The sequence below is a fragment of the Corythoichthys intestinalis genome, chromosome 20 (assembly GCF_030265065.1).
Source record: "Corythoichthys intestinalis isolate RoL2023-P3 chromosome 20, ASM3026506v1, whole genome shotgun sequence".
Classification (NCBI taxonomy): Eukaryota; Metazoa; Chordata; class Actinopteri; order Syngnathiformes; family Syngnathidae; genus Corythoichthys; species Corythoichthys intestinalis.
The window spans coordinates 21,599,873-21,888,230 of NC_080414.1; the positions used below are offsets into that span (position 1 = coordinate 21,599,873).

At 39.3% G+C, this 288,358-nt stretch overlaps 6 protein-coding genes and 1 long non-coding RNA gene across 17 annotated transcripts in view; 3 read left to right on the top strand and 4 right to left on the bottom strand.

The window, feature by feature from the left end:
- The first annotated feature begins 394 nt into the window (after positions 1-394).
- plxdc2b (plexin domain containing 2b) lies at positions 395-138,127 on the top strand. Its single transcript, XM_057824788.1, has 14 exons — positions 395-763; positions 76,586-76,827; positions 95,428-95,574; positions 99,352-99,421; positions 116,703-116,825; positions 121,011-121,129; positions 122,221-122,320; positions 124,272-124,367; positions 124,464-124,545; positions 128,519-128,579; positions 129,244-129,382; positions 131,805-131,843; positions 135,588-135,754; positions 135,864-138,127. Exons 1-14 carry the CDS (start codon positions 682-684, stop codon positions 135,981-135,983), a joined length of 1,587 nt encoding a protein of 528 aa, XP_057680771.1. The 5' UTR covers positions 395-681; the 3' UTR covers positions 135,984-138,127.
- LOC130908880 (uncharacterized) lies at positions 135,282-137,894 on the bottom strand. Its single transcript, XR_009061667.1, has 3 exons — positions 137,693-137,894; positions 135,851-136,063; positions 135,282-135,789 (listed from the first exon to the last, which is right to left on the bottom strand). It is a non-coding gene; the product is annotated as an uncharacterized LOC130908880 (long non-coding RNA).
- A 205-nt stretch (positions 138,128-138,332) lies between the features above and the next one.
- On the bottom strand, positions 138,333-155,955 carry u2surp (U2 snRNP-associated SURP domain containing). Of its 7 annotated transcripts, none has more exons than XM_057824779.1 (26): positions 155,864-155,955; positions 152,332-152,424; positions 151,909-152,023; positions 151,706-151,830; positions 151,560-151,630; positions 151,385-151,473; positions 151,198-151,233; positions 150,991-151,073; positions 150,684-150,849; positions 147,627-147,838; positions 147,324-147,367; positions 143,825-143,929; positions 143,673-143,739; positions 143,388-143,551; positions 143,132-143,294; positions 142,971-143,050; positions 142,731-142,818; positions 142,507-142,644; positions 141,961-142,150; positions 141,779-141,859; positions 141,650-141,701; positions 141,423-141,495; positions 141,192-141,302; positions 139,188-139,309; positions 138,918-139,118; positions 138,333-138,761 (listed from the first exon to the last, which is right to left on the bottom strand). In XM_057824779.1, the coding sequence occupies exons 1-26, from the start codon at positions 155,906-155,908 to the stop codon at positions 138,620-138,622; spliced, it is 2,856 nt and encodes a 951-aa protein (XP_057680762.1). In that variant the 5' UTR covers positions 155,909-155,955; the 3' UTR covers positions 138,333-138,619. The 7 variants fall into 7 exon arrangements, with proteins under 7 accessions (XP_057680762.1, XP_057680759.1, XP_057680758.1 ...); XM_057824776.1 differs by having other exon boundaries at positions 141,423-141,570; XM_057824775.1 differs by having other exon boundaries at positions 141,423-141,588.
- A 2,004-nt stretch (positions 155,956-157,959) lies between these two features.
- Positions 157,960-169,747, top strand: pcolce2b (procollagen C-endopeptidase enhancer 2b). The gene is made up of 9 exons (XM_057824789.1): positions 157,960-158,098; positions 158,170-158,278; positions 159,416-159,671; positions 162,286-162,410; positions 162,586-162,722; positions 165,284-165,447; positions 165,894-165,977; positions 166,470-166,637; positions 168,787-169,747. Exons 1-9 carry the CDS (start codon positions 158,019-158,021, stop codon positions 168,915-168,917), a joined length of 1,254 nt encoding a protein of 417 aa, XP_057680772.1. The 5' UTR covers positions 157,960-158,018; the 3' UTR covers positions 168,918-169,747.
- On the bottom strand, positions 168,538-199,011 carry trpc1 (transient receptor potential cation channel, subfamily C, member 1). 5 transcript variants are annotated; one of them, XM_057824783.1, is made up of 13 exons: positions 198,561-199,011; positions 197,485-197,639; positions 196,822-196,923; positions 196,535-196,737; positions 195,059-195,190; positions 194,563-194,758; positions 192,055-192,391; positions 187,231-187,370; positions 183,105-183,254; positions 174,730-174,914; positions 174,454-174,655; positions 174,113-174,307; positions 168,538-170,296 (listed from the first exon to the last, which is right to left on the bottom strand). In XM_057824783.1, exons 1-13 carry the CDS (start codon positions 198,724-198,726, stop codon positions 170,069-170,071), a joined length of 2,391 nt encoding a protein of 796 aa, XP_057680766.1. In that variant the 5' UTR covers positions 198,727-199,011; the 3' UTR covers positions 168,538-170,068. The 5 variants fall into 5 exon arrangements, with proteins under 5 accessions (XP_057680766.1, XP_057680765.1, XP_057680770.1 ...); XM_057824782.1 differs by having other exon boundaries at positions 197,485-197,642; XM_057824787.1 differs by lacking the exon at positions 195,059-195,190.
- A 5,584-nt stretch (positions 199,012-204,595) lies between these two features.
- Positions 204,596-208,182, top strand: chst2b (carbohydrate (N-acetylglucosamine-6-O) sulfotransferase 2b). Its single transcript, XM_057823791.1, has one exon. It carries the CDS (start codon positions 205,095-205,097, stop codon positions 206,490-206,492), a length of 1,398 nt encoding a protein of 465 aa, XP_057679774.1. The 5' UTR covers positions 204,596-205,094; the 3' UTR covers positions 206,493-208,182.
- Positions 208,183-280,572: 72,390 nt separating this feature from the next.
- The window catches only part of LOC130908384 (exostosin-like 2), a 19,398-nt gene continuing 11,612 nt past the window's right edge, over positions 280,573-288,358 (bottom strand). Inside the window, exon 5 of the mRNA XM_057823770.1 lies at positions 280,573-285,350. Coding sequence (XP_057679753.1) covers positions 284,981-285,350 — 370 coding nt within the window. The 3' untranslated portion in view covers positions 280,573-284,980. The remainder of the gene's footprint in view (positions 285,351-288,358) is intronic.

A 288,358-nucleotide genomic window follows, 5' to 3' on the forward strand; every position in this document is an offset into this window, starting at 1 on the left:
TTTTTAATTATGAACTGAACAGTTCATTTTAAAAATTGTGAACTGCAATTTGGACTAGTTCATGAAGAAACCGAACTTTTCCAACAGTGGCCTTATTGTACATTTGCTTTTGATGAGCACATTATGGCTATGGCTATTATAGCTTTAAATCTCGTTATACTATGTACAATGACAATAAAGGCTTTGTTTTTTTCCCATTTTTATACTGTTGCTTGCTAATTAGCAATCTTAGTGATAGCTGCATAAACGAATGGCGCTAAAAACGTGTCTTCCGGGTGTGTTCACGCAACATCCAAAATGACGCATTCGCATTGGCTACGAGAGAAATGACGTCACAGGCGCACTTTCTTTTCCTCCAGGAGCGCAACATTGGACCTCACACACTTGCCCAAGCACACCAGGCCGCGCATCGAAGAGTTCAACTTTTCCTTCTTGTCCCATTAGAATATTTTCCTCCTATTTTTGTTTTAATTGTTGCTTCACTTTAAAGACGGAGGACGCGCGATCGTGCGGGAAACCAAAGCAGCTCCGCGCGGAGGACTAAGCAGGTTTTCGCTCTTTTTTTTTTTATTTCCTCCGGGAGGACGAAGGAAAGAGTTGCGGGGTTTCGCCGACTCGGAGGATTGGAGCGGTGGATAGTGGGGGGTTAGGAAGACGAGCACATCTCGGATATCTTTGGACATGGCGCGCGAGAGGAGACTGGACCTGCTGCTCGGACTTGTCTTGCTTATGCAGTGTGTGCAAGACGCCGGAGCCCAGACCGGTATGAACAAACAACAACACCATCACATCATTCAGACCTGCTTAATTATTGCATTTCATTGACTTAAAAGTCAAAGTGAAAAAGAGGCTGCCAGAATCACACAAGAGGCTGTCGGTGATGTTTTAAAAAATAATGATTTCACTCGTTTTTGTGATCTGGAAATGGTTTAAAACAAACAAATTTTATAAGGTTATTGTAGAAAATATAGGGCTCATCATTGGTATCGTATATTGGTTCTCCTTTTGTTTTTACAATATGTTAATAATTAAGGATTATGATCATTAGTTTGATCAGGTTTGAGGTTCTGCATTTGAATCTATCCTATGTTCATTAAAAACTCAAAGATTGTCCAAATGTGGCTGATGTCATGTTGTGATCAGCCTATTTGCTTCACATCTGTGAAGTTCTGGGTTTGAACCATTTCTTCTTCATTCCAAATTCATCCTTATTCACTAAAGGCTCAGAGTTTTCCACAAGTTTTAATGTCATTGTGATGCATTATGAGCTTTTTCAATTGAATTGAGGTTTGAGTCCCTGCAAAGTCTTGGATTTTAATAGTTATCCCAAGGTTTGATTTGCTTTCGGCTTTGACGCGATGATGCTTCCATGTAGTCTTGAAAGCTCATTTGTTAACAATACATTCCTACACTTAAAACCTTAATCCCCATAATATCTCACAGGATCCTCTACAGGAGTGTAATAATTCTCCCTGTGTGGTAGGTACATCAGCGTGGCACCTCCTGTGCAGTTTCGGAGACAGGGAGGTCACGTCAGTCGTATTCCTCGGAGAAAATTCGTCATCCCAACATCAGCGCGCTGCACACATGACAGCCTCGTCCTCGCCCTCCCCTGTCCCCTCCCTCCTGGAGCGTTTATTGCTGCCCGTGCATTTTCACCAGACAGCGGTTCGGTGAATATGTTCAGCTGCTGACAGTGCCTGTAAATTAAAGCAATGTGTGTTTGTGTTTTGTGTATGAGCCCCCCACCATTAGACATACACACACTCAACCCACCCCTGGCTTTTTCTGGGATAGATGCAATAGGGTGGCACGTGTGTTGTATTTATGCGCCAGCGTGGTTTGACAGTTCCGTCAGTCTGCATGTGGACCGCGTTTGAACGTCCTGACAGGAGGGAGTTGGACTGATTTACACAAATGCACTCTCGACTGCAGTTTTTCTTCTTCTGTGACTCGTCCTTATTTGTATGTAGGACAATATTTTTAGATAGCTTTTCACAACTAGTGGAGTAGGCCTTGTTCTTCCTTGTGTTGGCTTATTAATGGAGCACCAGACCTTGTAAAGTGAATTTTGAGATTAGTTTTCAAATATACGTTTGAAGATTACTGAAGATTTTTCATGACTTTGAAGCTTCATGCAGTTTTAAATCATTCAAATACGGTTGGGTGTTGACAACACTTCTGTTGGTGTGCCAACTGTTCTATAGAAGTTGGTTGGTTACACGTGTGCTAATACTGTAAAGCTCCTCTACAGCAACACAGGAGCCCGGGAAAACGCCCCCCCCCCAAAAAAAAGGTTTAAAAAAGGTTGATCAAAGGTTATGAAATGGCTCGTTTACATGAGTTTAGTGACCAACAATTCAGTCAGTCCATTTTAACACCTTCAGACCTAAGCAAGCTGCTGAAGGACGGAACGCGTTCGTGTCGCTAAACAAATAAATGCACTGAAATTAGTTGCTATTGCCACTTCCGGAGATGATTGAATGAGACTTTACCCATTGAAATCAAATCATGAGGTTTGGCACACACCCTCTTTGCTATTTGTGCCTCTTTGATGATGGCTGATCAAACGCAACTTCAAACAGGATAACTTAAAATGCTCATTTCTCATCAAAAACACATTAACATTAAAGCGGAAGTTCTGGATTTTTGATATTAAGCTTAATCTTCGAGTTAGCAGGGGATTAGTTAGTGGTTAGTGGTGGCGTTGATCTCAACAAATTCCATTTCATTTTCAAGTTATTTCTTAGTTTTAGGTAAGGGTGTAACGGTAAATGTATTTGTATTGAACCGTTTCGGTACGTGGTGCTCGGTTCGGAACGGAGGCGTACTGAACGAGTTTCTGACGTAATGTAAACCTTACTTTTCGAGGCTGCGAGTCGATCGGGTTACAGTTTCTTTGTGTGGATTATATTTACTCCGTCTTCTCTACTATAATGAGGACCAACACGGTAGGACAGTATAAAAAAATGATTCATTGAGGCATTTCATTTGTAAAATACATGTTAAAATCTTTGTCATTGGGATTGCTTTTCTCTTTAGCACAGGACTTCTTTTTTCTTCATTCTTTCAGAAAGAAAGATGACCAATACCCGGGGTCTAAAAGGCAAATTGTTGTTGGATTATCTTTAAATACCCACTATTTTTTGAGCAAAATTCTAGCTTTGTATCGGCTAATGTTCCTATTGTTGAAAGCACAAAGGTGTGTAATAAACAACTATCACATTTATAGTTTGCGTTTTGTTTTCTTACTGTACCGAAAATGAACCAAACCGTGACCTCAAAACCGAGGTACGTACCGAACTGAGATTTTTGTGTACCGTTACACCCCTAGTTTCAGGGCTCCGGATTGGCTAAGCTAGCGCGAGTTAATGGCACCATTATAGCATGCCGATAAAAAACAACATATGCACACATGAAAATTATCGATGACCCATGTAATCAGTAGTGTTGGCTATGTTTTCAGGATAAAATTATTAAAACTTACCATTGCATGTCGATAATTACAGTATGAACAGTAACATCTGTAATCCAGAAGCTTTGCAGAGGAGCAGGGTGAAGTGATATCACATTGTTTTTTTTTTTCTTTCACCACTGATTTATGTCGTAGCCAGCAGCAAGTGACCAGTTTATATTTTTCCTTGTTCTTCATAGGGAATTTGTGGGAACTTTCTTTTGCCTGTTTCTTCTGTATGTTTCCACGGCCTCAAAATGCACATTTCGCCATGTTACTGGCCGATAGTTAACTCAGCAGACTGATGCTGCATTCGAGGAAGGTGGGAAATCAGAGTTTCCAACCTCTGATCTGGAAAAATATCATTAGTACGCCTCCACTATTTGATCGCTTATGAGAAGTCAGGTTTGCTGGAGGTCAAAATGTTTTTTAAAGGCCAAAATAAAAAAACAACTTGTGGCGATCAGCCATCTTTGCTGTTTACATTCGCTTGGAATGCTTTAAGGTCGCACCTTGTACCCTCCGAGCGGGATAAATCCAACTTCCCACCTTCCTCGAATGCAGCGTGAGAACGAGTGACCGAAGCAAACCTCTTTTTTGGGGTCGTATTACGCATCTGAAAAAAAATAGTCCTGCAGAATGAAATGAACTACAGCAGTTTGGTGTGACATTGTTTTATACCTTTTATACCTTATACCAAATACCTTGCAAACGAAAAGGAATTTGTTGAATTCAACTCCATCTACTAACTAAACCCCTGCTAACTCAAAGATTGAGCCTAATGTCAAAAATCCTAAACTTCCGCTTTAACATTAAAAATACAGGTAGTCCGCGGGTTATGAATGAGTTCCGTTCCTAGGCTGGTGATGTAACCCAAATTTCCGCGTTAGTCGGAATGAACCCTTTAAGTACTTTTAAAACCAAAATAACTGTCCAAAAACATGTATTATACGTCATAATAATATGAACAAGTAAAAAATAAGACCCTGTAAGGTATGTTGTGTTAATGCCGCTAAACTGAATGACTATTCGGGCTTGAAAAACAAAAAATCTATGCGGGCTTTACTTATGCGTGAGCGAAAAGGGCGCTGTGGAAAGAGTAGGGAGGCGAGAGATGGGGGATAGCACGGCCGCCCAGGTCTCCTCTCTTAATGTAAGCCCGCCGTCCGAATAAAAAAAAAACTGGATCTGGACTCGCAAGAGGAGTCGGCGCTGGGGGAGACGCAGCAGCGGCAGCAGCAAGAGAACATGGAAGTGGGAAGTCCGAAAAAGGCGCATTGTCGGCGGCCAGGAGAGAACCGTAGGTTGTGGTGGGCGTCATGACTCTTGCATGCTGAAAAGAGCGCTTCTCTGGGGGACACATGAGAACCGCAGATGACAGTGGGTAGGACCTGACATCGTCAGGAACTGCAGGACGCTGGCACAGTAGTGGTCTCCAAACTATTCCACATAGGGCCACAGTGGGTGCAAGATTTCACCCCAACAAAACAAGACCACATCTTTTCACGAATCTGGTGTTTTATAAGTGTAATCAGTTGATTGCAGTCAGGTGCTGCTTGTTTTAGTAAACACCTAATTGGTTAAAAGGTCTGTGCTTGATCGGTATGAACAAAAACCAGGACCCGCAGTGGCCCTCGAGGACCGGTTTGAAGACATCTGAGGTACAGTTTACGCGACTAATAAAAAAAAAAAAAAAAAAAAAAAAACACGATTGGAGAAAGAATGGAGGACGAGACTTCGGCGTCGTAAAGTCGAAAATCGCGGAAGACGGGTACTACCTGTAACCAATAAAAGCATGAAATATCCCCGACCAAAAAATTGAACTTTGTTCTGGTGGTGTTTGAGTAAAAATTAGAGCAATTTACCGTATTGGCCCGAATATAAGATGACCCTGATTATAAGACGACCCCCTCTTTTTCAAGACTCAAGTTTGAAAAAAGACTTTTTGAACAACAAATTATTTTTTTATACAGAAAATAATTAAAGTACATCCGAAACAAATGATTATAACGATATATTTGAGAGAAAAAGCATGTTATTTTGCCTCATTCAAATCTTAATATCTGAACATTTAAATATGTAAACTGAAGTTCAATCACATTCGTAAATGAATGGCTTCTGGTTTTTGAAATGTAAATAAACCAATCCATTGTGATAAAACAACACAATTGCAATAACTGCATTAACCAGCAAAGTGAAGTCTAACTGTAACTGTAGTCTTGAAACAAATCTAAATAAGGAAAAACATTGTAATAAAATAATTTGGGGTGTCAAACGATTAAAATTTTTAATTGAGTTAATTACAGCTTAAAAATTAATTAATCGTAATTAATCGCAATTAATCGCAATTCAAACCATCTGTAAAATATGCCATATTTTTCTGTAAATAATTGTTAGAATGGAAAGACAAGACACAAGATGGATATATACATTCAACATACGGTACATAAGTACTGTATTTCTTTATTTTAACAATAAATCAACAAGATGGCATTACCATTATTAACATTCTGTTAAAGCGATCCATGGATAGAAAGACTTGTAGTTCTTAAAAGATAAATTTTAGTACAAGTTATAGAAATTTTATATTAAAACCCCACTTCATGTTTTCGTTTTAATAAAATGTGTAAAATTTTGAATCAAAAAATAAACTAGTAGCCCGCCGTTGTTGATGTCAATAATTACTTACACAATGCTCATGGGTGCTGAAGCCTATAAAATCAGTTACCCAAGCGCCAGCAGAGGGCGGCAAAACTCCGAAAAACACAACAAGTACACCTTTCACTGTACTGTCATTTTAATCTGTTTGAGCGGGGCATATGTGCGTTAATTGCGTCAAATATTTTAACAGGATTAATTAAAAAAATTAATTACCGCTCGTTAACGCGATAATTTTGACAGCCCTAAAAATAATGCAAACTGGTTAAACTAAAAAGAGTAGCTGAGATCTGTCATGACAGAACATCGCTTCAATGATATCTGGCGCTATCTAGCGTCATGAATGGGGAGAGTAGCTGAGCGCTGTCATGACAGAACATCGCTTCAATGATATCTGGCGCCATCTAGCGTCGTGAATGGGTATAATGTCTAGACCGCAAATATAAGACGACCCCCTCTTTTTCAGTGTTATTTCAATGCAAAAAACACAGTCTTATTTTCGGGCCGATACGGTATTTATTTTGCGCAGCAGAAAAAATGCGCGTCTGAAGGGGTTTTAAGAACGTAAGGTGTAAACAAACATACATGCGTTTTTAAATGTAGTCAGTATAACCTAAAAGCAGTAAGGAAAATAAATTAAGTTTAGTCCAGGTATCTAAATTAATACTTAAGCATTGAAGTATTTATATTGGTTGAAAATGAGAAAAATCAATGTGTCAGAGTATTGTGTAATCAAAGGTAAGCCTATGACAACAACAACAACAACACATCATATCAAGCACTTCTTGGTAAAAGCTGTTGGTGAACATCTGGGTGAAATTACACAACATCCTGCAAGTCAACTTTTTGTTTTTCCCTGATGTGATTTTCAGCAGTGCCACACAAAATCGGGGCTGGTTTCCGAGATAATTTGCGCCCCGAGTGGAAAAAGAGATGTTCCTCTCGGGCTTGGAATGCGCCTGCATGTGCAAATGAGCGTGAGAGCAGTGGTGGCGTACAAGAGAGAGAGAGGGAGAAAGCGCGGCCGGTGTAATGATGTGGTTAGCTTTAAATGCTTGCGCTCAAGGCTGTTAATGTGCTAAGATTTGAGCGGTGTGCGGAGGCAGCCGTGTACTTTTTGACTTAGCGTTCCTGTGATATTTGAGAATCTCTCGATAACCCGCGTCATGCTTTTGGGCCACCAATGGACCTGCTCAAAGGGTCAGCAGAGAACTCAAGCTGGAACGAATCTATCGAATACACCTTTAAGAAAGGTGGCACTAATAGCATCAATTGTACAGAGTCTTACCCCACCAAACAGAACTCTGAATTAATCTTTCTCCATTGAAATAAACTGAATTAAGTTAAAGGGAACCTCGGGCTTAAAGACTTATTGGCTCTAATAAGACACAATTGTTCTCTTTTACGAAAATATGTTATTAAAAACACAAAAAATATTGCCATTGCTTTAAAAATCTATAATATTTAGTAAATGTTTTGACCTACGGAGGGCGCCATGTTTTATGCGCGCAATGGAGGCTCGGGGGGGTTGACGTAGATTTTCACTGTCACTAGACGAACACTACTAGGTTACTCCAATTCCTTCTACGTGGCGAGATGTCTAACACATGCGTGTATTTGTTTCAGTGTCCCAAAAACATATTTATACGTCTTTTACATTTTTTTTGACAAGAGGCATCCCTGGGTTCTGTTGCACCTAAACTGCAATGTACAATGCTCAAAACTCATTTTAAAGCAAGAAAACTGGCCACTGGAGGGCAGTAGCGCATTTTGTAAGAACTCATCTCGGGCCAAGAAAGGAAGTGAAGAAAAATAGTCAGGAAACGGAAGTTGGAGGGATCTTGTGAAGACGCGTGATAATTTGAGAAAAATGTGGAGAACAATCGGAAAAAAAAGGCAAACGACACTGGAGGAGTGTTTTGAAAAGAAAATGAAACCATCGTCAAAGAAGGATTAGAAAAAATCTATCTTGATGAGACAGACGGTGACAGCCATAATAGCGTCAGGTTCAACACGCGTTCTGGTGAGCTCACGTTGAGTTACTCCTGAGCCCGAGGTTGAAACCAGTGATGAAGATGATGAAAAAAGTGAGACCGATCTTGATCCGGACTCATCAGATTACTGGGAGCCACCTCATTCAACCGGGGGCAGTGGAGAGCGTTCCCCGTTGTTATGTGTGCAAATAGTTCAACAGTTCAATAGTTTAGTTATGTGTAAATAAATTGTTACTTTGCGATCAAAAGCTCCATTTGTCTTGTTGTTTATGTTATTTTGTAGAACGAAAACATTATTCAGATGTTTGGGATGTCACAAAAGCTGAAAATAGCTGTGTTAAAGTCAAAGTTATGTTTGAAAAGTATGCTTTTACAAAAAGCTCAATTTCTCTGTTTTTTCATCAGAAATTGGAAAATTGCTTAAACTAAGCTCATTTTCTAATGCTGATTTCTAAAGAATGGAAAAAGATTTGAACTTATTTTTTTTCTGCTGAAAGAAGAGAGTCTAATCTTTCTTTTGGTGGGTTCAATGTTTATATAGCAATAGAACAAAATTTTCTGTGGGCCTTGCAAAATCAGTCATAATCCAGTAAAACGGATGGGAGTGAAGGGCCTTGCTCAGGTGAAAATGGCTGGAAGTGAATGAGTTAAAAGCGGCGAGTACTTACCATTTGTGTTTTTAATGAGTCTTTTATTACATTTTCATTGGCAGAAAATACTTTGTGCATGTGTTTCCCTCTCATACTTTTTGTGTTTTGTGTTTGTGATGTTTTTATCTGTTGACCACATTAGTCACGTAGCGTATTTAAACTACCCTTATTTGATATTACTATGTTTAAGTACTTTCTAAAGCCCTCTTTAGTATTTTCTGTCTGTATGCATCTAAACAAAAGAAGCTACAAGCGCATGGTAGTACTTTGGGTGTCAAATTTGCCTCTTGTAGACGTTTCGCCGGTGCAGCACATTTTGGCAGAACACTTTTTTTTCCTACTCTCGTCTCATCCCGTCTTTCCTGTTCATTTTGCTTTTGCTGTTCGTTTTGGGAAATATCGACAGTGCTGTCATGCTCATTAATGTTCAAATTGAAAGGGTTGAACAGATACTCTGGAAGCCCTGCAGCGTAACCATCACCGCCCTACGACGTCAACAACAATGGCAACATTTACAAATTTTATAAAAACGAAAACATCAAGAGGGGTTTCAATATCAAATTATTTTAACTCATCATAACATCTATATTTTCAGAACTACAAGCCTTTCTATCCGTGGATCCCTTTAAATCCGTAGTCAAAGTTCACCTGTGATTACAGTACATTCCAAGCGTTCACCAAAACTTTTTGTGAGTAGTGTATTTTACTTATACTTCTTTATTGCCGGTCTGAATGACCTGCTGAAAAGATCCACCGTGAATGCATCACGGGGGTTGGGTACTTTCAGAAAGGGGAGATGCAGGGCAGGGGAGGGGGCGTGTATTGTGCTGCCCTCCATGACGGCAATGGCGGGCTTCCGCATGCTACCTAGAAGCGGGGTCGTCACCCGTACCAGCGTGCAACAGCAGCACCAGGCCAGCGCATTAGTCACGCCCTGGGACCTCAACGCTCCATTCCACGCCCACTCGGGTCGCAGTGGGAAGGAGCTCAGACGGGGCCGGCTTTAGAGCTCAGGAGTGGCCCGCTACGCTTCAATAGGTGCCCGAGACAAAGAGCCAGGAGGCCGCTAGTTAATGAAACGCGGCGCAGTTAAGCCCCTCTTCAAGTTTGCATCATTGTCTTTTCATGTGGGCCTGCCAGATCCTCATTTTCCTGCAATTGCGGGATGTGCTCAGCGCGGCAGTCCACTTTCAAGGCCCGCTTGAAAAGGTCAAAAGCAGGGAGACTTGTGATGGATAGTAGTTCAGTAAGAGATGACAAGCAATTTCCGCCACTGATAAACATCTTTTTTTCCCCCACAAATGATTGGAAAGCGGCCACCTTGCCCACAGTCAGGCTGCTGCAGCGCTAGATAGAGCTATTGGCTGGAGAAGAATCGTAGTCAAATTTTGCGGGAACACGACTACCAGAGTGAGGTACAGTACATCCCGTTTGAGGGGGCTGTTTACATGATCACGCCAAAAATGAAAGGCAAAGACGCAAACTTTTGATTCCGGCCTCCAAAGCGGAACGATTCGATTGCGGGGATTGCTCCGCAACCATATGAATGGGACGCTCTCGCTCCGATGACGTCAGCACTCGTACACATCACTTTAGGCAGGCGCAGTTGCTACTATTAAGCATTCAAAACAGCAAACATGGTGGAACGTCGGCTTTAATTTACTGTTTTTATCATATTTTTAGTATGTTCGAGTTTTTGTGCCTTTTGAAGCAAAAGAAATAACAGCCTGGACGCAATTGCTTGGAGTGAGTGGGTATGTTGTCTTCCATGCTGAGGAGGTTGTTGTCAAGGAAGTGCATCATTAGCCTTGTAAAACTGCACTGCCCCCTATGGCCTGGCATGAATACTTCATCCTTTTCACGCAGAATTGCGACATCGTTCGAATGGAGATGAAACCAAGACGGAACCATGTAAATGCAAACATGAAATGTTTCGTATTCTTGGAGCGTCACCAAGTAAACGGTCTTCAACTGTCATATTGCAAAGGAGCTGGGTTCTGGGGCTTTTTCTTTAAACGACCCCTAAAAATGGTCTGATATCCTTTTTTTACAGGTACTGCATGTAAGATATTTTGTTTATGCAGTTCTAAAAGACAGGCTTGTTACTAGACATGAGCCGATTACCAGTTTCAAGGTATACCGTGGTATGAAAACATTACGGTTTCAAAACCACAAAAATTTTTCGTCATACCATCCCTAAGGTATTAGCTATTTTTTATGTCCCAAAAATGCAGGGAGAAATCCCTTGCTTGCAGCTGAAAGGCTCAACCCTTCCCCCACTGGTTTTTGCTCAGTGTCAGTGAGTCAGCTGTGCTACACGATGGCTGGAGGAGGTGAAACTCCTGAACTTTTTACCCCTCGTCGAAGAAACGAAATTGCTGGTACGTGAATACTTTGGCTACAGAAAAGTTACAGACGGCCGCGGCTTAGAGGAGGAGGGCCAATCCACATGTAAAACACGTTTGCGGAGGGTGGCTGCCGAGGAGGCAATTCCTCCAATATGATTTCGCATTTATACAAAATTAAAGGTTAGTAAACAATGTCATGAACGTTTCCAACAAGCTACGAGAGTTGACTCCAGCGTGTTTAGTGCGTCTAGCGGTGATAAAACGTGTGTTTTTATATGGCAACTGTCTTTGTTGAGAAAGAAAGTGTGTGGATAATGTAAACCTGATACGAGTCATACACACGTGCTTTTTATGGAAAATAATTCAATTATTTTTGTTCTGATGGGAATCATGTTGAGCTGTGGCTGTGGGTTTTGGCTCACCTAAAGGACTGCATTTATTTTAATTTTATTAAAAAGTTTAGTTTTTTTAAACCCAGATATCTCAAGTAACACATTTTGGAGCTGTAATTGCAATATCGTGATACCTTGAAATTTTGGCTTAAGGTTATCATACTGTCAGAATCTCATACCGGCACATGCCTACTTGTTAAATACTTTGGCGCTGAATTTCAGTTGAACGACCCCTGAAAATAATATAAATTATAATGCTTGTTGACTAGACTCAGGTGCAGTGAACATGGGAGGGAAAACTAGTTAAATCCAGGTACCTGGCACATAAATCAAAAGTACTAAATCACAAAGTCACAATAAACTACTGTATGTAACTAAGGCTAGGTTCAGACCGTAGGTCTTAATGTACAAATCTGATTTTTTTGTGTTTTTCCAACTCGAGTGAGGCATTAACTTGACTATGCATAAAATGCATACAAAAAAGTTGACCCTTTCAAATCCGATTTAGGTCTCTTTCGTATGTGGTTAAAATCCGATCTGCGCCACATTTTTCCAGAATGTGGCTGTGGTCTCGACTGTCAAATCTCCCAAATTCAAATTCGTGCACCAATTATGTCAGCAAATAGTGAGAGGCACGGAGGACGGCAGCGATGGAGCTGTACATTACAGTTAGCGCCTAGCTTGAACTGGGCTTTTAGGGAAGAGGTGGGCTTAACAACAGTCATTTAAAAAAATTAATTGTGGGGTGGGGTAAGCCTGCCAACGCTCAGTTTTCTTTCTGTGTGCCAAATGAGCAGTACTGTATTTCAATATTGCTGACATGACCGAGAGTCGGGGCAAACTGACCGTATGTGTGTGCGTCATGCACCCACAGTGCGTGCATACGTTCTATCAGTCCATATCAACTATGAATATGAAACTAACCGGGGATTACAGTGTTTTACAAAAGTGAGTACATCCCTCGAATTTCTGCAGATATTTAAGTATATCTTTTCATGGGACAACACTGACAAAATGACACTTTGACACAATGAAAAGTAGTCTGTGTGCAGCTAATATAATAGAGTTGATTAATTTTTTTCCCCTCAAAATAACTCAAAATATAGCCATTAATATCCAAACCCCTGGCAACAAAAGTGAGTACACCCCTTTGAAACTACGTACATCCTTAAATGTCCAAATTGAGTACTGCTTGTCATTTTCCCTCCAAAATGTAATGTGACTCGTTACAGGAGTGCTGTCAGCATTGCTGCAGAGATTGAAGAGGTGGTGGGTGGGGGGGGGGCGCCTGTTAGTGCTCAGACCATATGCTGCACTCTACATCAAATTGGTGTGCATGGCTGTCACCCCAGGAGGAAGCCTTGTAATCCATGTGCTTTGTTGACATGTCTTCAGCAACCTGTTTCCGGGCTTTCTTGTGTACCGTCTTCAGAAGAGGCTTCCTCCTGGGGTGACAGCCATGCACACCAATTTAATGTAGAGTGCGGCGTATGGTCTGCCCCCCCCCCCCCCCCCCCCCCCCACACACACACACACCTCTTCAATCTCTGCAGCAATGCTGACTACACTCCTGTAACTAGTCACATGACATTTTGGAGGGAAAATGACAAGCGGTACTAAATTTGGACATTTAGGGATGTGTGTTTTTTCATTGGGGTGTACTCACTTCTGTTGCCAGGGGTTTATATATTAATGGCTATATTTTGAGGGGAAAATAAATTAACTCTATCATATAAGCTGCACAGAGACTACTTTTCATTGTGTCAAAGGGTCATTTTGTCAGTGTTGTGCCATGAAAAGATATACCGTATTGGTCCGAATACATGACAGTGTTTTTTGCATTGAAATAAGACTGAAAAAGTGGGGGTCGTCTTATATTCGCGGTCTAGACATTATACCCATTCACGACGTTAGATGGTGCCAGATATCATTGAAGCGATGTTCTGTCATGACACATCACAGCTACTCTCAAGTTTAACCAGTTTGCATTATTTTATTGCAATGTTTTTCCTTATTCAGATTTGTTTGAAGACTAGTTATAGTTAGTCTTCACTTTGATGGTTAATGCAGTTATTGCAATTTTGTTGATTTATCACAATAGATTGGTTTATTTACATTTTAAAAACCAGAAGCCATTCATTTACGAATGTGATTGCACTTTAGTTTACATATTTAAATTTTCAGATATTAAGATTTGAATGAGGCAAAATAACATGCTTTTTCTTTCAAATATATTGTTTTAATGATTTGTTTCAGATGTACTGTAATTATTTTCTGTATAAAAATTTATTTGGTGTTCAAAAAGTCTTTTTTCAAACTTGAGTCTTGAAAAAGAGGGGGTCGTCTTATAATCAGGGCCGTCTTATATTCGGACCAATACGGTACTTAAATATCTGCAGAAATGTGAGGGGTGTACTCACTTTTGTGATACACAGTAATTATGTCTGTTATTTGTGTCCTCTTTTTGGAAATCAAAATATGATCGCCCTAGAATGACACACAGCTAGCATTTGTAGTCATTTGTTTTGATGCTTCTGTGCTTACGGGTCCGTTTTCTCAGCGTATGTCGGACTGCGAGTCACTGTGCATGTGTACTACTAGTACATTTACAGGCTCAATGGAATAAGGCAGTCTGAATGGGCACGCCAAAACAACGGATATGAAGAAAATTTTTGTGCATTAAGACCTGCGGTATGAACCTATCCTAACAAACGCATGGCAACAGATAACATGAAAAGATGGAACAGTGACAATGAACTGATGAAATGCTGAAAGAAAGAAGGCAGCGTAATACAAACAAATTGAGGAGAAAACGTACAACACCTGGACAAGTAAGGGTGTAACGGTACATGTATTTGCATTGAACCGTTTCGGTATGTGGTGCTCGGTTCGGAACGGAGGCGTACTGAACGAGTTTCTGATGTAATGTAACCCTTAGTTTTCAAGGCTGTGAATCGATCGGGTTACAGTTTCTTTGTGTAGATAATATTTACTCAGTCTTCTTTACTATAATGAAGACCAACACGGTAGGACAGTATAACCCAGAAATGTCAACGGTGTGAAAACGTGGCCGCCGCAAGAACGCAGTGAAACGCGGGCATTAAAGCCAGTCAGCCAATGCACACCAGTCGCAGTGCGGCCGCGTGTTAGACGCGGCCCAGAAGCGGCTCAACACGACGCACGTGAAAAGAAGGGCAGAGTTGATTATTTTACGCAAGACGCGACCCTCCTGCGTCAATACTACTACCGGTAGCTAGGATCGGGCAGACCGGAAGTCACTCATGTAAAAATACGGTGGATCTGGTCGATTTTCAAACTAATATGCAATCGTAACCCACTTTTTGAGTCCATCAGATCTCTTGAGTGGTAGATCAGGGCACAGTTGACTTGTCTTTGTTGATTTACTGCTGTCTTCTCTGCTATAATAATAACCAACACGGCCCCGTGTTCAATACAAAACCTTTCTACCACAACAAAACTAGTAGGAACTAATATTCACATAGGAACTAAAGTTATACAACATAATATATACACGATAAGTGAATACTACATCACATTTGTAAAATGTAAACACATAACATAAATGATAGCCCATTTAAATAAAATCAATTGAAATGAGATAAAACACCTGTAATTAAATAATAAGACGAATACACAGATCCTGCTTACACAATTAAATTTATTCATTTCTGTGTGGCGCTTTAACTTGAGAAAATCCACCAATAAAGCTTTTGAAAACCTTTCGTAAGGAAAAAAAAAAGATTCATTGAGGCATTTCATTTGTAAAATACATGTTAAAATCTTTGTCATTGGGATTGCTTTTCACTTTAGCACAGGACTTCTTTTTTAATCTTTCTTTCGGAAAGAAAGCCGACCAATACGCGGGGTCTGAAAGGCAAATTGTTGTTGATTTATCTTTAAATACCCGCTTACTTACTTTTTGAGCAGAATTCTAGCTTTGTATAGGCTAATGTTCCTATTGTTGAAAGCACAAAGGTGTGTAATAAACAACTGGCACATTTATATTTTGCATTTTGTTTTCTTACTGTACCGAAAAAGAACCGAACTGTGACCTCAAAACCGAGGTACGTACTGAACCGAGATTTTTGTGTACCGGACAAGCCAGTAGTGGCTAAGAGATACTGATTGGTTAATTCAAGGGGAGAGCTAACGAGAACAGGTGGGGGAAAAAAAAAAAAACTGAAAAAAATCAAACAAGTTAAGGACCAAACCAAAAATAAACCAGATAAAAAGATCATGATATAAATCACACTAAAACGACCTCTTTAAAGAAAAATGCCATGTCTTTTTGGACATGAGTTCTTGTGTTTTTCAAGTGTCATCAAGGTCATTTCAAGACAACATCATATTGCAAAAGATTTGATGTCATAAAGCGTATCTAATGTTGTGAAACTCAAAAAGATTGTAACCTTATTTTGAATAGAATGTGATGTTGAATGTAACTCCTTTGAAAGGATAACAAGGGAAGGGTTAATCTTCTTAATAGGTTTATCTTAAATCCGGACTAATTAAATATAAAAACCCCCAAAGAACCAAGCCAAACTGACAGAGGTGATGCTCTTATGTAGAGTTATCCCTCACTTCACTCAGGAGTGAAAGCAGTCGTATACAAACGGTGAACTTTCACACGAACCTGCTGCACAGGCATGTAGCGGCATGCCGTAAAACTAGCATCCAACAACTTGCTTTGTGGACGGACCCGAGTGGCCCCCCTCCTGCCGTGTTCAGGATATGAAGTCTGGATCAGGAGAGGGGGGTTTGTCTTGGCTATCCAGCGGGGTGCGTTATCTTCTTTCAGCATGCCTCCGTTTCATGGCAACAAGGCATGTAGCTCTTAGTTCCCCTTCATCGAGCGGCTTCTTCAGGCCGAATGTGGAGGAGCAGGATTATTTCCACTTTGAGAGACGCTTTGAGCGATAATGTGCATGCTCGGGATTTTCTAAATAGAATTGTTCAGAATGTCTTTGATCAGGACCGGGGTTCACACATCTACCCATGCTTGTGTAGGTTTTCCCTGGGTACTGCAGCTTAATTCCGTCATTGTATGATGAAACTATGCTAAACCAAAGACTCTCCCATGTTTATTTACAATCATTTATCAACACTTGTTCAGGCTCATGACCACTCCACGGTGTCACCAACCTGTTGACAAAAAACTGCTCACCTGCAACTAGAATAAATGCAATACAAAATGCATGAATGTTCTTCAGCTCATACAGTGGGGTAAATAAGTATTTAGTCAATCACTAATTGTGCAAATTCTCCCACTTGAAAATATTAGAGAAGCCTGTAATTGTCAACATGGGCAAACCTCAACCATGACAGACAGAATGTGGAAAACCCCCCCAGAAAATCACATTGTTTGATTTTTAAAGTATTTCTTTGCAAATCATGGTGGAAAATAAGTATTTGGTCAATACCAAAAGTTAATCTCAATACTTTGTTATATAACCTTTGTTGGCAATAACGGAGCCCAAACGTTTTCTGTAACTCTTCACAAGCTTTTCACACACTGTTGCTGGTATTTTGGCCCATTCCTCCATGCAGATCTCCTCTACAGCAGTGATGTTTTGGGGCTGTCATTGGGCAACACGGACTTTCAACTCCCTCCTCACCCCGTGGCCTCAAAATGATAACAAGAACGGTGAGCAAAAATCCCAGAACCACACGGGGACCTAGTGAATGACCTACAGAGAGCTGGGACCAGTAGCAAAGGCTACTATCAGTAACACAATGCGCCGCCAGGGACTCAAATCCTGCACTGCCAGATGTGTCCCCCTGCTGAAGAAAGTACATGCCCAGGCCTGTCTGTGGTTCGCGAGTGTTTTCCGAAATTTCCAGGTTCGCGGTGAATCAGTAACAGGCACACATTTGCAAAATAGACAGTGTTTATTGATTAGAAAATGCAGAATAAATGAGATTTATTGATTACAATCCCACAAGAGCAAGCAAACACACATCAAAAACAAGAACAAATGGCAACGATGACGTTAGATTTGAGTTTGTTAATCCCAGAATCCCCGCGTTACTGCTACAGCAAAACAAAATGTCCCTTAGAAATTAAAATCGATTACTGAGACAAATGAGCTGGGAGCCAACACACTCCGGCAAGGCGGCAAAGGAACAAAGCCAGGCGATCCGTACGTGACCCGCTGGCGGACTTCACGGGTCGCCCGGAAATGTCCGGTTTTTGTAGGGACCAGGGGTCGCGTTAACCGGATATTTTCCGTCGTTGACCGGTTTTTTAAAACGGTGACGGAAAAAACTGACGTCCGTCCGTCATTTTGACAGGTTAAAATTCACACCCCAGACCACAGGGTGACGATATTAATTAGCTATTGTCTCTCTTAATGCATGACGTCGTTGGCTCTTCTGTCAGAATATTGTAGCGTCACCGGGGTCTGGCGGCGGCACCGTGATTGACACATCAACGCGAGGTTCTTATTGGTGCACCCGGTGTGCCAGCGCGTCATCCAATTGATGGACAAGATTGCCGTCCAATCACATGACGCCATAACTCCGCCCCCCTGAGTGGAGCCGCCATATTGTGTGTCAGCTGTTCATGTTTACCGCTACGTACATGCCTCCTATTACGGCGTGTTTTTCTGCTCGTTAATATTAATAATCAAAATGGTGAAGGCGTGTGTGGCAGTTGGTTGCTGTAACAGAAAAGATAGACGGAGAGACTTGAAGTTCTACCGTATTCTGAGAGACCCGGGAGGATGAGAGCGAGATGGACTGCTGTAATTCGACAAGAAATCTGGGCACCAAACGATCACCACAGACTATGTAGTAATCATTTTATATCTGGTAAGATGCATTTAATATATATTTAGAAGATTTTGAGCTGACAACCACAATTAAGATCATTGTGTGATTGGGGTCTATATCGTTGCCTCTTTTTCTTTGGGGGCGGAGTTGTTGGCGGTAAGCAGAGTAAAAAGGGAGAAAAATACCACGACTCCCGTGTCTAATTTTTCGCCGCCAAGCAAGCGTTACAATATTAATTAAAAATGAATGAAAACTAAATACTATTGAATATGTCATCATTATCATTTTAAAAATTTAAGTGACCGGTAAAAATAGACTATGACCGGATTTTTATGACCCTGTCAGTCAAAATGACAGACAACGAAAATGTCTAGAGCAACCTCTGGTAGGGACGCGCCCCACGGAGGCGGAGAGGCCAACTTCCGTCTCCGAGTGGCGCGGCCCTGCCCAATGACAAACATTAAAGCTACTTTAACTTCAGCCCCCTTGAAAAAGGGCTTTTCACATGGGACAAATGAGCTGTGCTGCAACAGATGCAACAAATGGTAAATAACATGGGTGCAAAACAAGTTATCTCGTGAGATTCCCTTCGAGCTATGGGACCCAGGGGTGTAATAAAACAATACTATGGTGCAAAATAAGTTATCTTGTGAGATTCCCTACTCAAGCGCGTCTCCTAACTATGGGAACAAGGTGAAAAACAATAGAACTTGTTCACAGAAGCAATCATACATAAAAACAATAGAAGTTGTTACAATCTATGTCACAGAAACAATCATACATCACAAAGGCATAATGTAATTAATGTAATTAATTAATAATTTCCCCCCATCAGCTAGAGAGCATTTGGATGATCCAGAAGAGGACTGGGAGAATGTGTTATGGTCAGATGAAACCAAAAAAGAAAATTTGGGTAGAAAAACAGGTTCTCGTGTTTGGAGGACAAAGAATACTGAATTGCACCATACCCACTGTGAAGCGTGGGGGTGGAAATGTCATGCTTTGGGGCTGTTTTTCTGCATAGGGACCAGGACGACTGTCTAAAGCAGTGCTTCTCAATTATTTTCTGTCACGCCCCCCCAAGGAAGACGTAAATGTTTCGCGCCCCCCCAAACTCTCTGCTGCCACTGTAAATAGTATCATTTGTCTATAAAATTACTATTATAAATACACATCTGCCGAACATTGTGTCCTTTTTTTCTAATAAAGAAAAAAGTAACATAGATCAACTTATAATGAAGTATAACTTTATTAACATTGTTTTTTTTGTAACAGAATACTTGACGTGCATCAATTTGCCTGAATTAAAAAATAAAAAAATCACATCCAAACTAAAAAATACACTCAAGGTACATTTTTGACCATTTGATACAGAAAAATAAAATGTAATAAAATCAGTAAATAATACCAAATTAAAATTGATTAGAAACATTCACTCATGAGGACAATGTGCCAAAAAATTTGACCGAAAAAACAAATCTGAATAAAAGGGGGAAAAAAATGTCCTTGGACAGGACAGTTTTTATTTTTGCTGCTCACAGCATTTGCCTCCTTTGCAATGGTGTGGAGTTATTTTGCAATTAGCATGCTAACAATGCTCACTGGCTTACTGATATAACACTGACAAAGCAGGACGATTGTTGGCAATATTCGGCACGTTTTCACTGAAAAAATCAAGCGGCTTAACAATGAGATTGGGGTCTAATGTCTTTAAGTGGCGTCTTAATTGATTTGGCTTCTTGCTGTCTGCTATAATTATTTTTAGACACAGTAAACAGTGGTCTTTCATCATCACCCACTGTATTAAAAGTCAAAGCTAAAAGGCAAACGGCACGAAAAAAGCGCATTCACGGCGGCCGAGGTAGAACCGTAGGTGAGGGCGGTCGTCGTGACGATCCCAAGCCGAAAATGGCACTTCTCGGGCGGCGACGTGAGAACCGGACAAGACAGTGGGTCGCTGCGTGAGTGAGTCAGGTCGGAAAACGGCTTTCGAAAACGGCGGTGGCACACTGCTCTTCATATCTGTTGTCTGTGTGTGCTGAGTGCTCTTCCTTAGTTCTAAAATACTGCGCGCACTCTGAAAATGAGAGCGCCACTGCCACCTACTGAGTGGATGTGCAAGTACACTTTATTCCAGTACGGCAAAAAAAAAAAAAAAAAAAAAAAAACATGTTCCCCGAGGTCACATGCGCCCCCCCTGGCATTGCTCTGCGCCCCCCCAGGGGGGCGCGCCCCACTATTTGAGAAGTACTGGTCTAAAGGAACGAATGAATGGGGCCATGTATCGAGAGATTTTGTGTGAAAATCTCTAGAGCTGTCCCGACTAGTCGACAAGGTCGACGTCATCGATGACGTAAATCCGTCGACGAGCACAACATCCCGTCGACTGTTAATGAAGGGTTAAAAAAATACATGCGTGGAAAGTTCAGAATGTCGGATGCTTTGTATGTAAGCGGGGAAAGCGGCGCAAAGCCAAAAAAGCGCACCAAAGTGTCCAAAACATTGACTCATTTCAAAGAAACAAAGGAGAGTACACTGTTGTGTCCTGTCTCTTCAATGCCAAGCTTGGCTGCACGTCGGCCGTGAATAAACGCCTAAAGCGCCGTCACCCAGTTTGTAAGTCCATCTAACTAACTAACGACATGTTTTATTGAAGTTGCTAAGCCTTTCACGATATGCAATGAGTCCATTTATCGCACGGCAAATAAAAATGAGGGCGGCAATTTTCACGGCTGCCTTTTATCGCTGCGCACGTGCGTGCGTGCATACATTGGTGCGTGCGTGCTGATGGCATATGAGACTCCAGTTCCCTTCTCTTATCAACACGTTGTAGAATTAAAGTTCAGACATACAAAATAAAAAACACATCTATATTAAACACTGTAACGTTAGCACTGCTACACTGAGGTGAATGGGAGGGAAAAGGGCAACTTACTTTAGCCTGCTATACAACATTGGCAGTCGTCTCGTGAAAGCAAACTTGCGGTTAAAAGGTGACACTTCAAACATGAAAAATCGCTGGTTAACAGCATTTGCAAACGAAAAAAATGACCCAAAAAAATATTTTATTGACACTACATGCAAGAAAAAGAGAAAAAGTGCTTTTTTTCCAGAGTGTAAAGCTGAAGTTAGCGGTTTAGCGAATGTACTTCCGGTGAACATTTCAAAAATAAAAGCATGTCATGTTCGTCATATAAATAGCGATTTCTGGAGTTAATCCCACATACTTCAGAATTATGATTCTACACTAAGAATACCTTTAAAATGACACCCTTTATGAAAAATCGGGATTGGCAATGAATAATTATCATAATTATTATAATACTATTATATATATAGTACTATACACTAATATTATTGCTAGGTGTTTTTTTAAGAATTGTTTTGAATCATGTTGGAAAGGCGAAGTCAGTGTTCTGAATCTGTTTACATTCCATTCTTTTGCACGAGTTAATAAACAATGAGTTCAAATGCTGATAGAATTTTTTTATTTATTATTGTTATTTACGTGTTTATTTGTACTTTAATAAATAATTTAAGTGTTCCAATATGTTTTTGTGAATTGATAAGCGTCAACAAAAAATGTATTGCTAAATTAGTTTAAAAAAAAAAAAAATTTTTTTTTTTTTTTAATTATTAGATTAGTCGACTAATCGTAAAAATAGTCGGCTGACTAATCGGGAGAAAATTTGTCGTTTGGGACAGCCTTAAAAATCTCCTTCCATCAGCAAGGGCATTGAAGATGAGACGTGGCTGGGTCTTTCAGCATGGCAATGATACCAAACACACAGCCAGAGCAACAAAGGAGTGGTTTCGTAAGAAGCATTTCAAGGTCCTGGAGTGGCCTAGCCAGTCTCCAGATCTCAACCCCATAGAAAATCTGTGGAGGGAGTTGAAAGTCCGTGTTGCCCAACGACAGCCCCAAAACATCACTGCTCTAGAGGAGAGCTGCATGGAGGAATGGGTCAAAATACCAGCAACAGTGTGTGAAAAGCTTGTGAAGAGTTACAGAAAACGTTTGGCCTCCGTTATTGCCAACAAAGGGTGCATAACAATGTATCGAGATGAACTTTTGGTATTGAGCAAATACTTATTTTCCACCATGATTTGCAAATAAATTCTTTAAAAATCAAACAATGGTATTTTTTCCCCACATTCTGTCTCTCATGGTTCAGGTTTCCCCATGTTGACAATTACAGGCCTCTCTAATATTTTCAAGTGGGAGAACTTGCACAATTAGTGGTTGACTAAATACTTCTTTGCCCCACTGTAGGTCTTATCTTATGTGACCTCACTGGGTTAAATCACAAAGGACACGTTCTCAATCGATATGCTCTTGTTCGATAAGACTGTAAGCCATCACGATGATTCATTGGATGCACTTTCGAATGTAATCTTTGCAAGTATGACGGAGAATACAAAGCGTCTCATGGAAACCCCAACCTCTCTAATACATCTTTGATGCAGCCAGTGACGAGCGGCACATGCTCGCTGTTTTAACTTGAGAGCATTTCTCAAGAATGTGTCATTGTCTGCTGGGCCGAGTGCCACAGAAAGAAACAGATTCATGGGTCCTACGTCCCCCCTAGGGAATTAAGCTGTGGACATCGTCATCTGTCATTTTTATTTCATAAGAGAACGCCAACATTGTTGTGCGACTCCAGTCCGTGGGTGAGTTATGAAGATTGAACATCTGCAAGGCTCGGCCTGTTCATCGCTTGACCCTTGTGAATGAAGGGCCGCAAAGGAGGGGGCGGATAAAGGACTAATCCCACAGGCCAGATGATTGGTTTGGATATTTTGTTTTTGCTTTTGTGCAGAGCCTTGCACAAGTTTGACCATGTGTCTAAAAGTGCTGCAGCTGTAAATAACACAACTTTGGCAGCTTGCTTTCATCCTGTTTATGAATCAAAAAACCTTGACAACACAAGTCCAGGTGTGTTACAGATGGCTAAAGTCAAACAACAACTAATGCTTCTTTTGTTCCCTTAAGCATGGGTTTTCTGACTTTGGCGTAGAGTATCTTTGAGTTATTGTTCTGGGCTGTCATATCCCAGAGATGTCTGGTTTGGTTTCACTGCTTGTCTTCTCTGCTCAGGTAAGATGTTACTCAGACTTGATCACACCCGGTGGGTGCGTTGCCACAAGTTTATGGCTGTTTTTTTCTGCTGGTTGATATCATTGGAGGCCAGGGTGTGGTGGTAGTGATTTAGGTGGCTCACATCATTTTAATGAGCACCATAGATCACATCTGCGGTTTGGCATGGTGGAGCTGTAATTTGGCAACTTTGCAAGGATGGGCCTGACTGCATGTGGCATCTATGGCAACTGCAGCTTTTTTCTCTGAATAAGAGGGTTGTCTAACTTTGCCATTTCATGCAGCATCAGTACAAACTACCTCCTACTCTTTAATGACTCACCTTACTTCATCATTTTAAGACAGTATTGGAGTATCACCAGTTCCATTTATTAATTTTTCTAGGGCGGTGTGGCCATTCCCAACTGATTTATAGGAAATGGCAGACGGCACACTGCCTGGTAGTGTTGTGCTCAAGACCATATTACTTCAGGCCAAGACTTATTTGAGGCTAAAATTCAGATTCCAAGACTTCTGGGAGTTAAGAACGAGACAAAATCAAGAACTTCGGTCTGGAGACCAGAGACCGGTTTCACTGCCTGGATTGGTCAATTCAACTCTTCAGTTCATTGAAGAGTAATTAGCATTGACTGGTAGTTCATCCTACAAGCCCATTTATTTCTGATAATTCAATTCACTAGGTATGGATTCATTTAAACTGTGTTCAAATCTCTTCTTTTCACACTTTTACATGTTATTCACATCAAAACAGTACTGACTAGAGATGTGATGCCGATCGATCGGGTCCGATCACGTCATTTTCAAAGTATTGGAATCGGCAAAAAAATATCGGACATGCCTTTTTTTAATATCTATACTGTATATTTTTTAATTAAATCGTTTTCTAATTGTATTTAACGTTACAGACATAATATGTTACACTCATCCAGAGTCTTTAGTTCAGGCTTAAGGTAGGGTTATCAAATTTATCCCGATAGCGGCGGTAATTAATTTTTCTAAAAATGTATCAAGTTAAAATATTTAACGCAATTTATGCATGCGCTGCACGACCCACTCACGCATTGTCGCGCTCAATCTGTAATGGGGCCGTCTTACCTATATAGAGAGCAAAAAAAGCCAGCGTGAAATTGGAGTGAATTTTGGCAGCCGTTGGAGCCTTTTTTAATTGGCTAAAGCCTTACAATCCCTCTCCCTACGATTAGAAATATCGTGGGAAGCAATGTGGGGAAGCAAGGTACTAATTGATCTTTTTCTTAACACCCTATGTTATTTCCCAACGCAGAGAAGATATATCAATTGGTAGCACTACGCACAGTCATGGTTGCACTTCCCATCATGCATTTGGGCATGGCTACTGTATCATTTACTGAAAGCTCAACAAATACACTAGATGGCAATATTTAGTCACAAAGTCACATTTATCCTTTAAGAATTACAAGTCTTTCGATCCGTGGATCCCTCTCACAGAAAGAATGTTAATAATGTAAATGCCATCTTGAGGATTTATTGTCATAATAAACAAATACAGTACTTATGTACTGCATGTTGAATGTATATATTCGTCCGAGTTTTATTCATTTTTTTCTTAATGTATTGCCAAAATGTATATGATTGGGAAAAATTATCGGGAATCATTGGAATTGAATCGGGAGAAAAAAAAAAAAAGCAATCGGATCGGCAGATACTCAAACTAAAACGATCGGGATCGGATCGGGAGCAAAAAAACATGATCGGAACAACCCTAGTAATACCGTAATAATAATAAAATCGAGGAACCACAACAGGTTACCTAAAAAAAACCATTGTCACCTGCATGTCCATACTGTTCAGTTATGGATGTGTTCTAAGTCAAATAAAATCAAATCAACTTTTATCTGTTTAGAACAAATCACAGCAACAGTTATCTCAAGGAGAAAACAAAACATCTTTTAAGGTGCACTAGCCCTATGCTGGATTTCGACCTACTTGAGCATTGTAGCTTTTTTTTTTTTTTGCCCCCCCAGGTAAGACTAATGCCCACCCACACCTGGGATCCTGGTAGCACCACTGCTGCAAATGTAACGTTAGCCCTGCGGAGGGCTAGGTTTCTATTAATCATGACTAGGGATGGGAATTGATAGGATTTTTACGATTCAGATTCCATTATCGATATTGCTTAATGATTCGATTCTTTATCGATTCTCTTATCGATTATAATTTGGGGAAAAAGAAGAACAAACGTTTTGATTGGCATCGAGTTTGTTTAATCAGAAGTCACAACCTTACAAACTCACAACGAGATCAAAAGAGGCCCAAAGCCTCAATGTTAACTGTGGTAATAAGTGGCAAATACACAAGAATGTGTAACATTTTACTGAAACATTTATCTAATAGAAATAAAAAATATTGGTATATATTGGCAGATAGGTTGTTGTTCTGCCTTTGGCAATATGTGTTAAAGCAGGGGTCCCCAAACTTTTTCCTGTGAGGGCCACATAACTTTTCCCTTCTCTGATGAGGGGCCGGGGTCAGTTTGTAACAGAAAAAGTGTGACGATTGCAGAAGTGCATAAATGTAAAAAATTATTGTTTTTCAGAAAGCCACAATCAAATAACCCTTTCTGGATTCTTTATAATACTAATAATAATAATAATAATAAATAATAAAAAAACGCTATTAATTAAATAGATAATAACCAAATAACCCTCTCTGAATTCTTCAAGGAAAAGGCCAGGAAATAAATAACACGATTGAGAGAAAAAAAAATTCAAAATGGCCGGACCAAATGTGGAGGCGGGCCGTATTTGGGCCGTGGGCCGCAGTTTGGGGACTGCTGGGTTAACGTGTATTATTTTACCATTACATTGAATTGCATGCCTTTTAGTTTTTGTGGCGCTTACACGCTCAAGTGGGGGCGCCCTTGCGCTTCCTCACGCGAAGAAGAACGCGCTCACGTGAAGAAGAGCGCGCTTACACCCGAAGAAGAAATGCCGCATCCAAGTGAGTGAGCGAGTTAGTGAGAGAGGGAAACACTTCTACGAGCCTACGTTCTTTTTTAATGTTAATATCTACAGAGGCAACGCCTGTATGTATCATCTTTTGTGTTGTTGTTGTTGTGTTTCCACTCGCGATTGGACACTTAAATCCAGTTGTGTAGTGGTTTGAACGATGTGCTAATGCTAGCGAACGAATGCTAACCATTTGTTATTACTACTATTAGCAGCTAATCATCGCTGATTTACGTTGATGCAAACCTGTTTGTTATTGGGGACGAAATTGATTTGTTTTATTTCTATTCTTAGTCTCACTCTTCAAGTGATGGTTGAATAAAGTCAGCAAATTATACCAACGTCTTCTGCATCGTCATTTGGGAGTTTAGCTAGCTGTATAGCCAGGACTGAGCCTTAGCCTCTCTGTGAGGACAGCGCAGTCGTATTCCCTCCCGATGCAGTTATCTCCACCTTGCAATGACTGCAAGTCGCTTTGTTGTAATTTTTCCTCGTGAAGTGAAGACACACTTTCGAGCGTTTGAACCTACATGCTGTCATTGTTATGTTTATGGCTGCAATGCTCGTGCTTAGCCGTCGTAACCTTTCATTTTCACACTCTTTCCTGGTGAAGTGTAGTCAAACTTTGGAGCGAGTGGTTCTTGGCGCCATGCTCGTTTGATGCGTCTGGACAACAACACACGTCACAACGCAATACGCGTCTTTAGGAATCGTTAAAGGGATCGTTAAGGCTTTTTCATTGTGATGTCGAGGCCTCGAAACACTCGGAACCGGTTCCGAATTGGAATCGGATTTCGATTCCCATCCCTAATCATGACTACCGTCGATGCGTGGCTAATGTTCCTTTTATACAGGATTTCTTTAATCTGTGAAAAAAAACAGCGCTGTAGAGTGATGAGGGTGGAAAAGAAAACATAATAAAGATAATTGAGATGTTATCAATTTGAGCTCAGCAGTCATTGATGGATAAAACAAGTAGCACTGCGACTTATTGCCGAGTGAATGCATGCATGCATTTGTGCGTGCGTGTGCTGCGTGCACTCGGCACACTTGCGTGTTGATTGCATATGAGACTCCAGTAGCTTTCACAGATGTTTATTGGCCATCAACACGCTGTAGAATTAAAGTTCAAACATACAAAATAAGGAAACACTTCTATATTAAATATTGTAAAACGTTAGTATTGCTACATTGAGGCTAATGGAAAAAAGACAATGTACTCACCACTTTAGCCTGCTATAAAACATTGGCAGTCTTTACAACGCAAAATTGCGGTTAAAAGGTGACACTTCAACTATGAAAACTCACTGGAATAAAGAATTTACAAGCGATGCGAACAAAAGAAAAAAAAAATATTACTGATACCACATGCATGACAAAAGCGGAGCGCACTTTGTTTTACTTTCTTTTTACCAGTGTTGTTAATCTTACTTTAAAAGCTAATTAATTAGTTACAAATTACTGCTCCCAAAAAGTAATTAAGTTAGTAACTCAGTTAACTGAATGTAAGAGTAATTAGTTACTTGGTAAAGTAACTGGTGTTACCTTTCATGTTTTTTTTTTTTCCATTCCCAAAAAAAAACACCGTAACCTTTGCTATGTTTGGAAGTCATTTAATGTTGTGAATCAACCGTTCAAGTTGTTAAAATTGTTCCCGTTGTTGCATTAGTTCCCTTCTGTCTACTTTCGACATGTGAAAGTTTTTAAACTGTTTCATCATTTAAAGATAGATTCAAGTCAAGATTTTGCCAATTTAGGAGTATTTTAGATAAAAAGTTACTTAGGTTTGCTAGGAAGGTTCTATACAACAAAGCCTTCCAGAGAAGTCAATCGTTTAAGATGGCGGCTGTTTATTCACGCCGACGAGTCTCTCATTTCGCATCTAGTTCTCAATACATGTGCTAACACCGATGTGTCTCACATTTCGCATCTAGTTCTATATACTTGTGATATCTATTGTAGCATCGTGTGGGCGTAGTTTGTAGGCTATCGGCTAAGGTCAGGTATTATTGGAGCCACCGAGCATCGCGTTTACAACGGGGTCACAACTCCCTTCCCTCCTCCCCACTCCGGCTCTGCTCTCTCGTCTCCGTGAGTCCACGTCTCTGACTTTTCTCGCGTCATTCAACCAACGTAGTAACGCATAGTAACACACGCCTTTACATCCTCAGTAAACGTAACTGTGTTGCTAAGATGAGAAAAGTAATTAATTAGATTACTCACTAATGAAAAAAATAACGCCGTTAGTAACGCATTATACTCTAACGCCGTTATTAACAACACAGCTTTCTACTGAGTGTAACGCTTACGGTTAGTGGCTTAGCAAACGTACTTCTGGTAAACATATCAAAATAAAAGCACGACATGTTCAGATTTCTGGAGGCAATCGCATATACTTCAGATTCTACACTAAGAATTTAAAATGACACTCATTATGAAAAATCTGATAATGATAATATGATGTAATAAATGATAATAATTTGGCTTCAAATTAGTTACATGCGCACTTTACAGGTCAAGGTGACAGTCATGTTGGATCAAATTAACAATTTTAATGGGCTCTATTTGGCAGACAACAAAAATGACATTGGGTTTCTCACCTATTTCATATTCTGCACCTAAATAGCTTTAAAATGACTCATTATGCGTTGTATTTTTTAATATTTATAAATGTTAATATAGTTTGTATTTTATTTTAGAATAACAACTTATTGGATTTGAATAAGTGATTTATTTGGATGTATTGTCACTATATTAGTGGTTGAAGAGGCTAAAAAAAACAGGCAATAATATCGCATATCGGCAATAATTTATGAGACAATATATCGCCTACTAAAATTAACTAACACTGCCAAAACTCAAAATCCTATCAGAACTTACAATTTAGACTAACTTAAAACTAACTACAACTTAAAAATAGCTTGAACAAATGAAAATTCAATCGAAAGATGTGGGGAAAAACACTTTTACGTGATGTGTGTTATCAAGCGTAACAACATTTTAGGTAAGAAATAAGACTTTTTTTTTAATAAGATCTAGAAGTTTTTTGAGTGAAAGGAGTTATTTATTTATTTATTTTTTTCCTAGTCACATCTGAGATAAAAATGTTGGCTGTTTTCAACAATGTACATCAAAAATAAAGACATTCATTGCCTAAAAATAGTTCAATATTAGGTGAAATATCTTTTCTCATGTATATTTATGATTGCTCTCTGCCTTAAAAAAATATGTTTTATCCCATTACTCGATTAATCAATAGAATTTTCAGTCGAATTCTCGTTTACTAAAATATTTGATAGCTGCACCCCTAACGATAACTCTAAATTGTTCATTGAGGGAGACTGATTTTCTATCAGAGACTCTGGGCATCAATAAAACGGACCACTGCATCACAGTGGATGCTTTGGAGTCTTAACCTTTAATGGGAAGAACCTGCCTGGACTGAGTGGTTTGAAATCTTGCATTGACAGGCACTGGCTTCCATAAATCAGCAACCCCTTCACGACCAATAGCATTTCACAAGCTATTTTTTTGAATGTGTAATATCATCTCTTGACAGCAAGCCTGGCTATCATCTTATCCTCGATTGTGTTGAACAACCTCAGTAATGTCCCTGTTATCCTTCACTTTCTCCTGACACTTTCACCCACATGCACTAAATTTGCCTTCTGTACTTGTAAAAGCATTTTAATGTGACTCAAGTATCAATATATCTTGTTCAGTTCCGAGACTGACCTTTTTTTTTTTTTTTTTTTGGCTCGGATGAATAAGTCGGAGTGAGGAAAAACATTCTTGCCCTCAACTTGCAGGCATCGAATAATTCCTTGTTTAGTGTTTTAATATGATTTACAGTGTGCCGTTTGAGTGATGTGACGAATTGCCTTTGTTAGTGATGGAATTGCTTATTTGTGGTCATTAAGAGGTGTTTGCGCGAATGCCCGTTTGTCAGTTGCTGAGGGCATCATGATATTCTAATTAACTCATTTGAAGACCTTTGCCACTCGTTCTCCTATCGCTCTTTTCTACGGGAAACAAAATTAGTGTGAAGGTTTATTATCTATCCATCTATTCATTTTCTATACCACTTCCCCTCATTAGGTTGGTATGATGTTCACACCATTGTACAAATGTCATTAAATAAGGCTGGGGTGTGAATGCCAGCGTGAGAAAAGGTGGAAGACTTATTTTTCATTAATGACCATGGACGAAATATTTTTCCAGGCTCATTTTATTAAAGATGAAAGAAGGGTTTAATTTCACTCTCCCAGAGATCGAAAGCAGGCATGTGGAACTATCGATTAAATGTCTTGCCAGCTCCCCGTTCGCTCAAATGGCCTCTGGCACTATGCATCATCGCATTTGGAGCCTGCATGCTGCCAATTGTGGTGAATCCAAACATAAATTAACAGTCACCTGGAACTAATTTGAAATCTGTGATGCAATAAACGTACTTCTGTTCAGGTTTTAGCAATCGAATTTCTGTCTGTTTTTAATCTGGAATAATTTATAATTCAAAGTTAAATTTGATATGATTAGAACTTCATTTGATAACCACCCTTACATGTTAGGAGCAAATATTAACAATAGAACTAGAACTGACCTCTCAGGGCTCCGGACTGTGATCAAATGGTCGTATTTTGTGACTAAAATTAGAGCCAGTGCAAGTATTTTTTCCATCTACTCGCACATGCGCAACCAATAACACTGCGAGGGTTTTGGTTTGTTTGTTTTTTGTTGCTGACAAACTCCTTCACGGTTAAATCCGGTAGTTGGCGGTAATGTAACAGGCTGATCTGCTAAGGGAAAAGACAACAGAAGAAAAAGAAGGTGGAAGTGGGCCATATGTCAAGCGGTCGCCGCTCAGTCAGTTGCAGGGTCAGCCCCTCCTGACTCGATGCCGAGCGAACAGTAGTACTGTATTGACTTGTATATGTTAAATTATTATGTACTGTGTTTAATTCGAGATGTCTCTGGTTGCACTATGAAATGCACTTTTCCGCGCATGCCGTGTGTCCATGTTACTTTGTCACCTTTTTCACCCCTATCCAGTTTGCATGCCTGTAAAAAAAAGTTAATTCCCAATCAAAATAGCTATGCAAAATACACATAAAACTTACTCAGACTTTGGTCAAACTCTATTCAAACATTTCTTCTAGCTCAACAAATACACTGGATGGCAATATTTAGTCACAATATACAAACTATCAGAGGTCTCATAAATTGTGAAGCCAGCACTCAAATGACGCGGATGGACCAGTAAACAGGGAACTGTGGCGTCAGTCGAGGAACAAAACACACTCATTGGCTTGATTTCTAAGTACCGTATTGCCCCGAATATAAGACGGCCCTGATTATAAGACGACCCCCTCTTTTTCAAGACTCAAGTTTGGGAAAAAAAAGCTTTTTGAACACCAAATTAATTTTTATACAGAAAATAATCACAGTACATCCGAAACAAATGTTTATAACAATTTTTTGGAGAGAAAAAGCATGTTATTTTGCCTCATTCAAATCTTAATATCTGAACATTCAAATATGTAAACTAAAGTGCAATCACATTCGTAAATGAATGGCTTCTGGTTTTTGAAATGTAAATAAACCAATTTATTGTGATAAAACAACAAAATTGCAATAACTGCATTAACCATCAAAGTGAAGTCTAACTGTAACCGTAGTCTTGAAACAAATCTGAACAAGGAAAAACATTGCAATAAAATAATGCAAACTGGTCAAACTACAGTAAAAAGAGCAGCTGAGATCTGTCATGACAAAACATCGCTTCAATGATATCTGGCGCCATCTAGCGTCGTGAATTGGGAGAGTAGCTGAGACCTGTCATGACAGAACATCGCTTCGATGATATCTGGCGCCATCTAGCGTCGTGAATGGGTGTAATGTCGAGACCGCGAATATAAGACGACCCCCTCTTTTACAGTGTTATTTCAATGCAAAAAGCACCGTCTTATATTTGGGCCAATACGGTATATAAAAATTGCAGAGAGGAAAACTAACCAAAAAAAAAAAAAAACCGCATGGTACCCAAAGTCACACAGGCGCTTTCACTTTTGTGACTGTCAAATTGTCGCCACTTCCAGAAGAGTGAGACTCACAAAACAGGCGCCCACAGAGGTTCTGCCTGTCTCGGCCACTGTCACGGACACGCCCCCCCGGTCGTGACCACGATCGCCCTCCCGTGTGATGCATTGATATGGGTTCACGAAAGAAACAGTGCTCACAAAGCATGCTATGACAAGCTGGCTACAGAACATAGAACTTACATTGTATATATACAGGTTACGCACGAGTTCCGTTCCTACACTGGCGACGTAACCCGAATTTCCACCTAAACTAGAATCAACCCTTTAAGTTTCTCTGCCGTCTTGAAATGTTAACTAGCGTTCACCCCCGCTTCCCAAGCGTAAAAGTAACGCTCAAAACTAACATAAAATAGCGCTGGCGTGACGTCAAACAAGACCAAGGAAAGCGGACCGCACATTTACTGTAATATAATGAAATACCACTAATGCATAGTAATTACTGTAGAGATCAAATATATACATTAATTAGACCTAATAATTAACAAAATTTAATGACAAATAATATACTGAACTTACCATGAATGTTGAGAGTTGGCAGATGAGACAATGTTACACGACAAAAATAAATAAATAAATAAATAAAACCACTGGAGAAAAAACAGCTGACGAGACATGAGTTGTAAAGTCGAAATCACGTAAGTTGGGTACATTGTAACCCGAGGACTACCTTTATACAAACACACACACTGTATGGCTCTCGTGGAATCACATTTTGAAATACAGTATGTTGGTGTTTTGGCTCTCTGGGTCAAAAAGGTTGCCGACCTCTGACTGAAACCCATGACTGTCTTCAGATTCTGCTTTTTAAACTTCTTTTTGTTAGGTTTTGAGTTGGTTCCCTCTTAGTGTGTTATGTGATTACCCATTGATTTCACCTGTTGTACCTGCTCCTAGTGTATCCGCCAATCTGCATCCGTCTGTGTCACCCATCCGTTCCTCGTTGTCTCGTTACCCCTTGTCTGTGTGTGTGTATAAGCTCCCAGTTTCTTTTCACTCTTTGTTGTGTCATTGTCAATGTCAAAGTTGATGTCCTGTCCAAGCCCTCGTGTACTAGTCCCTCAGATAAAGTAAGTTTTGTTTCAACATTACCTTTTTGATCCCCGGTGCTTTTGGTTGTACTTTGTGTTTATGTTAGTTATTATTAAAACAATTTTTGAGTTCACTGCCACCTGCCTTGCCGCGTTTTGTTCCCCTGCGTTTGGGTCCACACCACCAGCCTGGCGACGTATCTCTGACACTTTTTCATATAAATATATTTTGTCATTAATTGGACACTCCACATCCATGTTACAGCTGGGTCTCCCCCCCATAAAAGGTTAACCTAATTTCCAAGCAGTATAGTGGTTGATGTCAAAACTTATAGAGAGTAAAACATAGAATCATAAGTTTGTAGTGAAGGAATCTGACCCTCCAGCCAGACCGGCGGAATAAGGTCAGCTGAACCGCCGGACCCGCGCTGGCACAGATCCAACGAGTCGTACCAACCAGACCCCGGCAATCCGGCCAGAAGGCCAAACTCCGTGTGTTCACCTTAGTCTTAAACCCTTTGTACTGACTCCATTTTGAAAGGTTTAAAGAAGGCTCACCGAAAACAAGTTGACAAATTATTCGGGTAGACAGTGATCAAAACGGCAAGGCGAAATAAAAACAGACCCGGAGGCAAGGTCACCCCATCACACATCAACAAAAGGTTCTTGAGAAAAATGACCACGATTAGTTAAACATTGTCTTTTTAAGGCTCTCGCTGGGCGGGCCGTGGGCAGGAAGAAGGGTGTGTTTAGGCATTTAACATTATTGTCTGTCTGTGGATTGGACAGGAGGATTCGGGAGTTACTGTTGTCAGCGCAAAAAGTGTTGTTGATTTTGCCACCTCAGCGTCAAAGGGGCTCTTGTCAGTCGTGTTATCAGTTGGATATCGGGCGTTGATTTTCCTTGTGTCGGGACAGGGCGTCCCGCCATTTGTTCTGGACTGTCCAGAAGAACTGATTGCGGGAGCTGGTGTGTCAAACTTGCTCAGTCAATTGTATGACGCACGCGCTGGGCTTCCGTGATTAGAATGCGTTGTTTATCTCTTATGCCCGATATTCTGCTTGTTTTCCTTAAACTATGGTATAAGTGCTATTTATTTGATATTGGGTATGTTAGAGTAATACAAACAGACGGTGCCTACGAGAAAATCTCCTTCAGTAGTTTGATGCATTTTATTATGAAAGTATTTATCGGTTAAACAGTGAAAATTTGTGAAAAAACAGTGTTTGCCCCTAAAATTTCAAGTCAGGGGTCATTGTGCTCCTAGTAAAAAATGTTAGTCTGGAACCCTGCCTCTCCATGCCATTCTCCCGCATGTCCGTCTGTGTGGACGCAAGGGCGATAAACACATTGACGAGGGCAATGTCGGCCGGCGGCCAACAGCAGCACTTGCCAGGAAGCCTCGGGCAAACTGCGCTGCTAGTGTGCAAACAAAAAGCACGGGCCAATAAAGGGGTTTCAATGGAAGCAAATGAACAAATGAATGGGCTCATGACATCTTCACCTCATAGTTCAGCCATTTAGTTTTAGTAGGGATAAAACTGCTATTGTCTTTCAAAGGTGTCCAAACCTCTGCACCAGCATGCTGAGCACCCATGGGTGCGTCTGGCTGTCATATAGTCAGCTAAATCACCTCCACCATGCCTGACAGGTGCAGTGATTCGGGTGTAGATTTAAACATCCTCTAGCAGATTTGCAGTGACAGAATTGTTGTTCGGACATGACAGGTAGCACGACTCACTCGCAATGAGGCGACAGGCACCTTTGATAGGCAGGCAATGAAAGGGCCCCCGCAACCTTATCTGACCTCATTGGTGCAGCCGGGATTGACTATAATTGAGTGATGGATTCAATCTCCTAGGCACATATTTCTTCACTATAACACCTGGCTGTGTCCTAGCTCACCTTATTTGATGTCATGTGTATGTGTCTAACGCAAAGTGGCCAATCACAGTGTAGCACAGAACAACAACTAAGACGAAATTCTGGATTAGAGGTGCAACAATTAATCGACAACTAATCGATTAGTAAATTAATAGACAACTATTTTGATTACCAATTAATTGTTTTGGACCTTCACCTTAAACTTGTCTAAATACTTGAAATTATAACATATACACACTGTGTATAACTTCTCAATTTTAAATATCTGATTTCTTCATTAAATTTTCGTTACGTCAACATAGCACATGAAAAAAATCTTTTACTTTGGAAAACAATTCACATTTTTGCCAATTTTCATACATTTTACGATCTAAACTAGCTTCTTAATGAAGCTGCAACAACTAATTAATTAAAGTCGATGAATAAATTAGTTGCCAATGAATTTTAACTTTGGTTTTTGCCGGCAGTCGTGTTTGGGACCTTGTTTGTGTGTAATGTGAGGCTGTGCGCACGCGTGCCAGTGAATTAGAGCAAGAGAGAGAGAGTTCACTGCCACACTCAGGTTGGGTTACTGAATCAATAATGTTCGAAATGTCGAGAGTTAGATTGTCTTTTGTGTTGTTTGATCCAGTGTGACTCCATCAGACGTGAGTAAATGAAGCCAATTGCATTGGTTGTATTGTTTGTTGATAAGACGTTACCACTTATGACGGAGGGCTAAGCTAGTTATCGATTATATTAATCAGTGTCCTAAGCCTCCGTTTGTATTGTTTTGGAGAAGCATATTAGAGCTTGAGTTATTGTTAGATAGTAAAGTTGATAGTAAATTTCTTTTTATAAAAAAACAACACATATAAACCAAGGGCGTGGGTTTGCATAGGGACGGTATGGACATAACACTACCAACTTTTCAGGATTCTCAAATTTTCCGCACCAACTTTTAAGCAACCTTTATTTGCATTATATAAAGAGTTCAGTTATATAGGTAATTTAGATTGTCTTCCCATATCTTGTAAGGATGGAATAGACCTTAAAATTATTAAGTGAATTATTTCCATTATATGTTTATCTCTTTTCACTTGCTGAATGTGCCGGTCCATTTTTTCCCCTCAAACGAACGTTTAGTTGGCTGATGACTTAAAATCCCCACGTCCCGCCTCATAGACACACACACATACTGACACAGCCCCGACAGATTCATGTTGACAACATGCCTGCCTCCTATGCCCCCTTCCGATAGGAGGGATATTAGAAGTTTTTTTTTTTTTCGGCCTACAGCAGCCACTGTAAATCATGTAAAAAGATGTCAATGTTGTAGAGGGGGGGGGAAACACAAATTTTGCTACTGAAAGTCCGACATGCATCAGAGTTAGCATAACATTAAACTTGCTAACCTGCAAAACTACTGCAGTCAGGCTAGCCTCCACAAGAAACAACAAAGTCAAGCGAGCCTTCCCTTATTTGGATCATTGTTTGCATTATATGCGTTACGGTAATATTGCCCCTACCAATGTTGAGACCAAACCTACGCCCTTGACATAAACCCATTCATAAAACAGTTTAGAGTCTCAACACAAACTCCCATTCGAACTGTGAATTGTCATACAAGAGAGTGTGCTTTGAAATTGGATTTTGTCTACATTGTTACTTTACAACATGCCTCAAGTTAGACTGTAAATGTAATTGAAAAAAAGTTACATTTATCCGATTAAGCGTTTAATTAATAGGCCGATTAATCGATTATAAAAATAATCGTTAATTGAAGCCCTACTCTGAATAAACACATGAGTGATAAAACTGATAAAAGCATGTGTAAAAGCAAGTGAGATATGCATGTGCCTTAATCTTTATTTGTTACAGTTTGATTTTTGTGGGTACCTTCAAATACATGGTTCTTCCTGTTTCCAGTGAAAGATGTTACCGTTGATAATTTGATTGCTTTTTATTAGTGCTGTCAAATTTATCGCGTTAACGGGCGGTAATTACATTTTTTAATTAATCACGTTAAAATATTTGATGCATTTAACGCATCCGCGGAATGACTCGCTAATGCATTGCCTCAAACAGATTACAATGACGCCATTTTTTGCACATTGAGAGTTAAGAGGCAGACAAAGGCGAGTGGACACAGGCGTTTATTGGACCGCGCAGTTTATTGGCATAAGCTTCGGCAACTCCTACACAACAAAGTATAATTTAGTGAAAGCACAACAAAAATAATATTCCTATCACTCTCAAAAAAAAAAAAAGTTAATTCCCAATCAAAATAGCTCTGCAAAATACACATAAAACTTACTCAGACTTTGGTCAAACTCTATTCAAACATTTCGTCTAGCTCAACAAATACACTGGATGGCAATATTTAGTCACAATATACAATCTATCAGAGGTCTCGTACGTTGTGAAACCAGCACTCAAATGACGCGGATGGACCAGTAAATAGGGAACTATTGGGTCCGTCGAGGGACAAAACACACTCATTGGCTTGATTTCTAAGTACCGTATTGGCCTGAATATAAGACGGCCCTGATTATAAGACGACCCCCTCTTTTTCAAGACTCAAGTTTGAAAAAAGACTTTTTGAACACTAAATTATTTTTTATACAGAAAATAATTACAGTACATCTGAAACAAATGATTAAAACAATACATGTGAGAGAAAATGTATGTTATTTTGCCTCATTCAAATCTTAATATCTGAACATTTAAATATGTAAACTAAAATGCAATCACATTCGTAAATGAATGGCTTCTGGTTTTTGAAATGTAAATAAACCAATCTATTGTGATCAAACAACAAAATTGCAATAACTGCATTAACCATCAAAGTGAGCTCTAACTAACTGTAGTCTTGAAACAAATCTGAATAAGGAAAAACATTGCAATAAAATAATGGAAACTGGTTAAACTTGAGAGTAGCTGAGATCTGTCATGACAGAACATTACTCCTCAAGTTCAGCATTCACTTCAATGATATCTGGCGCCATCTAGCGTCGTGAATGGGTATAATGTCTAGACCCCGAATATAAGACGACTCCCACTTTTTCAGTCTTATTTCAATGCAAAAAACACCCTCTTATAGTCGGGCCAATACGGTCATTTAAAACTCGCCATTGACACCTTGTGGTGTATTTCAATCACTACCTAATGTAGCTAAAGACACTGTGAAAGAACGGCAGGGAGCCAATGTGACGTCACCGCTCAGCGACGTCAACAATGGCAAGCTACTAGTTTATTTTTTTATTGAAAATTTTACAAATTTTATTAAAACAAAAACATTAAGAGAGGTTTTAATATAAAATTACTATAACTTGTACTAACATTTATCTTTTAAGAACTACAAGTCTTTCTATCCGTGGATCCCTTTAACAGAAAGAATGTCAACAATGTTAATGCCACTTTGGGGATTTATTGTTATAATAAACAAATACAGAACAAATGTACAGTATGTTGAATGTATATATCCATCTTGTGTCTTATCTTTTCAATCCAACGATAATTTACAGCAAAATATGGCATATTTTAGAGATGGTTTGAAATTGCAATTAATTACAATTAATTAATTTTTAAGCTGTGATTAACTCGATTAAAATTTTTAATCGTTTGACAGCCCTACTTTTTATGTAAACTGTTTGAGCTTTTATAAGATGAAACACATGCTGGAAAATGGCTTTCTCTAGAATTTGTCCACTGTCTAATTTTCGTCCCTCTGCGAAAGAACGGAATGTGAGGAAGGAGAGATGGGAATACCATGTGAAACTGCACATCTGTCTTGAGAACATGAACAAGTCTGGCCTTGTCAAGTAGACAATGGACAAAAGGGAATGATGGAGAGCGATTGCCAGGTGAACAGCTGGTGTCCGACAAAAACGGGATCCACTTAGCAAACAAGATTTGTGGCCATTTATTGGAAAATGAGCTGGAAGTGTGGTACATGCATTCCTATTTTCAACATCTGAACTGCTTGATATCTGCTCTGCTTAATAAGTTGGTTCTGGTTCACTTGGCCCGGATTCGAGGATGTTGTAAAAAACAAAAAGTAATCATGGGTTCTTCCTCCCTGCCTAAGCATTTTCGCTAACTAACGATTAAAAATGAATTCTTGCAATCCACTTTTTAAACTCAGCTAAGCTAATATCATACATCTGCACACTTAATATGGAATATGAGCTTTTAAAGGGCAAAGTTAATCGTCAAGCTGTGTAGAAATTGTTATCTCGCAAAAATCTGCTCGCAGGGCACAATCAACATTTATCATGCGTCAGCCGTCTCTTGTAGATTCCCTGAAAGAGGATCGTGTGCACGTTTATCCCTTCACGTCTTCTTGTCCTGATGGGAATTTGGTCTTTTGTTAGTCCAAATTTCGTTTCCCTTGATCCCATATTGTATCGCCACCTTGGACATTTATTGTTGTATTGAATAGTGCAGATGGTGTTTCATTATAGATAAGGTGCTTTTTTGTGTGCTGGAGGAAGTTCTTATTCAAGACAAGGTCAAATAAACAACATATCTGCTCAAGGCACATAGGCTATTAAATTAACTTTTCTTCTCAATGTGTGAAACCAATTAATCCAGATATTGAATGTAGTAAAGATGTTTCTTTTTTTATCATGTTTCCAGCTTTTTCAAACATGATGCAATGTTAAATGTGGAGTAAATGTTCACCTGCAAGACTTTCTTGGTAAAATAAGCCCCTTTCACACACATATCCCGGTAAATTCCTGTGTAAGGTGACGCCGGATTTACTCGCGTCATTTCTTTCACGCATGGAGAGAAATCCCGGGAATGACGCGGGTTGGACACTTTCACAGACTTGTCCCGTGTTGCCCACTCGGCGCTCTCTGTGAGGGGAGCGATTTTAAAACCTGGACATTATGTAATTTTTGGTCAGCATCGGCTGTCACATTCTGTTGGTCAGATCGTGTTTTGTTCCAGAGGTTGTGGGAACGTTCCTGACTTCGTACCTGCAACAAATTCAAGCTCATCAAGACTGTATTTAAGCCCACGCGATCCAAGAGAAGGGTGCCGAGATATTAACTTGCTGGGAGCCATTCGAAGACTTGTACTCTCCTATTTCGTGCATTTCCTAGCTTGTTCGTCTGCCGCCCTTGTTTTGAAATCCCCTTCGATGTGCTAGTATTTGAGTGTATTTGTTTTGTTGTCTTATCCGCGTCGACCTATGTGTACGGGTGTATTTTTGTTTGTATTTAACTAATTCACTCCCAGGCATTTATATCGGTGCAACCCCCTTCGCTCCTGGCCGTTTTACTGGATTTTGACTGATTTTGCAAGGCCCACAAAAAAATTCTGTTCTATTGCGATATAATCATGGAACCCACCAAAAGAAGGATTAGACTCTCTTCTTTCAGCAAGAAAAAAAGAAGTTCATATCGTTTTCCATTCTTTAGAAATCAGCATTAGAAAATAGCTTAGTGTGAGCAATTTTCCAAAATCTGATGAAAAAACTGAAATTGAGCTTTTTGTAAACGCATACATTTCAAACATAATTTTGACTCTAACACAGCTATTTTTTGCTTTAGTTACATCCCAAACGTCTGAATTATGTTTTGCTTTTGATAGCAAAGTAACAATTTATTTACACATATCTGAGAGATGACGTTGTTGTGGCCACGACGGCCAGGGTAAACTTTCCCCTCATCTATTCCTATCTCATAAAGATGGATTTTTTTTAGCGTTTCCAGCACGGACTCAACGGCATCATCCGCTGCACTGGTGGTCCTGTTCGTTCTGCTCGGTTATCCAGCGCCTGGCATCCCGGGCATCCTCCCGGTTGTTCTGCTCAGTCATCGTCCGCCTGGCATCCTGGACGTCCATTTGGTCATCTTCCGCCGGCGCCCCGGCCATGCGGCCGGCTGTTCGTTCCGTTGAAGGGGGTTGGGGATCTTACCAAATGTGCTACTGCCCTCCAGTGGCCAGTTTTATTGCTTTAAAATGGATTTTCAGCTCTGTGCTTTGAAACGAAGTTGAATCAGAACCTAAAGATGTCTCTTGTTAAAAACAAATTGTAAAGACGAATAAATTACAAACAATTAAAACTAGAATATATTTATACATTTTTGGGAGCAAATGAGTTAATAACCCTTGAACGCTTCCCTGCGTTGTTTTTTGCTTTGACGTACAACTTTATTTCCGCAGTTACGGATCCTAACATCAACAACAAAATAAACCACACATTTCCAAAGATGGACGATGGACTCTCTTCCTCAGCTCTACGATCCAGCGGCAATTTAATTTAGCTATGTTTTCAGTTTAATTTAGCTATTTCCAGCTTGCTATGTTGATGATTGCGATGTTTGTTTACCGCGTTTCGTCTTACTGCAAGAAAGAGAAAGTGATGATCGGCCCGCCATGATATTTACGTCATAAGCTATCGTGCTGTGACCCGTTAATTTAACGCCTGCTTTCACACACATCACTTCCCGGGTCCGAACATTATACTAAGACGCGACTCGGTAAATGTCCGCGTCATTGCCGTCTCAGTCGACCCGGGAAATTACTTTCACATATAAGGGTTGCCCGCTTTAATCCCGGGATTTAAACAGTGTTCAGGTGCATGTGAAAGGGGCTTTAGTCTCTCTTTTTTGGCATCTAATACTAGCCGAATTACTTTTTATTATTTTGCAATACAGCATCTTAAAGGTTACTCTTGGAAGGACAGACTTCTGGTTCAGAACAGGAGACGAACGATTTGAGTGGAGATATCACATGATAATACATGTGTGGTCTGTTGTGTTGGCTGAGCAGTAAGCACGTTTGACCATTATATTCAAGCTTCCCATGTGTTGGCTCTTTTGCAATTTAAAAATCAGTTGATAGCTGTTATAAACTGGTATGTGTATAACCCTGTTTAAACAGTAAAATTGATCCTGATCAGTGTTTATTCCTAGTTTAACTGGGCACTCAGCCCTTCTCTAATGGAACCATTAGATAAATATTTTACCACTCTCCGTCAAAATAATAAACCTCTTTTTTCTTTTACAAACCGTCATCTTGAAGGTATTAAAGGTATTTTTCTCCTTGCAAAATGGGTCAGTGTTCGTTGACTGTCAGCCACTGACTTGCACAGCGTCTGTTGTCTCTCACATCATATACCCTGCCTGAATTTGTCGACAGTGAATTATTTGGCTTACATTTAAGTGTGTCGGCCAATTACCTAACAAGGACAGAGTGTAACAACACCTAAGAGTCTGGCGTCTCTTTATGACTGAATTTTCTATCGAGTCCATCAGCCGCTGTTTATCAGCCTTGATTTATGATAACCGATGTATGCTTGTCACTCAAAACGGGAGACGAGCATTTAAGCATAAATGCAGCAGAGCGAGCGTGCTGCTCACGGTCATCTAGTTCGCTGACAAAATCAAGGAGCCGGACGTGTTGAAGCAGGATTATACGTGGAGCCGCGGCAGACGGCGTCATAAACAGGGCATCGGAGGGATTGATTAGAGGGAATGACAGAGGAGCACGCGACTCAAGTGTCTTCACAAGCACTGCCAAAAGAGCCAAGGGTATTATTTGCGGTTCTTCTACTGGGTCGCTCGCTTTGTGCGGCGGGGACATGTCTCAGCGAATCTAACGATGACGTGTTTCGTATTGCAAGGGTGTCAAACTCGTTTTATCGTAACCCACATGGTGCTATGGTTGCACCACCGCATTCGATTATGATCTGTTTTTAACAACGAACTGATTGTTATCATTCAACAAACAAGAACAAATCCAGTTCCCCTGAATCAACCTCTGTAGATTCCCATGACTCGAGAAGCTACAGAGTCTGATTGCTATCTTGTTTTTAACAAGATTTAAATAAATGAAAGGGGCCTTCTTCTTCCTCCCGTAGCTGGGAAAAAATATAGTTGACTTTAACCTTTCGCAAAAAATATCAAGATGCGAAATAGAGATATTTTTTCTAGGGCGGTCAAACGATTAAAATTTTTAATCGAGTTAATCTCAGCTTAAAAATTAATTGTAATTAATCGCAATTCAAACCATCTCTAAAATATTCCATGTTTTTCTGTAAATTATTGTTGGAATGGAAAGATAAGACACAAGACGGACACAAACATTCAACATACTGTACATAAGTATTGTATTTGTTTATTACAACAATAAATCCACAAGATGTCATTAATATTATTAACATTCTGTTAAAGGGATCCACGGATAGAAAGACTTGTAGTTCTTAAAAGATAAATTTGAGTACAAGTTATAGTAATTTTTAGGGCTGTCAAACGATTAAAATTTTTAATCGAGTTAATTACAGCTTAAAAATTAATTAATCGTAATTAATCGCAATTAATCGCAATTCAAACCATCTATAAAATATGCCATATTTTTCTGTAAATTATATATATATTCTGTAAAATAATTTGTTGGAATGGAAAGATAAGACACAAGATGGATATATACATTCAACATACGGTACATAAGGACTGTAGTGGGCATTTCACTCTACTGTCATTTAAATCTGTCAATGCTGTCCTCACTCCGAAGCGTCTACTTTTTCCAAAGCTAGACAGCTAGTGAACGACGCCTTAATAAGACTTCTTCCTTTTTCATCTGATTTATTAATAAAATGGCCTCAAACCACGGTCCTCTTTAGACCGTAGTGAAACTACAAAAAAAAAGTACACAAGCATTGCATTAGCAACAACGTTAGCTTAGCACGCTATTCAGGTTCACTAAACATAAACAAAAAGCGTCTCATACAAAAAAATATAACATTTCGCTTACTAACATAATATATACATTCTTTACAACAACCATACTTACGGACAAATCTTGTCCAAGGATCATATAAGCACAACATTACAACGAAGGCGTCAGCCCGAGACGTCGTGCAGCCATATTGAACTGGCAAGAAAGCAATAAACCATGTCGCAAAGCGACCACAAGAGTTCGCTGTTAGACAGCACAAAAAACCTTGCTGTAAAACTTACCAAAAGGCAGAATACTGTCTGAGCGGGACATGTGCGTTAATTGCGTCAAATATTTTAACGTGATTAATTTAAAAAAATTAATTACCGCGCGTTAACGCGATAATTTTGACAGCCCTAGTAATTTTATTTTAAAATTCCTCTTAATGTTTCTCAATTTGCATTGAGCGCTTTTCTTTTTGTGATTATTTTTTTGAGAGAGAGAGTATTTTTGTTGTGCTTTCACTAAATGATACTGTAGCGACTTAACAGTTCCGCCCAAATGCATGATGGGAAGTTGGGCGACCATGACTGTCAGTGGTGGCTGCAAATGGTATACAGTATGTTCTGCGTTGTGTTCAATTAAGCATGTTAAGAAAAAGATCGTCTCCTGAGAGATAGAGGAATATTATCTTTGTTGTCCTTTCACTAAATGATACTGTAATGACTTAACTGTTCCGCCCACATGCATGATGGGAAGATAGGCGACCATGACCGTCAGTGGTGACTGCAAATGGTATACAGTATGTTCTGCGTTGTGTTCGATTAAGTGTGTTAAGAAAAGTTCGGCTCCTGTCATTCTTCCCCACGTCCTTCGCCACAATACTTATATTTGTTGTGAAAGAGTTGCCAAAGCTTAAGCCAATAAAAGGCGCGGTCTAATGAACGCCTGTGTCCACTCGCATTTAAATTTTAATTTAAACTAGGGCTGTCAAAATTATCGCGTTAACGGGCGGTAATTAATTTTTTAAATTAATCATGTTAAAATATTTGGCGCAATTAACGCACATGCCCCGCTCAAACAGACTAAAATGACAATACAGTGTAATGTCCGCTTGTTACTTGTTTTTTGGTGTTTGTCTCCCTCTGCTGGCGCTTGGGTCCAACTGATTTGTAGTACCATGAGTGAGCATGGTGTAATTATTGGCATCAACAATGGCGAGCTACTAGTTTATTTTTTGATTGAAAATTTTACAAATTTTAATAAAACGAAAACATTAAGAGGGGTTTTGATATAAAATTTCTATAACTTGTACTAACATTTATCTTTTAAGAACCGGATCGCTTTAAGAGAATGTTAATAATGTTAATGCCATCTTGTTGATTTATTGTTATATTAAACAAATACAGTACTTATGTACCGTATGTTGAATGTATATATCAGTCTTGTGTCTTATCTTTCCATTCCAACAACAATTTACAGAAAAATATGGCATATTTCATAGATGGTTTGAATTGCGATTAATTACGATTAAGCTGTAATTAACTCGATTAAAAATGTTAATCGTTTACAGCCCTAATTTAAACATAAATTTGACAGCACTAATTTTTTCTATAGGTTTTTACTGCTGTACTGTATTATCTCACCGAAATAAATTGATATGAAGTTATGCCTTATCTAGTCCTGATTGTGCAGTCCTTTGCAGTAGTAAAGGGTGAGTGTAAAGAGTTTTTTGATAGTACCTCCTGATATGGGAAATCTGTGAGTTCACGTGACACACAAACTTTTGAAAATTTTCAGCATGACCAGTCTTGTTTGGCCCTTGTCTGACTGCCAGACATTAATGGACAGCTTTTTATACTTTATGCTGTGGTTTTGCCTAAATGGAGAGTTGTTTTCTAGTTATTTGTATTTGTCTAATGAAGAATGCATTACAATATCCGCTTCAAAGGATCCACAGATAGAAAGACTTGCATTCTTAAAAGATAAACGTTATTAGGAGTTAAAATAATTTGATATTGAAACCCCTCTTGATGTTCTCGTTTTTGTACAATTTGTAAAATTAGTTTAACTAGTAGGTCGCCGTTGCTGTTGATGTCGCACAGCGGTAGTGTCACATGGTTACGCTGCCGGGCTTCCAGAATATGACTCTAGCGACATAAACATGTCATCTGTTCAACCCTTTCAATTTGAACCCGTGAGGAACAATAATGAACATGACAGCACTGTCGATATTTCACAAAGCGAGCAGCAAAAGCAAAATGAACAGTAAAAATAGAATGAGACGAGACAAGAGTAGAGAAAAAAAACCTGTTCTTTCAAAATGTGCAACACTAGTGACAAGAAAACACGAGAAGAATTTAACACCCTAAGTACTATCCACAACATCTGCATACATCTGCTTTAAAGCTACCACAAAAAAACACAATGCTGAAACGTATGAGAGGGAAACACGTGCAAAAAGTATTTTGAGGCTATGAAAAAGGTAATAAAAGACTCTAAAAACACAAATAGTAAGTACTTGCCGCTTTTAACCGATGAGCACATGTGTTGGACTTAGGGCTGGGCGATATTGCCTAAAGTACATATCATGGTAAATTGAGCAGATTTAGCTCGATAACGATAAATGACGATAAATTCGCCCAAGCAGCTGTTTCTCGTTGATTTATGCACCAGATTTCAATTTAACATATTTAAACAATTGTACATGCAGTCCAAAACATTAGGTATATAAAAAAATTCTTGTAAACCATAAGAATTCAAGTATAAACATTTATAACAGCTTGTATGACTTGAACAATGTACAACATTATAAAAATCAATACGACGACTGTGCAAACATGTCATTGTAATACAAATGACTTAGAGTTTGAACAAAATACTTCAAACAGACAACTTAGTGTTAATGGCTGCTGTGACATAATTACTCAACACAAGTGTTTACTTCAAGATTTCAGGTTTTTTCCCCAGAGCATTTTTTTTTATACATGCACCCCCCACAGAGACACACACATTGAAGCTATATTGCTCTTTTGCCAATGAAACATTTAAGATTTTATCATGGCAGTAATGACACAGAATGAAGCAAGCACATACAGAAAAATAGCTGTGGCCATTAAACGGTCACATTACAGGCTTCAATTTTGCATTATACTTTATGCTGAATGCATTACCCTCATAAAAGACATCTAAGAAATCACACACACACACAGATACAATAACGCGACATACTAATTGCTAGATGCAGTCCATACGCAATCCACTCATTAAGTTCAGCCATTTTGACAAGGTTAGAGCCGCTATCCAACTCCATCACGTTTATTTTATAGCATTAGCCGCTAGCGTTAGCCTGTGGCCTGGCTAATAGTAGAAAGCATCCTCTCCTGAAATTCTGACAACCAGATAAGAAAGCGGGTGAAAGCCCGTTTTGAGGCCACCAAGAGTCTACTTAATGTCGGGTGAAAATTTGGCAAAGCTCCCTTAAGGCCGACTCCATCACGTTTGCTTTTCGCGATAGCCGCTAGCGTTAGCGTTCCTGATAACAATGTGACTTCATACGTAAGAACACTGACCGCTTTCTTTAAAGGGGAATGAACATAGCCGAACAACACAGAGTCAAAGCAGGATGAAAAGACTACCGTATTGGCCCGAATATAAGACAGCCCTGATTATAAGATGACCCCCTCTTTTTCAAGTCTCAAGTTTGGAAAAAAAGACTTTTTGAACCCCAAATTAATTTTTATACAGAAAATAATTACTGTACATCTGAAACAAATGATTAAAAAAATATATGAGGGAAAAAGCATGTTATTTTGCCTCATTTAAATCTTAATAACTGAACATTTAAATATGTAAACTAAAGTGCAACCTTCGTAAATGAATGGCTTCTGGTTTTTGAAATGTAAACAAACCAATCTATTGTGATAAAACAACAAAATTGCAAGAACTGCATTAACCATCAAAGTGAGGTCTAACTGTAACTGTAGTCTTGAAACAAATCTGAATAAGGAAAAACATTGCAATAAAATAATGCAAACTGGTTAAACTTGAGAGTAGCTGAGATCTGTCATGACAGAACATTACTCCTCAAGTTCAGCATTCGCTTCAATGATATCTGGCGCCATCTAGCGTCGTGAATGGGTATAATGTTTAGACCCCGAATATAAGACGACTCCCACTATTTCGGTCTTATTTCAATGCAAATAACACTGTCTTATATTCGGGCCAATATGGTATTTTCTTGTTTTATTAAATTACCGAATTTATCGACATGGTCAAAATTACGTCGGTCATTGTGAAGCATTTCGGCAACGGTAAATTTTCGGTATACCACCTGGCTATAGTTGGACGTCTCGCCACATAGAAGGAATTGCAGTATCCCGGCAGTATTCGTCGAGCGACAGTGACAATCTACGTCATCACTCCGAGCGTCCATAAAACATTGCGACCTCCATAGGTCAAAATATGTATTAAATATACATATATTTTTTAATCAGTGGCAATATTTTATATGTTTCTAATAACATATTTTAAAAGCGAACAATTGTGGCTTATTAGAGCCTAAAAGTCTTTCAGTCAGAGGTTCCCTTTCAGGCAAAACACTGATTATATCCTTCCTTTATAGTGTTTTTATGGTTGGTTGTAAGTATTTGCTGTAAAAATATCCGACTGTCTGAATCCTGTCTCATCTTTCCTTCCTCGGGCTGTCTTTTGTCTCTGGGGTCCATGAGTTTGATCAATGAGAGCCCGGAGACGCAGAACTTGTAGGGGCCAATGGGTGCTGATGGCAGGCTGCCCGGAGGCATGGCAGAGACATTGTGGAAGAACGTAACGAATTGTCCCAACAACTGGATGCTGAAAGCCACAGTTGGTAAGGAAGCGTTAGGGTCTTTGGAGAACTATTGAGAATTGATGTTGAAACTTGTGAGGAAAAGTTGAAAAAACCCTGCAGACGCTGTGCTCTCAAAGTAGATTTATTTGATTCTTTAGTCTAAGCAAGCAAAGCCCCAACTACACGTGAGTATGAATCTCTAACAGGCTGATTAAGGGGGCTTTGTTGATTCAGAGCCAATGCAAAGGCAGCCTTAGTCTTCAGCCTTTCGTCGCCCTCCCCCCTGGGAAAATTTGGACGGTTTGTAAGTGGAGGCTGAAACTGCCAACCGGCATCTATCTCTGTACGCCAATGCCAACAAAAGCTTGCTTCTCTTCCCTTCCTTCATCATCACCGGCAGAGGGACCAGCTTACTCTCATCAGTGCTGAATGTCTGAGTGTGAAGGGGATAAACAAAAAGGCAAGGAGTGTTTATGAGAACAAGCTCATTTGCATTCCAGTTTGGTGTCCCTTAGGTTGTTTGTCAGAGAGCTCCTCAGCTGTCACTTTTCATTAAAGACGTGCCCATGAACAGACTCATAAGGCAGTTCAGTGTCCTCATCATTAGATCACTCAACATATTTTCTGTCTGCATGGTGTTATGGAAGTTGGAAGTCTACCTCACAGTTCTGAGGATCATATTGCATTGTCCTCGACTACTGTGAATGGAGGATTATCCAACCGAGAACAACTTCGGGGTTACAGTGTCTCTCTCGGGTATCACTATGGTTCTGCATGCTTGACATTTCACATGTCAAACACAATGCTGGCTTCAATTAGTCTTGGACTTTGACGTTTGCACTTCAATCTTCAGTCCAAAGTTGGCATTAAACGAATCAAGTTAAGCCCCTACTGACTGAGCCACTGGCTCCCCCAAGGAAATGGTTCTTATAGTAATCATACATCATGTCTAGGTTATCATGGCAGAACTTGAACCCATGAACCTGCGTGGGAGTCTCATAGAGTTCAAGTCTAGTACTCTCAAAACAGCGAATGGGGTGCATTAGTGTGGATTGTGCCCCCCTCGGGGGACAAAAATGCACTCATACTGTTTCTTACAGTGCAGGGAAGCTTCCTGTCAGAGAGCCAACTGTATCAGAAGGATATAAGCTGCAAATTGCTAGGTATTAGGAGAGCAAAAAAGAAAAACAACAGTTGGAAAGTGAGCCAAGAGGAATATCGTTACATACAGGAAGAAAGGCGAGAGTTCCGCATAAGTTCATATTACTTTCCCCTTGGCTGAGTCCCAGAAAGAAAAGCACACCTGGTGAGGAGCTGATTATACACAGTGCACCTGGTTGTTGGGTTGGATTCATGTTGACTGAGACAGTCTGCTCTGAAGGCTCCCAGGCCATGTTTCCACCTGGCATTTGAATGCATCTCCAGTCGGCACTGGTGGAAGACCCTCCCACTGTGTTTGTACCGCGGTTGTGACTCGTCATGGGGTAGCAGCAATGAGGGAAACGCAATGACCTCTGTGAAAGTAGCTGGAACCGTCTGAGTGCGTTCCACTCAACTTAACTACAAACTGGAGTGTGGACACGTTTGGCAAGCTGGAGAGCAAAGAGGCTGCACGCTGCTGATGGATAAGCCTCAGGCCCCCACCCCCTGGGCCCGGATCCCCCTCACACTAGAAGTAGAAGTGCCAAAAAGGACAGAGTTAATACACTGGTTGGTCAATCAATCTCCAACGGCAAAACAAGAGCAAGCCTGTCTGCACATCAGAGAATAGGCACACTCATGGTCTCTGAGCCACCGCTTGAATCGATTCCTATTAGAGAGATCCAAATGTAAAAATGGTCGATCAGCAAAACGCATCAAAGTCTCAGTTGTGTCCTCGATTTTGCCAGCAGGGAACAAAATGTGATCATCCTTCGGCAGTAAAGATAGTCATTTCAGTCAGCTTACGCAAGCGTGCCACTAACGGATGGGAGAAAAGGGGTAGATTGAGTGTTTGCAGTAATATTGGAAAATCAATAGACTGAGACATCTGATCATCTGATTTAGGGTAGAGCAGGGGTCTCCGAACTATTCCACACAGGGCTGCAATGGTTGCATGATTTCATTTCAACAAAACAAGACAACACCTTATCACCAATCTGGTGTCTTACAAGTGTACTCGGTTGATTGCAGTTAGGCGCTGCTTGTTTTAGCAGGAAACTTTAGTAAAACTGTTTGTCCTCGATCGGAAGGAACAAAAAACAGGACTCAGACCGGTTTGGACACTCCTGGTGTAAAATGGATGACATGTTTGGAGAGCATAGTGAATTCTAAATTTTGTGAGCGATTTAGCGCTACAGGGATTGATGCATGCACATGATTCGGACATTGAAGGCCAAATTATACCAGACGCGTGTGCGGTACGGATCTGGCAAGATATAGCAGCAGAGCCAATCCATTTCCTTCTATCATGTTGTTCAAATTATACCGGCCACGTATACGATACGGATCGACTGGGAACCATCTCAGACGTGCCGGATGGTTTGGGCTCTTTTCTATTTTGCCGGAGACGCATCCGTCAAAATGGGCAGAGCCAGGCCTGGAGTCAACAGGCCAGGTGCTTATTCACAATTTAAACCAGGGGTCCCCAACCTTTTTTGCACCATGGACCGGTGTTATTTGGGTCTTTTTTTCATGGACCGGTGTTCTGACAAATTTTGCAACCCATCAAAAATTGCAACGATGCAGTTCTGCGCATACGCGTAACATTAAACATGGCCGCAAATGCAGCAATTCCAAAGTAAACACTACAAACTTTGTTTTATAGAAAGAAATATTGACTTATGTTTGATCATTGAAGGACATGTAGAAAAGTTCTCCTCAGTTACATCCTGCTATGTTAGCTGCAAACAACAACTGCACACCGCTCTCGCACCATTAACGACTTCGCCTTGTCGTTATGCATTAATTAAGAAGCCCACTTCACAAAGATACGATGTTGGAAATAGTAGCAAGTTTTTCAATGCTCTCGTAGCGATGTCAGGATATTCCAGAATGACTTTAATCCAGAACCTCGGTAGAGTAGTTTTCTCAAATGTACGTTTAAGGTCGCCGTCATTTGCGATCTCTACAAGCTGATCCTCCTGTTGCACAGACATGCTCAAATCACTCAGTTTATTCACAAATGGGTCACGAATCCCCTCCTTCGCAGTTCGTGGGTCTTCGAGGTTGTTGGCTCATCTTCTGGCTTGTCAGGTGCCCTTTTCGCCGTAAAAAATATCTCCAAAGACGTCCGTTTTCCAGTCATCTTTGCTCGTGTGGGGGCTAATTATTTCCGGGAACAAATGTGCTGCGCCCACGGCCTTGTAATACATTATTATCGAGGACAAGCGCACATAGATATATTATATACACAAAACAAGATGTACTGCTAGCAGTGTAATCAATGGATTTCTATGACGACATTCTAATCTATCCTGTAGTATTGTATCTAGAGTAGACAGTGATATTGGTGTGTTAAGCAGGGGCACAGGGTTAATTCGGCCAGAATGCGGTCGTTGATAAATTATAATTTCTGTGCAGCCCAGAGGTTGCGCTAGACTTTTTCGTTGTCTGTCATTTTGACTGACAGAGTCATAAAAATCCGGTCATAATCTATTTTTACCCGTCACTTAAATTTTTAAAATGATGATAATGACATTGTGGTGACCCTTTGTTTGGCATAATTCACCTTCCGTACTTGTGTGTCCATTTGGCCGAGTGCATTACCGGTGTAGGTTCAAGCGCCTACACCGGCTACGACAGTCACGTGACAGAGACACTTAAGAGCTGCACGCGGTCCCCTCACTATCCACTCGCTCTCGCTATATGATTGCCGAAGAGACGAAATGCTCTCCCGTGAAATGCCTGTTTAAAAATGTTCCCGTTGTTACTTCTTGCGTTCGCTTATAAGTGCCCATTTAAAAAGGAAAAGCGATGGATGATACTACACACAGAGCGTATTATTAACAAATGTTAAAGTTGTATAATCATATAGCGAGAATAAGAAACGTCACTGAGGCCCCAGTTACCCAGTAGGTAGGTAGCCTACCATATGTAGCATATGGAACAATGAAATCAACAGTTCACCTGCTATGGCCTGAACGTAGTCTCACACTTTCCTCCTGGTGCGCATGGACTTTGGACTTGAATTGCGTGCCCGCTTGTGCAGTCCCAGTTTTTTCACGTCTTTTAACAACACCATCGTCGTTTTGGGGCTTTTTGAAGAAACTTCGGACACTCAGTTGCCTTGACATTTTTTCAGAGTAAGGCCAACGACGTCATGCATCAAGAGAGACAATAGCTAATTAATATGTTCGCTCGCCACCCTGTGGTCTGGGGTGTGAATTGCAACCGGTCAAAATGACGGATGGACTTCAGTTTTTTCCGTCACCGTTTTAAAAAATCGGTCAACGACGGAAAATATTCGGTTAACGCGACCCCTGGTGCAGCCCGGTAGCAAATGCGTCGCGGACCGGTCCGCGGCCCGGCAGATGGGGACCCCTGGTTTAAACACCAGCGAACATGGGCATTAACGCTTCATTATGGAGGTGGAAAGTCAAAAAGTGATTAATGATACAGCAGATTTTATAAGGACAACTTTAAAAACAAAGCTGCATGGAACGCCATAGCAGAAGCTATGGGGATGGACAGTGAGTATTTATGCAAATTATGTAATTTAAAACAGTAATTAAATAGTAGAAAACGGGTTGTAGCCATGGTCGGAGTGTTATAAACCCATGGTATAAGCAAAAAAAAAAAAAAAAAAAAAAAAAAAAAACGTGACAAAATGTTCAGTCAAAGCAAGTCCACTTCTCTCTACTTCTCTGTTAAGTACAGACTCTGTGTGTTTGTCATTGTTTTTAATGCCACATTATCGCGCGCAATCACGCGAGAGCTCACGACAGGACGAAAATGCCGGACCGCAGTTGTGCGCAGCCGGTATGTATTGTCCTATTTTAGAAGTACTGCGGAGCACGCAGTCAACATGGAGCTTGGCGAATCCGTACTGCACACGAGTCTGGTATAATTTGGCCTTTAGCCGTCATTTTTTTTGTGTATGATTAATTGCTCAATTCTCATGAGAAAAGATCAGCTTTGTCTTTTGATGTTGAGTGTCCGGGGTCATAGTGTAGGCTTTTGTACAGTATATCCACAAGACACATCCTCCAGACCATTTCCAATTTTCAGCTCTGTTGAGCATGGCTCTAAGTAGACTGTGGGAATGGTGAGTGCACAGATGTGTGACTGTGTGTGTTTCGCGGTGTGATTTAAGTCTGACTGAGCTACAGCCGCCCCTGTCCTGTCCTAATGCCGTTTTAGAGTTCAGTTAGCCTGTGACCTTCAAGAAAAGAGTAATATCTCCACCAGTTTGTGGGCAGCGGAAAGAATAATCTCTTATAGAACAAGCACAGTGTCCAATGAAGCATTGCTTCGGTACCTTAAAGCCGAATTGTAAGGCTCAGAGTAGAAAAATGGAGCCAAGCCAACAGTAGCGCTTCATGGTCCTGCAGTCAATCACTCAATCTTCTGAAATAGGAGAAAGACGACGTGCCTGACTGGAATCCTAAATTCCTAAAAGCCATCCAAGACATGAACACCTCCTACTTTGACCGTTTGTTTGGTGTTTTTCCCTGAACATTTTCATTTTCCTGCCCTGACCAAGTAGCTAACCACCAATTACATGAAGAAAGCCGCAGTGGTGACAGCGGGTCCTCGTCCGGCCCGCGTCTTGGGTTTCTCTCGCCCACGTGCGTGGTTCAGTTTGTATCCAGCATACTGGCTTGTTTCAGTGAACTGCTTGACATTGCTATAAATCATCCAGATGACAAAGAAATCCCTGGTGAGTTATTAAAAAACTTCACGGCTGGAATAAAACTGTCAAGCAGGAACGCAGATAATTCTTTTTCCTGATCACGATTTAGGGTGAAATGGCTATTTGCATATTCCTCCCTTCACATCTATCTACTCACCTATTTTTGGACGTGTTTTGTGGTCTTTCTAATCTGTAAAAAAAAAAAATAGTGATACTTGGCAAGGAAGTATGTTTAAGTGATATATCTCGACGGTTTTAAGACAAATTGCACCATGTGTTGGATTTAATAGAAGTTAATATAGCTTCCCCATTATTTCGAAATGGGGTACTTCATTTGCCAATCCTGCTTAAATTTCATGACTCTGGCCACAGTCATAGTGAGAAATCACCGGACTGGAGTTTTACAACTATTGTGCACTTCAAATGTATGCGCCAATAGTCATTTATAATTGTTGTCCATTAAGCCCCAAAAAGACATAGTTTAACACAAGGCACTTTCTCCCCTCCCCAATTTTACTAATCAATCTTCCATACAGTCTTGGCTTCCTCTTTGCAGCACTTCTAAATCCTGAGGTACTGTGTGAGGACACCATTAAAAAAAAATTGGACAAGCTCGATGTGGTGTATTCCAGGGTTTATGCGGGGTCATTAAAAAGCATTAAAAGTCATCAAATGTTACCTCATTTGCTTGTACTCCATGGGATCAATAAACAAAGTTAATGAAAAATAAAAAGTCATTAAATGGATTTGTTCAAATTCAGGCCTTAAAAAATATTTTAAAAAGCATGAAACTAATTGTTTGAGGGAGAGATGCCCCATCCAATATTTGGATCGGATCGGACGCCGATATGGGCAAAAAAATGCGCATTGGTATCGGATCGCCCAACACGGAAAAATTCCGATCCAGACTTCCGATCCAGTTTTTTTTTTTTTTTTAAAAGTCCGGTCCGGGTTTTCCAGCGCACCGATTTACATAATCCATTCCAGTTTTTGCTTCGGTTTTCCTAATATCCGGTCCGCATTTTACGGCACACCTTCAACACACTACATTTACATTACCGTCTCCCAATTTACCGAGAGACTTTATCGGTAAAAATGTCAGCTGTGTGGGATCATTTCACCTTAAAAGACGACAAAGACGAAGAGGCAGAGTGCAACATATGCCACAATAAAGTCAAGCGTGGTGGTAAAGCTGTAAGAAGTTTTAATACAACCAACCTAATCAAGCATTTAGCGAAAAACCACCACAAACAATATGAGGAGTATGGTAAGAAAACCGAAGACAAAAAGAAAGGTCCTACGCAACTAACACTGGCAGAAACTTTTACTATGCGTGACAAACTGGCACTCGATAGTCCCAAAGCCCAGGGAATAACAAGACTCATTGCCGAAGAATTCATTCTGGATGACGAGCCATTATCTCTCGTGAGTAAAGACGCACCATCGAATACTTAGAACCACGGTACAACATGCCAAGCCGTTATTACATCTTTGAGCGATTTGGCCGTGGAAGATTCGAGAACGATTCACAAACATCCAAATTCCGATTATTGAAATATGTCAAGTAAAGCGGAACTAATACACAGCGCGGTCTTTGGGACGCAATGAGAAACTGACCGCATTGCGTCCCGAAAGAAAACATAATGATTGTCATAGACCCGGGTAATGCCAATGCTCAACTCACGGCTTTAGCTCAACATATGCCGCTGGATAAACACAAGAATACCTGACTGCTGTTGACAGCCGCTACAAACTACGTCAACGTTGTTTTACTGGAGATAATAGATATCATATGTATATAGAACTAGATGGAAAATGACAGACTCGACTGCGTTAGCAACATTGAAGTATTGAAAACTAGTTGCGTTAGTAAACAGCCGCCATCTTAAAGCAGAAGACTTCCCTAATATGCTGTTGTGAACCTTCCAAGCGAACCTAATTAACTTTTTATCAAAAATACTCCTAAATCGGCAAAATCTTGACTTGAATACATCTTGAAAACAGTTTTAAAACTTTCACATGTCGAAAGTAGACAGAAGGGAAATTATGGAATAACGGGAGCAATTTTAACAACTTTTAACAGTTGATTCGCAAAATTAAATGAATTGAATGTAGTTTAAAGCTGGTGATACAGAATGGGGACTTGAGTATTTTATTTACTGTTTTAGAATGTTAACTTCATACTGAAATAGTCGTTTATTTAAGCTTGAAAGGCTTTTTATACAATTTTTGTAACTAATGCATTAAAAGCATCTAATAGCTTGGGGGATTTGTGGGTTTTTCCACTGAGGTTGTGTGTTTTGCTTTTTTAAGACAGTTTACAATATTATTTGCACGTTTTACTGACTGACTATGCCATTTCTGTTTGTTATTTATAATGTTTTGTGTTTGTCACTGAATAAACAGGTCAGTTTCTTTTTACCAACCGTTGTGTGTTATCCAAACTCACCTAATTCAGCTGGCTAGTTGTTATCAAGAGTACTAAAATCTTTTTCAACATGAGTCTGACAACTAAGTAAGGAGGCTAAATTAAACTTTAACACATGCTCAGATAGGTCGGTATCGGCCAGTATTGGTATCGGATCGGAAGTGCAAAACAATATCGGTATCGGATCGGAAGTGCAAAAACCTGGATCGGGACATCCCTAGTTTGAGGCATTAAAAATTTTGTGTAATTTTTTTAAAAAAATATATTTATATATATTTTTATATAAGCATTTTTTAATGATATCGGATAATGCCAACGTCGGTTTTTCACTTTCAGTTTTGGCCCAATATGCACGTTGACTTCGAAGTGAATGTAGAAGCCTTCTGCCTTTGTACAAGAGATGATCACAGCTTAGCACAGCAGTTATGCTTATTGACAATTAGATCTCTCCAAATTAAGGGGCAGTTTACATGGCGACTCTTCGACACGAAGACGCAATGGCCGAGTTGCAGTGTTGTTAATAACAGCGTTACAATATAACGGCGTGACTAACAGCGTTATTTTCTTCAGTAGTGAGTAATCTAATTAATTACTTTTCTCATCTTGACAACGCCGTTAGCGTTACTGGGGCAGGAAAGGAGTACGTTACTATGCGTTGCGATGTTGGTTGACTGACACGAGAAAAGTCTGAAAAAGACGGACTCATGCAGAGGAGAGAGCAGAGCAGGAGTGGGGAGGAGGCAAGGGAGTGTGACGCCGTTGCAAACGCGATGCTACTATGCTAGGTGGCTCCAATAATACCTGACTGTAGCCGATAGCCTACAAACTACGCCCACATGATGCTTCCGTAGATATCACATATATACAAAACAAGATGCAACTGAGAGACACTGCGGCATGAGCAACAAGTATAATAAAGAACTAGATGTGTTAGTAAACAGCCGTTTACTAAGCAGTAAACGGCTTACTAACAGCAAGTGTTAGTAAGCAGTAGACTTCTCAAGAAGGCTGTTGTAGAGAACCTTCCTAGCGAACCTAAGTAACTTTTTCTCTAAAATACTCCTAAATCGGCAAAACCTAACTTAAATCTATCTTTAAATGATGAAACAGTTTTAAAAGTTACACATGTCGAAAATAGACAGAAGGGAACTAATGCAATAACGGGAGCAATTTTAACAACTTCAACGGTTGATTCACAACATTAAAAGAGTTCCACACATAGCAAAGGTTACTACCTAGTTATAGCAATATCCGCAATACCCCTGTGTCTAGTTAGGTTTAGGGTAAAGAATTGGGCTAGGGCCAATTGTCCCAAAAACCCTTTAAACTGTGTGACCTGTTTTTTTTTTTTTTTCCCTTAAAAACATGAAAATTATCACCAGTTACTTTGCCAAGTAACTAATTACTCTTACATTCAGGTAACTGAGTTATTAACACAATTACTTTTTGGGAGAAGTAATTTGTAACTGTAATTAATTACTTTTTTAAAGTAAGATTAACAACAATGCTGAGTTGCTGGAATGGCCTCACGTGCATATGGTGTCGGCAAAGACGGAAGGCAAAGACGCAAATTTCCGAATCCTGCCTCCAAAGTGGAACGATTCGATTCGGGGGGTCGCAGCGCATTCATATGAATGGAAACCCCCTTCGCTTCGATGAAGTAAGCACTCGCACACGTCACATGGGCATGCGCAGCGGTGCTAATAAACATTAAAAACAGCAAATGGTGGAACGTCGGCTTTAATTTACCGTTTTAATAATATTTTTAAAATTAAACATGTTGAATGTTTCCATTTTTTGTGCCTTTTGGAGCAAAGGAAAAATGCCTTTGCTTGGAGTGGGCGGGCATGTTTTCTTCCGGGCTGAGGAGCTTGGTGGGGTCAAAGTGCATCATTTGCTGTCGCCTTGTAAATCTGCACCGCCCCCTAGGGCCTGGCATGAATACTACATCGTTTTCAGGCGAAATTGCGACATTGTTCGAATAGAGACGAAACCATATAAAGGCACATTTGAAATTTTTCGTCTACTCGGAGAGTCACCATGTAAATGGCCCCTAAGATGCTTGGGATTTGTTATGTGAGCAGACCTTTTGCATTCATGGTGCAAAAATTACATGAACAATAAATGACTGAAAATAAATTATAAACTCATTACATACCTCATTCACTGGACTGAACCTGTGTGCCTTTGTGATTGTCAGAAGCACTGTGTGAGCCATATGAAACTGATGTTTGCATTGTTTTGATTTCAACAATAAATATAGTGGTGCAATAAAAGCACTTTTTTCCATAACTTCAGTTGAAGTTGCTCTCCTAGTTTTCACAGAATATTCATTGGAAAACATTGAAGTTGTTATATTTATCATTATTAGAGGTGGAACAATTTATCAATTAATCGACAACTAATCAATTAGCAAATTAATCAACAACTATTTTGATAACCGATAAATCGTTTAGGACCATTGTCACCTTAAACATGTCTTAAATTCTTGAAATAATAACATACATAAAACTTCGCAGTTGGAAATAATAAAGATTTCTTCATTATATTTTCGTTAAGTCAAAGTAGGACATGAACAATAATTTGCATTTGAAAAACAACAATTCACATATTTGCCAATTCTCGGACATCTTACTGTCTAAACTAGCTTCATAATAAGGCTGCAACAACTAATCAACTGAATCGATTAATGAATTAGTTGCCAGCGAATTTTGATAATCGATACAATTGAATAAAATAGTCATCCATTTTGTCTTCATTGCTACTTAGAACATGCCGAAAACAACTCCAAGGTAAATTGTGAAGGTAATTGAAAAAAGTGACAATTATCTGAATAATCGTTAAATTAATCATACGATTAAGCGATTATGAAAATAATCGTCAGTTGCAGTCCAAATTATTATTAACATATCTCGTGGGGCATCACAATACAAATATTAACTATAATATGTTAAGGTGCCTGTGACAGCATTAAAAAAAATATTATGTGAATCAGAATCATATTTTGAGACAATTTGACTAGATACAATAATTTGGCAAAGCACAGATGAAGAGAAATTAGTCTTTTCATCTGCCGTTTAGACCCGCCTGTCATTTTAGCGCTCTAGCATCCCCAGCTGGATGATGACGTCGACAGGGTCATGATTTCATCGGATTTAGAATTCAGCCCATTGAGGGGGGAAGATTCAGAACGAGGAAATTACGACAGGGATCAGCAAAATGTCATGATTGTTTCAATCTCTCTACTCCAATATTTTTAACAGGATATTCTTTTATCTAAGTATTTTTCCCCAAATGCTAAATAAATGGTATGATCATGACAAACAGTCATGTGCTAAATGAAAAATGAAATATTAAAAAATCCATTTTTTCAGTACAACAGAGCAAAATTACTGCATGATGGCCAAAACTGTTGACTTCTTCCTCTCACGAACAGTATTTTATGCCACCGGAGTTAGTCCGGCTTTTGTCATTTCCCTGCCCTGGCTTCAAAGACGGCAGTACTCGTTGCCGGGAATGAACGCCGAAAATAGCCCATTCTCGGTGGACAAACTGGCCGACGTCGGAGCAGGGGCTGCACGTGGTCTAGCCGAGGAAAGCGCATTCTTGCCGGGCACGCAAATAGGATCGAGGGAGTGGAAATGACCTTGGTGTCTGGCAAGCCACCGGTCGTCGGCCAAGTGGCCTTCTCGATGGACAAGGAGCATTGTTACCCACAAAATGCAAGCCACCTCCTTATTAAAACGTGTGCCATGATCCCAGTAGTTGACATAATATAAAACACATAACTTACTCACTTCCTTGTCGGTACAAAAGTCTCACAGTTGTCGGACTTGTTTTGGCCATTATCCGCGGTGAACGGGAATGTTTTGAAATCCAAAAAGGCTCACACACGCCTCTCCCTGGTGCAGCAACAGAAGCCTACAGCACATTGGTCTGGCATGATGTGAAAAATAAACGAAATAATCCGCAAAATCAGCTGAATCCACAGTCGCTCTGCATACTGTAGTATTGACTGTATACTGAAGATGATTAGCCCACTGACGTCACATTCGCATTCTTAGTCAATCCAGGAAGTCACTCATTTTCCTGGCGCGGGGTTAAAAAAAATTGAATAAATATATCGATCACTTCCACACACATACAAGTGGTCCATTCAGGAGCATAAAATAACGCGTGAAATATGAAATAAACATGCTTTTTGATGTCATAGGCACTTTAAGTCCACGATCGCGTATAATGGTATTGGTTTGATATCAGTATCGGATTTTTGGAGTTGAACAATATTGGGATATCAGTTAAAAAGTCATTATTGGACAATTCTACTTACAATTTGCATGTGTAAAACTAAAATGTGTGATAATGTAAAGTGCTTTGGGCATAGTAACCATGTAGCTAAATGGGCTAAATAAGAATTCTCCATTTACTATTTACCATTTAAAGTGGCATTGAAAAAACATTAAATGAGATTTGCTAATACCTTTAGATACCCTGTAATCATTTTTAAAGCGGATAGTTTCATACGTTTTTCACATCTGATTTATGATCGTGTTTGTGTCGACAGGTGTAAAGGTCAGCTGTATTGTTTGCACAGTATTTTTACTGGCTCAAACAGAGGTGGAGGTGGCGCCTCGTGGATCATTCAAACAGCTGTGTGTTTCTTACGCAAACATTTTTGGGAGGTACCTAATGCAGTGTATTTAAAAAAACAAAAACAAAGTTTATCTCTTTGAAAATACAGTAAAAATTGTTAAAATACTGGTCAAATAATAAGTGAGCTGAAAATACTGAAAAACTTTATATGCACGAATAAAGGAACATGAAGTTTACTTTTCTCATGGGCGTCTCGCCATGTTTTGGATGTGTGCGTTGCATAATATGAAATATGTACTCTGTGATAGCCATCGCAAGTGTATTCTTTTCAGGGAAATAGCAGCAGCCTATATCTGCTGCTCCAATCTGAAGCCCCGAGGAGGTCTGTGGCGGAGTGTTTTGACTGGGACAAAACGTGACTAATCGTCCGTGAAAACAGAAACGCTAGTGTAGAGACCACCAGGGTTTTAAAGTGCCTGTGTGTTCAGTGTGTAACGCGAGGTACGCACGTGGCAATAATCGGACCAAATTGAAGGCTTAAGATGGATGACAAATACATTTTTGTAATTGATCCAAATTCGTTTGACAGGACGTTATTGACCCATGTGTTTAATTTCCTTTTAGAACATAAAAATCAATATGTGTGACTACCAGTGTTGATAATAACGGCATTACTAACGGCGTTATTTTTTTCAGTAATGAGTAATCAACTATGTAATTACTTTTCCCATCTTTGCAACACTGTAAACTAGGGTTGTTCCGATCATGTTTTTTTTGCTCCCGATCCGATCCCGATCGTTTTAGTTTGAGTATCTGCCGATCCCGATATTTCCCGATCCGATTGCTTTTTTTTTTTTTTGCTCCCGATTCAATTCGAATCATTCCCGATAGTTTTTCCCGATCATATACATTTTGGCAATGCATTAAGAAAAAAATGAATAAAACTCGGACGAATATATACATTCAACATACAGTACATAAGTACTGTATTTGTTGTGACATGTTATGACAATAAATCCTAAAGATGGCATTTACATTATTAACATTCTTTCTGTGAGAGGGATCCACGGATAGAAAGACTTGTAATTCTTAAAGGATAAATGTGACTTTGTATAATGTGACTAAATATTGCCATCTAGAGTATTTGTTGAGCTTTCAGTAAATGATACTGTAGCCATTTAACTGTTCTGCCCAAATGCATGATGGGAAGTGCAACCATGACTGTGCGTAGTGGCACCAATTGATATATCTTCTCTGCGTTGGGAAATAACATAGGGTGTTAAGAAAAAGATCAACTACTCCCTTACTTCCCCACATTGCTTCCCACGATATTTCTAATTGTTGACGGAGGGATAGTAAGGCTTTAGCCAATTAAAAAAAAGTTCCAAAGGCTGCCAAAATTCACTCTACTTATTTTACGCTGCCTTTTAGCTATATATTTGGTAAAACGGCGCCATTATAGATTGAACGCGACAATGCGTGAGTGGGTCGTGCAGCGCATGCGTTAAATGCGTTAAATATTTTAACGTTATTAATTTTTAAAAAAATAATTACCGCCGTTAATGCGATAAATTTGATAGCCCTACTTTAAGCCAAAACTAAAGACTCTGGATGAGTGTAAGACATTTTGTCTGTAACGTTAAATACAATTAGAAAACGATTTAATAAAAAAAATATATATATATATATTCAAAAAAGGCATGTCTGATATTTTTTTGCCGATTCCGATACTTTGAAAATGACGTGATTGGACCCGACATCTTTACGTAAACGTTACTCAGGATGCGAAGGGGCGTTTTAGCGGCGTTACTACAATTTGGTTGAATGAACCACTTGTTGTCTGATTTTGTCACAGCTGCCTGGGAAGTAGCAGAGCGGGAAGGAGGCGGAGGGAAATGGGTGGTGACACCGTTGGAAACGCGATGCTCGGTGGCTCGGAGCGATAGCATAGCATTCGCGTTCCTGTTAGCGAGGCGGGCATCATCTTAAACTCTTGGTGCGTAAAATTAGCTGACAATAATGTACTCTTTTCCTGTTGCGTATGCATTATCATCACCAAGTTGGCGATGTTCTTGTAGATGCTACAATCTTATTTCCAAAATAAGTCACTTGCCCTAAACTTTTCCTGAATATCGTATCCATGAACCTTGTGTGATGTTTTTTAAATCAAAACAACTAGAGCAAAGTTTTGTTACTGTCTTTGTTTTGTTCATTATAATAATGTTCATGTCATCATGAAAATTCTGGTTCGGTCAAAGGCAAATCTAAGCTGAATCAGCTACTAGTATTTTTGACCTACAGGTGTTCAAAAACTCAGGTGAATATACATTGAAAAATTATATATATATTATTGGTTATTGTATCGGTATCGGCCTTGAAGAGCAGTGTAAGATGTGCTTTAATGCTTTTGCACACTAACAGTATTTACAATAATTAATGTAATTATGTGTGTTTAAAACTAGGTGTTATGATTATGTTTTCTCATGTAACAGTCTATTCGCTTGTGCTTTAGTGCTTACACAATGAAAAGAGTAAGGTGTCTGTTTTCAGTAAACGTCACCATAATGGTTCATTCTGGTTTCTGTTCTCAGTAAATGATACAATAACAGCTATTTCTCGATAAAACAAAACTTACGCATGTGCAATGAATGCTCTCCCACTTTTCAATAAAAGGCTGCGTTCCTCAGGGGGAGGTTAGAGAAGCTTGTTGTGAGCCACTCGCTCTGCATCAACCTTCCTCCTGACGGCCGTCAGCGTAAAAATGTACCTCTGTCTCCGTTCTGATTCTCTCTCCGTCCTCCCTCAGGTCTTTTATTATTTTCTTAGTACAATAGTAAGTAAGTTTAGACCCAACAAGCAGGAAGTTACCACATTAAATTAATTGAATGTAGTTGAAAGCCGCTGATACAGAATGAGGACTTGAGTATTTTATTCAATGTTTTGAACTGTTAACTTGATACTGAAGTAGTAGTTTATTTAAGCCTGAGAGGATTTTTGGACAATTTTTCTAACTAATATAGGAAACATTAAAATCAGCTAATAGCTGGGGTTAGGGGGTTTGTGCATCAATAATTGATTTATCGAATCGTAGCCTCTGAATTTTAATCGAATCGTTAGGTGCCCCAACATTCCCACCTCTAGTCAACACACTGGTAACTTCAATCGCAACTCTTGATGTTTGTCTAAACCGGAAGTTCGGAACAGACATTTTCTAAGCCCATGTTTCGCTCAGGAAACTTGTCTATAGTAGGAGTGTGATGATACACACAAGCGCAGGTTCAGTTCAACAGGCAAAACATAAAGGTTTTTTTCTCACAGCATTTGAAAGTTAAAGTTTATATATCATGAGTCTTATATAGGTGGAATAAAAAAAAAATGTAAAAGTGGGACCTATGTTGTTTTTTGGGGGGGTGAAAAAGACATTTCAGTTCAATTCAATCAGTTAATACAAACATATTGGATGGGAAATATATGTTGTTGTGAATGATGTTATAAAATGTATCACGTAATAACGTGTAGAACATGAAAAGTAACGTCATTTACTTTGCTGTTACTTTGCAGTAACTAATTACTCTTACAATGAGGTAACTGAGATATTAACTCAATTACTTTTTGGGGGAAGTCATTCGTAACTAACTTATTACTTTTTTAAAGTAAAATGAACAACACTGGTGAGTACTCTGCTTTATTTATTGGTGTCTTTAATCTAAAATGAAATGTTTTGCATTGTCAGTAGGGCTGCAGCTATCGATTATTATAGTAGTTGATTAATCGTAGAACTTAGATCGAATAATCGAGTAATCGGATAAGGAACATGAATAATTAAAATACCTGAGCTCAGCCTCAAATGGTTAGGAAAAAAAGGATCTATGTACAGTAAAAGAACAATTGACTAACTTACGTAGCAAAAATCCGCTAGCTTAGGAGCTTTAATATGCTATTTTTTTTTTTCAACAATGCTCTGAAGAAATGGTTCAGACACATATACCCATAAAATAAATTACAAATGCATTAAAAAAACATCAGCTCAAACAAAAACTTAACTTATGTTGATCTTAACATGGAGCAGCTAGATTCAGCCATGTGAAATGAGGCAAACTAGAGGGCAGTGTATCCACCCAAATCAATAAAACAATGCAAACACTTTCAAAATAAACCATTACACCACCACTTTAATTAAACGAATACTCAAAGCAGCAAAATTTAAATTCGAATCTTTTTTTCCCTACTCGAATACTTGAGTTAATCGATTAATCGTTGCAGCACTAATTGTCAGTTTTGAATGCTGCCATCACCTGCGTGGCTGGTGTCGGTGTGCAGACATTTTCATTTTGTGCAGGTGTCACCTCACTCCTCACCTTCTCCTTAACTTTCCCTTTATGGACTTGTCTAATGATAGAGTAGGCTTTTATGCCTGCGAGTGTGTTACAAAATCAAGCTATGGCATGTTATAAAAGCCCACCTTTGTGGCATTTATCAGTAGTGTCTCTGCTCACCTCTTATTTGAACTTTAAAGTGCACTGATTTATTTGATGAGGCTACTAGGAGTATAACGATTCATGTCACTGAGGCACCTACAATACTTATTCCCACCACCGGAAAATGGATGGACTGATTTTTATCTTATAAAGCGTTGGAATTTTCAGTTTAGACTTGAGTACAAAAGAGGCAAAGAAAGGACTGCAACACTTACATCAGCCTCATTTGTATTTCACTGCTGAGAAAAGCTCTTTTCTTTTGGATGCGTTGGCGCAACAGCGTTCCTTTCTTATTTCTTTTGTGTCAGCTTCCTGTCAGCGATGGTGAGTCAGGTGGGAAGCAAATGAAAAAAAGGGGGCGCGGACAAGACCTCCATTCTGCAGCTTTATGACCTGCTAAATGTCCTTGAAGGTTTAAGGTGGAACGAAATTACGGTGGGCTGCTGCGTTGTGTGAATCAGACGCGTTGACAGCCGAGCGTCCGGCCAGAAAGGCTGCAAAGCTATTGGGAGGCCCTGAAAGGAGATGTAAGAAGGGGAAAGATTTGCTTTCACGCTCAAGCTGAGGAATAGTCGAACAGTAAGGTGGCGCTTTATTCCCCCAAGGGATTGTTTTAAGGTGTCCCTTGGTGGTCTTACAGGCATGACAAATGATGTAAACTGTGTCAGTAAATCAAAGAGAAACACAGGTTCTCCTTTTTTGTAAAATCTGACTCATTGGCGACCCCTCTGAGTGGCTTGCTGGGAAAAATGCTGTCATTTATTCAAAGCCACTACAGTAGAGAGAAGCTTTTCAGTACCTGCTGTTTGCCAGCTTTCCATCATAGACTGAGGAAAACAGAATGATTCTTTGAAGCAGGCCTTTCTTCCTTGCCCATTCTATTTCAGTTTGTATAAAGCAGTGTTGCTTTTGGAGGCAATTGGCAATTTTTGTCTTTGTCTTTTGGACAAAGAAAACTAATTAGTCTTAGTCATATTTTTGTCATTTCAAAATGTGTTTGTCTTCGTCGACAGTTACTCCAAATGATTTCGTCTTTAAAATTCAAAAGTTTTAGTCCAAAAATAATTTTCCAACAAGTTCGAATGAATATAGACAGATATTGTAGCGTCTACAAGGACAACACCAACTTTGTGAGGACAATACATACTCAGCAGGAAAAGCAATACATTATTTTCAACTAAACTCACCTAGAAGCAATGTACGGTATGTTAAAAAAAAAAAAAAAGTCCAAGTATTTAGCATGCTTGCCACGCTAAAGTTGAGGCTAATGCAGCAACAGTGTTGTTTACGTCAACAATGACGATAACGAAAATATTTTGTTGACGAACAAGTTTTCCATTACGATGACGAGCTAAAAATGTGGCTTGGCAGACTAGAACATAATGAGACATGCCAGTTTTCGTCTGAGGAGACGACAACTATATGTAAATGCCTCATAGTTTCTGTCATACAGGGGTTGGAATAAATAATGGAAACACCTAACATTTTTACATCATAATCATTGAACATATACAGTGCCTTGCAAAAGTATTCGGCCCCCTTGAACCTTGCAACCTTTCGCCACATTTCAGGCTTCAAACATAAAGATATAAAACTTTAATTTTTTGTCAAGAATCAACAACAAGTGGGACACAATCGTGAAGTGGAACAAAATTTATTGGATAATTTAAACTTTTTTAACAAATAAAAAACTAAAAAGTGGGGCGTGCAATATTATTCGGCCCCCTTGCGTTAATACTTTGTAGCGCCACCTTTTGCTCCAATTACAGCTGCAAGTCGCTTGGGGTATGATTCTATCAGTTTTGCACATCGAGAGACTGACATTCTTGCCCATTCTTCCTTGCAAAACAGCTCGAGCTCAGTGAGGTTGGATGGAGAGTGTTTGTGAACAGCAGTCTTCAGCTCTTTCCACAGATTCTCGATTGGATTCAGGTCTGGACTTTGACTTGGCCATTCTAACACCTGGATACGTTTATTTTTTAACCATTCCATTGTAGATTTGGCTTTATGTTTTGGATCATTGTCCTGTTGGAAGATAAATCTCCGTCCCCGTCTCAGGTCTTGTGCAGATACCAACAGGTTTTCTTCCAGAATGTTCCTGTATTTGGCTGCATCCATCTTCCCGTCAATTTTAACCATCTTCCCTGTCCCTGCTGAAGAAAAGCAGGCCCAAACCATGATGCTGCCACCACCATGTTTGACAGTGGGGATGGTGTGTTCAGGGTGATGAGCTGTGTTGCTTTTACGCCAAACATATCGTTTTGCATTGTGGCCAAAAAGTTCAATTTTGGTTTCATCTGACCAGAGCACCTTCTTCCACATGTTTGGTGTGTCTCCCAGGTGGCTTGTGGCAAACTTTAGACGAGACTTTTTATGGATATCTTTGAGAAATGGCTTTCTTCTTGCCACTCTTCCATAAAGGCCAGATTTGTGCAGTGTACGACTGATTGTTGTCCTATGGACAGACTCTCCCACCTCAGCTGTAGATCTCTGCAGTTCATCCAGAGTGATCATGGGCCTCTTGGCTGCATCTCTGATCAGTTTTCTCCTTGTTTGAGAAGAAAGTATGGAAGGACGGCCGGGTCTTGGTAGATTTGGAGTGGTCTGATGCTCCTTCCATTTCAATATGATGGCTTGCACAGTGCTCCTTGAGATGTTTAAAGCTTGGGAAATCTTTTTGTATCCAAATCCGGCTTTAAACTTCTCCACAACAGTATCTGGGACCTGCCTGGTGTGTTCCTTGGTTTTCATAATGCTCTCTGCACTTTAAACAGGACCCTGAGACTATCACAGAGCAGGTGCATTTATATGGAGACTTGATTACACACAGGTGGATTCTATTTATCATCATCGGTCATTTAGGACAACATTGGATCATTCAGAGATCCTCACTGAACTTCTGGAGTGAGTTTGCTGCACTGAAAGTAAAGGGGCCGAATAATATTGCACGCCCCACTTTTCAGTTTTTTATTTGTTAAAAAAGTTGAAATTATCCAATAAATGTTGTTCCACTTCACGATTGTGTCCCACTTGTTGTTGATTCTTGACAAAAAAATTAAATTTCATATCTTTATGTTTGAAGCCTGAAATGTGGCGAAAGGTTGCAAGATTCAAGGGGGCCGAATACTTTTGCAAGGCATTGTAATCGTTAAAGAATGACATGAGGAACATTCTATTCTAATGAAGTTGAGCATCTTGTATGGCCGGCACAATCCCCAGACCGCAACATTATTGAGAACTTATGGTCAGTTTTAGAGATTCAATTTTGACTTTGATTTCCACCCGCATCGTTTCTGAAAGAGGTATTCTAACTAAACAATGGCTTAAAATTCCTTTGGAAACAATTAACAAGTTCTATTAATCAATACCTCGGAGAGCTGAGCCTGTAATTGCTGCCAAGGCGGACTTGCACCATATTAAATTAGTTTTTGTTGATTTTTTAAGTTGTTTTCATTATATCCATTAAAAAAAAAAAAAAGCTACAATGCTCAAGTAAGTCGAAATCCAGCGTAGGGCTACTGCACCTTAAAACATGTTTTGTTTTCTCCTTGAGAAACTGTTGTTGTGATTTGGTCTCAACTAGTGATGCACGATAATACATTTTTCAACCGATACCGATAACCGATAATTCCCTCCTCATTCCAACTGATAACCGATAATGTCAAGCCAATAATTCTATTAAAAGATTCATGTAAAATTTTAAAGTATACACAAAAGAAAATACTGTGTGAAAATATAATTAATTGCTTTTTTTTTCAACATAAAATATGAACAAGTATTCAATTCCAACATCTAAATAATGACAGATTGTCTGACATTGTGTAATGGTAAACGTTTGGCAACAATTACTTACAGAGTAAATACCGAAGTGTAATGGTAAACTTTTGGCAACAATTACTTCCAGAGTAAATACCTAAGTTGCACAAAAATGCCTTTAAAAGCAAGCCATTCCTAACATATATAACATTCATACACTGCAAAACACACCTCCTTAATACTAGTCAGTTTTAAGTGTAAATCTATTGGAAATAAGTGAAATTATCTGCCAGCGCTTCAAGTGTATTTCTCTCAGATTTCTTGGAAGAAAAATAGCTAGCTGAAAATAATCTTAACAGCCTTATTTTAAGCAATACATTATTATACTTAATCCAAAAAAAAACTTAGAAGAAAAGATTTTGAATAATATTTGTGGCTACAGAATATTGTTGTTATTTCATTACAACAGGAATGTGCATATTTAAATTGATAAGTGTTAATAAGTGCCAATAAGTTTTGATTATCTACTGTGACTGTAACTGAGCAGACAAATAAGTTAAATTAATTTGAAAAGTGATTGCTAATGTTATATACTTTGTTGCACACTGTGAAAATGATTGACTCAAAAGAGCGAGATGTCACGTACCCATTCTGTAGCGCTTTGTTTACATTTGCGGCACTCACGACATTTGCGTTACAGCAGCTAAACTGATACACGGCAGTACTATTTGGATGGAGTTGGAGCTCGCATCTCCGTGCGTGTTGTTTTGTGCCTGAGTTTTGTTAAGCCGAAAATAAAGGCAGCGGTACAACGTCATCTGATCGCTCATCATTTTACATACTGAATGCATTATTGACTGGCTGACTTCGTTTTCTCCATGTTTAAATGATCATCTAACCACTGTGCCGTCATGATAAGCTTGCTTACTGGACATCACTTTTCCAAATGTCCGTGGTGAAAATGTGATTGGCATGTTTTTCCATGAAGAATGGTGGTCGTATAAACTGCATTATTTTTTTATCCAGGGCTTTGGCTCTCGGGTCATTTCGGTAAAAAAAAATTGTGTCTCGTCTCGGCGGCGGCGTCTACGTTCGTACCGGATAATCCGCCCGCACCGGCCGGTTCGCCGTGGCGTTTTCGGGGCCTGGCTCTGCTCGCACGCCGTGAGGGAACGCTCATGAAACCGGGGTGTTCGCCGGAGGTCCTGAAGCCGGGAAAGCCGGCGGCGGCCTGCCAGACCGGCCAGAGCGGCGGGCTCCGTCAGAAGACGGCTACTTGCCAACTATCGGTCTCCAGTTGTGCTGGTGTTTAGCCTTAGATGCGAGTTTACCGCCCGCCTTGGGCTGCTTTCCCAAACAACCCGACTCTGTATCGTCCCAAGCTTTAACTTTATGTTTAACTTAGTTTGTGTTTACAATAGCTTTAGCATTCCCGCTAGCAGCAGCCTCGTATTCGTTCCAAAAACCTTTGTGATGCAGTTTTAAATGGATGCTGGGTTAGTGGTTTTGAATGAGGACGCTTTCTTTCGGCCTTGTGGAACTTCTGCGGTACATGTTTCGCAGAAGGCGAGAGCGTCGTTTTTTTAGTAACAGCCGCCATAATATTCAACTATTTCTTGTCGTGTAACTCTGCCTCCTCAACCCCTCCTCCCTTAGGGGATTCAGAGAGGGGAGGGGTTGAGGAGGCGGCGTGCTGAATTCTTTGATTGTGCACATTTGGAGGCTAAATCAAGTATATAATTATCGGATTGCATTATCGGGTGAATTTTTTTATAATCTGGATTATCTGTGTGACGTCATATTTGCCATTATTGGCCGATAATTATCGGCGACCGATATTATCATGTATCTTTTGTCTCAACAAATATAAGTTGATTTGAATATATTTGACTTAGATTAGAATATATCCATAACTGAACAGTATGGACATGCAGGTGACAAAGTTTTTTTAGGTAACCTATTGTGGTTCTTCGGTTTTATTATCATTATTAAAATTATTCTTTGTTCCGCAGCCCATTTGAGCTTGAATGCTTTAAAATGCACCACAATCGGCAGGCAGGTCAATATAGGTGCAATCTTTGATACCGTGTAAAGACAAATTCCAAATACATTATGTAGCACCCCAGTCATTCTTTGTCCCGCCGACGCTTTGAGCCCTACTTTGACCCCCTCAGAATGCTTCAAAACTCACCAAACTCAACAGCTAGGTGGACACTGGTGAAAACTTTGATAAAATGTAAAAAAAAAAAAATATGCGTAAATGTGTGTAGCGCCCCCTAAGAACAAAACCAATATTTCATTTCTTTTTTTTTTTTTTTTTTTTAACAACGCAAAGGTTAAAACTTAGAACATATCAGTACTATATGATTGGGATACCATACACGGTGTCCAGACCGCCGTTAGTACTACATCCAGTTTTCTTTGGGTGGGCAGAGCGTGTCCGTGGGTGGACACTGTTGACATATTCCACACACAATATCAAAATGTCACGCATTGTGAACATATGGCAGAAACTATGTCGCATTTTTGTCTCGTCATCTCATCAGACAAAAATTGTCATTCGTCTCGTTATGGTCTAGTCTCCCTAGCCATATTTTTAGCTTGTCAATGTCATGTCATGTCATCGTGATGAAACAGTTGTTCGTCGACAAAATATTTTCATTATTGTCATTGTTGATGAAAACAACACTAGCCACGTTTACATGCTGACTTTTATTCATACCGATTCAAATCATTCCGAATGGAAATTTCAGATCAGCTGTTTACATGTCACTTCATCTATTCCGATCCAGCGTTTACATGTCTGCCTTTATTCCGAAAGGACGTTTGACAACTGCCGTCTGACATGCGCAGATTAATCAAAACAAAGCGTCACGTTGCAAAACATGGAGATCGATCGTCAGAGTGCTGCTGTTTTAACTTTAACCCACTTGTTGTGTTTGTGGGGTCGTATCCGCTTCTGCTGTTTTGCTCTTTTGCCTTGTAGTAGCCAGTTGTCAGCGTTTTCCACCATTTCTAATCTGGTCAACGCTCCGGTCTATTCCGGCTTCGTGTAACCTCTCGTGAACTTTTTAAAATAGTTCACTGTTCCTCGTTTTATGCCCGTCTAAGCGAGCAATTATATTAAATTCTTTTAAAGTTTGAATTAAATACAATCTTTCCGCCGGACTCCAATTAGGTGCGCTGTGCTTGGAAGCCATATTGCAAGTGATGTTACTTACGTCACCAAGTGACGTCACCACGTCAGTACGGAGCATGTGCAGAAAGAACGCAACCAGACACCATTCCGCTTCCCTGTTTACATGATATAATTTTACTTCTAATCGGTTTGGGAAAAGGAATATTCCACCCCTGTGAATCGGAATGAAATTCCATTCGGTTTGGGCCTGTTCATTCCGAATGAGGTGTTTATATGGAACACATTTATTTGGTATGAACATCTAAACCGATTGTAATTGGAATATTTGGCTCCATGTAAACGTGGCAACTGATATAAAGTCCGTTGAAATCATATTCAACTCCTAAAAATGGGATGCAACATACAGTGTGCATACTAAGTGAACCTCCAACTTTGCTTAGTTCACCGTTTACAAAATTACTTACTCCTTTATTCCGGGGGTAGAATCTATTAGTGGTTTCTTTCTGGAAATGCAACAAAATGCCACCAAAGCTATTAGGAACATAATTGTCATCGATTATTTTAAGATCCAATTAATGTCAGGGACTTAAATTTAGCATTTACAGGGAGTCTTTGCCATTTTGAAATCAAATAATGTTTTAAGGATATAGGTTTACATAACACCTTTGTGATTATAGCTTGCTGAATATTTACATTTTAAACTATTTTTAACAGAGGCAATATTAAGGCTGAACTGAGGAACGTGCTTTCAATGAGTTATCGCTTTATGATGGGTTTAACATAACAGCGCTTTGCGGTGCATGACATGCATGGAGACATATGGCTGTTGTAATGCATATGTAAAGCATATTAAAGTCTCTGGGCTCACTCCCATTGTGGGCTTTATCATTTTAGGATATGGGAAAATATGTTTCTTAATGGCAGTTCAACTGACCTTTCATTTCATCGTCTTGTCTTGATCGTTTTGTCAGATCGCTGTAATCTGTCGCTAAATGTGCCAAGATTCATGGACTTGTCTGTGGTCCTGGATGGAGTTTTTTCATTAATCATCCCCGTCTCTTATTCATATGTTCTCTATCTTTTGACTTTATGCATCGACTACACCAGCTGTTTGGTTTTACTATGCGGCGTGCTTATCATTTGAGTGTCACCATGAAATTCAGTGGTTCTCAAACTGACCTCAGGTGGCCAATGAGCCATAACCTGGAGGTTTGCAATAAATTACATAATAAAATGAATACAGTACATATGGGAAACGTTGCCAATTTAACAAACATACAAAACCAATTACACCTCCTTACCTACGCTTTTTGCCAATTAAAAACTAATATGATTTTACAGTCTTGCATAAATCTAGAAACATGTATTACTCTCTCAACCTCTTTTTTCATGAAGTGTTTGGCACACTTGGCAAAATGTTTTCGTCTCATCAGACTAATGTTTCCAACATGGCTAAATCTCAACACATGCTGTAAACAGGCTCCCATTTTCTTTTCAAATGTTTAGCATGAATGACTTCATGATATCCTTTCACAGGGCTCCTTTCTTGTTGTATGGAAAACAATGAGAATGATTCTGCTCATGTTGTCTGAATTTAAGTTGCCCCCCCCCCCCCCCCCCCCAAAGAGTTGTCGCTTGAGGGGTGGGGGAATCGCTGTTGTTGGCTAAAGCGCTATATAAGTATAACCCCATTTACCATTTATACTGATTGTGCTTTTGTTAAGTAGCTCTCCATGTAGTCATTGTAGAGGCGTCACGTCCCATTAGGCAAACAAGGCAGTTGCCTAAGGCCCCCAGCCAGCAGGGGCCCCCAGAGGGCCAACAGATTTAGCACACGCAGGTTTACTGTACTAACGCAGTGAAAAGTGTAGGGAGTGTTTCAATACCATGGAATGATTTGGCAGATTATCTAACGATTCTGTAATCAATCCCAATCAGCACTAACCATGTCACGTAGATTATACATGTTTAAGAAAGTCCAATCAGCTATTAATACCACATGATTGTTTAAAGAGTGACTCACCAAGTACTCTCTGGAAAGACCTTGCAGAGTTGTTATCCGTTGATTTTCACAGGCCACCTTATTATTCATGTGACTACTTAAAGCAGACATATCCAAAGTCCAGCCCGGGGGCCAAATGCGGCCCGTGGTCAAACTTCATCCGGCCCCCAGCCTCTGTCATAAAATGAATAACGACTAGCCTGCACATGGACTTCATAAATTGGTCAGCAGTACTGCTACAAGCATATGAAATAGCTTACACACTAAATGCTGCTCCTCATTTACCCACTAAAAGGTAGCAGCACTCTAAGAAACATTAATCCCGTGTGACCTTTACTTCCAATTTTCTAAAATGGCGACATCAACAAAAAAAAAAAGAAAGTTGACTGTGACGGCCAAAGTTTCAAGGATAGGTTGAAATTGGACTATTTCTTCACTAAAATACACAACAACTGTGTCTGCCTCATTTGCAAAGAGACAGTCGCTGTTTTTAAAGAGTTTTATGTGATATTACCAAACAAGACACGCTGACATGTACGACAAGATTACAGGGAAGATACGCAGCGAGAAATTGAAGCAACTTGAAGCTAGTTTAATTTCACAGCAGCAGTATTTCGCGAGAGCCTGAGAGTCGAAAGAGACAGCCACAAAGGCTAATTGCAAGATTGTTGAAATTATGACTTAATACAAAATAAGAAAGCAAATGTGACACACAGAATGGCTTGCTAAAATTTGCTTAAATGTATTGTTCTACGTAAAGGATGTAAGCCACGGTCGGCCCCCCACATTTTTACCACACCAAATCTGGCCCCCTTTGCAAAAAGTTTGGACACCCCTGACTTAAAGAAATGGGGATTTTTTTCCCAAACAAGTCTATTAATGGGCCTATCGTATTCCTCGTCGAATACTGTATAAGAAAAATATAACATTTATGCATCTAAAATAATCCTAAACGATTTTATTAGCAATTTTAATACTCCTTTTAGCAAGGTTCCTTGGGTATGCGTACGTTCCCATAGCAACCAGTCCTGTTATTGTCCTACGTCACAAGCGCTGCGTATTCTGTGAGCGAGAATAGGCGTAAGGTGAGCATTTCGAGCAGAGGACGGCCACCTGTTAAAATGTGTGCGTCCATGAACGAATGTAAGTACATCCATATGAGTCAGTGTAAAGTGCTTAGTTTTCGCCACTTTTATGGCCAAGATGACCGCACGTGCACGCAGCGTGCACTCGCACCCTCCCACCTTTGTGTTCATTATACTGCGCGAGTATGTATGCCCCCAGGGACCCTTGCTACTACACCTCAGGTAGGAGGGATGTGTTTTTATGGAGTAAATCTGCATCAATGGGTATAATCTCGCCTAATGAACCACTGTTGAGCATTTACTGCCATTTTCTTTGTCTTAAGATGTGTGGTTTCGTCCCTTAACAAATCTAATTACGATGAACAAACCTTTTTCAACTAACCACTTTCTTGCTTCGTCCTCAGGGGTCCCTTACTCCTATGTGCATGGTGGGCAAGTGGTGGATGAGAATGTGGCCGTGGACTTACAGACACACGCACACCGCTGGAGAAGATGGCTTCCCAACAGCCCGCGGAACATGGACAGTAACAGGGCTAGTCAGGAACAGGAACGCGAGGAGGAAGAGACAGTGCAGGAGGAGGAAGAAGCCGGGCGCTTTCCAGGCCTGATGTCAGCGGAGGACATTGGCAACAACTCACAAATTGAGGTAGGAGGCTATGTCTGCATGTATGCTTGGATAGGCTTGTAAGGATAGGTATTTTTGTATATTTAAACGGTTTAACAGGTCCACCAGGGTGGCATGGGGGGACCACCCTAAGAAGATAGGGTTGCCAACCCCAGTTGGCACTGATGAAAACTTAAATTTGAAATTTATTGCCATCATTTAAGTAGTGGAGTCAGTGAAGATCCTTATAATAATATTATAAGAAAATAATGTTTTCGTACAATAAGGAGCACCTGACTATAAGCCGCCACCCACCAAATCTGACACAAAAACAGCATTTGTTCATAGATAAACCACACTTTATTATGGGATATTTACACCAAAGGATATGAACCGGTGTTCTGCCAAAATGTGCTACATCGGCGAAACGTGCTACATTAGTCAAATTTGACACCCAAAGTACTACTGTGCGCTCTAAACTTGTTTTGTTTAGATACATACAGGATTAGCGTACTAAAAAAAAGCCTGCAGAAAATACTTAAATGTAGTTATATTAAATAAGGACGGTTTAAATACGCTACGTGACTAAAGTGGTCAACTGCTTCAAAGCTAACACAAAAAAACACAATGGTTAAAAGTATGAGAGGGTAATACATGCAAAAAGTATCTTTGAGGCAGTGAAAAGGTTCTAAATAACTAAATAAAAACAAAAATAGTGAGTACTCGCCGCTTCTAACCAATGTGCGCATGCGTATGGATGCATGCGCAAGCGCGCACAGCATTGTGTAGGACGTTTCGCCGCGTAGTACAGAATGGCCAAACACCGGTAACACTTTATTTGGCATCGGTGTCACAAGACTGTCATAAGACCGTCATAATTATGAAATGACACTGTCACGGGCATTAATGAATGCTTATGACATGTCATTTAGGCTCTGTTCATACTGCAGTTCTTAATGCACGAATCAGATTTTTTCGTGTTTTTCCGACTCGAGTGAGGCATTAACTTGACGGTCTGAATGGGACAAGTTGCATAGAAGTGGAGCATTTCAAATCCGATCTGGGTCACTTTCGTATGTGGGTTAAATCCGACCTGGACCACATTTTTCCAGAACGTTGCGGCGGTCTGAACAGTCAAGTCTCCCAAATCGGAATTCATGCAGCAATTACAGTGTGTCATCAAAGAGCAAGAGAGACAGGGTGCTACGGTAGCGGTGCAGCTGTGCGCTATTAGCGCCAAGCTTGCATTGAACACGGCTTTTGGGGAAGGGTCGGGCTTGACAAAAGTCATAAAAAAATAAAAATGGGTTGAGGATAAGCCTGACAATGCTCGTTTTTTTTTTCTGCTCTATATGAGCAATATTTCAAGATTGTTTACACGGCCGACATGCACGGACAGTGCATGTATGCTATCGATCCATATAAACTATGAATATGAGCCTAAACGGGGATTATTTATGTCTGTTATTTGTGTCCTCTTTCTGTAAATCAAAATATGAGCTCCCTGGAATGACACACAGCATGCGTACTCATTTGTTTTTGTGCTTCTTCGCATGCGGGTCTTGTTGCTCAGTGTGTGTTGGACTGCGAATTAGTGCGCATGGGTAATACTTGAACGGGCTCAATGACAAAATCAGTCTGAACGGGCACGCCAAAAAACAGATATCACAAAAAATCGGGTTTGTGCATTAGGACCTGCGGTATGAACATAGCCTTAGTGTCATCTGGCAAATTATCTCACTTTTGAATTAATTGTGAAAGATCCAAGTTGGACATACAGTAAATGGAGATAGTGACAAAATTTACCAGATGACATTAAATGACATCTGTCATACGCATTCATGAATGCCCGTGACAGTGTCATGTCATAATTATTACTGTCATATGACAGTTTTATGGCACCGCTGTCAAATAAAGTGTTCTATTAACTAGAGGCGTGCGAAATTTCCGATTCTTAGATTATTCGCGATTCGGCCGTGGAAGATTCGAGAACGATTCACAAACATCCAAATTCCAATTATTGAATTATACCAGGTAAAGCAGAACTAAAACACAGTCAGCGCGGTCTTCGGGACGCAATGAGAAACGGACCGAGAGCAAATATCATGTTCAACTCATGCCGCTAGATTAAAAAACAAATATACCTGACTGCGGCCGACAGCTGGTTCAAACAACGCCCAGTTGCTTGTTGCTACAAACAAACATACGGCTACAGTAGATATCATATATATGTAGAACTAGATGCAAAATGACAGATGACGTCAGTATTAGAACATGTATTATTGAACAGAGATGCGAAATGACAGACTTGCCGGCGTAAGTAAACAGCTGCCATCTTAAAGCAGTAGACCGCTCTAGAAGGCTCTGTTGTAGCGAACCTAATTAACTTTTATCTAAAATACTCCTAAATCGCCAGAATCTTGTCTTGAATCTATCTTTAAATGATGAAATAGTTTTAAAACTTTGACAAAAGTAGACAGAAGGGAAATTATGGAATAGCGGGAGCAATTTTAACAACTGTAACAGTTGATTCACAACATCAAATTAATTGAATGTAGTTTAAAGCTGCTGATACAGAATGGGGACTGGAGTTTTTTATTTACTGTTATTTTTGTATACTTGTTTACTGTTATATGTTAACTTGATACTGAAATAGTAGTTTGGTTTAGCCTGAGAGGATTTTTGAAAAATTTTGGAACTAATGTACAAAACATTAAAAAAAGAAAAAAAGGAGGGGGGTGCATCAATAATCGTTTTATAACCGAATCGGAGCCTCTGAATCGTAATCGTAATTGAATCGTTAGGTGACCAAAGATTCCCAGCTCTACTATTAACCCAAATAAATAAACAAATAAGCCGCACTGCAGTATAAGCCGCAGGATTCAAAACGAGGGAAAAAAGTAGTGGCTTATGGTAAGAAAAATACATAAATAAATATATATATTATTATATATATATAAGTAAATATACCGTAATTTTGGGACTATAGGCGCACCTAACGAGAAGCCGCACCCACCAAATTTGACACGAAAACAGCATTTGTTCACAGATAAGCCGCACTGGACTATAAACTGTAGCGGTCCTCACTGTATTATGGGATATTTACACAAAAAGATATTAACCAGTAACACTTTATTTGACAGCGGCTTCATGAGACCGTCATAAGGCCGTCATAATTATGACACTGTCATTATTGAATGCTTATGACAGATGTCATTAAGGGTCATCCAGCAAATTATCCCACTTTGAATGGACGTGAGAGGTCCAGCCTGGACATGGAGTTACTGACAAAATTTTGTGCAGAGACCCTGTTAATGCCCATGACAATGTCATGTCATCATTATGATGGTCTTATGACAGTCTTATGACACCGCTGTCAAATAAAGTGGTAGCCTACCTATTAATTCAAATAAATCAAGAAATAAACCGCACTGGACTACAAACCGCAGGAGTAAAAAAAATATAGTATTTATACAATATATGTATACATTATAGTCTTAGTATAAGTGAATTATACATACATATATATATATATATATATATATATATATTAGGGCTGTGAAAATTATCGCGTTAATGCGCGGTAATTATTTTTTTAAATTAATCACGTTAAAATATTTGACGCAATTAACGCAAATGTCCCGCTCTGACAGTATTCTGCCTTTTGGTATGTTTTACAGCAAGGCTTTTTGTGCTGTCTAACAGCGAACTCTTGTGGTCGCTTTGCGACATGGTTTATTGCTTTCTTGCCAGTTCAACATGGCTGCACGACGTCTCGGGCTGACGCCTACATTGTAATGTTGTGCTTATATGATCCTTGGACAAGATTTGTCCGTAAGTATGGTTGTTGTAAAGAATGTACATATTATGTTAGTAAGCGAAATGTTCTATTTTTTGTATGAGACGCTTTTTGTTTATGTTTAGTGAACCTGTATAGCGTGCTAAGCTAACGTTGTTGCTAATGCAATGCTTGTGTACTTTTTTTGGTAGTTTTACTACGGTCTAAAGAGGACAATGTTTTGAGGCCATTTTATTAATAAATCAGATGAAAAAGGAAGAAGTCTGATTATTAAGGCGTCGTTCACTAGCTGTCTAGCTTAGGAAAAAGTAGACGCTTCGGAGTGAGGACAGCATAGACAGATTTAAATGACAGTAGAGTGAAATGCCCACTACAGTCCTTATGTACCGTATGTTGAATGTATATATCCATCTTGTGTCTTATCTTTCCATTCCAACAATTTACTTTACACAATATATATATAATTTACAGAAAAAATATGGCATATTTTATAGATGGTTAGAATTGCGATTAATTGCGATTAATTACGATTAATTAATTTTTAAGCGGTAATTAACTCGATTCAAAATTTTAATCGTTTGACAGCCCTAATATATATATATATATATATATATATGTATATGTATATATATATAATAGGAAGCTAAGTTCCTCTATATCCGTTTGTAAATTTCAATTGTGCTTTTTTTGTAGTATCTACATATGAATACTTAACAAACTGATTAAATATTTATTGACATCTGCCATATTTTAACACTATGGGAGTAACAATCCATGTGGATTAATATATCGATTTGTTCAGCACAATTGAATATAATACAATCAAAATGCAAAAATATTATATTTTTCGGTAAAAAAAAAAAAAAAATTCATCTATAAAACTGCATTAGACCTCAAAACTGATTTGTATCTTTTATTGCTTCAGGTGAATTGGAACTGTGTCTAATGTCTTCATCACTTTTTATTCATTAAATCAAACACCTTTGAATCGAATCGTTGCAGAATATCGTATCATTCTCCAAAGAATACCATCAAGAAATATTTGTCACCTTCAAAAATTTCTTACCCACCTCTCATTTATCCATTTAAAAACTTTCTAGATCCGCTCCTGTTTGAACCACCACTTGACTAGAGGAATGCCTTCCATGCAAACACATGGAAATTGTTTCTCTGAAATTTAATGATTGTTCTCTTTTAAGCAACCACCATGAAAAACCTTCCGCCCCCCTGGCGAGGAGCTCATTTACAGAAAATTAATCCATAAAGTTCACTGCGAAAACTTTGCTGCAGCACCTATAAATCGCTCTGGATGTTTGCAAATTAAGTGTATGGATTAATATTGTCGACCAAATTAAGATTAGGGGGCCTCATTTGTTCGCCCACTTTGTGCAAGGGAAGGGCTCCTTAATTGGAACCAGACAGCAGAGCAGGATATTAACCCAGTGAGGCACAAGAAGTTGCTGAAGCTACTGGAGATTAATGGTCGGAGTCTGTTTATGGGACTATGTAAATTAAAGGTACCACGAACGCTCCGCTGTGGCGCCACCGTCTGCACACGGCATCGAAGCATTCGGCCCGTAATGACACCGGCTCTCCCTCAAGGGGTCCGTGCGGCTCATTATGTTTTTTTTCTTTCTCACTGGCTTTTAATCTTGTCGGGTTCACGAGCCCGTGTTTCCCACCGAGAGAAGGGGAGGCAGCTTTGATCGTCAGCTGTAAACGGCAAAACACGCATGCACACACACACACACACCGACATGCAAACAGTCATTTAAAGACACTTTTAAACTGTACCTTCTGTAAACATACTCAGCCCTCTACTTAAAAAAAGGATGCAATTCCAAATGGAAAAACACTGTAAAACCCATCTTCAAAAATAACAAATATTATAAAAAAATGTATATTTAATTATACATATATTTCAAAGAGTGCTCTGCTAAAAACTGAGTTAAATTTAGTTTGGACCTGCTGAATCACTGTTAACGATCACTTATTCCTTTTTTCCCCTTCATCACCTTTATGGCCACTTTACACCACTGAAGCAATCCCTCCATCTTTTTTATGGATTCTGTGCAGTGGTGGGAGGCCGTGTTTGGGTTAACTGGTGCCACCCGGTCAGCTTTGGATCCCTCTCACCTGGAATTGTAAGCTTATAACTGTGGCGGCACCGTGAAAGTAGACTGCGTGGCGCCGAGAGGCTGTGAAACATTGAGTTCTTCAGGTCATTAACCCTGATTCAAGACGTGCAGAAGATTCCGTAGAACCGGGGTGCCCAAGTCCGGTCCTCAAGAGCCCTTATCCAGCTTGTTTTCCATGTCTCTCTCCTTTAACACACCTGAATCAAATGATCAGCTCATCAGCAAGCTCTGCAGGAGCCTGATAATGATCCTGATTACAGTGGTACCTCGACATACAAAGTTAATTTGTTCCAGGACCGTGTTTGTAAGTCGAAATGGTTGTACGTCGAGTAGGACTTTCCCTTAAGAATATACTAGTCTTTCTAAAAAAAAAAAATTGCATATTGTGATAAAGTTCATTTTTTTATGTAATGTACTGATAAACATTAGACTTTCATATATTTTAGATTCATTACACACAACTGAAGTAGTTCAAGCCTTTTATTATTTTAATATTGATGATTTTGGCAAAAAAGTCAAGAAAAACAAAAAATCCCTATCTCAAAAAATTAGCATATTTCATCCGACCAATCCAAAAAAAGTGTTTTTTTAATACAAAAAAAGTCAACCTTCAACTAATTATATTAGCTATGCACTCAATACTTGGTCGGGAATCCTTTTTCAGAAAAGACTGCTTCAATGCGGCGTTGCATGGAGGCAATCAGCCTGTGGCACTGCTGAGGTGTTATGGAGGCCCAGGATGCTTAGATAGCGGCCTTAGGCTCATCCACAGTGTTGGGTCTGGTGTCTCTCAACTTCCTCTTCACAATATCCCACAGATTCTCTATGGGGTTCAGGTCAGGAGAGTTGGCAGACCAATTGAGCACAGTAATGCCATGGTCAGTAAACCATTTACCAGTGGTTTTGGCACAGTCAGCAGGTGCTAGGTCGTCCTGAAAAATGAAATCTTCATCTCCTATAGCTTTTCAGCAGATGGAAGCATGAAGTGCTCCAAAATCTCCTGATAGCTAGCTGCATTGACCCTGCCCTTGATAAAACACAATAGACCAACACCAGCAGCTGATATGGCACCCCAGACCATCACTGACTGTGGGTACTTGACACTGGACTTCAGGCATTTTGGCATTACCTTCTCCCCAATCTTCCTCCAAACTCTGGCACCTTGATTTCCAAATGACATGCAAAATTTGTTTTCATCAAAAAAAAAAGTACTTTGGACCACTGAGCAACAGTCCAGTGCTGCTTCTCTGTAGCCCAGGTCAGGCACTTCTGCCATTTCCAGCACACGCCTGTGCACGGTGGCTCTGGATGTTTCGACTCCAGACTCAGTCCACTGTTTCTGCAGGTCCCCCAAGGTCTGGAATTGGCCCTTCTCCACAATCTTTCTCGGGGTGCGGCCCCCTCTTCTGATTGTGCAGTATTTCCTGCCACACTTTTTCCTTCCCACAGACTTCCCACTGAGATGCCTTGATACAGCACTCTGGGACCAGCCTATTCGCTCAGAAATTTCTTTCTGTGTCTTAGCCTCTTGCTTGAGGGTGTCAATGATGGCCTTCTGGACAGCAGTCAAGTCGGCAGTCTTGCCCATGATAGCGGTTTTGAGTAATGAACCAGGCTAGAAGTTTTTAAAAGCCTCAGGTATCTTTCACAGGGGTTTTGAGTTAATTCGTTGATTCAGATGATTAGGTTAGTAGCTTCTTTAGAGTACCTTTTCATGATATGCTAATTTGTTGAGATAGGGATTTTTGGTTTTTCTTGACTTTTTTGCCAAAATCATCAATATTAAAACAATAAAAGGCTTGAACTACTTCAGTTGTGTGTAATGAATCTAAAATATATGAAAGTCTAATATCTATTAGTACATTACAGAAAATAATGAACTTTATTACAATATGCTGAATTTTTTTTTTTTTTTTTAGAAGGACTAGTACATTGTAATTCCATTAATTCTTTCCACAGCCCAAAAACTTACACTAAATACTGCTGGTGCTCTAGCAAATAGCAATTACACAGAGCAAAACAAATTATGACTAAAAATCGGAATAATATAATAATAATATTGATAATACTGTACCTGTAATAATGTAACGAATCGGGTTCTAATATGGTGGATGTGTTTTGGGTGGTGTACCTGAACGCACCGCATGGCTAACATTACAGAGACAGAGAGGGGGATTTTTTACTTTCACTTTTCATGTTCAGCTGTGGCGGACAGTAGGCATGTTGTGTTGCACAAGCTCTGAAATAAATGATTAAAAACCGGGCGAAGTTGGCAATTTTTTGGCGATGTTACAATAATAATAATTGTTACCTTAACTTATAAAGACTGGCGAATGGAGGAGGATTGCCGAGATCAGAGACGGTCCAGCCAGTTTACGGATGAGCAGACCAAACTCATCTTTTTCTATCATTGCCATCTTAATTTCAATGGTAAGCCTCACTTTTTTCCTTTTTTCCACCACCTGCACTAACATTGTTGGAACCCATGTTGATTTCTCTCACAAGAAAATCTGCTGTACGTCCGTCTTGCGGGAAAACAAACTGCTGCGCTGTCAAATCATCGTGTTTCGAGCATGTCCTCGGATGCAGAAACAAATGGCGAGGCAAATTTTACATTGGAATTCGAAAAGTAGTTAGTATTTCGAGGTACCACTGTATTTGTGTCAGGTGTGTTGGAGGAGGGAGACATGGAAAACAAGCTGGATAGAGGCTGTCGAGGACCGGACTTGGGCACCCCTGCCATAGAACAATAGGGAAGAAGTAGGGCTGCAGCTATTGATACGTAATGGATTAATCCATCAATTAGTTAGTTCGAATAATCGAATAATCAGTTTGGGAACATTTAATGCGTTGCAGAATAAATTTTGGGAGTGTTTATGCCTGCGATAAAGTTTACTTGGCTTGCTAAGATTGTACTTTCAAAGGAGCATTTTTAAAAATTAAATTAAAATACCTGCGCTTAGCCTTAAACAGTATTAAAAAAAATCAATAAATAAAAGAGGATCTAAGTACAACAAATGAACAATTGGCTAATTAGCATAGCAAAAGTCCACTAGCTTAAATGCTATAAATCTCAATGCTTTTTTTTCTTTTAAAAACCTCTTTACAAATCTTTCAAACATATTCCCACAAAAAAAAAAAAAAAAAAAAAAAAAAAAAAAAAACGGTAAATGTCCTCCTAAACTAAATTACGGATGCATGAAAAATCATAATAGCTGAAACAAAAACATACCTTATGTTAGCCTTTACAGGGAGTAGCTGGATTCAGCCATGTCAGGCGAGTTATTCACTGTTGCCACTAGAGGGCAGTGTATCCACCCAACTAAATAAAACTAAATGCAACACTTTCAAAGCAAACAATTACAACATTACTGTGATTAAACAAATCCTCGAAGCAGCAAAATTTAATTCAAAGTTTTTTTTCTAATCGAATTACTCGAGTTAATCGATTAATTGTTGCAGCGATGATCCGATCACGTGATCAGAAATCGGGCCGATCGCGCTATTTTTCAGAGGAATGGAATCAGGTGAAAAGGATCGCGTTTTTAATTAAATAATATATGTTTTTCTGCTTCATGCTCGTACAGCGCCGCAGCCTCTCACCCTTCCTCCTGCTAAGCAGTGCAGCCAAACTGTCCAGCTTGCGTTTGGTACCTAAAGTTAGCAATGATTGACAGGTTTGTAGCTTTGATCTTGCCAGAGAAGCTTGGTAGCTCTACAATCAAATGCACAAATGTGTCAATCATTGTTAAACTAGCATAAGTGTACTGTGGCAACTCATTGTGTAAGTGAGAGGCTGTTCTCAGCAGTGTGAGCGTCAAAGCACGAGAGGATTTGAGTGGACTCACTCAATGAAGCATTTAATTAGCATCTTTCTAGGTTATCCTTGTTTAAAATAATTCACATTATGAAGGCAGCATGGTGGGACAGTAACAGGTTTGGAACTTTTGTTTAAAAAAAAGAAAACTAATTGAATCGGGACTCTGTATTAGCAGATTTTCAAAATCAGGTGACTCTGACTGGGATGCAAAAATAAGCGCATCATTAGAAAAGCGCCTCACAGTACCGAGATCTAGGGTTTGTTGACCCTCGTGAGGATAAATGGTACAGATGGATGAATGAATGATTGATTGTTGACTCCAATGATTTTAACAGCAGATCAGGGAGAAAAATCAGTCAACACACTTCACAGTTTGTGACTCTGTCAAACAATCGTAAATATTGAGCATTTAACGTCTATAAAAGGTCGAGCAGATCGAGATCGATTAAAAAAAAAAAAAAAATTCCTCTCTGGCTGCTGTGAAGCATATTTCCCTGGAATAAAAATTCACTCCCAAAGCCAGTTTCACTTGGAGCATCTTTTCTAATAGAAAATTTCAAAAAATTGTCAAAATCCATGCCCAAAACCAGACTTAGGAATTTTTATTTGAAAAAGTACTTTTACGGTATTTCAAGAACAGATATTAAGAGAATTTATAGTAGGCACAAAATTGAAGTATACTGCATTGTGTTGGCAGAATTTCCCCTTGATGAATTTTAATGAGTATAACAAATAATCACATGCCCTCACAGGGCATCAATAAATAGATGAGTGATGGTAAATTATGGAAACTTCTGAGTTTCCATGGGCAGTTCGAAGTTTTTATACAAGAAACTAATTCCTCAGGTCCCATCATGTAGTCGAGCATTTTCATGATATCCTTACACCAGTCTCGAACAGGAAGCATTTTAATGAAAATGTGTCTTTTTCACAATTAAATAAAAGTTGAAAAAGACTTACCTCTCTCGCCAGGGTAATAAATACCTCCAGGATGTAATGTACCATGTATTGGTATTCATATTTGGTATGGAATGTTTAGTAGAATAATAAATATCGATAGAAATAAGCATTCAACAAACGTCTGTTGCCAGGGCAATAATTTTCACCACTTAAACATCTGCTTGCATCCATTCTGAACAAGCCAACAAGGGATGCTGACCTGGGGCCCGGCAAAGTGCTTGAAAAAGCCGTTTGCAGCTGTCTATCACCATTTGTGATTCTGCTCTACGAACGGTGTAAATACACAAACACGCAGACGTGGAGAGCGCTAGCCGTGGCCCACTCCCTGCTGGATGCTACATTCTACACAGTCCTTTTCCAAATACTGCATAGTATGTCAACACATCTTAGAAGGGCCCAGACAGACATATTCTTCCCTGAGCGTCCTCCCAGAACACTCGCGTGCATTCCCAGCCCTCATTTTCACACCCCGCTGCTCATATTTATACTATGTGCGGCCTGTCTTGAGGCTTTAACCGATGTCAGACATGACGGCTTGCCAGCAATAGCAAACTGGAGTATGTGGGGTCCGACCAAGGACCTGATTGTGTGGCTCGTTCTAATGTGTGGTAATGGGGGTGTGCTTTACGGTGGCAAGATTGTATGTCTGCGGCCACTCACAAGGAGGCTCTTTGAGGGGGGAATTCCCATCTTGGATTACCAGTGCTACCCTTTAACTTCAGAACAGGGCAGGAATGCAAGGTGGTACTCGCCCTTATTGTTTTTGGCAGCCCTTCTAATTTTTGTCTTCGTCTTTTGGACGAAAATACTTATTAGACTTAGTCACATATTAGTCATTTCAAAATGTGTTCATCTTTGACTAGTTTTGGTCGACGTAATCTCATACAAATTTCGTCTAGTTTTAGTTGACAGTTAATCAAAAGGTTTTCGTCTTTAAAATTCAAATTTTAGTCCAAAAATAAAGGTTTTCAAAAATTTCAAATGAACATAGAAAAAATGAGCGCATATTGTAGTGCCTACAAGTACAACGCCAACTTCGTGATGATAATACACGCTCAGTAGGAAAAGCAGTACATAATTTTCAACTAGAAACTGCGATTTCTGGAGAAATTACGATGGGGCTTTGCTGTGGTAGAAGATACAGATCTCTCATGTCACTTCCTGTTTATTTGGGGACATTTCGGGGACACGTTCGGTTGCATGGATGTCAATGGGCGCCAGTTGAATGTCAATGGGCTGTAATAGTAAGTTTTGGTCAAAAATCACAACCACAGAGGCTTTTCTGCCATTGAAAATAAACAGTAAATTTGGACGTACATGGCCGTCAATGGCATGGACGTGCATGGCTGTCAATGGCATCGTGCATGGCTGTCAATGGCATCGACTTACTTGGGTGCCAGTTGAATGTCATTGGTCTGTCACGGTAAATGGTCAAAAATCACAAAGACCTATGTTTTCCTGCTTTTGAAAATGAATGGGAAATCTGGACGTATACATGGCTGTCAATGAAATCCCATTATAATGAATGTTTTGGTTAAATTTTGGAGGAACCGTAGCTTTTTGCCAAATTCTGTACAGAACTTTTATACCCCTAACCGTTCTGGAATTTTTTATGTGTAAATTTCGTGATTCGGTGAAAAATTGTAGGACAAGTAGCGTTTTGAATTATTTTTTTTCTTCTTTTCAAAAAATTTGCGTTTCCGGGCGAACGTAAATTTTTTTTTTTTTGTGTGATTCGAAAAATTCCCTGCGCCGCGTAAAAATTCCGAACGGTTTGGGCTGTGCGGTTTGCCGAAGAAATGCCATTCAAAACAAAAAAAAAAAAAAAATACTGTATGGGCCTTTGCCTTGCAAAGCCCAATCTAATTAAACCTACCTACAAGTCACGGACTGTATGCAAAATAAAAATTGTCTTAGCATTTAAGAGGATTCTCGCCACACTAAAGTTGATGCTAATGCTAACTCGAATGCTATGCTAATGCGAAGAGTTACATTTAGTGGGTGTGATGATCACTCAGCACAGACCTTTAAAGGCTAAAGCAACATTGCATATTCTCTCTTGCTAAGAAAAGAAAACATTTTACCATGTGTTTACAAACAAGCAAGATGGAGTGCAGCCTCGCTTGAAACACATCCTAAACTTTGGTGAGGACAGTGAGGGACTTGTCACATGAGTGACATGACCCAAACATTGCTACGATGCAAGCTGACATACAGTAGTCTACGTACAGTATGATGTCGCACATTGTGAACATACAGGGGTTTGACAAAATAATGGGAACACCTAACATTCTGGGATCATAATAATTGCACATAAGTGGCATGAGGAACATTTATAATGAAGTTGACCATCTCGTATGGCCAGCACAATCCCCAGAACTCAACATCATTGAGCATTTATGGTCAATTTTAGAGATTCAATCAAGATGTCGATTTCCACCACCATCGTCTCTAAAAGAGTTAGAGGGTATTCTATCTGAAAAATGGCTTAAAATTCCTTTGGAAACAATTCACAAGTTGTATGACTCAATACCTCAGAGAATTGAGGCCGCAACTGCTGCAAAAGGCGGACCTACATCATATTAAATTAGTTTTTGTTAGTTTTAAGGTGTTTCCATTATTTTGTCCAACTCCTGTGTGACAGAAACTTGCATTTTTGTCTTGTTGCCTCGGCAGACAAAAACTGGCATTCGTCTCGTCATGTTCTCGTCTCCCAAGCAACATTTTTTCGTCATTGTTACATCATTGTCAAGAAAAGTTGTTCGTCGCCGAAATATTTTCGTTGTCGTCATTGTTGACGAAAACACCGGTATGCACAGGATACAAAGTAGGGTCCTGCATCCCTTCGAGCATAGGTTCCTGACACTTTATCGACTCTAGACCTGCCTTCCAAAACGATCAAGCCATCTAAAAAAAGCATTTAAAAAGGAGACTGCTATTTTGGGATTTTGCGATTATCCCCCAACAGGGTCCACATTAAAGTCCACACGTTTATTGTTTCCTGCACAAAATTAGGACAAAGCGCTCATATTGTTGCTCGCTTCCTCAACCCCTACAAGTCTAATAAGATGCCTCACAGCTGTGCATTTTAGCTCAAAAACCTTGTTAAAAAGTTGCTGTTTCAGGGACTTTTAAATGAGGTCTAATTAATCGGAACTACTACAGTGTAGTTGATATTTGGACACATGGATGGCATTTATTCAGAGATACCACATTTAGTTTGACAAAAGGCCAGTAGACTAGAATTAATTAAAACGAAAACCAAAGTCTGATTTATCTTCCCTTTAGAGAATAATGTTATGCATGTCTACATAATATTAGCATAGGCATATGAAACTTGAGGTGAAAAAGATCTCTCTTCCAAACGAGTGTTCCTTTCATGTGATATAATTTAAACGAACAAGGCCAGGCGCCTTTCATTAGCGCTCACGCAGACAAATCAAGTCAGATGAAGAAACCTCCTGGGGCAGTCTAAAGTCAGCCGCTTTTAGGAGAAAGAAATCATAAAGGGGTTCAGGCATCTAAATGATAAGCACAGGATGTTTTTGGAGATGGTCTGGAGAGCAATACTGAAAGTCAAAGATGGACACCTGGTTTTATTTTAAATGTTGTTTCTTCATAGGAGTATTAGGCAGGAGTTATCGTGAAGGAAGAGTTTGCTAGGAACGTCCTGGAGGTAAAAAGAGTGTCAGATAGAGTGATGAGCCTGAAGCGAGCAATCGAAGGTGTGATGATCAATGTTGTTAGTGGATATGCGCCACAGGTAGGATGTGAGCTGGAGAAGAATGAGAAATTTTTGTTGGGACCTTGATGAAATGATACAGAACCTCCTTAGAAGTGAGAGAGTTATCATTGGAGCAGACTTCAATAGACATGACATAGGTAATGATAGTGTGATGGCCAGGTTTGGTATCCAGGAGAGGAAAGCACTGAAGGAGATCAGTGATTACAAAGTAGCGGTAGGTGATATTGTAGCTAGAGACAATTGGATGTGAGTGTGAAGGATGACTGTGGTGGTCAGTGTTGTCACAGATTACTAAAAAAAGTAATTTAATTACTGATTACACCTCAAAAAAGTAATCTAGTTACTTTACCGATTACTTTATTATCAAAGTAACTAAGTTACTTTAAAAGTAACGTATCAGTTACTTTTTACCAATTTTTCTCCTTTTGCGGCCTCAACATAAAAATGACAACAAAAAATGTCATCGCATGTAATTGAATTTTTCACATAAGGCTTAATCTTTGGGTTAGCGCGGGTTTAATTAGTTGATGGAGTTGATTTCAACCACCATTGACTCGCTTAGCCACCCCGGAGCCCTGAAACTAACAAATAACTGACAAACTGTATGGAATTTGTTCAAATAAACTCCAACGACTAAATATACCCCCGCTAACTCCAAGATAAAGCCTAAAGTCAAAAATTCTGAACTTCCCCTTTAAAATAAAGACCTAGCCGTTAAAATATTGTCTATAAAAGTTCTAAAGCAATAAAACAAACAACAAAAATTGTTGAAATGAACAAGAATCCTACAACGTATTTCATAATGGGTCAAAATCATTTTTCGAGCAGATCATGTGACTAGCACCTAAGACACTAGCTTTTGCTTTGCTAAACCAAAACTACACCTGTGGAGGCAAGATGGGTATTTAGAATTTCTGTAAATCTAAGCTTTCAAACGCAACCAACAACAACTGAACTTGAACAGTTATATATACAGTGGGGGAGAACAAGTATTTGATACACTGCCAATGGGTTTTCCCATTGGCAGTGTATCAAATACTTGTTCTCCCCACTGTGTGTGTATATATATATATATATATATATATATATATATATATATATATATATATATATATATATATATATATACACAGTCAGTATTGGCCAAAAGTTTGGCAACACCTCAAAGGTGGACACTTTGAAGAATATAGAATATAAAACCTGTTTTCAGTTAGTTCACTTTTTTTTTTTTTGCCATTCCACATGTCCGTTCATAGTTTTGATGTATTCAGAGAGGATTTTCAATAGTAGGGAAAATATATAAAACGTAAAAATGTTTAGGTGTGTCCAAACTTTTGACTTTTTCAGTCATCAACATGCTTTGCCCCCAGCCCCACGAAAGTAAAACTCCGCCTATGGTTACAAACACTGACAATATAATGTGCATAAAGGCTGGTTACAAACTGTAGAAGTGCTGGCTATCTTGTTACCTGTAGGCTTTTTCGAGTTTTGTCGCGTTATCCTGTAATTCCAAGTGCTTCCTTGTTGAATTGGATGTAGTGTTTTTAGCGGCCGACAGTCTTTTTCAGCCAGCGTAAAGTTTGCAACGCACAGAGATATTTTTGTCATCTTTACTGGACAGAAATGTGAAGTAATGGATGTATTTCCAGTGAGCAAAGGCATCCATTTGCGATATATATCCTGCCTTTCAATGTTAGCCTCGCTGCCTCTTCAGAATGCTATGTTGTTGACCGCCGTGACAGACAGCCTCAAACAGCATCGTAGTACACGTGACCCGTTTTTTTTTCCCCCCGATGAGAAATGCTCTTCGTACATGACTACAGTATTCTTCATTCTACATACATTATGAGGCAAAAACAAAATAGTAACGCACAGACACTAGGGAAACTAATTTTAATCGGATTACTGGCTTGGAAAAATGAACGCGTTAGATTACTCGTTACTGAAGAAAGTAATCAGATTACAGTAACGCGTTACTGAAGAAAGTAATCAGATTACAGTAACGCGTTACTGACAACACTGGTGGTGGTGAGGAAGAGAAAGAGGACAAGGGCAGAGCAGAGGAGAAGAGGGCGAATTGGTGGAAGCTAAAAAAGAAAGTGTTGTATGACTTTCAGAAAGGAGTTGAGACAAGCTCTGGATGGACAGCAGGCGCTTCCAGATGACTGGACAACTGCAGCAAATGTGATCATGGAGACATGTAGGACAGTTGGTGTGAAAGCAAAGGATGCAGAGGACAGGGTTAGATGGAGACAGCTGATTCGCATTGCCGACCCCTGAAGGGAAAAGAAGAAGAGTAGCGTTACTTCTAAATAATATTAGTCAAGTAAAAGTAGTCATCCAAAACTTTACTCAAGTACAAATAAAAAAAGTATTTGTTGAGAAGAATACTAAAGTTATGAGTAACATTGTGAGTAACTGGTTACAATGTCAGCTTTTTTAATAATGGTATACAGTGGTACCTCGAAATACGATACAATCTTTTCGACATCCGACGTAAAATTTGACTCGCCATTTTTTTCTACATCCGACGACATGCTCGAAATACAACGATTTATGATAGCGCCGCAGTTTCTATTTTTCTGCAAGATGGATGCACGGTGGATTTTCTTGTGAGAGAAATTAACATGGGTTCAAAGAATGTCCGTGCAGGTGTTAAAGGAAAAAGGTGAGGCTTACCATGGAAATGAAGATGGAAAAGATAATGAAAATATGAGCGTGCTGTGTTTGTCCATGAACTGGCTCGACAGTATGGCCGTAGAATGTCTACGATCTCGACGATCCTCCTCTGACCTCTGTTCGCCAGTCTTTATAAGGTGACAATGATCATTGTGGTAACATCGCCAAAAAATCGCCAGCTTCGTCAGGTTTTTAGTCACTTATTTCAGAATTTGTGCCACACAGCATGCCTACTGTCAGTCACAGCTGAACAAAGTGAAAGTAAAAAGTCCCTCACTCTGTCAAGTCATCCACGCGGTGCGTTCAGGTACACTACATAAATATCCATCACATTACAACCCGATTCGTTACATTATTACAGGCATTATTATTATTCCGATTTGTATTAATAATTTATGTGTTTTGCTCTGTGTAATTGATATTTGCAATAGTACCAGTCGCATTTATTAAAGATTTAGTGTAGGTTTTTGGGCTGTGGAACAAATTAATGGAATTATAATGTATTCTTATGGGAAAATCCTACTCAACATTCGACCATTTCGACTTCCAAACAAGGTCCTGGAACGAATTAACTTCGTATTTAGAGGTACCGCTGTGGTTTTTTTTCTCATAACAACTTCATCTATATGAATTGTTATTATTCTACCGTGTTTTAACCTATTATATGACCATATTATTCCAAAAAGCTGACAGAAAAATCATCCAATTCAAGCCAGAACAACGCAGCATGAGTGCCCTCTATTGGAGATAAAACATTGTTACTGCTGAATGGCATAATGGGGTCATGTGGTTATTGTGGCAACATCTCATTGGTGAAACTGAGACCGTTACTGTAGGCATCTCTGGCAAAAAATAAAGAAAATATGTAGAATAAAGAGAAAAACTTTAGAGTAGCCCAGAGTATAGGTGTAAAACTATTGTTTCTTCTTCACAAATGTACTCAACTAAAGTATTGTGTGGTAAAACTACTCTAAGAAGTACATTTTTCTCAAAAACATAGTAACGCATTACTACTCACCTGGCCACCCAACGATGTGGAAATTTGCCGTATAACAAGACCACTCCCTGATATATTTTTTCCAAAATCAGCAAACAAAAATATCTACTTGGTTGTTTAATTTCACACTTTATGGGTGGGCAAGCACTTCAGAGGCCCTACATATTGGAAACAAGCCATTGAAAAGTAAATTTTCCATGATGTATCGACTTAACTACAAAGACAATGATAAATTGTGTACAGTTTTAGGTTACATCATGTGTGTAAGTTGAATAAGAAGCAAATCTGGAAGACTGGCCATGAAACATAAATCTCTGCTATGATTCCTCCACCTGGCGCTCTGCCAACACATATGTGGATCTAAACAACTTGATGCGTAGATTCTAAAGAAAAAAAAAATTGCAAAAAATTAGAAATTACATGACACTGTAAATTTCCAATTGGGTATTTATATTGGATACACAAACACAGTTGACATCTCTTGTTGTTTCTCCCCTCATACAGGAAGACACGGACCACAACTACTACACATCCAAAATGTACAGCCCGGCAGATCCGACAAGCAAGGGCTTGTGGGTAAACATCGAGCAGATGGACAAGGAGAAAGTGAAGATTCATGGGATTCTCTCCAACACTCACAGACAAGCAGCGGTAAATCCACGAGCGACAAGAATTTGTTACATCAACGAGTCACGCGTTAATTGATTTTCCTACGCTTGGATGTTTACTTTTTATATAATCCAGATTCTGACAGAAATGTTTGAGTCTTGGACTGGAGAAAAAGGCAGTTTGAGGACATTTAGGCTTTGGGAAAAGCCTAAATTAGTCGGTAGAGTAACAAATTCACAAATTGCTGGAAATAATAATTAGCTTCAGCCCTACTTTCCATGTGTGCCCTGCAGTTAAACTATGATTTACGTTTACGACTTGAAAGAAGTTGTCATTAATGCAATTTGGTGTTTGTGGTTGAATGCTAATATCAAATTACCCTGGTAAAATATTGTTGGAAACTCCAGTCGCTCACAAGCCGACGTGTGGACTTTACAGAAAGGCAAAACTACAGTTCCCATTTCATCGACTTTTGTCATAAAAGTAATTGCAGCAGAGTGTTAAGAAGAACCTAAGACAATGAACCTAAGACAACCTAAGACATGCTGTTTCACCATGTCTAAAGACATACATTATTCTCTGATAATATATGGCAGTAGCCTGTTCTGAAAAGAGTTCTGCATTATGCATTCCACTTGTTTTCCTTCAACTAGTGACAGATTGAGCCCTGCGTTGGTACAATGAGGCTTGGCATTAAGTTGATTCTCTTCCCTGGAGCAAAGTGGGGTCCGACTTTGCCTTTTGTCCTGGGAGAAAATCGATAAGTGCGTCTGGCCCGGACCCTTAGATGAAGTGAAACTATACGTGCTTCTATTCGGCAGCAGTGTTGCATTTTAAATGAACTGAGTTGCTCAGGCTGGCTTTACAGGTCCAATTCAAATGTAATGCCCATATCTATTTTTATTTGCATTTCAAGCTAAACAGATTATCCCATACAACTTTGTTTACTCTGACAGAACACATAAAGTTATACTTCATTAACTCCACTATCATCAACATAGGGTCGTGACAAAACCGAAGAAAACAATACTAATGATTAATACAATAAAATAAGTAATTACCTAAGATACGAGTGAGTATAAAAACATGAATTACTTCAAAAGTGAACAAAAAATCTTGCAGGGTCTTTACTGCCTTAAAGGGAACCTCGGACTTTAAGACTTGTAGACTCTAATAAGCCACAATTGTTCTATTTTTCTAAAATATGTTATAAGAAGCACAAAAAATATTGCCATTAATTTAAAAATTTATAATATTTAGTACATGTTTTGACCTACGGAGGGAGGCATGTTTTATGGACGCTCCGGGTGATGAGATTGTCACTGTCACTTGACGAATATTACTGGGTTACTGCAATAGCGTAGCGCACGTAACACGTCACCTTTGCTAATTAGTATTCATGACGTTACCCTGTTGCTAGGGGGGGTCAAACTCGCCTTTGTCCCTCATGCTAGATGCATGTAAATAGTGTATGGACGAGATGTTTACTGAGCTACACCTACCAATTCTGTCTGAAAATGATGTCTGTTGCCCATTTCACTGGGAAAGATGTGGAAGAACATACAAATGTTCAGTTAAAGAGATGGCTTGAGTGTTGAGGGCTGAAAAAGAGGAAAATGAGCCAACCTGTTCCAGAGGTAGCTTTTTTATCGACACCTTTTTCTTGTGTGCATTGCCTTAAGCCACTGACAATGGCATTCTCCTGTTTCAACAAGCTATCATTTACCATCATATGCCCTGTTTTTCTTGTATATTATATCCTCTGGTTGTCTTACGTCTCTGACCATTCTTAGGGGTAATTTATATACCGTAATTTGCCGAATATAAGGCGCACCCGTGTATAATGCGCACCCCAAATTTACTTGCAAAATCTAGGGGAAATTATTGTACCCGTTTATAACGAGCACCCTAATTTTAGCATCACCAAATAGAAGAATAGAAGAAAACAGAGCTCGTGTACAGATACAGAAATGTCATTTTACTGAATGGTGAAACACAGCACAAGCATAGCATATTGGTAGTTCAAAACATTACCATAAACTGACAAAATTTATGGTAATAATATGATTTGACAACTTCTCCAACTTACCAGAATCTAGGAGAAAACAAAACAGATGTGACTTTTCTTTTAAAGGCTACTGTATAACTTGCTCGTTTCATCATGATGAATAAATGTTTCTTCCATGGATTGATACGGTAAAATGAAAGTGAGAACGTAAGTCGGAAATCTGAGAGAGCTCATCGCTGTCGACACGACGTTAACAATAGGAATTTACTGAGGGACAGATATAGTTGACGGACACACACAGGAAGTCTGTTGTTACGTTTATTATGGCCCGAGTTGCGGAGCTGCAATAAACGTTGACTCAAATGAGTTCAAGAAAATAAAATATGTGCTTTTTGAAGAGTGAAATATGTTATGTATTTATTTTTTCAGGTCATTTATTGTCACACAGAAGCAGCACTGCAAAATGCCACGCTAAAGAAATATGTAAAAATATCAAAATAGCTTACCTCATCGGGGATCAGGATTGTCATCTGTAGGACCATGGCCTCCAGCAAAATGTTACTGCATATGAAGGGGAATGGTTTCACCTTGCTGCCAGTAAACTAATCTTTTATACGTCCGCACAAGTTGATCCATTGTTCACATTTTTTTCCCCCTCTGAGTTTTTAGCTTCGGGAAACGTATGAAAAAAACATCCTTCATATGTGGACGGTTGTAATGTCTAGAGTCGTTTCTACAAGTTCCAAAGTAGCAGTGTTTACTCGGCATGTTCTTTTTTTTTTTTAAATTACCGGCAGAACACAAGCAGTAATAGCGTGGGTTTTATGAGAATGCGCTTCTGTGTTGACCCCCTTCCGGTTTACGATGCTGACGTCACGCACCCTTGCGGTCTAAAGATAGCATTCGTCCTGTAAGCTACTCCTTCCACGTGACGAGACGTCCAACACATGCGCTCATCGGTTAAAAGCTGCGAGTACTTAGCATAATGTTTTTTTGTAGTAGCTTTAAAGCAGATTGTTGATCTGTTGACCACATTAGTCACTCAGCATATTTAAACCACCCTTATTTGATATTACGATATTACTACGCTTAAGTATTTTCTTGAGGCATCTTTAGAATGTTCCGTCTGTATGCATCTAAACAAAACAAGCTGAAAACCTGCGTTAGAATTTTGGATGTCAAATTCGCCTCTTGTAAGACGTTTCGCCAGTGTAGCACATTTTGGCAGAACACTTTTTCCCCCCTACTCTGACCACGTGTCATCCCGTCTTTCCAGTTGATTTTGCTTTTGCTGCTCGTTTTGTGAAATATCGGCAGTGCTGTCATGCTCATTAATGTTCCTCTCGGGTTCAAATTGAAAGGGTTGAACAGATGACATGTTTATATCGAAAGAGCCATACTCTGGAAGCCCAGCTGCGTAACCATGTGACGTCACCGCCCTGCGACGTCAACAACAATGGTGAGCTACCAGTTAAATTTTATGAATTCTTATAAAAACGAAAACATCAAGAGGGGTTGGAATATCAAATTATTTTTAACTCATAAAAACGTTTATCTCTTAAGAATTACAAGTCTTTCTACCCGAGGGTCCCTTTAAGTTTAAAATCAAACTAAACCAAACAGATTATACAGTCAACCAAACTTTGTTTCTATTTATGCTCGCATTACGTATACTCCAGTTGTGTTAAGAACTTGGAATTTAATTAAACATAGCTCAAGGACGCAAATGCCATCCAGGTTACTGCACTGCTGATATTCTGACCTTACTCTACTAGTATTTAACCTCCTATCATCTGCTTCATCCCTCACAGAGAGTCAATCTGTCCTTCGATTTCCCTTTCTATGGACATTTTCTGCGTGAGATCACCGTGGCGACTGGCGGTAAGTCAACAAAAGTCAGTAGTTCACTAATAAATGTTGTTATTGGATATGCTGTCTATGCTAAAAGGCTGTGCGCAGACACATTTTACTGTGCTGTGGTTTGGCAGGGGAACGTGGTTGGAATTCATAAACTGCCGAGGCATTTATGAAATGTACAGCGTTATGTATGTGTGTGTGCCATTATTGTGCTTTTTTAGAGTGCGGCTGCGGTACGGCAACATCACAGTCGTAACTACTGAAAAAACATTCAACAGCAAAGGCATTTCTGACAGGTTGCTAAGTAAATCTTAAAGGATTTGGAGCTCCAAAACATGTCCAAGTTGTTCTGACACATGACCATTTGCAGTTCTCACCTCAGTGGGAACGGCTGTTAAAAACAAACCGTTTCTCCTCCCCCCTGCTAAACTGAACTGGAGAGGAAAGGAGGCGCTGGGTTTGGACTGGAAAGAAGAGCGGGTCCGCCAAGTGGTTCCACAGTCAATGATTAGGCGGCAGTGGTATCAGAAGACGAGTGTGTATGTGTGTCTAAGTATAAAGGTTGACACAGCCACAATGGGATTTTTTTTACTCATTGATCCAAACTTTGGTAAATAGCTGAAAACTCCGGAATACACATTTTAGGCCAGTAGTTGGCGATGTGTAAAGAAACAAACACGCATTTCCCCCCCCTCAGTTCAGTTCTCCCTCATTCTGTAACCTGATGGAAACACTTTTGATTGAATTTTGTTGAAGTTTGTGGAGTGACAAAATATCGAAATGGTGTTATATCGAAATACTTTGTATGCCAAAAGGCTATAGATACGCTGCTGCCAAGAATCGATGTATCGTTTTAAAAAGATGTCACTGTTTAAAAAAAAAAAAAAAAAGAAACCAACAAGTTGCCACCAACATCTTCCACTAGAATAGTGTTTCTGTTACCTCAATGGCTGCAATTGACGGCTCTATACGCCCAATCTATTTATGCTGAGATAGGGCTGCAGCTATCGATTGTTTTAGTAGTCTATTAATAGATGAAGTAGTTAGTTTGAATAATGGAGTAATCGGATAAGGAACATAAAAATTTTAAATAACTAGCTGAGCCTCAAACGGTATAAAAAATAAACGAGTATATAAGTACAACAAAAGAACAATTGGCTAACTTACATCACATAAGTCCGCTAGCTTAAATGCTATAAAATGCTAAAAACAAAAACAAAAAAAAATTCAATGCTCTTAACAAATGGTTCAAACACATAATCCCACAAAAAACGGCTAAATGTACCTATAAACCCGATGCAAAAAACATTCGCTGAAACAAAAACTTAGCTAATGTTGGTCTTAACCAGGCGCAGCTTGATTCAGCCATGTGAAATGAGTTATATCATTTTCACTGTTACCTCTAGAGGGCAGTGCATCCACCCAAATCAATAAAACTAATTGCAAACACTAACAAAACCAACCAATACAACTCCACTTTAATTAAACGAATACTCGAAGCAGCAACATTTAATTCAAATTTTATTTCTAATCGAATTACTCGAGTTAATCGATTAATCGTTTCAGCACTAGAGTGGGAGGGCTGAACAAACGTTCGTTCATTCGAAACCAGAGCATTCGCAGCCAGTCTTTCGGATTTCTGGAATTTTAGGGCATGCACGGGTCATTTCCTGTTGAGTTTTGAGTCAATGTCTATTCATTTGGGGAGATTTTCGAGTCACTTCCTGCTCTGTAATTAGAAATCAACAAGAAGTGACCCGTAAATGGCCAAAATCAACATGACGTGCCCCCATAAATGGCCCAAAATCGACAATAAGTGACTGAAAATCAACAGCAAATGACCAGAATTACCCTAAAATTAAACTCATCGGTTGCTATTGACCGCCATAGACGTCGAACTCAAAGTGGGAGGGTTGGCAGCAAATGAACGGATGTTCATTCGCTGCCACCTTCCCAGTTCAAATGAATTGGACGTCTACTATTGATAAACTCAGTTCAATTCACAGCAGAAACGTTAAAAAAAAAAGTTTATTACTTGTATAGTCAAATATTAGAATGATTTCCTGACCCATGCATCGATAACTGTTATGTCGCCATATCATGAGCCTTGTATCGCAAAGAGCACATACAGAGGTACATATGAGCTAGAACAAGGGGAAACATGTTAGAAAAAAATTATGCGACACAGCTAAAAGATCAAGATGTGAAAGAGAGAAATGATTCTCAATTTCACAAGCACACGGTCTGAGTACTGCTGTTTGGGAAAGTCCAAAGAAAACATTGAGCGGGAATTGATGGGCCCGCTTGACTGCAGCTTCACTTTATTGGTTCAGAAAAGCTTTTTCTGTTCCTCTCTGCCGCGCTTCCAGTTTCGTTAAAGACTTGATATTCTGAGCCGAGCACATTTGCTCGGGGTCGGCGGAGAGCGATAGCATCCACGTCCAAGAGTTTTTGTTTACTCAGGCTGTCTTTCATTACTAATTGATAGAAAACCCATACAGTCAGTCCATTAAGTTCTTCCCAGAGGACAAGTGCACACATCCGTAACTGATGGACCACATTTAGCGGACCATAATAATAATACACCATTTTAGAGCCAGAAAGACCTCATCACCTTGTAGACCTTCATATAATCACAGTTACGTTTAAATAGCCACTCGTGACAGAGACGGCACAAGTTAGACTACAGGGACAAAAGTATTAGGACATACAGTGCTTTTTATTGGACGAAGACAAGTTAAGTATTTGCCAAAGCTGCATGTAACCAAAGTTAACATGACAATATGAGTATTAAGATCCTTTTACACGAGCGGTCCACGAAAAGCGCAAAATGGGAGGAGCCACGTAGCCTGACGTCGACACTATCAGAAAGTGTAAAGCGGCAAGCATATTTACTATACTCCCAAGAATCAAATGCGTTTTTCATTGTTGCACAAGAAAACAGCGACTTTTACTACTTCAAGGAGTAATAATAATAATAATAATACATTATATTTGAAGGCGCCTTTCTGGCACTGAAGGTCGCCATACAATCATTTAAAAAACATTTAAACACATTAAAGATTGAGAACACTGAATATAATAAAGTATAGAACGTTTAAAGAGCATACGACAGGAGAAAAAAAAGTCTTAAATAGCATTATTATGTAAATTAGAATGATATTTTGAGACGATTCGACTATATACAACAATTTAGCAAAGCGCAGATGACGAGAAATTAGTCTTTTAATCTGCCGGTTAGCCACGCCTACTATTATAGGGCTCTAGCGTCCCCAACAGGTTGATGACGTCAGCGGCTCATCGGTTTTACTTTTCAGCCCACTGAGGGGGAATTATTCAGAACGAGGAAAACGCGACGAAGAGACCCGCAAAATGTCATTGTTTCAGTCTCTCTACTCCAATATTTTTACAGGATATTCTTTTTATCCAAGTATTTTTCCCCAATAGCTAAATAAATGGCTTGAGAAGGACCAGTCAGGCCGTCGAGGGGGAACTATTCACAACGAGGAAAACGCGACGAAGAGAGCTGCAAAATGTCATTGTTTCAGTCTCTTTACTTCAATTATTTTACGGATATTCTTTTTATCCAAGTATTTTCCTCAATTGCTAAATAAATGGCATGGTCATGAAAAATAACAGTCTTGTGCTAAATGAAATATGAAATAATAAAAATGCACTTATTCAGGACGACATGGCAAAATTACTCCATAATGGTCAAAACTGTGGACTTCACCTTTACTGTCACACCTCCCGAACGATATTTTATGACACCTAAATGGGACATAAGTCCGTTTCCTTACCCGCCTTTGGAGAATGTAAACAAGCCAAGAGGGGTGACAGCTAGCTGACATGCTAACCCGAATCGAGTGATGTTTCAAAGTCTTCGAAGCGGAAAATCACACATAACTAGCTCGGATGTTTTGACATGATGACTGGGTTGTCAATTGTCTTCGCCGGAGAGCAATATACAGCTCGTTCCCCGGAGGAGGGCGGCTGCAGTTGTTGTGCAGCTAAGGTGCAGCTAATGTGCATGAGGAGAGCTTTTTACATGCCTATCAATGATCAAACGTAAGTAGTCCTTAATTTAAAGAAAGTTTGTAGTGTTTACTTTGTAATCGCTGTATTCGCGGCTATTTATAACTCAAAGTTGCAATTTCTGATCGTTCGGAAAATTTGACAGAACACCGGGCACATGAGCACAATAAGCCGAATATAGTGCTCTCCCGACGGATAAATGTGCGACAAGCTGCCAGTGTTGTGCCGAAAAATAGCCGCCCCGCATGCACGTCAGCCACAAAATGCAAGCCACCTACATATTAAAATGATCCCAGTATTTGACATCATACAAAACACAATGTTTAATCACTTCCTCTTAAGTCCAATGGTCCCACAGTAGTAGGGCTTGTTTTGGCCAATATCCACGGTGAATGGAAACATTTGAAACTCCAAAAAGGCGCACACGCCTCTCCCTCATACAGCAAGATTTTTCTGCAGCCGTTTGGCTGGCGTGATGCGAAAAATAAACGTATTCATCCGCAAAATCAGCTGAATCCTTAGTCCTCATACACAACAGTACGGCTGTATTGCGAAGAGGACGCCTTCACCCATACACGTCACAGCGCCCTCCTCCTCAATGCAAGACCGAAGCCGGAAGTCACTCATTTTCATGGCGCGGGATTAAAAAAAACTAAATAAATATAGCGATCGCTTCCACACAGATCCAAGCTGTCTATATCATTCAGGAGCATAAAATACCACGTTAATTATGCAATAACCATGCTTTTTTGTGTCACATGCACTTTAAGGCAAATTTAAATACTATTAAAAGAGATGTAAAGGCAATAAAAATACTAAAAGGATAATTTTAAAAAATCAGACACAAGAAATAAGGGATTATTATGGATAGGCGAGTCTGAACAGGGGAGTTTTGAGTTTGGATTGAAAAAGGGGGAGTGAGTCGGTGTTCCTGAGGTCTGGTGGTAGTGAATTCCAAAGCCGGGGAGCCGAGCGGCTGAATGCTCTGCTCCCCATTGTGCTGAGGCGAGCCTGGGCACAGACAGGTGTATGGAGGACGAAGATGTGGGAAGTGACAAGGCTCTGAACCAGAATTGCAGCAGTAAGTAGAGGTGGGAATCTTTGGGGACCTAACGATTCAATTACGATTCAGAGGCTATGATTCGATTATAAATTGATTATTGAAGAGCCCCCCCCCAGCTATTAGCTGCTTTTAATGTTTTGTACATTAGTTTCAAAATTTTTAAAAAATCCTCTCAGGCTAAACCAAACTACTATTTCAGTATCAAGTTAACAGTTAAAAACGGTAAATAAAATACTCAAGTCCCCATTCTGTATCAGCAGCTTTAAACTACATTCATTTAACTTAATGTTGTGAATCAACCGTTAAAGTTGTTAAAATTGTTCCCATTATTCCATAATTTCCCTTCTGTCTACTTTCGACATATGAAAGTTTAAAAACTGTTTCATCATTTAAAGATAGATTCAAGTCAAGGTTTTGCCAATTTAGGAGTATTTTAGCTAAAAACGTAATTAGGGTCACTACAACAGAGCCTTCCAGAGAAGTCTACTGCTTTAAGATGGCGGCTGTTTACTAACGTCGGCAAGTTTGTCATTTCGCATCTAGTTCTACATATATGTGATATCTACCATAACATGCGTGTGGCCGTATGTTTGTAGCAACTCGCAAATGGGCGTTGTTTGTAGCGGCTGTCGGCCGCAGTCAGGTATTATTGGTTTTTTTATCTAGCGGCATGAGTTGAACATATTTACTCTCGGTCCGTTCCTCATTGCACCCCGAAAAGCGTGCTGACTGTGTTTTACTTCTTGCCTGGTATGGCCAGACTGTTCTCACTGTATTTTTCAAACACTGTCAGAATAGTCTGGGACCCACCTTCTTAATGGCCTCTCGAGCCGAACGGAATCATCCGCACAATCAGATTCGATTATTTGCATGACGTGTTCTTAACGAGCAACGTCACTCTTGCGCGTCAGAAGTCGTCTCCACAACAACACAGAGTGAAAACGGGAGAGCCGAGAATATGTTCCAATCCACGGTAAAATCAATTTTAAATTACCAAAAACACAACAAGTCATTGAAAACAGTCGGTCTCGCGCTAGCCATGTTATATAAACTTCTCCGTTCTCCGCTCACGCCGCACAAGAGTCCGTCGCTGATTGGTCCACTCCGCTGTCGGTTTGCTTTGGCTTGCTCCGCCCTGGGAATTTGATCTGCAGAACGGTCGCCAGACTCAATTGCTGGAACAGCGGTGAGTCTGGAGTTCCAGGCTATTAGGAATGGGAATCGAAATCCGATTCCAATTCCAAACCGGTTCCGAGTGTTTCGAGGCCTCGACATCACAATGAAAAAGCCTTAACGCTCCCTTTAACGATTCCTAAAGACGCATATTTCGTCGTGACGTGTCTTGTTGTCCAGACGCATCAAACTAACATGGCGCCAAGAACCACTCGCTCCAAAGTATGGCTACACTTCACCAGGAAAGAGGGTGAAAATGAAAGGTTACGATAGTCTAGCATGAGCATTGCCGCCGTAAACATAACAATGACAGCACGTAGGTTCAAACGCTCGAAAGTGTGTCTTCACTTCACGAGGAAAAATTACAACAAAGCGACTTGCAGTCATTGCAAGGTGGAGATAACTGCATCGGGAGGGAATAGACTGCACTGTCCTCACCGAGATGCTAAGGCTCAGTCCTGGCTATACAGCTAGCTAAACTCCCAAATGACGATGCAGAAGACGTTGGTATAATTTGCTGACTTTATTCAACCATCACTTGAAGAGTGAAACTAAAAATAGAAATGAAACAAATCAATTTCGTCCCCAATAACAAACAGGTTTGCATCAACGTAAATCAGCGATGATTAGCTGCTAATACAGTAATAACAAACAGTTAGCATGCATTCGCTAGCATTAGCACATCGTTCAAACCACTACACAACTGGATTTAAGTGTCCGATCGCGAGTGGAAACACACAACAACAACACAAAAGATGATACATACAGGCGTTGCCTCTGTAGATATTTTACAAACATTAACAAAGAAAGTAGGCTCGTGGCAGTGTTTCCCTTTCTCACTAACTCGCTCACTCGCTTGGATGCGGGACTTCTTCGCGTGTAAGCGCGCTCTTCTTCACGTGAGCACGTTCTTCTTCGCGTGAGGAAGCGCAAGGGCGCCCCCACTTGAGCGTGAAAGCGCCATAAAAACTAAAAGGCATCCATTTCAATATAATGGTAAATAATACACTTTAACACAGGGGTCCCCAAACTACGGCCCGCGGCTCCACATTTGGTCCACCCCCCTGAACAATACCACAGAGCATTTTCAAATTTTTTTTTTTCTCTCTCAGTAGTGTTATTTATTTCCTGGCCTTTTTCTGTGAATAACTCAGAGAGGGTTATTTGGTTATTATCTATTTAATTAAGAGTGCTATTATTATTTATTATTATTATATTATATTATTATTTTTATTTTATTTACTTTTGTTCCGTGAAGAATCCACAGAGGGTTATTTGATTGTGGCTTTCTGAAAAACAATAATTTTTATACATTTACGCACTCCTGCAATCGTCACACTTTTTCTGTTACAAACTGACCCCGGCCTCTCATCAGAGAAGGGAAAAGTTATGTGGCCCTCACAGGAAAAAGTTTGGGGACCCCTGCTTTAACACATATTAGCAAAGGCAGAACAACGAACTATATGCCAATATACACCAATATTTTTTATTTCTATTAGAAAAATGTTTCAGTAAAATGTTACACATTCTTGTGTATTTGCCACTTATTGTAACAGTTAACATTGAGGCTTTGGGCCTCTTTTGACCTCGTTGTGAGTTTGTAAGGTTGAGACTTCTAATGAAACAAACTCGATGCCAATCAAAATGTTTGTTCTTCTTTTTCCCGAAATTAGAATCGATAAAGAATCGAATCGTTCAGCAATATCGATAATGGAATCGGAATCGTAAAAATCGTATCAATTCCCATCCCTACAGGCTATATTACTTCAATTTTACTTTTATTACTTGTATTACTTCCGCTTTACCTGGTATAATTAAATAATTGGAATTTGGATGTTTGTGAATTGTTCTCGAATCTTCCACGGCCGAATCGCGAATAATCTAAGCTTCGGGAATTTCACACGCCTCTAGATATAAGTCCGCCGGCCCCCCTGTTATTGGACGCTGTGAAATTAGAGCAAGACGCTATTTTGGGCCCAGAGTCTTGGCGCAAATTCATTCGCAGGGTTCCTACAGGTTTCCTCAAGTTAAATTTAAGACTTTTTAAGACAGAATTAAGACCATTTTTAAAAAACTTAATTGCGATTTCACAGCCATATTGACAAAGAAAAATAAAATCTGTGAATTTGTGTTAATTTAGTGGAAAAATGGAAATGTGGAATGTGTCCAGGATGTAAGAATGCAGCGTATTGAATAGGCTACTCACGCGACACCACCACAGCGCAAACACAGACCACAAGCCGAGTAGAGGCCTTCTCGTTAGTATTAGCATTTAGCGTGGCGAGCGTCATCTTAAACTCTCAGGCAACCACAACACCTCTGCTTTCATGGCGGCTGTGCACCCAAAAGATGTGCATAGATCCACTCTCGCAAATCCACTAACAATCGTAGCTTGGCTGGGATGCAGGGGGGCTGCAGCACTAGCAGCTAGCTGGCTAGTGCTAGCTGCTGTCATTTCACTTACATTAGCAGCTTGCTGGCTGTCTTTAGCTTCTGTCTCTTCAGGCTCGTGAGCAGCTGGCTGTATTATACAGGCAGATTGAAAAACGCCAGCAATGGAGGGAGTTTGTTTCTTTCCTCTCATGGAGGTTATGTGCTTGGACAATTTAGCATGCGACTCAAGCGCCAAAAGCAAAAGGATTGTTTACTCAACCACGCTTCGTTGAATTTACATTTCCCCATCTCTCTAATATGAATTCTATTGCGAGGTGTAAAACAGAAAAAAATGTTTAAAAATCTGTGTAGGGTAGAGCATGACATTTTGTCAGAACTCCTGTCGTGACATAATGGGATTCACGCCGGGGGAATCCCGCGGGACGGGTGTTTCACCTGGGGCTGCGTTGCGTTCTCAATGATTGGCTCCTCCACCCAGTTAATTTATTCAGGCTATGTTATTTAATCAAAATGACAAATGACACTTTTGAAGAGAAATGAGACACAGAGAAGTTACATCCATCATAAATTTTAGACCCAGATATGAAAATTCAAAACTTTTTCAAAACTTTTTAAGGTATTATTTCCAAATTCACAAAGTCAATGCTTTTAAGACTTTTGTAGACCCCACGGGAACCCTGCACTCAAACTTGCCATTCCACCCAAAGCCGCCGTCCACCGCTCACTTTCGCCAACAAGTCCGCTCCCACATTTACAATGGATGAGTTGCCGCTGAACCCTTCACACTAGGCAGCCGCTAGTTTGAAACTGCCTTTACGCAACTGTGCTAATCGGGTTTATGTTTCACTCTGCTGAAAAGTGCACCAGTGATAGTTACGAGTGTTTTATCGATCAGATACAATCTGATACTAAATATAGGTATCGCGACCGATACGGCACTCAGAATTTGGGCAACGTTAAAATACTACCGATGTACTAACATTTGTTAATATAAGAATAGATTTAGTCGCTGAAATTCAGGCATCAAATTCTTTAGTTTCTAGTATAATTGGGAAAACCAGTAAAGCGCTTCATGACGCTGGATGGTCTTTTCTGCTGTGGGTGTTTCCTTTCATTATTATAGCTGTAATAGCCTTTTCTTAATAGTTCTACCTGAATCCTCTAACTGCTGTATAAAGTTTAAATACAAACAAACAGTATGGTTCTGACTTCCCAATTTTAACAGTGACAGTCAGGAAGTGAGGAGTCAAATCCTGAGAGGGCCTGCAGGAGTAAGATAGCTGCCTCCACCTTCTTCACGTCTTCACTGACTGTCCTCCTTCTGTCTGTCGGGAAGAATGCTTTCTTATCAGCTCCCCAACCACCCAAACAATTTTTTTCAAAATACCAACCTGACGTCCTCATTTGGAGGAAAAAAAACAGCGAGTGGTGATCATGATAAGATGCGTGAGATTTTATTTTATTGGGTTATTCCACTGAGATGTAACAGAGCATCTCCGGACTATTTGGCCAAGAGTCGAATTTGAGGGTCTTTGATGTGATAATGGCTGGCTGGGCGGTTGTGGTTTTTGCCGCCAAGACTCAAGAGCGGAAAATTGCCGCACTGCCTTGCCTCGTGTCTTCTAACTTCCAGCGCCTCAATCCCCCTAGACACTCTATATAAACACATACACACTTAAGGGCTTGCTACACCCCTATTAACTGAAAACGGTTGAAAACAACGTCGTTCCTTTGGTTCTTTTAAGCCAAGGCACATACTTTCTATTAGAGCTATCTCACGGAAAGCCACTGAACTAAAATGTCTTTAAAAGTAACCAGGGTGGTATCTTGATTTATGAATTTAATTCCTTCCGTGACTAATGTTGAAGACTAATAAATTGTTTTCAATAATGAGAAAGAGCACTACAAGGCAATAAAAAACACAAAGAATGACATAAAATAGAAATAAACTGATTCGGTTTCAAGTACTTGCTTTACAAACACTCAGATTGTTTTGAATATGTGCCTTTAGGCCTTGTTCAGACTGGCAGTCAAAATCTGATTTTCTAGCCCATCCAGATTGAAACGATGGCTTTTTTGTAGTCTGATCAGTGACAAAACACAGAAATTTGATTTTTGCAAGATGGAATGACACCACATTCGGGAGGTAGTTTCATATCAGATATGGACAAGATGGTTCTCAGTCTGAACAGCTCAGATGGGTTTTGAACGTCCGTGACGTCACTGGCTGCGTTTCAATAACAGTTTGAGTGGCCTTCGCTCACTTGTCCTAGGCACTTGCTATAACGTCACATGGAGGCCACTTGGAAGGCGGAGGGAAAATGTACGGAGGTAGTGAAAGATGTAAATGGAACACACTTGCCCTCATTCACTCACAGGTCAGACAATCATGGATCAACCACATGTTGTTGAGGCGGTGCTATACTGCCTATTCCAAATCACACAAACCATACGAAGACTCATGACAATAAGACGGAGACTTATTCCACGCTTGTTGGCAATATGTCAGTACCTAGAATTATTAGTTTTGTATCAAATTTTATTTGGGCAATTCATTTTTATCTATTCATTTGTCTTTACTTTATAATTTGTGTACAGATTTGGTGTTTAAATAAATTTAACCTACCTAAATTTAGTTGACATTAGTTTTAGTTTCAGTCCCTCCTAATGCCATTTTATTGACAGACCATTCCTTTCGTTAAAAGCAAAATAGAAAAGGCAAGCGAAATAGAAAAAAAATCCCTTTGTGATTTCTAATGACAAATTGAAAGTCATTAACAAAATATACTTTTATATTTTCATTCATTCATTATTTTGGCACTCCTGTGATTCCATACATTCTACCATAACTGCCACACAGTCATATATATTTTTTTTAATAACAATGATGAATTTTACAATTCGAAAGGCAGTTTGGTGTAACATTCAAACACCGTGCTGGCTCCTTGGGTCATTTTTTTCTTCTTTGGTTGTAAATAGACAGCGGCCAACTGTGTTTGAGATTCATTATCACCACCGCATGGACGTATTTTCCGTGCACCACTGCAATGCATTGTGGGATATAGGGAGCTCTGAAGTGACCATCGTTGTTGACTCGATCACTAAGTCCTCAAAGGGTCGATCTCACCAAGTTCACTTCAGCTGTTTAGAGAAATTGAACAGCTTCCCTCGAGGGCAAGTGCCTAGGGCATGTGAGCAAGGGCAAATAAAACTTATTAACACGTAGCCACTCTGTGCTGGATGACGCCTTTGTTGCCACAGCAACTTGTCAGGTGTGTCAATAATGTGGCCCATTCTGAACAGGCCCAGATCTGATTTGTACACTTGCTAAAAATTGTGGTGAACAGCAAGCCCTGAAAATTAGATTTGAGGAGGAATATGATTGGAATCAGATATGCCTGCAGTCCGAACGCAGCCTAAGAGACGTGGGCAAGTATTCTCATTTTCATTTTTATGTATATGACTGTATGACCACTTTAGTAACGGATGGATATATTGAAATAAATCCTGTGGACCCACAGCTTGTATTACTTAAGAATCCAAGCATTTTATAGAGTTTTGAGTTATTTATATTTTGGAGGCACACATTTGGGCTAACATTTGTATCCTGCTAGTGGCACTTGGCTAAACTCTATTGACTTTCTTAACAGCGCATAGTTAAGATTATTGCTGAGGTTCTTAACTGAATCCTGGCGATTATATCAAAATCACGATTCCTCAAATGTGCAGCTATTGCAGTTCTTCCTTGATTTATGCGACGCTGGTTGGATAAAAACGCCTAAATGATCTCGCCGTCTGCTTTCATTTGCATTCAGGGAGTGGATTTCTTTTCCAGAAGCCGCGTTTGTCGCTGTTCATTTGTGTGATTTGCAGAAACGTTAAATACACAACATTTGGGTTGGTTGGATTTAGAATACAAATTTGAGCGAGTCGGTGGAGTTTGACACGGCGAAATAAAGCTGCATGGTTCTCAGCACCCTGTCAACTGCTCCCCTGTGCTGAATTTGCTGAATATGGGGTCTCCTTTGCAGGGAAGTCTTAAGGAAAAGATTGATTCCCCTCACGGCATGTTCTGCTCCCTCTTTTCGCTGTGATAGATCTGTGTTTATAGGCCTCCATGCTGCACAACATGAAATAAGGGTCTCTACTTTTAGTTTAAATGAGATTCCCCTACCAAATACGTGTCATAGTTATATACCGTCTTTACTTTCATATTACCTTTCTGTGACACTTTATTCTACTTCAGACAGAAACATAAAGCTGCATGCAGCCTACACTGGTTTGAATTATCATTTAGTTTGACTTCAGATTGTCCAGATTCTTGGAATTTCAACTTCTCAAAGTAAATATTTTCAGATTTCTGTAATCCTCCGTGAAGACAGAATGATGAACTTTTTATTTAATCATAATAAGACATTTGCAAACATCTGCTTTGACTTAGGAGAACAATGATCAACATTTTTGCCTATTTTTCTGACATGTGACAGAACAAGCTTTGTAAAATAATCATAGACAGTTTGTCTGTTGTCTAATTTGTGATCATTTTTGGTTTTTGAATGAAGGAAAGCCAAAGTGAAGAAGAAAGAAAATGCAAGCGAACAAAATTGACCTATCATGGCAATGGGTCGGACCCACAGCGCAGAATAGTCATTAAAATATGGTCATGTGATTATCGTATTTTTCGGACTATAAGGCACACCTGACTATAAGCCGCCATCCACCAAATTTGACACGAAAACTGCATCTGTTCATAGATAAGTCACACTGCATTATAAGCCGCAGCTGTTCTCACTGTATTATGGGATATTTACAGCAAAAGATATTAACCGATAGCACTTTATTTGACAGCGGGATCATACAACTGTCATAAGACCAAATGAACCAACATGAAGCTATGAACCAATTGGCTGCAAAGCTTCATTGCTTCAAGAAGCTTCATTTGGCCATCACTGCTTCCTTGGGGGAAACAGTCAACCTCTGCTGCCACCTGCTTTCAACACTGTTGTCGTCCAACATGCCTCCTAGCATGCATTGCAGCACTACAGATGTGAATAATGATCAAAATTGATGTTCTGTGCTAATTATTTCTTCAGTTACTATTGCAGTTGTTTCTTTAATTGCTAGTTATGGTATTTGGTAACTATTTGACAGTGGCGCCATAAGACTGTCATTAGACAATCAAAATTATGACAGGACACTGTCATCAGTATTAACGAATGCTCATAACAGATGTCATTTAGTGTTATCCGGCAAATTATCTCACTTTTGAATGGATGTAAAAGATCCCAGGTGGACATAAATTAAGCCTGAACGATATATCGTTTAAACATCGCCATCGCGATGTGCGCATGCGCGATAGTCACATCGCAAGGACGTGCGATAGTTTTTTAATTTTTTTTATTTTCCAATCTACAAACCTTTGTTCTGCTTCACTCGCTCGCACAGCCTCTCTCACCCCCTTTCCCAGCTCTCAGTCACAGCGGCACTTGCTCATTAAAGTTAACGATGGCTTTGATCTGGCCAAAGAAGCCGGGCAGCAATCTGTCAATCATCGTTTAACTAGTTAAACAGTTTCTGATAGGAAGCGCGGGCTGGAATGAGTGTGTGTGTGTCTGGGGGGGGGTGTGGAGACGTTCGAGACATATAAAATAAATGCCAGAAGTGATTATGAGGAGTTTGTAATTTCTACATGTCACTCCAAGAGTCGCAGCCATGTTAGGTAAACAGAAGCATTTAATAAAGCCAAGCATTTTTCTATTACAGTACTTTATTCTTGTTTAAAAATGAATCAGTTGGACAGCTATGTTTGAAACTGATCATAATTATTACATTTGGAGTGCTTAAAAAGCATTTATTAAAAAAAAAAAAAAAAATATATATATATATATATATATACATTTTTTAAAAAATCATACTTTGGGGGAAAAAGTGAGAAAAAACATGTCTTATATGGATCTCTTTCCAGTGCTAGATCTGAATAAATACATTGAGCACACACACACACACACACACACACGCACACACGCACACACACACACACAAAAAATGGGGTGGGGGGTATGAGCTACTTCGCAGTTTTTCACTTATCGCGGCGGGTTCTGGTCCCTGTGCTGTACACTGTGGTTATGATGAGTCATCCAACGTCTTTCCAAACAGCTTTTCAAGTCATCTAGTAAAAATTTCTTTAAAAAAAAAATATATATATATATATATATATATCAGAGGTTGCGCTAGACTTTTTCGTTGTCTGTCATTTTGACTGACAGGGTCATAAAAATCCGGTCATAATCTATTTTTTCCCGTCAATTAAATTTTTAAAATGATGATAAAGACATTGTGGTGACCCTTTGTTTGGCATAATTCACCTTCCGTACTTGTGTGTCCATTTGGCCGAGCGCGTTACCGGCTACGACAGTCACGTGACAGAGACACTTAAGAGCCGCGCGCGGTCCCCTCACTATCCACTCGCTCTCGCTATATGATTGGCCCAAGAGTCGAAATGCTCTCCCGTGAAATGCCCGTTTAAAAATGTTCCCGTTGTTACTTCTTGCGTTCGCTTATAAGTGCCCATTTAAAAAGGAAAAGCGATGGATGATACTACACACAGAGCGTATTATTAACAAATGTTAAAGTTGTATAATCATATAGCGAGAATAAGGAACGTCACTGACAAGCGCAGGCCCCCGCGAGTGGATAGTGAGGGGTCTAGGATAGTGCGCCTACAGCTAACAAGACTCTTAACATTGCATACCGCTTCAACATATTCAATAGTATTTAGTTTTCATTCATTTTAAATTAATATTCTGTCCGAACAAGCTTAACAGAGAATCCACACCGTGCCATCACACATCAAGCAGATGAATATGTAACTTTTTCTCCGCAGTGACAAAAACAGCTAACTGTGGCCCCAGTAGTTAGGTAGCCTACCATATGTAGCATATGGAACAATGAAATTAACAGTTCACCTGCTGTGGCCTGAACGTAGTCTCACACTTTCCTCCTGGTGCGCATGGACTTGAATTGCGTGCCCGCTTGTGCAGTCCCTGTTTTTTCTCCTCTTTTATCAACACCATCGTCGTTTTGGGGCTTTTTGAAGAAACTTCGGACACTCAGTTGCCTTGACATTTTTCAGAATAAGGCCAACGACGTCATGCATCAAGAGAGACAATAGCTAATTAATAAGCTCACTCGCCACCCTGTGGTCTGGGGTGTGAATTGCAACCGGTCAAAATGACGGATGGATTTCAGTTTTTTCCGTCACCATTTTAAAAAATCGGTCAACGACGGAAAATATTCGGTTAACGCGACCCCTGATATATATATATATATATATATATATATATATGGTGAGATAGTGTAAAGCGCTTTGAGCGCCTTGAAAGGTGGAAAAGCGCTATATAAGTATAACACCATCTATATATATATATATATATATATATATACACATATATATATATATATGGTGAGATAGTGTAAAGCGCTTTGAGCGCCTTGAAAGGTGGAAAAGCGCTATATAAGTATAACACCATCTATATATATATATATATATATATATAATTTCTTTTTTTTTTTTTTAAATATCGCAATATAATATCGCAACCCCCCCCCCCCCCCCCAAAAAAAAAAATCGCAGCAATAGCTTTTTTCCAATATCGTTCAGGCTTAACATAAATGGAGTTAGTGACATAATTTGCCGGATGATACTTAATGACATCTGTCATAAGCATTCAGTAATATTCATGATAGTCTCATGTCATAATTATAACGGTTATTTGACGACGCTGTCAAATAAAGTGTTACCTATTAACCCAAATAAATTCACAAATAAGCCGCACTGGACTATAAATCGCAGGGTTCAAAACGAGGGAAAAAATAGCGGTCTGAAAAGACATGCAGGGTTCTATTAGCCAAGGATGAGTACACCTTGAAACTTAGCTGCTGTTTTAATCAGTGCAAGACTCTGCATGCAGAAGCTGCACCCTTAGGATGAATAATGGGTGTTTTCTCTGTTATGTTGGAGTCCATTAATATGCGTATTTACAGGCCGTTAAGTGGTCCAGATCTGGTTTGTGTCGAGCTGAGGACACGTGTGAGAAGAAATCCATTTGCATGTCGCTCAGTGGAGGTCGGAAAAGTTGCCATGTATTTGTTTTGCAGTCGATGTGCGTTTTTCTTGCCCATGACCTTGTAATGATATATGAGTCACTTGCCGTATATTTGCTCAAGGCCCCTTGTGATTCTCCCCTTCTGTTTCTGATAGAAGATGCTACCGCTAATTAAAACCATCACTAAAGCAGCCTGAAACCACACCATTTCTTTTTGGGCACCAAACAACATTTAAATCAAGGGAGGCGCTCCATAGTTGTTCTTAAAAAGAGATTTACATTTCAACGATTGTTGGAAACTACTGTACTACAAAATATCCATCTATTCTATTTCTATACCGCTTGTCCTCAATCGGTTGAGCTGGAGTCTTATTGCTGACAGTGCGTGAACTGGTTGCCAGCCATTTGAAAAGAAAGAAACACAACTCACACTAGCATTTAGCTAACTAGTTAACCACTATCAATGGTGCAATTTTTTGGACTTCAAATTTGAAGGTATCACTCTAATAATTTTTGTTCTTGTGATCTTTCTCAGGGTTCATCTACACAGGCGATGTGGTACACCGGATGCTAACGGCCACGCAGTACATCGCCCCCCTCATGGCTAACTTTGACCCGAGTGTGTCCAGAAACTCAACAGTCATCTATTTTGACAATGGTAAGAACAGTTGTGTTGCCTCATCATAGCTTTTTAAATGAAGAGTTCTTTATGATAGGTGAAACCCTCTCAACCCCCTTGATGCTACCATAAATTGTCACTTCACGCTGAATTAATGCTACCGGAAGGATGGTTATCCATCACATTCGGCGTCATATCATCCCGGGCCGGGCTCTGTGACCTTCTAAGGCGGTGCTCACCCAACCAGAACGGCACTAATCGATTCTCAGCGTGTCGTCAATATCGAAGAGTTTTACAGTCTGTTAGAGACACTTGATGTGAATATGCAAAACTCAAGCCTAAGGAGTAAAATAAGGATTAAGGAGTAGAAATGAGATGGCTCTGACATCAGCTGCGTTCTTTTTTTTTTGGTAGTGTTAGTCAGAGGTTGGGTAGTAACGCGTTACATTTACTCCGTTACATTTACTTGAGTAACTTTCTGAGGAAAATGTACTTTTAATAGTTTTACCACGCCATACTTTTTACTTTTACTTGATTTCTGAAGAAGAAATGCTACTCTTACTCCGCTACTTTGGGCTGCACTGGAGTCGCAATTTTTTTCCCACTCTCTTTATTTTTACCAGCACAGTGGCTCACCCAGTCTAACCAATCAGACGAAGCAACAATAATCACATGACTCCATCATACCAAATAGATGTAACAATCAGTGTTGTCACTGTAATCTGATTACTTTCTTTCAGTAACGAGTAATCTAACGTTTTTATTTTTCCAAACCAGTAATCTGATCAAAGTTAGTTTCCTTAGTGTCTGTACGTTACTATTTTGTTATGGCCTCATAATCTATGTAGAATAAAGAATTGTAGTCATGTACAAAGAGCATTTTGAATAGAAAATGATAGAAACGTTCCCGGTACTTGTTTGTTTCCATAGTAACCGCTCATAGCTACTTCCTGTTTTGGTCTCGAGTCACACGCGCTAAGTGTTTTGAGACTGAGAATGGCATGGGCCAGACTACAAGTGTGGGTGCACATTTAAGCCGAGTGTTGAGAAGTGCGAGGGAATGTTGATCTGTGTATATCCATGAATGAATGCGAGTATTTTTCCTTCATTCTGGAGGGTATTAGCGATAGGTTGGACCCCCCAACATGCACGGCTGTCTCGTAGCTTTGCAGTTACAATGACGGGCAGTCATTGCTCCAAGTTGGCAAGCATTGTTTACATCATATTCGTGTTGCACATTTATGCCATGAGGTGACGGGTTCGTTTAGCATGTTTGAGATGTGTTGTAAGTCCGATTGAGTGTAAAGTGCTAAGTTACCGCCATGTTTTGTGGCCAATTGACCACGTGTGTGTACCGCGTACTTCTGGGTTGTGTGCGCGCATCCGCGTCCACCCCCACCTTTGTGTTTATTGCACTGTGAAATAGATTTGTGTGTTGTTGATTATTGTGCAGTCAATTTGCAATGTTTTACATTGACACTGATATGGTGTTAACCCTAAACCGAAATTCAGAATTTATGACATTAAACTTAATCTTTGAGTCAACGGGGTTTAATTAGTCGGTGGAGTTGATTTCAACAAATTCCACGCAGTTTGTCAGTTATTTGTTAGTTTCAGGGCTCCAGAGTGGCAAAGCTAACGCGAGTCAATGGTGGTTGAAATCAACTTCATCGACTAATTAAACCCCTGCTAACTCGAAGGTTATGTGGAAAAAATCAGATCCTCACCTTTATAGGAAAAGTCAATTACATGCGATGACATTTTTCTGTTGTCATTCTTATGTTGAGGGAGAAAAATTGGTAAAAAGTAACTGATAAATTACTTTAAAGTACCTTAGTTACTTTGATAAAGTAATCAGTAATTAGATTACTTTTTTAATTTGCGACAACACTGGTAACAATACAGATACATCACCACACACAACACCAGCTTGTAGGCCAGTCTTATGATCACGTCAGTGTTCTAACATCACACCAAAGTGGCGTCTTTAAAGCACCGTAAAGAATAAAGTATTTCAGACGGAGTGCTCCCATCATAAATAAGTGTGGATTTCAAACACTACACTTTTATTTGGCACCGATAGACCACGGAAAAGCAGAGCGAGTTTAAGTTTCATTGTGGAAAATGTGATTCTGGTATATTTTTGGCCTAATATGGTCATATAATAGGTTAAAGTATAATGATAACAGTTCATATACGTATGTACCTAGATGACCTTATGCTGAGAAAAAAAATATGCTATCGTTTTAAAAAGTAAATGAGATATTATAAGGACTTATTCAGTACTTGAATTGTTTTGTTCATTCATCAAAGACTTTTGTACTTTTACTTGAGTAAATTTTTTGGATGACCACTTTTACTTGTACTTCAGTATTTCAAGTAACGCTACTTTTGCTTGAGTACAATTTTTGGCTATTCTACCCACCTCTGGTGTTAGTGGAGGATCGGAGAAAGAATAAAATAATAACATCTTACTCTGGTTTCAGATTCTTCTTGATTACCTCATCTTTAATGACAAATTACAAGCATATCCAGTCGGTAGGAATTTATGACAGTATATATTGTCCAACTAAATAGCAATAGCTCTGGCAATGGAAAAGGTCTGACTTCGACTAAGTATCATGGATTTTAATTTGTTTGTTAACCGGTACTTTGCTGATTTTTTTGAGCTAGCAAGCTTGGCTTTTAACATTTGTCCTTTTTTTCGTCTTTATCAGCTAGTTTGTTGGTTGAGTCAGAAACAAAACTTTCTACATTAGCTAGCTAGTTGTTGGATAGCTCAATGTGTTCATCAGTTAAGTTGAACTTTCCCAACTGCCTGTGTGTAAATTACTAGCAAAATGGTACAACTTGCGGTGTGTGTGGTTGTCTACCGTGCATTTGCTGGTATGATAAAGCATGTGCTAACAAAGACACCGCCGTGATTTGTAAACGAATCCTGAATTAGGGGAACGTGAGAGGGGATTTGTGTCTGCTTAGTAAGCTGATGTCATTTGAACACTAAAGCCCTAGCCATGGATAATTTAACTAAAATGAGGTTGCGGTGGTGCAATTTGTAGTTTGTGGATACGCTTTTGTTTGTTTGGAGCTTGCGCGCAGCCTGCTGAGCTGGTAAGTGGAAATAGAAAAAAGGCCAAGGCGTGCTTCCCCCCTGCTCCTACCAAATGAGACCTGGATCAGGTCAAGTCGCTGACAGACCTCTTCCTCGTCGCTGAGGTGCAAACAGGCGGCGCCACATTGGAGCCCAGTTTTTATCCCATCTTGACCTCGTCCTTCAAGGCTCACAGCCTCCCCCGTTCTGCACATGTAAATCATTACCGGCTTTCCTGTCCCGCCGCTCTCCAGAGCTGTCAGCAGAAAGCTTGGTTTTACTTGAGATAGAAGCGCTTCGGCTGTAAAAAATGATGAGAGTGTTGGCAAACCTTGACGCGCACTCCTTGCAGGGGAATGGCTGTCACATCAATAGGTTGTCCAGAATCCACAGTTAACTATGTAGCATTAAATATAATGCCTGAGGGGTCCTACTAAATCCCTCATGAGCCTACTACTAATTGCCATATTATTGGTCTTCTTATTTACAGAAGGTCACTTACTTTATATGAGCAAATTTTAAACCTGCCAAATAAAGACTGCATGTTAGGTCACATGTTTGTTCATTTTTAGTCTGTTGGTTAGCTAGAAAGTCAGTCAGTCAGTCAGAAAGTTCATTGTTCACTTTGCTTGTTAATCAATTTGATTTAGGCTTACCACATTGTATCAAGAAGTTCCAGTAAAACAAAATTGGATTTGTCTATCTATGTTCTACTCTTTATGTATTGAGTGTTTTTTGTGTGTGTGGAACTGAAACAGGTTTTAAGCATCATTCGTATGTATCAAAACCAGTAATAATCATCAAATCATAATTGTCATTCCAAAATTTTGTCTTACTAGCGTGTCTCAATGACAATATTACATATTCTATATGAGAAGGTTTTCACAGCAGTGTCATTCAGTCTGATTTCAAACTTGCCAGAGCTCCATAATCCATCATCATAACTGCCCTACCTTGATTCACTCTCCCCCGTGCCGCTGTTTTTATTGCACTGGTGGCGAGTTTTCATATCAGCTCAGGCTTTATTTTTTAATGTCATTCAGCTCACACTTGCAGCAGACACCCCAAGTGTCTGCAGAGAAACTAAGATTGTTCAACCGCATTTAAAACTTGTGCATTATTCACCCCTTCAGGTACAGCTCTGGTGGTGCAGTGGGACCACGTCCACCTACAAGACAACTACAACTTGGGCAGCTTCACGTTCCAGGCCACGCTGCATGACACTGGACGCATTGTCTTTGCTTACAAAGAGGTACATGCAGTTATGTGCTCGTATACTTGTTGATTAAAATGACGTTTTTCCAAATAATCCCATCAAATCTTGGACTTCTGTCTAGTGTCTAGCAGGAGACGTGTCATGGACAGCATCTAATATATCAATCACCCATGGCATTTAATAACTACCACATTCCAAATTAGAAGCGCCGTAATTTTTGCACTATAAGATGCACCTAACTATAAGCCGTCTCCCACCAAATTTGACACGAAAACGACATTTATTCATCCATAAGCCGCAATAGTCTATAAGCCGCAACTCTCCTCACTGTATTATGGGATATTTACACCAAAAGATATTAAAACTGCCATAAGACCAAATGAACCACCATAAAGTTTTGAACCAATTGGCTACAAAGGTTTATTGCTTCAATAAGCTTCATTCAGCCATCCCTGCTCCCTCAGGGAAGAGTCAACTTCTGCTGCCACCTGCTGTCAACACTGTTGTCCAACATGCCTCCTAGCATGCATTGCAGCGCTACAGATGTTTAAAAAACAATCGAAATTGATGTTCTGTGCTAATTATTGAGTTACTGTTCCAGTTGTTTCATTAATTGCTAGTTATGGTATTTGGTAACACTTTATTTGTCAGTGGCGCCATAAGACTGTCATTAGACAATCATAATTATGGCATGACACTGTCATGAGCATTAATGAATGCTTATAACAGATGTCATTTAGTGTTATTCGGCAAATGGTCTCACTTTTGAATGGATGTAAAAGATCCAAGCTGGATATAAATGGAGTTATTGACATAATTTGCCGGATGACACTTATTGACATCTGTCATTAGCATTCAGTAATGCTCATGATGGTGTCATGTCATAACTATGACGGTCTTATGACGCCGCTATCAGATACAGTGTTATTTATTAACCCAAATAAATCAACAATTAAGACGCACTGGACTATCAGCCGCAGGATTCAAAACTAAGGAAAAAATAATGCCTTATAGTCCGAAAATTACGGTAAATGGAAATAAAAATTATATGACTTATTCAAAGCTGAGAAAAAAAAACTGCATGCCCAGTCCTGCTTTTTACAGTACTTGCCGTCCTTGTGTTTCAGATACCCGTTGAACTGTCACAGATTAGCCCGCTCAATCACCCAGTGAAGGTTGGCCTCTCGGATGCTTTTGTGGTGGTTCACAAAATTCAGCAGATACCCAGTGAGTCTTCAGCTGCAATCACAGTGTCATATTTTTTATGGCTCTATCACTCTGTGTGATTTTTTTTTTCTTTTTATCTCGGAACCGGCGTCTCTTTGGTCTTGTGGGAAGATATTTTGAGCCAGAATCATTTTCAACAACCACAGAAAATGATTGCACGTCGCAGCGGATTTGTTTAAAGGCCTGAAAAGTGCAAAAGGGAGAATTTATGAGTGCCAGCAGATCTGTCAAAGTGATGTGCTGAGCCGCTCACAGGCTTTGTTCTATAAAGAAAGGTGACAATTAGCATCTTTCAGCTTCTATTACAAAGTGCTGCAGCAACGAGAATGCATGCTTTTCAAATCATGTTCCTGCTTAATTCATTTTCTTGCGAAAACATAAGCCACAAGCATATTTAATTGGGCCTGCGCTCTAGTAGGCATGGCCATTAAAGTACATTTCTACAGTTAAAGTATGTATGTATATTCTTTAGAACAATGTTGCTTTTGAGCAAAGTACAATATGTTTGACATTATTGACACGAGTGCTGCAACGATTAATCGATTAACTTGAGTAATTCGTTTAAGAAAAAAAGCTTTGAATCTAATTTTGCTGCTTCAAGGATTCGTTTATTTGGTTGCGTTGTAATGGTTTGTTTTGAAAGTGTTTGCATTGAGTTTTATTGATTTGGGTGGGTACACTACTCTCTAGTGGCAACAATAAATATGACATAACTCATCTAACATGGCTGGATCCAGCTGCTGTTAAGACCAACATAAGGTTGTAAGTTTTGTTTGAGCTAATATTTATGTTATACTGTTAAGTAATACTTTTTTTTTTTTTTTGCATTCGTAATTCGTAATTTACTTTAGGTATATTTAGCAGGAGTATGTGACTGAATTTGTTAAGAGCATTGCAAAAAAAAAAAAAAAAAAAAAAAAGTTTGCATTTCATAGCATTTAAGCTAGCGGACGTTTGCTATGCAAGTTGGCCAAATAAGCCAATTTGTCTTTTGTTGTACTTCGAACCTCATTTATTTATTTATTTATTTTAATATCATTTGAGGCTAAGATCAGGTACTTTAATTATTCTAATGAAATGAAAGTGGAATAGTGCATAGTTTGTAAAAACTCGTGGAATTTAATTTTGTATTCGCATTTAATGTTCTATTGAGAATGCAGTCTTCGCAAGCCTTTGTTTTGCATCTGCTAAAATGTATTCTTCAACACATTAAATGTTCTGAATCCGATTACTCGATTATTCGAACTAATTGATAATCGATTACTTGAATAATCAATAGCTGCAGCCCTAATTGACACTACCTGTAACCACTTCACCTGATCTTTTCCACTGTGGAAACAATTCCATCATAAAATGAGGACCACCTATAAGCTCTGTGTCCACCATCTGGTACACTTCCTGAAAATTGCACACACTTGACAGCCATGGGATCCCATTAATCTCTGCTCGCAGCTTTAGGAACTGCAACATTCCCGCCTGCTTGGCCTTATTTCAATTTTTTTCAACCTTTGAAACCATTAAGACCAATCTACTAAAGGGTTCTTCCAGGAATTTGTGCATTTCAACCTAACAAAGGATCATTTGCATCAATCTCTTCTACCACTGGCAAACATGCAGGGCTAGCAAAAAAGAGAGGACCTCCATCGTACATTATTTGGGCTCCAAAGCGAGTGGGTGATGGATCGCATGTGTTCCTCCATCTCTCGCCTAGCTTATGAAGCCTTGCTGTTAGTGCGAATGCCCGTCAACAGCCTTTGATTTACATGGCTGAAAATTGCCACCTCCAGTTGGCAATGTGCACAGAGGGAGACGAAATGCAAAAAGTGGGCCTCCCCTGTTTGACCTCATTCTGCTTCATGTTCTCTCACACTCTTTCTTAGGGGTGTTTGTCCCAATTTTTTGTTAACCTTTTCCTCTCTCACTTCCCACGTCATCTTTCTCCAAAATGTAGACGTACGGCGGCGGACCATCTATGAATACCACCGCGTGGAGTTGACCAAGACAAGGATTACCAACTCTTCTGCCGTGGAATTTACACCATTGCCCAGTAAGAGACATTCGTTGAACATCCGTTGAACGCTTAGTATGGACACTTTTTCATCAGTCTATATACTGGATTTAAGAGCTTGTTTCCTCCCTTTAGCATGTCTTCAGTTCACCACCTGTGGGACGTGCATCTCCTCCCAGGTTAACTTCAACTGCAGCTGGTGCCATCGACTTAACAGGTTAGTTAAGCTAAAAATCTCAGAGACGCCGAGACTAAACAATGTCTGTTTTTCTTAGCAACCAGATGAAACATGGTCCAGTTGAAATGGGCATTTAAAAATTCGCCAGTAGTTCTGACCCTTGAGCTTTATTTGGGCAGCAAGGTGTTTGAGATTTCGGCTTCACATTTCTGAGGTTAAGAGTTCAAGGGTGTTTGTATATGCCGAGAGATTTGCTGGCGACCAGTTCAGGGCGTGCCTCGCCCGAAGACGCCTACAGTAGGTGACTGTGAGCCAAATGAGGATTAGCGCTATAGAAAGTGGATGAACGGATGTATTTATCTTATTAAGCAAGCACTGTCTCAATATCCTTGGAAGGGAACATAATAAATGTAATATTCTATGATAAATGGTAAATGGTGTTACACTTATATAGCGCTTTTCCACCTTTCAAGGCGCTCAAAGCGCTTTACACTATCTCACCATCCACCTACTGGTGACGCAGCACCAGGAGCAACGTGGGGTTCAGTATCTTGCTCAAGGACACTTAGGCGTGTTCATCAGGGCGGAGAATTGAACCCACAACCTCTGGGTTTAGGGGACAACTACTCTACACTGAGCCACGCCACCCAATATTCTATGATGGATGAGCTGCTCTGTCAGGATGTTAAACAAAGTGCATTAACTGTAATGTCGTTTATTAGTATTAATGTTTTACCTTTCTATTGCACTTTTGTAGAAATACATATTGCACATGAATGCTTGCAAACTACCGCTTCATCCACAAATCATCATGGCACCACACGATAGTAATGATGCGTATAGTAAATTACTTCATTTGCTAAAACAGTCTGGTGTTCTTTTTCCAAAATCTTAAAATTAAAAAAATGTGTTATGTGTGTGTACAATATGTTGGACAGCAACTTTGCTTTCATTTTTTCTCAGCCTTCCCATCATTGGTTTCACAAAAAACAATTACGACAGTGCTTCTCAATTATTTTCTGTTACGCCCCCTCCCTCCCAAGGAAGATTTCGCGCCTCTCCCAATTCTCTGCCGCCATGTAAATCGTATAATTTGTCAATAAAAAGATTATTATTATAAGTACAACTCTGCATAACATTGTCCTTTTTAATACTAAAGAAAAAAAGTCAAATAGATAAATTTACAATAAAGTACAACTTTATTAACATTGTTTCGTTTGTAACAGAAAAGACTTTGCCACACAAAACACACAAAAAATGACAACCAAACTGTAAAAACACACGCAAGGGATATTTTTTTTGACCATTTGATACTGTAAAATAAAATTTTAGCAACATCAAAAAAAAAAAAAAAAAAAAAATTCAAATTGATTAGCAATATTGACTCATTAGGACAATATGCCAAACAATTTGACCCCAAAACCCCCCCAAAACTAATAGAAAAATAAAAAGTGTCATTGGACGGAGAAACTGTTTTTAATTTTGCTGCAGGCAGTACCAACTCCTTTGCTATGGTGTGGAGTTATTTAGCTCTGGGCAACTTGGTATGCCACCTTATATGATGCTAACAGTGCTCGCTGGTTTCCTGATGTATCACTAACAAAGCGGGACGATTGTTAGCAATATCCGGCACGTTATTGCTGAAAAAAAGTCAAATGACTTATCAATATGGTTGAGCTCTAATGTCTTTAAGTGACGTCTTAATTGATTTGGCTTGCTGCTGTCCACTGCAATCATTTTTAGACACAGTAAACATACTGGTCTTTCTTCGTCTCCCACCGTATTAAAAGTCAAAACTAAAAGCCAAACGCTACATACGCTTTGTCATATTTCTTCATCTTAGCTCTTCATAGCTCCAGTGCTCTTTGCTGTCTGCCCTTGTTTGGTTAATACTGCGCACACACTGAAAATGAAAGCCACTGCCACACATTGAGTGGATGTGCAATTACACTTTATTCTAGTACTGCAAAAAACTATGTTCCTCGAGATCCCATGCGGCATCACAGCATTGCTCTGCATTTGGACAACTGGCTAGCATAGACAAAATGGCTAACTTTGGCAGATTACCAATATGGTAATAAGTTTAATTAGCAGCCAAAAAGCCGCATGTGTGAATGCTATCTTAAACTGACCTGCTTTCATAACCCAGCGTGAAGTGGTGAGCACAGGATTACCTCCTCCAAGTGACAAACATTTTTTCGTTGGCACATTTTCCCCCTCTACGCCACTCGAACCTAAGTCAATATCACAACCGCTTAAGAGGCGTAGGTGTTTCCTGGCGGCTGAAACGGGAGAGTTTTGTTTTGCCGGGGCGGAAAAAGTTCTCGTTGAAGAAGAAAACAATAAAGTGGAGCAGCTGAGAAACAGTTTAGAGTCAATTGATAGTGGCTGTGCAGCAAAATGTTTCCGTCTGTCTCATGCACTTTGAATGCCTTCCGCATGAAATATTAATCTTTTATTTTGTACTTGATTATGCGACCAGCTCCCACAGGCTTGTTTTTTGTAAGGGCTCACCTCGGGCCTCGCTTTTTAAACAGAGGCAAAGTAATTTCCGTCAAAATAAATACATAAAGATGGTAATTCCGTCAGGGTTGCTGTTCGCCTGTAGCTACTGTCTCATTAAGCTGCATTTTAATTAGCTTTCAAAGTGTGTTTAAACGATGGTTGGGCTAGCCATGCCCCTTTGTATCCGTATGCATGCTTCTGTTGCAGGTTACGCCAATTAAACGGCACACCCTGCCCCCTCAGGCTGTGCGGTTAATGCGAGGTGCTGACATTTTTATTAGAATGACCTGAACAAATAAAAGGCATACGATTCTCACAGCCAATGCTGGAGTAGCTTCACACAAACAAAATATAGGCCATATGCCTTCAGTTCTCTGGATCTTTAGTGCTGGCCAACAAGCGGGGGGCATATTCGGATAAAACACGCAGCTGTGACGCTTCAAAAATGAAGGAATAAAGAAATATTGACTTTTCAAATGAAACTTTTAACTTGTCAGTCTGAGGTCTGGATAAATACAGGGGGCTGAGGTCAGAAAAGGCATCTGTCTGTATAAGATACGCCAAGATTTCTTATACGCCAAGATTTAAACTAAAAGCGAGCCCGAATAGTGACGATCTTGGAAGAAAAGGATGACTTTTCAAGATGAAAATAAAACACATTCTACCTAACGACCTTCTTATCGCTGCTTATTATTGCAGTCTATCATGACTGCAGCACATTTGCTCGGTGCTTTCTTCCCATTAACTGAACTACAACCGAAGATCACGGCAGCAGACTCCCATCACAAATGAGTTATTGATATTGGAATGAATGTCAGTGGCTGATTTTTGGCGGTGCAGTTCAGACATATCAAAACGCTGTTCACACCACGCCTACTGTCCTCTATTACATGCAATTTCGCAATCACGGGAAAAGTGAGGGGATTAAGTGGAGACTGTCTTGCCTGATTGAGTTGATGAGGTTGATTATGTTCAGTATTGAGCAGGGATAAAAGGAGCTGCATGATGAGTGGTAACGGGGCGATGAAAAGTATTAAACTTGACGAAGTTGTGCTAAAGATCTATTGCACTATACATTGTCTAGGTGTGAAGCAATGGTGGTGGGGGCAGTACCAGCAGGGTTCATCACAGGGGGGAATTATATTTGAACCACTGGAGGATTTGAAGCTGCCGTCTCAAATACTGTCTGACTTTTGAAAGTGTTTTGAAGTCAAAGTCACGCAATCCACCCGAGACCATCGTTATCCCAAACCCGCGTGGCCTGCTGTGCTCGCTCCTCAGAGGCCTTTCTAGTGCTGCTGGTCCCAGAGGGATAGTGGAGGAATGAAGACTGATTTCTTGAAGGAAATAGAGGATTGTTTAAATTAAAACAATTTAAAAATAAACTAGAAAAAAAAGATTCAGGATCATTTTCAGCTGTTTGCTGTATGGGTCTCAAACTTGTCATCCCTTAAACCTACTGACTGATCAATAGGCAGTTCATTGATTGCTTGTCCTCTTCACTCAGATGTTCCAGTGGATTTGACCGCCATCGGCAGGACTGGGTGGACAACAGCTGTCCAGATGAGGTCAGAGAATAGGATAAATACTTGGGTAGACTTAAACATTTAGTGATGGAAGAACAATTCTTAAACAGAAAGGAACGACGCTGATTGTCAGAAATTATAACTTGGCATTGCAAACCATACTTGGTTAGTCAGGAAGAGAAGAAATAATAGTGAAATGGTCAAGAAGAATACTCAGGTTTTCGGCAACAAAATCGGTAGGGTAAAATTGTTACTCAGATAGGAACAATAATTAGGGAGTCGAGAACAATACCAATGTAGTCAGGAACCATTTGCAGGTATTTAAGATTTTGGTTAGCAATTCTTAATAAATTACCTGTAAAGTCACAAACTTGGGTAATCAAAGACAACACCGTAATTGTCTGGCGCAATAGTCAGTCAAACTGAAAAAATACAAAGTTAATCAGGAACACTACTAAGATATTCAGAAACAAAAATCTCTTGAAGAGCAATACGTTAGTAGTCAGGAATAATACCCACTTAGGCAGAAATGACACCTTGGTTTTCGGGAACAATAGTCAGATACTCGAAAAATAAGCTACCATGAATAGTACTCTCTCATGAACAATACAGAAAAGTCTCAGGAACAACACCCTCATATTAAGGAGCATCACTACTACCTGTCATACAAACAAATTAAAATACCAATAGAGCTTTATCTTTCCAGACAAAAGACAAGATGTGTGACATCCTTGACACTACATACCTCTACCCTTTCACCACATCGGTTGGCACTAAGGTCACACCCAGAAGCAAAGAAGCCCTGCCTTCCACCTCGCTGCCACCTACCAGTGCCCCAACTGAAGGTAAAGACAACAACACCACCTCTTCTTTTTTTGCGGAACACTTTCTGGATAATATACTCTGGTAGTTAACTGGAAAACCACCTTATTGCTATTGATGTTTCACACATAAAACAACCACCAAATCACTCTGGTAACAGAAAAAAATGACCCCTTTAAACACTTAATTTGGATAATGATCTGCTCACTGCTTTTGTCTTCTCTTCTTAAAACTCTTCTCTGTCCCTCTGAGAGAGGTTTTGCATTAAAAGGTTGTGAGGGTCACGCTTTGACATTGCATCGTAAAGTGCGACCACATGATCCGGCCCACCCCAGTGGGAGGCTAAACACGGGATGTTCTCTGTCATGCAAATCCAGTGTAAAGGACAAATTCTTTTGCTGATGACAGCAGAACGGACAAGGTGTCCTATAAAGTTCTTGATTAGGAAGGGATGGAGATTCAAAGAAAATATACTCATAGATAGAGGGTATCAGTACTTGGGGTGCCTATATCTAGGCTAACTATATCAAGGTTGTCAGAAGCAATACTCAGGTAGCCTGAAACAATAATGGGATAATCAGGAGTCCTAGACATGTGCCAATTACTGGTTTCAAGGTATACCGTGGTATGAAAACGTCAACGTTTCAAAACAGCAAAAATTTTCCGTCATACCGTCCCGACGGTACTAGCGATTTTTTTTACGTCCCCAAAATGCATGTGGAAATCCCTTGCTTGCAGCTGCAAGTCTCAACCCTCCCCCACCGGTTATTTCTCAGTGTCAGTGAGTCAGCTGTGCTACACGATGGCTGAGGAGGTGAAACTCCTAAACTTTGTCTCTCATCGAAGAAAACGAAATTGCTGGTATGGGAATACTTCGGTTACAGAAAAGTTAAAAAAGGGCCGCGGCTTAGAGGAGGAGGGCCAACCGATATGTAAAACATGTTTGCGGAGGTTGGCTGCCGAGGAGGCAATACCGCCAATATGATTTTGCATTCATGCAACATTAAAGTTCGTAAACACTGTCATGAATGTTTCCCACCAGCTACGAGAGTTAACTCTAGCGTGTTTGGTAGAGGCGTGCGCAATTTCCGATTCTTAGATTATTCACGATTCGGTACTGAAAGATTCGAGAACGATTCACAAACATCCAAATTCCGATTATTGAAATATACCAGATAAAGCGGAAATAAAACATAGTCAGCGTGGTCTTCAGGACGAAATGAGGAACAGACCGAGAGTGAATATCATGTTCAACCTATGCCGCTAGATAAATAAAAACAAAACAATAATACCTGACTGCATCAATAATCGATTTATAATCGAATCTGAGCCTCTGAATCGTAATCGTAATCGAATCTTCAGGTGCCCAAAGATTCCCATCTATAGTGTTTAGTGTGTCTAGCAGTGGTAAAGTGTTTTTTTTTTCTCCCTGGCAACTGTCTGTGTTGAGAAAGAGATTGTGTGTATAATATAAACATGACACGAGTCACCCCCCCCCCCCCCCCCCCACACACACACACACGCTTTTAATGGAAAATAATTTAATTATTTTTGTTCTGATGGTCACAATGTAGAGCTGTTGCTGTGGGTTTAGGCTCACCTAAAGGACTGCATTTATTTTATTTTGAATTTTTTATTTTATTTTAACTCAGCATTATACTCATGTTCCAATTTCCTAATATGTTTTGAAAAATAAAATCCTGTTCAAAGGGAATAAAAATGTTTGTTTTTTAAAAAAACCCTGATATCTCAAAGTAACACATTTTAGAGCTTGCAATACCGTGATACTTTGGCTTACGGTTATCATACCATCAGAATCTCATACTGGCACATGCCTAGGACCATTACTCATGACCATATACTTGATATGTACAGGCTCCATACTCAGGAAAAATACAGTAGTATACAGTACAAACTTTTTAAATTAACAGAAGCTTTTCATTTTGTCCCTCATGGCTTCTGTCTTGCTACACAGGCGATAGTGATCCGTATTCATGATCACTAATCAGGCTTTGGATTGGCTTTAACTAGCTGCTTGTTTACATTAGCTCATCTCATTTTCTAATTTCAGACACACCAAGCGTGTCTGGAAATTAAGATGAAAGATCCTTTTGAATTCATTTGTTCAATGGAACGTGTCTGGTAGTGATTCATTTGCATATCGTGAATCTTTATATGTGTGTAAGTGTCTGTGTGAAGAAGTGGGTCACGCTACATTTCGATACTTCACAAGTACACTTAACCCCACATTCTGCTCCAATTCCCTGAATTATACATGTTGGACCATTATAGTCAAAGAATACATTTTTAATCAAGTGTGAAAAATTACCAGTTGAAAAGCTGAAGACCTTGGGGTAGCAATTAATTTGCTTAGCAGCTGGAAAAACAAACTACAGAGAGAAATATTGATTATTTTGTCTGATTGATTTGTTTTTGCCCTCGCAGATGATACCAAGATTGCGCTGCATCTCAGAGAAAATCAAGGTATGCGCTACATGTCGTTGCACCTGTTTTTATTGATGCAGGTCAACGGCAGTTTGTTTTTCTTGGAGGATGTGATTGTGGCTGCCGATAACCTTTTTTTTGGCTTGTAGTTAAGAAGAAAACTGAAGTACTAAGGAACCATATTAGAATAGTCAGGAACAATACTTGAATACTCTGGCGCAATAATCTGCGAGTTAGGAACAGTGCTTGAAATAAACTAATGTGGTAGTAAGCAAAAAATACAGTGGTACTTTGACATACGATTGCATCGACATACGATCCTTTCAACATCCAATGCAAAATTTGACTTGTCATTTGTCTCGACATGTGACGACATGTTGAAATACGATTTAAGATAGTGTCGCAATTTCATTGTTTGCCGCAAGACGGATGCACAGCAAATTTTCTTGCAAGAGAAATCAACGTGGGTCACAAGAAGGTCAGTGCAGGCGGTGAAAAAAAAGGAAAAAGTGAAATTAAGAAGGAAATGATAGAAAAATATGAGCGTGGTGTGCGTGTGAGTGAACTGGCTCGATACTATGGCCGGTCTCCTCCGACCTCTGTTCACCAGTCTCTATAATTTAAGGTGACAGTAAAAACACTTTTATATTTCTAACTTATTATTATTATTATGTATTAATATTATTATTATTGTCGTAACATCGGCAAGGAAGTCACCAGCTTTGCCAGATTTATGATCATTTATTTTAGAAATTGTGCAACACAACATGGCTACTGTCTGCCTTAGCCGACGTCAACATGGAAAAAAAGTTCAAACTTCCCACTCTACTGCACACTTCTCTCTCTCGTCGGTCACACGATGCGTTCAGGAATAGCATGCAAAACTCAACCACCACATGAGAACCCGATTCGTTACATTATTATTATTATAATTATTATATTATCATGATTCTGATTTGTATTCATAATTTATTTATTTTGCGATGTGTGATTTCTATTTTTAATTGTACCAGCAGTATTTATTAAGAATTTAGCGTAGGTTTTTGGGCTGTGGAACGAATTAATCAAAATATTATGTATTCTTATGTGAAAATCCCGCTTGACATACGACCATTTCGACTTACAAACCAAGTCCCGGGACGAATTAAATTCGTATGTAGAGGTTCCACTGTACTGGGTTAGTCAGCTACAATACACGGGTAGTGGAATAAATTACAGTTGTCTTGTCTGATATTATCGGGGAGTCGTTAATATCAGCCGATAAAAGCATTTTAAAACAACATTGTTTTTTCATCATCAGTTTTGGGCCAAGATGCATGTTGCCTTAAAAGTGAATGTAGAAGCCTTCTGCCTTTGCCCAATGGCTGGTCACAGCTTAGCATTGCAGTTATACTTATTGATGCTTGGGATTTGTTATGTGAGCATTATCATTATTCAAGCATCCGGTGGGGCATCATATGACAATTTGCCACAATATTTTAAGTCATATCGGTATGGGATTTTTGGAGATGGACAATATCATGATATCAGTTAAAAAGTAATTAACGGACAACGCTAAAATAGATTACAATGATTTTGGAACAATACTCTGGTTAGGTAGCGCCAGCTAATCAGAGGCAATATGCTTTAGTTGTGACCTTCAGAATCCTCACTTTGAGTTTTTCCTGGAATCCCATCGGCCACATTTGAAAAAGGCTCATCTTTAAAACATGGCGGCACAACAGTGCACGGCTTTTATTGGATTCATTTTAGTCCGCCAGCATTTACAGTGTCTTCAGGCCCAAGGCCACCGGAGACTCGCATAAGGCCGAAATTAATCTGTGTAAATTCAAAGAGGACATCTCTGAGGCTTTACAAGCACAAATGTAATGGATGAATCTTGTGTATCTGAGTCTCAGGAAATAGTATGCATTCACAAATTATTCACAGAGCATCACTTTTTCCATGCCAACATGTTGATCTGTAAAAATGAAGAGAGGATACATTTCGCATCATTTCGCATTAGTCTTGGCGGATGTCAAATTCTCTCAAATGGAGGAACCACTATAAATCTACTCGTTTATTAGAAGCAGAGTGCTGCATGTACCTCCAGCAGGTTTAACATGTACAGCTGCTTCAATAGTTAAATCCCATCAGCCTTGGCAGGCCGCTAACAGCCTTCTGCATAGCAGTGGGCTTTTAAATTTCCCACAATGTGAAATGCAATTTAAAAAGCCTGTTGTGCAGGTTTGATTGTTATGCATGCAGGAAATCAATGAAACAGGGAGATGCTGATTGAATGGCGAGATCAGTGGATGTGGCTGCTAATTAAAAGCACAACAGGAGGAGAAAGTGTCAGGGAAAAAAGCGTGGAAACGTTCCATACTGTTCGCTTCCGAAACAATTGCCTTGTTTTGCGGTGATGTGCGTGCTTACAGTGTTTTTTTGGGGGGGATCCTCAAGATTCTAAACTACAGATTGTATTGTCCAGATGTTATTTTGTGGAACTTGTCGGTGAATTACGAACCATATATATTAGGGAAAAAAACCTTCATAGTCAAGAAAATACTCCGGTGTTTTGGAATAATACCCAGGTCGGAAGGAACACACAGTTTCTGCTTATTGCTAGGCAGAAATCTTATAGCACATAGAAAGTCACATGTATTCAAGTAATGCTGTTTCAATGAGGATGTTTAAAAATTCGGGACATTGTGAGAGGCTGACAGCAGAATAAATGTATTAGCGTTGCCTTTTTTTCAGTGATCTTTGTCAGCATTCAGAGGACCACCACCTCTTCTTCCTCCTCCTCCTGTGTGAACCGTATAGCGTTCACCTTGACTTGACTCGACATTAATTCTTGCTTATACGTGCTGAAGCGCTGCAGTTCATGAATAACTAAAGAGAGCCTGTTTGTTTTAAGCCAGACATCCTTTGTGACCTTATAAAAGAAAGTATCCCAAAGAAGACATTTCGGGCATTGCAACTTTTCGATTCACACGTTGGAAATTGCGCTTTTTAAATGAGCTCAGTTAATTTTCATATCTATTTATCAAGTGATCACAGCTCTTGCACACTTGCTGACATCTCATTTGGTCCTTCAAATACAAGTACAGTTAGGCTGGATGCTGAGTGCCCCCAGCTGGTTGACAAAGGAACAGCAGAGCACAGAAATATTTTTGTTATATTTTTAAATAGTATTTAAAACGTCTTAAATGTTTACTTGTAATACAGACACTATATCTTTTTTCTAACGTTTTAAAAAATAACATACTTTATAGCCAATTTATTAAATAATTTAAATACAATATATATTTTTTAAATAATCTGTTAATTTACAACATTTTGAAATATATTCCAAAATCATGATATACAGCTATTTATAATGACATTTGTATTGATTTAGCAATTCAATTATTTAATGTTTTGCATACAACAAATTTAAAATACATTATCATTTACTACATAATGGTTCTACAATATATGCATACTGGGACAATTTCAGATTTTATTTTAAAATTAAAAATACTTAATGGGACCGTTTCATACATTATTTCACATCTGCAGGAAAATAATTTGCATAATGTATAGGATTGTATTCGACTGGTTTCACGTAATATTTTATTTTAGCACAAAAAATACATATGCTTAGTTATCCTATACTTAATACTGCTTTGTTTTTTGTGTTGTTTTTTTACATTAGTAACACTGCAATCTAGTGCAATACTAATAGCAGTATTTGTATAAAGCAAATAATATGCACTGACCTGCATTAAGGTTGTAATGAATCCTCATTTATGTTTGTAGTGATGCCGGCAGACAGCGCGGCGGACCGGACGACGGGCGCGCATCCTCTACACACGGGTTTGATCCTAGGCGTTCTGCTCGTGATGCTCATCATGGTGGCGGGCGTAATGATTACGGTCTACATCTACCATCACCCGACGTCAGCTGCCAGTTTATTCCTGATCGAGGTGAGCCATATGCCACTGTTGGACGTTACGTAGGACTGCAAAGCAAAACATAAGAGTATAGTTAAGTAGTATCAGTAGTGTTTCAACGTGCCTCACCATGTGTCCTCAGAGACGGCCGAGCAGATGGCCGGCCATGAAGTTTCGCCGCGGATCGGGTCACCCGTCTTACGCAGAGGTGGAGCCGGCGGGCCACGAGAAGGAGGGCTTCATCGTGTCTGAGCAGTGCTGAGGGCCAAATATCCAGCCAGTGAGGGACATCGTCGCCGGGATCATCCCGAATCCGGAGAAGGGACTCGTTATTCTGAGCAACTGAGGAAGGAGACGCCACAGAAGGACTATGTAGCTGCCTTGACTGCGTCATTAATGGCAACGGCAGAGAATGATACATATATATTTCCAAGAACAATGTGTGAATGGATTTACACATTATTGTTGCGGGGGTTTTACAATATAGGCTTTGAATGTCCATTTTTTTCTGGTTAATTTTTTTTTTCCACGGCATGTTTACAGGGGCCTTTTTTTTTTAAACACTACACCTCTACTGCTCTTCAACTTTTCTACAGTTTTTATGTGCACACTAAACCTGCACAGCCCACATTAGTCACAGCAAACGCTACAAAATGATGGCTTTATTTGATTTGTGGTATTTTTTCATTTATTTTACTGTTACCACAGTGAAAAATAATACCATAAATTTTAAGTAGTGATGTTATTAGAGATTAAAGAGCAACAGTATCTATAAGTCAACAATACCAAAATTGATTCCTTTTTTTCAGGAGGATTGTTACAAAAAGAAATTTAATGGGGAAAAACAATTACAATTTCTCCCATTAAAAATAGGACTTCACTCTTGTAAAATTACATACGCCTTCAAATTATTTATTTTATTTACAGATTTTTTTTTTTTTTTTTTTTTTTTTTTTGTCTTTGGAGCATGGTCCTTCTATGCTAGATTTTCAACAGATGATCGCACTCTGATCAATATTATTGGTTCTCAACGAATCAAATGAATACCTTTTTATGCAAATTTTATTTTACTTTTTTACTTTTGCTATCGTGCCATTTAGTGTCGAGAAGTTTGCACTTTTTTCTTTTCTTTTTTTTTTCTACATGTGATACTAATGCAAAATGACAAGACAGGCGTGTGTGAGTGTGTGTACGACCAATCTATTTTCTTATTGTGTGTGAACGGATAAACAAACTGATATAAATAAAATACAAAGGTTTTGGGTTTGTGATGGATTTCCACCAAACGGGTCTACGCTGATGAATCATTAATTGATTAGCCAGATTTATACAATGGTACTGCTTTTGATTCCTATGCTTTGATTGGAAAATTCTGTCGATTTCCTTTGTTTGAATTGGGCAACGTTTGCTTACTTTTGTAGTGTTTGGACAGGGAACGAATGGGGCCCTAACAATGCTCGCACATAATACTTTATAAAACAATATAACAATATACCAAGGCAAAACATTTGTAGATTCAGGTACTCAAGGCAAACATTTATAGTATGTGTGAACATACTTTTTTTTTTTTTTTTTTTTTTTTTAAATAAATGTGGTTTTCTACTTCGTTGAAGTCTTATTTTCACACAAACTTTTATTAAAGAGTAACAGTTTAAAAACGTATATTTTTAAACACACATTTCACACATTGGCCCAATGCTAAATTAAAATTAAACAGAAAAATATTTGCAACGTAACATTCTTTTTAAACAAATTAAAATCACTTTTGTGTTGTATGCTGGCCAAAGACTACCATCTGTAGTTTATTATGTTAGCATGCTAGGCTAATCAGCAATTAGAAGCAAACCGCTCATTACCTGCAACTAATTTAATACAAAAATCGGTGTACGTGCTTGTATTGAAAAGCTATAAAGTGAATTTGGTAGGATACGATATGATTTTTTATTTTAAGGCATAAAAAATATACAATACCCAGCAGTTGAAGACGAGATGGCAACCTTAATTATCGCCCTTTCAAAAGTGAGTATGTCAGCTGTTTGCTTCCCCAACAGGTGCGGAATGGACACAATCCATCTCTCATTTTTGCAAGTGAACACTAGATGCTTAGTTTTAAACGATGGTTACACATAAATAATGCAATAATATTTATGGACGCCGTAAACAGCCAACTCATTTCTTGTCATTTATTCTGGTGGCAATTCTCCCCATAGATATCACATATATAGAACTAGATGCTAAAAAGTCTTGAGTCTATAGCGTAAGTAAACAGTGGCCATCTTAAAGCAGTAGCTGGCTCTACTGCAGTGAATGAGTTTCTCTACTAAAACCCTGGAATCGCCGAAATCTTGACGGTTTCAAAGTACACGATCCATTGACTGTATTTATCGAAGGTCACTGACAAAAATGGCTGACAAGTGGTAACTTTATGCTGCTGGAGTTTTTCATCATAATCCACAACAATGTCATTTTTGAAGCTACATCTTGTGGGTTGTATTTGGAATAATAAAACATGGTTAAAATACATGCTTTAATCATAGTAAACTCATTTTCTTATGATGCACCTGTACATTAAAGCATGGCCTATTAAAGGAGAAATAACACGTTGAGCAGATTAGAAATGAAACTTTTATTAGGAATTATTTTCAATGAGGACTACAAAAACAGAAAATGACAGCATGAATGAAAGGCAGACTATTGTCATCACTCTATCAATTCCACTGGGAGGTGTTTAAGGGGACACACAAACAAGCACATTTTTGTACAATATAAAACAGCAATGAGACCCCAGCCTGCCCATGCACACTTCATTGTCTTTATATTACAACAGCCCCATCAGCTCCGTTACACTACAATGTGACGTGGCGGCGTTGGTGGTGCTTTCAAAGGTAGTCTTCGGCGTCAGTGTTTGCTCTTTTTGGATTTTTTGTGAGACCGGCTATGCGGGGACCTAGACTTGGAACGGGATTTCTTGGACGACTTTTTGGGAGTACGGGAGCGCGACCGTCGTGACCGCTTGGGTGTGCGAGGTGATGACGGCGATCTAGGAGAGCAAAAAGTTCAAATTAATGATATAAAATTACACACCAATATAACATAAAACATCTTAAAAACATGCATCACCTGCATTACTTTTTTTAATTGTCATTGACTGATAAGCATCACCATCCTTCCACACAGCGTCCATTTTGTGTGTTACCTTTTTGAAGTCTTTTTGACCACGGATCGGGGCGAGTCCTTGTGGGATGAGCGCGACGACGTGTCCTTTGAGAATGAGCGCTCGGACCTCTCTGAGCGAGGGGACGGTGAGCGGCCCCGTCTGCTACTGCTGCCACTGCCACGGGTGGGGCTGGGAGAGTTGCTGTGTCGCCGCTTCCTTTCCGCAGCCGGGGAAGAGTACCTGTCGAGACAGAAAATGAGTGAACGATTGCTTCGAGAGGGGGGCACACCAAGTGCTTGTTTGACTCACTTGTCTTTCCTGGTCGGCGTGTCTTCCTTTTCCTTCTTCAAGTCTTTTAGCCTTGCATCCGATTTCTCCTTGTCCTTCTTCTCTCGCTCTTTCTCCCGCTCCAATTTCTCCTTTTCTTTCTCCTGCCGCAATGCGACAAATATATTTAAAAAGTTGACCATCATGTTTTGTGGTGTATCTACTTGCATTTTCTGAACCGATTCAAAGTATCTCAATCGTAAAGGGGAAGTTCAGAATTTTTGACATACGTCTTAATTTTAAGGTTAGCGGGGATTAAATTAGTCGATCAGTTTGTTGGTTATTTGCTAGTTGCAGGGCTCTGGAGTGGCTAGGCTAGCATGCCAATAAAAAAAAACAACATATGCATGCATAAGAATCTCACCGATGACCCATGCAGTCAATAGTGTTGGCTATGTTTTCAGGATCATGTTATTAAAACTTAGCATTGCATGTCAAGAATTTTAGTATGAACAGGAACATTTGTAATCTAGCAGCTCTGCGGGGAACAAGCTGTCTATGCAAGCAGGGTGGGGTGACAATACATCGTTTTTTTCACCTGTGATTTTTTTGGGTGGGAATAAAAGGGAGCCCTCCTCCTCCTCCAAATAAATCACCCTGACGCCCTGTACCGTTTATCCGACTATGTTAGATCTAGTTTTTTATTGGCATGCAAGCAAGCACCAATGACCCGGGATTGCTGAGCAACTCAGCGGCCCTGCAACTAACAAATAACAAAGTGCACGTAATTTGTTGAAACCAACTCCACTGACTAATATGCATGTGCCGGTATGAGATTTTGAAGGTACGATAACCGTGGGCAAAAATACCGCGGTTTCACGGTATTGCAATTATAGCTCCAAAATGTGTTATTTTGAGAAGTATGGGTTAAAAAATATATATTTTTTCCGTTGAACAGGATTTTTTTTTTTTTTCAGAACATAGTTGCAAATTGGAACATGAATATATTGTTAAAATAAATTATCAATAAAAAAAACAAATATTTTAAATAAAATTAAAATAAATATAACTTGTAGACTATACCCACAGCCACAGCTCAAGTTGCTCAAGATTAGCGCAACAACAAAATAATTTCTATAAAAAAGTAAAAACACTTCTGAATAAAAATTTTTTTTTCAATTCTACTGCATGACGTTTTTTTGAGGGTGGAAAAGCTTAAGTGAAATTTCGCCATTTTCAGCCACTGTGTCAGCTCTAGTCTACATGATGTCATGCCTATGTGTTAAAAAACAAAGAATTCATAAGTTAATAAGTTAGTTAAAAATCTATAAGTTAAAGTGTAAATATTGTTGTGAAAAGGTTTCATCAAAAAAAAAAAAAAAAAAAAAAAAAAAAAAAAAAAAAAAAACAGAAAAAAAAAACAGAGTGAGACCTCTCCATGATCCAGCGAATGTGGATTTGTGCCTAGGGCAAGAGCATCTTTCGCAATTAGCGATCTTTGATGCTATTCCCTTTTCCCCTTCATTCAAGCGAATCAAGCTTGTTTTCTCACTCTGCGGCTGTAACACTCGACGAAGTTGCACTCCCAGCTAAACCTAGGCTCACACTCGTCTTTGTAAGCTTTTAGTTAGTTTGTATATTGAATTCGAAAGGAAAATGTGTGTTTTGTTTTTGGCGAACTTTTTCATGAAGCTAATCTGTTGAAGCTACTCACACATGGAAAAATACAATTACGTTTTAAATGTATTAATTTTGTATATTCCACTTACCTTGATTTGAGAGCTCAATAAATTGAAGAAAAGTACGCCTAATGTTTGGAGTATTTGTTTTTGTCTTCGCCTGCTGTCTAGCCGATAGAGTCACTTTCACAGCGAATACCGTACTATGGTCTGACGGAAGATTTTAGTGGTTTTGAAACCGCGACGTTTTCACACCACGGTAAACCGTGAAACTGGTAACCGGCACATGCCTACCGACTAATTAACCCCCGCTAATTTGAAAATTAAACCTCATGTCAAAAATTCTAAACTTCCCCTTTAAACCTACCTTCTGCAATAGTTTGTCTCTATAATGTTCCACCTGCTCCTGAAAGCTCTGCCCAGGCTTCTTGGGCCTTTTTCCCGATTCCAGCTCGTCTTGGAACTTCATGACTTTCACCTGGATGGGAATGTTGTCACATTGTTACAGTCCAAAAAGGTATATTTGGGGAAATTTCATTTAATTTTACACTTCAAAAAACAATTATTGTGCCTCTACAACTGTTTTCTAGTGTCTCACCTCGATCTCTCGTAGCTTGGTTCGCTTCTCCTCGTTCATTTCGGACAGTTTGGCCTTCAGGTCCGCGTCATCCCTGATGGGATTAGAATAACTTGGAGTGGCAGTCGCCGAACGGGGGCTCTTCTCGTCATCACTGTTCTCCGCATACCTTCGAGCATGCACAAGCCTGTTAAATTGCAGTACAAGCGACTGTTGTCTGACTGCTGAGGTAATAAACCCCCCCTTACCTTTTTGGCTCTTCGGGTTGATCAAATGCTTCCCATTTTGAGGTGGTTACAGCTGAAGGCCAGACAAACGACAATGTGTTAAAACAGAAATTACTACATTTAAAAATGAAGAGGTTTGACGGGTCTAACCTTGAGACTCCAGCTCAGACTCGTCCACCGCTTCCCATTTTGAAGGCGCCACCTTGAAAGTGACCTCCTTTGATTGGTCGACTTGAAAATGGAGGACAAATTGCGTGTCAGAAATTGTTTTGAAAATAGTCACTGAAGCAAAAGTTTAACTGAAAGTTCATTTGGCGTTTTCCACCACTTACAAGGTACCCCGTCGATATCCTCCTCCATGGTCCTAATGGGAACGCCGTCCAGGTCGTCCAGGGGGGCTCCGTCGATTACGTTCCCATCGATGGGCCCCCCGTCAATTGGCAACCCATCCATGTCTTCGATCGGCGAGCCGTCTACGTACTCCCCTATTGGCGCGCCGTCGATGTCCTCCGTTGGCTCGGGCTGCACAAATAGTCAAGTGTTAGATTGGCATGATGCATTTATTAATCTAATTTTTATCTTTACATTCACCACTAGGTGAAACCCACATAAGGCAGAGGATATGCATTCGGTTCAATCTGTCTGTATGCTTGATGTTCAAGAGAACTCAAGCGCAGATGAAGGGATTATTATCAAACTTGCAGAATATGTTTGCAATATAAAATAGAATAAATTAAATTTGAGGGTTAAGGAGGTGAGAAAATTAATTTTGCAATACAAAAGATTGGGCTTTCAACTCAAATTTGCAGGGTAGTGATATGATGTGAAGAAAAACTTTCATATTTAAATGGACTGCCCTCTCTATATATTTAATTTACCTCTACAGGTACTCCTACAGGTTCCTTTTCGGGTGCCAGGTTCACGAGACCTAGAAATATGTTCTGCAATCTGATTAGGAAGGGGTCAGGATACACGGCCCAGTCCTCCCACGCTCGGAAGCAGGACATCACACGTTGCTGTAACCATGGAGGCAAGTCGGCTCAGTCACAGAAAAACAGTCTGAATTTATAGAAGTGTTTTGCTTGCGTATCCCTGCGCATACCTTAAAATTTTCACTCTGAAGGTGACCTTGGATGGTTTTGTACGTGGCGTTAAGGTCTGCAAAAATCTGGCCGAGTTTTACTTCAAAACTGTAAGCGAAAGGTGGAAATGTCGCAGTTTAATAAAGTATAGGGGCATTTGCACAAAAAATGGAAACACCCCTATGGAGGCAGATTTTAGCAATTTGAGGTAAAATGATCTGCTATCATTATAAAATAAGAACATTTTGCTGAATACTCACTATTTTCTGTAGTAGGAAGCATTGGCTACTTTGGCAGAGGAGTTGTATAGTACGTCTGACACGAGATATAACCGTGCAATCTGAAAGAATGACAAAAGTGTTTGTGTGACACGACTGAGAGGATGTTTAAGATAATTATGATGAGAATACGTTGTGTTTACCTTCTTGGGGAGAGGGGTCTTGAGGATTGAAAGAGATTCCGTGACACATTCCACGATTTCCTCGGCAGCCTCGGCGTGAGTGAGACAAAACAACATGGCCTCAGCGACGTCGCCCCTCCTTGGCGTCAAGCCGCGGAGCATCTCCTCTAGCTTGTCTCGTTCACTTCGACACAAAGACGAATTTCAAATTTTGTCAGGAAATCATAGCTTTTCAAACACACAGCTACTAGTACTCTATTATCACATCATGTCTTACTCTTCTTTTAAGCTGCCTTTCTTGAGCGAGTCCTCATCTTCCTCCTCATCATCACCGTCATCGTACGGACCGTGGAGGTATGGATTGAGTGGCGGCGGGCGCCAAAGCGACCCGTTTTTAAACATTCGAAAGTCGTCTGTCCGCCATTTAACTGGTGCTTCACCCTAGAAAAATCAGATATGACAATATCAAAACAATGACTGGAGACCACCACGAGATCCTTGATATAGGTTAACATAGTATAGTCAAACAAAATTCTACTCTGCACTGTGTTAAAAAACTAACCTGCAGTATTGTGTAGAGCTTCCACCTATAGTAAACATGCGCTGGACTCTGGTTCTCAAACAGAAACCTTCAGGAGAGAAGAAAAATGAAAATGTCATAACAGCAGAGAGGATGCTTTACAAGTCTGTTGGATGGGGAGCAAGCTAACTGACCTGTACATGGGGTTGTTTATTTCCCTGTTCATTATCATAGCTTCAAACATGGGGCCTTCACGCACCACAAACTCGATCATTCGGTGGATTAGAGAGAGCAAATTCCTACAAGAAAGACACAGTTAAAGCGAACAGATTCAGACCGGCTGGGAAGTACACATGGCTAAACTAAACAACATTTCTATTTATGCTAGGTGGTTTAAAATGAACAATTGCCTCTCAAACGAAAATATAAAAGTAACGAACTTTAAATGAACTACTCTAGTACAGAGCCCCAAAGGTACATCGGCAGAAATAAAATAATCTGGTGCGCGCCAGAAACTATCTGGTAAAAATTTGCATTATATAGCATTTAAGCCAGCGGACTTTTGCTATGAAAGTTAGCCAGTCACGACAACGTAACAATTGGCTAACTTTCATAGCAAAAGTCCACAATCTTAAATGCTATAAAATGCTAACCTTTACAAAACTGGCTAACTTGCACAGCAAAAGTCCATTAGCCTAAATGCTACATAATGATAACGTTTACAACAATTGGCCAACTTGCATAGCAAAAGTCAGTTGACTTAAATGCTATATAATGCTAATGTTTACAAAAATTGGCTAACTTGGATATCAAAAGTCCGTTAGCTTTAATGCTATATGGTGCTAAAGTTTAGAACAATTGGCTAACTTGCATAGCAAAAAAACGCTAGCTTAACTGCTTTATAATGCAAATATTTAGTGGGCACTAGATTGCTTAAATTTATTTCATTTCTGTTGATGTCCATTAAGGGGCTCCATAACTCACGCATTATGAAGGTAAACATTTTTATTTTGAATTTGACCTCAACGGAGGTTGCTCGTCAAACTATTAGTGACGAATAGACGAGTTTCCGAATAACACATTTTTTAGCAATTGAATTATATAATCATGACTACCATATTTTATGTGAGAAAATGCTAAATGCTAATGTTAAAAAATGTCTAAGCAGAGAGGCAACATTCAAATTGTCATGTGACCAAGCATAAATTCCAAGCAGGCTATTTCTTCTCATACTTTAGTGTAAATGACTAATCATATTTGTGTTTAATTTAATGTATCCCTTGGTGTCTGCATTGCTTATGTGCAGTTGATTTGAATAATATTAATGCACTGCTCAGACTCTTTCATAGACACTCGGGAATGTGACACACTGACAGGGACAGTTTGTGGACAAAAAAATGATCCACATCTCTCAGTGTGTCACTCTGCTCTGCTGACTTTGTATGTATGTCGTGTGTAAGGGAGCATCAATTAAAGCCGAGTGGATCACTGGCGGTCATTTGTTGGTAGATGGTGGCCAAATTGGACGAATTGATTCATTACGTCATGATGTCAACACAAATCACAATTACTTGGTATTGGAGCCGATCGTACCAATGGCGGGGTACAATCCCGTATACTTTCCCAATCCATCCCATGACGCCTTTTTCGGGTCCCGCGCTGCCGCAGACAGTTCAACGTGTGCTGCTCACCAAGGCCATTGTCAAAGGTCATGACTAGTCTAAGTCATAGTGGCTTGTTTGGATTTGGCAGTGGGGCCGGATTGAGTTCAGGGCCCAAGGGCGTGACAGAGGCCACCAAGGGAGGATCGCAAAGGTGAGCAATGGTCATACGGCGCCTATGAACGGCTAAGATTACATGTGTTGCGGCGACAAATGCAACATGATACGAACGAGTTCTGAACTAACGTGCCAGAGGTATATAGAGGAACCTTCAAAGGTGAACTCAGTCAATTTCATAACGCCAATCTCTTATGGGTGAAACCACAGTTTTTGTTTTGTAAAGAGTCAAAGATGATTGATTTCATCTTTTTATACAAATAGGGCATAATCTGTCAATGTTGTCAGGAGGGAAAAAGTGCCTCTGTATAGGTGAGAAGCTGGGCGAAATGTCTCGACCAATCAGCATGCGAGACTCCCTAGTCGAGAAGGATCTCATAGGGGTGGATGCTGGCCAACGAATCAGAAAGAGTGATTTTGAGTCGTGCGGGCTCTCTCTGCCTTCCGCGTGCCATATTTTCTGGCACGCGGAAATGATGAATATTTTTCCGTGATGCACTGCGGGTGCGAAGGTTGAGCCGCTAAGTAACGAGGGATTACTGTAAGACATTTTTTTGTGTTTTTGTTTTGTGAAGAATAGCTATTATAAAATTATTGTCACGGCACAATGTATTTGCATTATTAAGTCGGTGCTTTTTGCGATTACTCACAGTATCGGGGTATCCAAAGTACAATTGTAAAGATTGTCTTCAAAAAAAAAAAAGTCTATGAGACATGATTAGTAGTCCTATAGATTCGACCTTTTCCACCCAAATTCAAAACTAAAATAAAATTACAGATAGTCCCCGGGTTAAGAACAGGTTCCGTTCCTACGCTGGCGACAGAACCCGAATTTCCGCTTAAGTCGGAACTAACCCATTAATTACCCCTAAATCTCAAAATAACTATCCAAAAGTAAAAAAGTATTGTATTTTGTTCAATGATGGAGGATACACGGCCCCTGGTGGCAGTGTTGGGTCTGGCTGGACTGTCACCTTGTATGCAGACTCAGATGACTGACATGGATAAAGGATAGCTGCGCTCTGGTTTGGCCCACATCAGGCTGTAAGTTGTTTTAGCTAATATATGTTTGTGTATGCATTTGTAATTAAGTTTAGAGTTACAACATGTGGAGTTATGTGTGAGCGATTTGCTATGAGAATTGTACAGTAAATAGGTCAGCATTCGTAGCATTTAAGATGGTGGACTTTTGTTCGTCAAATTAGGCAAATTTAATCTACTAAATTTATATATTGATCAGACTAGATGAAAGTTTGAACACCAAAAAAATGAATAAAATTAACGACTGGAGACTAAATGGCAGACGAGACTTCGGCATCATTAAGTCAAAATCGTGTAAGTCAAATACATCGTAACCCGGGGACTACCTGTATGTGTTTTATGTTCTGTTGCCAGCTTGTCTAGAGTCAGTTTTGTGAGCAGTAATGCAGCTTTAAAAAGACTGGAGACAAAACGGCGACCGTGACTCCTGCGTCGTAAAGTCGAAATTGCCTAAGTCGAGTACATCGTAACGGGGACGACCTGAATTAATATAATGATCAGCAAAAATTTTTGAGGGGCCAACTTCAGCCCCTTTCCATTTTAGTCATTAGCAATTAAGTTTTCCATTAATTTGCTTTTAGTATGCCATTGATATGATTCATCATATTCAATTTTCGCAGAAATGTCTGGTTAACATTCAAATTTGGAGCGTTCCACTTTGGAGGTTCCACGTATAAGTTTGAATGATAAAAAACATGTACGTGTATGTGTGTGCATGTGTGAAGAGATAATGACCAGAACCATTGCTCACATACGCTGTCCAGCCCCCTGTAGCATGCAGTGATCAAATGATCTAGCTTCATTATGGGATGTTGTTTTGTTTACTGAGACTGTACACCAATTTAGGGGGGGAAAAAAGGAAAAAAACATGTACCTTTCTGTTGGGATAACCACTTTGACTATGGCTTGCGACAGAGTCTGTATATGAAGTCACATCAGATAATAAACATAGAACGTGAGTATTGTTAAAAAGGCAACAAGTGAAATATCAAAAATGCATTTGACAAGAGACACTAACCTAGGCAACACCTCTATCCAAAACATTCAGTGTAAACTAATTCAAAGCAACAATCGCTAACAGGAGCTACCTTTCACTCGTGATAACGTCTAACATTTATCAAAACAGAGGTGTAAAATAAAAAAATTTTTTTTTTAAAAAGCTGTCATTCTGAGTTACCTTCTCAAAATCCTCCTTGTTTTTGGGTGGTGGGACCAGTGGGGCATTGGGGTTCTTGAGCCTCTCGCGGGGCTGTGCGTTGAAGGGAAGGCCAGAGGGAGGCGGCGGGAGAGTGTGCTCCATCATGGACGGAGGGATGTAGATGGGATGGGGTGGAATAGGCACGCCTTTACCCCATCCCAGTTTCATTTCAAAGTTCATGATCATCTTTCCTGTAGGTAAAAATCACTCAAATTGAATTCGTACACCTTTTTAAGGGCCAAATTCAAGCGCTTTTTAAGGACCTTCAAGACAAATTTTCCAGTATCTTTTAAACGTTATCCCAATCTTTTATTGTTTTCATGGTGCCTTCTCACAAGTATGCAAACGTCTTACAAAATGTTGTACGACCCCAAAGGCTTGAGAAATTTAGTTTAAAAAATGCCAATCCTAAAACGCCTTGGAAAGGCGAGTTCCTGACGGCAGCGAGCGTTTTGTGGCGAACTCTGAATGCTCCATTTTAGGGTTGTAACAAAGTATCGAAATGGTGATAATGTATATTGTGATACTTTGTATCCTAAAAGATTATCAATATTCTCCTGACAAGAATCGATATATCGTTTTAAAAAGGTGTAACTTATTCTGATCATTTTAGGGCATTTAAATGTCACTTCTTGTTCTGTAACCCAAAATCGACATCAAAATGACTAAAAATGACCCAAATCAACAGAAAGTGACTGAAAATCAACAGCAAATGACCTGGAATGCCCCAAATTTAAACTCATTCATTGCCATCGACCGCCAAAGACGTCCAATTCGTTTGAAGTGGGAGGGTTGCCGAGTTGTTGCATCCCACCCACTTCAAAGGAATTGGACGTCTACTTGTGATCAACCCAATTCAGTTTCATTAGTTGTATTGTCGAATAATGTAGAAAAATTTCCTTACCAATGTATCGAAAATCGGTGAATCACCATATCGTGAAATAATCGTTATTGTGAGCCTTGTATCCCAAATCCTATCATATCTTGAGGTACACAGAGGTTCCCACTAATACGCCTTATCGCTGAGGTGCTGACGTAGTGATAGCATGCTGTTCAGTGGACGGAGACACACACATCACGGCCGAGGAAACCTTAACTCATTTGCTCCCAAAAACGTATAAATATGTTCTATTTTTAATTGTTTCAGTGTCCCAAAAACATATTTATACGTATTTATTTATTTATATCTTGATGAGAGACAGTAACTGCCACAACAGCGTCAGGTTCCACATGCGCTCTGCGGAGCTCACGTTGCGTTACTCCTGAGCAAGATGATGAAAAAAGTGAGAACGATCTTGATCCGGACTCATCAGATTACTGGGAGCCACCTCATTCAACCAGGAGCAGCAGAGAGCCTTCCCTGTTGTTATGTGCGCAAATAGTTCCAACAGTTCAGTAGTTATGTGTAAATAAATTGTTACTTTGCAATCAAAACCTCTATTTGTCTTGTTATTTGTTATTTTGTAAAACGAAAACATTATTCAGATGCTTGGGTTGTCACAAAAGCGAAAAATGGCTGTGTTAAAGTCAAAGTTATGTTCGAAATGTACGCTTTTACAAAAAGCTCAATTTCTCTGTTTTTTCATCAGAAATTGGAAAATTGCTCAAATGAAGCTATTTTCTAATGCTGAGTTCTAAAGAATGGAAAAAGATTTCAACTAACTTTTTTTTCTGCTGAAAGAAGAGAGTAATCTTTCTTTTGGTGGGTTCCATGTCTATATAGCAATAGAACAGTTTTTTCCTGTGGGCCTTGCAAAAAAACTCAAAATCCAGTAAAATGGTCGAGAGCAAAGGGCCTTGCTCCGGTGAAAATGGCTGGGAGTAAATAAATTAAAGTTAATAAATGCGCTTTCTTGAAGTTTGGGACACTCGAAACATGGCTATTGCTAAGGTAAATGATATCCCAAATGGACGTTTGTGTGGGCCTGTAGTTCACAACAGCAACAACAAAAACATATTCTGTTCTTGCAGAAACTAGTAAAGCTAGGCTGTTAGCCTATTACAATCTCTCCTACACCTCAAAGTAAGATAAGTGGCCGTTTTATTGTGTAACAAGGGTAGTCGATTGAGAGTGAAGTGAGTAGGCCTAGTCCTAGCAACAACGAAGCCAAGCTAAGTGGCTCACAGCTGGATAAAACGCCGACTGGCAGAGGGGTGTGGAAGTCGCGAAAAAAAAAAAAAAAGACCAAAGAGGAACTGGTCATGCGATAACAGTATTGTACGAAACCATAGGAAATGCACATGTACACATTTAAATACCACTATTTGTTTAATGTTCCGTTGATTTAACTCCAAACTACTAACGCATGGAATGAAATGCTTGTACTCTTGGGAGCGACGATGTGACATCAAGGTAAAAAAAAACTTCAGAACAAGCCTGTAGCAGCGATGAAGCAAAGTTATTCTATTTTCATTTATTTAGGGTGCTGAAAATGTTGCTCTGTAATTCACCGCCAAGCCACTAGAGGGACGCGGATTTGTCTTTGTACGGTTTTGGGGGACTTGTCGAATTCCTTTAGTTCTTCTATGGTCATAGATAACAATAGCAATGGAGATGGAACATGTGTATTTGCAGCTGCAGCTAATCAATGTTGAACAACAAATGTTAGTAATAAAAATATTGAAGCGCCTGCGACACAGAAGACGTTTGCCAATGTTTGAAAAAGGCAGTGTTGTTGTGCTGAACTGTAAACAACGTTCAGGGCAGACCAAACACAGTCCTCTGAGGTTCACGTCACGACACGTTGGTGACGCGTAGTCAGGATTTTTTGGGAGGCGCACGTCAGGCTAAGGCGTAGGGTCGTAAACCGGGTCTGCGCTAACGGCGTAGGTCTGCGGTCAACGCAACGCAGAAACATAAATCAGCCTTAACACGTCCAAGCATTTTCAAGGAGCATTTTTCAAACCTTGAAAACACGACAGTAAAATTAAGGCATTTTCAAGGATTACAAGGAACCGTATGAACCCTGCATAGCCAATCAAGCATTTTCCGTGCATGACAGAAGGAAAGCATCAGAAGCAAAAAAGCCAAAATACCGTTAAGGTTTTTAAGAGCCCGCTCGGCATCCCTCCTGTTCATAAAGGCCACAAAGCCACAGTTCCTCTCCCGTGCCCTCTCCTCGTCCGTCCTGGGCCACATGATCTTCACGCTGGCCAAAGGTCCGTAGCGGCCAAACTCTTGACACAACATCTCCTCGTTCATCTAACAGAAACCAGGACATCGCATGTGTGACGCATCTTAACTGACCAAAAAAGTTATTTAGAGGAACATACAACCATTCATGCTCACATTCACACCTACGGACAATTGATTTGCTGCCAAATGAGGTGCCAGTGAATATACCTGCGGATTGATGTTTCCCAGATACAAGTTAGTGGTGGAGGGGTCGCCAACGTCGTGCGAACCTGGCGCGCAGTCGTCTAAAACTGCACACACACAAAAGGGGAAGGCAATTTCTAACTGCTGTTCGAAGAATGGACATGTGTTCTTAGAAAAAAAACACATTCGGTAAAATATATTCACTGCCACTGTATTCAAAGTCAAAATTACCACTGGATGGACGGTTTCTTCGCGAAAACCCATCCGCTAAAAGAAGCAGAGAGGCAGTGTAAATTTTGCTTTTAGTCAAACCCGCCTTTAAGCTGGCGCAAATGACTTCCAGCCAAAATAGCCCTTGTTTTTATTATTATAGTTGTTGCAAAAACAAAAGTTGAGGAGTTTTTAAAGGGACACTTACATGAACGTCTTCCCTCCGTGCCACCCAGTGGTTCAAAACGACTAACTCGTCCTTTCATTTTGTGCCTTTCGTCCCTCTCCTCTTGGATTCTTAAAGGAAATGCAATCAAGAATGTTATGAGCTTATGAACATTTGGATAAACGAGGTGCTTATATACACTAATATTCTGACATACTGTTTAAGCTCTTCTTTGAAAAGCTCCAAGTTGCTCTTCTTCTTTTCCTTTTCATTGGTCTTTTTGATAGACTGCAAAACAGATGTGAAATAAAAATAATGCAAATGACAGTAGTATGTTTTTGTTAACTCAAATGCAATACTCACGTGTCGCTTGTCTAATGGTACAAATTGAGTTGGGGTTTCCAAAGGCAGGATGCTTTTAGTTTGGTACTCAAACCGTGACTTGGGTTTGTACAGTTTACCCCTTTTCTCGTCTGTTGCTGCCTCCTCTGATAAAGAACAAAAACAACATTGAAATAACATGAACTGGGTCTAAGCACTCATGTAAAATCCAGGAATAATAGTACCTTTTGTAGCATTTGCGATCCCACCGCGGACAAATGCTTTGATCTTCCCCTCGCCGCCGCCTTCAAACGCAGCAAGGAACTCCTCGTAAATCTCGGCCGCTGCACGTTCATCCTCCTGAATAGAGGAATTTTGTTTTTAAAATCATATGATTCATTTGTACCTTTAGCTGCAGATTTAAGAATGCAGTGACCCCCGCTGATTAGCTAATTGCTATAGGGCAACAATGTATTTACTGAAAATGGACAGCAATTTTTTTTTAATAACGCCCTTAAATGCCAGCCAAACGCCCTTTTCCTTCTTAAGCATTACATTACTGGAGGATTCCAGTAATCCGACGTCTAGGCGAGGCTCCTTGTGGGGTCGGCGCCAAAGAAAACAGACTAGATTGCAGACTTAGATTATAACAAACAGAAAGGACTCACTTTCTTCTTGATTTCATCCTGCTCTTTCTTGCTGAGGGTTCTCTTGGCCATTTTGCCAATGCTGAAAGACTTCAGTTTGCTTTCTAGCAGCGCCTGTGGATGCAAAACATAGTAGTTTATTTAGACTAGAGATCGACCGATATGGGTTTTTCAGGACTGAAACCGATTATTAGTAGTTAGAGGGGGTGATGACCAATTTTTGGAGCCGATATTCATTTGCAGTAAAAGTGTAAAAATTGGTGGGAAAAAAAATTAATGATGCAAACTCTGAACTTCGTTGAAATGCCTAAAGCATGTTTATTAAATCACACAAATAGAAAATAATAGCTCCGGAAGTGCCTGAATTTCCAAGACTCAAAAACATCTCTTACAAAGTTGAATAACAGGGTAAATAAATTGCTCTCTGATTTTTCCATAGAAAAGAAAGCCCTGATGACCTTATCTAAAATCTTTGAGCAGGATACTAAACCCCACCTTGCTTCTAGTGCTGTGTCATCAGTCGGGAGATTAGGATATATTGTGAAGCACTTTGAGGGCCTTAAAAAGATGGAAAGGTGCAATACAAGTGTACTTCCATTAGGCATGTGCCGGTATGAGATTTTGACGGTACGATAACCTTGAGGAAAAATACCGCGGTTTCAGGTATCACGGTATTGCAATTATTAGCTCCAAAATGTGTGATTTTGAGATGTACGGGTTAAAAAAAGAACTTTTTTCTGGGATTAAAAAAACAAAAATTCTGAACATATTTGCAAATTGGAACATGAATGTAATGTTAAATTAAATAAACAAAAAAAAAAATACAAATATTTTAAATAAAATTAAAATCAATAGAACTTATAGACTACCCACAGCCACAGCCCAGGTTGCTCAAGATTAGAGCAAGAACAAAAATAATTGCTATAAAAAAGGCAAAACACTTATAAATAAAATTAAAATATATCTACTGTACGACTTTTTTTTTTTTTGTGAGGGGGCACAAAGCTCAAGTGAAGTTTGACCATTTTCAGCCACAGTGTCAACTGTAGTCATGCCTTTGTGTTAAAAAGACATAAAGAAGTCACAAGTTACTAAGTTAAAAACGTATAAGTTACTTAAATATTGTTGTGTAAAGGTTTCATCTAAATAACATTGGGAGTGAGACCACTTCTTGTCCAGCGAACGTGCATTTGTGCTTAGAGCAAGATCATCTGTCGCGATTTGCGATCTTTGATATTATTTCTTTTCCTTTATTCAAGCTTGTTTCTCAGTGGCCGTCAGATTTATAACATCGACGAAGTTGCTCTCGCAGCTAAGACTAGGCTAACATTCGTCTTTGTATGTTTTTAGTTAGTTTGTATTTTGAATTTGAAAGGAAAATGTGTGTTTTGTTTTTGGCCAACTTTTTAATGGTGTTCACAGATATGACTTCCTCTCATTCTGCTGTGTTTGTTCTAATGAAGCTACTCAGACGTGTAAGAATACTATTGTACAACATTTTAAATGTATTCGTTTTGTTTATTTCAGTTACCATGATTTGAGACGTCCATAAATTCAAGAAAAGTACGCCTTGTGTTTGGAGTGTTTCTTTTTGGTTCGCTGGCAGAATAGAGCCACTGATACATACAGCAACAACCGGAGAGGGAGGGGTGAGCGCTGCCGCTCCAAGACACTTCTGGCTGCATTTTTGGGAAATGTATAATAGCGAGTATCGTACTACGGTATGACGGAAAATTTTAATGGTTTTAAAACCGTGACGTTTTCATACCACGGTAAACCTTGAAACCGGTAACCGGCACATGCCTAACTTCCATTAACTATTACAATTTAACCAATCAGACGACAACGTGAATCCTAGTGTAGGAGACTGCAGGCAGGAGAGGGGCGCGGCGGCATCTTGCTGAAATAATCCAGTTTTAAATAGATTTTTTCATATCGGCCGGTCGAATGGAAAAAAAAAAAAAAAAGGCTGATACCGATAAACGTCAAATTTCCAAATATCGGCGACAAAAATCGGCCCAGCCGATACTCAGTCTGATTCAGACATAATTGTCTTCATACACTTTATTTGTTGATAGGTCACATTAGCGACTAGAGATGTCCCGAGTCAGTGGATTTTGGGAATCTGCTGATTCAGAGTCCTGATGTAAATTTTTAAAAATTTGAACAAAAGCTCAAAACACTTTACAGTACTGTATTGTTTCCAGTACTTCCTTCTGTTTTTCTGCAGTGCTGTGGTTCATAAAACATATATATTTTCGTTTCTTTTGAAAATACCATAGTATTTTTGGATTATTATTATTTTGTTTCGTTTTAGCCCTTAAAAACCCAATCCTTCCCACTAGATTATGATCCATTGAAAAATGGCATGATCGGCCTGATTTACAATCACGTAATCGGATCGGGGACATCCCTATTAACTAAAACAAAATTAAAAAGAAACTCTTGAAAGCACCTGCTCAAAAAGCCCAGTCTAAATCAATTTTCCAAATCCATAAACATCATAAAATCCATTTTTCCAAGCTTCTGCTACACATGCTTTCCATTTTTTCTAACAAAAATTTCAACTACAAATGCCTCTTTACCATGCTTAAATGATTCTTTCCGATGAATACAGCTGATGGATTGTTTATATTTGGAAAATAGGGTGAGGAAATAATGATCTAAGAGTTATAAAAGTCTGAAACTCGGATTCAACACGAAAGGTCACAAACTGAACCCTTTACAAGGAGTCATACATTATTTCTCACGAGAAAATCACGCAAAGAGAAAAACATTGTCACAACAGAATCAGGACAAATTACACACACAAAATATGAGCAAACACGAAAATGTGGAGGGGAAAAAAAGGGTTTCGAAAGAAACTGTTAAGATCGCCCAGACGAATATTAATGTCAAATTTAAATACATCAACAGAACAATCTTTAAAAGATCTGAGTGATAATGACAGTTGCGTTTAAATTCAAATAATTCAAAATTGTATACCGATACTTACATTATACATTTGCAAGAAATGATCATCTATATGCTTGATATGTTGTCAGCTCGCATTACACACTACGTGCAAAAGTGCTTAATAGTGTGCAAAAGTGCACCACATTTAAGTGTCATAGTTACAACATATCTCTGTTTTAGTTCGGTTTGTTCACAGCAAATTCGCACAAATTGCAGTGGGCCTGCTTCGCCGGTTGTTAGGCCACAGCATCTCCAATTTAAACGCGTTTCGCATTTATAACGTTTTTTCAATTCCACGTCGCTAATGAGATGCACTTAAAATGATCGCTGGGTGATACTTAAGTACGTGGATCTTTCCACGGTGGACGGGATTGCAAGTTTTTAGAGTAGGAATGGCTATCGTTGCTAAGCTAACGCGACAGGATAGCAAGGGTGGCCGCACAAGCCGAGCTAAGGTTAGCATGTTAGCACCATGGCGTACACGCAGGGAGTGACGTCGAGTTAACAATTTCGCCGTCGTTTGGCCCATATTATCACGAATTTCGCTCACACGACGCCAGTGTGACGGAGGGGATGCAGACAGAAATGAGAGAGTCACCTTTGCGCTGGCCTTTTGAGAGCCTCCTGGCGTTCGCTCCGCCATTTTTTCGTGTGGAACTCAAACACAATCGATCACTAACAAGTAGATCGTGGATGGCAAAAATGTGACTGATAGACCCTATTAATCGAGTACCCATCACAACTATTGAAATTGTTTTTATTACGAACAATTGGCTTACTTTTTCAATTTGAGCACCAACATTAAAAATATTACTACTAGTATTAAATATACATGATATGGTAGTTATATAAAATAGAATGGATAGAGACACTGGGGTGCTGCAGCACCCCCTGGTGTTGGGGAGAAAAAGAAGTGTTTTGGTAGATTTTTTTTTTGGGGGGGGGGGGGGTAAAATGTATCAATAAATAAAACATATCGGAACAATAGCGTTTGTAAATAATATACTAAATATATATGTTGGAAAAGTTTTTTGTTTTAATGACATGGTCACCACCTGACACCTTGCTTGCTACCAAATTGGATTCGGCACAATTGGAACGGTAAAGTAGATTGTTGACAGAGGAAGCGTTAACATGGCCCAAAAACAAAAAACAGCGAAATTTTTAAAAATTCATTCGAGCTCAAAAATGAAGATTTGTAGGTTATGATAGTTTATAATAGTGACCAGCGAGGAAAAGTTAGCTGCAGATTTAGACATCAAAGAACTTCAAACTGCTTGCATAGTAGCCATATTATAGTTTGTTGTGGCTGTTGAGCTGCCGCCGTGCCGAGCAATGTTGGATATTTGAGTGCAATTTATATGAGTGTTGTGAAAAGTTTGCCTGGAACTCCAGACTCACCGCTGATAGAGTCCGGCGACCATTCAGCGGATCAAATTTCCAGGGCCGAGCAAGCCACAGCAAACATACAGCCGAGTGGACCAATCAGCGACGGGCGGACGAGATGTTGGTAAAGCGACAAGAAACTAGTGCGAGGAAATAAACATACGAGGAGAGCGGAGAATGGAGACGTTTATTCAACATGGATAGCGCGAAACAGACTGTTGGTTTTAGCAACTTGATGTGTTATGGTCATTTAAAACTGAATTTACCGCAGATTGGAACATATTCTCGGCTCTCCTGTTTGCCATCTGTGTTGTTGTGAAGACGACTTCGACGCGCAAGAGTGATGTTGCTCGTTAAGAACGTCACGCAAATAAATGAATCTGATTGCACAGTTACTTATGTTTGGGCTCGAGAGGCCAATGAGGAGCTGGGTCCCAGACTGTTCTCCTAGTGTTTAAAAAATACCAGGAGAACACTCTGGCCGTGCCAGGCAAGTGAAAAGTCGGTGTCAAACCAAGGCTTATTGGACCTTTTAGTTTTCAGATGTGTTTGTGAGTTATTGCCGCTTTTATTTCCAGTACAAAAACTCCAACACATACTGTTGGTGAAATAGAAAGCTGTCTTTGTAGTAGCCTAGTAGTAGTACATAAAATATTCAGCATGTGTGTGTACTGCCATTGTGCACGCCTTTTATGGAGATAATACACGAACATGACAAATTTGGAAGGAAACGGCTGTTTTGGGATGTGAAAAACTAAATAAGATCCTCAGCACCCCCTGCTGTGAGTGACTTCCAGAGCCTCTGGATGAAAATGATACACAGACATTGATACACAAATGGATATGATACACAAGATAGAAAACTAAGTAGCGTTGAGCACAAAAATGCACAAAAAATAAGGCCACTTCAATTGTACGTTGCTGAAAACAAATACACATGCAATAAAAGAAGCAAAAAATATGGAGTGATTTCTTGGTTTGCTTGGTGTCTTGCACAATATTTCACACTAGTTCTAACACTTGTTTCAATTGTTAACACTGGGAAGTCTGGGATTATTTTTTGCTATTATACTTTTTTTTTTTTTTTTTTTGACACTGTGTGAACAATGTTATTGTTGATCTATATAATGCATATTGAATGCAAACATCCGGAATGGATGTACTTTGATTTATTCATCTAAAAAAAAAAAAAATAGAGTCCTCCTCATCCCCTCCCAGTGTCATCTTTCTCCTCCTCCTCCTCCCTCTCCATTGGAACAAATGCTGCATTCATCTGGTGCAGACTGCAGACTCACTGCTGCAGGAACTTCCACTTTCCATTTTGGAAGCGAACAGCACGCGAGCAACCCGCACAAATCAAGTCGACCATGTGGAGAGTGTGCGGGGTGGTTTGCGCTTGGTGTCTCGCCCTCCTCGCCCAAGACTGTAGCGCGCAGTCCCAAAGGAGGTAACTTGATGTCCTATACGGTACAATTGCTGTTGAGAATGTATCATTTATGCTGTTTTATTATTTTCCAGAACCTCTTTTACATGTGGGGGAAACTTCACAGGGCAATCTGGAATTATTGGAAGTCAGGGGTACCCAGGAGTTTACCCTCCAAATACTAAATGTGTGTGGAGGATCACAGTAAGTGGGCAATTGAAATACTTTCAACAGGTCTCAATCTGTTGAGATTTATTTCATAAGTGACTGAAATTGAATCGATAATTAAGTAAATGCAACACAGTGAACCCTCGCTACTTCAACGCAACTTTCGCGCACACGGTACATCTATACTATATACATCTATATACAATTTATACATAATATTTCATCAAAATGTAATGGGGTGTGGTATAGGAAATTTCAAATTTAGACAATATGGCGTGAAAATTGCCTGTGAGCTAGAAGAAGGCAGGGAGAGCCTGCAAAACACAAAATCCACCTCTCTAATTCAAATGTACAGTACATGTTATTTATATAATTTATACAATTTATACATTATTTTGTGTGTTATTTATATTATTAATATTATATTTATAGGTTTCAAAGTATTCTTTAAAGTTCTAGTGATATCATGCATTTATAGGGTTTGATATATACTTATTGGTAATACAAAAAATATATGTTAAAAATGGAGTGGTTTGACACTACTTGGCGGTTTTTCACTTTAGGCAGTTGGTCCTGGTCCCTACTAACAGTGATAAGTGATTGACTGTATTGATTGAATGATGAATGATTTAGAATGTGGTGATTACAGCATAATAAATGTACTGTATTTTTGTTTCGTATAACATGTTATACTCCTATTTGATATCATAAATAAACTTAGAATAGAGTCAGAGGCGTTTTCTATATGAGGTCAATTAAATAAGTTAAATTCAGGATTTAGAGCTGCATGGGTGAAATATTTTACAATTTAACACGTTTATACAAGTACAGTATATATTTTACTATTATAGTACATCTTAACAGCAAACACAATTTCATCATTTTAAACATGATAGCATTATTTAACAAGCAATCGAGAAACATTCATAATATTTTAATATTTTACAGATAACACAGGAATTTGACCTCTGCAATGTGTTTTGCTGTTTAATGATGCGTAACATGCCATTAAAAATGTTAAGTATGGTGGGAATAATGTGTGCTTTTTTGTGCTATGCTGCCATGTTTTTGTATGCAGCTGTGTGGACAAGTTCATTTTAGTTCATGACCTCAAAATGTCAGGACTGTCATAAACTGTGCCCCCCTTGTGTGACAATAGTAATCTCACCACAGGTTCCAGAAGGCAAGGTGGTGGTGTTGTCGTTCCGCTTTCTTGACTTGGAGAACGACAGCCTATGTCGCTACGACTACGTGGACGTGTACAGCGGTCATGTCAACGGGCAGCGACTTGGCCGATTCTGTGGCACGTTCAAGCCGGGCGCTCTAGTGTCCACCAGCAACAAGATGACGCTGCAGATGGTGTCGGACGCCAACACAGCTGGCAGCGGCTTTCTGGCTGTTTTTTCTGCTGCTCAGTCGCACGAGAGAGGTTAGAGTTTGAACAATATGAGCTTCTTAAAAGTCTTTATATAATTCATTTTCTTCTAATTTGTTTCTAGAAGTATTTAATATTTTTGGTGTTTATATAATTATCCTAACAATAGCCTGCCAATTGATTGACATTTTTAGTTCTTGACTGCACTTACTACAAACTTGAAACACATTTGGTTGTCATACTGATCCAATACATATTTTAAAATTAAGCTTTTCATGGTAAGTTTTTGAAAAATATACCTGTTCTTAACAAACTATGCAGTGGTGGGCCTGGTCGTAATACTACCATAACAACATCTAACTCCTATAGCAGGCATTTTCCCAAAGCCAGTGATAAAAGCCAATAAAGAGTGATAAAGCTTTAACTGACTCCAGATTGTTCAAAAGCTTCAAGTGGAAGATTATAATGCTCAACAACAGCTTTAGCTTGCCATGTGTGGACAACAACGTGCAACATCTCTCAGCCTGATGTTAAATTTCTCTGGCATTTTTGCTGAGCCACCCTCTCAACCCCCCCCTGCAGAGGACAAGAAATGGTCAGACAATCTTTTCCTCTCTGCAGGGTAGCAAAGTCTGGTCTGCTTTCCAAGAGGAATTTTAATCGCTAGGTCCTTGTTCAGGAACAACTGTAAGACTGACAGCCTGTCTCTGACAAAGTGGATAGTTGCAGAGCGATTGTAGCCAATCTACAAAACACAATGACAAGGCTCAATTATGACTAGGTATTTTTCCAACGTTGCTAACCAGGATTTGAAATCAGTTTTTAGCCTGTTATTCAATAGGAGTACATTTCACACCCTAAGGAGTCAACAATACTCCTTAAACATTAATTAATAAACATGATTATTTGTATTTCTGAGCTCTCTATGAAAAATCATAATATAAAAGTAGTGCTGTAGCTTTTAAGGGTATTTTGTACAGGAACTGAAGTTATACAGAGTTCCTAACAAGGGTGTAGGTTTGGGCTCAACATTGGTAGGGACGATATAACAGCATAACATGCATGTACACTTTTTGCTGGGGACGGGACATTAATAAGACCAAACAGATTGGGTAAACGGGGGTCAGGGTTACATTTCTCACGAATATGAACCTAATTAATTGATAGGCTATCTAATCATTGCAAAATAAATCTGTATTGAGTTATACCAGTGCTTCTCAATTATTTTCCGTTACGCCCCTCATAGGAAGACACTATGCGCTGGTCCTCATGGGAAGCACAGTCTTCAAAAAACTACCGCTTTTGTCCACCAGCGTCGCTAAAATCGACCAAAACTGAAAAGTTACCAAGTGTTGCTTTAAGACCACATAAACAAAACAAAAATGAAAATTAGGTAGAAGGGGGTAAACCTCGGTTCACTACATTTCTCACAGTTTAATTTACGTTAACAGTAAAAAATACATACAAAAGTGGAGGACACTTCTCTCTAAGCAGCTTCCTACTCAAGTTTTGCAGGTTAGCAAATTCACACAGTTTAATGTTATGCAAAATCTGATGCGGGTTGTAGCAAAATTTCAGTAGCAAAATTAGAGGTGTGTTCCCCACCTCCATAACATTGACATCTTTTTACTAGGGCTGTCAAATGATTAAAATTTTTAATCGAGTTAATAACAGCTTAAAAATTAATTAATCGTAATTAATCGCAATTCAAACCATCTATAAAATATGCCATATTTTTCTGTAAATTATTGTTGGAATGGAAAGATAAGACACAAGACGGATATATACATTCAACATACGGTACATAAGTTGTTTATTATAACAATAAATCAACAAGATGGCATGAACATTATTAACGTTCTCCTAAAGTGATCCATGGATAGAAAGACTTGTAGTTCTTAAAAGATAATGTTAGTACAAGTTATAGAAATTTTATATTAAAACCCCTCTTAATGTTTTCGTTTTATTAAAATTTGTAAAATTTTCAATCAAAAAAGAAACTAGTAGCTTTCCATTGTTGATGTCAATAATTACACCATACTCACTCATGGTACTAACCCGTAAAATCAGTTGGACCCAAACGCCAGCAGAGGGCGCCAAACACCCAAAAACAAGTAAAAAGCAGGCTTTACACTGTACTGTCATTTTAATCTGTTTGAGCGGGGCATGTGCGTTAATTGGGTCAAATATTTTAACGTGATTAATTAAAAAAATTAATTACTGCCCGTTAACGCGATAATTTTGACAGCCCTACTTTTTACATTACTTAAAGTGGCTGCTGCTGGCTGAAAAATATCCCTCCTCTTTGAAGGGGGCGGATGAGGCGGCATGTTGGCGACATGTTGTATTTTCGCCGGGTCAGTGCATGTGTGTGTGTGTGTGGGGGGGGAAAAATGGACTTGCACATTCAGCAAGTGAAAAAGGGATAAATATAAGTTTGAACATAATAAAAATGATTATCTTAATAATGGTAGGGTCAGTTGTATCCTTTCAACATGTGGGAAGGCTAAATTACCCATTTAACTGAACTCAATATAAAATGCAAATAAGGTTGCTTAAAAGTTGGTGGGGACAATTTGAACATCCTAAAAAGTTGGTAGTGTTATGTCCCTACCGTCCCTATTCAAACTTATGCCCTTGATTCCTAACATTGCCATTGATTCAACAGGGGACCAATACTGTGGTGGCAGACTGAACAAGCCTTCTGGAACATTCAAAACGCCTAACTGGCCTGACAGGGACTACCCGGCTGGTGTCACCTGCTCCTGGCACATAGTGGCACCAAAGAACCAGGTAAAGAGCTTCTTAAAAAATCTTTAGTCCTGAAAATATTTTTAGCAGAGTACACAAGGCTGCACATGCCATGTGAGACTGTTGCGTCATTCCAAAAATTGCACTAGTACCCCTCAATCATGTTGTTTGAAGCCACTGCTTGATTAAAGACATGAGCTTTTTCCACCCGCCGCAGATCATTGAAGTCAAGTTTGAGAAGTTCGATGTGGAGCGAGATAACTACTGCCGCTATGACCATGTCACTATTTTCAACGGCGGCGAGATCAATGACGCCAGGAGGATCGGGAGATACTGCGGAGACAGCCCTCCAGCGTAGGTCTCGCATCTCTTATCTTTTGATAAACTCTCAGTGGTTCTCAAAGCATGGTACGAGTCCCAACAGTGGTAGGTGAACACCCTCTCTAGAAGTACGCAAAATTATCATTCAAATCAATTTTGAAACTCAATCGAAATTGTTATTTTTTTAAAGTTCAGTAAAAGCACGTCACTGTCACTTGCTGTCAGAGGTGGGTAGTAACGCGTTACATTTACTCCGTTACATTTACTTGAGTAACATTTTGAGAAAAATGTACGTCTATGAGTAGTTTTGCTAAGCCATACTTTTTACTTTTACTAGGGTCGATTCGTGAAGAAGAAACGTTACTCTTACTCTGCTACTGTGGGCTGCACTAGTCGTTACATTTTTCCTCTTTACTCTACATATTAGATTTTACTTTTTTCCCAGAGATGCCAATAGTGGCTCTATCAGTTTCACCAATTAGACATCGCAACAACAATCACATTACTCCATTATACCAAACAGAGTTAACTTTGCCGTTCTATGATCACGCAGGTCTGTTCGATCACGTTGCGTCTTTAAAGCACCATAAAAAATTAAGTATTTGACATAGAGTGCTGCCCTCAACATGACTCGAAGGCGGGGATTTTAACTAGAGATGTCCCGATCGATCGGCATCTGATCACGTCATTTTAAAAAGTATCGGAATCGGCAAAAAAATATCGGCCATGCCTTTTTTTAACATATGTATATTTTAATTAAATCGTTTAATTGTATTTAACGTTACAGACATAATATGTTACACTCATCCAGAGTCTTTGAATTAGGCTTAAGGTAGGGTTATCAAAAATATCCCGATAATGGCGGCAATTATTTTATTAAAAAATGTGTCACGTTAAAATATTTAACGCTATTAATATATGCGCTGCACGACCCTCTCACTCATTGTTGCGCTCAATCTGTAATGACGCTGTTTTACCTATATAGAGAGATAAAAGGCAGCGCAAAGTGAGGAGAGTAAATTTTGGCAGTCTTTGGAGCCTTTTTTTTTTCTTATTAGCAATCCTTCTCCCTATGATTAGAAATATCATGGGAAGCAATGTGGGGAAGCAAGGTGGCAATTGATCTTTGTCATAACACCTTAAGTTATTTCCCAAAGCAGAGAAGATATATCCATTGGTAGCACGATGCACAGTCATGGTTTTACTTCCCATCATGGTTCCACTTCCCATCATGCATTGGGGCATGGCTGCAGTATCATTTACTGAAAGCTCAACAAATACACTAGATGGCAATATTTAGTCACAATATACAGTCACAAGTGTTTCTATCCGTGGATCCCTCTCACAGAAAGAATGTTAATAATGTAAATGCCATCTTGAGTATTTATTGTCATAATAAACAAATACAGTACTTATGTACTGTATGTTGAATGTATACATTCGTCCGAGTTTTATTCATTTTTTTCTTAATGCATTGCCAAAATGCATATGATCTGGAAAAATTATCGGGAATGATTGGAATTGAATCGGGAACAAAAAAAAAAAAAGCAATTGCATCGGGAAATATCGGGATCGGCAGATACTCAAACTAAAACGATCGGAATCGGATCGGGAGCAAAAAAACATGATCGGAACAACCCTAATTTTAACCTCTCTCCAGTTTTTATTTGGCAACGATCAACCATGGAAAACTGGAGATATGATCCTTTGAATGTAATAATTGGAACTATTCAATAGTCAACGATTCAAACTAGGAACCATTTTTTTCACTAGAGGGCACTCATGCTCTTTGGACAAATTGATGTTTCAGTTCTGTCGATTTTTTTTTCTCTCGCCGGATATTATTATTATTATTTTTTTTTTTTTTACATTTCCTTGGCTTAATATGGTTATGTAATAGTTTATAATATCAAGTTCATATACATACCTTTGTGCTGAGAAAAAAAAATACTATTGTTTAAAAAATTCAAACATCGCAAGCAGTTACTCACAATGTTACTCATTACTTGAGTATTATTTTCAACAAATACTTTTTTACTTGTACTTGAGTATATTTTATGGATGAATGTTTTTACTTTTACTTGAGTAATATTATTTTTGAAGTAACTCTACTGTTTCTTGAGTACTTTTTGGCAACTCTGCCCACCTCTGCTTGCTGTTTACTTGATGACATTGAGGTCTGTGGTCGTAAGGTATATTCCAATTGTACTTAGTTGTACTTTCACATTTATGACACAGATAACTCTGCTAACTACCACGGCACATATTATGCTGAGTTAAAAGTTATACATAACCTGTAAGTGTCAAATGCTTCAAAATTTCCAATTTCCTGCCTACCAGGCACAGTCATTGTTTAATCATTCATGTAAATATGTTGGAAGGAAAGAAATGATGCCAGACACAGTGCAGTTAAATGAAAATAATGGTATTTTTCTGCCCTCCGCTGGCTATTTTGGCTTGTGTAAAATCTTGAAATTTCACTAATAACAGTTTAGTCCACTTCTGCAATGATTTCTATTAATTGATTGAGAACCACTGAAGCATCATTTTCTCAACTCCTATCTCATCTTATTCAATCTTTACCAAAATTCCAGTCCAGTTTACTCAGAGGGGAACCAGCTCCTTGTCCATTTCCTGTCGGATCTCAGCCTAACTGCAGATGGCTTCATCGGGCACTACAAATTCCGCTCCAAGAAGTTTTCCGTCACTACCACACTGCCCCCCACCACCACACAGCCGGTCACCACTAGGCCCATACGTAGGTAGCAATATTAATCTTATATCTCTGTCAAAATCACAAAAATCTATCATTAAACCAGTTTATTTCTCCTTTTAGTTGTTGTTGTTGCCTACCTATTAAAACCCAATTTTTAAACACATTCTTAATGTGAAATGTGAACAGACTGTACATATTGTAGTATCTGTGTGCCTTTAAGGGGCGGGGCCTGGTCTGCTTGTGAGTGTCTGGGCGTGAGCTGTGGTCGTCAACAGCTCCTGCGTGAGTGTGCTTATCGTGTTTATGTGTTAAATACACTATGAAACCCATCAAAAACTATTGATAGAAAATATAGAATAGTGTTTTATATATCTGGGGGATTTCCTCTACAGACAAATAGATTTGCTCCATCAAATAATCTGTCATGCAGCGGTAATTGACAAATTATAATGTATTATTTGTGTGTGTTTCTTTGCATATGTGTGCAGCACTGAAGTACTCCGTGGCCTTGTGTCGACAGAAGTGTAAACGACGAGGAACTCTTGGGAGCAACTTCTGCTCAAGCAATTTTGGTGAGGATGTCAGAATTGTATCCTTCCTATCACTAAACATCAACTCTTTTCTCATTATATCATACAGTACATCCTTAAAAACAGAATCATGATACCGTGTTTAATAAGCCATATCCTTAGGATCAAAGGTCGTCCTTGAGAGGAAAGTAAGGTAGACGTACAGTAAAGACGCAATGAAAGCGCCCCTGTGGCTGTAAACCTTGATAAATATGTGTATTCACCCAGTAGTGTTTACCTCCGCGGGATATTTACCACATGACTTAGTTTGCTTGGCATTCCAAAAAGGAGAAAGAGGAGGAGGCCTGGCATCGGGAACGCTTGGCTGAATGTGGCAGGCACCTCAGGCTCGGGAGCAAACCCAAAATATTAACGCGGGCATAATTATGGAAAACTGCCTCTTTTGATCGCATGCATACAAATATTTGGGTCTATGTAGTATTTGCTCGCTTATCAAGTGTGAAATTGAAGTAAATGTGTGTATGTGTGAAACAGTGATCACCGGCACAGTCATCTCGGCGGTGACTCGTGGTGGGAGCGTGCACGTTACCGTGTCCATCATTAACGTGTACAAAGAAGGCAACCTGGCCATACAGCAGGCAGGGAAGACCATGAGCACCAAAATGGTCATCCTATGTAAGAAGTGTCCCTTGGTCAAGAGAGGTGAGTGTCGATAGCAGTTAGCAATGCTAGCTAGATTAAGGTTATTAGATGATCAGTTTGACTGTGGAGCAGATGACTTTAATTCAAGGACATAGGATTGGTCTCAACATTAGTAGGGATGATATAACAGCATAACCTGCATGTACACTTTTTGCTGGGGACGGGACATTGAAAAGACTAAACAGATTATTGAATGGGGGGCAGGGCCACATTTCTCACGAATATAACCTTAATTAATAATAGGCGAAATGATCAAGGCAAAATAAATCTGCATTGACTTATACCAATTTTTATGTGTATTGGTTCACATGATACAACGTTCAATTCAAACCTTTATTTTCAAAAAGTACTAACACATTTTGAAGTGCAAGTCCTTTTATTAAAAAAACAAACAAACAAAAAAAAAAAACAGTGAGCTGTTCATTAATGAGTCCACTTCTGGGGGACACTAGAGCACCCCTAGACTCAAACTAAAGTGTTGCAATATAAGAGTGATTTGAGAAAAAAATCATGACAAAAAAATCTGAGATAACCAAGGACCGATCTACATCTGAAGCATCGAAAGTACTCTCATGAAATTCTGATTTCACTTTTTTTTCATGTCAGTTCATGTTCATGTCAATGTCCCTCTGAAGTGAACCTATTCTTGGGACTTGCACTCTGAAGCCACTGCGTTGCATTACGGTAATGCACATAATGCAAACAATGATCCAAATGAGGATCGGCGAGCTTGACTTCATTGTTCCTTGTGGAGGCTGGCATGACTGAAGTAGTTTTGCAGGTTATCAAGTTCAAACGGATTAATGCTATGCTAACTCTGGTGCAGGTAATTAATGGTGTTTCCACCACTTCCACAACATTGACGTTTTTTTTTTTCACGTGTCTGTCTGGCGGGATGAGGGAATGGGGGGCGGTGACGGGGGGATGGGGGGGGTCAGGCCATCAGCTAATCAAACGTGCGTTTGAGGTGGGAAAAAATGGACCAGCACATTAAGCAAGTGAAAAGAGATAAATCTAAGTCTGAACATAATGAAAATAATTCACTTGATAATGATAGGGTCTATTCTATCCTTACAACATATGGGAAGACAATCAAAATTACCCGTATAACTGAACTCATTGTATAATGCAAATAAGGTGGCTTAAAAGTCAGTGGGGACAATTTGAGCATCCTGAAAAGCAGTGTTGCTAATAACGGCGTTAGAATATTACGTTATTTTTTTCAGAAGTAAGTAATCTAATTAATTATTTTTATCATCTTGGCAACGCTGTTACCGTTACTGAGGATGGAAAGGCGTGCGTTACTATATTGGTTGGATGACGCGAGAAAAGTCTGAGGTAGACGGACTCACCGAGACGACAGAGCAGAGCAGGAGTGGGGAGGAGGCAAAAAAGTTGTGACGCCGAGCGACCTGACAGTAGAAGATAGCCTACAAACTACGCCCACATGATATGGTGGATATGGTAGACATGGTAGAGATCACATATATATAGAACTAGATACGAAATTACAGACACGGCGGCGTTAGCAACTTGTATAGGAACTAGATGCGTTACTAAACAGCCGCCATCTTAAAGCAGTAAACTTCTTAGGAAGGCTCTGTTGAAGAGAACCTTCCTAGCAAACCTAAACAACTTTTTATCTAAAATACCCCAAAATCGGCAGAATCTTGCCTTGAATCTATCTTTAAATGATGAAACAGTTTTAGAACTTCCTCATGTCGAAAGTACACAGAAGGGAACTAATGCAATAATGGGAGCAATTTTAACTATAACTTTTAACGGTTGATTCAGGGTAAAGTGTAAATTAGGCTAAAGAATTGGGCTAGGGCCAATTGTCAAAAACATAATGTGACCTATGTTTTTTTTTTTTGTGAGGAAAAAAAACAAAACATGAAAATTATCACCTGGTACTTTGCCAAGTAACTAATTACTCTTACATTCAGGTAACTGAGTTACTAACGCAATTACTTTTTGGGAGAAGTAATTTGTAACTATAATTAATTACTTTTAAGATAGTAAAATAAAGTAAGATTAACAACACTGCTGAAAAGTTGGTAGTGTTATGTCCCTACCGTTCCTATGTAAACCTACGCCCTTGCTTTAATTTACATTTTAGAAATATATGCTCTGAAATGGCTCTCTCCAGGCTTAAACTACATCTTCATGGGGCATGTGGACGAGGAGGGCCGGGGCTTGGTGGGCCCTCACCACTTCGTGCTTGCCTTCAAGACCAAGAACCAGAAGACGCTCAATGTGCTCAAGAACAAGCGTTGCTGAGGGGCGGAGAAATGCAAGACATCTACCTGAGCAAGACATCGCAAGGATTAAGATTCATTCAACACACATTATGTTTGGAGATAATATACTGTATGTATTCCTCTTAATTGTTGAGACCTTCCATCTAAATTGGTGAGACAGTTCTACTCAGTAAGATGAGAATAATACATACAAAAGCAATAATAATTCTAAACTGGTATTTAACTGTTAAACAGTATTATTTAATGAACAAAAAATACTAATTTATTTTCTGTCTTACTTTCATTTTATGCTTATGATTAAAATTCGTAACATTGAAAAAAAGTGGAAAGATTAAAAGAATAAAGTTGTGTATATTCAAGATAAAATATACATTTTCAGAATACAAAATATATTTAAAAAATATCATATATTTTAGAGAAAAAAATCTATTTAGAAATTAACACAGTAATACAAGTGTAAAATGCTATATTTTTATTCTAAAAATCTAAATTTTTTCTATTTTTTCTCTAAAATATATAACTTTATGCTCATTAAAATAAAATTTTAATTTTGAAAGTATTCCTTTTTTTTTCAAATGCAACTTTATTCTTTTAAAATTATGTTCTAGCATTTAATTCCTCTTTTAATTACTATAGGGTTTTAATACTGTATTCTATGCGTCTGTGTAGTACGATTAACCTAAATTTATATGGATTTAGCTGTAAACAGTGCAATATTTGATGCATGTTATATCATCTGTCTAGTTCTCTACGACCCTTACTGTATTTGTTTTTAAAGAGAGAGCTATTAGATAGTTTCATACGACAAAGAAAATCTGTGAATATACTGTAATTTATATTTTATTGTTGTCATGCTTTCTAATAAAAGTTCTGTATTAATTTGACTTCAAAATGTGCTTTTTCGGATGAAACCATTGCACCATTGCGTAAAGGTCCTACTGATTTAGTCCAAATAATTCAACTGTAACACCATTGCAGTACACAGTTAAATGTTTGCATAAATATTTATGAGCATTTCTGTCCAAAACAATGGCTTTCATTCTTTACAAAAAAGCATGAGACTACGTCGATTTTGTTTCTATTTGTCCTCAGTCAGTCAGTTTGTTTTTTCCTCTTATAGAATAAATGAGTAGCAGGAGAAGGGATGTCAAGAGGAAATGTAATAGGCTTCTAGCTCCTTGGGTAGAACATGGCGTATTTGGAGGTACGGAAGCCCAAGAGGTCCCGCATCTCATTGCGGAACTTGGATAGATCCTGGCGCAGGTCGTTGAGGTTCTCCACAGTGGCCTGGTCTGTGCTCTGCATCTTCTGCCGCGTGGATGTCAGGTAGCGATGCACTAGGCAGCACATAATCTTCTGGTAGTTCTCGTCACGCTTTTGCTTTAGGTTCTTCCACTCCTGTGTGGGACAGCAATACAGATGTGATGGTTTAATAGATATGTCATAAGCATGAAACGATCCCCTTTTGTGTAGGAGATGTGAATAACTGAGCATTTAAGATGCTCAGTTTCAAGTTTTACCGTGGTACGAAAACGTCACGGTTTCAAAACCACTAAGATTTTCCGTCATACCATAGTATTGTATTAGCTACTTTTTTATATCACAAAAATACAGTTAGACATGGCTTAGAGTGGCACCGCTCACCCCTCTCCTCCGGTTTTAGCTCTGTCGTTGACACTGCTGTCATTATCGAAACTACACCTGAGCTTCCCCCCCTCAAAAAAGTCGCTAGTATGGGAGTATTTCAGCTATCGAAAAGAAACTGATGGCTGCGGCTTCGAGGAGGAAGGACAGCCGACGTGCAGGGAACACCTCCGACATGATTTCACATTCACGTGACCATCATCTGTCACTTTAAACAAAATTTAATTTAATTTAATTTAATTTAATTTCCCACCAGCTAAGGGAGTTGCAGCGTGTTTAGTGTGTCTAGAATTGGGAAACAAATACTTTAACGTAAGATTGTTAATGAGGCTGTTAACGTGGCTAGTTAGCATGCCAAGATGGCTAACTAGTTTCTTCACTATTAGCGTACTAGTCTTCGGCCATTGTACACATTTGTTCATAATAACATTTTCATAGTACAGCCTGTGGCGTTTTTTCTCTCTGGCGACCTTCTGTGTTGAGAGAGGGTGTGTGTGTGTGAATAATGTGTAAATAGTAATACGAGTCATACACACGCGTTGTCTGTTGCTCTCACTCTCCATTAATATGCAACTAATTAATATTAATAATAGTCGTGGAATATTACTCCAGAAATGGTGAACATACTCACATTCCTGCATCACAACTTGGACTAAGAGAGAAATATGTAGAACAGGGGTGGGCAAACCGGTCCTCGAGGGCCGCAGTGGGTCCTGGTCTTTGTTCCAACTGACCCAGCACAGATAGTTTAACCAATGAGGTTTCAGCAGAAATGAGAAGCACCTGACTGCAATTAACTGATTGCACTTATAAAACAGCAGATTGGTGAAAAGGTGTCCTCTTAATGGGTTGCAACAAAAACCTGCACCCACTGCGGCCCTTTGTGGAATAGTTTGCCCACCCCTAATGTAGAAAATGAACAAGTCTCTAAAAATGTTGAGATGGCACTTTAAAGTCAGTGAAGTGCCTGCAATATATATACTGTATATATATAAATTGTATTTAGAAGTGTTTTTACCTTTTTCTGGATAGTAATTATTTTTGTTGTTATGTTTAGCAACTTGAGCTGTGGCTGTGGGTTAAGCCTACGCGTTCTATTTATTTCAATTTCATTTTAAAATATTTCCGTTATTTACTTGTTATTTCATTTATTTTAACAATTTTTTCAAGTTGATATTCCAATTTGCAAATATGTTGTTATATGTTTAAAAAAAATGTTCAATGGTATTTTTTTTAACCCATACATTTCAAAATAAGACATTTTAGAGCTATAATTGGCCTGTCACGATTCTTTTAGTAGGCGATGTATTGTCTTATAAATTATTGCGATATGATTGCCTGTTTTTTATTTTTATTTTTTAAACCTATTCAACCACGAATATAGTGACAATACATCCTAATAAATCACCTATTGAAATGGAATAAATTGTTATTCTTAAATGAAACAAACTATATTAACATTTATAAATATTAAAAAAACACAATGCATAATGAGCCACTTTAAACCTAGTTAGGTGCAGAATATTAAATAGGTGAAAAACCCACTGTCAATTTCATTGTCTGCCAATTAGAGCCCACTAAAAGTGTTAATTAGATCCAAAATGACTGTCATCTTGTCCTGCAAAGTGCGCATGTAACAAATTGGAAGCCAAATTATTATCTTTTATTACATCATAATATCATTTCCAATAAGAATTTTTATAATGGATGTCATTTTAAATTTATTCTCAGTGTAGAATCTGAAGTATATGTGATTGCCTTAAGAAATTTGATCATGACATGCTTTTATTTTGAAATGTTCACAGGAAGTACGACTGATAAGCCACTAACTGTAAACTTTATACTCAGTAAAAAGTAACAAAAACAAAATGCACTTCTTATTCTCATGCATGTTGTATCCGTGATAGATTTTTATTCCTTCTGTTTGCATCGCTTGCAAATTTGCATATCGCAACAGGCTTAGCTATAATTGTATTACCGTGATACTGCGGTATTTTCGCTTATGGTTATCATACGGTCAAAATCTCATACCGGCACATGCCTAAATAGAAGCGCGAAAGGGTGGCAGCAAACTTCCCAACAAGCAGTGGCTTAGTCGATTCTTTAAGATAGGCTCCAAGTTGTTTATTACTATACTCCCGTTAATATTTTAATATCAAATTAAACAAACAAACAAAAAAAACATTTGCACCATTAATCATTTCAGGGCGAATTTCGCTCGCGTAATGCTAACACACAATGTAAAACAACATTAGGGAGACCAAACGTCCTCTTTTGCCCGGACAAGTCCTTTTATTACGTGCCCTCCGGAGCGTCCGGCCGGGTTTCATAAATTCATGAAAATGTCCGGTTTTTATGATTTTTCACAGGACCAATTTGAAGAGAATCCCTTTGGTCGCTAGGGGGCAGCGCCTGCCTGCGTTAACGTGGCGCCGACTAGTAGGGGCGGGAGAAGGAGTAGATCTTCTTTTTTGTTGGCAGTTTACCCTTTGTTTCATGGAGAATTAACACCATCTACTGACGGTTTGTCGAGAGATCAGACTACAGTAAGGAGTTCAATAAGGAGTTCTAAAAGACATGGCTCCATACACCTTTCTGTAAGTTTATCTCCTGTTTATGTCGATCACGTGTTTTCTGTTGTATATAGGGTTATATGTGTACATAGAGATGCGGTATATTGTATGAGTCTTGTAATTGTTCTAAGTTAGTTTATTTGGTTGAATGCTAGTATTATAAATAGGTGTGTTTCTTTTGAGGTTTTTTTTAACGATAAATACGTATATAATGGCAACTGTTGACTTCTGTTGGAGATTTGTACGGGTGTAATCTGTAAAATCCCGTTTGCGTTTGGTGTCGCATCTCTGCGCTGCCGATGATTGTAAACTTTTATAGCAAAGTCTGATTTTGCCTCGCCTCCCGTACTCGCTAATAGTGTAGCAATTAGTTAGCTCGGCTGCGCTAGGCATGATGAGCTACGTAGTTTTGAACTGCTGCGTTTGGAAACATGCTGGTTGAATAGCTTGTCAATTTATTTTGGTTATTGTTTGCGTACAATCTAGAACATTGAATGAGAGTAAAAATTGAGTGGGAATAACAATTTGTCAACGACAATTCTCTCGATTTTAAAAAATGTTGAGTTGGCACATTGCCTACTGTGTGTGTGTGTATTGACTGGACTACATATCCATGGCTCAGCATTATATTATTTTTTTAATCACAATTTTTTTTTTTTTAATTGTTTCATTATTTTTTTTTAGGAAGAATAAAGCCTGTTGAATAACCAGTTGAGTAAAAAAAAGTGGGCGATATAGGCATCTTTGAGTGATACTCGAGTAAAATTCAAGTATCTCGAGGCAGGGACGAGTGTCCTCTTTTTTGGAAATCAAAATATGGTCACCCTAAACACCATTAAGCGTCTAAACTAGACTAGCATAGATGTCGCAGTTTTGTACTTCCTTAAGTAACATAAAAAGTGCACAAATGTCTAGTATGACAAGAAGAAGCACAAAGTAAAGATGTAGACTACAATTCCTATGTTGTATTTGACACGAAATAGGTGATAGTTCTCACCTTAAGGCTGTTCTGTCTCTTGACTCTTCCCTTGGACGTGTGCGAACAGATCCATTTGCTCATGCTGGTGAGCAGGTAACAGACGGTCTTAGGCGAGGGCAAGATGTTGAACGGAGGCGGCATTGTACACTTATCATCAAAGTAGCTTAGCCAAAGTTTGGCCCGGGCAAACTTCCACTCTTTGTCCTCATGATTCTGATAAACAATATATGATATTAAGAAATAACAATCAATAAACTCTTGAAATCCACATTTGGACAGCCTAAATCTGTTTTGAAACACATACTGTACATATTATAAAAGCTAATAAAGGTGACATGGTTGTTAAGTGGGACACTCACAGCAATTTGTCTGAAGCTTTTATGGAGCATGGCCACCAGCAGCTTGGTAAGTACAATAACCACCACAATGTTGTAGGTGCCTATAATCAGGGCGCCCACAAAGGAGCGCAGTTCTTCAGTGTAGCTGATGCGTGTGACGAAAAGCGCCACGTGAGCCAGCGAGAAGATGTACCAAAACAGGGCGTAGCAAGTACCCATAAACCTGCAAGAATGGAACAACAAACAATAAATCACCTCCCAAACAAAACGTTCTGTGTGAGGTTAGCCCATACGTACGTGTGGAAGGCGTCATTGCTCTGCTGTTGGCAAAAAATCCCCTGGCAATCGCTGGGCGGATTCTTCTCCGGGTCTTTCTGGTCCTTTCCATAGAGCTGAGTAAGTCCAATGGTGAATGAGAACAAGACGAGAAGGAAAAGACCTAGAAACTTGCCGAACTCCTGCAACATCTGACCCATGGAGATCTGGTGAGAAAAGGTTGTAATGTGAATAATTATCCATGCAAGAAGTTTATGTGACTGTTTCTCTTCTGATCCCAGGCCTTACGTTAGTATTCTGTAGTTTAATGTTCTTCATTATGCATGTTTTGGGGTTTTACAATGTGTCAACCTGAATAACAATTTTTTTTCATAGTTCCACAGGCCTTTGTTCCATTTGACCATTAAAAATCATAGCGCCTTTTTGCCCTGGTTGCTCTGAACACAAATTCCCAAAGATCATTAACTGTTATTTATATCTTTGTCCGATGATCATCCTTCATATGTTCGTCATCTGCCACCTAGAGCCTCTGTTCTGTGAAGACATAAAAACCATGCTGGTCCCCCTATGTTGACTTTACCTTGACACCATGACCATATGGTTCTGGTTTTCCAGGAACATTCCTGTTTTCATTTTCCTTTACATTCCAAGTACTGTCCTTGGAGTTTGGAGTACAGTAATACGTTGAACATTTTCTCTAGGTTCCTGGCTTGAAAGCCTTTGGATCACCGAATTTTGCCAAGGTCTTGACCTTGTGCAGTGGTCAGCAATCCGCGGCTCTAGAGACATGTGGCTCTTTAGCGCTGCCCTAGTGGCTTCCTGGAGCTTTTTCAAAAATGTTTGAAAATTGAAAAAGATGGGGGAGATAAATGTATTTTTAGCTTTAATATGTTTTTTGTAGGATGTTTTTTGTAGCAAACATGACGCAAACATTCTTCTAAAGTATTAATTAGGGTTGTTCCGATCATGTTTTTTTGCTCCCGATCCGATCCTGATCGTTTAGTTTCGATTAGTTTGAGTATCTGCCGATCCCGATATTTCCCGATCAGATTGCTTTTTTTTGCTCCCGGTTCAATTCCAATCATTCCCGATAGTTTTTCCAAATCACATACATTTTGGCAATGCATTAAGAAAAAAATGAATAAAACTCGGACGAATATATATATTCAACATACAGTACATAAGTACTGTATTTGTTTATTATGAAAATAAATCCTCAAGATGGCATTTACATTATTAACATTCTTTCTGTGAGAGGGATCCACGGATAGAAAGACTTGTGACTTTGTATATTGTGACTAAATATTGCCATCTCGTGTATTTGTTGAGCTTTCAGTAAATTAAACTGTAGCCATGCCCCAATGCATGATGGGAAGTGGAACCATGACTGTGCGTAGTGCTACCAATTGATATATCTTCTCTGCGTTGGGAAATAAATTAAGGTGTTCAGATAAAGATCAATTGCTACCTTGCTTCCCCACATTGCTTCCCATGATATTTCTAATCATAGGGAGAGGGATTGTTAGGCTTTAGCCAATTAAAATAAGCCTCCAAAGGCTGCCAAAATTCACTCTACTCATTTTACGCTGCCTTTTATCTCTCTATATAGGTAAAACGGCGCCTTTACAGATTGAGTGCGACAATGCGTGAGTGGGTTGTGCAACGCATGCATTAACTGCGTTAAATATTTTAACGAGATACATTTTTAAAAAAATTTATCCCGTTATCGGGATAAATTGATAACCCTACCTTAAGCCTAAACTAAAGACTCTGGATGAGTGTAACATATTATGTCTGTAATGTTAAATACAATTAGAAAACGATTTAATTAAAGAAAAAATATATATATATATATTAAAAAAAGGCATGGCCAATATTTTTTTGCCGATTCCGATACTTTGAAAATGACGTGATCGGGACATCTCTAGTATTAATATTTTAATGAAGTTAAACTTGAGGTGGCATAGTACAACAGAGTAATCAAGTGGTACGTCATCTTTTACAGGATGCACTGTGGGGAAAAAAATGTATTTTCCGCACTATAAGGCGCATCGGAGTATAATGAGTGGCCCGTTCTAAAACCGTTTTCATGTATAAGGCGTTATAAGGCATTATAAGGCACAGTAGTAGTAGTTGTAGTGGTTAGCATTGCATTATGCATCTACAAGATGGAGCTGAGCTAAATGGAATGTCAAGCCATGATTAACTAATATTGATCCATATATAAAGTATATGGGATTATAAGGCGCACTGTTGGCTTTTGAGAAAATTGAAGGCTTTCAGGTGTGCCTTACAGTACCGAAAATACAGTAATCATGAAGGCTTATGATGTACCGTATTGGCCCGAATATGGGACGGTGTTTTTTGCATTGAAATAAGAATGAAAAAGAGGGGGTTGTCTTATATTCGCGGTCTAGACGGCATACCCATTCACGACACTAGATGGCGCCAGATATAATTGAAGCGATGTTCTGTCATGACAGATCTCAGCTACTCTCAAGTTTAACCAGTTTGCATTATTTTATTGCAATGTTTTTCCTCATTCAGATTTTTTTCAAGACTACAGTTAGTTAGATTTCACTTTGATGGTTGATGCAGTTATTGCAATGTTGTTGTTTTATCACAATAGATTGGTTTATTTACATTTCAAAAACCAGAAGCCATTCATTTACGAATGTGAGTGCACTTTAGTTTACATATTTAAATGTTCAGATATTAAGATTTGAATGAGGCAAAATAACATGCTTTTTCTCTCATATATATTGTTATATTCATTTGTTTCGGATGTAGTGTAATTATTTTCTGTATAAAAAATAATTTGGTGTTCAAAAAGTCTTTTTTCAAACTTGAGACTTGAAAAAGAGGGGGTCGTCTTATAATCAGGGCAGTCTTATATTCGGGCCAATACGGTATTTGTAGCCACTTTAGTCATTTTTATAGTAGGCTAATATAGCTAATATAGACACATACAGCATTTGTTGTCTTCATTTAGAAGGTGTACTGTATATAAGGCTTTCAATTTTTTGTGGCTCCAGACATATATATATATATATATATATTTTTTTTTTTTGCTCCTATTATAGGGATCTTTCATCATTTTGGGTTGCCGACCCCTGACCTAGTGCATTCATTTTGTGTTTTTATAGTTTTCACATCAGGCCACCTGCCAAGCTCAGTTAAGCCGCCGGAGCTTCTATATTAAGCGTATCCCAAGTGGTCGACTACACTGGGAGTATTTAACAGTGACAAGGGAAGGGATCGCCATCTGAGACGAGATGCATGTCAAAACAAGCTAAGCAAACAGTTTGGCAGTTTGCTCGCCTTGAGATGCAAGGCTCAGTGGTCTTCCCACATACTAGGAACTGTGTTGCTGTCAGGTTTTTGGGCAGTTTGGGAGCGTGTGTTCTGACCTTCCCGGAGCTTCTGTCAGCCCTCTCAAACAGATAAGCCCCCATCAAAGACTCTAAATATTTGATCCACTCCCAAAAATACTACATGCTCTGTGATTTTTTTTTCCCGCTCAATGTCTATTTGATGGTAATTCGGTAAATATGCAACTTAAGGGTGTGTATTGCCTCACATCTGGCGATACGATTCATATCACGATTCACAGAGGTCACGATTCCATCCCGATACTACACTTTAAGACGATTATTGCGATATATGTATCACTTTAGAAAAAAACATATCCCTTTACACGTAGTTCGTAGTTCGTTACATTTAGTTGAGTAACTTTTTGAGAAAAAAGTACTTCTAAGAGTAGTTTTACGAAGCTATACTTTTTGAGTAGATTTGTGAAGAAAATAGACGCAATTCTTACTCCGCTACTTTGGGCTACACAAGAATCGTTACATCGTTCCTCTTTATTTTTCATGTTAGATTTTTTTTTTTTTTTTGGCCAGCGATGCCAAAAGTAGAGACGTGCCTGGTGTTTTACCAGGGGAGCTCTCCCGATTTCACCAATGAAATGTTGCAACAATAATCACATGACTCCATCATACAATCAGACGCAAGCTTGCCATTCTATCTTCATGCCAGTCTGTTCAATCATGTGGTGTCTTTAAACCACCATAAAAAATGACGTATTTGATATAGAGCGGCACCCTCAACATGACTCGAAAGCACGGATTTTAACCTCTCTCCCAGTTTTCATTTGGCACCGATTGACCACAGAAAACTGGAGATATGGTTCCTTTTAATTTCATGATAGTAATTATGAAGGAATTCTTCACTATTCACACTAAGATCTATTTTTTCCACAAGAGGACAGTCATGCTCTTTTTTTTTCTCTTGTCGGAATTCAAATTTTTTTTTTCATTTCTTTGGCAAAATGTGGTTATGTTGTACAGTATCACAACAGTCCATATAGATAACTTTGTGCTCAGAAAAAATACCAATGTTTAAATTAAAAAAAAAATAAAAAATCCAACAAAAAAATAAGTAGTTACTCACAATGTTAGTCATTACTTGAATATTGCTTTCACCAAATACTTTTTTATTTGTACTTGAGTACATTCTATGGACAACTACTTTTACTTTTACTCGAGTAATATTATTTTGAAGTAACGCCTACTTGAGTAAAATTTTTGGCTCCTCTACCCACCTCAGTTAAAATGGACATAAAAGTATATCTATATCAATTTATTCTTGAAAGCTCATCCAGCACTCAAGTAAACATGTTTTTTTTTTTTTTTTTTTAATGTTTGAACAACATATGGCTTTCATTTTTACACTCTCTCTTTTTTAGTGCAAACCAGCTTTAGTCCGCATGTGCTTAAACCGATTGGACTGTAAATATGGGGAAAAAAAAACATCTTAAAGGATGTATAGCATGTTAATAACGAACAGCTCCTTAAAAGAAAATGGCAGGTCGAAACATTAGCTTGAGCATCTAGGTACACAAACCACCACAGGGCCAAAACACCATTTTTTGCATTGCACAGCTTATGTCTGGTGTGACCCTTGTCACACTCCATGCCTGTTTTTGCAGTAAAAGCAAAAATGACCATAGATTTCAGACTAATAAAGGTGCGTCAGGGCATCGCGTATCTCCATCCCTGCCATGTTAAAACCTTTGCTCTGTGGCGCCAAATCCCGCGATACCATTGTGTAAAGAAGCCACCCGGGATAACTCTCGCAAGATGTTGTTGTTACCAGTGTTGTTAATAACGGCGTTACAATATAACGGCGTTACTAACGGCGTTATTTTTTTCAGTAGTGGGTAATCTAATTAATTACTTTTCTCATCTTGGCAACGCCGTTACCGTTACTGAGGACGGAAAGGCATGCGTTACTATGCGTTACTATATTGGTCGAAAAGTCTGAGGGAGACGGACTCACCGAGACGACAGAGCAGGAGTATGGATGAGGAAAGAAAGTTGTGACGCCGAGCAAACGCGATGCTAGGTAGCTCCAATAATACATGTTGTAGCTAGTACAAACTACGCGCGCATGTTATGGTAGATATGGTAGACATGATAGATATCACATGTACTGTACATAGATATAACTAGATGCAAAATGACAGACATGGCACTAAATGAGTTAGTAGACAGCCGCCATCTTAAAGCAGTACTTTTTAGGACGGCTCTGTTGTAGAGAACCTAAGTAACTTTTTATCTAAAATACTTCTAAATCGGCAAAATCTTGACTTGAATCTATCTTTAAATGATGAAACAGTTTTAAAACTTTCATATGTTGAAAGTAGAGAGAAGGGAACTAATGCAATAATGGGAGCAATTTTAACAACTTTTAACAGCTGATTCAGGGTAAAGGGTAAATTAGGGTAAAGAATTGGGCTCGGGCCAATTGTACCAAAAACCTTCACAAAAAACTTCACATAGTGTGGCCAATGTTTTTTTTTTTTTTTTTTTTTTTTTTTTTTTTTTTTTTTTTACTTTGCCAAGTAACTAATTACTCTTACATTCAGGTAATTGAGTTACTAACGCAATTACTTTTTGGGAGAAGTAATTTGTAACTATAATTAATTACTTTTTTTCAGTAAGATTAACAACACTGGTTGTTACTGCAGCAGAATGCAAAGCAGCTGCGCGCTTCCACCAGTTGGACGGGAGTAGAAGTGCACTGTATTGTTTATTTCCACCAAAAACGCGTGAGGATCGATACATTCGGATTTGGAATCCATACGAGAATTGTGTGATGTAATATTTATACACCCTTAATGCAAATGATCAAGCCAGCGGTGTGTCCAAACTATTAGCGTATCTGTTTGAATGTTACGAGGTTCATATTTAAAATTATTTCCAAGCAATGGTGCAACGAATAATCGATTAACTGGAGTAATTCGAATTGAAAAAAAGCTTCGAATCAAATTTTGCTGCTTCGAATAGTCGTTTAATTAGAGTGGAGTTGTAATGGTTTGCTTCGAAAGTGTTTGCATTTAGTTTTATTGACTTGGGTGGATACACTGACCTCTGACCTAACAGTGAATATGACATAACTCATTTAACATGGCTGAATCCAACTGCTTCCTGTTAAGACCAACATAAATTAAGTTTTTGTTTGTGCTCATGGTTTTTTTATGCATTCGGTATTTAGTTTGTAGGTACATATACTTAGCTATTCTTTTTGTGGGAATGTGTGTTTGAATGATTTGTTTAGCTCATTGTAAAAAAAAAAGCATTTTATAGCATTTAAGCTAGCGGACTTTTGCTGTGCAAGTTAGCCAATTGTTATTTTGTTGTACTTGGGTCCTCATTTATTTATTTTAGGGCAGTCAAACGATTAACATTTTTAATTGAGTTAATTACAGCTTCAAAATTAATTAATTGTAATTAATCGAAATTCAAACCATCTTTAAAATATGCCATATTTTTCTGTAAATTATTGTTGGAATGGAAAGATAAGACACAAGACGGATATATACATTCGACATACGGTACATAAGTACCGTATTTGTTTATTATAACAATAAATCAACAAGATGGCATTAACATTATTAACATTCCGTTAAAGCGATCCATGGATAGAAAGACTTGTAGTTCTTAAAAGATAAATGTTAGTACAACTTATAGAAATTTTATATCAAAACCCCTCTTAATGTTTTCGTTTTAATAAAATTTGTAAAATTTTCAATTAAAAAATAAAGTAGTAGCTCACCATTGTTGATTTCAATAATTACACAATGCTCATTCATGGTGCTGAAACCCATAAAATCAATCGCACCCAAGCGCCAGCAGAGGGCGACAAAACACCAAAAAACAAAGGTAACAAGTGGACATTACATTGTGCTGTCATTTTAATCTGTTTGAGCGGGGCATGTGCGTTAAATGCGTCAAATATGTTAACGTGATTAATTAAAAAAAAATTAATTACCGCCCGTTCACGCGATAATTTTGACAGCCCTTATTTATTTATTTATTTATTTATTTATTTTTAATACTGTTTTAGGCTGAGCTCGGGTATTTTAATTTATTTTAAATGAAAGTGCAGTTCTGCATAGTTTGCATAAATTTCTGCAAATGTTTTTTTTTTTTATTCTACATTCGCATTTAATGCTCTTTTGAAAGTGCAATATCAGCAAGTCTTTGTTTTACATCACCTAAAATATATTCCGCAATGCATTAAATGTTCCTAATCAGATTACTCAATTATTCGAACTAACTAGTTGAATGATTAATCGACTACTAAAATAATCGATAACTCTGGCCCTATTTCCAAGACATTTTAGTTAATTTAAACACACTATTATTGTACCTGAAATACGGTACTTTATGTCGCTGCACATGTACTGTACATGCATGCTCAATTTTTCCAACCGCATTAAGTTGCATCAGTGGGACAATGATGGGAATGATAGAATGGGAGAAAACCTTCCTAACATGACTGACTCACACGTGGTAATGCGTGGGCATCTGCTTCATGCAGTCCCGACGCTGATCACTTTTCCATTTGGTCCAGACAGACAATGATGTCACATTGACTAAACCAGAGCCTGAGGGTGAGGTGTGTGGAACAACGAAAAGGTGGAGTGCACTCATAAGTCATTATCTGTTTTTGGCTGTTTTAAAAGACAGATTAGCCACAAACATGGCAGTCTGACTGGCTGGAAACAGAAGCCACACAATTATCTCTCCGTTAGACTGCTTGTGATGCAATAAAAACATAAAAATGGAAAAAGAATAAAAATATATTAACATACATTTTCAATAAAAACATTAGTCTTTGCTTCTCTGCTGGCATTGCCTGTGGTGTTGACTTGAACCGTGGGCGTTAAAAAGCACATTTTCAGAATCTATCCATTTCAGGAGGCATTTTATAATGATGACATAACTGCATTTTCAGAGCTTGTTCTTTCACAGCTGTGCGCATCCATAACTGCATCCCACACACTGTCATCTAAAAAAAACCCCCAAAAAAACCCACATCTTTCCTACCTGCAGTGGCCCCAGGATGGAGCTGGTAGTGTACATAAAGAAGAGGCGCAGATAGCTAAGAACGTTGGCAAAGGCGAACAAGCCCTCGGCCACAAGGATGGGATGGAAGGCGTCCCATTTTTTCCTCTCAGTCTCCCCAACATTATTGAACTGCGGAGGAAAAAAAACATTTAAAAATGTTATTCCAGTTTTCTTCAAGGGTGCAATCAAATCTTTTAAACTCTGAATGCACCCTTATGATCTGGAACATTCCAGAACCAAGAATAATCGAGAGAATGTCTGCTCCTTTCTGAGGATTCTCTTGGATGGCATCTGAAAGAATTGTGCTGTTGAACTGGTTGTATACAAATTGTTGTTCCTTTGGAATGCTCACTTGTGCGAGATAGATTTCAGTAACTCCAAAAAAAAAAAAAAAAAAAAAAAACCAGTGTGAAAAGTGCTATAATTTTTTATCGTTAGCAGAGGTGGTTAAAGTAGTCAAACCCTTTACTCAAATAAGAGTAGTGTTACTTCAAAAGAAGATTACTCAAGTAAAAGTACTTAAGTACAAAAGTATCCGGTGAAAAGAATACTCAAGTAGCGTAATTTTCGCACTCTTAGGCACACCTGACTATAAGCCGCTACCCACCAAATTTGGCACGGAAATGGCATTTGTTCATAGATAAGCTGCACTGGACTATAAGCCGCAGCTGTCCTCACTGTATTATGGGATATTGACACCAAAAGATATTAACCGGTATACTTTATTTGAAAGCAGCATCATACAACTGTCATATGACCAAATGAACCACCATGAAGCTTTGAACCAATTGGTTGCGAAGCTTCATGCTTCAAGAAGCTTCATTTGGCCATCACTGGGGAGACAATCAATCTCTGCTGCCACCTGCTGTCAACACTGTTATTGTCTAACATGCATTGCAGCGCTAAAGATTTAAATAACAATCAAAATTCATGTTCTGTGCGAATTATTTCTTCAGTTTCTGTGCCAGTTGTTTCATTAATTGCTCGTAAAGATGTCCCGATCGATCGGCATCCTGATCAATCAGGTCCGATCACGTCATTTTCAAAGTATCGGAATCGGCAAAGAAATATCGGACATGCCTTTTTTTAATATATTAATTTTTTAAAATTAATTCCTTTTCTAATTGTATTTAACGTTACAGACAAAATGTCTTACACTCATCCAGAGTCTTTAGTTTTGGCATAAAGTAGGGCTATCAAATTTATCGCGTTAATGGCGGTAATTAATTTTAAAAAAGTTAATCACGTTAAAATGTTTAACGCAATGCGCTGCATGACCCACTCACGCATTGTTGGGTTCAATCTATAATGGCGCCGTTTTACCTATATATAGAGCTAAAAGGCAGCGTAAAATGAGTAGAGTGAATTTTGACAATCTTTGGAGCTTTTGTTTACTTGGCTAAAGCCTTAAAATCCCTCTCTCAACAATTAGAAATATCATGGGAAGCAATGTGGGGAAGAAAGGTAGTAGTTGATCTTTTTCTTATCACCCTATGTTATTTCCCAACGCAGAGAAGATATATTAATTGGTGCCACTACGCACAGTCATGGTTGCACTTCCCATCATACATTTGGGCAAAACAGTTAAATGGCTACAGTATCATTTACTGAAAGCTCAACAAATACACTAGATGGCAATATTTAGTCCCAATATACAAAGTCACATTTATCCTTTAAGAATTACAAGTCTTTCTATCCGTGGATCCCTCTCACAGAAAGAATGTTAATAATGTAAATGCCATCTTGAGGATTTATTGTCATAATAAACAAATACAGTACTTATGTACTGTATGTTGAATGTATGCATTCGTCCGAGTTTTATTCATTTTTTTCTTAATGCATTGCCAAAATGTATATGATCGGGAAAAATTATCGGGAATGATTGGAATTGAATCGGGAGCAAAAAAAAGCAATCGGATCGGGAAATATCGGGATCGGCAGATACTCTAAAACGATCGGGATAAGATCGGGAGCAAAAAACATGATCGGAACAACCCTAATTGCTAGTTATGGTATTTGGTAAGACTTAATTTGACAGTGGCGCCATATGACTGTCATTAGACAATCATAATTATGATATGACACTGAATGCTTATAACAGATGCCATTTAGTGTTATCTGGCAAATTATCTCTCTTTTGAACGGATGTAAAAGATCCAAGCTGGACATAAATGGAGTTAGTGACATAATTTGCAAGATGACACTTAATGGCACAAGCATTCAGTAATGTCCATGATAGTGTTATGTCATAATTATGACAGTCTTATGACAGTGTTATGATGCCACTGTCAAATAAAGTCTTACCTATTAACCCAAATAAATCAACAAATAAGCCGCACTGTACTACAAGCTGCAGGATTCAAAATGAAGGAAAAAAGTAGTGATGGGGGAAAATATTACATTATGCCTATGTGATGTATGATTGCCTCTGTGACCTAGATTGTCCGCCACTTCGACACCATAGTATTGTTTTTCACCTTGGGTTCCATAGTTAGGAGGGAATCTCATAAGATAACTTGTTTTGCACCATAGTATTGTTTCTTACACGCCTGGGTTCCATAGTTAGGAGGGAATCTCACGAGATAACTTGTTTTGCACCATAGTATTGTTTCTTACATGCCTGGGTTCCATAGTTAGGAGGGAATCTCACGAGATAACTTGTTTTGCACTCATAATATTTACCGTGGGAACACAACATCTGCTACCAGATGGCACAACCTGGGAACCACGCAAAGAAAAGCCCCATTTTCGAGGGGCTGAACCAAACGTAGCTTCAATGTTTGTCACTGGACGGGGGTTGGCCGTCTCCGCCCTCGTGTGGCGCGTTCCTACAAAAGCCGGGCATTTCCGGGCGACCAGTGAAGTCCGCCAGTGGGTCAAGTACGGATCGCCTGGCTTTGTTCCGTCGCCGCCTTACCGGAGCGTTGGCTCCCCGCTCATTTCACGTTGTCACGGTAAGCGATTTTCATTGCTAAGGAACACCTGGTTGTGCTGTAACGGTAGCGTGGGGATTCTGGGATTGACAAACTCAAATCTCGCGTCATCGTTACCATTTGTTATGCTTGTTTTTTGATACTTGCTAGCTTGCTCTTGTGGGATTGGAATCAATAAATCTCATTTGTTCTGCATTTTCTAATCAATAAACATCGTCTATTGAGCAAAAGTGTGCTGGTTGCTGACTCACCGCGAACCCAGAAATTTCGGAAAACAAGTAGCAACTTATAGTCCGACAATTACAGTAATGAGTAAAATTGTGAGCAGCTGCTTTTTTTTTTTTTTGTTAAACAATGGTATTTTTTTCTCTCAGCACAATCTTATCTATATGAACTGTTGTTATAATGATACTATATAATAACCCATTACATAACCACATCAAGCCAAAGAAATACCCCCCCCCCCAAAAAAAAATCATTTAATTCTGGCGAGAGAAACAAAAAGAACGTCCAAAGAGCACGAGTGCCCTCTAGTGGCAAAAATAGTTCCTAGTTTGAATAGCGAATAGTTCCTTCATAGTTACAATTATTAAAATTAAAGGATCATATCTCTGGTTTTCCGTGGTCAATCGGTGCCAAATAAAAACTGGAGAGCGGTTTAAATCCACGCTTTTGAGTCATGTTGAGGGCAGAGCTTTATGTCAAATTCAATTTGTACGGTGCTTTAAAGACGCCACGTGATTGAACAGGCTGGCGTTAACATAGAACGGCAAGCTTGCGTCTGATTGGTTTAATGGAGTCGTGATTATTGTTGCGATGTCTCATTGGTGAAATTAGTAGAGCTACTCTTGGCATTGCTGGCAAAAACAAAATAATAAATTTAATATGTAGAATAAGGAGGACAAATATAACGACTCTTGCATAGCCCAAAGTAGCGGAGAAAGAGTAGCGTTTTTTTCTTCACAAGTCTATTCAAGTAAAAGTAAAATGTATGGCTAAGTAAAACCACTGAGTATATTTTTCTCAAAAAGTTACTCAAATAAATGTAATGGACTACATGTAACGTGTTACTACCCACCTCTGATCGTTATATATTTATTATGAGTGTATAAGATTGATTTTCATTATAACACATGGGAAGTGTTTTAACTAGTGTGGTTGTGTGTGTGCACCTTGCTGTTAGCAACTATCTTGAGGGCAAAAGTAGCCAGGTAAAGGGAATTCATGACAAAGCTCAGTTGATTCCTCGACTCGTCCAGGAAGTCTTCCAGTCCCTCGTACCACAGACGCTTCACATCGGACCACACCATTCCTGTAGGACACATAACAATTTTGCTTGTAAGTACACATACTTACATTTTACCCTTCGCATTCACATGTATATACAATTTAGAATTATGACTGAAGCAACACACGCTTTTGGAATGTGGCCAGTAGTTGGAGAAAAACCACATAGCTTTCCTACTGTATAATTCACGCATATCTAGGGAGGAAAGATCTGGGTGTTTATCTAATTTAGGCTTCTCTCCCTGTTCCAGTGTTATCGACAGGAAACTGGATTTGGCAGCTTGGTCAGGTCTGCCATTGTTCCATACACAGAGACCATTTTCTGCCAATAAGTTGAGCAACTAAAGCTGCATTTGTTTTGTCTGTTTTTTGAGGGAAACGGGATTTTTAAGACTGAAGGAAAGTGAGAATGCACACACCCACAGTGGGCTAAATAACACATATGCACATACAGTGGGGCAAATAAGTATTTAGTCAACCACTAATTGTGCAAGTTATCCCACTTGAAAATATTAGAGAGGCCTGTAATTGTCAACATGGGTAAACCTCAACCATGAGAGACTAGATGTGGAAAAAGAAAAACAGAAAATCACATTGCTTGATTTTTAAAGAATGGTGGAAAATAAATATTTGGTCAATACCAAAAGTTCATCTCAATAATTTGTTATGTATCCTTTGCTGGCAATAACGGAGGCCAAACGTTTTCTGTAACTCTTCACAAGCTTCTCACACACTGTTGCTCGTATTTTGGCCCATTCCTCCATGCAGATCTCCTCTAGAGCAGTGATGTTTTGGGGCTGTCGTTGGGTAACACGGACTTTCAACTCCCTCCACAGATTTTCTATGGGGTTGAGATCTGGAGACTGGCTAAGCCACTCCATAAACTTGAAATGCTTCTTACGAAGCCACTCCTTTGTTGCCCTGGCTGTGTGTTTGGGATCATTGTCATGCTGAAAAACCCAGCCATGTCTCATCTTCAATGCCCTTGCTGATGGAAGGAGATTTTCACTCAAAATCTCTTGATATATAGCCCCATTCATTCTTTCCTTTACACAGATCAGTCGTCCTGGTCCTTTTGCAGAAAAACAGCCGCAAAGCATGATGTTTCCACCTCCCATGCTTCATAGTGGGTATGGTGCAATTCACTATTCTTTTTCATCCAAACACGAGAACCTGTGATTCTACCCAAAAAGTTCTATTTTGGTTTCATCCGACCATAACACATTCTCCCAGTCCTCTTCTGGGCTGGGAGACCTGGGGGACCTGGACGTGTACTTTCTTCAGCAGGGGGACACGTCTGGCAGAGCAGGAAGTGAGTCCCTGGCGGCGCATTGTGTTACTGATAGTAGCCTTTGTTACTGTGGTCTCAGCTCTCTGTAGGTCATTCACTAGGTCCCCCCGTGTAGTTCTGGGATTTTTGCTCACTGTTCTTGTTATCATTTTGACGCCACGGGGAGAGGAGGGAGTTGAAAGTCTGTGTTGCCCAACGACAGCCCCAAAACATCACTGCTCTAGAGGAGATCTTCATGGAGGAATGGGCCAAAATACCAGCAATAGTGTGTGAAAAGCTTGTGAGGAGTTACCGAAAACGTTTGGCCTTCGCTATTGCCAACAAAGGGTACATAACAAAGTATTAAGAGGAACTTTTGGTATTGATCAAATACTTTTTTTCCACCATGATTTGCAAATAAATTGTTTAAAAATCAAACAATGTGATTTTCTGTTTTTTTTTTCCACATTTATTCTCTCATGGTTGAGGTTTACCCATGTTGACAATTACAGGCCTCTCTAATATTTTCAAGTGGGAGAACTTGCACAGTTAGTGGTTGACTAAATACTTATTTGCCCCGCTGTATGTGCTTCGTCCGATTTACCCATTAATGAGCAGCATGTGACTCAATGAGTGATGGGAAGTAATGTGGGAAGTAGAACATTGCAAAGCACATAAGTGAACACGGTATATGACACATGGATGAACTTTTAGCACCGCTTCACACACTTGACACGTGTTTTTGTACAACGGATTCTTGTTTGAATGAAGAGACCCTGTTCTGGATGAGTAATGTAAAAAAATGGATGGATAGGTAGGTCATTGTTACAATTAGAATTAAACAAAAAAATTAAGATTTTTAATAGATTTTGTTAACTAATGATCCATCTTTCTGTTTTAAAAATGAAATGTAACCCAAAAGCTTGTCCATCCCTACCTGGTATGACAAAACACACAAATACTGTAGCATTCATTTGAGGGGCTTATCAGGGGCAGAGCCGAATGATCAGGGGTTGTGACTGCGACGAGTTACGACTCGCCGACCAATGAGCTGCCGCTTGGTTGCTGCAGAGTGCTGCAAGCATGAGTCAAACTATCACAGTTGAGAAGGCAGTGAGCCATTCCAGCAATTCGACCACGGCGCTAATGGTTTCTTGGCAGCGGACAAAATGTCTCAGCATCCTCATGTGAGCTCACACACGTGTCAACGCTCAACCAGTCGGGAGCGGATGTTGATTTGGTGAAAGCAGGCACTCTGTCGTGCAGTATAAAGCTGTTTCTTGTGTACGCCCCTGATGGGATTATGGATACTGGATAGGTCTGCTGGACATCAGCCAGGCCCATATCATAGACATCTCATTTATACTCCACTACCCAATGTCAGACATCAAATTAAAGGATATGATTGGCCTTATTCCCTATTCAGAAAAGAATCAATAGTTATGCAGCTGCAGGAACCTGGACAGGCGTGCATTAGCATGGAAAGGGAAAGCTAGTGTTGGAGATAAGATCACATAATCTATGAAAAATCAGGACAAAGATTTAAGCACTGATCCCAAATCAAGACTTCGAGGTGTTTAAAGGATAAGATCCAAGTCACTCCCAAGATTTTGCAGTGCCAAGATTCAACCCGTAAAGCAGGGGTCCCCAAACATTTTCCTGTGAGGGCCACATAACTTTTCCATTCTCTGATGAGGGGCCGGGGTCAATTTGTAACAGAAAAAGTGTGACGATTGCAGGAGTGCCTAAATGTAAAAATTTATTGTTTTTCAGAAAGCCACAATCAAATAACCCTTCCTGGATTTTTCACAGAACAAAAGTAAATAAAATAAATATAATATAATATAATATAATATAATATAATATAATATAATATAATATAATATAATATAATATAATATACCGTATTGGCCCGAATATAAGACGGCTCTGATTATAAGACGACCCCCTCTTTTTCAAGACGCGAGTTTGAAAAAAAATACTTTTTGAACACCAAATTAATTTTTATACAGAAAATAATTACAGTACAACCACTATACTGTGATAAAACAACAAAATTGCAATAACTGCATTAACCATCAAAGTGAAGTCTAACTGTAACTGTAGTCTTGAAACAAATCTGAATAAGGAAAAACATTGCAATGATATAATGCAAACTGGTTAAATTTGAGAGTAGCTGAGATCTGTCATGACAGAACATCGCCTAAATGATATCTGGCGCCATCTAGCGTCGTGAATGGGTATAATGTCTCGACTGCAAATATAAGACAACCCCCACTTTTTCAGTCTTATTTCAATGCAAAAAAACACCGTCTTATGTTCGGGCCAATACGGTAATATAATAATAAATAATAATAACACTATTAATTAAATAGATAATAACCAAAAGAGTGAGTTCTTCACAGAAAAAAAAGGAAATAAACCAGTTTAACCAGTTTGCATTATTTTATTGCAATGTTTTTCCTCATTCAGATTTGTTTCAAGACTACAGTTACAGTTAGACTTCACTTTGATGGTTAATGCAGTTATTGCAATTTTGTTGTTTTATCACAATAAATTGGTTTATTTACATTTCAAAGACCAGAAGCCATTCATTTACGAATGTGATTGCACTTTAGTTTACATATTTAAATGTTCAGATATTAAGATTTGAAAGAGGCAAAATAACATGCTTTTTCTCTCAAATATATTGTTATAATCATTTGTTTTAGATGAACTGTAATTATTTTCTGTATGAAAATCAATTTGGTGTTCAAAAAGTCATTTTTTCAAACTTGAGTCTTGAAAAAGAGGGGGTCGTCTTATAATCAGGGCTGTCTTATAGTCGGGCCAATACGGTATACCACAACTTTAAAAAAACACAAAAAAAAAAACCCATTGTAAGCTGTTACTCACAATGTTACTCATTACTTGAGTATTCCTTTCAACTAATACATTTTATTTGTACTTGAGTAAATTTTTGGATGACTACTTGTTCTTCTACTTGTATAATATCATTTAGAAGTGAAGCTACTCTTACTTGAGTAAAATGTTTTGGCTACTCTACCCACCTCTGCTTATGACCGTGTCATGACAAAGAATTAAAGGATTTGAGAAAATGACTTTGCAGGGTTGATACCAAGTCAAAATTAGTACTGAGGCATTCACACCAAATCAAGACCAAAAATACCAGTTACTGAAACTAAGTCAAATCCAAGACTATAAGGCCTTGATATTGACTCAAAACCAAGATTGGTTAAGAATAAGTTAAGGCATATAACGGATGAATTGTATTGGTTCAATCAACACATTGTCATGATATTCACAAACAAGTAATACAAGAAATACTACTATCATTACTGAATACAATTCATGCGCAGACAAGACAGAAACCACAAATATGATACTGAGTGGCGTGAGTGAGTACGAAGAACACAAGTGATTAGCATTTGGAACCTACCCATGATCCAGAGGATTAGCAGGTAGTCTATCATCTCTAGCGCAGGGCCCATGGTGTTCTTCTTGTCCTCGTTGTAAACCAACGAGTAGAGGTTGAGAAGTAGCAGGAAAGTGAAGTAGGAGGCGCTGTGAATGATAAACTTGACGAAGGGCGTGTGAATGATCTGGCCTACGCGGGATCGCGGCACCAGCAAGTAGCACACGGACAACAGCGGCCACAGCATGGCTACGCTCAGCACCGTAGCAATCTTTAGGCAGGTGTGCTTGCGCCGATAGCTGGCCGTCTCGCCAAACCAGACCGTGTTGAGGAACTGCTGACAGTTGGACTGGGACACGAACTGAAACAAACATACAGTGGGGCAAATAAGTATTTAGTCAACCACTAATTGTGCAAGTTCTCCCACTTGAAAATGTTAGAGATGCCTGTAATTGTCAACATGGGTAAACCTCAACCATGAGAGATAGAATGTGGGAAAAAAAAACTGAAAATCCCATTGTTTGATTTTTAAAGAATTTATTTGCAAATTATGGTGGAAAATAAGTATTTGGTAAATACCAAAAGTTCATATCAATACTTTGTTATGTACCCTTTGTTGGCAATAACGGAGGCCAAACGTTTTCTGTAACTCTTCACAAGCTTTTCACACACTGTTGCTGGTATTTTGGCCCATTCCTCCATGCAGATCTCCTCTACGGCAGTGATGTTTTGGGGCTGTTGTTGGGCAACACGGACTTTCAACTCCCTCCTCACCCCGTGGCGTCAAAATGATAACAAGAACGGTGAGCAAAAATCCCAGAACCACACAGGAGGACCTAGTGAATGTCCTACAGAGAGCTGGGACCACAGTAACTATCAGTAACACAATGCGCCGCCAGGGACTAAAATCCTGCACTGCCAGACGTGTCCCCCTGCTGAAGAAAGTACACGTCCAGGCCCGTCTGCAGTTCGCTAGAGAGCATTTGGAAGATCCAGAAGAGGACTGGGAGAATGTGTTCTGGTCAGATGAAACCAAAATAGAACTTTTTTGGTAGAAACACAGGTTCTCGTGTTTGGAGGAAAAAGAATACTGAATTGCACCATACCCACTGCGAAGCATGGGGGTGGAAACATCATGCTTTGGGGCTGTTTTTCTGCAAAGAGACCAGGACGACTGATCTGTGTAAAGGAAAGAAGAATGGGGCCATGTATCGAGAGATTTTGAGGGAAAATCTCCTTCTATCAGCAAGGGCATTGAAGATGAGACGTGGCTGGGTCTTTCAGCATGACTATGATCCCAAACACACAGCCAGGGAAACAAAAGAGTGGCTTCGTAAGAAGCATTTCAAGGTCCTGGAGTGGCCTAGCCAGTCTCCAGATCTCAACCCCATAGAAAATCTGTGGAGGGAGTTGAAAGTCGGTGTTGCCTGACTACAGCCCCAAAACATCACTGCTCTAGAGGAGATCTGCATGGAGGAATGGGCCAAAATACCACCAACAGTGTGTGAAAAGCTTGTGAAGAGTTACAGAAAACGTTTGGCCTCCGTTATTGCCAACAAAGGGTACATAAAATATTGAGATGACCTTTTGGTATTGACCAAATACTTATTTTCCACCATGATTTGCAAATAAATTATCTAAAAATCAAACATTGTGATTTTCTATTTTTTTTTTTTTCCCCACATTTAGTCTCTCATGGTTGAGGTTTACCCATGTTGACAATTACAGGCCTCTCTTATATTTTCAAGTGGGAGAACTTGCACAATTAGTGGTTGACTAAATACTTATTTGCCCCACTGTTGGTAATCAAGTAATGGGAAGTTAAAAAGAAAAACTATTTTCTGACAACCCCTTTCCCCCACATTCTACAACTATTGCATTGGTTTGCAAGAATATTTTATCAGGGTAAAAAGTAGCAGCACATTGCCCAAATCCTTATGGTAGATGCTAAGAGATCCAAGGAGACCGCAAGCAATGGAGGCCAAGCTTGGAAAATTGCATAGATTTATCAAGGTCAAAAACTTGTTTCTGTCCCTTTGATTCACACAAGGGCTAAAATTAGCAGACTTGCATTAGCTCATAGGAATATTACTGCTGACTCAGGGCTTTAAATGCATCAATTGAAGGCTTGATAAGTGCCGCATAGTTAGATTTTCTCAGTGCTTGTTTCTTTTTTGGGTTGGTGCAAGAATGCCAGACGATATTCGACAGAATAGATGAGGGATCAAGCCCAGGATTAGTCGCCAGTCGATCATATCGCATCTAAATCAATCATCCATCTATCCATTCACTTTGGAAAACCAAAGCTCATATTACAAAACCTCAACTCCAGGATTTTTTAAGATGGGATATTTTAACCTTTCAACCCTGGTAGGAATTTATTTTCATGAACGGTTTGACGACGGTTTTACAAACTTTTCAAAACAAACACTGGTTATAATTTAGCAGCTGTAAATCCTCCAACACCAGCCCTAAAGGTCTGAAGAATTTATCGTGCAGAGAAAAGTGTGGCATGAACACGTGAAAAGCAACCTCTTTCTGGTTGTACTTGATGGCCAGTTTGAGGCGGCTGAGGTTCATGCGCTCTTCCAGGAGCCCCCGCTTATCCACGGAATCTTCATTGGATGTGTGGTTGAGGATGACCTCCAGCTCTCTGGAGTTCCGAGCCTGAGCCAGTAGGTCTTTGGCGAACATCTTGCACTGCTTGGCCAGCTCCTCGTAGTCATTCCTGCATATGCGACACACCAACGAATAACTGAGATTATTTTTGTGGCTATATGATGAGAAGTGGTAGTGACTAATCAAGTGTTTGTACTTTTTGCGATATCTACTTGAAGTATTAGTTTTTGACTATGTAATTTTACACCCTACTACATTAGTAAACAGATAGGCTACTGTTTAACCTTGACTTAAGACTTTACTTTGTTCCAAAACTGAACTCTAATTCTATTTACTTTTATCACAACAGACTTCCACCAGTACAGAGTGTGAATCCTTTTTTCATCTCTGCATGCCAAATAACAAGCACCTGAACTCCACCTCCACCAGGCTAAGTTCCTTGAGATCCGTGCTAAGCTCGAAAGCCCTAAGGATGGGGTCTTCCTCGGTCAGCATGATGAGGGAAGGGCTGGCCAGGCAACGGTAAATATCCAGGCGGAACCTATTCCCAGAGATAGGTGGGAAAATTAGGTTGCTAGGGACTAAAGCTAACAATTGTGCTTCTGTATGCAAACAAATACCAACAAATCGGGCCAAATTGGAGCACTGTGTCCCCATTCTGACTAGTCAACAAAGAACTGATTAAGATATACACTAGGCATGTGCTGGTATGGGATTCTGACGGTATGACAACCTTAAGCAAAAATATCACGGTTTCACGGTATTGCAATTACAGCTCTAAAATGTGTTATTTTGAGATGTCTGGGATAAAAAGAAAAAAAACCTTTTCCCATTGAACAGGATATTTATTTTTCAAAACAACATATTAGCAAATTGAAACATACTGTAAGTATAATGATATGTTAAAATAAATCAATAAATAACTGAAATATTCAAAATAAATTTAAAATAAATGCAGTCCTTCAGGTGAACCTAAACCCATAGCCAAAGCTCAACATTATTATCATCAGAACAAAAATAATCGAATTGTTGCCAAATTTCTGTATTTGTTTTACCAACGCTAGTCACACTAAACAAGCTGGAGTTAACTCTCGCAGCTGGTGGGAAACGTTAATAACAGCGTTTACTAACCTTTAATTTTGGCGGTATTGCCTCCTCTGGCAGCCACATGTTTTACATCAGTTTTACATCAGTTGGCCCTCATCCTCTCAGCCGCAGCAGTCTGTAAGTTTTCTGTAGCCGAAGTATTCCCATACCAATTACTGTTTTTTTCGATGGGGGAAAAGTTCAGGTGTTTAACCTCCTCCAGCCATCGTGTAGCACAGCTGTCACTCTAACTCACTGAGCAACAACCGGAGGGGGAGAGGTATGCCCTGCAGCTGCAAGCGAGGGATTTCTACCTTTGGGACATAAAAAATTGCTAATACCGTAGGAACGGTATGACGGAAAATTTTAGTGGTTTTGAAACTGTGACATTTTCATACCATGGTATACCTTGAACCCGGTAACCGACACATGTCTAGTATACACATAATGATAATCTAGATCATGGGTGGGCAAACGGGTCCTTGGGGGCTGCAGTGAGTCCTGGTCTTTATTCTAACCTATCCAGCACAGACAGTTTACCAATGAGGTTTCAGCAGAAACAAGAAGCACCTGACTGTAATCAACTGATTGCATTTGTAAAACATCAAATTGGTGAAAAGGTGTCCTCTTAATGGGTTTGAACAAAAACCCACACCCACCGCGGCCCTTTGTGGAATAGTTTGCCCTCCCCTGATCTAGATGGACAGACTACTTTTAAATTTGAATGTTAAACCCGTTCACTATTTATGATTAGTCTATCTTCTTTTATTACAGGTCTCAAGAATAAATCCATTCATACCTGGAGTGTCGCAAGCTGTCCTTCTTGTTTTTGGCATTGCAGAGCGTGCACTCGCAGCCTACGGCGTGTGGCCGCGGCAACGAGATGTCCTGTTTCAGTAGCATGGTCAGGATCTCGTAGTTGTTCCTGTGGGCCGCCAGAATGACGGGAGCCACATCCATGGTGGTGGAATACTCAGGATTCTGGATTCGCTGCATTAGTTTCTATGGGGTAGGAAGGAGTTGAAAGGAAATGTACAATGGTAAAATATTTTTTGTAAGGACAGTTCTTGCTCTGCAAGGACTCACAGCCATAGAGGGCTTGGATGCGCGCCTGGGTCTGTGGTTAAGGAGGATATCCACAGCTCCCACCACTTCCGAGTCTATTGCCACCAGCAGGGCGTCGGTAGCCTGTGAGGAAACAAAGCTCACAGGATACCAAAAACAAAAGCAATCACATGCAGTACATGTTTTCTTGAGGAACAGTTCAGAATCAATTCAAGGGTCGGACTATAAAACTGAAGCTAGGTCCCAAGACATGGATATGTCAGAATTCACTTTATTACATTCGGGTTATTTTTTTCAAACTACTGTACTTGCTTATTTACGTCACTCATTTACTTTGCAAACATTCCTCCATCTATCCAGGCCGTCTTTTCTATTTCCTGACCTCCTTCCTGGAATTGCATTGATATTTTTCATTCTTAAATCCCAAGGTCTAAATGTACTCTGTTAAGTTATGTTTCTGCCTTGCTTTTTGTGCTCCTACCTTCACCTCTCCCCTCAATACATCCTCTTTCCTTCTCTCTCTTAGAACATATTTTTATGAACGCATCCTTACAGCCTTCCCTTGACATTTAACGAACATTGCAAAGAACTGCGGGTGTATGAGACTATTGACCATTGCCTAGCAGTTATTCATATAAAATCAACACTGCATGATCGGAAGGCCTATTTGTGTGTGTTTACTACCTGACAACCATGCTCGAGTAGAAGCTGCAGAATGTCAAGATTCTCATTCTCGATGGCGATGGTGACAGCGTCACGGCCCAGCACGTCCACACTATTGACGTTGAGTTCACCGTGTCTATTCTCCTCCAGCAGCTTCTTCACCATGTAGTAGTCACCTGCTGACCCCAAAAAATAATGCATCGAATAGACCAAGGCTTGAACTGCCACAAGTTGGGTTGGATGAGGGCTAACTCCTGTTTACAGTAACATCTCCCACAAATGGCTGCTCCAGTTTCTGGGCCTTGTTTAGAGACTTTATATGGTCACAGTTGCTGTTTTGTGTCCTGCCTGCATGTCACAGTTGCGTCCACATGCCTTTGTTGTTTTATGCTTCCTTTGAATGAAACAAGAGGGGCTGCTGTGCTCGAGCAGACAAATGGGTCAGGTTATTTAACATACTGTATTAGTTTTTTTTTCTTATGTAAAAAAAGTCTAATGTTACGTCCAATAAAAAAAAAAAAAAAAACATGCATTAAAAAGACAAAAATGATTACTTTTACATTTCAGTTCTAAGGAAAAACCCCAAAGTAATTGCTCACAATGTACAGATCATTAAAAATTTATGAGTGTAAAAATGAATTCATTTTTTAACTAAATAAATTTCATTTGTAACAATTTTACAACTAACATTCTTTAATGATTACACTTTCAGATAAACAATTTATTGTATTTATTGGCATACAATCATACTTGAATTCCTTTTACCCAATTACTCCTACTTTAAAATGTGTTTATTCTATAATAATTTATACGTTAATTATTAAGTAATAATTTCAACGTTTATGCCTATAAAATTTTAAATTTTATTTAAAATAAATTATGTATACATTACTTAAACTTATTTGACTCAAATCTAAAATTTTAGCAGTTCATCCTATGCAAACCTCCTTATGAGTCCAAAGCAAAAGTAACTGGGATGGTTCAAACAAACAATGCAATTTGTCCTATATACTGAGGACTGATCTGGGTATGTCTTAATACCTTTGTCCATCAGTCTTAGAAAAACATTTCCACATTGATTTGTGTGCAGCACCGACCTTTCTCGCAGGCCAGCAGGAAGAGCTTCTCGTCCAGCGTGGTCTCCTCCTTCACCTCCCTGACGTCTTTCAGGGCGAGGAATTTATCCGGGGAGGATGCGTCCGTGCCCTGGTACAGAGCTGCCATCACGACGGAGAGCGAGCAGGGCCAAACACTGACGTGCATATCCCCCCCACCACTGAGGAGCTCGGCGGGGTCTCTCAGGGCAACCTTTTGTCGCAAGTGCGTCGTCGTGTGACCATCACAATGTCAACGGTAGTCCAAAACTCGGTTGAGCACGCACCGAAAGACGGACAACAACGCGGGTGTCACGTCAGATGTTAGCGAGGAAGTTGTGGTCGGGATCCGGGGAAGACAAGAGGACAAGCGCCGTGTTTACATGCGCCATCATTGGAGGTGGAGAGGAAGCTCGGTGGTCCTGATGCTGCTGCTTCTACTTCTGATGGTGATGGGGACTCGGCTGCTACAGCGCATGCGCGCTTCCGGAGCTGCCAATTACGTAACGAACCCCCTTTTCACTGCAGCTTTTCAGCGTGGCACCGAAATACTGTGCCGCCACTGTACTGATGTCTCTCTCCAAGTGTATATATAGTGTGGTCTCCGTAAATATTTGATGGCAAACTTTCTATTTGTGCACCACTGAAATGGAGAGAATGTCACTATAATTACACGACTGTATTTGAAGTAGACTGTAGGCCTTCTGAAAACAATTGCACCGACTATAATGAGCAGCAGAGGGCAGTGTACACAAACATTTCGCTGTATTTCGTTGCATGAACTCAGAGGAGCAAAAACATAATACTGTACATGAAATGTATGTTTACTTACTAGAAAGCTAAATGGAAAAATCGAGGTACCTGCTGTGCAGGCCCAAACATGACAAACAAGTTGTCATCCGGCTATGGAGCATGAGGGGAAAGATTGAAGCATAGAAGGTGTTGAAGACGAAACAAGGAAGTCAAGTGTGCATTTCACCAGGTAATTAGAATGCATTTATAGTAGGGCTGTCATACGATTAAAATTTTTAATCGAGTTAATTAAAGCTTAAAAATTAATTAATCGTAATTAATTGCCATTAATCGCAATTCAAACCATCTATAAAATATGCCATATTTTTCTGTAAATTATTGTTGGAATGGAAAGATAAGACACAAGATGGATATATACATTCAACATACGGTACATAAGGACTGTTTTGTTTATTATAATAATAAATCAACAAGATGGCATTAACATTATTAACATTCTGTTAAAGCGATCCATGGATAGAAAGACTTGTAGTTCTTAAAAGATAAATGTTAGTACAAGTTATAGAAATTTTATATTAAAACCCCTCTTAATGTTTTAGTTTTGATCAAATTTGTAAAATTTTCAATCAAAAAATAAACTAGTAGCCCGCCATTGTTGATGTCAATAATTACTTACACAATGCTCATGGGTGCTGAAACCCATAAAATCAGTCGCACCCAAGCGCCAGCAGAGGGCGGCATAACTCCATCAAACACAATTAACAAGGGGGCATTTCACTGTACTGTCATTTAAATCTGTCTGAGCGGGGCATGTGCGTTAATTGCGTCAAATATTTTAACGTGATTAATTAAAACAATTAATTACCGCCCGTTAACGCGATAATTTTGACAGCCCTAATTGATAAGTTTCCAGAGCGAAACATGGGCGGCACCATCTTTGACATTTTCTGCAACGGATTTCCGGTTTTGACAGAACATCATGAAGTGCGGTTGAAGTTAGCAGTGTGTTGACAAAGCTAAAACTGCAAAATAAAACCAGAGGAACCCACAGAATCTCCAAAAATGGATTCAGTATGACGTAGATGAAGTGTGCGTTTGTTCTTATCACTTCGTTGTCCGTTCGTGGACAAAAATTCGAAAAAGTCTTTGCAGCCTGTGTTGACATGAGGTGTAGATTGATACTCCGGTCTGTTGAGTGACCAAAATTACAAATATTACATTTGCCGAATGGATAAGGGCTGACACAGATTTTGTTGTTACAAGGAAATACTACAAGGTATTTTTCATCTGGTTATAGTTATGGTATTATTTACTCATCACACATGTATACAAATAATATGTCTTTTTTATTATTATTTTTGCAGATATTGATCACAATAAAACTTTTGGACAACATTATTTCTTTTTTTGTGTGTTTGTTTTAAAAACGATTGGTGCATGTGAAAAACAGGTCAATAAATCACAATACTATAAGGTTATTCGAAAAGTTTTAATGAAGGTGGAGCATAAGTCGAGCCTTCCATCATCAAAGTAGAATGTACAAAGTCTCGATATATGTCCCTCAACGTACAGAAAGTGTTGTTCTGAGGCACATAAAGTTGTCTTCCCTCGCCTAACAGCGTTTTCACCTGTAAACAAATGGACAAAAAACAACTTGTAACGCTTTACATAACTGTGCCATCCGACATGTACTGATTAGCAATAGGCTAAGAGCAGATAGCATGTGTTGCAGCCACAGCATTACAGTAGTTGTATTCAGTAATATTAAACATCGTCATAATTACAATTATCATTGTCATAAAAATATCAAAAACAGCAAGTCGTTTCATGTGCAAGATTTTAGCTTTAGTATTTTTTGAGCACCGGACACATAAAATTGCAGGGATAGGAAGAACATACCTTTCATAACACAGCGTCAACATAGCTACATAAACACCCGGTCTTGGTGGTGGCACGGGCTTGGTTCCACATCTGCCTTCAAGAACATGTTGTCCTCCCATGTCGTGATGATGGCAGATGGATGCGATATTTCCAGATTGTCTTTTTTTAGGGATTTTGATGAGTGATGCCACTCCACCTCCATTGTTGTTTTGGTTAGGGAAAGTGTAAAACGCAAGTTGCGAGCAGAAATGCGGAAGTACCTCGGAAACTTGTCTGTGTATAGAGAAACGGTAGATTTGGAGTGAGCCATTCCAAAGACAGCACACACTTGATTCAAATATGGTAGAAAGAGTTCTTTTGCTGTCCTTGTGCTGTTGAAGACATTTCCAAAAATTTCAAATCTGATTAGAACTAGTAAAGTTATCACATTTTTTTCTCCTTCAAATTTGAGGAAGTAAACAAGATTCTAAAATGTGAGAAAATAAGCTGCCCAGATAGCAGACCGACATTGAATAAATAAACATTGATTTTCCATCAAAATCATCAGTATGGTATCGAAATTTTCGACGTCAAGTGGCGTTGAAACAACATTGTTCTAAGGTATATCAGGTGATCGTTGGGTTAACATTGTTTTATAGTTGATGAACTAATGTTGACAAATAGTTGATGTACGATTGACCGGGAAATATGATTGACAAGTCATTGAATAATAGATGAGCGGGCATTTTAGTCGAAAACATAACATTGATTCAGCGTTGTTGCAATATTATCAATAATTGAAGTGACGTTTGGGTTTTGTAAGGATTTCAAGGTTGAAACAACATTAATTGAGGGTGCAAAAGTGACATTGATTTAACGATATAGGATCGACAGCGGAATGTCGATCCAATATCTTTTCAATGTCGGTCTGCTATTTGGGTGTTTACCTTTGCAAAAGTTCTTAGCAACCAGCGCCAACTTTGGGATGCAAACCTGAAGTGAAACTATATCTGAGGTGAGAGGTTGTTCCCAAATATTTAAAAAAATAAATATATTGAAAAAAATTACACAATGCCTCTGCAGTGGATTCCTTGCATTTTGGCCCTACGTGCAGAGCATAGAGTTTGACTTTTGGGGGAGGGGGGCACAACATGGTGATGACACCAAAACGCAGTGTCAGCAATAGAATTAACTTACAAGAATATTTAAAATAATAAGTTGACAATGAGCGTTTTTTGTTTCCCATCATTCTTGAGGGGAATTCTAAATCAGGCTGCTTGGGTAATAGTTTTTGCCAAGATCGTCATTCATTGAATTTGGTACGCCCGCCGGTGTCGTGCCAATGTAGTTACCCCAGTCAAAAATTGTGTCCCCTGGGAGGAGCAATATGGAGGTAGATTTGTGTCTTATTATTCAATTTAAAAAAAAGTTGCTTCAATCAAAATATATATTTTCAATCCAAAAAAGTCGCTTGAATGCAAAAATAAATTTGAAACTCCAAAAAAAAAAAAAAATGCATGTGAAAGCTATCTTTCTTTGATCAATTTATATATATATTTTTTTTTGATTGAAGTGAAGTCTTTTTTTTTGATTGAAGTAATGTTGATTGGTGTTTGGGCCACATTTTGGCTAGGACATTTTTCTCTTTATTATTCAATCAAAAAGTAAGCTGCTTCAAAAAAAAAAAAAAAAAAAAAAAAAAAAAAAAAAAAAAAGGATTTTCAAAAAGAAAAATCACTTCAATAAAAAAAGAAACATTTCAATCATAGAAAAAAGTTTTTGAATGAGAAAAAATATTTGAGACTGAAAAATTTGCATTTGAACAATTAATTTTTCATTGAAAACGTTTTCTTTAAAGCAATCCTTTTTGTGTTTGGGCCATATTATGATCAGGACATTTGTGTCTACATCATTGAATCCACCTAAAAGGTGCTTCACCAAATAAATAAAATATTTTCAATCAAAGAAAAAAAATCATTTTATAAAATATTTTCTTCTCTAACATACATACACACATACATTATACACACATACATTATACACCCCCCCCCCCCACACACACACACACCGTAATTTCTGGACTATTGGGTGCCCCTGATTACAAGCCTCACCCAAGACATTATTAAAGGAAAAAACATTTTGTACATACATAAGCCGCGGGTGCCCACTTTGTAACATGAGATACTGACAAAAAAATACAGTTTTCAAAAGTTTAATAACACACCTTAACTTTTTGTTCCAAACAGCGCCAGCAAACACGGCAGTTATATAGCAGCGGCACGGAAGTTACATAGCATCAGCACGGCGGTACAGCACTGATTGGGCTGGTTATTAAAAACATAAAAGTCTTTGTTGGCAATCTTCATCCTTCTCCTGTGCACTCAAACCATGGAAGTGTTCACCCACAGTGTCGGATATGAAGACGCTCAGATACACTTCGCCACGCACCTAGTCAGTCTCTCCTTCGCTGTTGCATTCAATGTCTCCCATAATGAGGCAAATTCACTCCTGAGCCCGTGCCGTCCTCCTCGTCACGCAGCAGACTGGCCCCTCGAAATACGTTGGTGATGGTGGACTTCTTTCACACCGCTTAACCCTGCCAGGCTCCCCCAGCATACCTGTGCAATAGCTGCTCTTCGCATGAGGCGAGTCTTGGCAAACAATCTTTCGCCGTGAGTCATCAAAACGTCCCATACAACTCGAATGGCCAATTTAATTTTTTCTATCATTTTCCATGATGCAGACCTGCCAATTCTACTCATGCAGAAAGACGAGGGTCCGCCACCTCCATTCATGCACAACGTACAAAGTTAAACCACCGGTAATAGTGCCCCCCACCCCCTTAAAATCCGCTTATGGTGCAAAGTGTTTGGTTTCTGTAAAAGAGCTCAAACAATTAGTTCCTACACCGCACAATGGAAAAACAATGAAGGTAACTTGTTGCTATAGCCACTTACAGAGCAAACAGTTGACTGAGTAGCATCCATACGCAAGGCACACTTTACAATAGACTGGTCGCCAGTCAGCCGAAGAGAACACATTGTAAACAGTAGACTTGTCGCCAATGAATTGCAGTGCAGACAAAACAATGGTTTCCATCACTGCAAGCACAAGACGCACCAAAAGAATTATGTTTCTTAATAATTGTTCAGTGGTGCTTTTCAGAATATATTACATTAGCAGCACCTTATTTACTTGTTGGGGGTCTCAAATAAACGGAATAAAAAATGCAGAAACACACGGATTTGACTTGTTTTATCAGACACGGAACGTCACGATATTTTGTTAGACTGGCGGCAAGATGAGCCTATCGGGTTTCGAGTAAACGATATGACGTAATTTGACTGACCAATGGTGTTAATCCGCAGGCGGAGTTTCACCGTTAGCTTCAGATTGAATGTGTCCAGTGTGTGTGCATTCTCCAAACAGGAGTGGGACGAGGGGGAGAAGCGGTCTATCGCTCTTGAAAACATACTAAAAACGGCCCTTATTTGGATTTGTGGCTTCTTCAGAACGAATGCGGATTGAGTCGAGGTGAACTCCGCCGAGCCTCCGCGCCCCATTGGTGAGAGAGGGGCGGTGGGGGCTATTTTATTGTCTGGGATGCGCATTTTCGGGAGTGGGGGAGAGGAGGAGGACGCGTCCCGAGATGAGTGCGCCGGGGGGCGAGTGCTCCGGCTCCAACACGGGCGTCTGGGACAATAACGACTCTCCTCCTCGTTGCCTCCGCTCTCATCCGGCGTTGCTATGAAAACCGTTGCGCAGTGCAGCGCCAAACATCATTGCCGGATTTGGAATCGGCGCGGATTACATAATCGAATCACCCTCGACTAGCACCCCTTTTTTTCTTCTACACATCCCCCCCACGTATTGTCAATGTAAGGAGAGTTCCGTCAGGGGGCGGGGGCTGTGTCGTGGGCACAGATGAGAGGCAAAACATATCACCCGCCGCTGAAGTTGACAGCACCCTGGGAAAAGGATGCTGGCTTCGGCAGGAAGCTCAAGACCTACAGGAACCATACCAAGATAATAGCGCAGCCCGGCATCGTGATGAAAGTGCTGCGCAGGAAAAAGATTGTGCTGTTTGCGGCCTATTTCCTGCTCCTGGTGCTGACTATGCTCAACTTGGCCAACTACAAGTGGACCAAGGAGCCGCAGCCGTGCAGCCACCCGATGAGGGGTGCCGTCTACCAGGGCCGCTCGGACCTGCGCTACCTGTACAGGCCCTCACTGGCCAAAAAGAGGCAGCTCATCTACGTGTTGACCACGTGGCGCTCGGGCTCATCCTTCTTCGGTGAGCTCTTCAACCAGAACCCTGATGTGTTCTTCTTGTACGAGCCCATGTGGCACATCTGGCAGAAACTGTACCCGGGCGACGCTGTGTCCCTCCAAGGGGCGGCGCGTGATATGCTGAGCTCGCTGTACCGCTGCGACTTGTCTGTCTTTCAGCTTTACAACAGCCCCGGGGGCAAGAATTTCACTTCACTGGGGCTGTTCGGCGCCACTTTGAACAAGGTGGTGTGCTCCTACCCGCTGTGTTCGGCCTACAGGAAGGACGTGGTGGGGATGGTGGATGACAAGGTGTGCAAAAAGTGCCCCCCGCAAAGCCTCAGGCTGCTTGAAGATGAGTGCCTCAAGTACAATACGGTGGTCATCAAAGGGGTGCGAATTCTGGATGTCAATGTCCTTACACCCCTCATGGAGGACCCTTCTTTGGACCTAAAGGTGATCCACCTGGTTCGAGATCCGCGGGCGGTGGCCAACTCCCGCATCAAATCGCGGCACGGACTCATCCGGGAGAACTTGCAGGTGGTGCGCAGCCGGGACCCCAAACTCCGCCGGATTCCATTCGTGGATCCCGGGCACAAGGCCAACAAGAAGGACGGCTCGGACTACCACTCCATCGGCGCTATGGAGGTGATCTGCGACCGTACCTCCCGGACATTGAGGACGGCGTTGAACCCGCCCACCTGGCTCAAGGGCAAATACATGGCCGTGCGCTACGAGGACTTGGTGGACAACCCTGTGAAGACGTTGCGCGCGGTCTACCGCTTCGCCAACCTGACGGCCAACCGCGACATCGAGTCGTTCGCCCTCAACATGACCAGCGGCTCCAGCTCATCGTCCAAGCCGTTCATCGTGTCGTCTCGTAACGCCACCCAGGCGGCAAGCGCGTGGCGGACGGTGCTCAGCATCCAGCAAATCAAGCAGGTTGAGGACTACTGCCACCACTCAATGGCCGTGCTTGGCTACGAGCGCGTGCGGACCGCCGGTGAGGCCAAGGACCTGAGCAAATCACTACTGACGCACTCCAAGCTGTGAAGACGCTGCCAAAGACTGGAAGTAGGAGCACCTAGTTTGCGCCACATTCGGAATGTAACGCCCTTAGAATGACATCTGCGAGGACTGCCTGTTTTTTTTTTTTTCTACAAGAACACTGGATGCGATCTATTGACGGGCCTACCACTGAAAAAAAATATCTCTTAATACAGGGGTTCTCAAACTTGTGGGTCCCGGGACACTCTTACTTAAGAATCTTTACATAATCCACACACTCATGTTCTTAAAATCAAAATGTGGCCTGTTAACTATTGAGGTACAGTTGCATCATGGCCAAAATAACCCAGTTTTAAAAATATCTCTCAACAACCAAACGCTCAATACAGGTAGTCCCCGGTTTACGAACGACTTCCGTTCCTCCGCTGGTGATGTAACCCGGATTTCCACGCAAATCTGAATTAGCCCTTTAAATACCTCTAAACACCCTCTAGATAATAAAAAAATATCCAAAAACATGTACTGTATTGGCCCGAATATAAGACGGTGTTTTTTGCATTGAAATAAGACTGAAAAAGTGGGGGTTGTTTTATATTTGCGGTCTAGACATTATACCCATTCATGACGCTAGATGGCGCCAGATATCATTGAAGCGATGTTCTGTCATGACAGATCTCAGCTACTCTCAAGTTTAACCAGTTTGCATTATTTTATTGCAATGTTTTTCCTTATTCAGATTGGTTTCAAGACTACAGTTACAGTTAGACTTCACTTTGCTGGTTAATGCAGTTATTGCAATTTTGTTGTTTTATCACAATAGATTGGTTTATTTACATTTCAAAAAACAGAAGCCATTCATTCACGAATGTGATTGCACATTAGTTTAGATATTTAAATGTTCAGATATTAAGATTTGAATGAGGCAAAATTACAACAATATATTTGAGAGAAAAAGCATGTTATCATTTTTTTTCAGATGTACTGTAATTATTTTTTGTATAAAAATTAATTTGGTGCTCAAAAAGTCTTTTTTCAAACTTGAGTCTTGAAAAAGGGGGTCGTCTTATAATCAGGGACAATACGGTATTATACGTCATAGCACTGTCCTCACCAAGACGTTGGAGCTAAGTCCTAGCTAGACAGTGAGCCAAGCTCTGAAATGACGATGTCAGACGTCTGTGTGGTTTGTTGACTTTATAGAATGAAACTAAAATTAAATCAAATCAGTCTCATCTGCAATAGCAGCAATTCAAATTTGCATTTAAGTAGCTGCTGATACAGCAATAACAATCGATTAGCATGTATCAATTAGCGTCCGAACATCATCAAAAACAATCACGTAAACTCGACACAAGTATTTGACCACAAATGAAAACGCACAATAAACAGTACATAAGGGGTTATATACAGCCGTCGCCTCTGGATGCTTCACAAGCAACAAATGTGCGCGCAGGTTGTCACCTCTGTCACTTGGCTGCTCTGTGTGTGCGTGTGTCTACTTTAGGGTTGCAGCTATCGATTATTTTAGTAGTCGATTAATCGATAAACTATTTAGTTCGAATAATGAAGTAATCGGATTAGGAACAAAAAATTAAAATACATGAGCTAAGCCTCAAACGGTAAAAAAAAAAAAAAAAAATCAATAGATAAGGATCTATGTACAACAAAAGAACAATTTGGCTAACTTACATAGCAAATGTCTGCTAGTTTAAATGCTATAAAATGCTAACTTTTTTTTTTTTTTTTACAGTGCTCTTATATGGTTCAGACAGATTCCTACCTACAAAAAAACCCCGGCTAAATATACCTAAACTAAAATAAATAAAAGATAAACTAAAATACGAATGTATTCAAAAAATCTTTAGCGCAAACAGAAACTTAGCTTAGGTTGGTCTTAACAGGGAGCAGCTGGATTCAGCCATGTGAAATGAGGCAGACTAGAGGCCAGTATCAGCCCAAATCAATAAAGCTAAATGCAAACACTTTCAAAACAAACCATTACAATGCCACTTTAATTAAACGAATACTCAAAGCAGCAAAATTTAATTCGAATCTTTTTTTCTAATCGAATACTCGAGTTAATCGATTAATCGTTGCAGCACTAGTCTACATGCACTCGCGTGCAGACGTACTACCTGCTGTAAGCTTCCTGCGCCAAAATAAAAGCATGCATCACAAAATCAAAATAAAAAACAAAAAATGAGGAGACACAGGTGTCATGAAGTCGAAATCGCGTGAGTCGGGCCCGTTGTAACCCGGGGACTACCTATATTGGTGTTTGCAATCAGCCAAATTGATAACAATTGGCAAAAAAATTTTGGTTGTTTTAGGTCAGACAGATGTATAAATCAAATGTTTTGGATGCAGATTCCAAAACTGTTCACAGTTTTTCTTATCATGTCAAATTCTTTTAACTATAAGAGCCCCATTTTCTTAAAAAATATGAAAAACTCACACATGTGCTTGTTTGCAGGCGTGACTGCAATGTTTATTTAAGGCACAAAGGGAATGTGTGCATGCAATGAAAACAACAACATGGTAAGTGGATAAGCTGTGAAGCGAAAACTTGATGCGATACTTGATATGATAGAGGAAAAACAGACCAATTTTCGATTCCACACCCAAAAATCAGTTGAAAACAGCCATCATACCCAATGCCCAATGCGATATGTTTAAAATTTAATATTTTATCCTGGAAAAAGTCAATACAGGGCGCAACACTTGGCAACTTTTCAACTCTTATAAAATATTTTCATAATATTTGTGATAATATATCGACTGACAACTAGTTGAATGACACCTCTTTTATATCTCGAGGGGGTCTGTATCGCTTTCACTGGCTCTAATTAACTTTAACTTTGACTGACTAATTTAAAATTACAAATGTGCTGAGTGCTTTAAAGCATACGTCACATCTCCCTTTCCCCATTCATTATAAAGACGGACGTCGATGTGAACACTCGTGCGAATTCTGTAAAGATGGCAGAGCAACAAAAGAGACAAAAAGTTTTGTCTGGGGAGGGAAAAAAAAAGGAATGCTACCAGGATATACAGAATAAACATTTGCCTGGCTTTCCCTCGCTGGTGTGACCCCCTCATCAACCGAACTTGTTAGCGCTGACGAGTTCGGGTGGTGGAGGGGGTTTAGCCACACTAAGCCACGCAGTTGCTAACCATCATATGCTATTGTTTAGCCACAACTGGATTCATTACCTTATTACTTCATTCTTCACACAGCTGTTGGAAACAGAAATGTTGTTTAATCCATCTGTAGGCAACCGGAAGATTGATTTTTGATTGATTGATAATTTTATGGCATTGCAGGTGTGCGCTCGTCCTCATGAGAAATAGAGTCTTCTTTAAAGGCAAAACACTACCACATTTGTCCACTAGCGTTGCTAAAGTCGACTAAAACTGAAAAGTTACCAAGTGTTGCTTGATTTTTACTATTTTTTTTTTTTTTTAAGTACAAAACAAATTATTTATACTATACTATTGATTGATAGTTTAACACGTTTTGTGCATTATCACCAATATTTGGGCTTTGTCAGGAAAATAAACCCAGCAAATTTACACGTCGCAAGAACGAAAGCCACGTATAAAACGCCAGCTTTTTCCTACGTCAAGGCATATTTTAACAAATTATCCCAACAAAAATGGATCCACAATTATTTTACAAACCCCAAAATGCGGCTCGCGGACCCCAGTTTGAGAACCCCTGTTTTCTTGTTCATGTATCTTTAAAAGTGGATGTTATTTTTTGAATGTTGGCAAAAAAAAAAACTTTTCTCAGTATCCATATCGTCTGTACAAGTGAAACTTAGTGGATGAAAACACGTTTAAGGTCAAAGACAATCAATGCCATGTTTGAGTAGGTGACGTCGGATTAGTTCATTTTATATTTCGATTGGTTTTCTTTTCATCTTTTGTCTTTGTGGGATGATGCACTGTGGACAATGTCTCGACCGCTGCGAAGCTGCTTAAGTCTTCGTCGTCGATGTGAGCAGTCTTGTTTTCCAATGTTTACAATCGCTCGCTTTACTCTCATCCAACTCTCACGTGACCCCCGAGGAGGGGAATATCGAGTAAACAAGCAAAGAGTTATTACGCTTTTTGGTCTGTGTATTGATTTGGTATCGCTCGCTTTACTTACACGCCTCTTGGATGTCACTGACATTTAACACCACAAGTAGCAGTTAAAGCCAGGCACAAACAGAGATTGCCAGTAACAACATTTAGAGCAGTGTACAGGAACTAGTGATCGGGCCCCATGTTAGCAAAAAGCTAACATAGGAAAGCGTCAAAATCTCTTCAATTTAAACGAGCCATTTCCAAATGCTGAGCTAAAAAAGAGAGAATGGACAAAAAAAAAAACATGATTCCTGCTGCTTTAAGTGGCCCCGAAATGACACATGCAAAGTGTAATCTTGTCATTGTGTCTCTCCACAATAACAAGATTACACAGCAAAGTCTGTGGGAGATTTTTTTTTCTCTCGCCCCCCCGTGTTCGTTTTCTTCTCGCCAGCAGTTTATTCCCCCTTGCACTGAAACAGCCGCTTCACACTCCAGTGACTCTAAATTGCTGCACTTCCCCCCACAACCCTAAAAAAAAATCATCAGAAAGGAAAATTCGTTCAGAGCGAAGGATCATTTTAACGCCTGATCTAATCTTTTATCAATTCAGTTAGTTACATTGAAGAAACACAAGCTACACCTACAGGGTTCCCGTGGGTCCTTAAAAAGTCCAAAAATGTTTTAAATTTGAAATCCAGATAATCAAGGTATTAAATTGTCTTAAATTTAATGGAAATTTGCAATAGGTATTACATTTTCAGAAGATGTGTTTAATGCCAGGGCTGCTACCAAAATCTGAGAGCGAGAACCAAAAGTGGTATTTGCCGTGTGGCAAACATTTTTTTTTGTCATGTGGCAAACATTTTTTGCCAATGGCACTTTTTTGCCATGTGGCAAAAAAAATTGCCAAATGGCAAAAAATAAAATGCCACATGGCAAAAAATGTTTGCCACATGGCAAAAAAATGCCACATGGCAAAAAATGTTTGCCACATGGCAAAAAAATGCCACATGGCAAAAAAATCTTTGCCACATGGCAAAAAAATTTTTCACAATGGTAAAAAAAATGCCACATGGCAAAAAAATCTTTGCCACATGGCAAAAAATGACATATGGCAAAAAAAAATTTCACAATGGTAAAAAAAATGCCACATGGCAAAAAAATGCCACATGGCAAAAAAATGTTTGCCACATGGCAAAAAAATGTTTGCCACAGGGCAATTTTTTTTTCCAAATGGTAAAAAAAATGCCACATGGCAAAAATTTTTTGTCACATGGCAAACAAAAAAATGCCACATGGCAAAAAATGTTTGCCACATGGCAAAAAAAAAAAAAAAAAATTCCGAATGGCAAAAAAAATGCCACATGGCAAACAAAAAGACACATGACAATTTTTTTTTTCCAAATGGTAAAAAAAAATGCCACATTGCAAAAAAAATGACTCATGGCAAAAAATAAATTGCCAAATGGCAAAAAAATGCCGCATGGCAAGAAATGTGTGCCACATGGCAAAATAAAAAAAAATCCAAATGGCAAAAAATGTTTGCCACATGGCAACATTTTTTTTCCAAATAGTAAAAAAAAAATTTTTTTTTGCCACATGGCAAACAAAAAAATGCCACATGGCAAATAAAAATGCCACATGGCAAACAAAAAAAATGCCACATGGCAAAAATGTTTTGCCACATGGCAAAAACCACTTTTGGTTTTCGGCCCTGCTGCAAAATCTTCCATTAGAATAGTATTAGCTCACTGGCTGCCATTGACAGCGCTAGACATCCAATGGCGTACCGCACGCAAAACGTCACTTTTGCCCATTAATATTCATGACGTTAGCAGTTGTTGCTAGGCGAGTCAAGCTTGTGTTTTTATCGCTAATGCTAAATGCATGGAAATAGTGTACGAACAAAGATTTTTACTGAGCTAAACCTACCAATTCTGTCCAAAAATGATGTCCCTGGTGCCAAATTCACTGGTAAAGATGTGGAAGAACATACAAATGGTAAGTGTAAGACTTGGCTTGAGTGTCGAGGGCTGAAAAAGACGGGAAAAAGAGCTGACCTGATCCAGAGGTAGCTTTTTTATCGACACCTTTTTCTTGTGTGCATTGCCTTACGCAACTGACAATGACATTCCCTCGTTTCAACAATCTATCCTTGACTGCCATATGCCTTGTCTTTCTTATGTATCTTTTAGTTGTCTTAGTCTCTGACCATTCTTGGGGGTAATTTCCATTGCTATTTTTGTGTAGCGATCGCAAACGCTACTAGGTGACAGCCAATGAAAACTTTAAATTTTTTCATTAATAACAAATCTAAATTCTTTACACTCCCCCCGTACTAAATTTTTTTTACAACAGAAAAGGTGACAACAGTGGCAGTCGGATACCATTTAAAATTTTTTTCAGGTCATTCATTGTTAATACAGAAGCAGCACAGCAAAACGTCGTGCTAAAAAAAGTAAAAATATCAAAATGGCCCAATGGCTTTGGGAAACATGAAGAAAACATCCCTCATATGTTGTAACTAGAGTCATTTCTACAAGTTCCAGAGCAGTGTTTACTCGGCATGTTCTTTTTTGAAAGATTACCGGCAGAAAAGAAGCAGTAATAACATGGATTGTATGCGAGGGCGTGTTCACGTTGACCCACTTCCGGGTTAGGATGGCGATGTCACGGTCTAAAAATAGCATTTGTACGGGATGCTATTCGTTTTTACTGAATTGGACGTGTAGCGCCGTCAATGGCACTGAAAGTAGAGCATTCACAGCCAGTCTTTTGTGGGCATTTAAAGGTCACTTTCTTTTAGGGCTGCAGCTATCGATTATTTAAGTAATCCATTAATTTATCAATTAGTTAGATCGAGTAATCGGATTAGGAACATGTGATGTGTTGCAGAATAAATTTTAGAAGTAAAACAAAGGTTGCACATTCAAAAGAGCATTAAATGCGAATACAAAATAAAAAAGTTTTTTTTTTTTTTTCAAACTATGCAGAATTTAACTTTCATTTCACAAGAGCAATAAATGCATTTAAAAATAAATCAGAATACCTAAGGTTAGCCTCAAATGGTATAAAATAAATGAATAAATGATGATCTATGTACAATTAAAGAACATTTGGCGAACTTGCAAAGCAAAAGTCCGCCAGCTTAAATGCTATTGCATGCCTACCATTTATTTACAATGCTCTTAAAGGGATCCTATATTTTTAAGAGAAGTAATTCATAAAAGATAAATGTTAGTATGAGTTATAATAATTTGATATTAAAACCCCTCTTAAAGTTTTTGTTTTAATAAAGTTTGTAAAATTATTTTAAGTGATAGGTCGCCATTTTTGTTACGTCGCAGTGCGTGACGTCACTGGTCCCGTTGCAGAAATTCCAGCGTGTCACTCGTTACAGGGTACCCGCGGGTTATTAAAAGTGTTAAAAAGGCATTGAATTTAGTTTTCCATTATTAAAGGTATTAAATTAGCTGTCGTAAGTCTGGAATGTTTTCACAGTGGTTTTAATTTTCAAGAACATCTCAGTGCAACCTAAATTATATCCGTGACGAAGTTTTTTTTTTTTTTTTTTAAATCCATAACAAAGATGATGCGTAGAATTTTTACGATGCACTGCACCTCGTGCGTGCGCGCCGTTAGCATGAACATCACAACAGCAGGCAATTGCACAGTACCAGGCCTTGAGTGGCTAATCGGGAGAACCGGGACAGTTCCCGGTGGGCCGGCCTGACGTTTGGGCCGGTCGTAATACACATTTTTAACGAAGCTTTCAGTTAAACTATTTACTAACGGCATCACGCATATGGGCCCTTCTAGCATTCCGTAGTTTGAAATTCGATACCCCGCAACAGGCTCCCTCTCAGTCTCCAATGCCGCCAGCTCTGCCTCTGGGAAAGAGTATCATAATATCATCCTGTTGACTTGATTCTGGAAAAACTTAATTTTGGGTTTTAATGGCCCAAATGGGGCACGTTGAGGCAGCATGACGAGCGTGAACCCGTCTGGCTGTTGGCGTGACCCATTATCGTTGTTTTTGAGCATGTTTGGATAAAAGTACAGCGATAAACCGTAAATTAACATGCAGAATAAAATATTTTTCATGAGAGCACCACTAAAACTTCCACCATGGAGGCTCCAGGCACTATTTTTGGGCACAAAGACGGAGGATTGGGGTGAAATCCACGTTCTCAGGCAAAACATAAGTTGGGCATTTTAACCCAAAACATTGCACTCTGAGGTGGACTGATGAGCGTGAACTACCCTGAAATACACAGGTGTCTGAACTGTATAAGTGCATTGGGAGACAGCCGTTTTGGTGAGTTCAATTATTCTTTCAATCAATCATTCAATCTTTCACATTTAATTGCGGTAATTTTATGTCATGAATAATATGAAAACACTCATAAATAATGATATATTACATTAATTTTTCATTTATTTCAACTACATACCGTACGCCCCCAAAATTTTGAATATCAAGTAAAAGTTGTTTTAATTTTGGTAGATGAAACCAACAAAATTGAGTATGTCAATTTGCATGTACCACAAAACAAAACAAAAAAATGAATATGATGAAAAGCTTCAATTTTGTACACTTGCCACTTGAGTAATTCAAAATACCTGCAAAAGGTTCCTAATTCTTTAAAAAGTCAGTCTAATATAAGATAAAATTATAGCTAGTACCCCAAAAATAAAATGGTAACTTCACACAGAACCTGCGCTTGAGCCCTTGATCTCAGAACTGTCACTAGACATGCTCTTCCTCTGTGCCTCCCTTTTTACAAGTTATTTGGGGAAAATTCATATTTGATTCATCTTTACAAGTGTAAAGGAAAACTCTTTTCTTGTTTCTAATGAGGCTTAAATTTGATGAACTCCTGTGCTAATAGGTGTATTTAGAAATTGAAATATATAATTTATGCATTTTAAAAAAATCGCAAGTTCACTATTGACAGCATGCGATTAGTCGCGATTTAAAAAAAATTAATCGCTTGACAGCACAATTATTATTACAATATTTTAATAAGGTAGGTCATGACATAAAGAGGGCCGGTCTGTGGCACAAAACTTTTTGTTTTAATTGTATCTTCAATAAATGTGCATTATTTTGTCAAACACACTTAGTAATTGAGATTAAATTTGATGTTCAGTGCTTTATTTTTTTAATATGATTAAATATTATCTAAATAATGGGTGCGAGAAAAGTATTAATTTTCAGTTGAAATGGCATTAAAAAAGGTCTTAAAAGTCTTGAATTTAGATTGATCAATCCTGGGGGGACCCTGCATTAGCTTTCCCAACATGTAGTCAGTTCTACCCTTCCTATTTGAACCAGATCTGAAAAGTGAAGCGCAGGACAGCATTGTCGGTCGTTCACAAGATGAGCTTCAGTGAAAAATGCGTGCAGCAAATACCTGATAAGACAAAAGTTGGGCAAAACTGGTGATGCGAGAGTGTATGCTGTTTGGAACTCCAGTTGGGAGCGAGAGTGTATGCTGTTTGGAACTCCGGTTTTATTAGCAGATATTCAAGGTAAGCATATTGCGTTTTCAAACTTATCCCAATATAATTATGTAGATTGTTAGCATCCAGAACTGTCGTGTGCTTTACATACAGTACAGGCCAAAGAGCACACCTAGTGTAATCCATGTCTTGTACATTGTACCGCGTAAAGCTAGAATATGTGTATGAAAGTACCAAAAAGGGGAGAAGCTTCCACTATGCACATTTATTCACAAAAAATAATATTTCCCCCTTGACCACTCTTCACTCGGGAGCTCAGCAGTACGCAAACACGCGTTCCCTGACAAATTCCAACATTGTTGTGAGGTCCACGTCGTCACTGTCGCGTGCCATAGTGCTTTAATTCTTTAGTATGATTTGGGGAAAACTCCCACGAAGAATAGTCAACATAAAAGATAGCAATAGTAATCCAAATCCGCGTTTTTTACTCACTCGAAGATCCAGGGATTAGACCGATCCCATGGCAATGTCGCAGCCGCGTCAGGCGGTCGATTCCACAAAATAGACTGATCCGAAAAGCCGCTGTGGGACCGACGAATCAAAAAAATGCACAGATCCGAAACCAATATTGCAGACGCGGGGGGACCGTTGGATCCAGAAAATAGATGGATCCCTTACTTGACTGAGGATCCAGGAAAAATGTTCGGGCGCCAATTGTAACGCGTGGTGGATACGTGCATACAGGGACCAAAAAAGGGCGAGAAGCTTCCACTTATGCACATTTATTCACTAAAAATAATAATTCCACCTTGACCACTCACTCCACTCCCTTTGTTTCCATTTGACTGGAAATTGCATCCAAAAGCAGCACATCATGGCATTTTACTTCGCGAGTTTAGGCAGCAATAAGCCATTGTTGAACACGCTACACATTTGGAAAGATACCAATTACGTCATCATTGCGAGCCTGCAAACCATGGCGCCAACTAACGGTCAAAATATGGACTAAATATTATAAAATATTGCCATTGATTTAACATTTTATGTGTTTCTAACAACATATTTTAGTACAAGAGAAAAATTGTGGTTTATTAGAGCCTACATGTATTTAAGTTAGAGGATCACTTTAACGAATCGTTCAAAAACATATTCCTCCAAAAAACTGTTAAATATACCCCTACACTAAATTATGAATGCATTAACAATCACAACCTTATGTTGGTCTTAACAAGGAGCACCTGTATCCAGCCATGTTAGATGAGTCATGTCATATTCGCTGCCGTCACTAGATGGCAGTGTGATCACCCAATTCAATAAAAAAAGGCAAACCCTTTCAAACAAACCATTACAAGGCCACTCTAACTAAACGAATCCTCGAAGCAGCAAAATTTGATTCAAAGCTTTTTTTCTAATCGAATTACTCAAGTTAATTGATTAATCGTTGCAGCACTACTTCCTGTTGATTTTGAGTCACTTCCTATTCATTTAGGAACTTTTTTGAGTCACTTCCTTTTCAGTAACCAAACATCAAGAAGAATTGCCCTTTAAATGCCCCAAAATCAACAGGAAGTGAGCTGTAAATGCCTCAATAGGAAAAGGAATTGACCGAAGATCAACAGGAAATGACGTCAAATACCCCCAAATTAACTCTTTGCCCGGCATTGGCTGCCACTGAGGGCAATAGACGTCCAATTCATTTGACGTGAGAGGTTTGCAACGAACCATGTCTCCCACTTTAAACGGATTGGATGTCTACTAATTATAAACCCATTCCAATTCACAACTGAAATATGAAAAGAGCTTGTTTTTCTATTTTTTAGTTGATTTATAAAATATCTTCGAATTACTGATAATTCTACCGGTATATCGTGGGATCATTGCTATTGTGAGGCTTGTATCGCAAATCGTATCATATACCCTATTGTAAAGACTTTTTCGTCAGGGACAATGGGGGTCAAAGCTGTAGAGTTGCCCATGAGAAGAGAAAAACCCGAGTTACAGTGAAATAAAATTACCGTAGGTTTTTTTCAGTGACATGTTTTGGTCTTAAATTATATTTTTACAGCGGAAGTTCAAAATTTTTGACATTAGGCTTAATCTTCAAGTTAGCAGGGGTTTAATTAGCTGGTGGAGTTTATTTAGGTTTGCCACCTTTCAGAAATAAGAAATACGGGACGCCCCCTTCGCGCCCAAAGCTGTACAGGCAGAGAAAAAAAGGGACATCCCAAAAACTCCCAAAATGCATAGAAATGTATCTATTCATTTATATTCCATTTTAGTTCAATACGGAACGCAACATTTAATTCCCAATTTCGAATTGTTCCTTATTTTAAGGGACAGGTGGCAACCTTAAGTTTATTTCAACAAATTCCACCTAGTTTGTAAGTTATTTGATAGTTTGAGGGCTACGGAGTGGCTTAGCTAGCGTGAGTCAATAGGATTAACTTAGCATGCGAATAAAAAACGATAGGCTACAGAATTACGAACAGATCTAACATAGTCAAACTCAAAACTCAATTGACTCACGCTAGCTTAGCCACTCTGGAGCCCTGAAACTAACAAACAAATAACAAACTACATGGAATTTGTTGGAACCAACTTCTCCGACTAATGGCGTACCGCAAGCAACGCGTCACTTCTGCTCATTAATATTCATGACATTAGCTACTGTTGCTAAGTACAGACAAGCCACCGTTTGTCCCTAATAGGAAATGAATGGAAATCATGTACGAAGGAGATGTTTACAGAGCTAAACCTACCAATTCTCTCCGAAAATGATGTGCCTGGTGCCAAATTTACTGGCAAAGATGTGGAAGAACATAAAAATGTTCAGTTAAAGAGATGGCTTGAGTGTCGAAGGTTGAAAAAGACAAAAAAAACGAGCCTAACCTAAGCATAGCCTTAGCTTTTTTATCGACGCGACTGACAATGATGTTCTCCTGTTTCAACAAGCTGTTCTTCACCATCAGCCCTGTCTTTCTTATATATCCTCTGGTTGTCCTACGTCTCTGACTGTTTTTGGGGGTAATTTAGTTAGCTTTGTGTAGTGATCGCAAATGCTACTCAGTGACAGCCAATGAACATTTTTAATTTTTTCATTGTTAACAAATCTTACTTCTATAACTTATTTACACTTCCCCCTTACTACAGTTTTTTTTTTTTTTTTTTTAACAAAAAAAAAAGGTAACAGTTGCAGTCAGATACCATTGTAATTCTTTTCAGGTCATTCATTGTCAGACAGAAGCAGTACGGCACAACGTTACGCTAAAAAAATAAGTTAAAAATATTAAAATGGCTTACCTCTTTGTCCTCTGAAAGACCATGCCAACCCAACAAAATGTTTACTGCATATGAAATGTAATTGGATTCACCGAGCTGGTGTTAAAGTCCGCGCAAGTTGATTCGGTCTTCACATTTTTTCCTCCCGAGTTTTTGGTGTCCGGAAACGTATGAAGAAAACATCCTTCGTGTGTCGTAATGTCTAGAGTCATTTCTACAAGTTCCAAAAAAGCAATGCGTGATCGGCATGTTCGTTTTTGAAAGATTACCGGCCAAATGTAGCACAAATTACGTTGTTTCTATGTGAGGGTGGGTCTATAATGTCCCACTCCGGTTTTACTTCCGCTTTACGATGCGACATCACGGTCTAAAAATAGCATGCGTGCGGTACGCCATTAAAGATTAAGCCTGATGTCAATAATTCTGAACTTCCCCTTTAAGCTCTTAAAAATCTCATACAAAGCATTAAATTTGACTTTTAAAATGGTACAAGAACCCTGATCTAGATTTTGCTTCTACCAACACCTTATGATCAAGGTTTTGGTTGACCAGCCATTGACCTGGTCATTGACCTGAGGTCACCTTGCAGCACTTGTACATTGAGACAATCATTAGGTATTTAGTTTTACAAACACGCGATGTGGTTTGCATATATACAATTACTCGAAGGTAAGTGCTGTATTGGCTATTATAATTTGTGGTGAAAAGACCGCAGGTTTTTTTCTCTCGGTTGACAGGAAATGTGTGGTTTTAGACAGCCACTCAATTCAAATTAGAAAATACAGTTTCTGGAGAAGAAAAATTGGGATGCTTTGCTCTGCCATTGGTCCCTTCCCATAGATTTTCGATCACTTGCTATTAATTTCTGTGCATTTTCAGGTCACTTCCCTGTTAACCCATCGGCTTCCATAGCTGGCTCTAGACCAGTGTTTTTCAACCTTTTCTGAATCACGGCACGGTTTTACATTGGAAAAAATCTCGCGGCACACCACAAGCCAAAAATGTTCCAAAATTACTTCCTGTACAGCAGTGGTCCCCAAACTACGGCCCGCGGGTCGGATACGGCCCGCCTCCACATTTGGTCCGGCCCCCTGAACAATACCAGAGAGCATCTTGAATTTTTGTTTTTTCCTCAATAGCGTTATCTATTTCCTGGCCTTGTTCTGGGAAGAACTCAGAGGGTTATTTGGTTATTATCTATCTAATTAATAGTGTTATTATTAGAGATGACCCGATCGATCGGCATGTCCGATCACGTCATTTTCAAAGTATCGGAATCGGCGAAAAAATATCGGCCATGCCTTTTTTTTAATATATATATATTTTAATTAAAACGTTTTCTAGTTGTATTTAATGTTACAGACATAATATGTTAACACTCATCCAGAGTCTTTAGTTTAGGCTTAAGGTAGGGTTATTAATAATATTCCAGTACCGGCGGCAATTAATTTATTAAAAAATGTGTCACGATAATAGGGCTGTCAAAATTATCGCGTTAACGCGCGGTAATTAATTTTTTAAATTAATCACGTTAAAATATTTGACGCAATTAACGCACATGTCCCGCTCAGACAGTATTCTGCCTTTTGGTAAATTTTACAGCAAGGCTTTTTGTGCTGTCTAACAGCGAACTCTTGTGGTCGCTTTGCGACATGGTTTATTGTTTTCTTGCCAATTCAATATGGCTGCACGACGTCTCCGGCTGACGCCTACGTTGTAATGTTGTGCTTATATGATCCTTGGACAAGATTTGTCCGTAAGTATGGTTGTTGTAAAGAATGTACATATTATGTTAATTAGCGAAATGTTATATTTTTTGTATGAGACGCTTTTTGTTTATGTTTAGTGAACCTGTATAGCGTGCTAAGCTAACGTTGTTGCTAATGCAATGCTTGAGTACTTTTTTTTTGTAGTTTTACGATGGTCTAAAGAGGACAATGGTTTGAGGCCATTTTATTAATAAAACAGATGAAAAAGGAAGAAGTCTGATTATTAAGGCGTCGTTCACTAGCTGTCTAGCTTTGGAAAAAGTAGAAGCTTCGGAGTGAGGACAGCATAGACAGATGTAAATGACAGTAGAGTGAAATGCCCACTACAGTCCTTATGTACCGTATGTTGAATGTATATATCCATCTTGTGTCTTATCTTTCCATTCCAACAATTTGTTTTACAGAATATATATATAATTCACAGAAAAATATGGCATATTTTATAGATGGTTTGAATTGCGATTAATTGCGATTAATTACGATTAATTAATTTTTAAGCTGTAATTAACTCGATTAAAAATTTTAATCGTTTGACAGCCCTAGTTAAAATATTTAATGCAATTAATGTATGCGTTGCACAACCCCCTCACTCACGCGCCCAATCTGTAATGACGCTGTTTTACCTATGTAGAGAGATAAAAGGCAGCGCAAAATGAGTGAATTTTGGTAGCCTTTGGAGACTTCTTTCCATTGGCTTAAGCCTTGCAATCCCTCTCCCTATGATTAGAAATATCATGGGAAGCAATGTGGGGAAGTAAGGTGGCAATTGATCTTTGTCTTAACACCTTAAGTTATTTCCCAACACAGAGAAGATATATCAATTGCTAGCATGACGCACAGTCATGGTTCCACTACCCATCATTGTTCCACTACCCATCATGCATTTGGGACGGCCACTGTATCATTTACTGAAAGCTCAACAAATACACTAGATGGCAATATTTAGTCACAATATACAAAGTCACAAGTCTCTATCCGTGGATCCCTCTCACAGAAAGAATGTTAATAATGTAAATGCCATTTTGTAGATTTATTGTCATAAAAAACAAATACAGTACTTATGTACTGTATGTTGAATGTATACATTTTTTCCCGAGTTTTATTCATTTTTTTCTTAATGTATTGCCAAAATGTATATGATCGGGAAAAATTATCGGGAAAGATTGGATCGGATTGGGAAATATCGGGATCGGCAGATACTGAAACTAAAACGATCGGGAGCAAAAAACATGATCAAAACAACTCTTGTTATTATTATTTATTATTTTTATTATTATTATTATTTTTATTTTATTTACTTTTGTTCCGTGAAGAATCCAGAAAGAGTTATTTGATTGTGGCTTTCTGAAAAACAATACATTTTTCCATTTAGGCACTCCTGCAATCGTCACATTTTTTCTGTTACAAACTGACCCCGGCCCCTCATCAGAGAAGGAAAAAGTTATGTGGCCCTCACAGGAAAAAGTGTGGGGACCCCTGCTGTACAGTATATTTAATTATAAAATAATTTCTCAGTATTTATACTTACTCAGTGTGAAACTTAAGTCTGTTTAGATTAATACAAAGCCGATATCCTGGCAGGAATCTTCTTCAACAGCTCTCAGTCTCTGTTTTCATTTTTTATTGCAGTTAGGCATGAAAAGCTCAGGACTATCAGACAGGAGGACTTTAGCAATGTCTTTAACCACATTAGGGCCGAACATCTCACTGACAACGACTGCAGACAGGTGGTATCAATGTCCCTGCCACAATGTGGGACTTTTTGGATTTAGCAACAAGTTCATCAACAAGCTAATTGACTTTGAGGGCTTTCTCATTTACCTTTGTAGTTCTTCTCAAAAAGGTTGCCTGTTTCTCTGTGTATTCACAAAGGCGAACAAAATAGTCCATAGTTTGAAGTGACGGGTGTTTCGTTTGGAGATGATGTTTAAGCTTGCTTTGCACCATGGAGCTGTTGGCTCGTGCCGCGTTCAAGAACTGCTCGGATTTCTAGCCATCAGCCACCTTGCTGTCCTTGACAATGTGTTGGAATAAAACACGGGGGGGATTTGACGGTCGTCACATATGGAGAAAAGGACACTATCTTGCATATCGACACTTGACAAGTCTGATCAAATGATGTACAGTAGACGTGCTGGGTTCCACATTGTCGCGGACAGCAAGGTGGTTGATAGCTCGAAAGCTGAGCAGTTTTTGAACGCAACACGAGCAATACCTCTCTCATCTGCACCCAACAGAGAACTTTCTACCTACTCCTTCCTTCCTACTGCAACTCCGCCTGACGATGTAAAAAAAAAAAAAAAATATATATATATATATATATATATATTTATAATAATAATAATAATATATATAAAAAAATAATGCAATATTGGATAATTACTCGCTTTTCTCGATTTTGGGTCACTCACTGCACATTTTGAATCATTTCCCGTTGATTTTAAGGCATTACTGAGTAACTTCCTGTAAATTTTGAGGCTTTTCAGGTGAGTTGCTGTTGATATCAGGTCATATACTTTCCATTGAAAATGAATGGGGATGTTTTTGTCAAATTTTGGTGCAACTGTACATTTTTGGCAAACACTATACAACTTTGGTAATATTCTTTTCACGTATGAAATATGTGAACTGGATATAAAAAATGTAGGTCGAGATGCATTTCGAAATTTATGTATTTTTGCCATTGGAAGTAACTGGGGCTTTTTTAAGGGAACAAAGGGCCAAACCGAAAATGAAACTACAATCATACCAGAGTTTTTTTTTTTTTTTTTAAAAGACCATTTTTTACCATGTTTTATGTGCTTAGTGGCGGACATTAACTCATTGCCTGCCATTGACAACAAAAGATGTCTAGTTTATTTAAACTGGGAGAACTGGCTGTGAATGTTTATCTTTTAGTGCCGTTGAGGAAGCTAGATTTCCAACCCATTTTGACACGGAGGGCTAGCAGCATCTAGCACCGTCAATGGCAGCCAATGAGTTAAACACTTTATTGAGGCCTATGAGTCGAAGTTTGACCGTGAAAATACCAATCAGGATCCAGAAAAAAGCCCTGATAATTCAAAATGACTATACAGTATATTCAATGATGTGTTTTTTAAATGTAGAATCATTCCTAGTGATGCACTGCGCCAGCTGCTAAATGTCCAAGTATGCCCATCATACAATGGGAAACTCACATTGGGCGAACAATGATTTCTTTGTTGGAAATGCTGCTAATAGAATTCAACATTTGGAAATGTGTGTGTGTCACATTGTGAGAGATGGCTGCTGCCTGCCTATTTCCACTCTGATGCTGCTGGCTCGCTGACCCCGTTCATTGTGGGAGGCAGGGCCTTTGCTTTCAGTGCTGCGGGGGCTGATAAGCTGAAGTCAGAGGTAAGACCTCCCTGGTGGTCCTCAGCATGAGATCAAATTGCGTTCTTCCTATGCTGCTCTAGTGTCTATGGACGCATACACAGATACAATCAAAACCACACATAGAAGCCCTATATTCTATTGTACAAAGGTAAATCATAACATAGTTAGAGAGCCTTCTCATATTGCATTATGTCACTAGACAAAGCCATTGAATATGAGCATACACATATCCTTTTTTTAACTGCACTGTCACTTTAGACAGGATCTGATAATTTTTCCATTTTTTGTGGGGGCTTCTTCCACTATAAGAGGATGGCGAATCAATAATTATTTTTTTTTTAGTGTCACATCCCTTTAAGACAGATGTAAAGGTATGTTTTAAAGATTTTTTTTTAAGATAGAATGGTGTCTCTTTAAAATTCCTTTTCCCCTAATTCAATTACGCCCTTTTTGGACAGGTGTAGAATTTCTTTTCAGTTTTAAAGGGGATAATAAATATGAATCATGTTTTCTTCCATCGCAGTTTAGATTTTTGATATCCATTTAAGACAGATATCCTCATTCTTGTTGCATTCATGAAAAACTCATAAATAATTCTTATTTAATGTTGCGCCCCGATCAAATTTGACCAGTTTCCGCTTTTTATTGCTGAGGATTTCTGAAAAACATTAGATCTCTTGTTCATTTGTTATATAAATTTTGATCAGTTGATGTCAGTTGGGTTAATAGCTAATTATGGCCTAATTTTTAAGAGACAGTAGAAATATAGATTTAATATAATTCCTTTCTCCTTCTAAGTGTCTAGTGGAAGTCCTGCCGTGCGCCATAACTGTCTTTAAACTCTATTTAAACACATTTTTTCCCTGGTCCCACCAGGAACAATTGACCTCTGAAGTGACCTGCAAAGGCACAATTTAGCAAGCATAAGATAAAAAGGTGAATTAAAGATGAACAAGCATACGTTTTTAATTCAATCCGAGCAAATTACATCTCTGCGGAGTTTTACTTTTGGGCTTTGCGCTTTGCAAAAAGTGTGAGGTTTTAAAACATCTTTCCATTTATTTTCATATTTTGTTCTTTGACCCAAGTCAGAAATTAATTTACTCATCTATCAAATCTACCATGGGAGAGCTCAACTTTGTGGTCTAAAATGCATAAGTGGAATCTTTTCCTTTTACTGCAGATTCTGTAGTGTCGAAAAGTACCTCATCAGTTGTTTTTCGCACTAATTAAATGATTGAATCTTGTCAAAGAGTATTCAAAAATCAATCATTAAAACACACAGGTCCATAACTATTGAAGTTGGGCTATGAAATTAATCTTTGTAACGGTTTGCCACTGCATCGCTAAACACGGTGATGCAGTCTTCACGTGGGTCTTACCACTTGCTAGTTGGTAATTACGAGTGTGTCCTGTTCATGTGCTTTTGTTGACATAGAAAAAAAAAAAATAGACACGGAGTTAATTTTCAACCTACCAGTGTGTAAAGCCTCACTTTGTGTATTTCCTTTTAACTCATTTGCTCCCAAAAACGTATAAATACGTTATATTTCTAATTGTTTCAGTGTCCCAAAAACGTATTTATACGTCTTTTATGTTTTTTTTTCAAGAGACATCTCTAGGTTCTGATGCAACTTTGCTCTAAAGCACAATGCTGAAAATCCATTTTAAAGCAATAAAACTGGCCACTGGAGGGCAGTTGTACATTTGGTAAGACCCGCAACCTGATTCGATGGAACGAACGGCCGGGCTGCACGGCCGGGGCGCCGGCGGAAGACAACCACATGGACAACCCATGATGGCAGGCGCCGGAAGTTCGAGCAAGACAACCGGGAGGACGTACGGGACGGCAGGCGACGAACGACCAAGTGCAACGACCAGGAGGACGTCCAGGATGCCAGGCGGTGGACGACCGACCTAAACAACCGGAATGAGACCCGGGATGCCAGGCGTTGGACGACCGGGCAGAATGAACGGGACCACCAGTGCAGCGGACGATGCCGATGAGTCCGTGCTGCTCGCTGAGCAGAGGCCGTGCCGCCGTGCTCGGCCGCTCGCGTCCCCCGCACCCTACAGTGTCCCGCAACTCAGCTGGAAACGCGCACGGCCAAACCAGTTCCCCCCCAGGAACCCTAACCCCACACAAGTTCCCCAGGCGAACTCCGCCACGAGGCAGTGGTCAACACAAAAGAAAGACTTAAAAAAAAAATCCATCTTGATGAGACACTACAGGCGGTGACGAGGGAAGAGCCCACCCCGTCCGCTGAGACAGCCGCGGCGGCCACAACAGCGCCATCTCCCAGCCCAACAGTCCAGCCATGTGCAAATAAATTGTTACTTTGCTAACAAAAGCTCTATTTGTCTTGTTGTTTGTGTTAGTTTGTAGAAGGAAAACATTATTCAGATGTTTGGGATGTCAAAAAAATAGCTGTGTTAAAGTCAAAGTTATGTATGCTTTTACAAAAAGCTCAATTTCTGTTTTATCATCAAAAACTGCTCAAGCTAAACTATTTTCTAATGCTGATTTTAAAGAATGGAAAAAGATAAGAACTAACTTTTTTTTCCTGCTGAAAGAAAAGAGTATAATCTTTCTTTTGGTGGGTTCCATGTTTATATAGCAATAGAACAGAATTTTCTATGTGCCTTGCAAAATCAGTCAAAATCCAGTAAAACGGCCGGGAGCGAAGGGGGTTGCACCGGTGAAAATGGCTGGGAGTGAATGAGTTAATATCATTGTAGGATCAAAAACCATGCATCTAATCAAATGTTAAAAACTAATGTGTCTTAATATAAAAGGTTCAAAGCCACTGAAAGAAATGTATACAGCATGATGTGTCGAGTAACGTGGGTGGGCAGGTGGTGTGTGGACCCAAGTGCCAGGGAAAGGGAAGGTGAGGCAGAAAAGGTGGTGCAATAATGTTTTGATTATTGCCAACAAAAAACAAAGTACCAACAAAACAACCGGGGAAACAAAAACCTTTAACAAACAAAAGTCAGGCTAAGAAATCAACATACTTTCGAAGCAGGACGAGGAACACTGGGAAAAACGCTGACATGAACGTGTACATGCACAATGTCGCGACAAGACTCAACAAAAACGGGGAGCTTATGTATAATCATCATAATAATAATCATATAATCATACAATAAATAATAATCATCATAATCATCATCAGTGACTATCGAGCCACGGGTTCCCCTCTCCCCACTCCACTCTATTTTTGGAGACGTTTCCCCTTTTGAGGATTAGGTGGGGTGTCCTGAGGTTCTGCTGTTGACGAAGACATTTTTGTTTTGAAAAAGCAAAGGCAACGAACCCGGAAGTGGAGCGCAGTGCAGGGCAGACAGCAGCGGGAAGGCAGATAACTGTCCTGCTGTCTTTAATATCTCCTGCTCTTTTTGTTCATTATTGTTGGCCCCATGAGTGGTCACTCATGAGCGCAGGAGGTGTGTGTTTGTGTGTGACAGACGTGCATGGGCTGGGCGCACCGCCGCCCGCCACTCCCCGCCACCGGAGCCGCGGGTCGCGCGGGGTCGCCCCATGGGACAATTGTGAAATACGGAATAAACTGCGTTCTGAACGGTTCCGTATTTCAAGGGACGAGTGGCTAGCCTTGCTGCACGTGATGAAGTTACTCTCGAAGTTACCCTGCAAAGCCAGAAAACCGGCTTCGTAGTACAGGCAACAGGAGGGAAAAAACACAAAACCTAACAATGATGTGATATTCTAAAATAATAATAACAAAAATAAGGCTGTGATACAACAGGCAGACAACATCATTAGCATTGGTTTGTAGTAAGGCTGTTAAAAAAAATCGATTCTGAGATATATCTCGATATTACGTCACGCAATTCTCATATCAATTCAAAATCTGTCTGTATTAATGATTACAGGTTTGTTTTTGGTGGAAATAAACAATTCAGTGACTGCACTTCTACTCCTGTCCACTGGTTGGCAGCGCGCAGCAGTATTGCCTTGCAGTCTGTTGAAGTAACGACAACATTAGACTGATCTGAGTAGAGATACAGTTGTGGTCAAAAGTTTACATACACTTGTGAAGAACATAATGTCATGGCTCTCTTGAGTTTCCAGTTATTTCTCCAACTCTGATTTTTCTCTGATAGAGTGATTGGAACAGATACTTCTTTGTCACAAAAAACATTCATGAAGTTTGGTTCTTTTATGACTTTATTATGGGTGAACAGAAAAAAGTGATCAAATCTGCTGGGTCAAAAATATACATACAGCAGCGCTAATATTTGGTAACATGTCCCTTGGCCATTTTCACTTCAATTAGGCGCTTTTGGTAGCCATCCACAAGCTTCTGGCAAGCTTCTGGTTGAATCTTTGACCACTCCTCTTGACAGAACTGGTGCAGTTTAATTAAATTTGATGGCTTTCTGACATGGACTTGTTTCTTCAGCATTGTCCACAAGTTCTCAATGGGGTTTAAGTCAGGACTTTGGGAAGGCCATTCGAAAACCTTAAATCTAGCCTGATTTAGCCATTCCATTACCACTTTTGATGTGTGTTTGGGGTCATTGTCCTGTTGGAACACCCAACTGCGCCCAAGACCCAATCTTCGGGCTGATGACGTTAGGTTATCTTGAAGAATTTGAAGGTAATCCTCCTTCTTCATTATCCCATTTACTCTCTGTAAAGCACCAGTTCCATTGGCAGCAAAACAGCCCCACAGCATAATACTACCACCACCGTGCTTGACGGTAGGCATGGTGTACTTGGGCTTAAAGGCCTCACCTTTTCTCCTCCAAACATATTGCTGGGCATTGTGGCCAAACAGCTCGATTTTTGTTTCGTCTGACCACAGAACTTTCCTCCAGAAGGTCTTATCTTTGTCCATGTGATCAGCAGCAAACTTCAGTCGAGCCTTAAGGTGCCGCTTTTGGACCAAGGGCTTCCTTCTTGCACGACAGCCTCTCAGTCCATGGAGATGCAAAACACGCTTGACTGTGGACACTGACACCTGTGTTCCAGCAGCTTCTAATTTTTGGCAGATCTGATTTTTGGTGATTCTCGGTTGAATCTTCACCCTCCTGACCAATTTTCTCTCAGGAGCAGGTGATAGCTTGCGTTTTCTTCCTGATCGTGGCAGTGACAAAACAGTGCCATGCACTTTATACTTACAAACAATTCTTTGCACTGTTGCTCTTGGGACCTGCAGCTGCTTTGAAATGGCTCCAAGTGACTTTCCTGACTTGTTCAAGTCAATGATTCGCTTTTTCAGATCCATGCTGAATGTATGTGTTGCTGTATGTATATTTTTGACCCAGCAGATTTGATCACTTTTTCTGTTCACCCATAATAAAGTCATAAAAGAACCAAACTTCATGAATGTTTTTTGTGACAAAGAAGTATCTGTTCCAATCACTCTATCGGAGAAAAATCAGAGTTGTAGAAATAACTGGAAACTCAAGAGAGCCATGACATTATGTTCTTCACAAGTGTATGTAAACTTTTGACCACAAGTGTATGTGTACATCGCCCTCTAGTGGTTGGCCGCCGTGTGTTTACACACATATAGCAGCCCAGCGTCAGTCAATGTAAACAGTAACATTAGCTGCTGTTGGGTGTGCTGCGGGCGGCACACCTCAGCAATGGCTGATGGGGTACTTGCGGTTGTTTTGCTCGGATTAGTCATCTGAAATTTGGGCTCATTTTGGCTTTTATTGCAAAAATGATGGCATGGAGTATTTAGCATCCTTCATTTAAGCATGTTTGGACTAAAGGAGGTTTGTACTAAAAAAGAGAACATTTTCTAATGAAAGCCATATGTTGTTCAAACATAAAACGGAAAGATTTTTACTTAAGTGCTGGATGAGGTTTTGGGAATAAACTGATAGAAATATACTTCTATGTCCATTTTGATATGGTATGTGGAATACAAAAATCGCAATAATCGTCTTCAAGTGGAGTATCGGGATTAATCAGGATTGAATCGTGACCTGTGAATCGTGATACGAATTGTATCGCTAGAGGGTTTATGAAACTAAACTGTAACTGACGCTAGCTTCCTGGCCAACAGTGAAATAGGATTAAAACTGTGTTTTGCGCTTTTTTGGTTCATTTTACAAACACAAGGACTACAGGTTGTGGGTCAGTCAAGTACATTCTCTAAAATTCAATAAAGTATGTAGGGCTTGTATATTTTTGTATGCCAACACATAAAATTCCCGGTATACTGTAATATCCTAATAATATTCACACAAGATTAGATCCATTTTCTCCCCAAATTTCCTGTCGCAAGGCGGAATACAGCCAAAACGGATAAGCAAATAATAAAATAAGGGGCCACAAGGGTTCAATTTACAATTGTGCCCTTCATCCTGGTGTGTAAATCCAGCCATTGTGTTTAGTGCAGAGAGTCCATAAAGTAAAAATTATGTGCGTCTGTCTTACCAAGCGCAGCGCCCGGTCATGAGGCTATTAAGTGCTCCAATTGGATTAGTTTAAACGTAATGGAGTCTGCACGTGCTGGCGCAAAGGACTCAGGAGGGTTTTCCCATTTATCGGCGAGTCTACGCCGATGATCAACGAAACGGAATGACAAACATTCACTAAGACACATCATTTGATTCACCTATATTAAATGCAACCAGTTAGAAGGAAATTATGATGTTTACTCAATGTTTGCAGCAGCAACTTATAGAAAATTGATTTTTTAACTGCACACAGAACAAGTAAGCAATAAAAATAACTGATTTTTGTGTAGCTCTTTTCATCTGCTGTGACTTTTAAATGAGTTCATCACAAGTAGACGTCCAAGAGGAGGGTGGCAATTCGCTCTGTTAATTGAGTTAACAGAGACACTATTCTAGTGGAAGATTTTGGTAGCAACTTGTTGGTTCCCTTTTTTCTTTTAAACAGTGACACTCTTTTAAAACGATATCTTGATTCTAGACAGGAACATATCGATAATCTTTTGGGATACAAAGTATCGCAATGTATCACCTTTTCTATATTTTGCCGCACCCCTATTACAATAACAAGGACCCTGGACAACATTATACAGGTTATGAAATTGCTACACTGTGACTCAAAAGATAGACAATAACTAGTGACGTGCCCTACTGTGCCGCGGCGCTGATGCGTGTGCCGAGTAAACCGGAAAAAAAATCTGCAAAGTGCGCATCGAGGCATATGTTGATTACGCTTGTGGCCACGCCCGAAGCCCTGGAACGCGTCTTGCTACGTCCAAAGCCTCGCGAGACGGGCTTCCTACGTCATCGCCAACACATAGTTTTGCGGGTGATTCAAAATAAAATGGCGCACCGAGACGACAATGAGCTGACAGGTGACACTGACACATCCAACTCGCATCTTCAAACCTCAATTCAATCGGATTCGTTTTGCAATGGATGAACCGTCCACAACCAAAAAGAAGAGAACATCCCCTGTCTGGTATCATTTTGAGCTGATCTCTCCTAAAAAAGTACAAATTATAATAACCAGTGTGAATATATATTGTAAATTATTGTGACAACATAGTGTATCCCTTGTTTTAATGTTCTACTTGCTGAAATTTCAAAAGGTGAAGTGTAAACTTTGTTCTAAAGAACTTGGGTACCAAGAGAACACTTCATCTATGTTAAGGCATTGTACCCCGGTGAATGGAGAAAAACACTTGTAACCTTTTTATGACATTCTCTTGTGACCTTTTTGTGACCCGAATTGTAATCCACATATATAACTACACACATACAGCAATAACTGAAGAGTAACTAACTGTGTATCGCTGTTTTTATGTGCACACATTCTTTTGGACTGACTGTACAACTTCTTATCAGGTTCTGCCCGCCACTTTGACGCGGTTTAGCTCATTGCTATGGTTACCAAGATACCTGATACAAACCATCTGCTGCTAAAAAGTACAACGAGTGAACCAATCATATTTGGACACGAGACTCATCTCCTTAAGAGGTTGAGCAAAACATGTTAAGATTACCATTTTTGGGCAGGGGCTGGCCATCTCCGTTCTCACGTGGCATGTGCCAATAAAGAGCCGGACATTTCCGGGCCACGCCAGGGTCTGCCAAAGGATTGACGTGTGATCGCTTGGCTTTGTTCCTTGGATACTAAGACCAGGAGCGTTTGGCCCTCCGCTCATTGTCGACAGGTAGGAGCTTGATTCATTACCAGGGAACTCGTTGTGCTTTAACTGTGGCGTGGGGGTGTTTTAGCTTCGACAACTAATATATCCAGCGCCATTGTTTCTTGTGCTTGTGTGTGTTTTAACTGCATCGTGGGGTCTTGGGTGATTACAAGTGACAATTTAGACCTAGCGTTGTGGTTATTCTGTGTTATGCTTGTTTTTTGCTTGCCTTTGTGGGATTGTAATCAATAAACTTCATTTATTTGCAATTTCTAATCAATAAACGTTGTCTATTTCGCAAAAGTGTGCCTGTTGCTGACTCACTGCGAACCCTGACATTTCGTAAAACACCCGGGCTCGTCCGTCCCTTGTGAAAGACTATATTCAAAAGCAGGAGAAATCCTATCCAAAACAAGAAACCATTTAAAGCCAAAAACTTTAGAAATCCTAATTTTCCTCAATAAAAATGAATGAAAGGTGTGTCTTGTTCCTTGTTTATATGTCAATGCTAAAATAAAGCAATCATTCTTTCAAGTAGAGCTCAGGTCGGGCCCAAAATGTCAATCATTTACGTTCGGGTCGGATCGGGCCGGTCCGGTCCGGTCTGGGCCGGACTTCTGTTGCTAACTTTTTAAAAATAAATATATATTTATATAGGGCGGCACGGTGGCTGAGTGGTTAGCACGTCTGCCTCACAGTTCTGAGATCAAGGGTTCAATCCCAGGCTTCGGCCTTCCTGTGTGGAGTTTGCATGTTCTCCCCGTGCCTGCGTGGGTTTCCTCCGGGAACTCCGGTTTCCTCCCACATCCCAAAAACATGCGTGGTAGGCTGATTGAACACTCTAAATTGTCCATAGGTGTGAGTGTGTGCGTGAATGGTTGTGTGTCTCCTTGTGCCCTGCGATTGGCTGGCAACCAATTCAGGGTGTCCCCTGCCTACTGCCCGAAGTTAGCTGGGATAGGCTCCAGCACCTCCGCGACCCTCGTGAGGAATAAGCGGCATGGAAAATGAATGAATGAATGAATATATTTATATAGGAATGTTAAACTAAGGAATACTTGTTATTAAATAAATACATTGGATAAAACAGATAAAGAGTGCTGTGGCAATACCAAACATGAGCCGCAGCAGAGCCAGTGCATGAACGTGCTGGGGCTCTCCACGAGTATGCAACTCTGCATCCTGATATTTCCTTTTCGAATTTCGATATGGATATGATATTAGGCAAACATCTTTATTATCATTTGTCTCGAGGGTTAGGGTTAGCACCTCTTCGTGCAAAGCAGGACATGGTGGAGTTCGTGGTGTTCCTTAAAATGTTCTTATTTATTTTGTTTCAGTGCTCCTTAAGGCAGGTTGTTCTTTTCTGTGTTCTGATGAGAGTCATTAAGATAAACTAAAATACTTTTAAATAACATTATTTTTGTATATGCTGCTGTTACTCTCCTTGTCGCGTCCATGGGAGGACAATATCCCACACAGGAATATATTTAACAAACCTTTCCAGCGTTATTTCGTTGTGGACATGCATTTATAATGATCACAAAAATATGTAGACTATTTAAACATTAAGAAAAATTGCGTTTTTTTCTGGCAACTCGAAGAAATTAAAATAAATGTCTGTTGCTGCATTTTGCCAAGGAAATGACGCATGAACTATCCACCTGATAGAACAGACACACAAACATAAAAGATATAAAAGTTGATTGAATATGCATTTTACAGTCTTGTTTAACTGGAAGAATTTGTTACAAAAGACAGGCTTTAATTTGCTATCATTACGCACATAGGCATAGTCACAAATGTGATCACACAAAACGCAACCATTTTCCAAGCAGTGCTCTGTCCAGGTCTGACTGACACGTCGCATCCCCGCATTTCCTCCTTCTGGGTCCTCACAAAAAAAAAAACATAAAATTTCGGCTTTTTTCGGGCTGGGGGATACAAATAAAAAATACAATTTCGTGATTTTTCGGGATCCGGCCTGCAAGTTAAGTTAATTGCTCGGGCTCGGGCCGGGACGGGCTTTAATACTCGCGGGCCGGTTTGGGTCGGCCTGGATTTTTTAGGCCCGATCTAGGCTCTACTTTCAAGTAACAAAAGCACATTCATTCACATCACAACTCCGTGCCCTTTTGACACCATCAAATCCATGGTATCATTTTAATCACTCTGTCTGTCATGACATTTATTTTCCACATGATGGCGCAATAGAACCAATGAAGCCTCATGATGCTTCGGCACAGGAGCGAACCAGTTTGATTGAAAACCTCATGGCTTCATGATGCTTCAGTTTGCCATCACTGACTATAACATATTACAAAACACTTAATGGCCTTGGACCAAAACAACAGAGCAAAAATATAACTGAAGCTGACATGGGCCAGATGTACTGCATATTTTGGCCCAATTTCGTAAACTGGACCCGTCCAAGTGTCTTTTTGAACTGTAGTGGACCAAACATACATTTGGACACTGGTGTTTCAACTTAGGCAATAATTACAATTTAATAAAGTCACAAAACCAACAGTTTAAATAAAATCTTGGGCCCAACATAAAAGAGGTCAACATAACAAAAGGCTTCAACCAAACTGACCTGCTGCTTAAATAAGGACAGACTACTAACGACCACCTGAGGGAGGTATGACAACCAATTAACCAAACATTGTCAACTTAATTAAACAACAGATAGAAAAATTACATACATCAACTTAAAAACAATAATCAACTAATGTGCATTTAAACCAACAGTGAAAAAATTACCCCAAACCATATTTAAATAAACGTACATATTCCCCCTCCCGAATGGTAGGTGCCAGATCTTGAACAGCTGTGGTCGTTACCTCAAATTAGAAAACCAGAGCCCATAAGCATTCAGACAAACCTTAACCAAAGTGTACATGTCCAAAAGAATATCACATAAATAACTAAATCTTGAAACACTAAATGGTGGTGGTAGTGGTAGCCACCACATGAACAATGGCTCAAACTCAGTATGGAGTCCAGTGATGGCAAACTGAAGCATCATGAAGCAATGAGGCTTTCCATCAAACTGGTTCGCTCCTGGGCTGAAGCATCATGAGGCTTCAAGTGGGAAATAAATGTCACGACAGACAGAGTGATTAAAATGATACCATGGATTTGATGGGGTCAAAAGGGCAGGGAGTTGTTATGTGAATGAATGTGTGTGTGTTACTTGAAAGTAGAGCCTAAAATCCAGCCCGACCCGGCCCGAGCAATTAACTTAACTTTTTGGTCCGAGCCCGAAAAAACCCTAAATTGTTTTTTTTTATTTGTATCCCCGAGCCCGAAAAAAGAGCCGAAATTGTATTTTTTATTTGTGAGGACCCAGGAGGAGGAAATAAAGGGATGCAATGCGTCAGTCAGACCTGGACAGAGCACTGCTTGGAAAATGGTTGCATTTTGTGTGATCAACTTTGTGACAACACCTATGTGCATAATGATAACAAATTAAAGCCTGTCTTTTGTAACAAATTCTCCCAGTTGAACAAGACTGTAAAATGCATATTCAATAAACATGTTTCATATTTGTGTGTCTGTTCTATCAGGTGGATAGTTCATGCGTCATTTCCATGGCAAAATGCAGCAACAGACATTTATTTTAATTTCTTCAAGTTGGCAGAAAAGAACGCAATTTTTTTTTAATGTTTAAATACTCTACATATTTTTATGATCATAACAAATGCATGTACACAACGAAATAACGCTGGATAGGTTTGTTAAATATATTTCTGTGTGGGATATTGTGCTCTCATGGATGCACCTCTCCAGCAGCATATACAAAAATAAACTAATATACTTTTAAATAACCTTCTTTATTTTAATGACTCGCATCAGAATACACAAAAGAACAACCTGCCTTAAGGAGCACTGAACCAAAATAACATTTTAAGGAACACCACGAACTCCACGACGTCCTGCTTAGCACGAAGAGGTGCGGCCCTCGAAACAAATGCTAATAAAAGATGCTTGACTAATATCACATCCATATCAAAATTCGAAAAGGACATATCAGGATGCAGAGTTGCAGAGTCGCGGAGAGCCCCAGAGCCTTCATGTGCGCAAACAATGTACTGGCTCTCCTGCGGCTCATGACAGTGCCCTTTCTCTGTTTTATACAATTCATTTATTTTATAACAAGTATTCCTTAGTTTAACATCCATATACAAATATACATTTATTCAAAAAAGTTAGTGAGAGAAGAAGTCCGGCCCAACCCGACCCGAACGTAAATGAGTGACATTTTGGGCCCGACCCGAGCTCAGATTTAGGCTCTACTTGAAAGAATGATTGCTTTATTTTAGTCATTGACATATAAACAAGGAACAAGACACACCTTTCATTCATTTTTATTGAGGAAAACTTTCCTAATTTCCAAAGTTTCTGGCTTTAAACGGTTAATTTTTTTTTTTTTTTTTAGATAGGATTTCTCCTGCTTTTGAAAATAATCTTTCGCAAGGGACGGATGAGGCCGGGGTACAATGCCTCAACATAGATGAAGTGTTCTCTTGGTACCCAAGTTCTTTAGAACAAAGTTTGCACTTCACCTTATGAAAAATCAGCAAGTAGAAGAAAGACATTAAAACGAGGGATAGATACACTGTGTTGCCACAATAATTTACAATATATATTCACACTGGTTATAATTTGTACCTTTTTAGGAGAGAACTGCTAAAAATGATCCCAGATGTTGGACAGTTCGTCCATTGCAAAACGAATCCGATTGAATTAAGGTTTGAAGATGCGAGTTGGGTGTGTCAGTGTCACCTGTCAGCTCATTGTCGTCTCGGTGCGCCATTTCATTTCGAATCACCGGCGAAACTATGTGTTGGCGATGACGTAGGAAGCCCGTCTCGTGAGGCTTCGGACGTGGCAACGTGCCTTCCGAGGCTTCGGGCGTGGCCACATGCGTAATCAACACATGCCTCGATGCGCGCTTTGGAGATTTTTTTTCCGGTTTACTCGGCACACGCATCGGCGTCTCGGCAAAGTAGGGCACATCACTAATGGAGTCACTTGCCAGATAAGCAACCGGTTTTGGTCCAGAACTGGTCCAAAGTATCAGACACTACATTAATGTATGGCCCGGATGTGGCACACGTTACCCAATCTGGGCCAGATTTGTGTCAAAATCTTTTTTGTTAAATTTGGGGTCCATTTTGTTCAACGAATCATACTGTAATGTATTTATATCGCAAATTAGTCTCTCAAAAGCTATAATAACTTTTTCATGCCATTTATTAATGCACCATAACAATACAACATATTTTTCACAAAATATTTTAATTGAAACAAGCAACTACACATTAAATATGACCCATTTTTAGACTGTAAACAACATATTGTATTTGTTAAGGTTCTGGGGTAACGGGGCACTAAGCGCAGAGACAGAGGCAAACTGGCAGTGGTAACAAGAGTTCATTGACGATGAGCGGGAGAGGCAGATAGTGTCCAAAGAATCCGGTGGGCAGTTTGGTGATAGAACAGGTGAACGGGCAGGCAGGTGTTCTGGCGGGCAAGCAGCACAGGGTCTAGGGGAAAAAATCATGTGAGTATCAGGATTAGATTCTTTGTTAGCTGAAAGTCATGTCAGTGAGTTGTTGATCTGGCGATAATGTGAGGCCAAGGACCGGTTTAAGTAAGCTGCTGATGATGATCAGCAGCACCTGGTCCCAGGCTCACCAATCTATGCAATCAAGGCAGTGACACAAATACACAAACACAAGGAGGAGGGGCTCAGATTGAATAATAGTACTCAAACATTCAAACACTTACAGCAACACAGAGTAAATACTTTTTCCCTCCATATGGGCGGCCATGGCGCAGTTGATAGCTTGAGCTGTCCTGGGACCGATGCGTCAGCGGTTCGATTCCCGGCTATGACTGCCCACTGTCAAAGTGCCCTTGGGCAAGGCACTGAACCCTACCTTGCCCCCAATGGGTTGGCAGCGCCTTGTATGGCAGCAGCACCATTGGTGTGTGAAGTTGTGGGTGGAAGGGTAAATGTGTGCTAATGTAAAGCGCTTTGGGCATTGTAACAATGTAGATAAAGCGCTATATAAATACTCTCCATATGTTGTTGTGCAACAAATTTTGGATTATATAACTTGAGGCAGATAATAAACCGGCCATTTTACTAACGCTTGGTTGAATAACTTGTTCTGCAGTCAAGAATTGATTTCAAAATGCAATTATGATTCACCATAAAAATGTCCGTACGCTGAAATGACGTGTCTTCAATTAAGCGGATTAGCACATTCAGGTTGCACGCTGTAGTGACGTCACCATTAAAATATATATTTTTTGTGTGTCTGGTCTGCACGGTCCGACCCGGACCAGTGCGTAACCTATCATTTGGACTGTCAGATGTATGATCCGGGCTGCATCTGGCGCACTGACGTTCTGCTGCCGTGATTGTTATGTGAATCTGGCGAGCTGAGGCTGGATCCGGCACGGAGTCACCTGCTATTGGAGTATATGCTTGATTTGTTTGATCACGAAGCATTTAGATCCCTAAAGTCATCTGGAACCAGTCTGCTCTGTGTTCCAAGAACAAGAACTAAACAGGGTGAGACCGCATTCAGTTTCTATGCTCCTCACCTCTGGACAATGGTGAAAGAGTACTCATTTTTTAAACTAAACTTAGCTTAATGGCGGATTGCAAGCAACAATATGGTGCATACTGCCACCTACTGTAAAAGTGTGGTAGTTTTCATTGCTCAATATCTTCGTCACCTGCCTAATCTTGCTTGTACTCATGTTGCTGCCGTTAATGTTATAGTAGTTGCACGGGGCTTATCGATTGTGCCGAAGGCATGAAAAGGAAACTATCAATTCACAAACCGAAAAACAGAAAACAAACAAAAGCAACGTGTAACGCAGGCGACAATTTGAAAAGCAGTGGTGTAAAAACGACAGATCCCTGCTGTCAAATGTAGTGAAGTAAAAGTAAAAAGTACCACTTCATATTTGAACTCAAGTTAAGTACAGATACACAAAAATGTACTTAACTACAGTAACAAAGTTCTTTTACTTCGTTACATTCCACCACTGCCTCTGGAACAAGTTACTCGAAGCTCTGAAATGTGCTCAAACTGTTAGCTCCTCTGAAATCTGGGCTATAAACTAGAGTTGTTCCGATCATGTTTTTTTGCTCCCGATCCGATCCCGATCTTTTTATTTTGAGTATCTGCCGATCCCGATATTTCCCGATCCGATTGCTTTTTTTTGCTCCCGATTCAATTCCAATCATTCCCGATAATTTTCCCCGATCATATACATTTTGGCAATGCATTAAGAAAAAAATGAATAAAACTCGGACGAATATATACATTCAACATACAGTACATAAGTACTGTATTTGTTTATTATGACTATAAATCCTCAAGATGGCATTTACATTATTAACATTCTTTCTGTGAGAGGGATCCACGGATAGAAAGACTTGTGACTTTGTATATTGTGACTAAATATTCCCATCTAGTGTATTCGTTGAGCTTTCAGTAAATGATACTGTAGCCATTTAACTGTTCTGCCCAAATGCATGATGGTGCAACCATGACTGTGCGTAGTGGTACCAATTGATATAAACTTCTGCCCAAATGCATGATGGTGCAACCATGACTGTGCGTAGTGGTACCAATTGATATATCTTCTCTGCGTTGGGAAATAACACAGGGTGTTAAGAAAAAGATCAACCACTGCCTTTCTTCCCCACATTGCTTCCCACAATATTTCTAATTGTTGAGAGAGGAATTGTACGGCTTTAGCCAATTAAATAAAGGCTTCAAAGGCTACCAAAATTCTCTCTTCTTGTTTTACATTACCTTTTAGCTCTATGTACACGTAAAACGGTGCCATTATAGATTGAACGCGACAATGCGTGAGTGGGTAGTGCTGCACATGCGTTAATTGCGTTAAATATTATAATGTTATTATTGCCGTTAACGCAATAAATTTGATAGCCCTACTTTAAGCCAAATCTAAAGACTCTGGATGAGTGTAAGACATTTTGTCTGTAACGTTAAATACAATTAGAAAACGACTTAATTTAAAAAAATAAAAAAATAAAAACAGGCATGTCCGATATTTTTTTGCCGATTCCGATACTTTGAAAATGACGTGATCGGACCCGATCGATCGGGACATCTTTACTATAAACGCTACTTTTTACCACAGGTTATTCAGAACTGCCCATATACTTCAGATTTCAAGTTAAACAACTTTTGAGTTTCATTCAATATTTTTGGTTTTATTTCTATTTCCTGTTTTAACTTTAATGTTTTATGTACCATTTGTGGCATTTTGTCCAGTGCATGCTCATTCTGCTCATTTTCCCCCTTCTCTTTCTGTCCTTGATAGCTTGACTGGATCAGCGTGCTGACAAGAAATCTGTTTTCTCTGATCCTCTGAGCTACCACTGTGATCTTGGGTGCTACGTCTTTAAAAATCAATAGCTGTTTAGATATGAGAGCTTGAATGCGAGCAGCACGTCTACTGCAGTTAATAAGGATATTTGACTGCAAATGACTTTGACCTTAGCCATCTTGTGTCACATATTAAAAAAAAAAAAAAAAAAGAATCAATGAACTACTTGGACTGACATGGTAGAGAAATAATAATGCGTAAAGGTCAGTTGAGAGTTTTCTTCCATGCATGGTTGAGGTTCATAAAGGGAGAGAGTGGCATACAGCTTGGCCCGCAGGCAATGAGGATGTCGCCGGTACTTGCTGTAAATCCCTTCTCTGTGGGGAGTTTGTGGGAAATGTCCTCCAAAGACACATTTCCAGTGTTTGTATTATTGTCATCATGCCAAAGCAAAGCTAAATAAACCGTTTGTTTTTCTTACCGAAAAATCTGAATGCCGCAAGATACAGTATATTCTTTCAAAAGTGCAAGCAAAGGAAAAGTACTGTATGTTCTTTCAACTTGTTTGTGTAATATCTCATGAAAGTTGAAATGAGGTGAGTTTTCAAAATCAAGGAAAAAAAAAATTGCTTCCTTTGGTTGCTTGTTATCTTGCTTAATTGCAAGCAAAATCAAGATATGTTATCTTTTCAAAGTTGCAGGCAAGATATGTTTTCATCTGTATTTGTTTTCTCACACGGTCAAATTAGCACCAAAATGATTCATAATCATCACATAGGTTGTTTGGTTTTAGAGCTTTTTGTATGTGTCATGTTGTAGATCACAGGTGTCAAACTCAAGGCCCCGGGGCTAGATCCGGCCTGCAACATCATTTTGTGTTGCCCACAAAAGGAAATCACGTGGATTGACTTCTTGCAGCAATAACACCGTGTAACACATATTTTGTTCCCAGGTTCTAAGTTGTATTTTCTAGTTTGTTTTGTCGCATTGACATATAAAAAAAAACTTGTTTCATGAAACGTTTGGATTTGTGGTCACCACCGGTGTTGTCCCTGTAATCTGATTACTTCGTTTCAGTAACGAACAATCTAACGTGTTCATTTTTCCAAACCAGTAATCTGATTAAAGTTAGCTTCCTTAATGCCTGTGCATTACTATTTTGTTATTGCCTCATAATGTATGTAGCAGAGGTTGCGCTAGACTTTTTCATTGTCTGTCATTTTGACTGACAGTGTCATAAAAATCCGGTCATAATCTATTTTTACCCGTCACTTACATTTTTAAAATGATAATAATGACATATTCAATAGTATTTAGTTTTCATTCATTTTCATTCATATTCTCGGCTCTCCAGCCATCCGTGTTGTTGTAGAGACGACTTTCGGCGCGCAAGAGTGACGTTGCTCGTGAAGAACACGTCACGAAAAATAAACAAATCTGATTTGTCGATTGATTTTGTACCCACTCTGTGTCCCAGACTTTTCTCTCAGTGTTTGAAAAATACAGGGAGAACAGTCTGGCTGTGCCAGGCAAACACTCAGTTGCCTCGACATTTTTCCGAGTAAGGCCAACGACGTCATGCATCAAGACAGACAATAGCTAATTAATATGCTCACTTTGGTCTGGGGTGTGAATTGCAACGTGTCAAAATGACGGATGGACTTCAGTTTTTTTCCGTCACCGTTTTAAAAAACCGGTCAACGACGGAAAATATTCGGTTAACGCGACCCCTGGTATGTAGAATGAAGAATATTGCAGTCATGTACGACGAGCATTTTGACAAGAAAATGCAAGAAAGGTTCGCACTACATGTTAGTTTCCATGATAACCGCTCACAGTTACTTCGTGTTTTGGTCTAGGGTCTCTAAGTGTTTTGGGACTGAGAAAGGCGTGGGCCAGCGCACGTGCGAGGGAATTTTAATCTGTGTGCGTCCATGAATGTACATGAGTATTTTTTCCTTCATTCTGGAGGGTTCCAGCGATCGGTTGGAGCTGCTGCAGGCGCGGCTGTTTCGTACCTTTGCTGATGCAACGGCGGGTAGTCATCGGCCAGCATTGTTTACATCAGGGTTGCCCAAGTCCGGTCCTCGAGAGCCCCTATCCAGCATGTTTTCCATGTCTCCCTACTTGAACACACCTGAATCAAATGATCAGCTCATCAGCAAGCTGTGCAGGAGCCTTATATTGATCCTGATTATTTGAGTCAGGTGTGTTGGAGGAGGGAGAAATGGAAAACAAGCTGGATAGGGGCTCTCGAGGACTGGATTTGAGCACCCCTGGTTTATATCATATTCGTGTTGCACATTAATGCCGTGAGGTGACGTATTAGTTTAGCATCTTTGGGATGTGTTAAAGTTCGATTGAGTGTTTAGTGCTTCGTTACCGCCACGTTTTGTGGCCAAGTTGACCGCATGTGTGTACGGCGTACTTCCGGGTTGTGCGTATGCATCCGCACCCCCCCTTTGTGTTTATTGCTCTGTGCAATTCATTTGTGTGTTGTTTATTATTGTGCAGTCAATTTGCATTGTTTTACATTGGCACTGATATGCTGTTAACCCTAACCTAACCCTAGGCTTACTCTTCGAGTTAGTGGGATTGAATTAGTCGGTGGAGGTGATTTCAACAAATTCCAGTCGTTCTTTTTAAGCTAAATATTAGACATTGATTAATGATTCTAAGCTAAAAATGACAGAAATTTCAAATAATAAATATAATTACTTACCTTCTTTTTATGGGTGGGTTGAAACAAAAGTGGTTGTGTGATGTCTGTAAATGGGGGTTTCCAGGGTAAAACGTACAAATTAAAAATAGTTTGGGGGCTTAATGCACCATGAATCTGCTATGGCAGCATATAGACATACAGTATTGTTCGATCAAACACAACAGTTCTTTTGGCTTAGAATCCAGCAGTTTATTTTAAAAAGGAGTGCAAGAGTAGAAACTCATTTTTCAGCCTTGTCTGTGTTTTCCGCCATACATACATATTATATATATATATATATATATATATATATATAGATCCAAATTTGATAGACTTAGTTTCACCTGAAACATGAAGAAATTACATTAAACAAATACTTTCTGCATAACTAGGACATTGGCAATTTTGGATGTAGCCTCTGATTTTAGCAAAACCAAACTTTTACCTTCTTCGTCACTTCTTCCATTCAGTTTGGACCCAAGCAACGAAAATACAATGATTACAAGCCAGGAAGAGAATTTTATTATTTTTTTTGTAATATGTTGTAATCAGAGAACAATCCCCTGCCCCTTTTCATTACACCCCCCATAAAAAAAAAACAACCTTAAAAAGATATTTACCTTATACCTGTTTTTTTTTTTTTATAGAAAAAAAAACAATAAATAAACAAAAGACAATATTTACTGTGTTCGCATTTCTTGCTAATAATATCAGAAAATGAAGAATCCAACTGAAGAAAAATCATAAAATAAAAAGAAAATATTTCCAGTTTTTTATTGCCCTGTTTCAATGATATTTTTAAATGATTAATAATCATAATTTAAAGAAAATATTTAACATTCTCAGTATTTGAAATAATTGCTATTGAGAGGCTAAAAAAAAAGATTTGGATCTTTTTAGGTCAACAATGTCTCTGCAGGACGAATCGACAATCAAGTAAGTTGTCGTTTCATTTGTTAATTGATTAGTTGTTGATTAGTCGATCAATCGTGGCAGCCTGAGTTGACAGACAAAATGTCTCTACGAAGGAAAACAGGTCAAAAATGAGTTTCACACCCCTGATCTAGATCAAAAGTCATGGTGAGAGCAATGTTGAACTAAAAAAAAATATCCATAATTCATTTTAGGTCTTGAAACCTAGCAGGATGTATAGCATGCTAACCTTTATGACTTTAACCTAAATAAGATCTCCTGAGAATAAAGTTCACAAGCAAATAAAAACATCAACTATGTCACTTGAACTAAACTGTCTAGGTAACTGTGCTGTCAATATGAGCTCACATTATAATGCAATGTAACAAAAAAACTGCTCGACAAATCTCCAACATTCCATTAAAGGCTCCACAACTTGTGTAGTTGTTGCTCTTTAGCAAGTAAAGCAGGACTTCTACTTGAAGGGATGCACAAGCGTGCTTTAAAAACACCTTCTGACTGACTGCGCCTAATTAATCAATGCGGCACAAATGCCAAAGATTGTTAATGAGATTGGGCTATACCTGAATTTGCGATGCAGTGTGGCAATGCAGAGGCAGAAGCAAAGCATTGGAATACAGAATGCCTCTCTTGGGAATATGGGAGCTTTTTCAGTACAAATGCAATCAGGGAAAAGTGGCTCGCACAGACAAAAGCAATATGTTTCAACCCGCCAGCTCGCAGATGCTGACGGATAAGCTCAGTATTGACGGCCACAAATCGAGATTGGTGAAAATCGTCTGGATGTGCGATTGCATCCACGCAGAATCGGCGGGAGGAAGAAAATCAAATTAAAGACGCCGATCTGTGGAGATCTACAGCAGCGTATTACCAGCGGCGCAATCAAACTGAAAGTCAGCATCCGCCTAGCTTTGACCTTTTGACGTAATTCGACAAAATCAGCCTCATCCTCCGCAGATCACGCCAAGAAAATGTCAGCCGGCTCAACCTTTGATTAGCGACAAACAGCGCCGCAATTATACCCGATCGCCTGACTGGCAGCCATTATTAACACTCTTAGGGGCAGGGCAAAGGGAGGGAGGTAGCTTGTTGGACTCAAATGAAAAAAGTGGTTCCCTGTCTTCAGTTTTTGATACATGAATAATGTCAAATGGTAGTCACTGGTTATATCTGAATATCCTCTTTGCAACCGGCAGTAGTAAGGTATTGTTAACAATAAAGTTGCACCAATACTGATACCAGTATCGGCAGGGGGCGCCGATCCGGCCCGAATTGGTGGTATCGGTATCGACGAGTACCAACATTTAGGGCGCCGATACCATCTACTGGCATCACTTGAACGCAAATGTACTGTCCTCCCCACGTGACCTAACTTCCCAAATCCCGATGCATGACATCTGTATGTCTTTGTCTCAAAGTTACTAAACAAAATTAACACCTTCATCTTCAATATTAAGGACGTAAACCACAACGCTTATCCACGATGTTACGCTGCTCATCTAACATGGCAGTCACAACCGATTAGCATGCGTAAGCCAATGCCTACTGTTGTGGCGCCAATGGGATCAGAAAGGTTAAGACCGTGGGAGACTAAGCAAACTCATGGTTTCATGATGAACAATGAGTGGCAAATTAAGAGCGACGTACTTTAAACTCGTCCTGTTTATGAAAGTCGATTGTCATATGCTGGTGTTGTGCAGTAATGAGCAGAAGTGACTTCTGTGGCCGGAAAACATTCAGTGGTGCAGCGCGCATGCTAGATATCATCAAATAGCAACCTAGATGTCCTATGTTAGATCCCATGCCAACTCTCATGCGCACACACTAGATATAACCTAGATGTCTTATATTAGATCCCATGCCATTAGCTGCGTGAGCCCAGAGCGACGCATAGTCCATATACTACATTGATGAATTAGAAACCGCTATGACTGAATGGAAGTTAAGCAGGCAAAATCAATCCATACCAGTAACTATAGATAATGCTGCAAATACTGTTAATTCAGTACATGTTACTGATGGACTCGGACCACAAAAAGGATGTTTTCCTTTTATGGTAAATATAGCTGCTAAGAAAGCTGCAGCAATCAACAGTGTGCCCCACTTTTCAAACAGTAAAGATTGTTCTCAGCACTTATATACAAAATTTCTTCAGATCAGTAAGAAGTAAGCACTTAAATATTATGCACTAAAATGCTTGTTTATATGATGGCACTGTTATTTTTGCTCGTTAGCAAATAATAATAATAATAATAACAGTTATATTTTCTGTTTCAGAGCATTAATTGTATTGAATTGTATCAAAAATCGTACCAAACCGTGACTTAACTGTATCGTTGCATCCCTTATACGCACATGTATATTATATATATATATTAGGGCTGTCAAACGATTAAAATTTTTAATCGAGTTAATTACAGCTTAAACATTAATTAATCGTAATTAATCGCAATTAATCGCAATTCAAACCATAAACTATGCCATATTTTTCTGTGAATTATATATATATTCTGTAAAATAAATTGTTGGAATGGATAGATAAGACACAAGATGGATATATACATTCACCATACGGTACATAAGGACTGTAGTGGGCATTTCACTCTACTGTCATTTAAATCTGTCTATGCTGTCCTCACTCCGAAGCGTCTACTTTTTCCAAAGCTAGACAGCTAGTGAACGACGCCTTAATAATCAGACTTATTCCTTTTTCATCTGATTTATTAATAAAATGGCCTCAAACCATTGTCCTCTTTAGACCGTCCTAAAACTACAAAAAAAAAAAAAAGTACAAAAGCATTGCATTAGCAACAACGTTAGCTTAGCACGCTATACAGGTAAACATAAACAAAAAGCGTCTCATACAAAAAATATAACATTTCGCTAATTAACATAATATGTACATTCTTTACAACAACCATACTTACGGACAAATCTTGTCCAAGGATCATATAAGCACAACAGAGACGTTGTGCAGCCATATTGAACAGGCAAGAAAAGAATAAACCATGTCGCAAAGCGACCACAAGAGTTCGCTGTTAGACAGCAGAAAAAGCCTTGCTGTAAAACTTACCAAAAGGCAGAATACTGTCTAAGCGGGACACGTGCGTTAATTGCATCAAATATTTTAACGTGATTAATTAAAAAAATTAATTACCGCGCGTTAACGCGTTAATTTTGACAGCCCTAATATTTTTTTGCAAACAGAGTGGTATCAGAATGGTATCGGCCGATACTGCACAGCCAGGTATCTGTATCGGTATCGGGCCCAAAAAATGGCATCGGTGCAACACTAGTTAACAAAGTGAAGTGTCGACTACTAGGATATCATAACATGAACAGCTTGATGGGCAGCAAAGAGCCAGGCAGTGCTAATGGCATGTGCTGGGAGTAGCTATGCAGTCCCAATTACCCCTTGAAAGAATTTAAGTGCAAAGGAGAGGACAGTCCAGGAAGATAAAGTAATCACAAGGGCTGTGGAAAGCAATTAGAGAGTGACTGAGAAATTAAATCCCCATAGGCTTGTGTCTAGAGGAGGCGTGAGCGTAAATCAATTTTTGATTTGTAGAAAATTTGCAAGTATGAACAACACTGTCATGTAAAAGTAGTCTGGTTAAAGTTGGCCGTGTTTCAGCATCTGAATTAATAGGGGGAAGTACAATTGTGAACAAACCAGCTCAGTGGCAAGGGAAGTGCAGTGCTGATGCTGTTGCAGCACACCCTAGTGTTGGGTGCTGCAAAAAAGGGTTTTGGTAGATTCTTTTGTTGTTGTTAAAAATAAAAATAATCTGTGTAATGATCAATTTTCTGTTGCATTGCCCTTTTTTTAATCGCATTAATTCAATAAGCTTGTTCTTTTTTGTCTTTTTTGTTGTCGCACAAAACATGTGCTTTTGAACCAATCAGAGCTAACTATCCATGCTGATCACATGTCAGTATGTCAGCCAATTCAAAATTGTTTAAAACTTTATTATGTTTAAACTCACTTTTGTTATATTTGTTTTTACCACGAAAACTGGATGTTATGCTTAATGTATCATTTATGATACAAATTAGAGAATATAATTAATTTAAAAAAAAAATCTAAATGTTTTATTATGTTTAAGGACCACAGGAAGCTATCAAATTGAAAAAATCCTAATTTTCTGATCAATATTTCTGGGGTCAGGCATTATAGGGTTAACATGTTCTGGACCTCCACGTTAGAGAAAATAAGTCTCCTCAACGCTTTCTTTTCTCTTAAAGAATTGATTAGTATTTTGTTGCATTGCCCTTTTTTTACTGCATTAATTCAACATGCTTGGTCTTTTTGTCTTTTTTGTTGTCCCTGAAAACATGTGCATTTGAACCAATCAGAGCTAACTATCCATGCTGATCACATGTCACTATGTCAGCCAATTAAACCGGCAACTGGAGTCCCGGCCAGGGAGGGTGGTTAGCTGAGCGCATGCACATATCGACACGACACATAGGACATACACTGTCCGTGGAAAAAATATATAATAAATATCGGTGGAAATGGTTGACGCAACACAAGCACTTTATTATGCTTGTTGTTAACACTTTTGGATGTAAATCTGATGTTAGTGGATTGTTTTCCTCTTGAAAATGCCTGTGTGCCAGCAAGACAGGTTGTTTTTAACATGGGTTTTGACAGTTGTTGTCTTATTTTTGGGATTAAAGAACTGTTCCGGCGCCGAACTTCTTGCTGGAACGGCATTCCGGCCCACTTTCACCTCTGTCAATACCGCCACAATACGAAATATATATAAATTTAAACTATGAACATAACTTTGCTAAATAAACTACATGTTTCATACACCTTTATTCAAGACTCAAACTCAATTTTTGAATGAAAAATAAAGTTGAACATTCATTCCCTGCCACTCTCCCGCTTCAGAGGATTAGATGTTTACTATCTATAAACTTATTTACCGTATTGGTCCGAATATAAGACTGTCCTGATTATAAGACGACCCCCTCTTTTTCAAGACTGAAGTTTGAAAAAAAAACTTTGTCAACACCAAATTAATTTTTATACAGAAAATAATTACAGTACATCCGAAACAAATGACTATAACAATATATTTGAGAGAAAAAGTATGTTATTTTGCCTCATTCAAATCTTAATATCTGAACATTTAAATATGTAAACTAAAGTGCAATCACATTCGTAAATGAATGGCTTCTGGTTTTTGAAATGTAAATAAGCCAATCTATTGTGATAAAACAACAAAATTGCAATAACTGCATTAACCATCGAAGTGAAGTCTATCTGTAACTGTAGTCTTGAACAAATCTAAATAAGGAAAAACATTACAATAAAATAAAGCAAACTGGTTAAACTAAAAAGAGCTGAGATCTGTCATGACAGAACATCGCTTCAATGATATCTGGCGCCATCTAGCGTCGTGAATGGGGACAGTAGTTGAGATCTGTCATGACAGAACATCGCTTCAATGATATTTGGCGCCATCTAGTGTCGTGAATAGGTAGAATGTCTAGACCGCGATTATTGGATGACCCCCTCTTTTTCAGTGTTATTTCAAGGCAAAAAACACTGTCTTATATTTGGGCCAATATGGTAAATTCACAGCAGAAGGATGATTGTACGCCCCACGACTGGACTTCTTGGGATGGGTGACAATTGCTCTTTTTCATGCTGGGTAGGGTTACCAGCAGTTGGAAACTCGATCTCGGAAAAGTACATAATGTACAGCCTCGGCATGTTATTTCTTAGTACTTGCCGATACCAATGATGTCATTGTAGGGTTAGGGCAGTACTTCTCAAATAGTGGGGCGCGCCCCCCTGGGGGGGCGCAGAGCGATGCCAGGGGGGGCGCATGTGTCCTCGGGGAACAGGCTTTTTTTTCTTTTTTTTTTTGCCGTACTGGAATAACGTGTACTTGCACATCCACTCAGTGGGTGGCAGTGGCGCTCTCATTTACAGAGTGCGTTCAGTGCTTTTGAACTAAGGAAGAGCACTCAGCACACAGAAAACAGATATGAAGAGCAGTGCGCCGCCGCCGTTTTCGAAAGCCGTTTTCCGACCGGACTCACTCACGCAGCGACCCACGGTCTTGTCGGGTTCTCACGTCGCCGCCCGAGAAGTGCCATTTTCGGCTTGGGATCGTCACGTCGACCGCCCTCACCTACGGTTCTACCTCGCTTTTTTCGTGCCGTTTGCCTTTTAGCTTTGACTTTTAATACAGTGTGTGATGAGGAAAGACCACTGTTTACTGTGTCCAAAAATATTTATAGCGGACAGCCAGAAGCCAAATCAATTAAGACGCCACTTAAAGACATTCGACCCCAATCTCATTGATAAGCTGCTTGATTGTTTTTCAGCGAAAACGTGCCGAATATTGCCAACAATCGTCCTGCTTTGTCAGTGGTATATCAGTAAACCAGTGAGCATTGATCGCATGCTCATTGCAAAATAACTCCACACCATTGCAAAGGAGGTAATACTGAGTGTGAGCAGCAAAATAAAAACTGTCCTTCTGTCCAAGGACACTCTTTTTTTCTTTTATTCACTTTTGGTTTTTTCGGTCAAATTTTTTGGCATATTGTCCTCATGAGTGAATGTTTCTAATCAATTCGAATTTGTTATTATTTACTGATTTTATTACATTTTATTTTTCTGTATCAAATGGTCAAAAATGTACCTTGAGTGTATTTTTACAGTTTGAACGTTGACTTTTTTTTTTTTTAATTCAGGCAAATTGATGCTCGTCAAGTCTTCTCTGTTACAAACAAAACAACGTTAATAAAGTTATACTTTATTATAAGTTGATCTATGTTACTTTTTTTCTTTATTAGAAAAAAAGGACACAGTGTTAGGCAGATGCGTATTTATGATAGTAATTTTATAGACAAATGATTCTATTTACAGTGGCGGCAGATAGTTTGGGGGGGCGCGAAACATTTACGTCTTGCTTGGGGGGGGGGGGCGTAACAGAAAATAATTGAGAAGCACTGGGTTAGGGTTAGGTTTTAAAACTTTGTTTCTTCCTTCCAGAACACGAAAAGGGATTCCAGGATTAAGATATCCAGGCTGCGCCATTCGGATCAGCATTTATTGGCCTCTTGCTGTTCCTGCACTCATGCTCGCGTTTTAATTTGAAGACTGTCGATGCAAAATAGGGGAGGTGATAGTGGCCAGAACACTTACAGCGCTGGCTCTGTTCCTGATGTCATCCTGGTCAGTACTATTGCTCGTACTCGGCCCTTTTCTTCCCTAAACATATCACAGATCAAGCACCTTAGTTAGTGAACGTCTTAGTTAATTATAGTGGCATGCTGGGCTGTAGCAAATCCCAGCCTCAATCCTATTATCGAGTGCACATTGCTTACTTTTGCTGTGAGTGTATGTGAATGGACAGACAGGAGTTTACGTGAGGTGTTTGTGAACAGATGTTGCAAACCTGTCTGAACGGGGAGTGCTTTTCTGTGAATTTGATGCACACTGACACCCGAATCCAACTCATGTTGTAACCGAGAGTTCACCTGCATATGCAAATGATGCAAAGTAGACGGCTAGAGGGAAGAAGAAGAAACAGCCACAGCGGAAGTAGGTCTGTGCATTTTGCATTAGCGTTAGGATATTTATAACAAGTGCTGAAAGAATAGCACGGATAGCACAGTAGAGTTAAAAAATACAGTTAGATCCCTCAAGCCAAGCCGTTCTCATTGGGAGTTTGTGACCTTGCATGTATCAGTTCCAGTCATTTAGTGTTTTTTTTTTTTTTTTTTTTGGTAGGTTTTTGCTGAGCTCCACTCTGATGGAAAAAAAAAAAACCAACAACTCAGTCCAGGATGATGCACCGCAGTGCACTTTTCTCCCTAGCTGCCTACTCATCGAGGCTTTTGGGCAAAGTTCCTATTAATAACGCTATGATGTGGAAGACACTGCTTTCGGGGCTTTACAAAAACCTTGGCCGAGCATAAATGGCGCACCTATAAAGTTCAGTGGTACCTCTACTTACAAACGTCTCTACTTACAGAATTTTCAGCTTACAACATGCCTCAACTGGAAAATATTTCCTCTTGTTACAAAAGAAATTTCAGGATAGAAAAGGCAAAAATACAGTATGGGCTGCTACTTGCTTCTCCGGGTTTACTGAACTTGTTTACTGATCATACTAATAATCAACTTTTATTCTTTATTCTTAGATTTTTTTATATTATGCAAATGTAGCACCTTTGCTGTTAGGCAGAGGGTGATATGGGCTACTGGACCAATTCTAGGTTCGTGAAGTGGTAATTAAAAAGGAAGGAACCAGAGACAGATATAACTTGAAAACAAAGCAAAACAAAATATGACAATTGACAAACAAACAAACAACAAATAAATCACGAACATCAATTTAAAAGATGTATCTGAAGAAAATGATTTTTGTTATATTACACCCTAATTTTGTGTTAAGAATGATAACAAAATTATAGGTTCAATCTTTTTTTTTTTCTATTTTATGTTTAATTTGTCTCACAGGTCTGGTTTGCCAATTAGAGTATTCTAATTTTGTTTAATTCTAAATTTAAACCGAAATCACAAAATTGAGCAGAGTTTAAATTGTTACACTTTAATTTTGCAAGGCAATTAGAAATGTCAACATTCAAAATAGAAAGTTCAATGTTCAAAATCAAGTATACTAGTCCTTCTAAAAAAACTAGCATATTCTGATAAAGTTCATTCATTTCTGCACTGATAAACATTAGACTTTCATATATTTTAGATTCATTACACACAACTGAAGTAGTTCACGCCTTTTATTGTTTTAATATTGATGATTTTGGCAAATTAAAAAAAAAACGAAAAATCCCTATCTCAAAAAATTTGCATATTTCATCCGATCAATACAAAAAGTGTTTTTTAATGCAAAAAACGTCAACCTTCAATTAATTATATCAGCTATGCACTCAATACTTGGTCCACAGTGTTGGGTCTGGTGTCTCTCAACATCCTCTTCACAATATCCCACAGATTCTTTTTGGGGTTCAGGTCAGGAGAGTTGGCAGGCCAATTGAGAACAGTAATTCAATGTCAGTAAACCATTTACTAGTGGTTTTGGCACTGTGAGCAGGTGCCAGGTCGTGCATAAAAATGAAATCTTCATCTCCATAAAGCTTTTCAGCAGATGGAAGCATGTAGTGCTCCAAAATCTCCTGATACATAGCTGCATTGTCCCTGCCGTTGATAAAAGACAGTAGACCAACACGAGCAGCTGACATGGCACCCCAGACCATCACTGATTGTGGGTACTTGACACTGGACTTCAGGCATTTTGGCATTTCCTTCTCTCCAATCTTCCTCCAAACTCTGGCACCTTGATTTCCGAATGACGTGCAAAATTTGCTTTCATCTGAAAAAAGTACTTTGGACCACTGAGCAACAGTCCAGTGCTGCTTCTCCGTAGCCCAGGTCAGGCGCTTCAGCCGCTGATTCAGGTTCAAACGTGGCTTAACCTGGGGAATGTGGCACCTGTAGCCCATTTCCAGCACACGCCTGTGCACGGTGGCTCTATATGTTTCTACTCCAGACTCAGTCCACTGTTTCTGCAGGTCCCCCAAGGTCTGGAATCGGCCCTTCTTCACAATCTTTCTCAGGGTGCGGTCACCTCTTCTGGTTGTGCAGCGTTTCCTGCCAAACTTTTTTCTTCCCACAGACTTCCCACTGAGGAGCCTTGATACAGCACTCTGGGAACAGCCTATTTGCTCAGAAATTTCTTTCTATGTCTTAGCCTCTTGCTTGAGGGTGTCAATGATGGCCTTCTGGACAGCAGTCAGTTTGACAGTCTTGCCCATGGTTGCGGTTTTGTGTAATGGGTGTAAAGGCTTGGAGTTTTTAAAAGCCTCAGGAATCTTTCGGAGGGGTTATGAGTTGATTCGTTGATTCAGATGATTAGGTCAGTAGCTTCTTTAGAGTACCTTTTCATGATATGCTAATTTTTTTGAGATAGGGATTTTTGTTTTTTTTCTTGACCTTTTTACCAAAATCAGGCTTGAACTACTTCAGTTGTGTGTAATGAATGTAAAATATATGAAAGTCTATTTTTTATTAGTACGTTACAGAAAAGAATGAACTTTATCACAATATGCTAATTTTTCTAGGACCAGTAGAACAATTTAACTTGTTCATTAATCGTCCTCCAAGGATCAAGGATCAAATGGGTTGGTTGTGTTTTTGGAAGCACACACGACATTCAGTTCAGTCCATCCAAAAGGAAAAATAGTCCAATTCCTACCACAACTTTGGTTGTGACGGTAACCTTGTTGTTAAGGTGGGGAAATATAGTACAAGGAATCCAACTCGTGGGTGGCTCGTCACTCAGCTTTTACAGAGATTCCCTTTGTCCTTCAAGTCGTTGTCGTCGCTGTTCAGTCCAGTTGTCTGAGTTTCAGGAGGAACTCAGTGGCTTTTCCCAAAGGGGAGAAAACCTACGCCTGTTATCAGGCTACCAAAAATAAATTTTAGACATTTACGCAACAGGTATATAACACTTTTAACTCAGTCTAGCTGTTACGAAGGTCGCATTTCGAGACCTAAAATGGCGGCTCGAATGTAGCCGTTTTTTTTTTCACTAAACGGCAGATTCTTCACTTAAAATGAATTTAAGTCACAAAATAAAATACATCATCATTTTAACATTAAAATTAAAATACCAACATTGACATGTACATACAAAATATTTTTCCGTTTCATAGTATTAACAGTGGCACCTAAATGCGCCGTGTTTCATAGTTGTTCCGCTAAAACAAACTTCTCTAAATAAGTATTTAAGAAAACTTACCAAAACGCGTCTAGTTTGCATTTTGAGCCTTCCAAAGGGTTACACCGCTCTAGTAGTAAGGCTCAGGGTCGGTGTTTTGTGTGGAAAAAGTGTTAATTTGTCTTGTTTTGTTAGCGGTAGCTCGTAGCCAACTACTACACTTCCCATCGGTCTCTTGTCAGAGACTCGTGGGTAGGTTAGGGGCTCTCTCTCTTGTAAAAAAAACTTTATTAGTGAAAGCAAAAATTCTTAACTTATTGCATATTTACACATTTATTTAGAAAATTACACAATTTTTAAAATCACTTTTAATATGCAAATGACTCACTAATTTGGTGGTTTATTTATTACTTATTTGCTTAATTTTTAATGTAATTTAATGTAATCATTTTAACTGGGGTTACACAAGACTCATGTTATGTTTTTCATTCAATTAATGTAATTGTAACATGTATTTGTATCATGTTTTGACGCATTTCTATGCTGCATAAAAAAAAATTATGTCTGAATATTTGGGGGCTTGGAATGGATTAGGGCATCTGCATGGAAAACGTGGTTCTACTTACGGAATTTTCAGTTTGCGAAAGTACTTCCAGAACTAATTAATTTCGTAAGTAGAGGGACCACTGTATGGAAAATAAATTATAGAATACAATGCTACTCCTCTGTAGTTAAATTTACAGGTATCAGGATATAGGTGAATGGACATCTCCGTCACGTAAATGTGTAGTTAGGCAGACAGATGGCCAGCCAGATGTTTTCAACTCAGGTGTAAATGGACAGACAATGCAAATGAGAATCAATAAGTAAATGTTTATCATGTACTATATATCGTATACAACATACTGTATACGTATCCAACAAATATATGTGAGTTGATGGACTTTAGTGCTGGCGAATGTGAAAGATGTTTGTCAGACAAATGTTTACAGTTGTAACTTCACATTATTTTCCCCTCATTCCCTCTTTAAAGAAATCGTGTAGCAGGTTAGTCCACTCTATTCATGCTTGTTTTTACATGTTTGGCCATAACAAGTCAGTGGTGCAGACTTAACTGCAAATGAGATGTCATGCGTGAGTTGTGACGGTGAACTAAACACCACACTGCGAGCTGCCGTTTGTCCTCCAGGGGCCTTGCATTGAATAAATAAATAAATGAATAAATAAATAAACAATTCATATGTAGTAATTGGAGAATGGTGGTCATTTCAAGCTCCAGATGCTGACATGTTGTTCTGGTTACAGCTGCACATACTAGTAGATAATGAGCAGAAGTAGTAATGGATGTCGCACAATGCATCATGTTACTTGGTGCAACGGTGGTGGGGGTGTTACAGTGTGAAAGAAAAACTTGTAATTAGGGCTCTTTTATGGACAGACATATACACAAAGACACGATCACAAAACTAGTCACCAATTTCTAAGGTAATATTATTGGAGAGAATGATATTCACAGTATACCGTGTGCGAAGTATGTAAATAGAAAACCAGTTGTTTACATTCAATGAGCAAGCAAATCAACAGACAAAACATATTATTAGGGTTGTTCCAATCATGTTTTTTTGCTACCGATCCGATCCCGATCGTTTTAGTTTGAGTATCTGCCGATCCCGATATTTCCCGATCCGATTGCTTTTTTTTTGCTCCTGATCCAATTCCAATCATTCCCGATATTTTTTCCCGATCATATACATTTTGGCAATGCATTAAGAAAAAAATTGAATAAAACTCAGACGAATATATACATTCAACATACAGTACATAAGTACTGTATTTGTCTATCATGACAATAAATCCTCAAGATGGCATTTACATTATTAACATTCTTTCTGTGAGAGGGATCCACGGATAGAAAGACTTGTGACTTTGTATATTGTGACTAAATATTGCCATCTAGTATATTTGTTGAGCTTTCAGTAAATGATACTGTAGCCATGCCCAAATGCATGATGGGAAGTGGAACCATGACTGTGCGTAGTGCTTCTCTGCGTTGGGAAATAACATAAGGTGTTAAGAAAAAGATCAATTGCTAGCTTGCTTCCCCACATTGCTTCCCATGATATTTCTAATCATAGGGAGAGGGATTGTAAGGCTTTAGCCAATTAAAAAAAGGCTCCTAAGGCTACCAAAATTCACTCTACTCATTTTACGCTGCCTTTTATCTCTCTATATAGGTAAAACGGCGCCATTACAGATTGAGCGCGACAATGCGTGAGTGAGTCGTGTAGCGCATGCATTAATTGCGTTAAATATTTTAACGTGATACATTTTTAAAAAAATTAATTACCGCCGTTATCGGGATAAATTTGATAACCCTACCTTAAGCCTAAACTAAAGACTCTGGATGAGTGTAACATATTATGCCTGTAACGTTAATTACAATTAGAAAATGATTTAATTAAAAAAAATTTAAAATATTAAATTAAAAATATTTAAAAAAAATAAAAAATAAAAAAAGGCATGGCCGATATTTTTTTTGCCAATTCCGATACTTTGAAAATGACGTGATAAGACCCGATCGGGACATCTTTACATATTATGTATGTGAATAAGATGGCAGAGATGCTTATATTCTACACTATGTGTAAGTGAATGGACTAATATGGGAGGCTGTTTGAGAAGTAATTCATACTTGCCTTCACATGTAACATCATACTCTTACAAATGCACAACTATACTCTTACACCCACTCTACTATTCTCAGTCACACTTAGTAATATTGCCTCTCACATAAACTATTATACTCTGTCATTCACAAGAGTATCTCTCCCTGTGAGACTCTCTCACACATAGTAATATAATTCATTACGCACACTAGTATAGTCTCTCACACAAAATAGTAGTTCCTCACGCATAGTAATATAGTTCATTACGCACACTAGTATAGTCTCTCACACACACTAGTATAGTCTCTCACTCACACTACTATACTTTCACACATGATAGTATAGTCCCACACACAAGTCTCACACACACACACACACACACTAGTATACTCGCTCACATGTTGTAGTATAGTCTCTCAAACACAGTACCATATTCTCTCGTAAAATCTCATAGACTGACAATTATACCGTGCACAATTAGGAAGGAAATTATTTAAACATCCATTTAAAGATTAATGCCCTAAAAATGAAGATCACTGTTCGCAAAGTTCAAATGGCTTGAGGAAATTTAAATCAAGAATGAAAAATCGTTATTATAATTGTGCGTATATGAGACTATAGTTGTGTGTGAGACACTTCTGTAGTGGGTGTGAGAGACTATGCTACAACATGTGAGAGAGTATAGTAATGTGTGTGTGCGTGTGTGTGTGTGTGTATGAGGCTAGGCTACTATGTGTGAGAGAATATAGTAGTTGTGTGAGAGACTATGCTGCTATGTGTGAGAGAGTATGGTAGTGTGTGAGAGTATAGCAGTGTGTGCGTGAGAGTATACTACTTCTTGTGAAAGATTTTAGTGTGTGAGAGTCTAGGTGTGTGTGTGTATGAGAGTATACCCGTGTATGTGAAAGTATACTAGTTTATATGAGAGGCTATACTACTATGTGTGAGAGGGTAGTGTGTGTGAGAGTATAGTAGTGTGTGCGTGAGAGAGTATACTACGTCTTGTGAAAAGTTTTAGTGTGTGGGAGTATAGTTGTGTCTGAGAAAGTATACCAGCGTACGTGAAAGTATACTAGTTTATATGAGAGACTATACAACTAAGTGTGAGAGGGTACAATTTGTGAGAGTGTATACTAGTGTGTTCGAGAGAGAATATTAGTGTGTGTGAGTATAGTTCTACATGTTAAAGCAAGTATGATTTACTTTTCAAACGGTGGTTTGAAAAGTCTATGGCATAGACTATCACACAGTATATGTAATGTATATTATGATTACTCGATCTACGTATTAATGGAGAGACAAATGTTTATACCTGCATTTTGAAAGGATCTTTGAATTTGCTTTCATCCTGTAACACCCTTCGTTCCACAATCCTTACAGACAGAGCCTCTGACTCCCTTAAAACCGAACAAGCTTTACCATCTTCTCTGTATCGCAAACCTCTCGTGTAGGTTTCCATTATTAGCAAGGCCAGATTAAGACGCATCAAATATACATGAAAGGTTTCCCCTGCTTTGAACCCATCACTGTGGGGAACACAGCGCACACCATTAGCGAGGCTAAGTGGGCAGCTTTCCAGCACCCTGGGAGCAACGCAGGCACATGGGTGCACCACAGAGGTCATCTCCACCCGCTCTCCGGTTTATGGGGTATCATCTCCACTATCATCACCTCACTCGCTCCTTCTCCACTTTGAATCCCCGCTGCCGCATTGGATTGTCTACGTCGTGGAGGTGCTGATGAAATTTTGAGGGCAAGTGATGAATTATTTAGGCGGGAAGGATTATGAAAGCCGCTTCTTGGCACGTTGCTGCAGGGGATGAATCGATATAAGAACCCCCTCCAGCCCCCGACCTCACTAATAACAACACCCCTGCTAGCAACCTTTCCTTTGCCTCTACAGTCATGCAATGAACGGCTGTGGATTAGATGCTGAATCTTTTAGTAATGAAGAACCACGAGCAAAATAACTTGCGGACATAGCTGGTTTACCAATCCAATTTTACCAGATCCAAAACACAGTGGTATAAGGACATTCCATGTCAATTCACAGAAATTTCCAGAAGCTCCCTATTGACACCTTTTCAATTTGCCTGAGTGTTTTTTTTTTCTTGTGTGTGTAGAACATTGTAGACAAGTTTCCTTTGCGAATCATTGATATTTTCTGCTACTGATCTCCGGTTCATACAGAACGCCGGGAATTGCAGTTAAAGCAGACAAAGTTTTAAACTGCCAAATCAAACCAGAGGAATTCACGGAATCTCCAAAAATGGATTCAGCACGACGTAGATTATGCTCCGTGACTTTCTCTGCTGTGCTTGGTTGTGTGAACTCCTGGAAGTGCCTATACAGTGGGGCAAATAAGTATTTAGTGAACAAACAATTGTGCAAGTTCTCCTACTTGAAAAGATTAGAGAGGCCTGTAATTGTCAACGTGGGTAAACCTCAACCATGAGAGACAGAATGTGGAAAAAAAAAAAACAGAAAATCACATTGTTTGATTTTTAAAGAATTTATTTCCCAATTAGAGTGGAAAATAAGTATTTGGTCACCTGCAAACAAGCAAGATTTATGGCTGTCAAAGAGGTCTAATTTAACTAACGAGGTCTAACGAGTCTCCACTCGTTACCTGTATTAATGGCACCTGTTTTAACTCATTATCAGTATAAAAGACACCTGTCCACAATCTCAGTCCGTCACACTCCAAACTCCACTATGGCCAAGACCAAAGAGCTGTCGAAGGACACCAGAGACAAAATTGTAGACCTGCACCAAGCTGGGAAGACTGAATCTGCAATAAGTAAAACACTTGGTGTAAAGAAATCAACTGTGGGAGCAATTATTAGAACATGGAAGACATACAAGACCACTGATAATCTCCCTAGATCTGGGGCTCCATGCAAGATCTCCCCCCGTGGCGTCAAAATGATAAGAACTGTGAGCAAAAATCCCAGAACCATACGGGGGGACCTAGTGAATGACCTACAGAGAGCTGGGACCACAGTAACAAAGGCTACTATCAGTAACACAATGCGTCGCCATGGACTCAAATCCTGCACTGCCAGATGTGTCCCCCTGCTGAAGAAAGTACACGTCCAGGCCCGTCTGTGGTTCGCTAGAGAGCATTTGGATGATCCAGAAGAGGAGTGGGAGAATGTGTTATGGTCAGACGAAACCAAAATAGAACTTTCTGGTAGAAACACAGGTTCTCGTGTTTGGAGGAGAAAAAATACTGAATTGCATCCGAAGAACACCATACCCACTATGAAACATGGGGGTGGAAACATCATGCTTTGGGGCTACTTTTCTGCAAAGGGACCAGGACGACTGATCTGTGTAAAGGAAAGAATGAATGGGGCCATATATCGAGAGATTTCGAGTGAAAATCTCCTTCCATCAGCAAAGGCATTGAAGAGAAGACATGGCTCGGTCTTTCAGCATGACAATGATCCCAAACTCACAGCCAGGGCAACAAAGGAGTGGCTTCATAAGAAGCATTTCAAGGTCCTGGAGTGTCCTAGCCAGTCTCCAGATCTCAACCCCATAGAAAATCTGTGGAGGGAGTTGACAGTCCGTGTTGCCCAAGGACAGCCCCAAAACATCACTGCTCTAGAAGAGATCTGAATGGAGGAATGGGCCAAAATACCAGCAACAGTGTGTGAAAAGCTTGTGAAGTTACAGAAAACGTTTGTTATATACCCTTTGTTGGCAATAACAGAGACCAAAGTATTGATATGAACTTTTGGTATTGACCAAATACTTATTTTCCACCATGATTTGGAAGTAAATTCTTTAAACATCAAACAATGTTATTTATTCATTTATTTATTTATTTTTCACATTCTGTCCCACATGGTTGAGGTTTACCCATGTTGACAATTACAGGCCTCTCTAATATTTTTTTTGAAGTGTGAGAACTTGCACAATTAGTGGTTGACTAAATACTTATTTGCCCCACTGTACATTAAAACACAAATAGCGTGTCATAATTTTTACTGCAGCTACTGATCGCAATAAAACTTTTGGACAACATGATTCCATTTCTTGTTTTATTTAAAACTATTGGTGCATGTGCAAAACAGGCCAATAAATCACAATTTGTAAATTACCAAACTATTAACGAAAGTGGAGCATAAATCGAGCCTTCCATCATCAAGGTACAATGCATGTAGTCTCGATATATGTCCATCAATGTAAGCATTGTTTTGAGGCACATCAAGTTGTCGTCCCTTGTCTACGTATTACTTGTAGTACACAAGTGTTTTCCATTTCTCTTTCGTTGAAGCTAATGCAAAGCTAATGATGTCTCAGCGGCGACGCAACACACAGAATTGTAATAAAATTGCACATGTTGAACATGTACCTGTTATTGCTTTGTGGTGGCACTGTCTTGGTTCTACATTTGCCTTCAAAACTCCCATGTTCATGTATTAGAACACGCTCAACTGGATGTTTTGGAGCTTTTCAGGTCCCTGATTGCGTTTCCATCCACTGCCATTAAAAGGGATGGATACGAAATTTCCAACTTTTCTTTTTGAGGGATTTTGATGATTAATTCCACTCCAGCTCAACTGTTGTTTTGGTTAGAGAAAGTGTAAAACTGAAATCGCGAGCAGAAATGCAGAAGTAAAGCGGAAGTACCTCGGAAACTTGATGTTTGTCGGTGATGTTCTTCATATTATCACAGTTCAGAATGAAAATAAACTACTACATATAGCAATCCACTTTTTAAGACCTACCAATCGGGTCTAAACTAGCGTCGACATAGACAAACTACAGTCATAAACTGTTCTATTACTACTATTGATTGGTTGCTGGATCTACTAATAAGGAACCTCAAGTCAAGAGGGGGGAAAAACCTACCAACCAATCGACCAATCTTTCTTTTGTCACCCTGTTGGGAAAAAGCACATGGGTATAGTCATAACTCATGGTTGAGCTAGACACACAACAATCATAAAGCATACCACTGTTGAATGGTCAATGATTCTTCTTTTAACACTGGAACAAAGAAGAACGACACCAAATACTTGCAGTACATATCACCATTTTGATTTAAGAGCCCAATCCTGGCTTTTGTCTACAAAATGTATTCTTTCTTTCCTTTTGGGTAGATAAGACAACACACAAAAAGACAAATACATAACCGTGGATCTCATTCCAGGCAGTGTTCCAGTTGCACAACCACGTGGTATCCTTCAATGGAGATGTGATTTGATTGAGTTGATTTGCACAGTCTTGAACCTCGGAGGCTTTCAAGACTGAATAAATAAATGACCGTCTCCCTGCGTTTCACTTGATTGTCCCGTAGCGAGTTGGGCCCATTTATCTCTCTGTGACGCTCGCCTTCCAGCTTTCGGAGAATCATTAAAAGCTGTCTTTTTTCTTCTATACCATCTGGGAATATTATTTCCTCCTTTCTCCTGCATCCACAATAAGAAGCTAAACAAGGGTTTGCGTCTGGCAGCGTGAATTTCACGGTACCGATCAAAGGCGGACTTGTAGAGTTTTAACCGAGCCGCGAGCTTGGTTTTCTCCTCATGGAACATGCCATATAACCATACAAGACGGACAACCGTGTATGACTTTCAACTTCTGTATTTCTGCTCTGCCTGTGTTCCAGTTTCCTTCCCAAAAAGTCTGACCTACATGTCTTTGCCCGAAGCTACGCCACACATCTTTTATCGTGCGCTTGGCCCTTGTCAGATCCTTAGATCAGAGGGTTTTAATTTGTCCCAAGATGGCGTCAGAAACACAGCATCAGAGAGAGTCTCTTGACTAGCGGAGGAATCAACCACTTGTACGCTCCTACAGTATCTCATCTCTATCTTGCTGAAACATGACCTAACTTATATATACAATGTTGTCACAGATTACTTGGAAAAGTAAATTACTGATTACGCCTCCAAAAAGTAATGTAGTTGGTTTATTACCAAAGTAATTAAGTTACTTATTTATCGGTTACTTTTTACGAATTTTTCTCCCTTTGCTGCCTCAACATAAGAATCGTAATAATTGACTTTCCAATAATTGATTTAAAGGGGAAGATCAGAATTTTTCACATAAGGCTGAATCTTCGTGTTACCGGGGGTTTAATTAGTCGATGGACATTGGCGGAGTTTGACTTTTGTGGCAGTCTAAGGTGCTCGTCACATGATCTGTTCGGAAAATAATTTTAAGCCATTATAAAAATATTTTTTATTTCATTCATTTTTGTTGTTTGTTTTATTGCTTTACAAATTTCATTATAGAAGTTACAATATAATAATAGGCACGCCCCGTGCATGTGCTTGATCTTGCCTGCTCACTCGCTGTGAAAGAGTAGGCTGTTTGAGTGAAACGAAATGGAAACGAAAACAGTTCTGAACGGAAAGTTCACGGAGAAGTCCAAGGTAAAGCACACGTTCGAGCAGACAAACACAGTCGCGCTCACTGGAGATTACGGGATGTCCCTCAGTAATGATAACTACCACGGGGTCACAGCACATTATTTCGACCCACTGTGGGAACTTCAGTCGCATGCTTTGACTGTTATGAAGACCGAAGAGAGGCACTTCAGCGACGTTGTTGCAGTGCATTTCATGCAAGTAGCCAAAGACTGGAACATTGAACACAAAGTGGTCTCACTGACTACTGACAGTGCAGCAACTTGATTGCTGCGGCCAGACAGCTTCCTTTTGAACACTTGCCGTGCATCGCACACAGTGTGCACTGAGCAGTCACGGTTTCTTTACACAAGAGCCCGTTTGACAGCGCATTGGCAAAATGCCGAAAAGTTGGACATTTCAAACACAGCCCAGCAAATGCCGTGGAGCTAGAGCAGCAACAGATCGCACACCATCAGAAGAAAGAGTCGCTCACACAGGAAGTGTCAACTAGATGGAATAGTACCCTTGAAATGATCAAGCACGTCCAACGGAATACGGGACATCTGAGAGATGCGCTGGCCGTCCACCCAACCAATGTCGTCATAACAACAGCTACCGAGCTGGAGAAAATGAGGAAGCTCAATGCTGCGTTGGAGCAGTGCAGGTAACTCATAGTTTGTCCATGTCACGTGCCTATCTGTTAATTTAATAATAAAAGTAGATATGTTTCAGAACAGTAATGTTAATGTTAATGTGTGTGAGAAAGAGAGAGAGAGACACAGAGACATATCCCTCCTCTCTCCCCATATACTACTGTAACTACTGATACCAGTGTGGGCTATCTGTGAGTGAGTGAGTGAGTGAGTGAGTGAGTGAGTGAGTGAGTGAGTGAGTGAGTGAGTGAGTGAGTGAGTGAGCGAGCTCTATGTGACTAACAACACTGAAGACCTTCTTTGTATTATTGCAGGTACGTGTCTGAACTTGTGTGAGATATTGCTTGAAAAGTGAATGACTGCTCAAAGTGAGAATGGTACTGCAAAATATAACACTGCATATTGTTTTCAATAAAAAGAAAAAATGCACAAAGCAAGCCTATCCACTTTTCCATGTTGTTAAGAGTATTAAAATAATTCAAGGGACATTTATAATTAGATAAAAAGTTGTGATCAATGTGCGATTAATCGCGAGTTAACTATGACATTTATGCGATTAATCGCGATCAAATATTTTTATCGCTCGACAGCACTAATACACATATACAGTATATATATGGGAAAGTCAATTACATGCAATGACAGTTTTTGGCCACCAGGAGGCTATGCTCCCCCAGCCCACCCTGAATCTCCACGTATGTTGATGGAGTTGATTTCAACCACCATTGACCCGCGCTAGCTTATCCATCCAGAAGCCCTGAAACAAACAAATAACTGACAAACTGCATGGAATTTGATTAAATCAACTCCATCAACTAATTAAGCCCCCGCTAGCTCAAAGATTAAGCCTAATAGCCATCGTCCCCTGGCACCCGTCGGGTGAGACAGGTACAGGGTGGAGGCAGCATTTAGTTATTATGCTCCTCATCTCTGGAACAAGTTACCTGAAGGTCTGAAGTATGCTCAAACTGTTAGCTCCTTTAAATCAGGGCTAAAAATGCTTTTGTTTAGCACTGCATATCCATAACTGTCTATATATTTCAATCTATTTGCTTTCTATTCCTCTTGTGCTTATCTCCATTGCTGATTTCAATTAGTAGCAGCAGTAGTAGTAGTATTTGTTTTATTTTATTTTATTTTTTTATTCTATTCTTGATTAAATGCGATTTTTATGTATAATTTTATTCCCAGTTTCGATTGTCTTTGTTTTTACGATCTATTGATTTTAATGTGATTTTTATGATCTTTATATCAATTTCTCTGGGTTAGGGTTAACAGCGCCAATGTAAAACAATACAAATTGACTGCACAAGAATCAACAACACATAATGCGAATGCGCAAGGACAACCCAGAAGTACGGCGTACACACAAGCAGTCAATTTAGCCACAAAATGTAGCGACAACTAATCACTTTACACTCAATAGGACATACCGTACAGCACATCCCAAATATGACATAAACAATGTTCGTCGACTTGAAGCGATGACTACCCGCCGTTGTAACGGCAAAGCTACGAAACGGCCGTGCATTTCAACCTATCGCTGGAACCCCCTGAATGAAGGAAAAATACTCATTGCTCGCTACTGAAAGTAAAAGGATTACAGTAACACACTGCTTATATAACCTGTAGACCCAATTACAGTACAGATGTGACAGGTAAAGTCATCTACTGTTGGAGTCGTGATTGATTGATTAAATAATTCGGCTCTTCTAGGGCGGAAAAAATCCGAAAAGCATCAGCATTGAGTAAGGCAAACATCACTGTGCTGGATACCATTGTTTCCCTTCTTTAAAACATTCATCAGACTCTATTTCCAATGCTCCTAATTATTTAAGAGGCAGAATGACGAAACTGCGGCATGCTAAAAATAATTGCGTTATGAATAAATGGCGTCCACTTGAAATGATTGAGACGCAGCCTGGGGACGTGGGCTAACTTGGATTAATTGGCATTCTTGACTTCCAAACAAGGGGGCCTGCAAAAACATGACGCTCTGCCGGCAAACAGAGATTTAGCCCCATCAGCATCATCCTTCAACCCTCATTACCACTCTCTCCAGTCCTTGGAGAACTCTGCAGACCGCATTCTGAAAGCATTGTTCATCCACTAGCAGAGTGGCAACCTACGCATGTGTGCAGAAGTGGCACCTCATGTCTATTTTATTATTCATACTCATGTGTGGATCATATTTCAAACCATGGACACTTGCCAGAGAGACTCAACACATCTCCACATAAATAGTAGTTGTAATAGTAGTAGTCAGCGACCATTGTCGACAAGCTACATTGATCATGTTTGTTTTTCATTGTCTTGTATGTAATGTTGTACAATCAAGACCAGTCTATGTTTAAGACTACTTTTTTAAAGTTGACTATCAATAGCTAGGTCCAGACTGCAGATCTTAATGCACAGTTTTTGTCATATCTGTATTTTTGGTGTGCCTGTACTGTACTGAAGTACTGTATAACTCATAGTCATGAATTCCCAGTGCGACACACGCTGAGCAAACTGACCTGTATGCGCAGAAGCATTGAAACAAATGGTTACACGCAAGGGCGTAGGTTTGCATAGGGATGGTGGGGACATAACACTACCAACTTTTCAGGATGTTCAAACTGTCCCCACCAACTTTAGCAGTCTTATTTGCATTACATAATGAATTTAATTATATTAATAATAATAATAATAATAATAATAATAATAATTAGGGTTGTTCCGATCATGTTTTTTTGCTCCTGATCCAATCCCGATCGTTTTAGTTTGAGTATCTGCCGATCCCGATATTTCCCAATCCGATTGCTTTTTTTTTTTTCGCTCCCGATTCAATTCCAATCATTCCCAATAATTTTTCCCGATCATATACATTTTGGCAATGCATTAGGAAAAAAATGAATAAAACTCGGACGTATATATACATTCAACATACAGTACATAAGTACTGTATGTTTATTATGACAATAAATCCTCAAGGTGGCATTTACATTATTAACATTCTTTCTGTAAGAGGGATCCACGGATAGAAAGACTTGTAATTCTTAAAGGATAAATGTGACTTTGTATATTGTGACTAAATATTGCCATCTAGTGTATTTGTTGAGCTTTCAGTAAATGATACTGTAGCCATTTAACATCTGCCCAAATGCATGATGGGAAGTGCAACCATGACTGTGCGTCGTGGTACAAATTGATATATCTTCTCTGCGTTTGGAAATAACGTAGGGTGTTAAGAAAAAGATCAACTACTACCTTTCTTCTCCACATTACTTCATGATATTTCTAATCATTGGGAGAGGGATTGTAAGGCTTTATCCATTTAAAAAAAGGCTCCAAAGGCTGCCAAAATTCACTCTACTCATTTAACACTGCCTTTTAGCTCTATATACTGTATGGGTAAAACCGCGCCATTATAGATTGAATGCGAAAATGCGTGAGTGGGTCGTGCAGCGCATGCGTTAATTGCGTTAAATATTGTAACGTGATAAATGGAAAAAATATTAATTCTCGCCGTTAACGCGATAAATTTAATAACCCTACCTTAAGCTTACACTAAAGACTCTGGAAGAGTGTAACACATTATGTCTGTAACGTTAAATACAATTAGAAAACGAATTAAAAAATATAAATATATATTAGAAAAAGGCATGTCTGATATTTTTTTGCCGATTCCGATACTTTGAAAATGAAATGACGTGATCGGGTCCGATCACGTCATTTCATCTCTAATAATAATAATAATTATATTTATATAAAATGATAATTTTGATTATCTTCACATATGTTGTAAGAATAGAATACACCCTACCATTATTAAGTGAATCATTTTCATTATTTTCAAACTTAGATTTTTTTGCTTTACTTTTATTTGCACTTGCTGAATGTGCGGTTCATTTTTTCCCCCCTCAAATGCACTTTTGATTGGTTGATGACTCCCCCCACACACACACACCCTCCAGCCACACGAACACACACGCACACTCACACAACCCCGATAGATTCTTGTTGACAACATGCTGCCTCCCCTGCCCCTTTAAAAGAGGACGGATATTAGAAGTTTTTTTCAGCCAGCAGCAGCCACTGTAAGTAATGTAAAAATACGTCAATGTTGTGGAGGTGGGGAGCACACCACTAATTTTGCTACTAAAAGTTGGACCAGCATGAGAGTTGGCATAACATTAAACTGTGTGAACTTGCTAACCTGCAAAACGAGTGCCGTCAAGCCATCTTCCAGAAGGAACAACAAAGTCAAGCTAACCATCCCTCATTTGGATCATTATTTGCATTATGTGCATTACGGTAATGCAACACGGTGGCTTCAGAGTGCAAGTCCCTTTATTTAAAGACTTGGGGTAGTCTAGTACGGCTCAGATGTAGATCGGTCCTTGGACATCTAATTTTTTTTTCATCTATTTTTTATTCCCAATCACTTTTATGTTACAATACTTTAGTTTGAGTCTCGGGATGCTCCAGTATCCCCCAAAAGTGGACCCATTCTTCGATAGTTCCCCGTTTTTTCAATAAAGGGACTTGCACTTCAATTGGTTCTTTAGTAGTTTTTGAAAACAAAGGATTGAATTGAACGTTGTTTCACCTGAACCAATACGCATGGAAGTTACTATAAATCAATACAGATTTATTTTGCATTGATCATCATTGCTTATCTCATATTCGTGAGAAATGTAGCCCTGACGTCTGTTCAATAATCTGTTTGGTCTAATTATTGTCCTGTCCTCAGAAAAAAGTGTACATGCAGTTTATGCTGCTATGTCGTCCTTACCAATGTTGAGACCAAACCTACGCCCTTGGTTACACGTGCTTGCTCTATGTCATTCTAGGGCAGGGGTGTCGAAACTTTTTGCAAAGGGGGCCAGATTTGGTGTGGTAAAAATGTGGGTGGCCGACCTTGGCTGACGTCCTTTACGTAGACCAATATATTTAAGCAAATTTTAGCAAGCCATTCTGTGTGTAACATTTGCTTTATTATTTTTATAAATTACTAATTTCAACAATCTCGCAACTAGCCTTTGTGGCATACTCTTTCGAATTTCGGGCTCTTGCGAAATACTGCTGCTGTGAAATTAAACTAGCTTCAAGTTGCTTCAATTTATCGCTACGTATCTTCCCTGTAATCTTGTCATACATGTCAGCGTGTCTTGTTTAGTAATATCGCCTCACGTTGAACTCTTTAAAAGCAGCAAATGAGGCAGACACAGTTGTTGCGTATTTTAGAAAATAGTCCAATTTCCACCTATCCTTGAAGCGTCGGCCGTCGCAGTCAACTTTTTTGTTGTTGATTGTCGCCATTTTAGAAAATTGGGAGTAAAGGGTCACATGGGGAAATGTTGCTTAGAGTGCTGCTGCCTTTTAGTGGGTAAATAGGAGCAGCATTTAGTGTGTAAGCTACTTTATATGCTGGTAGCAGTACTGCTGACCAATTTATTAAGTGTCAGGAAATAAAACACCCAGAGTATTCTATTCAAATAACAGTCACAAGGGGAAAAAACCTCCCACCTCATCGGGGATAAAACCATTTGCAGTCAGAAACCACTCGAGTCTCAAGGTTTTAACGTGCACACTGGGTTTCGGCAGATGAGAAGCTAGGCCTCGCAAAAGTCTTCCCTCCTGTCGAAGCGCGCCCAGCCTTTTTATTTACAAAGTCACATGGTCAGAAACATGTCATAACAGTGGGTATGTGGTGCGCGATAATTGGTTAGGTCAGAGTGAGTCAGCACTAACTGCTTCTCCTCCTCAAAACTGGATGCTTACTGTGAAACAGAAGTGAAACTTATTACAGCTCGACTTGGGAATTTTCCACAGACAGGGAACTTAGCTGTAGCTGGGATGAAAGGGAGTGAAGATTAGATACGAGTCCACAGAAACTAGAATCTCACATGCAAGCATATAGCTTCACAGCAGTTGATAATTGTGTTTTATAAGCATGAATAAAATATATTCTTTCACATGAAGTCTGTGTGCGGGCCAGACGTTATTGATTTTATGACAGGCTGGGGGCCGAATGACATCTGTCCACGGGCCGCATTTGGCCCCCGGGCCGGACTTTGGACACGTCTGTTCTAGGGTGATCATATTTTGATTTCTAAAAACAGGACACAAATAATGGACATAAATAATCCCTATTTGGTCTTATATTCAAAGTTTATATGGATTGATAGAACGCATGATGCACACACATACGGGCAGTTTGCCCCGACTCGACCATTTAAGCAGTATAAGAATATTCCTCATTTTGCGCACAGAAAGAAAACCGAGCATTCTCAGGCTTATCATTTTTTTTCATTTTATATTTTTCTTATGATTGTGGTCAAGCCTGCCTTCTGCCAAAAAGCAGAGTTCAAGCTAGGCGCTAATGCTAATGCACTGCTCCATCGCTGCCATCCTCCCTGCCTCTCTTGCTGTATACTGATGTAATTGCTGCATGAATTCCGATTTGGGAGACTTGACAGTTCAGACTGCAGCCACATTCTGGAAAAATGTGGCCCATATCGGATTTTAACCACACACGAAAGTTACCTAGGTCAAATTTGAAATTCAGACCATCAGGGAAATGCCTCAATCGAGTGGGAAAAACACACACACACACACAAAAAAATCAGATTTGTGCATTAAGACCTGCGGTCTGATCCTAGCCAACTTGTAAAATAATCCTGGTGTTGACTGTCGGTCTTCGTTGTTGCTGTGAGCACTGTACTACCAATGTTTTATTTTCAAGTAATATGTGGAATGCATCATTGACTACGCTAGACTTTGACTGCTCAGCATCCAGACCTAAATTGGGGATCTGTATTTTCCTATCGAATAAATTGTGTGCACAAAATATAGCAACATACAGTATGGAGGGAAGGTGAAGTTGAAAACCAGGGAGAGCATTTTTTTTTTTTTTTAGAAACCCTGTTTTGAAATACACAATCTCTTCACAACCACACCAGAGTATCTATTTGGTCTCACAAGCTAACAAAAGGCCACTTTTATCATCCTGATGCTCTCTTCAATGGCTTTACTCTCTCCCTCCTTCCTTCCACTCATCCAATTGACGTCACATCCATTAAAGCTTTGCCTCTGGGCCTTGTTACCGGAGACTCCAGTGCACAAGACCCCAATGCTGCTACACGCAAAAGTGTCAATCCCCACCCGATAAACGTGCCGCCTCGGCTGACCTTACGGGATGGTAGGGGCACATCTTTTTTGGGTAGTGCGTGCTTTCCCAGATGGCAAAATATAACTGGGCATGGGCCAGATGTCCTGCAAATTTCGGCCCGACTCCGTAAAACAGTTCCGCCCCAGTGTCATTTTGAACAATGGCCCAAACTCAATAGGAAGTCACTTGCCAGATCAGCAACCACTTTTGGGCTAGAACTGGTGCAAAGTAGCAGACACTACATTAATGTATGGCTTGGATATGGCACACATGTTGCCCAATCAGGGCCAGATTTGTATCAAAACACAGTATTAAATTTGGGGTCAATTTTGTTCAATGTATCATACTCTAATGTGTTAATTTTGCAAATTAAATGTGTCTATTAAAAGCAATAATGACACCACTTCTTTTTCATGCCATTTATTAAGGTCAATGTATATCCACAGCAAATTGTTAATTGATCTTTTCAAAAAAAAAAAATTTTAATGCACATTCAAAAATATCACAATACAACATTGTTTTTTCACAAAATATTTTAATTGCAACAAGCAACTCCACATTAAAGATGACCAATTTTTAGACTGTAAACAATGTTATATAATATATCGTATTGTATTTGTTAATGTTCTAGGGTAACAGGGGACCTAAGTACAGAGACTAAGGCGTACTGGCAGTGGTAACAAGAGTTCATTGACAATGAGAAGGAGTGGTAGATAGTGTCCGAAGAATACGGTGGGCAGTTTGGTGATAGAACAGGTGAACGGACATGCAGGGTTTCTGGCAGATAAGCAGTACAGGAGGAAAAAAATGAGCTCAGTATCAGAATTACAAGATTCTTTGTTAGCTGAAAGTCATGTCAGTGAGTTGTTGCTCTAGATGTGAAGCCAACGACCGGTTTAAGTAAGCAGCTGATGATGATCAGCGGCACCTGGTCCCAGGCTCACCCATATGTGCAATCAAGGCAGTGACACAAATACACAAACATGAGGAGGGGTTGCTCAGTTTGAATAATAGTACTCAAACATTGAATGGTTTAAAGCAACACAGAGTAAATGCTTTCTCCCTCCACATGTTGTTATGCAGCAAATTTTGAATTAGTTAACTTTCAGACACAGACAGATTACATGAATACACCGGCCATTTTATTAGCAGTCAAGGAGTGACTATAAAATATATAATAAATTATAACTTTGAATAAAGCACTTACCATAAAAATTTCCATACGCCAAGATGATGTGTCCTGAATCTTGCGAATTCTTTTTAGCGTTGCAGCGGATGCCCGCCTTCAGGGTGCGTGCTGTTGTGACGTCACACGTTGACCGTTAAATTTCAGATTTTTAGCGCGTCCGGTCTGCAAGGTCCGCCACAGACCAGTGCGTAACCTATTATTTGGACAGTCAGCTTGATGATCCGGGCCGCATCTGGCACACTGACGTTCAGCGGGCGTGATTGCCATGTGAATCAGGTGAGCTGAGGCTGGATCTGGCACGGAGTCATCTGCTTTTGGGGTTGTATTTAGGACCAGAGATTTAAAGAGAGTTTGAATCATTTGTGGACATTTTAATTTGGTTTAGGGAATGCGTCTGTCCCCATTTGACTCCCCAGTATATTGTACACTAATTCCTGTCTGATTTTCAAAATAAAAAAAGTCTCTGATGAACAATAAAAGAACTATTTTATTCCCTGAAATTAAACCATTTAATCGATTAAAGAGTTGTTTGTAGTACTTTACATAAGACCATTGGGAAAATTTTAATCAGTGAACCATTTAGCTCGTACCTCCAAAATCTCATTCGTGGCTCTTATATCGAGGCGGCACTGTACTCGAAAACATGGTTGGAATTGACAGCATCTTTAATGGCCAGCACAGACTCATACAAAGTGAGCCAACATGATATTGGAGAACTGCAAGGGCATGATACCATAAATTTTGGCCAACTGATTGAGACAGTTAGATCTCTGCTTGAAGTGATCGCTGCAGTGCCACAAGCCCTGGACACCGCTGCTGGCTTCATTCTCCAGGTTGCGCATGTTCACAGGTTTGACAAAAATGCCAGAAGACCTGTTGCCAGCCTGGAGTTCTCTCAAGTGCAACGACACTACAAAATTCATGGCGATGTCGTCGCAGTTATGGCTGGCTTCCACCATATGGTAAATTGCTTCCGGCTGGGATTGGTAGAGCTGCAGGTAGCGACGGTGGAAGAATGAAGCGCCAATCAACACTATGGAGTATATAAATACAGGAGAGGGAAATGGCATTTTTCATGGCTTGGAGACAAATAGTAGGGCTCATCAATTAAGTATGACATTTAAAACGGCAAAAAGAGAACAAAAATTAGGTGAGAAAATGTACTACTGTATATTACGATGTTAGCGAATATTACCCCGAGGTCATCTGGTAATTGGATGGATTTATAATAATTCAGCTTTAAATTGTGTGAATTGAATACACTGCATCTAAATCAGTGTTTGTCATCTTACTCGTGCCCTTTTTGTGCGGCCCGCAGCCCTTTGCCGTCATAGTTATACACACTTGGAGTTATCTCAACGTGTTTCTGGGGCACGAAGCCAACAATTTGGTCTGGAAATAGCTATGGAGTAAAAGCATTGAAATGCCAAATTACAATCCTGATTCTTTTTCGTATGGTAGGATATTGTCCATCACATGCTAGTTGTTTACCCCCCCCAAAAAAAAAAAGGTCACACAATGCGAAGTTGAGGGTTTTTTTGGGACAATTGGCCCTAGCCCAATTCTTTACCCTAAACTTAACTAGACACAGGGGTATCGCGGATATTGCGATAACTAGATACCGTATAGGCCCGAATATAAGACAGTGTTTTTTTGCATTGAAATAAGACTGAAAAAGTGGGGGTTGTCTTATATTCGCAGTCTTGACATTATACCCATTCACGACGCTAGATTGCGCCAGATATCATTAAGGCAATGTTCTGTCATGGTAGATCTCAGCTACTCTCAAGTTTAATCAGTTTGCATTATTTTATTGCAATGTTTTTCCGTATTCAGATTTGTTTCAAGACTACAGTTACACTTAGACTTCACTTTGATGGTTAATGCAGTTATTGCAATTTTGTTATTTTATCACAATAGGTTGGTTTATTTACATTTCAAAATCCAGAAGCCATTCATTTACGAATGTGATTGCACTTTAGTTTACATATTTAAATGTTCAGATATTAAGATTTGAATGAGGCAAATTAACAGGCTTTTTCTCTCAAATATGTTGTTATAATCATTTGTTTCAGATGTACTGTAATTATTTTCTGTATAAAAATTAATTTGGTGTTCAAAAAGTTTTTTTTCAAACCTGAGTCTTGAAAAAGAGGGGGTCGTCTTAAAATCAGGGCAGTCTTATATTCGGGCTAATACGGTAGTAACCTTTGCTTTGTGTGGAAGTCATTTAATGTTGGGAATCAACCGTAAAGTTGCATAAAATTGCTCCCGTTATTGTATTAGTTACCTTCAGTCTACTTTCAACATGTGTAAGTTTTAAAACTGTTTCATAATTTAAAAATAGATTTAAATCAAGATTTTGCCGATTTAGGAACATTTTAGATGAAAAGTTACTTAGGTTCGCTAGGAAGGTACTCTACAACAGAGCCTTCCTGAGAAGTCTACTGCTTTAAGATGGCGGCTGTTTACTAATGCATCTGCTTCTTTATACATGTTGCCAATGCCGCCATGTTTGTCATTTGCATGTAGTTCTATATATATATGTGATATCTACCGTTGCATCATATGGGCGTAGTTTGTAGGCTATCAGCTACAGTCAGGTATTATTGGAGCCACCTAGCATCACGTTAGCAATGGAGTCACAACTCCCTTGCCTCCTCCCCACTCCTGCTCTGCTCTCTTGTCTCGAGTCCGTCTCTCTCAGACTTTTGTCGCGTCATTCAACCAACATAGTAACGCATAGTAACGCACGCCTTTCCCGCATCAGTAACGGTAACGGCGTTGCCAAGAGGAGAAGAGTAAAAAGTAGATTACTCACTACTGAAAAAAAATAACGCCGTTAGTAACACCGTTATACTTTAACGCCGTTATTAACAACACTGCTGCTTAATAAGCTAGCAGGATAATAGCGAGCTAACTGGTGGGGAATCGTCGAGCACGTGCCGTTTACTGTTTCTCCGCCTTCTTGAAATGTTGACTATCATTCACCCCCGCTTCCCAACGTGAAAGTAACGCTCGATAACTAGCAGAAAATACCACTGTCGTGACGTCAACCAAGTCCGAGTGCAACAAATGAAAGCGGACTGCACATATACTGTAGTATAATGCATAGCATAGCAATTACTGTAGAGATCAACCATTTAGATTAGACCTAATAAATAACAAAACTAAATGACAAAATAATAAACTGTACTAAAATAAAATAAAGAAACGACAGGAGAAAAAGCAGACACGCGTCGCAAAGTCGAAATCACGTAAGTCGGGAACGTCGTAACCCGGGGACTACATTTACCATATTTTTTGGACTATATGTCACAGTTTTTTTTCATAGTTTGGCTGCGGGTGCGACTTATACTCAGGAGCGACTTATGTGTGAAATTATTAACACATTATTATATCAGTTCACATATTATTTTGGTGTTTTGTTATTTGAATAACTCTTCATACCTATATTACGTTAACATACCGGCCACTTTCGCATTTGATTGTTCATGCATCATGTAACATTATCATACTGTACACTTATTCAGCATGTTGTTCTCTATTGTATTTTTATTTTAAATTGCCTTTCAAGATGACATATCTGTTCTTTGTGTTGGATTTGATCAAGTAAATTTCCCCCAAAAATGCGACTTATACTTATAATAAGGCTTTACTGTGCAAACTTCCGAATTACCTCACATCTCTCCTGTCATTCAAATCCAGTAACTACAAAACACGATCATCCAACTACTTAACCCTAAACATTCCATCCGCTCGCACTAATGTTGGCAGAACAGGCTTTAGTTACTATGCTCCTCTTAAATGGAACGAATTGCAAACCACTCTTAAACTACAGTCAATCATTCATCTTGGTGATTTTAAATCTCTTTTGTCTGATGTTTTTACTGATTATTGTAAATGTTTCCGTTAGTGTATTTTGTGTTTGATATTTGTGAATGTTTCTTTGTGCTCAGGCCTCTCTTGTAAAATAGATATTAATTTCAATGAGACTGCCTGATAAAATAAAGATAAAATAAACATTAAAAAAATACTCGGTGCGACTTATGTTTTTTTCCTCTTCGTTGGGCGTTTTATGGCCGGTGCGACTTATACTCAGGTGCGACTTATAGTCTGAAAAATACGGTACTTGTTTTGTTCAAGTTTGGAAATTGCTAGTCTGACTGAAGGAAACAATTCTAATGATTAGATTTGTCTTTTAGTATGCAAATATCCTCTCATTTGTTGAGGTGTAGATATTGTGGTCAATGATAGTATGTGAGTAATACAAGATGCAAGCTCACCATCAGCATGAATTTCACTAAATGGTTGCAGTCTGTTTTGCATACTGTTGCGCTTTTGTTCCTAAAAGACAATAGGGATAGGATGAGGGCTCAGAGAATCACGTAACCCCTGGGGGGGCTTTTCCCCGATGTTGTTCCACACTACGATGATTTTCTTGACATCATGTACTTCCCGGCAATGTTTGAGGACCCTCAGGAGAATATCATTGCGCTTGAACGTTTGAATGATGATAGTGAACCCCTCTGGCTCGATGTCTATAAACTCCACTGGCTTTTCTGCATGGTTATAGGAGTAAACGTGCAAATATTTCATGAGGACAACCACCAAGAAGAGCAAAAACATGGACCAAAAATCCAGGCAGCCTTGGTTGCGGAGAACACGGCAGCAGCAGACCCTGCAGAGACATTCAGACAAACTTCACAGCTTACCAAAAGTACATTTTCATATTTGGTTGTTTTATTGAAGGAAACCATTGTTGTAATATTTGAGGTGCCATTAAAGCATGAAAAACGTGTTAAAGTCAGGGTTGTGCAGAATATATCTTCCGAAAAAGTGTCTTTTTTTTTCACAGTTGGGTTAAACGTGGTTTGGTTACATTCAAAACACTTCTACTGGTGACAACTAAAGAGCGGGACGAGACTGTTGGTAGGTTATCGGAATTTTTCTCATATCACTGTCAAAAGATTGTCATAATAATGACGTGACATCTGTCATGAATGTAAATGAATACTGATGACAGTTGCAATGTTGTTAATATTTCGTTATTCTTTTCAGTAATGAGTAATCTATTGAAATTACTTTTCCCATCTTTGCAATGCTGTTACCGTTACTGAGGATGTGAAGGGGCGCGTTACTACAATTTGGTTGAATAAAGCACTTATCTGATTTTGTCACAGCTTCCTGGAAAAGAGCAGAGCAGGAGGGGGTAGGAGGGATGATGATTGGCTAGGTGGTTCGGAGCATTAGCATAGCATTCGCGTTCTTATTAGTATTAGCATTTAACATGGCGAGCGTCAACTTAAAGGGAACCTGGACTTAAAGACTTGTAGCCACAATTGTTCTCTTTTACTAAAATATGTTAGAAACACATAAAATATTGCCATTGATTTAGAAATCTATAATATTTAGTACATGTTTTGACCTACAGAGGGCGCCAATTTTTAAGCACGCAACGGACGGATGACATGGATTGTCACTGTCACTCGATAAATACTACCAGGTTCCTGCAATTCCTTCTACGCAGTGAGACATCCAACACATGCGCTCATTGGTTAAAAGCGGCAAGTACTTACTATTTGTGTTTTTGTTGAGTCTTTTATAACCTTTTTATTGCCTCAAAATAGTTTTTTTCATGTGTTTCCCTCTAATGCCTTTAAGCATTGTGTTTTCTTGTGGTAGCGTAAAAGCAGACAGGTAAAGTACAACAGGAAAAACTAAAAGGCTTTTTTTCTAACAGCATTTGAAAGTCAAAGTTTGTAAAGTGGTATGAAAAAGTACCTGGACCTTCTGTAATTTCGCACATTTCTGCATGAAAATCACCATAAAATGTGATCTGACTTTTGTCAAAATCACACAGATGAAAAAACAATGTCTGCTTGAAGTAAAACAGACATTTATAGGTTTTCATATTTTAATGAGGATAGAATGCAAACAAAGACAGAAAGGGGAAAAATAAGTAAGTGAATCATCACATTTAATATTTTATGGCTTCCCCTTTGGCAGCAATAACCAGACGCTTCCTGTAGCTGCAGATCAGTCTGGCACATCGATCAGGACTAATCTTGGCCCATTCTTCTCTGCAAAACTACTGGAGTTCAGTCAGATTCCTAGGATCTCTGGCATGATTCACTGTCTTTAGGTCGTGCCACAGCATCTCAATGGGGTTCAAGTCGTGTTTTTGTTCTTCTGAAACCATTCTGAAGTTGATTTACTGCTGTGTTTTGGATCATTGTCTTGTTGCAGCATCCATCCTCTTTTTAGCTTCAACTGTCTGACAGACGGCCTCAGGTTTTCCTAAAAAAAAAATCCTGATACTTTACCTGAGACTTTTGAATTCATTTTTTAAATTAATGATTGCAAGTTGTCCAGGCGCTGTGGTAGCAAAACAGCCCCAAACCATGATGGTCCCTCCACCATGCTTTACGGTGAGGATGAGGTGTTGGTGAGCTGTTCCATTTTTCCTCCGCACATGAGGTTGTGTGTTACTCCCAAACAATTCAACTTTTGGTTCCATCAGTCCACAAAATATTTTGCCAAAACTTCTGCATAGTGTCCAAGTGCCTTTTTGCGAACATTAAACGAGCAACAATGTATTTTTAAGACAGCAGTGGCTTCCTCCTTGGAGTCCTCCAATGAACACCATTCTTGGCCATAGTTTTACATATGGTTGATGTGTGCACTGACATATTGGACTGTGCCAGTGATTTCTGTAAGTCTTTAGCAGGCACTCTAGGGTTCTTTTTTACCTCTCCGAGTATTCTGCGCTGAACTCTTGGCGTCATCTTTCTCTCCTTGGGAAAGAAGCAACAGTGCCAAAGTTTCTCCATTTGTTGACAACTTTTCTGACTGTTGATTGATGAAAATCCAGACTTTTAGAAATGGTTTTGTATCCTTTCCCTGCTTTACTGTATGCAAATCAACAATCCTTGATCGCAGGTCTTCAGAAAGCTCTTTTGACTGAGCCATGATGCACATCAGACAATGATTCTCATCAAGACAATTCTTACCAGGTGTGTGTTTTATAGTGGCCAGGGGAGCTTCAACGCACTCATCAGTGATTGGGCACATACCTGACTTGAATTGTTTGGTAAAAATTGCTCACAATTGCTCTTTAAGTTTCATTAGGCAGAGGGTTCACTTACTTATTTTCCCCCCTTCTGTCATTGTTTGCATGCTATTTTTATTAAATTATGAAAACCTATAAATGTTTGGGTGGTTTTAGTTAAAACAGACACTGTTTTTTTTTTTAAATCTGTGTGATTTTGACAAAGATCAGATCACATTTGATGGGTATTTTATGCAGAAATGTGAGAAATTCCAAAAGGTTCAGATACTTTTTCATACCACTGGATAACATTGTACTCTTATATAGGTGAATTTAGAAAAAAATGTAAAAAGTGTGACTGACGTTTTATTTTATCTTTATTTTTTGAATGTTTTTTGGAATAAAAAGAGTCAGTTCAATTCAATTAGTCAATATAAACATTGGGTAAAAAAGTGGGTAAAAATGAGTGGGGTCAAAAATGGTTTTACCCAAATTTTACAGAAACGTCTTTTAATTTTGGTTCAAGAGGATTTCTATTGTATTAGGATGACATTGTCACAACGCAATATTCTGTCAAAATGCTGGAGATTGGTTGACGTTTCAGGGATTGTCTTTTCAGTAAATGCATTCTATCGAACGAATTAAAGGACTCGCTACTTGGCCGACAAAGTATATAAAGACTGTGCAGACAGAACACATTGCGCCCGTAGGAAAAGCCAAAACAAAGAGTGCATCTGCATACTGTTAAAAATCTAGCATTTCAAGAAATGTATAGTCACTGTTTGACAAAGACTGCGTATCACCTTTTAACCTTAAAAGGAGGAAAAGTACAAATGTGTGAAAATTTCGTTTCATTATCATGAACCAGATGTCAATCCATCCGAGGTCTGGCAGTGAATAATTGTTTCAGTGCTATTGACGGCTATAGATGTCCATTCTGTCTGAACTGTGATGGCCTGGAAGCCTTTTAAATTAAACTGGATTATAAATCTATCATTGTTAATGGATAATTAGAGTACAGACATTGAAACGGTTATTGTCTTAAGGGCCTGAGCTACAGGAGAGGTGGTAAGAAACTATTTAGGAGGAAGGAAATGTGCTTTCATACCAAATGTACATGTGTTGTCATGCAAATGTTTAAAAAATAATAAATGATTAAATCACAAAACAAGACTCCTAATTTGAGCGCTTACCTGAAGTTGTCTCATGCTTTGCTGAGATGTTCATGATCCTGATTACAAGATTCAGAGAAGACGTACTGGAAAAACTATTAGCACAATGCACAAAATATCTTATATATATATATATTTTTAAATTATTTTATTATGGTCAAATTAGAAAAGGTCCGACCAAATTAAAAGTGTCTGGTCGAGACAACAGTATTCTGCCGACTCAGTTGGGAGAGAGTTTTTTTTTTTTTCAAACATGAGGAGAGCAATAGTGTGATGGAGTGTATGTGTGTGTGTGACATAGGTGAACAGTAAACATTAAAATATGTGTTCATGGAACTTTAAATAACAAGAAATCTCACCCAGGACCATTTTTTTTCTCAGTCTGTACCAGATTATACAAGGTTTTGGTTTAAATAGTCTGGCCCAACTCAAATTGTTCAATTTACCTTAAAAAAATTAAAAAAATCATTGTCCAGTGAATGCATTACAACTTGTTAGTCATTTCAGAATTGGAGTAAAATTTAATGTCCTCTTAATAAATTTGAAATAAGTCACATTCAAAACACTAAACCATGTAATTTCTGAGTAAATGTACTTGTCCTGAAGCAAGTTCTAAAAAAAGAAAAAAAAGAAAAAAAAAATGCTTGACAAGTTTGAAAAATACCAATTACGTCGAGAGTACCCCCAGCACAACCAGCAATTCATGAAACAACTGGAACACTAACTAAATAAATAATAAGCACATGACATGAAGTTTAAATGTTATTTACATCTGTAGTGCTGCAATGCATGCTGAGAGGCATGAGGCATGTTATACAACAACAGTGGCGGCAGAGGTTGTCTGTCTCTCCCAAGGAAAGTGAGATTATATTGAGCAGTGATACCCAAATGAAGTTTTGAAGGCATTTGATTCAAAGCTTCATGGTGGTTCATTTGCTCTATGGTGCTAAGCCCAAGAGGCAAACAGTGTTACAAATTCAATGGCTATTTGTTTAACCCTTTACACTCTGCACTGTAAAATCGGGGACACCAGTGTCCCCTTAATTTCTATGGGCCATAACATCTGTTGTACTCGTCATTTTGGGCAGTATATAAATGACTAGTAGCTCTTCATTCAACACCAGATGGCAGCATTGTCAGATCATAACTAAATGAGTTTTCCCGAGGTGACTGAAAAAACCCAGTCGAAGTTCGCGTCAGTTGAGCCATCTTGCATCCGTGAAGTTTTATGTCATCTCTCTGCTAGAATAATCAATTCTGATCATAATTATATTGAAAATATGGCATCACAACGACAAGGCAGGGATAGAAGAAGGTGTGGAACACCAGAAGACCATCCAGTCTGTAGGAGGCGAGTAAAAGCAGTAAACTATGCCGAGTCTCATGAGGAGTCTCCAGAAAGAGGGGACATGGATTCCAAGAGGAAGGAAGAGGAGTTGATAAACAGTGACATGGATCCCATCAAAGAAGGTAATAAAATGAACAATTTATCATGAACATATCAAAGATCCAGTTAAACTGGATAAGATTTGGGCCTTCCAGACTTACCTTGAACAGAGTAACACTCACTGCTGAATCAATAACATCTTGTATAATTGCCCATGTAACCAATGACAAAAAAAAAAAAATTAAAAAGATTGTTGTTGCTGTTTTTAGGATGCTAAACTAGATGACATTATTATTTTTGACTTTTTTATGATACATATGTTGGAATTTGAAAATGCAGTGTGAAAATGTCTTTTTGTAAAAGATGGACGAAATACATTTTTTTTACCTTTCAGATTGTGACAGAACTCCAAGGGCTGAGAGGGCAAGAGGTAGAGCCAGAGGCATGAACAGACCCCTCCCAGATGTAAAAGATGAAGTTTCATTTCATGGAAATAATGAGAAAATGTTATTTTTCAAGTTTTTTTGTGACGATCATGTCTATTGTTTACAAACTATTGTCAAGAAGTGCAATTTTTGGAATGTAAATTACTCCGTGCTCATTTGCTTAATCTCTATGTGCAATACTGTAAGTCAAATTATATCCAAGATGTTAAATTTTTATGATTAGTTGTCAAAACCTGACTGAGATTTATAGTTTATTAGTAATCAAGCAATGTGTGTGGTATTCCATATTTGGCATTTGGAATTCTTCAACTTCATCTGGTTATGACCAGTGTTGTTAATTTTACTTTAAAAAAGTAATTAATTACAGTTACAAATTACTTCTCCCAAAAAGTAATTGCGTTAGTAACTCAGTTACCTGAATGTAAGAGTAATTAGTTACTTGGCAAAGTAACTAGTGATTTTTTTTTTTCTCAAAAAAAAAAAAAAAAAAAAAAAACAGGTCACACAATGTGAAGCTTAAAGGGTTTGGGGGACAATTGGCCCAAGCCCAATTCTTTACCCTCCACTTAACTAGACACAAGGGTATTGCGATAACTAGCTAGTAACCTTTGCTATGTGTGGAAGTCATTTAAAGTTGTGAATCAATCGTTAAAGTTGTTAAAATTTCTCCCGTTATTGCATTAGTTCCCTTCTGTCTACTTTAAACATGTGTAAGTTTTAAAACTGTTTCATCATTTAAAGATAGATTTAAGTTAAGATTTTGCCGATTTAGGAGCATTTTAGATTTTAAAAAATTACTTAGGTTCGCTAGGAAGGATCTCTACATCAGGGCCTTCCTGAGAGGTCTACTGCTTTAAGATGGCGGCTGTTTACAAACGCATGTAGTCCTTAAAACATGTTGGCAATGCAGCAGTGTCTGTCATTTGCATCTAGTTCTATAATATGATATCTACCGTGTCATGTGGGCGTAGTTTGTCGGCTATGGCTGCAGTCAGGTATTATTGGAGCCATCTAGCATCGCGGTTGCAACGGCGTCTTCCCCACTCCTGCTCTGCTCTCGTCCCCGTGAGTCCGTTTCTCTCAGACTTTTTTTTTATTTAACCAACTTAGTAACCCATAGTAACGCACGCCTTTCCCGCCTCAGTAACGGTAACGGCGTTGCCAAGATGAGAAAAGTAATTAATTAGATTACTCATTACTGAAAAAAATAACGCCGTTAGTAACGCCGTTATATTGTAACGCCGTTATTAACAACACTGGTTATGACACTTTCAAAAATGTAAACATTTTTGAAAAAAGTTCATGACATAATCCTTTGATGATTTAGGAATAAAAAAGATGTGCAAGTCCATAAATACTCATAGGAAAATTAACCCCTAATTTCACATAAAATGCTCAGAGTGTAAAGGCTTACGAAAATGATATGAATGCGCATGTGTTACTGTACGAACAAAATGCAACAAGTGCAAAAAGGATAATTTGCTATTCATTCATAACAATAGCTTCTACAGTGTTTTTGCAAAAATAAAAATATTTAAAAAAATACATGTTATTTTTTGGTGGGGGGGCCACTGTTGTTTTTCCTAAACGATGACTATAACGAAAATATTTGTCGACGAAAATTTAGTTTTTACATTGATCTGTAAACTGAGCTATTTAACCCGAGAATATTGATTCACGATGATGTCGGACAACTGCAAAGGCATGACACCATAAATTTTGGTCAGTTGGTTGATGCATTCGGATCTCTGCTTGAAGTGGTCAGAGCGGTGCCACAAGCCCTTGAAGTCACCGCTGGCTTGCATCTCCAGGTTGCGCATGTCCATGGGTTTGACATAAATGCCCGCGGACCTGCCGTCAGCCCAGATTTCTCTCAGGTGCAGTGACACAACAAAATTCATGGCGATGTCCTCGCAGTTGTGGCCGGCTTCCACCAGATCGTGCATTGCCTTCGGCTGGTCTCGGTAAAGCTTCAAGTAGCGACGGTGGAAGAACGCAGCGCCGATCAACACCATGGAATATCTGAATACAGCAGGAGAATGTTACTTTTTTAATGGCCCAACCATGAGCCAAGGCCAGTGGTGCCTTGAAATACAAGTTCCGGAAGGAAGGAAGAATATAATATAACTCACAATCGATGCTTGTATAAGGCACAAATAATGTGATGAGATGGCAAGAACTGCTATTGTCCATTGGCTGCAGATGTTAGCTCGTCCATTTAGCTCTCTCTATACGCAATGAGCTCGCGTTGACATATGATTACATCAGCGGAAACGTAATTACACCCAAGCACCAGTAGGGGGCGAAAAAACACCAGAAACACAGGCAAGCAATAAGTGGACATAACAGCACTGCCATATGCATCTTGGCCCAAAACCGATAATGAAAAACCGATGTCGATATTATCCAGTGTCATATTAAAATGCTTTATCGGCCAAAATTATCGGCTACCTGATAAAATAGGACAACTTTAAGTCGTTCTTGTCATTTAAAGCGACACTTGGTAACTTTTTAACCGTTATAAAATATTTCCATAAAATTTGTGATATGTCTACTGAAAACAAGTTGAAATACCTCTTTTATATCTTGAGGGGGTTCGTATCGCTTTGAAGGGAATAGCATCTTTTCTCGTATTTACCGTTCGACTGCTTGTATTACTCTAACACACTTTATATTAATCAGTCAGGGAATAGTATCTTTTCTCGTGTTTACTGTTTGACTGTAATCTTGTAACATACACAATATAAAATAAGTAGCATTTATACCATAGTTTAAGGAAAACAAGCAGAATATATTTGACATAGGGCATAAGAGATACATGACGCCTTCTGACCACGGAAGCCCAATGCGTGCGTCATGCAGCTGACTAAGCAAAATTGACGCTGACTACCAGGTGATAGGCAAAACATCTCCAAGCCCACGTCTGAAACACCAAATCCCGTAATCAGCTCTTCAGGACAGTTCAGAACAAATGGCGGGACGTCCTATACTACCACAACACCCGATAACAAAAACAACTCTAAGATTGATAGCTCGGCGCCTCTCAGACGTGTAGGGCAGGCTGAACCTCCCAACTCAGTTGCTTTAGTAACCATGACCCAGCAACAAATGGTGATGCACAAACTTGAGCGCGCAAATCTGCAATAGAAGAATTATCCTAAACAACACTCAGGCATACACTTTACCCAGCCCACCGTACCGCAGACTTCAAAAAGACAATGTTTAGCTAACAACTGTCGCTTCTCGGGGACATTCTGATGTGGTCGTTGTTTTGCTGACCGAGGATCCAGAACTACCTCTCTGTCGGGGTCCTCTTTGCTGTTTGATCGCTGTTGACCTGAATAAATTGTCAACTTGTGTTTCAAAGCCTTCTTCCAGCTTTCAAAATGAAGTCAGTACAAGGAGGTAAGACTAAGGTGAACTTGCGGAGTTTGGCCTTTTGGCCGGGGTGTCGGTGTTTCGCCGGCCCGGTTCAGCTGGCGTGATTCCGGCAATCGGGCTAGAAGGTCAGATTCCTTCAGCTTTTACCGGCACTTATTAACTTTGAGGAGGGTGGCAGGAACCCTGTCACACAAAAAAACTACAAATGTGCTGACTGCTTTACAGCATACGTCACTTCCCCCTTTCAGCACTCATTATAAAAACGGAAGTCGATGTGAATATTTTTGCGGGAATTCTGCAAAGAGCAACAAGTGACAAATAGTTAATCTGAGGATGAAAAAAAGGCTGGCTACCAGGATGATACAGAATAAACATTGGGCCGCTATCCCCTCAACCAAATTTGTCAGTGCTGACGAGTTCGGGTGGGGTTGGGGTGGTGGGGTTAGCCACACTTAAGCCACACGGCTGTTAAACGTCATATGCGATTGTTTAGCCACAACTGGATTCATTACCTTATTACTATTCATCCGTCACACAGCCGCTGGAAACAGAAATGTTTAATCCAACTGCAGGCGACCAGGAGATTAATTTTTGATTGACTGATGATTTTACGACACTGTGCGCTGGTTCTCATGGGAAAGCAGTCTTCCTTAAGGCAAAACACTACCGCTTTTGTCCACCGGCGTCGCTAAAATAGACCAAAACTGAAAAGCTACCAAGTGTTTCTTTAACATACTGTGAATGTATTTGTGTTACACCTGTTCAAAAAGTGTTCGAAAGTGCATTTGCATTTCTGGAATTGGAGAGCCTCGCCCATGTGCAATAACTTGAAAATGCTTTAATATATTCTTCTCAAATTTGGCACACCTATAGACCCTACTCACATGACGTCACAACCACGCCCCCGCACCATATTGTCCGTCAACTCGTCGTGTTGACGCATTACAGCTACGTAAATTCCTCCTATTATGGCGTGTTTTTCTGCTCGTTAACATTAATAATCAAAACGGTGAAGACGTGTGTGGCGGTCGGTTGCAATAACAGAGAAGATAGACGGAGAGACTTGAAGTTCTACCGTATTCCGAGAGATCCGGAGAGGAGAGCGAGATGGACTGCTGCAATTCGACGAGAAAACCGGGCTCCAAACGATTACCACAGATTATGTAGTAGTCATTTTATATCTGGTAAGATGCATTTAATATATATTTAGAGGGTTAGGGGCTGACAAACACAATTAAGATCATTGCTAGGCTAATCGCCGACAACATAACGTTTCAAATTCAAGATGCTTATTTCTTCCACCATCTTTATTTTTTGAATAATATTTAGCTGGTAACAAGTGAAAGAAGCTGGCCTCGTCTACGGATCATCGGTTAAACAGGGGTGTCCAAACTTTTTGCAAAGGGGGCCAGATTTGGTGTGGTAAAAATGTGGGGGGCTACCTGGGCTGATTTACGTAGAACAATACATTTAAAGAAATTTTAGCAAGCCCTTCTTCTGTGTGTCACATTTGGTTTATGATTATTTTTTAAAATTCATAATCTCGCCTTTGTGGCGTACTCTTTCGACACTCGGGCTCTTGCGAAATACTGGTGCTGTGAAATTAAATTAGCTTTAAGTTGCTATAATTTCTCGTTGCGTATCTTCCG

Bases quoted from the DNA above. Each gene is read 5' to 3' on its own strand.
- trpc1 (XM_057824782.1), bottom strand. From the start codon at position 198,726: ATGCACGTCAGTGTTTGGCCCTGCTCGCTCTCCGTCGTGATGGCAGCT. The intron at 197,643-198,560 runs GTCGGTGCTGCA...TTTTGGGGTCAG, and splicing joins CCTGCTGGCCTGCGAGAAAG to CAGGTGACTACTACATGGTG. The intron at 196,738-196,821 runs GTGAGTCCTTGC...CCTACCCCATAG, and splicing joins CATCCAAGCCCTCTATGGCT to AAACTAATGCAGCGAATCCA.
- plxdc2b (XM_057824788.1), top strand. From the start codon at position 682: ATGGCGCGCGAGAGGAGACTGGACCTGCTGCTCGGACTTGTCTTGCTT. The intron at 122,321-124,271 runs GTGAGTCTTCAG...TCCAAAATGTAG, and splicing joins CAAAATTCAGCAGATACCCA to ACGTACGGCGGCGGACCATC. The intron at 135,755-135,863 runs GTGAGCCATATG...ATGTGTCCTCAG, and splicing joins CCAGTTTATTCCTGATCGAG to AGACGGCCGAGCAGATGGCC.
- chst2b (XM_057823791.1), top strand. From the start codon at position 205,095: ATGAGAGGCAAAACATATCACCCGCCGCTGAAGTTGACAGCACCCTGG.
- pcolce2b (XM_057824789.1), top strand. From the start codon at position 158,019: ATGTGGAGAGTGTGCGGGGTGGTTTGCGCTTGGTGTCTCGCCCTCCTC. The intron at 162,411-162,585 runs GTAAAGAGCTTC...CACCCGCCGCAG, and splicing joins TAGTGGCACCAAAGAACCAG to ATCATTGAAGTCAAGTTTGA. The intron at 162,723-165,283 runs GTAGGTCTCGCA...CCAAAATTCCAG, and splicing joins TGCGGAGACAGCCCTCCAGC to TCCAGTTTACTCAGAGGGGA.
- u2surp (XM_057824775.1), bottom strand. From the start codon at position 155,908: ATGGCGGAGCGAACGCCAGGAGGCTCTCAAAAGGCCAGCGCAAAG. The intron at 152,024-152,331 runs GTGAGTCCTTTC...TCCTCTATTCAG, and splicing joins AGGATGAAATCAAGAAGAAA to GAGGATGAACGTGCAGCGGC. The intron at 151,234-151,384 runs GTAAGTGTCCCT...TGCTTCTTTTAG, and splicing joins CACGGAGGGAAGACGTTCAT to CGGATGGGTTTTCGCGAAGA.